The 243,793-nt window shown below is 46.0% G+C and overlaps 2 protein-coding genes, 1 long non-coding RNA gene and 1 pseudogene across 11 annotated transcripts; 2 read left to right on the forward strand and 2 right to left on the reverse strand.

Moving 5' to 3' along the window:
• Window positions 1-47,894: 47,894 nt before the first annotated feature.
• LOC118923394 (60S ribosomal protein L36a-like) lies at window positions 47,895-48,229 on the reverse strand (annotated as a pseudogene).
• Window positions 48,230-62,263: 14,034 nt separating this feature from the next.
• On the forward strand, window positions 62,264-68,326 carry LOC130681328 (uncharacterized). Its single transcript, XR_008994395.1, has 3 exons — window positions 62,264-62,399; window positions 64,582-64,781; window positions 68,066-68,326. It is a non-coding gene; the product is annotated as an uncharacterized LOC130681328 (long non-coding RNA).
• A 387-nt stretch (window positions 68,327-68,713) lies between these two features.
• Window positions 68,714-126,870, forward strand: MOCS1 (molybdenum cofactor synthesis 1). 9 transcript variants are annotated; one of them, XM_036907163.2, is made up of 13 exons: window positions 68,768-68,907; window positions 69,260-69,355; window positions 69,960-70,040; window positions 75,750-75,879; window positions 77,300-77,467; window positions 117,473-117,712; window positions 119,247-119,308; window positions 119,664-119,775; window positions 120,173-120,285; window positions 120,770-120,880; window positions 123,042-123,162; window positions 123,682-123,729; window positions 125,342-126,870. In XM_036907163.2, exons 4-13 carry the CDS (start codon window positions 75,849-75,851, stop codon window positions 126,100-126,102), a joined length of 1,767 nt encoding a protein of 588 aa, XP_036763058.1. In that variant the 5' UTR covers window positions 68,768-68,907; window positions 69,260-69,355; window positions 69,960-70,040; window positions 75,750-75,848; the 3' UTR covers window positions 126,103-126,870. The 9 variants fall into 9 exon arrangements, with proteins under 9 accessions (XP_036763060.2, XP_036763059.2, XP_036763052.2 ...); XM_036907161.2 differs by lacking the exon at window positions 69,260-69,355 and having other exon boundaries at window positions 68,769-68,907; XM_036907165.2 differs by lacking the exons at window positions 69,260-69,355; window positions 69,960-70,040; window positions 125,342-126,870 and adding an exon at window positions 124,638-124,743 and having other exon boundaries at window positions 68,714-68,907; window positions 123,682-123,744.
• Window positions 126,871-127,535: 665 nt separating this feature from the next.
• Window positions 127,536-233,838, reverse strand: DAAM2 (dishevelled associated activator of morphogenesis 2). The gene is made up of 25 exons (XM_036907156.2): window positions 233,679-233,838; window positions 172,163-172,388; window positions 166,824-166,913; window positions 163,802-163,876; window positions 163,299-163,393; window positions 160,425-160,758; window positions 159,498-159,608; window positions 158,189-158,292; window positions 157,033-157,099; window positions 155,892-156,009; window positions 153,578-153,716; window positions 150,877-150,935; window positions 150,551-150,735; window positions 149,665-149,964; window positions 145,244-145,351; window positions 141,811-141,917; window positions 140,600-140,684; window positions 138,878-138,984; window positions 138,671-138,759; window positions 134,517-134,685; window positions 134,256-134,363; window positions 133,250-133,310; window positions 132,062-132,193; window positions 130,751-130,921; window positions 127,536-130,472 (listed from the first exon to the last, which is right to left on the reverse strand). The coding sequence occupies exons 2-25, from the start codon at window positions 172,328-172,330 to the stop codon at window positions 130,251-130,253; spliced, it is 3,204 nt and encodes a 1,067-aa protein (XP_036763051.2). The 5' UTR covers window positions 172,331-172,388; window positions 233,679-233,838; the 3' UTR covers window positions 127,536-130,250.
• Window positions 233,839-243,793: the final 9,955 nt, after the last annotated feature.

Genomic DNA, 243,793 nt, shown 5'->3' on the forward strand with positions numbered 1-243,793 from the left:
TTCCCAAGGCTGCCTCACATACCCCCAGGTGTGGTGAGGAACAACTCCTGGTTTGCCCAGGACTGTTTATATATTGTCTGTGGCTGCTGTGACATTCCTCAATGGAAGACTGAAATAGCTCAGAGGCCAGAGACAGGGCCCTCAAATCCTAAAACATTTATGATTTGGTGCTTTACAGAAAAGTTTGCCGACCCATGACATAGGCCCCTCGTGAAAATCAACTCCAGAGGGGACATGAAGCCTTTCCATCTCCATGCTGGCAGCCAACAGTGTGCCTGGGTGACTCGATGCCCCCCAATACCCCTCAGGACTAAGCTAAGCCCATTCCCAAAGGCACTGGGCCCAGAATCTGAGTCTCAGGATTTCACCTTGCTAGGGAGCCCTAGGCTCTGCAGCTTGGATAGTGCACTTGACGTAGGCATCACCAAGCTCGACATGATATGTGAAAAACCTGTGTAAGTCAGACCATGTTGGTGGCCTGCTCACAGACCCTGGCTCTCACCACTTAAGCATACTCAAGCTTGACTTCCAACCGTACCTATGATCTTTACTTGAGAGCTTTCTCTGGCTGGCTGAGGTCTGCCACCAGTGGGATTAATTCCCTGACACTTTGAGAGTGCCATGTGCCAGACTGCAACAGTGACTAGCAGGAGTTGATGTGTGAACACGCCAGTTCCCTGAGGTGCATTGCTACACTGGTTCTCGGAATTGCCCAGCGAGGCTGTGCTCCAGGCCCCCGCAGTGGTAATGAGGTTGGTAACATACCATTCATTGAGGGCCTTCCCTTCTTTGTCTTACTTCTCCCTTATAGGCATTTCCTGGGCTTGCCTCCCAAATAAACAACTTGTGCTCCAGTCTTTGGTTGCTTCTGACTGAAGGAGCTCCAAGACAGAAGCACTGGGCACTTCAAATTGAGGTGGCCTGAAAAAGTCTTAGACTTGGCCCAGACAGCTGAGTGCACTGGCTGATTTTGCCACTCAGTTGCTGTATCTTTGGTTTGAAACAGAATGACTTTATCTAGTTTTCATCCATAAAATGGCAATGCCATGTCCGGGAAATCCCGACTGAATGACTAATCAGACCAGTCTGGAAACCCTAAGAGCTGTTCTAACATGAGTCCCTTGAATGTGGACCCCTAGGTGGAGTGCTCCACGTTTGCCCCTGACTTGGGTGTAATAGCCAACACCTCTTGCCGTCTGCTATCAGCGCTAGAATGCTGCCCTGCAGGTGATTAAGTAGATCAAACAAGAGAGAACAATGTTGAGAAAACAGCCTTTGAGAGTTTCCTCCACCCCGAGGAGAAGCCTGGTCCCTGGGGCGAGTAGCTGGAACCCACAGTGTATGTGCTGCTCCTCTTGGATTCAGGATACAAATGGGCACGAGTGAGGTTCGTGGGGTGTGCAAACTTGGGGGCAATTCCATCTGCTAAGTCTATCAATTTTCCATGTACAGTGATGCCAACTATAGGTGGCACTCTCTTAGTAAGGAGGGAGAACGGGAGGGGTGTTCCAGGGAATTTTAGAACACAATACAGACAAAGCTATAAGCCAGTGGCACAGGAAATATCTGGTATGTCTGGAATACAACGTACCTTGGCTGAATATTGAATTAATTTCACTCTATCAACCAATCCATAATACATTTTAATTTTATTCTGACAGGAGCTGATCTAACATTGCTCTGACTTGGAGTCTAATGGATAGAACCACATGATATCTTCTTGGCACTGAGAGTAACATCCCATGGTAGGGCAGGGTAAGCACTGTAGGGAGATGGGGGCAGGGGATAATAGTCTCACCTCATGGGAAATGTCAGAGCAAACTGGGGAGTCAGGAGAGTACCACTGAGAACTCTAGTTAAGATATAGTCCAAGAAAGATTTCTAGAGGTGAGGGATATTGAGCAAGGCTGCAAGATAGAGTGGGGGTACTCAGGAAGAAAGGTAATTGGCAGAAATAGTATGGCTTTCTGGGCTTATGAAGAAGAGTTTAAGAACCTCTGGAAGACTTTGAAGGAAAAGATTAGATGGTCACATAAGGCATGTGGCTTTCAAATAAGTCTTGGGTTTGAATTTGGCCCAACCATTTACAAGCTAAGAGGGCCTGGGCAATTTTCATGACTTCTACTCTAATCATAAGTTATTAAAACATAAATTGGGAATTCATAACTACCTCCCAGGGGTGTTGAGTACTATAGCAGCCAACATGGGTAGACTGTCCAGCATGGTGTCTGGCACACAGCAAATGGTCAACAAATGTTGGTCATGGCCATTATCATTCCATGTTTGAAGGTTGGCCTGTGAAAGACCAGTGACAGTGGTTCTGTATGGCCCTGACAATAGAAGTTATAGGGAAACAGACTTGTTTAGTTTTATAAGGAATTCCTGGCTCTTAGAGCTGTGTGAATATGAGTGGGTCCTCTGGGGGTCAGGGACCCCACCTGACCACCTCCACATGCACACATACACACCCCTCTGTTACAAGTACTTGATCAACAGCTGCTGCAGGCTCACTGCATGGCTGGGCTGCCGTAAAAGGGTTTGAGAGTCCGATGGGTGGTCAAATGAGGAGACTGAGGTCATTTCATACTCTGTGAATGATGTGCACTAATCTTGTGTTTTGGATTTGCTAGATTTTGAGGGAACCCTGTTCTGACCAAAAGCTCCGAAAACAATTTTATTTCTCTCCTGTTTAAACCTTGTTGCACCTCATTGCCTGATCGGAGATTTTCATTAGAAGAACTAAGGTAGATTAATAGGTATGAAAAATGTTTTGACCTCCTTCAAATGTAAAAAAAAAATGAAATTACATTCCAGCAAATTTATTACAAATTGAGATTCTGTGCATAGTCATGCCCACCCTAGACATATTCTTGATCCTGTGCAAATTAAATCATTTTAAATGTGCCAGGAGAGAGCTTTGTTATTTAACTCACACAGGAGGATGATTCTCATGGAAAAAGTTTCATAATAAGGTGGCTAGACTTGTATGTATTAGATTTACAGTGACTAGTGAGAACCATTGTCCTATTACTTCTTATTATCAAATGAGAGTTGTGGTCCTACAGGGGTATTTCTAGGATTGTTGGCTGAGAGTGGAGAGGGAGTAGGTCCTGGTTTTGCCATAGGTCTGGCCCATATGCCCTCGTTATGCCCCTGGGTGTCGTCTGGTTATATATACCTGACTTGTTACCACCTGAGGTACAGCCCATTTCCCCTGGACCTTTAGAATACCAAGGCTGACTTCCAATGTCCAGTATCACATCTCTGTGCCTGGCAGCTTTTTCTGAATCTGTAATTGACAGCAGACCCAAAGCCCTAAGCAATTAACATTCCCTAAAACCTGCCCTCCACCAGAGACTGAGAGGAGTATAAATACCCCACCTCACATGCACAAACCTGGATGGATAATTCTGAGGAATTTGTTTTGCACCATTATCCAGGGTCTCCAAGTGGGATTAAGTTCCGGTTGCCCTCTGTGGAGCAGTCCCTACCAGTTCCTCTGAGCCTCTCAAATAAACTGAATCCTTGTCTTGACCTGTTTCCAGGGGAATATAAACTAAGACATGAGCTTTGTGAATTCATTAGCACCCATAGATTGGATTACTGAATATCAGGCCTCTGTGTGTACATGCACGTAACACATGTACACATTTCCTGTCTCCAAAGTTCATGAGGAGGAGCCGAATGGTAGAGCCACTCCCACACCCCAGCCCTCAAACTGCACGTGGTGGGGTCGTGAGGGTTCCATCAGGCCAGAGGGCCCAGGGAGGGGCGCTCAGGAAGCAGTCAGGGCTCTGTTGTGCTATTTGTTGAAGGTTTACCTCTCAAAACCAGGACAGAGGACTTAATTGCAGGGGACAAGGTGTTCATTCTTTCTCACCCTACCCTGAAAAATACCTAGGAAAAAAGAAAGACCAAAAACATACGATTATTCTAGGCTTTTAAGGTGAGTCATTGGCATCTGTGTCCTTGTACAGCCCATTTGAGGCAGCGGGTTCTTGTACAGGTAGGTGTCTGCCACTATGTCCTTCAGGAGAATTTTCTTCTGTTTCCAGACCTGCCCCTCCCTATCATCACAGAAGTGACGGGAGGAGACTTCTTGTTGACTGGAAGATTGGCAAAATTATGTCCAGCTTCAAATGCGTGGTTTCTCCCAAGGGAGATCACAGGCTATTGGGAAAAGGTGCAGGAAAATGATGCAGCTGTATCTTTTCATGAAGTTCTTATCAAAATACCTTATTTCTACTGATCTTTTCATATATAAGATGCCTATTTCTTGAGCCTACTTCCTACCATTTTTAGTAACGATTCTGTTGGATGTTGTCATCACTGTAGACAAGCTGAGTAATGAGGACCCTTGCTTCAGACCCAGAAGGCACACTGCCACTCACTGACTTACTTCTGTTCCAATGCGAGCAGACAGTCAGTTCCTTCTGGGTAGGGGTGAGGCTGAAGTTCAGGTAGAGAAGCCTGGGATGCCTCACCAAGCTCAGGCTGAGACCTGGGCCTGGAACTGGCTGCTGTTTCATATAGTGTTGATGGATTCTGTCTACTTCCCTGGGCCTCACATCCCCACCTATGGATATGCTGCAAATCGCCTGGGAGATTTAGAATTTTATTGTTTTGAGAAGGGGAAAGCGGTGGTCTCCTTTGTAAATTTAGTATAATGGGCCTGTTTTGCAGGCTCCTTCTCCCCCTGTGTGTAACTACGAGTGTAGGGCTCATGGTGGTTTAGAGATACTGAGCTGGTGAGAGGAGCAGAGAAGAATCAAGTGATTTTCACAAGGGAAACTGAATTGTACATTTGAAAATGGTGTCCAGTCCTTTAAAAGTAAATATCAAGTTGTGTTAATGGCACCATATACACCAGTCCGTTCCCACTGGCTTTCTGTTTCTTGCTTTCACTGGGACTGGGAAGTGCCCTTCCACCTCCCTTGCTTGGCATCTAAGGGGCTTCTAATAGGGGGGCACTTCAGATGGCTTTGTGGGGGGACACGAGGGCAAAATGGAGATATATGGCATAGAGAGGATGCTGAAAATGTAGCAGGGTTCCATAAGCCCAGAGACCTGAGTTTAATTCCTCCAATTTCCCCACCTGGATAACCAGGTTCCTGTGACTTTTTTGTTTTAATTCCTCCCTAAGCAAAAAGAAAACAACACTTCAGAACAAGAGTTTGTCATGGGAGGGAAGATGGGAAAGGATCAACTTTGCTGAAGGCAAACCTCTCAGGACCTGTAAGTAAACTGCGCAGGGTAACAAGGAGTGTACCATTTGTCCCCAGAAAGATAGACGTGACCAGGTATATGAGACCAGGGTCACAAGGTAGATCTTTGGCATCCATGCCCTTATATGGTTCATTTGAGGGAGGCTGTGGTGAAGCTCTGTGGAACTTAGCCAAGACAACCAAATGGCCAATCAGTTCTTGGAAGCTGAGCCAAAGTTGCACACTTCAGTGTAAGACTATAAGCTGCCTCAAGCAATGCAGGACTGTCTTCTCCATATTTATTCCTGATAACAAGCAAGATATTTTGATTGATGTGATACATGTTTGTGCTCAGAAAGTGCGTGTTTGAACGAGTAAAGGAGCTCCTGGGGGCTGTCTGGGCTGTTGGAGGCGAGCTCAGAGCTGGGCTCCATAAATGTCAGGGTCCTTGGAGGGGAGAAGTAATTACAGTCCTGACATTTGGAACATTAGGCAGAGCTCATGAAAGTGCCTGGCTCAGTGAACTATTTTGGAAGCGATGAGCTCAGCAGGCGGCCAAGCTTCCTGGGGAGGGGGAGGGGTCTCTTTCCTCTTCCTGTTTGTGTCCTCCCTCCCAGCCTTCCCACCCACAGGTGTCCACACTCTTGGTTTTCATTAGTCTAGACCTGCCTCATTTGTGAAAGGAGCTTTCAGCTCAGAATACCTTTGGGATCCTCAGGGTGCCCTAATTAGATAATCCAATTACTGGCCCATCCCTGACTAGGGCTCAATTCCAAGTCAGTACTTTCCATCCTTTTTCACATCAAAGCACACATAGAAAATGATCCTTGTACTCAAGCCACTGAAGGCCACTGGCCTGGGGGCTCTGGCTGCTCAGACCCCGCCCAACTGTCCCCAGGGCTGAGGGGATGTCTCTTGTTTTCTGTAACTCTTTCCAGGCCTCCACTGAAAAGCTCCCCTCTGAGTAGCCTTCATCTCCAGTGGTTCTCATAACATTCCATTTCCATGGGAAAAAAATAGAAGAAAGGCAACTGCTTTCCCATGCCAGACTTTGATGAGAGAATTTCAAAGCTCATCCATTCAACAAATGTGTTGGGCACCTTTTAATGAGGAGGTCACTGTGAAGGGACTGGAGATGAAGCAATGAAGCACATGGAACACTCCTGGCCCTCACAAGAAGCAGACAGTCACAATATAATGGGAAAGACAGTGAATAAGGAGATAGCAGGAGGGCTGCACAGGGCTGGGATGGGGCTTTAGAGAGCTTCAAGAGAGTCACGTACATACCCCTCCCTTGAGTTGTTCTAAACCAGAAGTCAACAAATTTTTTCTTAAAGCACCAGACAATTGGTCTTTGTCACAAATATTCACCCTCACCGTTATAGCTCAAATGCAGCCATAGATAATACATAATACATAACTAATATGTAGCTGTGACCATGTTCTAATAATATTTCACAGTCACTACCACTGCCTGTTTTTTATTTAGACGGAGGGCCATAGTTTGTTAACTCCTGCTCTAAATAAAAGAAGAATAAATGCTCTAGCAAATCCCCTTTGATTCAGAAACGACCGGAGAGGGAACTCCACTGGGAAATGTTACCTAATTCAAGTTTGGGAAAATGAATTTTAAAGCTTCTGTGGGTCATTAGTTAAGAGTGAAGACTGTGGCCAGAGCATCAGTATGTGTCGTCTTTGGGAAGGCAAATATGCACCCAAAGGATAGTATGAGGTGAAGGATGAGCATCCATTGACCTTCACCTTCAAGGGGAAGAAATGAGGCGACTCGCAGTGTTAGGGTCCAGGACTCCGGGGTTTCCCCAGAGAGCAAACCACATGGACACGGAGATGTAAATCCAAGCAAAGTCTTTATTCGGCCAGCTAGCTGCGGCCGACAGCACCTCCCCTGACACGCAGGCCGAGTCCGAGCTGCCGACCCCTAGGCAACTTTAGGTATGGATTATATAGGGTTTTCACAGCCGTTGCACCGAAGCTCGCGCATTTCTACAACCAATAATTTCAAAACGCATTCTATATATTCTATATTTTAACCAATGGAGTTGAAACGAGAATGCCCCTTACCTAGCCGCTCCCCGTAATCTCTAGCTCACACAACCGTGTCTTCGTGACTTATCCCGGGTTATGTCCCAAGGCTACTGCCCACCTCTGGTTATCTAACTTAGGGCAGGTGTGTTAGCTTTGGGCAGTTTCTACGAAAACTGGGCGGCTCTTGCTCTAGAGTTTAGCTAGGTTCTATTAGTTCTTTTTCCTGACTTTTGCTGCTCTTTGCACTTCTTTACAGCAGGAGGTGGTGACAGCAGCAGGGTTTCCAGGGTATGATGTCCAGTGAAGAAGCCCCTGGCGTGGGGCTAGCAGAGGGTTTCAAGAAGGATCTAACATTCATTTTGTTTCCAGCTCTGCTGGGCTCTAATCTGCTTTTCAGCAGAAGATGGATAATAGGTGAGTCAAGGGCAGATGGTTTCCATCAACTACTCCATGTGCTCCCAACACAGCCAGCCTCCCTTGCAATTAGGTTGGGACAATTTCTAGCCAATGGAAAAATGAGTGGACATAGTGTTTAACTTCTGGGGTGGAGTGGGTCAGATATATTTTTCCTCCATCATTCTCTTCTCCTGCCATGGTAATCTTGAAGGACAAGCATTTCCGATACTCTAGCTGCAAGGTTTAGAGAGGTGACCCAATCTACATTGCACTTTATATAGACTGTATATACAGACTGCAATGTGGGCAACAGTTAAACTTTTAATGTATTAAGTGATGAAGATTTCAGGGTTTATCTAATGTGACTAATACAATAGGGTTGGTGGTAGAATTTTAGGAAATTAACGAACATGCCTAGACAATTGACAGAAGAGACAATGGCAGCCACAGGAAGTAAGACATTGAATTATTGATACCTAATTAGAATATTTGGGATAGAAAACCATGTATCAGACAGGATATGCCAGATTATGCTGTAGCAACAAATATTTCCAAAATCTCAGGGCTTGAAACAAGTTTTTTTCACTCCTAAAACCCACTTAAGGGCTCAGTGGCCCTCTGAAGTGTCTCTTCCTTGTGACATTATACCTCCATAGCAACATTTCCTTCCACTCTTCTGAGGAACAAGGAAATACAGGTGAGGAGTCAGTCATGAGAACTTCAATGCTTCTACCCAGAATTTATACACATCACCCTTCATTAGCCAAATCATGTCACATGGTCACACTTAGCTTCAAGGGGATGGGGAAGTACAAGTACCCTTAAGGATATCCGTAAATAGTGGTGTAAGTCCAGGGAGAGGAAATCTTGGGGCAAAATACCTCTAAAAACCGAAATCAGTCAAAGGGAGAAATATACTTTAAAACCCATTTATTGCTCACAAACTGCAGTCCAGGGCCCTCTCTCTCCTCTGCTCCTGAAGAAGCAAGCCAGCCAGCCAGCCCCTCCCTTTAAACACTCAGGTTCAGACACGCCCTCAGTTGCCCAGGTAATTAATTACCCACTGACATGGAGATGAACTTCTCTCCACCCCTGAGGATATGCAAATGCACTAAAGCCAGGCCAGATATTCTGGAAATGTTACAATTTTACCCACAAGTGGTAATATCTATTACACATTCCTTGCTACAGAAGCTTCCAGAATTTTGGAAAGTATTAGACTTCCCAGAAGTCTGATGGACTTAAGTAAGACCGAAGAATGAGTATCAGTTGGCCAAGGAAAGAAAGATGGAAGGAAGAAAGAATATTCTTTGTAAACAAGGAAACATATAAAGGTCTGCATGAATTCAGGGAATAAGACATTCAGTGAGGGTGGGGAAAGCAGTCTAAAATTGAGTAGGAATATTTGGCATACATTTGATCAACTGTGCAAGACAATTTAAGGCAGAACTCTCTTCTTTTGGAGCTTATACCCAAGGTGAGGATTTGGGAATAAAAGGTACTTACAGTCAACTGTCCCATACTTTCTTTTTTTTCGTCCAACTTGTTGTGTGTGTCCATATTGGCACCTGCTATAGCAAAGAGTCCAGGGCACTCAAACTCTTCAATTTTTCTGTTGGCAAGTGTGAGGTCAGAGCAGTGAGGGCGAAGGGCAGCAGAAAGGTCAGTTAGGAAGAGCACTGGCAGTGAGCTTATTTGGTTTTTGTCCAACTCTGATTCCTTGTTATTTGCTCGGACCATGAATAGTTCTGCTGTATGATTTCATTCAATCATTTCAGTTCTTATGTGCCAGGCACTGGGCATAGAAAGCTAAATATGACTGTTCCAACATAACAGGAGCTAGGAGTCCACAGGGACAAGATCTCCAGTGCCTTCCTGCCCCCACATACCCACATTCATGCCCCAGATCATGCCCCATTTCCTGACTTCATAGTTGTTCCTATCAACTAAAGTTTTATATCTAGGTTCTGGTTAATAAGGTAGAACATCCTAGATATAAAACCAGTATTTTCCTCCAAGATCTTTTTAGATAATTCACTAGATTCCTGAGCTAACCAGACCCCTTTATGGATTTATTGAAAACCCCAACCCATCCGATGAGGGACAGCCAGATAGAGGTCTTCTCCATGATCTTGTATGAGGTGATAAGGTAGGTAGGTAGGTAGTGCCCATGACCGGCCTGAACCAGTTTTACAATAACAAGGAGTGGGCTGTAGTTGTAATAGGAGGAAACGTAATACTACTTTAGATGCTAGGTCTCTAATTTGGACTTTGAAAAATAACAGCCAAGGTTAAAATGACTTAAGTCTGACAACTAGAATTCCATCTCTCCCAATCTTACTATCAATCCAGTTTCCTAATGTCTGATTGCACTTAGAGGGGCCCTAAAATAATCTGTGGGCAGGGCTGCATATGAAATTAAGGCAATAGAATAATCTAGATTTTAAAAGACCATCCTCTAGACTAAAGAGACTGCACAGGACCAGCAGGGCAGGTACACCATAAATACTTGTTCAAATTCCATTTAGAAATCGTAAGACAAGAAAACAGTGAACCCTTAAGATTTGTCCACTACAGCACTTTCATCAAAATATATTTGGGTTTATGGGAGAGCGAGAGTCAAATCATACTAATTAGAGTATCACCAAGCCATGTCTCAAAAATGCCACATAACTCCCAACATATTATTTTGGCTTTGTCTCCATTTTTCCTGTGTCTCCACCATGCCAGCCTTCCCAGTTTAGAGATCATAATTTAAGCTGTCTCTCCAGGGAACAGTTCTGCCTTATTAACCAGAACATCCTAGATATAAAACTTTAGTTGATAGGAACAACTATAAAGTCAGGAAATGGGGCATGATCTGGGGCATGAACGTGGGTATGTGGGGGCAGGAAGGCACTGGAGATCTTGTCCCTGTGGACTCCTAGCTCCTGTTATGTTGGAACAGTCATATTTAGCTTTCTATGCCCAGTGCCTGGCACATAAGAACTGAAATGATTGAATGAAATCATACAGCAGAACTATTCATGGTCTGAGCAAATAACAAGGAATCAGAGTTGAACAAAGAATAAATAAGCTCACTGCCAGTGCTCTTCCTAACTGACCTTTCTGCTGCCCTTCGCCCTCACTGCTCTGACCCACCTTGGCCAATGGCCCAAATCTGCCCAGTCTAGTCTTGCTGGCCTCACTGCGGTGGAGGAGAGGAATTACAGCTGGGACTAAATCTGCCAAAATACCTCAGTCCATTAAAAGCATTAGTTCATCATAGTCCATGATGTTAATTTGCCAGCAAAATCCCACTGGATTCAACTTTTAATTGGTATGAAATGCAGCCCAGAATATGGGGGTCTTGGGGAAATTTCATCCTGAGGTCTGGCAGTATAATTAACCAACCTCCTCCGGAGTTACTGCCCTCTGGAGTATTGGTGTTGTTAAATTACCAGGCATGGGGGAAATTCTATTACCCAGAAGCCCAACCCTCACGTATTCCCAGTTTTCTCTTCCCTCTGAGAAAGACAGGGAGGGAGTGAAGTTGGAAATGAATGATTTCTGACCCAAAGCTTCCAAAGACTCTCAGAGACCTGACAGAACTGTGTGGTCACAGGGAAGGTGCCATCCCCTTGGATGTTAGAACGTCTCCAACTTGTTCTCAGGGACAAAGATGTGGGAATCCGTTAGACCCTGACATTCCAGGACATGAACATTTTCTTGTGCCCTCTCTAAGTCAAGATTGTGGGGCAGAGGTACAAATTGTGGTATTCATACAGTATAATAAAAGTAATATAAAAATCAGAAACTGTATGATTGCATATTATGAAGTTCAAAGACAGGCAAAATTAATCTATGGCAAAAGAAATAACAGGGTTTGCCTGTGAAGGGTTGGGATAGGGATTGACTACTAAAAGGGGGCATGGGAGAACATTCTAGGGTGATGGAAATGGTTTATATTTTGAGTGGATAGTAGCTGAACAGGTGTGTACCTTTGTCAAAATTCATTGAGTTGTACACTTGACATCTTTATGTAAAAGGAATTCATCCTAATAAAAGAAAACGAGGCATGAAGGGAAAAAAATACACACATCCCCTTTAACTTGGCAAATTCCACTCTAAGAATTTCTTATGTCATTAGGCAAGTATAAAAAGCCATCACTGCAGTGCTTGTAATAGAAAAAGAAATTAAATGCTAGGCAATGTGATTAAATTATGGTACCTCTATACAATAGACTGTGCTCATAATGCTATGAGAAATTAATGTTGAAATGTACTTTGACATACGAAAATACAAAATGTGATGAATTAAAAACATTATAGAGTGCAATCTCATTTTTGCAAACATTAAATATAACACTGGCTTTTTTGGTTGGCTTTATTACAGGCAACATTTATGCTTTTCTGAGTTCTGCAGAGCATATACCAGAATGTGCATATACCAGAATGTATCTATAATCAGTGTCTATTACCTTAAAAATAACTAGTTGTTTTTGTTATGCATTTTTAATTAGATTTGGGATGGCACCCACCAGAATGCCTAGTTTCTAGACTGCCAATGCTCATGGTCTGTTCTACCCGGGCTCTCAATCTTATACTCTTCCTTTCTTCCTGAATCAAACCAGGAGCCTTGTATTCCTACCTCATCAATATGCTGCCACCATTCTGTCCAGAAGAAGATGCCTCTATACTTTCTTTGGGGCTTGAACTTTGAACCTCTTACCAGTCCTGGTCTGCCCACCCATAGCTGTCCAGCCCACACGCCCAGGCCTGTGCATTCCATCTTCCATGAAGATGCAAAGTGACCTGGAGGAGATCTATTTATCCTTAAAACCTGTTTTAAGGGCCAGCTCATTGGGGCCTTGCTTACATTTGCAGGACCTGGCCTCAGGTTCCATGTGAGTGCCCACCTACTGGTCACTGGCCTCTTTCCCATCTGATTTTGACCTCACACACTGCACCACCTAGCTCTTCCTCCAGGACCTACTCTTCACCTGTCTGCTATTCTCAATTTTCAGATCCTGAGATCCTCAGCTCAAGGTGACTGTATATCTCCATATTTTATACAATGGTGTTGTGTAGAAGAAGGTGTTTTGGCCTCCAAAAAAAATATGTCAAAGTCCCAGCCCAGAACCTGTGTATGTGACCTTATCTGAAAATAGTCTTTGCAGGTGTCATTAAGTGAAAGACCTTTAGATACGATTATCCCAGAGTTAGGGCAGGCTCAAAATCCAATGACCAGTGTTCTTATAAGAGAATCGAGAGGGAAACATGCTACAAGGGAAACATGCATGTGAGGATAGGCAGAGACTGGAATGATGCTGCCAGAAGCTGAGGAGCACCTGCAGCCCCCAGCAGCGGGAAGGGGCCAGGAAGGATTCTCCCCTAGAGGCTTTGGAGGGAGTGTGGCCCTGCTGACACCCTGATTTCAGACTTTAGGCCTCCAGAACTGTGAGAACAAACTTGTTGTTTTTAGACCACCAAGTTTGTGGTAATTGGTTATAACAGCCTGTAAGTCCAGGGAAAGAAAATCCTGGGGCAAAATACCTCTAAAAACCGAAATCAGAGAAAAGGAGAAATAAAATTTAAAAACCATTCATTGCTTACAAATTGCAGTCCAGGGCCGGCTCCCTCCTCTGCTCCTGAAGAAGCAAGCAAGCAAGCCAGCCCCTCCCTTTAAACTCTCAGGTTCAGACACGCCCTTAGTTGCCCAGGTAATTACCTATTGACATGGAGATGAACTTCTCTCCACCCCTGAGGATATGCAAATGCACTAAAGCCATACTTCTCTCCACCCTTGAGCATCTTTTGATATGCAGATGTATTAAACACAGGGGAGATATTCTGGAAATATTACAATTTTACCCAAACAGCCCCGGAAACAAATGCCAGTAGCAGTTAGCAAGCGATGTGTATCAGCCCTTTCCCCAGCCCACCACCTGCTGGTGGAGGAAGGGATCATGATGGTCTTGGCTTGAAAGACACACATGAAAGCCGAAAGCAAAGGCTTGTGTGTAGGCAATACAGTGTGAGAGTGAGCCTAAGAAATTGAGGAAAAGGTGAAATGAAACAAAACAGGAAGGGATCCCAAAATAAACATGTGTCATCTATCAAGCTGGCCACTGCTGTGTGCAAAGGAGGTGTGTTTTCACTGGGACTGAAGGACTATAGCAGGTCCCCCCCCCGAGAACTGTCCATCCAAGGGATAAAATAGGGGAGCATTTATCTCCTGGCACCTTCTTCCGTTGGTCAACAGTTGTCCCTTTGAACATTAACTGCTCAATGTCCATGCTCCCAGATATGCATGCAGGGGTCAGGAGTGAGAGGACCCTCTGGGCAGAACATGGCAGCAGTGTCTAGAGTAAGAGATGGATGGGCTGAGAGGTTATGAGGCAAAGGGTCCCCTATCAGGGCATAGAAGTGTCATGAGACCTGGACTGGAGTACCAGCTCCAAGACTTCGGGGACGTTTTCTCAAAACTCTAGGCTCATTTGATTTACAGCTGATAACCTGAACTCACAGGTCTGTTGAGGATTCAGTAAGAATGAATGTGAAATTGCTTGGCAAACAGTAAAACACTAATAGAATCAGCTAACATATCCCCAGTTGTGTATACCGCCAGTCCAAACCCAAGAGCCGATTCTTGCACATCTCAGCCTCTATCCTCCACCTGTAACACCCTTTCTCTGTTCCTTTCATCTCTAGTGCACGACCTCCCCCACTTCCCAAGCTGCTTTCCCACCCCATCGGGCTCAGGGCATTTCCTCCAGCCAGTCCCTCCCGCTAAGCTCGCTGTAGGCGCAGCCTGAGGGGGAATCAGGCTGTACTATGGAAGGGAGAAGATGGTGTCTCTAGATACAGAAAGAACTAGCTCTCCTCAGAGCAGCTTTTTCTGTAAAATCTAATTGCGTCCTCCCTGCTGCTCAGGCAAAGGAAGTTTAAATATTTTAACAAGGATGTCAGCACAGTGAGGGTGGCCGCAGGGCCCCCACACCTCAGAGGGAAGAACCTGCCCGGGGCCCGCATGGTTCATGACTTAGCAAGCTGGCTCCTCCCACTCTGTGCTCCAGGTGACCCGGAACTTGGAACTTATGGCCGGGGCTGGGGCTGCCCCTCAGCAATCTTGCCACACAGAGCCTGTGTGGGGCTACCTGCCATCAGCTGGCCAGGCATTGGGCCAGATCCCAACAGGTGCCCAGCTGGTCTGTACTTAGGTCTGGGGCAGGAAGCTAACTGCTGCTCATTACCTGAGAAACGGGGCTGCTTGTCCCCTGAGGTGGGAGTCAGTGCCCCCCATAAGGCAAACAGCTTTTCATCTTCTGTCTCTCTACTCTCTCCCATATGCCATGATTGATTACAGGTCCCCTACTATGTTATTTTTCAGAAGAAATATTTTATAAACTTAGCAATGAAATATTAAACTATGTAAGATATTAAAAGTGTATTTATAACTATAAATATATATAAGAAGTATATTTATAATGACATATAAACTATATAAATATAGTTTATAAAGCTATAAATATCAGTCAAGGCTCTCACTGAGACAGATGGCTCGCTCATATTAGGAGATTGGAGGCAGGTCTATGGGTATGGGGGGGACTCTTTACAAAGTGATGGTGAGCTGTAAGGGACTCACGAAGGACAGTATGCTGAGCTATGTAGAAACAGTGGAGCTATTACCACCCCAGGCCTGAAGGAATGATGTAAAGCAACCTGAAAAAGACACGTCTTACCAGCTGCTTGGAGAAATGTTGTATGAACAAACTGATAGAATGCTGCCGTGCTAGGCACTGGGCACAGAGATGAAGGGATTCCTTGCTTTTAAGGAACTCTGCTTAGACAGGGAGGCAATTACCAAAGGAATATGTTATGATAGGCACTCTGTCTTATACTTGGTACATGTCTCTAGTAAATACAGTGAGGGCAGTCAAATCTCACTCTTGGGAAATGGGGTCAGAATGAAGGAGGCATTACTGGCAACCTCCCGGATGACAGCTGAACTGAACTGCAGAGGAGAAAGGTGCCCCCTAGAGCCAGTGGGGAAGGGAACCAGGTAGAGGGAGCAGTGTCTGTGTCTACCCAGTTGGTGTCTGGCTACCTGGCATATTTTGGGAATGGCTGGCATTTGGTCATCACTACAAGGGCTTTAGGAAAACAGAGTTGATGCCCCATTCAGTGCCACATGTCCAAAACTGATCTTCTCCTCTCCCAAACCATTTCAATGAGAAATGGACACTTGGTGAGGAGAGTCACTGGTAAAGCCATTGTGTGGTTGCAAACCCATGCAGCTGATGGCAAGTCCAAAAAGTTCAGTGCACCACCCTAGGCTGCAGCTTAGATCTCACCAGCACCCCTCCTACATCCCTTCCAGGGTCTCTCAAGCCACAAGTATAGTCAGATAGGAAAAGAGTAAGATGAAAGTGAACAGCCTCAGGGGTGTAGGTACACGAGACCACATCCTTCCTGTAGGTCCTGCCTGTGCTCAGACTCATGAGTGGCCATCCAAAGTCCCTGAAGGTGGGCTAACGGCCCCATGTGCCCTTCCTGCTGACCCCAGTTCCTCAGCAATCTCTCCCTAGGATCAATCCTAGGCCAGAACCAAAACTGCCAAATTCCTAAAGCATTACTCCTCGGAGCTATCCACTTACCAATCTACCTCTATTCTCACCATTTTTTTTTTTTTTTGGAATTATGAGCATCTTTTAAGAAGGTGATAAAATACCTATTTTAAAGGAAAAAGTCATTAACCTACCACGTGGGTTACGGTGTGCTCCATGTTTGCTTGGGAAATTTAATTAAAACTGTAAGAAGAAGCATGACCTTGACAGCCATGGGTGGAGCATGGAGGGAGCTGACAGGGATATAGTTCCCTGCCAAGCCATGTGTTTCTTCACCTTAGGGTGGGAAAGTAGAGGGGAGGTGCTCAGACCTTTCCAGGTGGAAAGTCAGAGGTGACCGGGCCAGCCCTCACATGGCATGATTTGAGTGTGGAGGTCACTGTGGCCTCTGGCCTGGTCACTGAATGCTGTCAGCTTTAACTTCCCCATGTGAAGTGGGGTGAGGGGTGTCTGACCCCCTCACACAGGTTCATCAGGTCAGGAGAGCCTCTGCAGCTGTTCTGAGCAATAAGGAGTCTCCACAGCCTGCCAAGGTGCTGAGCTAGGCAGTGCTCATTGCTTCCTCCAAGATGAATCCTGGAGAAATTATAGCAGGGAACACCAACAAAGGAGGAAAGCAAGAGAAAACCCTGTGGGGTGGAAGGTAGATACTTTGCACATTTACACATGTTATGGGGGAAGTATGAGAGCACAAATAAAGGAAAAACAGTTAAAAATCTTGCTCTTGCATTTTCTTGCCATTGCCCTGGAACAAAGAATATGTTGTCCTATGTCAGATGTGTAATGTCCTCATGACTCAAACCAGGATGATGCAGAAGCCCTGTGCTTGTGAGAAGCTGCAAAAAAAAAAAGTGGAAATCAGCTGAAGAAGTTGCTTCTGGCAGACTTTACTGTCCTAACTGCCAGGGCTGGGGAATTATAATTTAAAGAGTACCTCCTCATTCTGCTTTTTTTTTTTTAAGAAGCAATGGGCAAAGGTTGATAGGGGTTTTTCTGGTGCCTGGAGCATCCCACATGAGAGGGATTCCCTCCACAACCCTCGAGCTCTTTGGCACTGACCTGGACTGGCATTTGGCCTTTCCCATAAACATTGACTGACATAAGGATTGAAAACCACAGGGGAAAATAAGCTTATAGGCGAAAATAAGTTTGGGAGATAACTATGAACATACACACTTGCACATGATTACAAATTCTATCCAAAGCAAAAATATCAGGCTAATTTTATATTCCTGGTCTATCCTTTCTACTAAACATACTAAAAAAGACATTTTACAATTTGAAATAATACCAAAAGAACAAACAGTACTGTTAGTTATGAAAAATATAATAACTGAGATAATAAACACATTATATAAGTGAAATAAAGAGCATTATAGCTACAGTTAAGAATCATTTAGTAAATGGAAAGATCACATCAAGGAAATGCAAGAAGGAAGAAATAGAAGAAAAAAAATCTTATAATATATGAAGGATAGAAAACCACATTCCAGCATTCCAGAAAGAGAGCTCAGTGAGGACAGGAAAACACTTGAAGAAATAGTAGAGACAAATTTCTCAAAATGTAATAAATTGAGACACCTCAGATTGAAAGGACCTATAAAATGCTACCAAGGAAAAGATAAGGAAAAACTCATACCCAGACACATGATAATGAAATATATGATTTTAAAAGACAATAGAAAATTCTAAAGGTTATACAGAGAGAGACTCATTGTCTTCTTGCATTCAGTGTTTCTGTTGAAAAATTTGACATCCAAGTATTCAAGGAAAATAAGTTGTATATTCTAGAAATGTGTATCCAGTCAAACTAACATGATTCAAATATTCTCAGGCAATCAAAGTCTTAGAAGCTTACTATAAAAAAACCCATATTGAAAATATATTGAAAGCTCCAGAAAAGAGATGAATCTAGGAGATGTTGCAGGAAAGAAATGAGATTAAAATAACCAATGCCTTTGCTTAGCGATAGTCAGCATCTATAAAACTATGGCAGGCTAACTTACCAGCTTGCAAGGAGAGTAAAATCTAAGGCTCTTGACAGTTCTTGAAAATTATCTCAAAAAGTCAATGATAAAGCATGTGATAATATTCATTAACCATTTATGATAGAAATTCTTGAATAGGGAAACATTAAAAGCTTTCATTTTAAAATCAGAAGGTGAAACGATTTTCACTGTAAATTATTTAACATTGTGTTAAAGGTCCTAGCCAGTACAATAAGACAAAAATACAGACATAAGAATCAGGTTTGTGGAAGACAAAGAATCTACAGACAAATCATTAGAAATAATGTGTATTAAGATGTCTAGGTACTGGAATAGTATATACAAATTTGGTTGTATTTCCACATACCAACAGCAAACAACTAGAAAATGTCATTGAAGAGAAAACACCACTTACAACACTATAGAGAATCTCAAGGATTTAAGAATAAATCCAACAAAAAATACGTAAGACCTCTCTAAGGGAAATAAACCTTTAAAACATATAAAGATTTAAACAAATGGAGATTATACAGCATGCTTATTGATTGAAAGCTTGACGAGGTACTTATAAAACTCAGTAAGATGATTACAAATTTTACATGAAATAGTAAATGCCAAGAATATTCTCCAAAAAGAAGAGGAGGGAAGGAAGATTTCTGTATTAGATATAATTACTAAATATGAGATGCTGTTTTAACTTCCACTGGGTGGTTTAAGTTATTGACAGAATAGGCAAGTTGACAAATGGAATAGAATAAAGAGCCCCAGAAATAGACCATGACAGTAGGATGTGATGGGGGTGGGAAGGATCTTTCAACAAATATAGCTGGAAAATGTTAACCATATGAACCAATTTACCAAAATATGAACCAAAATAATGAGTTTTACATATGAAGTAAAATAAAATTTGGCCCTACCTCACAACCCCCCCCCACACACACACATACAAACACACCCAATCATTTCACATGAATTCAAGAATTCACATTTTCTCCTGGGAGTTCTAAAGCTTTAGTTTTTGAACCATGGAATTGGGAACACTTTCTTAAGACATAGAAAGCATTAACCGTGAAAGAAAATTGATAAACTTGACTATGTTAAAATTAAGAACTTCTGTTTATCCACAAAAATAGTGAAAAGACAAGTTACAAACTGATAAGATTTCTGCAGTACATACTAATTGTAAAAGATCAGAATACAGAAACAAGTCCTACAAGTAAATAAAATAAGCCACAAATGTACAAAAGACAAATGGGCATTTCATTGAGGCTGAAACATATAACCAATAAAATGTGAAGAGCTGTTCATCATTAGTAATCATAAAATGCAAATCAAGATCACAATGCGATACCATTTTATATCCATTCCATTGGCAAACATTTTAAGTCTGAGAGTACCAAGAGTTGGAGAACCTGTGTATCCACAAGATTTCTCTTATCTTGTAGGTGGAAATGTAAACTGATGCAATCACCTCGGAAAATAACATTAACACCATAATGTGCAAAATTCTTTGCATGTATACACAGCAAAATTGCTGGGTTATGGAGTATCTGGCATTCTCTCTTAAAAGTGAATATTCAAACTCTCTTCCAAATGTATCTGGTCTTCCTCTATTCTGTGGAAGTGTACATCCCGACTGACCTTTGTGGCTGAGTGGGATCAGAGGTCTAGTTTGGGTCAAAGAGTTTTGAGTAGAGGTGATGTCAGTCCCTTGCCAAAGTGCTCCAACGCTAATATCCTTCAGGGCTCTTTCCTCCATCTGGCACAGCTGCTTTCACACTTGAGATGGTGACTTTTTTTGTTAGCTAGGTCTTTGAGTGGCTATAATAAGTAAGGCCTTCCCTGTTGACTGCAGAGGACATATAACGCAAGTGAGAAATAAACCGTTATCATTTTAAGGTGCTGAACTTGTGAGGGTTGTTACTGCATCATATTATAGCCTACTAGCCTACTCTGACCAAAACATACACAACAGGAGACAAGTGAAGAACGTTCATAGCGCCACATTCACAGTGACCTTGGAAGCAGCCCAAATACCTGTCCCCTGAAGGAGAATAAATAAATTGTGATACAGTTACTAAGTGGGAGGTTATTCGGCAGCAAAAATAAAACAACCACAGTGACATATGACAACACATATGAGCTTTAGCAATGTAAATAAAGTAAAAAACTAAATCCAAAATATATGCTATATAACTATATATAAACATCAAGATGCCTTTTATAAAATTAAAAGCACTAAAATGCAAACACTCCTTAAGAATACCTATTGTAAAATCATCTAAAAGGGTAAGCAAAAACATGACAAAACCAGGATTCGGGATGGTGTTTATCTAAGGCAGGAAAAGTAGGGGCATGTCAGGGGTAGAACTGCATTGTTAAATACAGATTATTGTCGGGGCTGAGTTGACAAGATGGCAGCGTGAGAAGTGAGACAGAGACCTCCTCCCGAAACCACATATAATGCGAAAATATAGTTAATACAACTAATCCTGAAAAAGCAACAGGAAAGAAGGCTGCACCAGACTGCATACACCTGGAGAACAGAGCAGACCTCACGAAACAGAGTGCATATCAATGATACCTTAATTTAAAAAAAAGTTCTGTAAATACTAAGAATAAAGGAAAAAGATATTTTTAAGGCATTTACAATAAAAGAAAAGAAAAGTAAAAAAATATATAAATATCATCAAGATCTTAATTTGGGGGTGGGGGAGGAATAGAGTATAAATATTACAATTAAGAATAGCTAAATAAATGCCTTGATGAATGTACTGACAAATGCTTTATAAGCCAAGAATATTACTAATCCATAATCCAATTCTGTGCATTTTAGGTTTTTAAAAACCATGATGACGGAACAACTGGTTCGACTGTCATCTTTGTGAGAACAGGACTATCTGTGTAGGGATTCTGTCATCCAAGGGTTGAGTTAAAATATGGATGTGCACCATCCACGAGCATTAAGCCCTGAAAATAAGGTGACCTTGTTTTCTTTTTGATAGGATCTGAATCAACCTGAGAGTTTGTGAATCATATTCCTCTTCCTATGTGGTTCTTAGTTATATACTACAGTTAGAGACCGAGCAGGCATACTTTCTGCAGGAAGGAACAGTGAACAGATATAATGGTTACTGATCTGTTGATCATCCTACTCCTCTGTTCCCATTCCTTGGCCAGGCGTGGTCCCTGGGACTGAGGACGGATGGTGCACAAGAGCTCTGGAAGGCAGGAAATCAGCTTCCTGAGACATGCAGGCAAACAGATGGGTGCTATGAAGGCTGAAGTCCTGATGAGACTGTTGGTGGGAGAAGGGCCGACATCAAGCTAAGACCTAAAGTACAAGTAGGACCCACCCAGATAAACGGTTGGGATCATAGGGATCTGGGTGGAAGATGAAGGAGGAAGAGGGTGTGTTTCAGACGGAGAGCAGTGCGGGCAAACATTCAAGTGAAGGAGGTTTTGAGCAACGATCAAGTTCAGTGCAGCTGGACTGAAAAGAGCCGAGGGGACAATGACAAGGGGAAATGTGAGAAGAAACAGATCGTGCAGGGCCTTGTAGGGATTTGGACTCTAGCCAGAGGACAGCTAGTCACACTGGAGTGTGTTAACCAGGGGAGTGAGAGCAGACTGGCCTTTCAGAAAGGTGGCTCTGCTGCAGGATGATCGTGGGAACATAGTGCAGGGAGGTCATTTAGAGGTTGGTTGAGGGTTCCTACTGGAAAAACATGGCAGCTTCTCGAGGCTTTACTGAGGAAAGCTTAATGGAAAACCATTTGTGGAGTGTGGGCAGATTAAGGCAACCCAGAAGGGCCAGTGGGGCACTCCGACCAGCAATGTGAGAGCCTTTACCACCCCAATCCTACAGGGTAACGGGGAGGGAGTGGGAGCCATGGGAGAGGAGCCACCTAACAGGAGCTGTGACTAGAGCCCCCCAGCAGGTGGGGAGACCAGGGAAGACCCCAACCCCTGTGACCTCAGCCTGGGCTTCCTGTTAGCCTCACCAAACCACAGTACAGAGGCGTCGGGAACCTGGGTGACAGTCTGTGGAGGTCAGCCTCCTGGGGCACAGAGAAGGCTGTGGAGGGACAAAGGAAGAAAAGCTTGTACATGTGGCTCTAGTGACCCCACATTAGAGATGAAGAGAAATGAGAAGTCTTAAAAGAGATTTAGCAATCAGTAGATGAATGGATAAAGAAGATGTGGTACATATACACAATGGAATATTACTCAGCCATAAGAAAACAAATCCTACCATTTGCAACAACATGGATGGAGCTGAAGGACATTATGCTCAGTGAAATAAGCCAGGTGGAGAAAGACAAGTGCCAAATGATTTCCCTCATTTGTGGAGTATAACAATGAAGCAAAACTGAAGGAACAAAATAGCAGCAGACTCACAGACTCCAAGAATGAACTAGTGGTCACCAAAGGGGAGGGGTGTGGGAGGGCCGGTGGGGAGGGAGGGAGAAGGGGACTGAGAGGTATTATGTTTATTACACATGGTGTGGGGGGTCACAGGGAAAACAGTGTAGCACAGAGAAGGCAAATAGTGAATCTGTGGCATCTTACTACACTGAAGGACAGTGACTGCATTGGGGTATGGGTGGGGACTTGATTATATGGGTAAATGTAGTAACCACATTGTTTTTTCATGTGAAACCTTCATAAGAGTGTATATCAATAATACCTTAATTTAAAAAAAAGGATTTAGCAAGTGCATCCAACTAGTAAACTTGTGAGCAATGGAGGAATGGGGACAGGAGCAATGCAGACAAGGGCCATAAACTAGGGACTTCCTTTCTTCCTCCACGTGTGAGCAAGAGGACACAGGAATGTCTACCCCCCTTTAGGACCACCTGACTCCTCCCTAGAAGAGGAATGTCTAAAGCAATAGGTCAGAATCTGACACAGAGCCACGCTTCTGCAGTGGGTGGGGTCACTGCGTCAGTGCTCTTACATGGTATGATTTTCCCTCAGTCTTACATCCTTTGTCTCCTAAGACAGGCTGGCCAGTCTTCTTCAGGGGTGGAGTTGGTCAGTTGAGCCAGAGCCCCGCCTAAGACCAGGTCACATATCCCACCCTAAATCTGGGCATGTGTATATGTGCTCCAGGCCCAATCTCTCTAGGGGTGTAAAGTCCAGACTTTCAGGGATGGAGGAGGAGGAATTGTAGGAAATATGATTGGGGTTCAGATCAAAGCTTTATCCTCTAATCCACCACTACCAGCAATAAAGCTTATAGCTCGGTCTCTACCGGGCTGTCCCTGGTGCTTGCCTCCCAGTTGGTTCTGAGAACCCAGAAAATGAGTAACCCCCGAAGCCCATAGCATCTGCTGTGTATTGTCCACATGTGGTGTGGTGACACCAGTCATGGGGCCTCTGCCTGAACTTGTCTGAAGTTTGCCATTCAAGCAGCTAATGTCCACAAGTGTCCTGCACAGCAGGAAAGACATACAGGTAATAGGAAGTTGTCTTTTTGCACAAAAAGGAGAGCTACTTTACACCACCGTCGCTGGTGGTTGTCACTCATTTCACAAAGTATATTAAAGGGAAATGTGTGTTCCAAATCAAAGGGGTTTGTGGTAGCAAATTATACTAGAATTATGAAAACACCTGATGAAAGCTCTGAGCAGTTACATATTATATGTGTGGGTGGGTGTGTGAATAATAATTTGTGTGTGCAAAGTTCACCTTGTGCCTGGCTTCTGTACTATAGCAGAAGATCTAACATAGACCTGTATGGGGTATGGAACAGCATGGGCCCAGAAATGGATCATCAAATAGTGCAGGATGGGAAAGAGGAAGACCCCACGGGACTGATCAATTTCTTAGTACAAAGAATCAGCAATACTAAGTTTCTGCCACACATCTGTAGCTTGAAATAATGTTTGTAAACTAAGCTTAATATAATAGACTACCAGCCACTTTAAATTTATTCATGCCCACTTGTCCCAAAAATGATTGCAAATATCTTATGATATGCATAGTCACTCAATTTGTAGAACTATTCTCTTGTCTTTATACAAAGTCTAAAGTTCAAGAACCCCTTTGAGTATTATAGACAATTAAAGGTGTTTAGTTCAGACATCTAAGCACCAAAACCTCCACTGTAACAGGAGGTAATGCTTACTTCTGTCCAAGAGCATCATATTTAAATATGCAGAAGCTGAGCTATACACATGGGATTAGTTACAAGTGTCTTCATCTCAGCATCTGTTTGTGGAGGAACCCAAGTGAAGATTCAAGGGCAAGCAGCCTGTTTTCAATGTGATCCCAGGAAACACTGGCTGGGGAGTGGGGACTGAGACAAGGAAGGGAAGCAGCCAACAAAGGGTGGGTTACTTCCATGTGGGCTCCGCAGCCTAACCCCACTGAGGGATTCTGGGGCCCACTGTAGGAAACACGCCTCAGTTATCCACCTGCAAGGCAAGAGAGTAACACTAACGCCCATCATTCATTAGTTGAGGGGTGCATATATGTATTATGGTGTTTGAGGATAGAACGAGAGGCATTCATGAGGCAGAGAAGCGGGTGCTGGGAGATGGGAGTTGGGCCAGCACGCACTGAAATGGAAGGGGCCAGAAGGGTCTGTGCAGGGCACCAACAGCGTCAGCTACACTCAGCCAGACACCGTTGTTGGTCCACGCTTCCATAACTAGAAGGCCTGGGTAGAATGAGTGTCCTGGATGCCAGAGGAAGGGCATCGGGGATTATAAAGGACCAGATGAGCGGGAGGTACAGCCTGCTGAGTATCCTGGCGTGGTGAGTCCACCCAAGGATGGTCACATTGGGCCATAGTTTACCACAGGATGTCACTAAGCACTTTATGTCCAAAATTACGAGAAACCAGAATTCGGTGACTCTTTTTTAATGAAGAAGAAACAGGTGGCTTGAGCCCCCAGATACACTGGCCTATGGGATGGTCTTCTGTGGCCATGTCTAAACAGTTCAGATCCAGGTTCTGTTTTCACAGTGGATTTCATGTGGTTGGACAGATTTTCCCACTCTCAGCCTGTTGACTGAACAGCATCCCTAATGTTCCTCAAGAAAATCTCAATCTATAATAATTGCAAAGAATGACCTCTTGCCCCAGTATTCTCACCCTCTCCCAATATCCCAAAGCCAATTAGAGGCTTGTCTAAGCGATAAGTGAGCACCTAAGAATTATCATCTAAAGCAGTGTTTCTTGAAGTGTGGCTCTGAGAATCCCTGCACCAAGTGCTAGAGTTGCTTATTTAAAAGGTAGCTTTCTGGGCTCTGTCCTTTACCCACTGAACCTGCATCTCTGAGCCTGAGGATATTTGCAGGATAACTGCACCTTTAAGAAGCAACCCAGGTGATCATGATACATGATCTAGACCTGTGATTCTCCAATTTGGTGACACACTAGAATCTCTTGGGGAGCATCTACTGCCACCCTGTACTCCCAGTACTCAGGTCACTCCTAAGATCAATTAAATCAGAATCCAGGGGTGAGATCTGGGTATCAAGATGACTTAAAACTCTCCAGGTGATTCCAGTGTGCAGCTGAGTTTGAGAACCATGATCTGACCTCGAGCTAACAGAGATGCAGCTGCTGAACCATCGCCTAAGAAGCTGGAGGCTCTGATCTTTAAAATGTTTCCTTAAAAAAACAGGCCCTCCAGGCCTTAGAAGCTTTATCTAAGATTCTCAATTTACAGATGAGAAACTGAGCCCTAAATGGTAAAAATTTAGTGGTCAGACAGTTGATTGAATTTACATTTTTCTCTTCAATCAATACAATAAACATTCTTGAATATTCAGTGCCAGGATTCAGGCAGCATTTACTGAGTTGTCATCTGACCAGGAATCAGATGTGTGGGACCCAAATGCACCAGGCTTCCCTGTTGCGGACTTTGAGTTTTATATGATCTTACTCTGTACTTCTCTTTAATTTCTAAAAATATTTCAATATGCCAACGTTCTGACCAGTCTCCTTATAAACAATAAAGGCAAGAATTGAGGAGCAAAAATGTAAATATACAAATTTCCCCCACAAAAGAATTAAGAATTCCTCCAAACCATATATTAAAAACTGCAGGCTTTCGATGAGTTAGAGTCACATATAAAACTTTGCATATACACAAATAGGACAAAGTTGTAAGTACTTCTGGCTTTCATCTCAACATTAGCAAACATATGAAAACATTTACCAACTGCAATACACACATTTTGGGACTTGAGTGTATATATTACCATAGCTTTGTAAATTTTCCCCCATACAGAAATAAAAAATAACACCAGTTTATTGATTCATTTTAATTTTTGAGAAGCTCGTGTGCAGCAGAAACACCACAGGGCACGTCTCAGGAATGGTTGTTTACTTCCAGGATGTTTTGCTTTGTAGAAAATTGCTAAAGTAAGTGAAATAATTTCAGTTATTTTCCTTCACATCAGTGCACCCCACCTTCAAATAAAGACCCACTCCCAGGGAGGGATGAAACCAACTCCTCCCTACAACCAGCACAAACTTGGTTCTCTAGATGTGCATATGGCCACATGAGAAACCCAACAAAATCCTTTTCATCCAATCAAATGTCCCGAGGAGCTGTATATGTGTTTTGGTATTGGTAACAGAGCTTTCAACTTAAGATTTTTAAAAATTAAGAAGGGGTAAAAAATCACCTTTTACAAAGAAAATTACAGGTTTCCCATAAGGGTGTTTGCTTGATTTATAAAGGTAATTGAATTGCACTGAAGTTAAGGTGTGCTCAGTTTGATTTTTTCCTGGAGCCAAAAGTCATTTGCTTCATGTGTTACACATTCTCATTTTTTCTTTATGCTCCAAAGCTCCCAGCAAAAAAAAAAAAAAAAAACACTCAAGGTAACAGAGTTTGCGCTCCTTCCATACCTTAGGTTTGGCCTAGCGTAAAGGAAACTGTCAGCTGGGACATCGCTTGAAATAATCCCTTAAGAGACAGTGCACAGCATTTTTGAAAGTGTTCAGTTATGGCTGAAGTGACTCCTTTCTAAAAATACTTCTAGCTTCTGGCTTCCTCACACTTCCATGCTACATGAACCCATCTGTGGACATGTAAAATACAGCAGCCCATTTTGGAGACTTTAGGGCACTGGGCAGGAGTCTATAACCTATTTGTAATGCTGTGAGATGCAAAATTTTCTCAAACTCTTTGGCACTTTATTCTAGAGTCTCACGTTGCGGCATATTTAAAAACATGTAATCTTCATCCCAGGTTTCTGACTCAGAACTCCTACAATCCTTGGAATTTACTATCTTTCACATGCTAAGATGATTCATGGGTTGGGGGAGAGTCACTAGATAGCTTCAGGATGGGACTAGTCACAAAAACCAATTACATGATTAGAAGGTTAAACATTTAAATCCCACCCCTCCACCTCCAGGGAGGGGAGAAGGGTTAGAGATTGATCTCAGTCACCAATGGTCAGCAATCTCATCAGCCATGCCTGTGTAATGAAACCTCCTTAAGCACCCCTAAATGATGAGGTTCAAAGAGTTCAAAGGCTGGCAAACACATTGAGGTGCTGGGAAATGGCACACCTGGGGAAGGATGGAGGCTCTGGGATGCCCTCACCCCTAAGCCTGCCCTGTGCATCTCTTCCATTTGGCTGTTAGTGTCAGAATAAGCTGAATTGTTGGGCACCCAGTGAGTGCCAGAACTGTTGTGAAAATGAACCACCCAGGCATAGTCTGTCCTTCATCTTCTTCCTCTTCTGGTTTCCTAGGGGATGGGACCTGTGTTTAAAAAGGTCCAGTTAGGAAAACAGAAACCATTCCAGGTACATCAAAAGGGGGGATTTAACTCAAGGTTAGTCTCAGCTGCACTGCTTCCAGTGATTTAACCCAGCCTGATCCCGCCTGTCTATGAGGAGTGGGGGCACACCACCTCCTGGGGTCTGCACATGGGGCATGCAGCTGGGGTTTTCCATCCTGAAGATACTTGAGTTCCTGGGTCACAGCAGGTAGAGGAAAGAAAGCTTCCTCCCCGACTCCAGTGATTTCCTGTGGGCCCAGAGCTGCCTCTGAGTATTAGTCTCTCTGAAGAGCAGGTCAAAGCCTCTTTTACTCTTGGGGCTGGGCTCAGACCTCTGACTACCTTTGTTCACACTTGCTTCCCAGACTTCCCTCTCCAACCAAAACTGCTCCCCCAAGTTCCAAAGCAAAACCTTTCATCCTGTATCTACACACAGAGTCAGGTAGAAAGCAAGCGGAGGCACTACCTATACAATGAGCAAGGCCCAGCTCAACCAACAACAAAAAGTTATACACATAATTAAGCATTTGTTTAAAATGTATAAAAGTGACAATCTCAAACCCCCTTTCTTCATCAGAGAGCTGTCTGTATACTCATTCCCTTTCTATTCCCTTGCCCCACTTTGCCCCCAGAAGAATAAAGAGTTGGTAGGTGGGCTCTGTTTACTAGTACCCAAGGCCATGGCCCTCAACCCCAGAACACACAAAGAGGCTGAATGCTGCTTCATCTTGGGAAGTCCCATGATTCAGCCGGCCATTGGCCTTTTATTAGTTATCTATTGATATGCAACAAAGTACTCCAAAATTTAGCACATTCAAAGAACAAACATTATTTCAGATAGTTGTAAGGGTCAGGAGTTCAGGAGAGGCCTGGTTTGGTGGTTCTGGCTCAAGAGGTTACCGCCAATCAGTTGACCCAGGCGCCAGGCATCTGGGGCTGGGGCGTCTGCTCCCAGGTTCGCTCACATGGATGTTGGCAGGACTCGGTTCTTCCCAGGATGTTGGAAGAAGGGCCTCGATGGACTCTGCACAGGGCTACCTGAGTGTTCAAAACACAAGGACCCTGCTTCCTCCAGGGCCAAATGGGAGATCAAGTGATCCAAGGAGGAGAGAAAACATGGAAGGGAAGCTGCAGCGTCTTTTGTAATCTAACTTTAGAAGCGGCAGCCTTCACTTCCACTGCCTGCTCTTGGTCACACAGAAAAGTCCTGATACAAAATCCACATGAGTGTGGATACCACTGCCTTTGGGTGATCATCTAGGATCACTGTGGGCCTTACTGGAAGCCGGCTACCACTTAGACCTCTTAGACCTCCTGCCTAGCTTTTTCAAACAATAAGTATCAGAAGGAGCAGGCCCTTGTCCAGCTAAACAAGCAGGAATTGCTTTTCAGTTCAGCTTGCGGTCCTCTAAGGAACATTGTGAGCTAGAGGGATGACTAACATTCTGGAGTCCCGTGGAAATATCATCTAATGTTATTAAACCCCTCCTTCTCTTGTAACACTTGGGTAATCATGGTAGATCAAGTGAGTGCGTTCACACAACTGGGGAGCCAAGCACCATAAATACTCTAGTATATAGCTGGCTCGAGATCTTAAAATGAATGACTTTGGATCTTTTCTTGGCCTGCATTAGACATGTCCTTCCTAGGGTCAGGGGACACTCACTCTGGGACATTAGACTGTGGAAGTCGCTGCACGTATAGTGAGTCTCTGCTGGCTAACCTCACTCCAGATGGAGAGGGCAGGGCTCTTACCTGGAATGGATCAAATGCAATTCAGAACAAGCTCTTTAATCTTTGGGTAGAATAGCTTTTGCTATTACAGCTCCTCCTCCCTCATCTCAAAAAACTCATTCTCAAATGCTGCTCAGGAAGTTTTTTGCTTCTCCAGGGTAACTGCTGCTGCAGGAAAATGAGCAGAGGAAAGGGTTTTGGGTGTAGCCTGTGGGTTATAAATTAGCCAAGCGCTGGGGGGTCCAAAGGCTAAAGGAAGACAAGATTTTAGAGAATCGGGGGCAGAGGTCCTAACAAATTTTACTGGATTTTTGAAGCATAGGCCAGGGACAGGTTCTGTAGCTGTTCAAGTTGGGCTTCTGGAAGGCTTAGGAAAGAAACAAGTGGTAAAGGTCATTGAGTTCATTGGGCTTCTATGTTAAGTGTTTTATATCTGTCAAGATAAGCTAAATTGTACTGAGGTAGCAGCTCCAAATTTTGGTGGCTCAAAGATTTTTCTCTCCTTCCTCATATTCATAATGGATTAACTTAGGTGTTCTGCTCATCATGTAAAGAAGTGCAAAGAGCAGCAAAAGTCAGGAAAAAGAACTAATAAAACCTAGCTAAACCCTAGAGCAAGAGCCACCCAGTTTTCGTAGAAACTGCCCGAAGCTAACACGCCTGCCCTAAGTTAGATAACCTGAGGTGGGCAGTGGCCTCGGGACATAACCCGGGATAAGTCACGAAGACACGCTTGTGTGAGCTAGAGATTACGGGGAGCGGCTAGGTAAGGGGCGTTCTCGTTTCAACTCCATTGGTTAAAATATAGAATATATAGAATGTGTTTTAAAATTATTGGTTGTAGAAATGCGCGGGCTTCGGTGCAACGGCTGTGAAAACCCTATATAATCCATACCTAAAGTTGCCTAGGGGTCGACAGCTCCGACTCGACCTGTATGTCAGGGGAGGTGCTGTCGGCCCCAGCTGGCTGGCTGAATAAAGACTTTGCTTGGATTTACATCTCCGTGCCTGTGTGGTTTGTTCTCTGGAGAAGCCCCGGAGTCCTGGACCCTAACAATCATTGTCACTCAGAAACTCAGGCTGATGAAGCATCCACCATTTTTAACTTGGCAAGTCATGATGCCAAAAGGAAAGAGAGCTCTGGTGAGTCTTGCATCAAACATTAAATGCTCGGCCACAAACAAACACACATTTCCAATAATTTCTACATGTGATTCACTGGCCAAATTAGTCTTAATTTGGCAACAACAAGGGCCCAGGAAATATCATCCTTTCCTATGCCTGGAGTGGGGAAAATGGGTGAGTATTTGGTGAACAGGATTATTGGTGACCGCAGCTGGCATTGCAGGGAAGCTGGAACCCAGACTTTCTCTTCTCTTTTGCTTTCTTGTCTACCTTACTTCCCCCAGACAGCCCTTCATCTGTGTTAGTGTCGACAGCTGGCAGCGCAATGTGGGTCTGCAGACTGTAATAAGCCTGTGTTCTGGAAGCAGCACTCTTGTTTAGGAAGTGCTATTGTAACTAAATGGTATGCGTCTGAGATTGGTGCTGTGATATCCGTATGTGCTCTTAACCTTTGGAACGTTGGAAAAGTGGAACAGGTGAGACTTGAAATTGAAATTATTTCAACAATCCAGGTGGTAAAATGATTCCATCCATCCTAGTGGAAGATATTCTGGAATGCAGCTATTGGAGAAGGGCCCATTCTACCCAGGCTGCCTGGAGCCAGGAATTTAAGGTCCTAGCAGGAAATGGCATGCAATTCTAATGATTCAAAGGAAGAAGCCTTAATTAAAGGACTGTCAGCGGTGTGGGCAGAACAAAGGGAATCAACAGGGTTGTTGAGGTACCCAAGGCTGGCAACAGCAGGCACCTAGTAATACCTTTATATAATAAGGGAGGGAAAATTGAGCCTGGAGAGAGCTAGAACTGGGGAGAAGGGGCTCCTTGGAGAGAATCTGTAGCTGTTCAAGCATAAAGCAACTGCCAGAAATGTGTCCCAAAGCAGGGAGGAAGCAAGACGAAATATTTCAACCTCTCTTCCCATCTGCCAACTTCCCATCAATGGCTTTCATTGGCTGAACCTGATGAGAAGCCACCTATCAAGAGAGCTCTAATGGTACAGTTTCCGAGGGCCAGTCTTCCAGGGCAGAGAACAGGGTATGAAAGGATCTGAGAAGCCAAGGGGTGGGAGGACGGGCCTTGCAGGGGAATAAACAGTCGATGCACTGAGGGTGTCTCTAACTGGAATTGGGCAAAGTGAGAGAATTACAATGAGAATTCTGGCCTCTAATTTCTCTGGTACTCTACCAAGGAAAGAAAGAGTTTATTTCCTCCATGGCAACAAAGGGGAAGTTTGTTACTAAAACTTAAATATTTCTGAGGGAATTTAACAAAGGGAAGGAATTCAGATGGTTTCAATTTGGGGCATTTTTTTTTTTTTTACATCATGGACATTGTATGGGTACCAGTCAGGTGCTTAGTACTCTAGGGAACCAGATTTTTCTAAAGGCCAGGAATGATTTGGACTGAGAAATAAGATCGGTCAGTGTTTGATTAGCCTATGACCTTGGGCTAAATTTTGTGTTCTACTCATTTCAGAAGTTTCGAGAGTCCACAGAACTGCAGTTTATCTGGTTCTAAGAATTTATAAAAAATTAGTGGTAAATGTTAGGGGGCAGCATCAGGGGGTTCCCCCGATCACTGCTGGTCTCCCCACCAGAAGGGGTTGTCTCATTCCTAGAGGACCATAAGCTCACTGGGTGAACAGAACACGAAGTAGAGAAAGGTAAAGAAAGAAATACTTCCACCATTTTCACCAATCAACCCACCCCTTTCAAACTCCTACTCAGAAAGGACCTGTTATCTAGCTAGATTGCTGAGATGTTGATTGGATAGCATTTACTAGTTGGGACAGAGGTATGCCCCCTAGAAGGTTTATGATTCTGTCAGTCAAAAATAAAAGCAGTCCAGGAAGCTTCATGGTCTGTGTTGTGCGGATGACTTCACCAAGTTCCTTCCTCCTGCTGTTGGAAGTTCTGCTCTGTTTTTCTAAGCATGTCGGTTACTGATCTATGACTTCTGAGCTTAAGGGATAGGTAGTAAGCCCTGCTTAAGCCTCAAACTCAAGCCCTATGCAAAGTTCAGAGCTCTGTGTTGAGGGCTACGTGTCATTGACCTAGCTAGTAACAGGCACTTTGAGTTTAATTCTTCAATTTTTTTTGTAAATGTGCCCTTTGTATACCTGGGGAGCTGGGGGGTAGACATCCACTGTTGCTTATCTGGCACCCTTTCCCCTTCCAACTATCATTTTCCTTTGGTAAGAGTGCTTCTCTTTTGAAAAATTCTCCTCCCATATACTCCAAACATGCAATTGAGAGGGAGACTGTCAATCATAGGCTAACCAGTGGGCACATGACCCAAGATAGACCAATCAGGGGCCTGATCCCCTGACAACAGTAAAGGTTGGCCTTGCTTTTATCACATGCCCATCTTTTGCAAGTGTCATTCCTTGTTGTTTAACTGAATCTTGGTTGATAAGAGCTTTTTAGTCTCTGATAGTGAAGAATGGCAAGAGATGAGCATAAAACAGTGAGCAGCCACGTCCTCCACCAGCAGGAGAAAGTCAGTTTTCCTTAGGAGAGAATGAATTTGACAAAGCAACAGAGAAAAGCAGCAAGAATGTTCCAGAGAGATCATGTAATCCCTGCTGCCAACCTCCCCCAGCTGTACCCCACCTTCCCTGAAGTCAATAACATTTCCTTCTTGTCCAGGGCAGACCTGACTGGATTTCTGTCACAAGCAAAAGAGTCCTGACTGATCTAGTAGGGGATCGTTAAGGGAGGATGTGTGGGCATTTCTGGGTCCCTGGCTATTACACCACCTCCAACCGATGAGCTTAATTTAACAGCATAGATTAGGCAAAGTAATGGCACAAAGTGAACAGTGATCAAATCTCCTCAGTGGTTTGGGGGATGCTTCCCAAAGAAGCAGTTCTAGGGGTGTTAAAGGCATGGGTTTCAAAACACAAAATTCACCATGCAGAGTTGAAGAAGCTTTGAGTAACAGGGACCATAATAAAAGTTAGGAGATTCTACAGCATGGGGAACATGTTACAAGCCAGGCTATGTAGCATCTGAGTTTTATCTCATAGGCCATGGGGAGCCACAGGGCAGCTGCCACCCAAGAGCCCGACCTCTCTATTCAAATCAAAGCAACTGATCCGCCTCAGGTTAGCACTTCTTGTTTTAGGTGGTAAATAAAAAGGGGAGGTTAGATGTGCAGAAATAATTTCAAGGGTTCTGGAAGCAAAACCTGAGATCATCCCATTGTCCCTAGAAGACTGAGGTAAGGAGAATGGGGCAATGCTAGTCACTGGTGATTTGGCCCAAGTTGCTCTGCCTCCCTGATGCACACCATCTTCTCATCTGTGAAAGGACATCTTTCATCCAGCCCAGGCTAGGGGCTGAGAAACCTTTGTAGACTTATGTGCTGACTGACACTGCCATCTAGTGGGAACTTTTGGAAATCACCTTGCAGGATCAACCCTGGCTGCTTCTGTACCTTATCAACCGAGGAGGTAGGGACATCCCATCCTCTCTGCTTGGTCCTTCAGTGATTGTCTCTCTTAAATTCAGCCTCTTTGCCCCTAGTCTTCCCACTGCCATGCACATGAACACAATTCCCTACATGGGAATAGGGCTCTGTAATCTGCAAGCTATGTTCACTTACCAGCCTTCGTCAACAACAGTACCCAGAAACACAGGATGGCCATACTGCAGGACGTGGCATTCCTCTGTATCCTCACTGTCTATTTTGAGTGACCTCCAGCCCCTTATGTTACTCCTCAGTGATTTTTTAAAAACCCCTCTATTTTAGCTCACTGGGCTGATGAATTCTTGTGTAGTTAATTTGTGACTATCACACATCCATACTTGCTAAGCTACCAAAGCCCAGGTGAGATACTGAGGGTACCAGTGTCTATGCTGGAAGAGCTGCTATGACCAGACGTCCTCTAATGTCTGAGCTACTGGTGCTACTGTCAACAATGTTGGCTATGACCAGGGCAACACGCCCTCCCTCGTCTCCTCACCACCGCAGTTGTCATCAATAGCACTCTACACACCCCGCGTCCTATCACAAGAAAACATCACAAGACAAGGTTCCTGCTTTACAGTCCAAATTCTGGTAAAATATTCCTAATGGAGGAAGTTACCCTTACTTCCAATTCCACTTGTTTGTATCTAGACCCCAACTTCTACTCGCTTCTCTTTTCATCCCTGGAGCCAGAATAGCAATGCCTCTGTCAGCAACGCCTGGGTGCAGTTCCACCAAAGCAAGTTGTGATTCTTCCACCCCCAAAACTTAAATCTGAAGCCAGGCCAGGTCTAAGCCGAGGCAGAAGAACAAGTAGAGAGCCATGCCTTCGTGGTCTGTTCCTCACTTATCCGGATTCCTGGCGCTTTTCTTGACGGGTTTCTAGAGCCAGGAAATTCTTTGAACATCATCCACTTTAGAATGGGCTCCTACTGAAGAAGTCGGGGAGAGGAGTTGGCAGAAGGAAGGAAGAAATAAGGATAAAGATGATATCCAAATTCCATGAAAAGTAGAATCTATGTTTTCGCGTTATTTGGTCTCGACATGATTTCCTGCCTTCTTTCATGCAATGTAGAGTTGAAATCATTGAAGTTGGCTGACTTGGTCTCTGTCCCATTCTAACAGTGAAACAGAGGGTAGTTGTGTTTTTTTTTTGTATCTATTTTTGGTTATGCCTTTTGTAAAGTTGCTGTTGTCAGCGTATATCCCAAGGATTATGTTTATTCTCGCCTATCAGCACAAGGCTCCACCCTGCTTCTCTTAGAGTCTAGGCCTGTCTTCTCCACCCATCACTTAGGAAAGAATGTGAAGAGAAGGGAGAGTTAAAAGGCTGTCCAGAGATGAAAACTGAACTGTCCTGAGAGGAGGCAAATGGCCCACCTGCACAGAGCAGAAGGCCTGGCTTTACGCTCTTCTCTTGCATCACCATCCCTGTGTTGAACACTCTTCAGTTCCATTCGGTGAACTTTCATAGCATGCCTGCTGTGGGCTAGGGCCTGTGTTGGGTACAAGAAATCCACAATGTACCAAAGAGCATCCTGGTTATAGGGAAAGACCTGGAAGACTAATTTGGATGCAATATGCAAGATGGTAGGAGCAATGAAGGAGGAAACTAGTAGCTGAGGGGAGAAGTGGACCGGAACAGCAGAAACTGAAAAGGACAATTTCAAAAAGAGGAAGTCCTGCAGATGTATTTGAGACTAGTGTTAGTCAGAAATTGAGAATTTGGGGAACATCTCGTAGAACCTATTCCTTGTGCCAATGAGGGGGCTGAGTCTTAATTATATCACCAGTTTCTGCACAACATCAGACAAGTTTTTCTGCCTCCAAATCAGGTGGCCTGATTTACATTGCCCCAAGGTCTTGTAAGAAAGCAGGAGCCCATGTGGCAATGAATGAAGGAATCATTGATTGTGAGACACAAACCCAGCATAACAATATATCCTCATTTTGCATTCAGAAAACACGAGGGGTCAGACTAAAAGTATGTACCTGGGGAGGCTGGAAATCATGTCTCCTCACTCACCAGTAAACTGAGTAGACACTGATGTGTGTTCAGCTCTATACTGAGCCCAGGAGATAAAAACACATAGCTTCTGTTCTGAGAGAATTCATAATTACTCAGTATATCCATGCTTCCTTTTCTCCAGAATAATCAACTCCAGCATTCCTTTTCTTATTAGAGCTCCTTCGTCCACTCTTCTCGCTGCACCTACCACTGTTTCCCTCCCTGTGTCGCCACACATCTCCCTGTTTCCCCAGCCTCCTGACCTCTCTCACCTCCCTGTCTGCCTGGGACTCCATTCGCAGCAGCCCCCTCCAATCTCCAATGCCCTTGACCTTTGGTCTCTCCACCCCGCCAGTTTCTAATTTGGGTTCCAGCTCATGCTTCCTTCCATTCTTTGAATAAACTCATTCAGTACCTACCATGGGTCAGACACTTTCCCAGATGCTGAGAGTACATTAGTGAGGAACAAAATTCTTTCTGGGGCTTAGATCTAGTGGCGGTAGACAATTTTCCCACAAAGAATAAATACATTGTTAAAAGTGAAAGTATATTACAATGTCATAGAGGGATGGGGCTACAAAAAGTAACACAGGGTAATAACAGTGGTCAGGGAAAGACTATTGACCTGAATGAAATAAATGAATGACCTAGGAGAATTTTTGATGTAACAAAATTCCAGGAAAAGGCCCTGCTTGGTGCAGTTGGGCAAGCTGACTGAGTAGAAGAAGGGTAGGAAATGGAAGCCAGGAGCCAGCTCAGATAGGCCGCAGGGCCATGGGGGTTTCTGTCCTAAACGTGGCGGAAGCCATTGGAGAGGAATAGTGAGTAGGAGAGTGACATGATCACTGGAGAAGAGCAGCCAGCCAGCCAGGTACTGACACAGGAACCCTGACGATAAGCACTGGTGGCTTGTACCAGGATGGGGACAGTCATTGGAAGAGATCATCGCTAAGGTGCAGGACATAGATTCATAGGTAGTAGAACCGGCAGGGTTTGCTGATGGGTTGGATATGACTCATAAGTAATGATGACAAGACAAGACAGGCTAAGGAATGACGCTGAGGCAAAGAGTTGTCACTTTTTGAGATGGGGAATCATGGGGGAAGGAGGAGGTTGGCAGAGGGTGAAGAGGGAATCAAAGGTTGTTCCTTTTACATGTTTGAAATCTCCGTTAGTCATCCAAGTTATTAGGTAGGCAGTTTGATAGACAATATAAATATGAAGTTATCAGATTACCAGTGAGGTTTAAAGCCAAGATCCTGGGTGAAATCCTCTAAGGAATGGGTGTAAATAGAGAAACGAGGCCCAAGGACTGAGCCTCAGAGATTTCTTGGCATTTAGAGGGCTAGAGGGGTGGAACAGCCAACTGAGGAGCCTGGGACAAGGTAGTGAGGGGGGCAGAAGGCAGAGAGATGAGCATGCCGTCCTGGAGGCAAAGGAGAAGCGGGTCAGGGAGGAGGCCTTTGACTTTCCCCACACCCGCTGGCAGCCTCTAAGATGGTGTGCCCACCCCAGGGAGCTCACCCATCCCACACATTCTTGTTTTCCTGCCCCATGGGCCATCAGGCCTGGGGGTCTCTGCTCACCTCCCTGGGCAGTGTTCTTGACGAGACCCCACAGCACCTCTCCCACTCTCCCCATCCCCCACCCCTTCACATCCCACAGACAGCTGCTTCCTTCACCAGAGAAAAGAATGATACCCCACTCTCCTTCACCTCTCTCTCTTTTTCTGTCAGCAGAGCAGGGCAGCCCTCCCCTGGTCCCCTTCTCTCGGCCTTCCCACATGCACCACCTTGATTCTCAGTATCGCCATCTCCCTGAGAATATTCTTGTCACTCTTCACTCTGGTCACCCTGCCTTCAGCCAGCTTCCCAGTCCCAGCTGGGTGAACAGCTGGGAAACAAGTACTGGTTTACCCCTGTTGGAGACAGTCTCCTATCTCCCTCCCTCTTAATTTAGCAGCATCCTTACAAAACTCAGATCCGCGGTACAGTGTTCCTCTGTTCAAAAACCTTCAGAGGCTGCCTCAGAAGAAAGTCCACAATTTCACACAAGGCATTCAAGTAAGACCCGGCTGCCATCTGTCTCCCCAGTCTTCCCTCCCATCCTCATCTCCTGCTGTCCCTAGATGCCCCGTTACATAAGAGCGCCATAACCCTCCCAAGAGTACATGTACTTTCTTGACCCCAGGCCAAGTTTACCCCCGTGTCTGAATTTCACCATGAAGTCTACAAGATGCCAGCTCAGTCATCATCGCCGGTGATGTTTTCCAAATCGCCTCCTCCTAGAAGCTCAGGCCCACTGGGTCCTGAAAAGGAGTGGACATGGTGGCTTTCAAACACAGTGGATTTTCTCCTTTATGTAATTACATATTCTCATCTCCGTAAATTCAGAAAATCTATTTGTACTGAAACTAGCCATAACCACAAAGGGCTTTGCCCTGGGTTTAAGCTCACAGCCTTGTCTGGGGAGAACCCAAAGCCACACACTAAGCAGATACCTTGTCTGGTATCTGCCTTCTTAAGGTTTCCTCGGTGCTTCTCCCCCAGGCCAGTCCCACTCTGGTTCTGCAACCTGCCCTGGGCTTCTCATATTCCTTCAACCACCTACCACAAACAAACAAACAAACAAACACAATCCAGCTCTTTGTTTCAAACACATAGTTCTCAAAAATGTAAAACTGAGGTAGGAGTTTTAAAAGAACTCTCAGAAGAACAGAATGGAAAAACTGGAACAAGAGGGAAGAAAATAATTAAGAAAATCTCTAAGAATATATCTTTAAATTGAAAGAGCCTATTAAATATTAAGCAGAAAAAAAATTCTAAAAATATACTCACCTTGTGGCCAAGTGGTTAAGGCGATGGACTAAAAATATACTCACCTAGATATGTACTAGTGACATTTTTGTACAAAGAATGAAGAGAATTTCAAAAGCTTTCAGGGATGAAAATCTAATATATAAAAATATATTGATATATAATGTCAATATATTTATATATATATACACCTATGTAAGTACCTATATATGTATGTGTGTGTATATATATATATATATATATATTTTATAAAGGAACAAGAATAAAAAGGACATACAGCCTCATTAGCAATTCTGGATGCTGAAGGACAGTGGAGCAAAAAATGACCTTAAATACCAGACAGAACATGGCTAGATGCAGAATCCTAGGTGCAAAATACTAAATCAGATGTGAGGAAAAATAAAGAGTGCAAGTCTAGGTCCTATGAGGAATATTACAAGATGATTATGTATATGCGGGATGTATTAGGGCAAATAAAACAAGAGGAGCCTGAAAGGGCAGGTGAGCTGTCAGACCACGATGCTAATCTAACTCCACATAAAGGAGAAGGAAGAATAGGCAGTTGGGAGTGTCTTAGACTGCAGTGCAATTTTAGAAGAGTTCATAAAGGCTTTGAGGAAGTCCTCAAACCCAACTGGAGATCTGGGTTCCCTGCTCATCATTGGCTGGAGGCAGCCTATACAAAGCTCAGCATGAATGCGTTGATGGACCTCAGGGGCAGCAGCAGGGGCTGTGGGCTAAGTACACTCTTTGCAGAGACCCAGGGGTGCGTGATCATGGCAGCCACAGATGTTTTCTGATATCCAAGGATTCAGAAAGTTTGCCACCCACTAACCCTGTGTGTTCAAAATGAAGGATTTACTTTATAAAAAGGAATCTAAAAAAGAAGATGGAGTAAAATGTGAGAAGTAGTAGGAGCTGAGTACATCTCAGAGCCAGCAAAGGAAGCTGAATAATTATGATAAGAAAGCCCATGTCATCTTTGCGCCTGGCGCAGCCCCATGTGGCACAGATGACCAAGCATCGCACTTCCTTCCCCCGAGGCCTCAGTGATAGCACCTGGGACTCTACCACAATAAAAGCAAAATAATCACGATCTTATAAATAAATTGATGGGGTTTGTTTTCAGAGTCAGTCAGTAGAACACAGAAGAAGTGATTTTAAAGGATAGAACAAAAATGTTGTAAACCTTGATAAAGTGAAAAGGATAATATGTGAAGTCAGAAGGGGGAAAGGCAGAAGAGAAGTAGAAAGAAGCATGACTCCCTCACTTCTCACCTTTCATAGCATAGGTATGTCTAAAGCAAGCAGTCAAGGCTATTGGATTACTTATAATGATATACTGATTACTACCAGAAGTAAAGTCAGAAATTTGTTCTTTTTGAGAAAAGTTGTTCTTTTTGAGAAAGAAGACTGGGAAGGTGGGTAAAGGAGGGTGGGGGATATTTTAATTTGTTTTGTACTATTTTTTACATTGCTTGGGTTATGTACATGGATTAATTTTTTTTATCATTTTAAGATTTAAGTACTTAAAAGGTCCTCTAGAAATTAAGAACTTAAAGGCCCTCTATTTTATTTTAGAAAATGTATAAGAATAGAACCTTTGGTTACTCAAGCATGAAACAACCCATCTATCATTCTTAGAAAAAAAAATTGAACTCACTCGCCACTTGAGTGCAGACATTTTAGACCAAGTCAGAGATGGTTAGTGGTCTGTTTAGTGTTGCTGGTTGGGTTCGATTTTAAATACATTCTTAGTGCAATTTAAATAGGTGTTTATGAATAAGATTTTCTGCCTCTGAATTGTTTGCTTTTGAAGTTTGTTTTGATTTCCTACAGGTAATTCCTGGAATCTGCACACAGAAAATAGCATAAAGGATCAGAAGGCATGTCCTTATTTCCTGCAGGTAGCAAATCCTAAAAATAATCATAAATGAAAGCCAGGGCTTGTCTGCAGACTGAGTCTCCAAGTCCATTATTATTCCAGAAAAAAAGAAAATGTTAAAGGCGGAAGTTTCCAATATTTGAATATGTGGCATAGGGGCATGATTGTATATTTCCATCAGTTATCTAAGGGCATAAAGATGGAGAGAAATAGAGGAAAGGCCCTCTTTCTGTTTTCTGTTGACATCTTTACTTCCAATCCATGAACACAGTATATCGCTCCATTTATTTAGATCATCTTTGATTTTTTTATCAGTGGTTTATAGTTTTCAGCATAGAAGTCCTTCACATAGCTATTTCAATTGTAAGTGATATTTTTAATTCTTGTGCTCACATGTTCATTGCTATTTATTGAAATGTAATTGAATTGTGTATATCTTATATGACATTACTAAACTCATTATTTTAGGAGTTTTTGTTTTAGGTTTCTTGGTATTTTCTATATAGACTATCTTGACATCTGCAAATAGGGACAATTTTGTTCCTTTTTTATCTATATGCATTCTATTTCCTCTTCTTGCTTTGTTAAACTGTTTAGAATTTCCAGCCCTACATTAAAAAGGAGAGGTGAGAGATCTTCTTGCTTTGGTTTTGGTCTTATGGGGAGAGTACTCAATCTTTTACCACTAAATATAATCTTAGATATAGGTTTTTTTCATAGATGTTCTTTGTCATGTTGAGTAAGTTCCTTTCAATTGTTATTTTCCTGAGTTTTTATCATGAAATATAAAAACTTAGCACCCTTTATATCCCTTCACCTTCCCCATTTATAATAAATTGTCTTAAATACTTCTACATACATTTAGAACCCCACTTAATAACATAAATTTTACTTCAACTAATTTAGAAAACTTGAAGGAAAATATATTATGTTTACCAGTATTTTAACTCTTTGCATTGTTTTTTCCTTCCTGGTGTTCTAAGATTCCACCTTTTATTATTTCCATTCTCTTTAGGTAACTTCCTTTGGGGGTAGATCTGTTGACAAATTCTTAGTTTTCTTTCACCTAATAATGTCTTGATTTCTCCTATGTTCCTAAGGAATAATCTTTGCTAGATACAAAACTCTTAGTTGACAGTTTGCTTTTATATTTGAAAATACCTGCCACTTCCTGCTGGCGTCCATTGTCTCTGATGAGAAATCACTGTAATTCAAATTCTAAGGGCATCGAATTCTAATATTCTTCCCTTATAGGTAAAATATCACTTCTCTCTCTGCCTCCAAGGTTTTTTCCTTTGTTTTTACTCTTCAGAAGTTTGATTGACTATACTTGTCTTGGTGTGAATTTCCTTGGATTTGTTTATTTGGAGTTTACTCAGCTTCCTGTATCTTTCATTTGATGTCTTCTGCCAAATTTGGGGGTTTTTTTACCTATGTATTCAGCCTCACCCTCTTTCTCCTCTTCTTTTGAGACACCAATAATATAGGTGTTAGATCTTTTTTCACAGTCCCACAAGTCCCTGAGACACTTTCATTAATTTCAGTCTATTTCTGTCTGTTGTTTGGATTCCATAATCTCTAATATTCTACCTTAAAGTTCACTGTTTTTCCCTCTGTCCTTTCCATTTTTGCCACTGAGTACATTCTTTGAGTTTTGTATTTGACTTATTTTTTGGTTCTAAAATTTCCATTTTATTCTCCTTTGCAACTTCTATTTTTTGTTGACTATATTTTCATTTGTTTCAGACAAATTCACAATTATAATTGCTCATCAGTTCTTTATTTTTTGGCTTTTTCCAGTCTTTTATTGTAAAATACATAGAACATAAAATATACCATCTTAAACACTTTTAAGTGTACAGTCTAGTCATATTAAATACATTCATATTGTTATGCAAGCATAACTACCATTCATTTCCAGAACCCTTTTCATTTTGCAAAGCTGAGACCCTATACTCATTAAATAACTCTGTAGCCTTTAGAAACCACCATTCTACTTTCTGTCTCTACACGTTTTGACTAGTCTAGGTACCTCATATAAGCAGACTCATACAGTATTTGTTTTGCTTTATGTGACTGACTTATTTCACATACTCTAATGTCCTCAAGGTTCATCCATGTTTTATTATGTGTCAGAATTTCCTTCCTTTTTAGGGCTGAATGATATCTATTGTGTTTATATACCACATTTTGCTTATCCATTCATCTGTCAATGGACACTTAGGTCGCTTCCACCTCTTACTTGTTGTGAATAATGCTGCTATGAACACAGGTACACAAATATCTCTTTGAGACCCTGCTTTCAATTCTTTGGGGGTATATACTCAGAAGTGGTATTTCTAGATCATATTCCAGCAATTCCAGCATATTCAAGCTGTAATTTTTTGAAACACCACCATAACGTTTTCCACAGCAGCCATACCATTTTATTTTCCCACCAACAGTGCATGAGGGTTCTAATTTTTCCACATCCTCACCAACTCTTGTTATTTTCCTTTTTTTTTTTTTTGATAGTAACCATCTTCATGTGTATGAAGTAGTGTTTCACTATGGTTTTGACTTATATTTCCCTAAGGGTTGAGTGATGTTGAGTCATTAGTGATAAGCCTGTGCTTATTGGCCATCCATATATCTTCTTTGGAGAAATGTCTATTCAAGTCCTTTCCCATTTTTGAATTGGGTTGTTTGTTTTTTTGATTCACTTTTATGATGGCTATTTTAAAATCTTTGTTAGATCATTCTAATATCTCTGTCACATTGGTATTACATCTATTGTCTTTTTTAATTCAGTTTGAAATTTTCTTGGTTCTTGGTATGGGAAGTGATTTTTTTTTATTTAAACTTGGACATTTGGGTACTATGTCTTTAGAGTCTGAATCTTATTTAAACACCTGTTCTAGCTGGCTTCCTCTGAAACTGCCACCTTGTTACTGCCAGACGTGGGTAGAAGTCCAGGTTTTCTATCTGGCCTCCATTACTACGTGAGAGGGAGGACTCCTTGTTACTGCTGAACAGGAGTAGGAATTCTGCCCCCACCCCAGGTCTCCCTGGTTGGGCAGGGCACAGTGCCTCATGAGTGCTCTCTAAATGTTTCCACTGACACCACGGGGGTGGACAGTGACCTCATTACCACGGGACAGTGGTGAAAGCCCAGACTCTCCAGTAGGCTTCCCCTGACACCAGCATGGGGGGCGGGGGGCATGGTTATGCTTCTTCCTTACAGCTTGGCAAGGCTCCCACTCCGGCTTTGCTGGCATGGATGGGGTGGGGCCACATTTTTTTTCTGCGGTGTTTGGCTAGAGTAGAGCTGTTATTGTTTAAAAATTTTCCTTCTTACTAGGCTGCCCCTTTCTTGGTCCTGGGGCTGAAGAAGGCATGGTATTGTTGGGACTTGTTTGGTCTGCACCCATTGGCTTTTGGCTTCTGAGATCTTTAGCTCTAAATCTGAAGGATATGAAGCAAAATGAAAACTCAGGAAACTCACTACCCTGTTGTTCTTCGGGTCCTGTGTACCCAGCTGATCTGCCTTCTCTCTACTTTTCAGTCTCCTTATGTTTGTCTTACATTTAATGTTCAGGGTTTTTTGAACATTTGTACTTTGAATAAGGAATAGAGAAAATTCTGTTTACTCCATCACCTCCATCTTTTCTATCAGAAGTCTAAATTACTGATTCATTAAAAAAGGTAGTTACAAACCTATTCAGATTTTCTATTTTTTCTTTCAGTTGATTTCCATAAATTGTGTTTTTCTAGGATATTGTCCACTTTGTGTTCAAATGCATTAGTATGAAATTGTTCATGTCATTCTTTTACTTTGAAGTTCTCTGATACACCTGTAGTTATGTTTCCTTTTCTATTCACCATTTTGGTCATTTGTTCCCCTCCCTCCTTCTACCCTCCAACCCTCCATTATGCTTGGCAAAGGTTTGTGATAGTCTTCTTCTCAAGAGATCAGATTTTAGGTTTGGTGATGTACTATATTTTTTCTTTGTCATGAATTAGCTATTGCTACAATAATACTGCTCAACAAACTAAAACTCGGCATTTAAGCAACAAGCATTTATTTCTTACTAAAGGATGTGTGAATTGGCTGCACTCAGCTGAGCTAGGCTGAAATCCAGATGACAGATTCCGAGTTGCGGGTTGTGTTCCTGTCTTAATCTTAGAGTAGCAGCTGCTGAGCCATGTTCTTCTCATGGCAGACGGCAGGCATGCAAGAAACCAAACTAAATTGTATCAGCAAATTAAGTCCCCTGTTCCTATCAAGTTTATTAACATACTATTGGCTAAAGAAAGTTGATGGCAAAGACCATTCTCAATGTGACAAGGAAGTATATTTTGCCGATAACTCTGCAATATCTTCCCATAATAGGCAAAGGGTATGGATGTACAATTCTATTCCAGGAAAGTGAAGAACTGAGACCAAAAATCCAATCTACCACAATTAATTGCTAATCTTATCTTTATTGTCCTCTATTTAGTTACTCTGGACCCTGTTCTCTAACTTTTTAAGTTGAGTGATTAACTCATAAATTTTCAGAAATGTTTAAGCATTGAGGCTGTAAATTTCTCTAAAGGTACTGCTTTAGCTGAACACCTTGAGTTTTAATATGTAGCTTTTCATTATTGTTCAGTTGAAATATTTCCTAATGTCCCTTACAATATTGTCTTTGATCCCCAAACTATCTAATAGTGTGGTTTTTATATTTCTGAGTATATTTTTATTTTTGTTATTGCTTTCTAACTTAATTGTACTGTAGTCAGACAATATAACCTGTATGGCATTTGTGGATATTTGTTTTGAGGACTAATATGTGGCTAATTTTATTAAATGTTCCATTTGTGTTTGAATAAATTTGTATTTCTTAATTTGGAGTATAGGGTTCAATATACACATTGTATCACAATTGTTATGTTAGTAACATCTTCTAAACATGTGTTAACTTTTCAGCTCTTGATCTGTCAAAACTAAGAAATGTGAAAAAAAAATCCTTTTCTGTTGTAGACTTGACATTTTTCCTTGTAGTTCTGTTTTATGCATTGTATATTTCAAGGCGATATTTTGGGAGTATAATATTTAGAAACATCATATCTTCCTTATGAATTGAAATTTTATCACTACAGAGTGACTCTCCTTAAAGCAAAAAGCATTTCTAGAGAGTAAGTCTTTGTCTCATTCTGAGATAGCTGTAACAGCTTTGTTTTGGTTAGTATTTGCCTGGTATGATCTTTTGTTTTCTTACATGTGACCTTTCTATTCTTTATGTTTGAAATATGAACAGTCTGCAGCTAATTTTTTAACAATCTAATTAGACAATCTGACTTTTCAAATGATTTAGCCCCTTCATATGATTATCAAATATTTATATTTATTTCTAAAGTCTTATTTTGCAATACTAAATTTCATCAATTATAAGATACACATTTCTCCCATATTTTGACATCTTTAAAATTAGACCACTTCCAACTGACACTGTAATTAACAGCTTTGTTCTTCCCTAGTAGGAAGTAAAATTCAGTTGTATTTTACAAGTGATATCATCTCAAATTCTATGACATATATTACTTTTTTTCTGCTTATCTCTGCCCATCTTTCTTATCTTTATTGACTTAAGGTTTTTTTAAATTTCATTTTGTTTACCTATATTTTTTTGCAAAGTACACATTCTATCTGTATCATTTTAGAAATTACTCTTGATAGTGTAACTAGTGTACATGAATTAAATTCCAAACTAATCAGGGTCTTAGGTTGGATTCTCCCAAAAGCTGCCTAGACATTTGGGAAGTAATATCAGGAAGCACAAACAAGGGAAAGGGAAAGAAAGACAGGAAGAGAAAAACCACTATGGGGGAATACTCATGATCATGTTACTCTTGTGGGTGACATAGACTCAGACCCTTTGGACAACCAAATAGAATTTGCCTCAGAATTGTCCTGCCAGGAGATCAGGAAGGTAGAGCATTTATCTACAGACTTCCCCATTGGTTAAAAGTTATCCCTGCACTTCCAGATTATACTGCTTAAATCGGAGAAAGTTCTCTGGTGTAGAAGAAAGATACCAGGCATGGAAGAGAGACATATGTACTTGAGCAGCAGCTGGAAGCCTGCTGAAAACTGTCTACCACAGCTGTGAGTGAACTTGGGTGGGAAGAAAGGATATGGGTGGGATATCAGCAGTGTCTACTACAATTAGATTCCTAAGTTCCTCCTGCTCTTTGCCAAAACCTTGAACTTTTCATTCCTATCACCTATCCTACTTTACATGTTAATCAGTATATGTTTTATTTACAGCTTTTTTTGCATACCTCCAAAAATAGTGATTTTTTTATTTTAAACAATCAATGATCACTTAGATCTACCCATAGGTTAATCAGTTTTCTTGCTCCTCATTCCTTCTTGATCCTCACTTCTTTCTCTCTTTCTTCCTTTAGTATATTTTCTTTACCATCTGAATTTTTTTTGGGGGGGTTCCTAGGTTTGGGTGATGAGTTTGGATATTGAGATTGAAGGTATACCAAGCTATCCAAATTTATTTATTGAGTTTCAGATAGCAAATAGCAAGAGTTTTCATCAGAGAGAAGGATTTGTGCAGTTTCTCCAGGTTTTTTGTCCCAGGTTTTTGTCTGTTAGAGAATTTAGTCTTACTCTTCCTGAAAATGGCTTTTGTTTCCCCATTTCTGACAATAGCTTGACTGGGTATAATATAAAATTATAGGCTCATTATTTCTCTCAGTACTTCAAAGATATTATTTAAGTGTCGAGGAGGAGACTGCTGTCTCTCATTATTAATATGCTGTTTTTCTAACATAACCTCAAGATTTTAATATAGTCATAATAAAACAAAAGATGAAGCTTAGAACTGAACCCCTTGGCCCTTTCTCTTCTTAAATTCTCCTGGTTCAAAATATTTGTATCTATTGATAACCAGAATTCTCTTAGATCTCCAGCTGGGCTCAATGCATTCACAGAATTTTCAATTCAATTCAACAGAATTTTCTTTGTAATTTTAGCCTTTTCCTGGAAAAACAGATTAGTCTGCCCACTGTAGTGACTCTGCATCCTGTCATAATGTCACTTACCCTGGGCATACAGAGAAACCTTGCCCTTCTTGTACTGTATCATTTGTGGAGTTGGTACTTGCCATTATTTCTTACAGTAAATCTGGTGAGGTTTAGGGCTATTCACCATGTTTGGGGAAGTGCTGTTGGCACAGAAAGCTCTGGTTGTTCTAAGATGTTCTCTTTGTCTTTGTTCTTCTACACTTTAGTGTATCTAAATGTGTATCTATTTCTTATGTATGCCATTCAAGATTGTTGTGATTATAGAGACTGTCAAAGAAAATAGATAAGCAGAATCTGCGTTTATTCTGCCAAAAATCTTGTGGCCTATAGACATAGGGGGAAAAAATAAAAAACACAGAGTTTAGTCAGGCACTATTGAGATTAATGAGCTAAATCAGCTACAATCTGGTTGCAGGTTGTAGAATTCAGATGATCAAATCAGGTAATCAAAACTGTAAGAGGTTACAAACAATGTTATGTTATTGTGTAATTTAAACAGAAGGTATTAACCCCATTTGAAAGTGTATAGACTTGGGGTCTCCTATAATTTCTAGATTACTAAAACGGGACTTGATAAGGAAAAATTTACAAGGACAGCAATCTAGTCCAGATGGCTCACTTCGGTTTTTCTAGTTAACAAAGACAGCAGAAATTCCTGTTTTCCCCTTCCCCTTCACATCCCCCTCTGCCAGGCACTCACTCCCTAAACTTACTCCCCTTCGCTTGCTTGCTTGCTGTGCATGTAGGAATGTTGCAGATAACAGAAGCAGAAAGATATATATTGCTCCCCTTGCCTGTATATGGGGCTCAGACCTTCGGAGATTACTCCCCTCTGAGCCCGCCGGTGTAAAAATAAAACCTCAACACTCCAAGACCTCCGAGTGCCGCTTGGTTCTTCCGTCAGTGATCCAGTCCAGGTTTTTCAGGTTTTTTTCCATAACAGACTCAGTATGTCAATCTGTAAAGCAGGAAGAATCATATTAAACATAGGCAGCCCTAGGTCTGGCTTCCCTGTACCAAATGTGTCTGTCCAATAAGCAAACCCAACTTGCCTCAGGTAACAATCATACTGTCATCATATTGGCTTAGTAATCTAAAGTCACAGTAAAGCTCAGTGGGTTGTGTCTCTTAACCCCAGAAATATAGAAATCATGAACTATATCAAACTCATGTCATTAATCATTTTGTATTGCATTCAAGATAATTTCTGTATGTTTGGTATTTTAAATACTTGTAAATATAATCGAATTTGGCATAGTAAAGTATATGACAAATTGGCCTGTGATTCCAAATTAAATGCTTAATTTGAAGTTAAATGGTGTTAAGAGGAAGTGACTGAGTTTATAGACAGTGTTACAGTGGTTATGAGAACTTGTATTAAAGAGTTGCTTAGTACTATGGGAAGGATCAGCTTATTGGGTCATAAGTCTGTTGAATTTAGATATTCTAAGTTCTTAAAGAAAATTCAGTATATTAAATTTATACATATTTAATGTATTTAAAGGTTATTAGACAGTTCAACTTAAGTTTATTAAACGTTAATCAAAACCAAATTCCCTTAAGTAATCAGTCCAATTTATATTAAAGTTTCCCTGAAAAAAAATCTATATAAAATATACTGGATTTAAAGCAGTGTAATAAAATTTGTAAAATGAATTTAGGGGTTTAAGACAAACTAGGCTTTTAAATTTATAATTTCAATAAATATTTAAAAATTCACATCCAAATAAATGAATTTAGCCTCTGTGCACAAAAACTGCTGTAGGAATACCAAAAATGTCCCATGGAAACTGAAACTGAATCTAAGAATTCATGTCTTTTATCAAGGCAATTGCTTGCCAATTCTCTCTAATCTCCCCTTCTAAAATTTCTAAAGGATGTAAATTGGGCCTTTTCACTCTTTCATGCCTCTTTTATTCCTGTTTCTTTATTCAGAATATAACACAGAGGTATAACTTTTTCAGTTATCTCTTCCAATCCACAATTTTGTCTTCATCTGGATCTAAAATGCTGTTTAATCTATCCACTGGGAAGTTTTTAATTTCAATGACTGACTTGCATTTCACATCAGACAAAAACCTTGTTCACCTCTTCAGAGTCAAACTACCTCCCTTGTTCTCAGAATTCTTCCAGTTCTCCATAGCTCACTGGAGTACATAGGCACTCCACTGTTATCACTGAGCTCCCCAGTCTAGCTGGAGGCCTGGACTGGCATTGTTTCATATCCCACGTGCCAGGGCTGTCTACACCAAGATGCTCCTCTACTTCTAGACAGATTTGTTTTCCTGAGTGGTATCAAAGTATGAATAAAGCAACATGTATGGGTTAGCTCTCCACAGAGAAGAATTTGAGCAATGGGAAATGGGAAACAGGATGGAGCAGGGAAGATAAATTCTCCTTCCTTTCTCCCTTCCAAACAGGAAGGGTGGTGGTTTTTTGAGAACTTTCCAGGAAATTTTTGTGCCCTAAGCAAAATGTCTTTTAAGTGAACAGCTGTCTCTCCGTGGCTTCTAAAGAAACCATGGCAAACACTGTAATGTATGCTGCCACATTGTTTCACATCATTCTTTGCTCCACATACTTCCCCTTTTCTTCCTTGCTTTCATCTCAATGGGCTTCATCTCCTGAATGAAGGATCTGCACCCCAATCCTTGCCTCAGGTTCTGCATTCTAGAGAACTTCACCTAAAAGAGTCTTGTTTCTTTTGAGAATCTCAATCTTTCTTCATGTTTTAAAAAATTCTGTGATGTTAATATTATCTGTCCACCAGATATATAAAATGTTTAAAATAACTATCCTAAATTGTTGGGAATCTAGTCCTGTTCTTCATATTGCTAATTGTCACTTATGGTGCATAATTTCCTTGTTCTGAGATTTTGGGATTGTAAGTTTATCTTCAGGGCTATGTTGAAGGGAATTCTGAGAATCCTTAGTTGAGAGTTTGTCCTTCCAGAGAGGACTTGTATTTACTTTGTCACAGATATTATCAGCTTGGGAGTTCTCAGCCACAAGAGTGGTATAAGTGCTGAATTCTGCCTTCAGAGAGGGCAGGGGTCTTGGGATATTTTTTCCTTTTACCCAGATACAAGTGAAGATAGACAAGCTTCCTTGACATCCCTCTTTGCTGATGGCTTGACTTTGTTTTTAGTTCCCACCTTTTTTCTGAAGGCATAGTAACTCTTTGACAGTTCTCAACTTTATATGCAAAGGCTTCATTAATCTGGGGACAGATACAGTGTGAACTCAACACCACTGCTCTGGTTTTTAGGTCTCTCACCATTTTTGTCTCTGGTTTACATTATTTTTCTTATAAGCTCAGCTGGGCATTTAGAAAACTATTTTCTATATTTCATCATGCTTTGGTATTTTATAATGCAAGTGGTAAAGGCTGTGAGAATCATTAGACCATATCTCAAGTCTAACCCTGAGTGAAGAAAAGGAGGGAAAGTTGGTAGAAATGGCTTTGACTCTGGAGCAGACTTAGTAAATTTCAACAAAGGTGTCAGGAGTCCTTGAGCCAAAGTTGGCTAAGGAGACCAGTGTCTCCCGGAAATAGATCTTTCCTATTATCACTGCCATATTCAGACATTTGTGGGGAGAAGCCCATGAGAGAGGTGGCCCTGTCACAAAAGCCATGGATTCCAAAGTGCAGCAGCTGGGGCCTTCAGCCAATTCTGTTCCCTGGTATAGAAGCTCTGCCAGATGTATTCTCAGGTTACCACACCCACTTCATGGATAAGGAATAGAGACAAGCCAACTTGGTCAAGGACATGCAACTGGTACGTACTGAAACCAGAATTCAAACTTAAGTAGTTCAACTCCAGGACACAACTTCTTAACAACTCAATTCTGCATTTTTTTTAAAAAATAAGATTTTATTGCATTGGGTATTTGCTATAAAAAGAATATTAAGTTAAACAACTGTGCATATAATTTATGTGTCTTTTTTCAGAGTGGAAATTCTATTTTTAATCAGATTCTACAAATTATAAGAGAAGGGAAAACCCACATTTAAGACCTTCAAAGGTTGGGACCTTCAAGGGCAAGGGCCTATGAATTTAACAGTGGCCTTTAAAATATGACTGTGTTACTAGAAATTCAATGATTATTGATGCATCATCCCTCTCTCCTCAGTCTGGTTAATTATAAATTAATATTGTTTCCTACAGGATATCTTGATTTTTCCCACTATTCTGTCCTATGATGATGGACATCTAAGCTGTCTATTCAGTATCCAATCTTACTCCATTATTAATTACCAGTCTCCCCCTCAAAAACAAACAATAAGCTACCTGTATATCCCTACCTCCCTTAGAATGGCCATCTGACTAACATCTAAGTAAAAAATTTCTGGGTGGAAGGAAGTCTTAGAAAGGACTGACTCTGTTTGCCTGTGCTTGTATCATTGAGGGTTCTATCAAGCAAACAGATGGCACACTGAAATTAGGATAACTTGGGGAAGGTTGATATATAATTGGACTATTGATAAAGGTGTGGGAAGAATTGTGGAAATCATGAACAGCATAGGAGTACAAGATGAGAATCAACTCAGCTGTTACCTCTGTATCTGAATTGATAAGGAGAGAGTCAGGTAGAACAGACTGCCTTGAGAACAGTGAGTGACCTTCAGGTACAGAGATGCAGCCAACCAGATGTGGCTTTATAGGAAGGACATCAGAGGAAAAAGCATCATGAGCTCATTCTCTTCTCACATTATAATCTCCCATTATGGATTCCTATTGGCTGAATCTATCAGACAAGGGCAAGAGGGCTCCTGATGTGGCCACACCCACCAGCCTGCTGAAACAGGAGAAGAGCGGAAAGTTGATATGAACCAGGATGTATGGGAGACAGCAAGCACATGCCCTTATCTCCTTTTTCCTACTCTTTTGGTATATGGATGTGATGGCTGGAGCAGCACTGGCCATTTTGGAATCTTAAGGCAACCTTAAAGATGGAAGAAACCTTCTAAGGATGGTAGAAATATAGAAGAGGCCTTAATGAAGCAATTATATCAGCCCTAAACTGCCCACCCCAGATTTCTTCTATGTGAGAAAACAGCAAACCTTTGTCTTAAGTCACCATTTTTTAGATTGCTTATACTTGTAGCTAAGTACACAATTCTTAATGATATACATTTCCACTATCCAAATTTATTTCTTCATTGCTCCCCTCCCCTGGACTATTGTCATGTCTTCTTAGTTGACAAATGGCCTTTTGTTCCTCCCACATCTTCAGTCTCTGCTTGTTGCCAAAGTGACCTTTCTCAAACAGTTCTGATATAAGGGGCCCCCAACAGTAGTTCTCTTTCAAGGGGAAACTTGATGTCTGAGGGTCACGACTTGGAGGGAAACTTACTTTTCATTGTATTCTGTTTTACATTTTGGATTTTACACCATGTATGCATATTGCCTAAAATTGAAAATGTATTTGTTCTCAGAAAAAAGTATTAACTTAAAATATTCCATCATGTCACTGTTCTCCACAGGATTTCCAGAAGGGCATTTGGAGTCCAACTTCATGTAGCCTTCTCCCACTGATATTATATCTTATCAGTCTGAAGAGGAGCATCCTTTGTTGGCCAACTCATTCATAGGGCCATGCTTAACTACAGAGAAGGTTGGTAAATATAGTCAAACTTTGGGTCTAGACAAAAAATAAACAGGTTTGAGCATATTGGAAGACCAACAGCTGGAGACAAACTAAGTGACGAACATTAGTCTCTGCTCAGAATTACTTTTCCCAGTTGACCATGGAGACTGTTACTGTTGGGATGCAATTCTTTATTGGTCTCATCTTCTGAGCAGAGGCATTGACAACACTCTGTGCGCTCTTTTCATGGATGTCCCACAAATATCTGGGAAGATGGAAATGGTGTCTCCCTCCATAACAGAGGTTACTTTTGCTTTGATATTGACTGTAATAAAGATATATAATGTCTTTCTCTGGAGCAAAGGTTAGATGTATTTGCTTGCAGCTCCTTTGAAGATAGAAGTTTCCTAGGTTTGGGGTTTCTCAAGTATGACACACAACTTTTATGCACTCAGCATCTCCATGGCCCAGCCCTGTATTGCCCGGTGGCATTTGGTGGGCAGGGAGAACCAACACAAGCATGAAGGTCATGCTTCCTGCTCTGCTATGTCAACAAAAGATTTGCTGACAACCACCATGACTCATATTTCTGGCGGTGTATTACACAACTGCAACTCCTCTCCATTTCAGTCAATAAATGATTTAAAGACAAGCTAAGATCGAAGTTGGTGCATCAGCATACAACGACTACTGCACCATAGTTACCCTTCAGATAACAAGTGTAAGAATTTGTCAACTAAAAAGTGTTAAAATGTGAAAAATGGAGCCACACTCATTCAGTAACATTGCCCATGGCTGCTTTCCTGCCAGAGCAGCAGAGTTAGTCACGGCATTAGGGACCATCTGACTCAGCAAGCCTCAAGTATTCACTCTCTCACCCTTTACAGGAAAAGTTTGCTGCTCCATGATGTAAAGCCATCATTAAACTCATTCCATATATGCAGAAACTGAGGGCCTGTGTATTTAAACAACTGGATTTCATTCACAGAGCCCATCAGTGACCCAGCAAGTCACTTGACTAGGACCTTAATGCCATCTAAGTCTCCTTTTGCCCATATATTGCATAGAAATTCTATTGTGCATACCTTCTTAACCCAGGGCATTTGATTTTTCAAGAAGTTAGACATACAGTGTGTGCTATCCCTAGAATCCTCCCTTTCTGTTCTTTTCTGTCCCAAGAACCAGATGGCCTGACCCATCCTTAAAACAAGGAGACAAAATAACAGCAACAACCCTTTTTCAGAGCCTCTGGCTGAAGGAAAACCATGGAGTGGTCTCAGAGTTATACGGATTCCATTTTGAAGGCAAAGGGATGGCCACCAACTTCCAATGGCCCTTCTGCTCAAAGAGCCCAACTGGACTGACATTTGGGGGAGACGACACCAGGCAGATGAAACCCTGGGGGCATGTCTCAGATCTGAAGCTGGTATGGGCTTGTAGATGTTTATGACGGTGCCATCGAGCCCACTGTAACAAGACACATGTGTTGTGATGTCTTCATTTAGAAAACAGAACCCAGGAAACCCCATAGAATTTTAAGTGCCAGCATCTTACCCTCATCCTTTCTCATCAGCTCTCTCCCTCTAGCTCAGTATATCTTGTCGGCTGTCCCCTGCGTGTGTGCTCACATTCTCCCACTCCCCAACCCACCCAAACTTCTGAGTTCATCTGAACATTCAGTCCCTGAACTACTCCATTTTATCCTAATCTATCAGCTCCCTTCCAGATTCCCTTCTTTCCCCATCCATCACTTCAAGCACTCTATTAACCTCAACTTGAATCTTGCCCAGTTTTCCTTACACTTACCTGGCAAGCCCCCAACTTTGAATCGATCCCACTGTCCACTTTCTCCCCTCCTGCCCCCAGCCTCCTTTGGCTGCTGCAGCCTACCATAAAACCATGAGGTATGAAGCCCCTACAAATTTCTCTGCTCTGTACTCATCAGATCCCCACTTCAGCACAAGCATATCTTTCCAAAGCTTTCGACAGTTGCACCTCACATTTTCCTCAGAAATGAACCATGGTGGACATTTGCTGGTTGACTTTCCAGCATCTGTTCCCCCTCCTTTACCCAAAAGCACCAGATTTTCCTTTGAGGAAGTGCCCCTCCTGCATTCTCAATGATGCTGTCTGGGTAGTTTAACCTCATTCCTGTTTCCAGGGGTGGGCCCTGATAGGCTTAAGCTAACAGCTCTCCTGTTTCTCTGGCCACAGTGTTGGGCTCATTATGAATGGGCAGACCATCCAGTTTGGGCCAATGAGATGTCGGGAGACAATTTTAGGGGCTGCTGGGAAATAAGCTTCTGCTCTCTTCTGCAGGAGCCCCAGAGGAGACCTTCTCTCTCTAAGCATTGCAGTGTGGATATGGTGCTCTAACCGCCAAAACACAAGAGGAGGGGTGGACAAGAGAATCCTAGGAGCCAGATGGAATCCTGAGCCACAGAGCCAAATCATGCTCACATCCAGGTCTGCCTTTAGACTGTCAAGTTACATCAGTGAAATCTCCTTGCTGAATTTTTTTAAGGCCAGTTTGTGTTGAGCTTCCCATTGTTGCATCATAACTCATGTTGCATTCCAAAATTTTACCTCTCCCCTCAGATTCTTCATTTCACTCTATCCCCAGCAAATGATCTTGCCTCCTGGTTCAAGGTGGAAACAGGACAACTAGCAGGCATGCCATGAACTTACTTCCCTGTCATCTGCAAGCATATCTGAATCTGAACCTATCATTCTCATTCTTTCTAGTCTTTCCCTTCCACCTACTCAGAAACTCAGCTTCTCCTGTATCTTTGATTTCTCTCCCTCCCTAGTTTTTTCCATTCACCTTTCACTCCAGTTAGAGTGCTGGCCAATGTAAAAATAGTCATAACTTTTCTCAGCCCCACCTCCTCATGTTCCTTCCTCTCTCCTCTCCATCTGCCAAATTTCTTACCAGGGGAAATGTACTACCACAAAGACTTCGGATGGGGGCATGCTTAAATGAGGATCTGTGGACACTCAAGAGTTTCCAGCCATAGGCAGGTTTGCATAGGAGAAGGAGGGGGGCTCAACACAGAGGCCTGGGTGGGAGAGGGAATTGGGGATATCGCTGGCACTTGCTATTATGGATGCCACTGAAGTTGGAGGGCCCTCCCAGCAAGAGTGAGGAGGGAAAATAGAAAAGAACTAAGGTGGGGCTTTAGAAACATGGACGCTCAAGGGAGAAGTAGGGGAAAAGGCATTCTTGAGTGAGACCATGAGAGAAAGCTCAGTGGCAATAGGAAAATAGGAGAGAGGGCTGCCTTGGAAGCCGAGAGAGCTGCTTGGTCCAGGGAGGAAGGGGCTGGACAACTGGTCAAGTATGATAGGAGAGAGTCACTAGAATAGGGAGTACCTTGAGTTTCAAAGTGGTGGGGACAGAAGCCAGCTTTCAGTGGGTCAGAGAGTGACTGAGAGGCAAGAGAAGGAGAGAGCAACTAATGATAACTTTTTCCCTTCCCACCTTAGTTTCAATCTCTCCAAAAACAGGCCCTGGGTGAGTACGTGGGCACAAGTTGTCTACTGGAAGGCAAACCCTGGAAGCACAAGTGAAGCAGAGTAAGGGAGATGGGGAAAGGAGAGCAGGCAGTAAAGGTGGCACTGCTGGGCAAGACTGCCATGCACAGTGCAGGCACAGTCCTCCTGGGGCCCCACCGAGGAGTGGTGTGACCAGCCTCACCATGGCCCCTGGGCATGTACTGGCTGACCCTCCCGCCCTGTTGGTTGAGGCTTGCCTCTGGAGGCATCCTCCCCACCAATGCTCACCCCTTTGCATTCGCCAGGCAAGCCCCTCTGGTATCTGAGAGAGCACTCAGCCTCCACGTGGGAAGGATCCACAGTGCTGGAGCTGGAAACCACAGCGGCAGGGAACGCCGGAGGGTCGGGGAGCGAGGGGCGAGACATTAGACGGAGGTCCGCCACACCAGCCCCACCCGTGACCTGTTCACCCCTTCACCAAGTCACTAAACCATTCACCAATGACTAAGGTAATAGAAGGGGGCCTTTTGAAATGTAACTCAAGGCAAGCATGAGATAGAGGACTTCTAGAATAACAGAGTGGGTGAGAGATACAGCGTGCCAACGGACTAGACCCCTGCCAAGCTGGGGGTCTAACTGAGCTGTAGATAAAATATTTTCTCAGGCTCACGTTCTGTTCTTAAAATGGGGCCAGAATTAGGGACAGGTGTAGGAAGAGGCGCAGATATTATCACAATGTCCCCCCCTTTGACCCTTGGCTGCAGAAGTGTAGAGAGGACAGGTCGGTCCTTTAAGTCATCTACATCCTTCCTCTCCATGACTACATTCTCCCATCTCTATATTAAAATAGAGAACCCAGCAACTTGACCTTTCTTACTTTTGCATGTTCCTACCATCATTGTTCCTCAGCCTTTACCGATCATGCACACATGCTAGTAGCTGGGGGGAAAGATTATGCTAAAGGTGAGCAATGAATCTGAGACCCAGCCAGTAAATGACTGGCTGCAAGACTGTGAAATCACAGTCTTGAAGCAAGCGTTGAAGAAAGATGAACCAGCAGGTAACAACTACTTCTCTGTCCCTCTCCTCTCTCATCCCCTTCCCCAAAGGCCAAGGGGGGAAGAAAAACAAGGTGTGGTTGGGGAAAGAATAAAATAGAGGGCTGGAAGAGGCTAGCAGTGTGTAAAGCTGACCTGAAGCTTGGTAGAGTTGAGTCCTGGTAGCAATCTCCAGTTGCACACTTGGGGTCACCCTTCTATTGTAGGAGGCAGAATTGTGCGGACACATCATGCCTTCTGAATACACACTCTGGGGGAGAGAGAAGCATCCAAAGAATGAAGAGCCGGGTCACCTAGGAGTCAACTCTTAGGAAGGGTGATCCCAGCGGTGGCCAGAGAAAGTGACTGAACAATCGGATGCCTGCAATCTTGGGTCTGCTCCAGAGGACCTCTCCTTTATCTTTGCCTGATCACCAGCCCCCTCACACATTTCTGGGGGCCTTCTTGTGTCTGAAAAAGCTGCATGGATAACACATGGGGAAGAAGCATGCATATTCATGAACTTTCAAATGCTGGGAAACGGGAAAGGGTCCAGCATTTAGGAGGAGTTGGCTTTGGACTTGTTTCAGAAGTGGAGTGGGACACTATGCCAGGCCTAAGGATTGTGGTTAGAGTTGGAGAAAACACACATTTTTCTTATTGTCAGACTCTCATACCCATGACTAGGATGGTACTGCTTGCTGCTCTAGGGCACACTCCTCTCACTGCTTAGCCTTCAAGCAGAAGCCCCCTTCCTGGTCACCTTTCTCTCTCCGAGGAGTAACCAGGCCATTTACTCAGGTGTGGCCTCTGCAGCTTCTCCTAGCCTCCGTCTAGCCTTACGGTGTCTGCCACTTCTAGCTTTCCAAGCTCTTTACCTGCCTTCATGAAGAAACTCAAACCACGAGCCTCTGAGATTTTCATTGACTAGCTAGCAACATGAGACAGGAATGTGGAAAGTGTGTGTTGGAGAAAGAGCAAATTCATTGTCACTTCTTCCCACTCATTGACTCCTCAGAATTGGAGAAAAGATTTTACCTTCCCTGTGAGTTCAGTTGAGGTCTCCATTATTTTTTATTTTCTCTGGTTTGTGCATCCCTCATGGGAAATGCCTGTTTTTATAACTACCAGGGTGAAACACCAGAGTTCTTCCCCTAGAAGGTGACTAGCTCTGGCCAGGTGCTGGCCGTGTGTTGTATGGATGTCATGAAGGGTCTGATGGTATCTGACAGGTATGTGATGAATAGGAAAAAGCAGAGAGCAGATAGACAGATGGAAGCCAGGTAGGCTGGAGTGGCTGAAAGGCCATACCAGACGCACTGCCTTAGAGAATATAGAAACCAGGATATACTCGGAGAGGTCTGCAACCAACTTGAATATAATCCTGAATGCCAGGCATGGCTCAAATCCCACAGCCTCTGCACTGAGTCTTCTGCTCTTCACCCACTCCAGGGAGGTCTATACTGTTGTCTCTTTTAATTTCTAAAAGAAATGGAGGCATAGAGAGGCTACTGACTTGCTCAAAGTTACACAGCTAGTAAATCGTAGAAACAGGGTCTGACCCCAGACATCCCAGCTCTAGAGTCCATACTCATAACCACTGTATATACTGACTTTCCACTTTAGAAGGATTCAAGCTCCCCGACCTACAAGCTTTGCCAGGAATAAGGGGTTTCTCAGCTCTTCTGGAAGAATAAATTGTTCCCTTCCCAGGCTGAGGATAGCCCTTATACACATGGAATCTGCACACATACTGGAGACCTCCTCCTTTGGGCCAAATGGGCTTTATCCTTCCTGCAGTGATGAAGTGGGCAATGTTGTATTAGGGATGCTGCGCAGATGGGGCACCATCCTCAGGGTCCGTGGGGTAGGACAGGCTGGTCCAAGTACCACCTCCCTGCACTCAGGACTGTTGAAGCAGGACAAGGGGCACTTTCTCAGATGTCCCCTGGAGCCATGCCAACAAGTCCTTAGACCAGTACAGGGCTCATTGTGTACCACACTTGTATCCTCCCTTGTTCCAGAAAGGATTTAAAATAGGCCATACATTGAGTCAGTCTATTCTCACTGAGAAAGGTTAGTTTACATTGAGTTTTCTATGTAATTATTATTCTTTCAAAAGTAAATGGTTTTTAAAATAATACTGGTTCCTTATTAACTGTCTATTAAATTATCACTTACAAGCGATATCTAAAAAACTTAATTCTTAGGCTCAGATTGGTTCATTTGTTACCATTTTTTCATTGATCTTGGGTTTCGTACCAGTTAATGTCTTGTCAGGGCCCAGAGGGTACACTTGCATTGGGATAGTTTAATGAAGTGATATTTATAAAAATGTGGGCTGAGTATAGGGAAAGCCTGAGGGAAAATGCAATATCTTGGATCTAGTAACTGGGCCTGTGGTGCAGAGTGGGTGATAACCACTCCTAGGCCTGCAGGAACAAAGAGAGGGGAACAGATAGCAGACCCAGGAAGGAGGGAGAGCCTCCCTGTGTGGCTTCCCAGAGGCTGTGACTGCAATGGAAGGATAGGGCCATCCTGGGGCAGCTGCTCAGGGAAGGGGCTGAGGGACTAGCATGCAGACACTAGCTCTTCTCCATACTCCTGCCAGGACTCCTCCCTGTCTGAAGCCAGAGTATGAATATCACCCCTCTAGGTCAGCCTCTGAGTCCCAGAGTCAGGTGGAGAAGATGGAGAAGGGGTCAAGAGGTGCACACAGAAGAAATCCCCACCCCAAAGAGCAAAACTCTGATTTCTTTCTTAGGGTCAGTGTTTCACAGCATATGGAATGCCCTCATCTACCAAACCTCCAGGGAAAAATATTAGTCTCTTTGATTTTGACCTGGGGAGGAAACAGAACTTAGAACTCCATCTTTTTCCCTGAGAAGGTACCTAGAACTAGAAGGGGAAGTGTGTGTTCTTTTCTCTGACGCAAGTTTATTAAGTGTGTCTTTATTAGCCTTGGCCCAATTCTGTATTATCTCATGTCCACAATCCTTTATCTGTAATTCCCAAATCCAAACTGCCACTGAAAACTGCAAGTTTCTCCATACTTCATTTGTCAACAAAACATGACCCTACTGACATGAACTATTTATAATCACTATCTATCTCAGTCTGAATGTCTGTTTTCTTGCCAAAAAAAAAAATGTTTGATTACTGAGGTTTCCCTAGACTTTGTGTTATATAATATATGCATATACTTTAACATACACATATGGTATATATAATGGACAGTATATGACTTTTCAAAACTCGAACATTTCTAAATTCCAAAATCTATATGGCCCCTGGGCCTTCAGATAAAAGATTTGGGACTTGTGTTCTCGCTCACTTGAGCTCCATAATATTCTTTAGAAGAAAGGGAATGTTATGTTTTTCACTTATAATTAATGGACTTTCTTTACCTAGCATATGACTTTGATATAAAATATAAAGTTCTTTAAACTCAAAGTCAGTTTAAGTATCTCCCTCATCTTTTTGAATATTATATAATATTGTGAAAGACAATTGTCTATAGGACAGAATTACAGCAGGAATGAGATGAGAGGTCTAAAGAGATACTCAGAGAGAATTTACTGAAGGGATGATTTGAGGGGCGTGGTCAGGGGCAGGGGCACCAACAGATATAGTGTTTAAGAGCATGGATTCTAGAGCCAGATTTTCTGTACTCAAATTCTAGGTTCGCCAGTTACGAGCTTTGTGTTCTCAGGCTAGTTACTTAATCTCATCTTTTATTTTATTAATACAGCAAAATCCTGTTTCACTGATTTCACACCCACCATCTGTGAAGTAGATAAGACAGGCAAATTTCCCTTTGATATATGAGGAAACCAGAGAAGTCACTTGCCCAAGGCTAGGCAATGATCTTATGGCAAGTGAGGACTAATCAGGTCTGCCCGCTGCCAAGCCAGGGCTCTGATTCACCACCTGCCCTGTTCACAGAGACTTACCCCTCCCTGACTGCTCCAGAAGGGGAACATGTCATATAGTATTCTCAGCCAGCCAGTTCTCAAACAAGTAAGAAGAGTTTTGGAGGTATTTCCAGAAATGTCAGCCTTTGATATTCCTTGTTTCATATCTCCACCCTGAAAATTACTCCAGCTCAAGTTAATCATATCTAACCCAGATGGTCAATCAAACTTGATTTTGCTTGCAGAGGAACCAGGCTGAGTAAGTAGATTTGATTGTCTTACGGGAATTAGAGGCTATTTTCTAGTTCACCCAGAGTGAGTTGCTTTTTTTCTAAATGCAGGGCACTTAACACAGTAAACTCCAACTCTGCAGGTATGACTTAAATAAAATTAAGTCACGTATGATATCTCTTGCCTCCCTAGGCCTGGTGGGAAGGAAAGCACAGTCAGAGGGTTAGCTACCCAGACCTTTTCTCACCTTGCCCTCTGCTTCCCTACCAGTGCTTTCCATGGATGGAAACTAACCAGAAACCTGGGGGCAAGGGAATCCATAGAATCTTAGAGCACAGAGCAGGGCAAAGGGGTGGAAAAGATCCCAGATAAGAGTGAGGCAAATGAAAAACAAACAACCCATAATTCCATCAATACAGATATCAAAGGGCATCCCTTTCCTGTGATGCAGACAGGCAATATCTTTAAAGAAACAGTAACCCTCAATAGGAATTCACATACTGCATTAACTGTCCACTGCTGTGTAACAAGTTACCCTGGAGGTGGTGGCTTCATACAACAAATGCTCATTATCTCACATAGTTTCTGAGGGTCAGGAATCTGGCAGTGGCCAGCTGGGCAGTTCTGGGGCTTGGGTAGCCCAGGAGATTGCAGTCAAGATATCTGCAGGGGCTGCAATCATTTGAAGCTTGAGTGGGTATAATAGTGAGTGGGGGAGATTGAGAAGGCCCAGGCAGTGCCCAGAGTGGTGGGCCCCAGCAGGGCCCCAGCCACCAGGGAGTCCTGAGAACCTTGGTGCTTGGGAAAACAGGAGGGCATGGGAGGACATTGAGAACCTCCTGAGATAGTCCCAGGTCTTTTTCAGACTGGCCCTGCATCCCTATTATGAGCCATCCTGAACTATTTATCCTCCTAATCACCTTTTGAGTGTCTGGTGGTTTTAAATAAGCCCATAAATTTTCAAATACTCCTCACTTCACAATGTGGAGCCTAGCTCCCCTCCTCTTAAATGTGGACTGAATTTAGGAAGTCCGAACAAATGGAATTTGGCAAAAGCAATGGTTAGGCTTCTGAAGGTATTAAGACAATGTGGCTTCATCCTTACTTGCTCTCTGGAATCACTGTGGGAGAAGCCAGTTGCCATGTTGTAAGCAGCTTTTTGGAGAGGCCTGCATGACCAGAACTGAAATCTCCTGCTGACAGCCAGTGAGAAACCGACGCCTCTTGCCAACATCATGTGAGTGAGCTGTCCTGGAGGCAGGCACCATGTGTTAACACAGCAATTCTCAAACTTTTTGTGAGGAATGCTTTATACTCTTAAAGTATCAAGACTCCAAAGAACTTTTGCTTATGTGTGTTGTATCTATTTAGTATCTCTTTAGTATATCAATTTATTGAATTTATATTTACCATATTAGAAATTAAAACAGAGAAAACTTTAAAATATTTAACTCATTTAATAACAGCTAAGTCAAAATACCTACACGTTAACACTTCTATTAAATCTGTATTTCAAAAAATAGAAAAGTGTCATCGTGTCACATTGCTGCAAATCTCTTTAATGTCAGGCTTAGTAGAGGCTGGTGGATTCTCACATATACTTTTGTATTCAATCCATTGTGAAACCATTGTCAGCTAGTCTGTGAACAGTTGCTCTGGACAGCCACAGAAGCAGGAGAGTGGAAAAGGCAGATAACACCTGAGTAGTAGTATTTAAATACTTTATCTCAGAAACCAACACTTTGACAACTGGTGAATTAAAGAGGCATTACAAACTCTCTTCATTACAAACCCTCTTCCTCTTAATTTTGCTTATGGCAAACTCTAAAGAAGGGAGTGCTGGAGTCAGCATTTCCGGCTCTGGAACTGTGACTGACACGTGCAGACACTAACCAGACACATGGCTGGTTTCAGAACGCAGTGAAAGGGCCAGGGATGAATAAAGGCAAAGCTGTCCAGGGGAATGAAAAATCCTGCATTAGCACAAGGGGCATTTTCTTCCTGTGATGATATTTTTACTGTTCACCAATATCTGCTTCCACTTTCTGCAGGAGGACTAAGCTTCTCTTCCCTTTGAAATTAGATGTGACCTCATGACTTGTTTGGAGTAGAGCAGTGTGTGGCATTTTCAGGAAGAAGCTCTAAGTCGGTTGTCTCTTTGCTATACTCTTTCCCTCTTGGTAATCACAAATATTCTATGTGAATATTAGCTTCCAGGTTGGTCTGGGATCCAGGATGAGAAGAATGTCAATGGGCAACAATCTCCAGTGGACCCTTGCTGGACGTGTAGCACAATGAGAAACAAACATTTACAATTTTCAGCCATTGAGATGTTGGGGTTGTTTTTTATAACAGCACACTCTGGCCCATTCTGAATGATACAGCTATGTCACTGGAGAAGCAATCAAAGGTATGGAATGTACCATTTAATGTATATCGATTGGGAGTTTACTAAGCATTAAACACCAGGGTAAATTAGGTGGTATAATTACAGATCATTTAGGTTTGTCACCAGTCCCCAAAGGGCTAACAGTGCAGAAGGCATATAAGTAAATGGACTATGTCACTCTGCTGTAATTGCCACTATTAACAAGGGTGTTTGGGTATTATGGAAGAGAGACATTCTCAAATCCTTTGTCAGTCATGGAACCAGCAAGAAACAGATGGCATGCTTAGCTGGGATTTGTGAAGGGATATTTTACTGAAGGGACCATTTTTGAGGTGTGGACAGGGTTAAAGTGGCCAACAGGGAGGTTGAGGCATCTTGACCATCAACAGAGGAAAGCCAGCCCCACCCCACCTGAAGAGACACACACTGGACATGGTGTTCCCAGACCTGGTGGGAGTCAAACTCATGGCAGAGCGGCCATATGACACCAGCTCTAATTAAAGAAGAGCACAGTCATTGCCAGAGCACAGCAAAACAGGCAAGGAGCAGGGGAATAACACTCTGACCTTCTTCTCCTTCTGCTCCCTGACCTCCTGCCTATGCTTCTGCTGGCCAGATCCTGAGACAAGGGTGCCTGGGTGATGCCATCAAAGCAGTTGGTAGAGGTCAGCCCCCTAGTCCTCAGTGGGAGGCAAGGGTCAGAGAGCAGGTCTGCAGAGGCAAATGGAGAATATCCTAAACAAGGTCCAAAAAAGGAGAAATTGTAGGAAGTGTTGAACATGTTATGTTCTAAAGCATCATATTTCATTGCTTAATTAAAATACCTAAATTTGCAGAGTCCACAGCTTCTGATGGAAAAGAGGAGGGATTTGAAAGAGTGTAGAGAGCTGGATACTTGAGGCCCCTACATGTTAAGAAACTGAGAGGCAGGCAGGCAGAGACAGAGAGACAGAGACAGACAATGGGCATATAGCCAGAAATCTCTTCTTGGATTTTTTTTTAATACTTAATTTTTTTTAGAAAATTTTATGTGAACCTAAAACTGAAAAGTATATTCTTCCCATATACTTCCTGCCCCACATGTGCATAGCCACCTCCATTATCAGCATCCCCCACCAGAATGACACATTTGTTACAAATAATGAACTTACAGGGACACATCGCCATGGCCCAGAGTCCACAGTTTACACTAGGGTGCACTCTTGGTGTTGTCCATTCTATGGGTGTGGACAAATGTGTGATGACAAGTATCTACCACTGTAACACCATGCAGAGCAGTTTCACTGCCCTAAAAATCCTCTGTGCTCCATCTATTTAACCCTCCCCAATAAGCCCTGGCAACCGCTGGTCTTTTTACTGTCTCCACACTTTTGCCTTCTCCAGAATGTCATGTCGCTGGAATCATTTAGTATGTAGCTTTTTCAGATTGGCTTCTCTCACTTAGTAATATGCATATAAGTTTCTTCAATGTCCTTTCATATGGCTCCATACCTCATTTTTTTAGTGCTAAAATAATATTGCATCGCCTAGATGTAGAACAGTTTTATCATCTATTCACATCCTGAAGGATATCTTGGTTACTTCCAAGTGTTGTCCTGGATATCTTCTGGGAGTTGGTGGAGGGAAGACAGGTGGAGAGAGGATGAATTGGGGGATAAAGAAAGAAATATCTTTGAGCCAGCCAGAAATCAGATCACTAGAAATAAATTATGAAGTGAAAACTGTCATATTTTTCAAACCTAGCCTCAGAAGTCATGCAGCATCACTTCTGCCATATTCTATTGGTTAAAAACAATTACAAATCTGCCCAAATGCAAGCAGAGGAGACTTAATTCTATCTCCTGATGGGGAAAGTAAGGTTCTAGAACACTGAGTAATATAGTAGCCATTAGCCACACATGGCTGTTGCACTTAAATTAATTAAAATTTAATAAAATAAAAAATTCAGTTCCTCAGTCATTCTAGCCACATTTCAAGTGCTCAATAGCCACATGAGGCTTAGAATATTTCCATCATTGCTGAAGGTTCTTTTGGGCAGCACTGCTTAAAAGAACACGTGAGACAGGAGACATTGTTGCAGCCATCTTTCAAAAATACAATCTGCCACTGGGACTTAAACCAAGTTATATTTGGGAAGATGAACTAGAATGGTGCAGCAACTCACATGATGTTATATACAAGGGTTGGCAATAATGGCTGCTGCTTACCTTGAAGAGGGGAGAACTTATGTTAAGACTCTCAAATGAAAGAGAGGGGAGAATGCATAGCCCCAGTGGCTTAAAATAGGGCCAGCAGGAAAGTATCATAAAAGGGTGATTTCTAGACCACTTTTATTTTTCTTGTGTCATGGGCTTCTTTAAGCAAGTGATGAAAGCCATCTCAATCTCTGCTTCCTCCAAATTCTAAGGACTCTCTACTGGATCAGGTACATTATGTCACATAGTTTCTTCCCTAGGATGAGTCCTCTCCTGGGAGCTCTTAAGGTCTCACACCTGCACAAAAAAAATGGACTTGTCATGGGAACTGGGCATGGGGATGAGAAGGGCACCAGACATCAAACTTAGCAGTGGACAGAGATTGAACAACCCTCAGTAGGTCCTCAGGCCCTCTGCAAATAGACTTCTGTTAGTCCTGTCCCACCATTTCAAAGATACCTAGACAAGGCTTTTTACCCTCTGCAGTGTAGTGTCTGAACTTTGAATAGCAACATAAGAAACTCATCTTGAGTGTAAGGCAAAGATTATTTCAGCTTTTCTGAGTCTCACTGCATTTGTATGAATCACTTATAGTCATTATCCTTGCCTACAAGTCTGTCAGCTCTTCAAGACCAGGAACTGTGTCTCAATTTCCTAATACATGCTCAGCAGCTGGTATGTTCCAGTCAATGCTTGATTCTTGCAATCCCATGACAATAGAGTTTTGCATACAAAGATAGACTGGTTCGAGTATAATGATTCTTAGTACATAGGTTCATTATTGAGTGTGCACTACCATCCGAAATCTTAGAGAACTATAGCTTTTTGTTTTTGAGAGAAAGAGACCCCTTCCCCCATTCCTGATACATACTGAATCTCGACTTTAGGAATCAAATTGTCATGAGTTTAAACCACAGTTTTGCCACCTATCAACTATGGCTTTGGGAAAATTACCTAACCTCTCTAAGCCTCATTTTCCTCAGTTGCAAAATGGACATTCTATTAATTGCAGGATTATCACTGAGTATTAAATAATGCCTAGCATGGTGTTTGGTGTCTACAAAGCATTCATTCTATGACCTCTTTCCATATACTCCTTTTTTGAAACAGAGGCCAAATTGTTAATGTCCTTTTGGGCACAGCTGGAGAAATGTATCTTGAAAGAGGGAGCTGTTTATTCTACAACCAAGACCTACAGTACCTTCAAAGGAATGGAATGAATCATAAACGTCCAGGGTTGGATCTTTTTTATATATAAAATGTGGATATTCTGTTCATCATGGATTTTTTTCTTGTACTGATTCTGACATTCACTGGTGTAGTTGATATATAATATTATATTGGTTTCAGGTATACTGCATAGTGATTTGACAGTTTATCTACATTAGTAAATGCTCACCCCAACTAGTGTAATTACTGTCAACACAGATGTTACAGGACCATTGCCTAAAATCATTTTGGTATAATATTTTAGAGAATAATCTTGACAACCTACTTTTTGGCACCCAAGACAGTGTTTCACTCACCTGGCCCTAGTCCTGCCCCGTCCACATCACTTTGTGCCGGTCACATCACGACCTAAGTCTGGGACCAGAGAAGCCAGAGGAGCGTGTAGGGAAAGACCTGGACAGTTTGAACTTGCGCTTTCCAGGGACTAGAACTGTAACCCACTGGAAAGCTTCAGAGGGCGCAACTACAACTCCCAGAAGGCTGCGCGGCGCCCTCCCCGATTGGCCGCTCGGGCCCTGCCCCTGCCCCGCCCCTGCCGCGGCGACCTGGGAGGCGAGTTCCGGGCCTGTGTGCTCCCGAAGCCGGCTACCCCGTGTCATCTCCGCCGGCCGACACGCTTCATGGCGGCTCGGCCGGTGTCCCGTATGCTGCGGCGGGCCCTGAGGCCCAGCGTCCGGAGCTGCAGCTCGGGGGCTCCGGTGGCGCAGCACCGCCCGGGGGAGGTGAGCCTGCACCTGGGGACGGGGAGATTGGCGAGCTGCCCCAGACCCCGGGAAGCCCCCGGCCTGGCTGCGGCGCCTCTGGGAGGGTCCCCAGGCTCTCAGCTGGGGACGGGGAGCGGAGTGGAACGATGCGCTCTAGACTGCCCAGTCTCACCCGGCACCCCAGCGCGGGGGGGGGAGGCTCCTTGCGGTTTTGCTTGAACACCTCCCAGCCCAGGCAGCCAAGCAACCCCTTCCAGGCCCAAGTGACGACCACCGGCGGGCGAGCAGGCGGCCTCTGGGTCCAATGAGATGTCACCCGTGTGCCTCGCAGCCTGCCTCTAACCTAAACACTTTCCTCCTTATCCCCCAGGGGACGCTTTCTGTGTGTGACCAGGTGTTCTTGTGACACCCTGCTTCACAGCGTGACACGGACTAAAAATGCCACCTTGGTGCCACCAATAGTCAGGTGTCCCTTCTGCAGTCACAGGGTTTTTCACCAGAATGACCTGCCTGTCACTGTTCGATGTTCTCTCCATTCCCCTAAGGAGAGGTCAGCCTCATTCTAGAGCAGAAGGATCAGGACCCGGGCTCTTCTGGTTAGGAATCCCTTATCTGTGGCACGAGGCTTGGGATATGCCACCTCAGGCCTTGAGAGCACCCCTCAGAGTGACTCATGTCTATGTGAAGTTTGTTGTTCTTTTGACCATGTGGCCAGGGAATCATTTGGGAAGAAGTATTTCTATTTGGTGAACCCTCTTTTCTAGACTGATCTGGTCATTCTTTTCCCGTTTCTGAGCACAACACATCATCTCCTGTAATTCATCAGATCATGTGCCCTCCCCCCACCTACCTCCCCTATTGCTCAATGAGGGGGAGGGCCTTGGCCTATGATTTCCCCAAATCTGATCCCCTCAGATCCACAGGCACTATTGCTGCCAAGTGGGGAAGTTTTTCAGTACCCTCGAACTCTGAACTTCATTTGAGGAGAAAATAGGAAAGCAAAGATCCGCCAAAGAGATCTTTTAAAGAACCCAGGAAACAAGGAAGTTTCTTTTCCTTCCTGCCCCTAGTTTATTCCTGGCCTTTCAAGAGAGAACCGTGCTAAGTGACGTCTACGTGGTCTCTCTAGTCCCTACAGCAAACCGAATGTGGTTAAGTGGAGTTGGTATTTTCAGGCGAGGGTCTCATCAATGTTCACTTCCCTGGAGTCACAGAGCTGTAAAGTAAGGCAGCAGGACTCAAACTCCAGTGCTCCTGCATCTTCTCTAGGGGGAGTAGGAGAACAGCTCCTACCCTTTCCTTGACACCCTGAGGGGAGTGTGATTAGCAAGAAAGAACAGAGATTCTGAAGCAAAAATGCCTGGATTTGAATCCCAGCCCTACCATCTACTGGATGTGTGGACATCAGCAAGTCCCTTTGCCTCTTGGTGCCTCAGTCTTCTCATCTGTAAAATGGGAGTGATAGCATCTACTTTATAGGGTGGTTATTGGGATTGAAAGAGTTGAGATATGTGCTTAGAACAAAGCCTGGCACACATAAGTGCTGTGTCATGTATATGTTTTGATTATCCATGCCAGCACTGGCACATGCTGTGTCCCATTAGTCCCCTCCCACAGGACACACAGTAGAGTCATTCTGTCTACTCTTTGATCACAGACTTCCTAGTCTGGGCATTCCCTATGAGGGCTATCCTCAGCAGACAGGTGGTTCTTTGAGTGCTGGGCACTCCCCCACCTTCCTAGGTTATTTCCCTGCAGTGCCTAAGATGGCGCGCTGCTGGCAGTGACATCAGCAGATATTTTTGGCTGTTTGAAACCCAACTAGTGGGGAGGCTCATGGAATAGTAGACAGCACTGGACAGGGAGCCCCAAGTTTCACCTGACTCCTGGGGCTGTCACTTCTCCTCTCTTCATGCCTTTAAAACCAGATGGTTGGACCAGCCCATCTTTCTGCAGTGGGGGAGGGCACATAGTGTCCCTAAGAGACTCTTAGAGATAAGACAAGTCAGGAGAGAGGGTGTGCAGCATATCCACAGAGCTTGCTAGTTGGCAGGAGAAGGGGTGGGGGTATCTGAAACCCCATCCTCCCTTCCCTTCCTGCAGGGTACCTTTCCATACACTCACCACAGAGCCCTGGCCTTCTAGTTTGGGGTGGGAGGTGCTTGGAGAGACAGGGAAAAGCCACTGGGTGCTACATTTGTGTGTCAGGATGTGGGTGTGAGAGAGATGTAAGGTGTGGAATGGGATGTGTCTGTGAGGACAGTGGGAAAAGGGCCTTGGCCTCAGCCCACAGATGGGCAGCTTCTTCAGGAGGTAAGGGGAGATGGTGGCATGTGGGTGACTGGGGAGGTGTGTAGGGGACACACAGCTAACTGCAGTTCTGGTTGGGGTGGCCCAGACAGTCCACTCCACAGGGCTTACCCCAGTCCAGAAGCACTACATCCTTCCCTCCCCCCTCAGGTTCCATTCAGGCTTTGCTGGAGGCAACAGGGGACTGGCCTACTGCCTTGGGACAGGGACAGGGACAAGGGTGACTCCAGCTGTTCAGGGGGACAGAAAGAAGAAATGTTAGAGAAGGGGTTATGCAGGAAGGAACTGGGTGGGGACAGTAGGAGGGAACAGCAGGGCCTGGCCACTCCCAGGGAAAAAGACTTTTCAGGGTTATCTTGACTTCCAACCTGCCCAGCTCCTCAAAACCTTTGCTTCAGTGAAGTGTGACTGTCTGTGCCAGGAGCCATAGGTGTAAAGACCTCACTCTTGGTGGGGAGGGGAGATCTAGGCTTGGGACTGGGCACTTTGCCAGGTCCCCTCATTTAAGAGAGATTAATTTGGCACCCCTGGTGTACAGCATCCCAAAGAGCAGGTAAGTTGGGGCCACTGATACTCAAATTTGGAGTGTGCTCTTTTTCTCCTGAGTAACTAACTCTGCTACTCTGTCTGCACTAGAACTGTTTGGAGCTGGCCTTTATCATTCAAATCAAGCACCCAGGGTTAGGGACTGACTACTGGAGAAGGTACTTTGAAGACAGTATCCCTCCTTAAATGAACTCCTTTGTATTGCTCGCTCTTCACCACCCCACTCCACCCCAATCTGCACTGGGTGGGTGAACAAGATATAATCAGTGGCATGTGGTGGTAATCTGCCTAGTGCCTGCTTGCTAGCCCTAGTATCCGTGGTCCTGAGGGAGCTCAGATGCCACTTGCCCTGCTTTGGGTAGTATGTAACAGAAGGTCTGAAACCCCAGCCTTGGCCTCTGTCTCTGTCGTAAAGTAGGGTTGGAAGGTCAGAGCCTTGCAGGCCGTGGGAAGCTAACAAGAGTGGGAAAACTAGTTGCAGTACATACAACGAGTGCTCCCCCAAGAATATTAAATGAACCAGTGCCTGTAAGTAGGAATTTTAAGAAAGTAACAGTGATCATATTGAATACCAACCATGTGCCAGCAACTCCTCCAGTTGAGTTAGGTAGAATTACTAATTTTTGTATGAGGAAACTAAGGCTTAAAGAATTAGGTGACTTGTTCTATGGCTAGTAATTACTGAGGCCGTGCTTGCCACTCAGGTTTACCTACGCCCAAAGCCTGTGCCAAGAGCTATAGTAACTGCCCCTAGGTGAAAAGAGCTCCTGACTTGGTGTCCCTGGGCCAGGATCCCAGCCCAGGCTGCAGCGTAAAAAGCTGAGACACTTGGGAAGACAGAAGAGAAAGCCAAGGCCCCAACCCAGAGCAACTGAGTCAGAATCTTTGGAGCGGGCCTTAGGCATCAGTGTGTCATAGAAGCTCTTCGGGTGATTTTGATGAACAAGCAGTGTGGAGAACCACTGTATTAAGTGTAGCCATTTGGACAGAGACCAGCCCAGAAATGAATGATAACCCCAATGTAACTGGGTTTTGAACACATGGCCTTTCTTTTTGGATTAGGGACTAGCCTGTTTGTTCACGGACACAGTGACTTGACTCATGCTACTGCATACTACGTAGACATCAGGATACCGAGTCAGGCCAGGGGGAGACAGTCCTGTCCAGGCTGGGGTCCCGGGAATGGGAGCAGCTCAGGGTGGTCTGCTATTCCTGACAGATCCCAGTCCTTCGCTGTCTACCCTGCCTGGTAGTTCCCTCTGTGCCCTGGGCTCCTTTGACTGGGCTGATATTTTTTCCTCCAGGGAGTTTAAGGAAAAGGGGAAAAAACTGGAAGACTGAAAGTAGGACATACAATGTTGGAGGAGAGAAGAGGCTGGGATAAGGCTTACTAATATCCAAGAGACGAGTTTGCAAGCCTGAGAGTGTGTGTTGGGGGCGGGTGTGTGGCCATGCCAGATACTGGCAGTACAGAGTCTGAATGAATCTCGATAAGGTCACTCCAGGTCTCAAAAGTGAAATCTGGCCTGGCCCTCCCAGGGCCAGAACAGCGTGCCTAATTGCATTCCCTTTGCGCCATCGCCCTGTTTGCTCTCCTGTTTCTGCTGAGTCATACTCCATGGTCCACTCACTGCTCCTGGACTTACCCCTGGATTTATTTTGGCTCTTCCCTTCCCCAGCCACTCCCGCCCCCAGTATGTGTCAGGCGGGGAACGGGGTGGGGAGGGGGCAGGGTGCGTCTGGGCAAGTGAGAATTGGGGTTTAGGGTGACCAACAAATTACTGAATTGCAAACAGCTGTTGATGGGGAAGAAGGCGCAACTCTGCCGTAAATCTGGATTCTCAGTTATCTGATATACCGGCCTCTGGTGGCCAGTGAGACTCTTGACTTTGTAATGTCCCCTGCCCCACCGGCAAGGCTAAGTGGTGGAAAGGCAGTGGAGTGAGTAGGGAGGGAGGTATTGCTTTGCATTTCAGAAAAGTGACTGCTGCTTACTTGTCTTGTGACTGTGAGCAGAGCTCAGAGGACATGGGAAGCTGGTCTTGGAGTGTGCAGAGTGAGGTCAGTTTTATGGACCCAGGAAAATCACAGAAGCTCCCCCACACACTCCCCCTCACATCCCTCCTACCTCCCGAGTCAGTCAATGGCCCTTGACCTGGGCTGCGCATTAGAGGCACCTGGAGAGATTAAAAACGCAAGCATTCAGAGATTCAAATTCCATTGCTCTCCAGTGGAATTTTTTTCTACATTCCCCAGAGGGGTCTAACATGCAGCTTCAAGACGTCACTGAAGCAAATGTTTCTTCTGCCTGGATGCAGATGGACAGTTACCCTGGAGGGCCTGAGGCCTTCTACTGTCTTAGGTAACAAGATCATGATAATCTTAGGCCTTTACCTACCAGCCTCTTGACTCCCTCCTCTTCTCTTACCTTGGCTCATAATTGTGTTCTTTACAATGAAGAAAACTGGCCCCGCAGAGTTAGGAACTTCCCCAGTATGTCAGGTCACACCAGACCCAAGAGCTTCCTGTCCCAGCCCAGAGCCCTGTCCATAGACCACATGAATAACTGCCAGGGTCATGATTTCTTCATTCTAAAGATTCTAAACAGATGACTTCTCCCTGCCCTGGGTACCATCCCGTGTACCTTCTTGGACTCGCTTTGTCCAATTGGAATAATTTAGAATTTGGAATCAGAAGACCTGGATTTGGGTCCTAGTTTTGCCAAGGGTCCTCTTGGACCCCATCTGAGCCTTAGTTATAATAATCCTTTACAGTGTAGGTGTGGGAACTGAGCAGAGGACATTCTTTGGGAGCTTTAAGATGCTTTGTAAATGTTCCTTCCATGGAGCAATTATCTCATTAGCATGTGTCAAGACTCCAGGTTGTGCTCTCAATTCAGGGGATCAGAGAGATCAGACTTGGGAAAGGGCGGAACTGCCTGCTCCTTCCTCTCCCAGGTGAGCTGGGGCCTTGTAGGGAGCCTCAAGAAATCTCCTCCCCTTCAGTGCCGACAATGGGTGCCTAATCCTTCCTTCTGGCAGTGGGTGGGGGTGAGGGCTAAAGACTGGAGCTGTCTCTGCTCGGGGCTAGTGCAGTGGTCATCCAGCCCCTCCACCTGCCCGCCCTGGGAGCTGGTGGCCTCATCCCTTCTGCAGGTCTCCCTGGCTGTGCTGTCCTTGTGCCAAAGGCCTTCTGCATAAGGGGAGCCCTCCCCCGTGGGTGTACGTTCCCTAGCCAGGTGTAACAGTCAGCTGCTCCTGCTAGCCTGGCTGGTTGGCTCCTGCTGGGCAATGGGGAGGCCCCAGGGAGCCCAGCCAGCAGGGTGCTAGTTATGGGGCAGGCCACCTGAGTGATACTCGGCCCCCACAGTTAGGGACTTTGCTTTGAGCTCCCTCTGTCTCCCATTGTAAGGTCAGGAATGGGAAGCCTGGGCTGGAGAAGTGGCTCACCAAGTCCGAGGCAGTGCAGTAGCTGTGGCCCAGGCCACCATCCCTCTGTACCAGCCCCCTCCTCCCTCCTGAATATGCTCGCCAGTTGGCATGGCTGCCAGGTGCCGAGTGGCACATTCTCTCCCAGTGTACCTGTCCATGAGGTTGGAGTTGTTTGGTCCTGAACAGGCTTCCCTTGAGGGAGAGAGTAGGCAGCAGGATCGTGACAGTGGGAGAAGTGGGGGACATGGTTGGGAGTAATGCCCTTCCCTGTGTCTTGCTGCCAAACCGGCAGGCAGCTGTATCCCTACAGAGATCTGTGCCCCAGGACCCAGTGTTGGGTCCTTCGGGGCAGGTCCTTCCCTTCAGGCTGTTGCTTAATCTGTGAGTGAGAAGGAGAATTCCAGGTCACCCCAGACCATAGAGCTCACATGGGCCGGAAGGTCAGAAGTGCTGTACAGATGTCGGAGATGAGGGAGGGCGGTTGAGGGGAGGGGCATGTGTCCCCAGGTGGGCTCCCCGCGCCTCATCCTTCAGCCTGCGCACAGAGGCCCACGTGTCCCACTGTCGTTGCAGGAGCTGTCCCAGGGCCGGAGGCAGTTCCTGAGGGAGCATGCAGCCCCCTTCTCTGCCTTCCTCACCGACAGCTTCGGCAGGCAACACAGCTACCTGCGCATGTCCCTCACCGAGAGGTGCAACCTCAGATGTAAGTCGCCTTCCGGGGCCCTCTCTGGGCTCCTGTCCCTCTGCTGAAACAGCTTCCGAAATCTTACCACATTCAGGAGTCCTTCTCAATCCTCCCAGTTCCCCTTTCTAACTTCACCCACTCTTCCTTGCTTGCCAGGTGGGGCTAAGCGCAGTATAGGGGTCAAGGTTGAGTTTTATGATCCTGGCAGCTGCTTTCTACCTAGGATGAGGTTTGAGAACAGTTTGCTGTTGGGTTTAGGATTAAGATTGGACCTGGATCTCATTCTCCAGGGCTCTGCCTTCCTCCGGTTCCCTGCAGTTCCCAAAGTTCAGGAGATGGCCAGCGGTGGGCATGGGGGTGCTGGACTGTAAACATGTGAGATGCACAGCCGCACCCCCGGCCAACACTGCCAGCTGTAGAGACACCCCAGTCTCAAGGCAGAGGGATAGGGCCAGGCTGATACACAGAGTACTCACTCCATAACCCCCTAGGAGCCCTCTAGGGCCATATCCACTGCTGGAGGCGCTCCCTTCCCTCCCTCTACCCCTCCCTCCCTCCTGCCTTCCACCGTAGCTCACAATAAGAAATGTGTTTACTTCATGGCCTAATAAATACATGTGTTATAGTAAATGCTTTACCAAACACTACTCACTACATGTAGGACTGATGTTCTGATATTCTTCAGTCTAACATTTTATCTTAAAAGATCAAGTCAAGACCCTTCCTAATTTGGCTAAGTGATCCTTTAACAGATCTTGACCCAGTCCTTGATAAACCTGTACCACAGGGACTGATGTGGGGGCAGCTCGCCCCCACCAGGCCCACCTCATTTACCCCATTCTGCCTCCTCACCCTGAACAAGTAGCACCTCAGTTTTCCAACCTGTAAATGGGGACTGGTGATAACCTGGGTATAAAAACACTTGTAGCTGCCCAGGAGAGCAGTTTGTGCCAGGCCCAAGAGGGCTTTCAGCCTCTCGCTTCATGACACACACACAGAGTGGTGACTGTTTGCCAAACAGACGAAATGAAAGAGGGTGAACAATGCCAGAAGGAATGGGCCCAGGGCCCTGGCCTTCCAGGCAACCTGTGCCCAGCTGCCCATCATGCCGAGGGAATCAGCATGTTGGCATCCCCCTACCTCAAGCTAGGCTTGCTCTCAGCCTGGTGCGTCACCTTTACCCCGTGCCCGTGGCCTCCCCACTTAGGGACAGCAAGGCACATGGGGCAGGAGGTGTTAACTTTTTATGGATAAGAAAGGTGAGGCCCAGGAGAACCTGGCCTAGGGTTTGTTCCATCTCAAGTTCTGTGAGGTCTCCCCTCACCGGCCGGATTGGGGCCAGGACAAATGTCGGGCCATTGGGGGAGTTGGGGACCCGAGACTCAGGCCTGACAGCTGTAGTCATTTCCTCCCCCCACGGTCCCTCCCTTCCCCTCAGGTCAATACTGCATGCCCGAAGAGGGGGTCCCCCTGACTCCCAAGGCTGACCTGCTGACCACAGAGGAGATCCTGACCCTTGCACGGCTCTTTGTGAAAGAAGGTATAGACAAGATCCGGCTTACAGGTGGAGAGCCCCTCATCCGGCCAGATGTGGTAGACATCGTGGGTGAGTCAGACAGAACTGTCACTACTTTTCCTGGCTCCTGCCCCAGTAGCTGGACTTCAGTATTAATATTAATATTAATAGAGCATGGTGCTCACTTAGTCCTGCCACCCTCTGAGATGGCTACCATTATTATTCCCATTTTGTTAAGAAATGAGACACAGAGAAGTTCATTCACTTACCCAAGGTCATAAAGCTAGTAAGTGGCAGAGCCCAGTGGCTTGCCCTCACATTTGACTGGAGTCCTCACCGGGTTTGTGGTCCCATGTGCCCTGGCTCCTGCGGACCTAGACCTCTTTCTGCCCCTCTGTTTCCCTCCCTCTCTCCATTCACACTGCCAGGCCTTTGCACTTGCACTTCCATTTTTTGGGGGGTGGGAGAGAAGCACAGGGTCACTGCTTGCCTCCTGCTTGACTCTGCGCAAAGTCCTTTCCTTGGGGAGGCGTCCTTCACCACTCTGGCTAAAGTATATCCTCACATAGACACCGCAGCCACTTTCTGCTCTAGGAGTTGGCAAGCTGTAGCTCACTTCACATTGCCTAATCTGGGCCACCACCTGTTTCCATATGGCCTACAAGCTAAGAATGGTTTATTATACTTCTCAATGGTTAGGAAAAAATCGAAACAATAATAATTTGTGACACGTGACAATGACAATGAAATCCTAAATTCACTGTCCATTAATAAAGTTTTATTGGAGCATAGCCATGTCCACTCATTTACATGTTTGCCATGGCTGCTTCTGCAGAGTTGAATAGTTGCAACAAAGCCCATATTGGGCAGCAAAGCCAAACACATTTTCCATTTGGCCTTTTGCAGAGAACGTGTGCTAACTCCTACCTATCCCCTTATGCTGCTTTATTTTTCATAGAATTTGTCTCATCTAGACAGTATGTTATATGATTGTATGTTTATATTTTTCTTTGTTATTGTCTGTCTCATCCATTAACTAGCATGAAAGCTCTCAGGGAGTTGTGGCAGGTTTTGTTCACAGCCATGCTCCCAGCACCTAGAACTCATGTGACACATAGTCGGTGCTCACTGATATTTGTTAGATGAAGAGGGTCCACACTGCCATCTCTGAAGCACTGCATACCTGTATGTGAATCTCAGCTGCATCTCTTACTAGCAGTGAACCTTTTGGCAACTTTTAAAGTCCATTCTAAGCCTCTGGGCAGAGATAGTACCTACCTTATAGGGTCAATCTGAGAGGAAATGAGAAGGAAATGCATGCCCAGCACATGGCCAGTACTCTGTAAGGGGTGCCCTTTAGGGCCCCCTGCCATGCACTGCTTCTAAATCCCCAGATCAGGCAGAGAGAGAGAGAGACCTTTGCTCATTTAATTGTAGATGATGAAATCAGAGGAAAATAAGGTTCCATGTTCTTGATTGCTGGATCAATACCCACACCCCTCACGCCAGCTGCTCTGGGTGGAATCTCCCAACCCTCGGTCCTCTGTCTCATTCACTGGCCCAGTGAATGTGCCCTGGAGTGCCTCGTTGTGTGCCTGGGAGCACAGCGGTGAATGAGCCACAGGCTCCACTGAGGACCCACAGCCCACTGGCACAGTGGCGCCAGCCCAGCCATCTGACAAGGACTGAGCAAGGCGAGCGGGTCAGGCACTGTGGGAGCCCCAGGAAACAGCCCAGAGACCCCCGTGCCCTTTCCTCCCTCTTTCCCTGTGGCCTGCTCCCTCCAGTGCCCACTGGTCACTTGACCTGGGATCCTGCCATCGTCCCTGTGCTGGGCCCATGGCCCTAGGGGAGCTGCCCCACTGTTCCCAGGGGCTCCTCAGAGCTAAAAGGCAGGCAGGGTTCCAGGAAAGGGCTGAGCCTGCTGAATTGGGCTGGCTGCCCAGCCCAGCCCCTTGTTCAGGTTACTCCATCTGCCCTCTGGCACGGGCTCCACACTCCATCCCTGTGCTTTGCACTAGGGCTGGTGGGAGAGTGGGGGCGTGGGGATCACTGCTGGTCAGAGGGATGACTGAGCAAGGTGGGAGGGCACAGAGCTCTCCTCAGAAGCACCCAGTAGGGCATAGTGGGAAGAATGAGACCAAGTCAGCAGCCCTGTTCCCACATGGCCGCTGCTCTGGCCACGAACTTGGGCAGCTTTCTTCCTCAGTGCCTTTACCGCTGTGATGGTGCACGATCATTGGTCCTGGCTGTTAGTGTGGGGTTGCCAGCATTGATCAATGCACAGGTACTAGTTAGGACAAGGCCTGGCTGCAGTGACCTGTTTCAGAGGCTGTTCTGCTCCCTGGGAATGGGTGTTGATGGGGGAAAAACCAACCCCTCCCCTCCCCACCACAACCGAGCTCCCGAACGGTTGGCAGCTGCAGAGCCTTGAATTTCTCTGTGTTGTGCTTGCTGACACTGTTACATCTCTCAGTGTAGCTCCTTTGATCTTCCCTGAGGTACTACTTCAGAGTAAAGCTGCCCTGAAGGTCAGGGCAGGTGGTGCTAGTGGGGAAGGAGGCAAGGGTGAGGGGAGGGAACAGCAGGTAGAGCTGGGGTGCCACCATCACCGGTCCCCACCCTCCTGGAGGAAAGCTTTGAGGCATCCCACCCAGGGGGCGGAGTGGGAGGGTTCTTGTTTCTCTGAGCCCTGCTGTCCTGATCACTTTTGGTCCCTGGCAGAAGCACTGTCAGCCTGGGGCCTGGGGCCACAGAACTCCCCACCGGTAGATGGCTCAGCCCTCTGTAATCTTTGTGATTCCCCTGTCCCAGGCCCTAGAGTTTCAGGCAGGTCCCCAACCCAGCTGGTGTGTAAACAAGTTCCTCCACCCCTTCTTTTCAGCTGAGCTGAGTTTAAAGCAGCCCTGCCCAACAGAACCTTCCAAGATGACAGAATGGAACCCGTCTGTATCTATGTTGTCTGATACAGTAGCCAATAGCCACATGTAGCCTTGAGCATTGATATGTGACTGCTGTGAGGAGGAGTTGAATTTGTAGCTATTTAAATAGCCACAGGGCCAGTGGCTGCTATGGCAGATAGTAAAAGTTTGAGATTTTCCAAAAGAAATTAGAAAATAGGGAATTAAATATACTATACTATGATAGCTGTGGAGGAGTTGGATCCTAACTTAACTTGAAGAATGACTTGTCCCTGTCAGATGAGCCATGATTTGCTTAAGAATCCCTCAGTCCCGAGGCCTTTTTATATTGTTTTTCCCTCCCCTTGTCTCCCTCTCCCTTCCACTGTTTTGAAGAAACAGGGAGCATCCAGATCTCACAGCTTAAAGCCCAACAGAGAGCCACTGAGGGTTTTTAAAAAGATGTGAAGTTTTCTGTTTTATTTTTTATAGTTACTGGTTGCATAGAAATCAATTAAATCATTTTCCTTGGTTCATGAGAGAGTCTCATCATTGGTCCATGCATGGCCTATTTTACTTTATTCATACTAATTTATTTACATGTTTTAATAATGTTATGAATGCCTAAGGAAACCCACCACCCCACCAGGTTCTGGGCAAGAATCAGAACACTGGCGATAAATTTCAACCATCTATATGGACTTTGCACCCTTGTACCTCCACACCCAGAAGGAAACCCTGCTTTTTAAAAATGAAATGTTGTGTTTGAACTCTGTAAGCATCATGCCGAGTGTGGTCTTTCAGGGCTTACTTTTTTGACACAACTGAAATTCATACATGTCATCTTAAGTTGCAGTTCCTTTTCTCTGTGACCTATTCCATTGGGTGAATGTACCACACTTTATCCTGTTATGTGCATCCAGGCTGCTTCCAGTTTTTTGATATTATAAACAGTGCTGCTTTACACATCTTTGTTCTCACTCAAGTGTTCTCGTATACAGTTTCCTGGGAAGTGGAGTTGCTGCATTATAGAATACGTGAATGTTTAACTACAGAAAGCAATTTGGCATTATCTTTAAAGTGGTTGTACCAGTTTACACTCTCACCAGCAGAACATGAGATCCTTCTGAACAACATCCCCCCAACACTCAGTATTATTCTGGATTATTGGTAAACAGGTACAAATTAAGACCAAATAAAATACTGTTTTATACTTCCCTGTTTAAGAATGAGGTCAGGCATCTCTTCACATGCTCATTAGCCATATACATTTCTTTTTTGAATGTGATACCACATCAAGTCTTTCGCCCATTTTTCTATTTGGTTGTCCTTTCATAAAAGCTCTTTATATGTGTTGCAAATGTTTTCTCCCAGTTTGAAAAAATTAGCCACATTTTTTGTAACAATTCTTTTGATCGATAGCAGGTCTTAAATTTGTCAGTTTTGTCTTTTACAGGTAGTGTTTTTTCTGTTTTGTTAACGAAACACCTCACACAAGGTAAACAACTATCTATGTTCCCACTAAAACATTTAAAGTTTTGCTTTTTGTGTTCAAGTCCTTAGTTCATCTGTAGATGAATTTGAGAAATCCAATTTCATATTTTCCCAAATGATAGCCATTTTCTCGAATTCCTTTTTCTTGAATAGTCTCCACTTCCTCTATAATCTACCAAGTGTACACCGATCTGTTTGGGGCTCTATTCTGTTGTTTTGCCTAGTTTGTTCACCTGTATGCCAATATCATACAGTCTTAATTACGGTAGCCTCATACTAAGTCCCTTATCTGGTAGGGTAAGTCCTTCTTAGTCTTCTTCAACAGTGCTTTAGCTATACTAAGCTTTGTCCATTAAAGTTTAGAATCAAGTTACCAAATTCCGTGGAAAATTCTGTTGGGATTTTTAAAAATTGTTTTAAAATACACATAGTATCAAATTTACCATCTTAACCATTTTTAATGTTGTGCAGCCATTACCACCATCCACCTCCATAACATGTTTCATCTTGTAAATTCGAAAGCCTATACCTACTAACCAATAACTCCCCATTTTCCCCTATCCTCCAACCCCTGAGCCACCATTATGCTTTCTGCCTTTTGATTTTGGCTACTTGAAGAACCTCATATAAGGGGAATCATACAGTATTTGTCTTTGTGACTGGCTTATTTCATTTAGCAAAGTGTCCTCCAAGTTCATCCATGTTACAGCATACTGCAGAATTTCCTTTCTTTTTAAAGGCTGAGTGATACTCCACCATGAGAGACTATACCACATTTTGGTAATCCATGCATCAGTCAACTTGGGTTGATTCTATGTTTTAGCTTTTGTGAATAATGCTGCTATAAACATGGGTGTAGAAATATCTCTTTGAGATACGGATTTGAAAGATATAGTAGATGTATATTTGCTGAGTCATATGGTAGTTCTGTTCTTAATTTTTTTAAGGAAAATTCATACGGTCTTCCATAGCAACTGTACCATTTTACATTCCCACCAACAGTGCACAAGGGTTCCAATTTCTCCATATCCTTGTTAATACTTTCTTTTTTTGTTTTTTTGTTTTTTAGTTTCTGGGGTTTTGGGGGAGTTTTATTGATAGTAGCCATCCTAAAGGGTATGAAGTGATCTTGCTAGAGCTGTGATTTGCATTTCCTTAATGATTTTATGATGTTCAGCATCTTTTCATGTGCACCTTCTTTGGAGAATTATCTGTTCAAGTCCTTTGTCCATTTTGGGATGTTTTTGTTGTTGTTGAGTTTTAGGAATTCTCCATGATTCTGGATAATAATCCCTTATTAGATACATGATTTGCAGATATTTTCTACCTTTCTGTGGGTTGCCTTTTTACTCTGTGGATAGTATCTTTTAATGTAAAAACTTTAATTTTCATGCATGAAGTCCAGTTTTTCTTTTTGTTGCCTGTGGTGTCATATCCAAGAAATCATTCTCAAATCCAATGTTGTGAAGCTTTTGTCCTATAATTTCTTTCAAGAGTTCTACTGCTTTAGGTCTTACATTAGAGTCCTTCATCCATTTAAGTTAATTTTTGTATATGGTGTTAGGTAAGGGGCCAACTTCACTCCTTTGTGTGTAGATGTCCACTTTTCCCAGCACCAGTTGTTGGAAGGACTGCCCTTCCCCACTGAATGGTTTTGTACCCTTTTTAAAAATTATTTGACCATATATACAAGAGTTCATTTCTGGGTTCTCTATTCCATTGGTCTGTATGTCTGTGTCTGGGCCAATACCACAAGGTTTTGATTACTGTAGCTTTGTAATAGATTTTGAAATGCAGAAATGTGAGTCCTCCAGTTTTGTTCTTCTTATTCAAGATTGTTTTGGCTATTTGGGGTCCCCTGAGATTCCATATGAATTTTAGGGTGGGTTTTTCTATTTCTACAAAAAAAAAAAAGTCATTGGAATTTAGATAGGGATTGCATTGAATTTGTAGATTGCTTTGGGTAATATTGACATTTCAACAATATTGAGCCTTCCAATCCATGAACATGGGATGTTTCCATTTATTTATATTTTTTATTTCTTTCAGCAGTATTTTACAGTTTTCATTATACAAATCTTTCACCTCATTGGTTAAGTTTAAGTTTAATTCCTAAGTATTTTATTCTTTCTGACACTATTGTAAATAGAATTGTTTTTGTAATTCCCTTTTTGGATTGTTCACTGGTTGGGTATCTGTTGAGATTTTAATTGCATTAAATCTATATATCAAACTAGGGAGAATTGACATGTATTTTTGTTAACATCCCCACCTTTCCATGGCCATCTTCCTCCTTTGCCCTGTTCTTTGCTCTAGGTGGCTAACCCTTGGGTGTACATCACCCAGGATCTCTTCCCATTAGACCAATAAATTAGGTTATTTTTTACTACTCCCTGATCTATTTTTACACTGGATTTTTGAAAGCTAAATTCCCTTGAGGACTAAAACTCCCACAAGGCAGCTACTCATCCATGGTGATTTAATTGGACTCCTAACTTAATTTCATCCCCATGCCTCTTTGGCCCTAGGCATCATAATGGATCCCCAGTGTTTAGTTGAATGCTGTACTATTCTTTATTTGGGACACTTAATTCTGCCCATAATTTTGTAAGTAGTTCTTTCATTAAAGTTTCTTTATTTTAACCATCTGGGATGAATTCTAATGTATGCTGGGATCCTGACAAAGACAGTATTGATTTTTAAATTATTTTCTAATTTTGTTCTTGCTGATAACATTTTCCTTACTCTCCTATCAATGCTATAATTTGTCTGTTTAGATCTTTGGAGATTTCTATGCTAGTAACCACATCATCTGCAACTAAGGACATTTTTTTTTCTTTCTTATCTATATACCTTTAATTTTCTTTTCTTGTCCTATTGCAACATCTAGAATCTCAAGCACAATCTTGAATAGTAGTGGTAAAAGGAGAATATTTCCTGATTTATAATGATGTTTCTTGTAAGTTTTTTTCTATAAACAATTTTTACCAGGTGATGAATTTCCCTTCCTAGATTACTAAGGATTTTTTAAACTATTACATGCATTTTTATTTATGTTAGGATGATCTATAATTTTTTTCTTTACTATATTACTCTGAAGGACATTTATAGCTTTCCTGATAGTAAACTTGGAATATACCCAACTTAGTCATGGTATACTGTTTTTATCTGCTGTGAGGTTCAATTTGTTAATATTTTGCTTAAGTTTTGCATTTATATCCATGAATGAAATGGGCATGTAATATTCCTTTCTCATGCCAGCCTTAAGTGAATTTAGATATTAAATTTCAAAGAATGAGTTTGTTAATATATTAGTCCATTCAGGCTGCTATAACAAAATGCCACAGATTGGGTAGTTTATAAACAACAAGCATTTCTCACATTTTTGGAGGCTGGGAAGTCCATCAGGGTGCCAGCATGATCAAGTGAGGGCTCTCTTCTGATCAAACACTTCTCATTGTATCCTCACACAGCTGAAGAAACTAGGGGAGCCATATGGGATATCTTTTATAAGAGCACTAATCCCTCCACCCTTAACTAGATCATCTCCCAAAGGCCCCACATTCTAACACCATCACATTGGGTATTAGTATTTACATGCAGGGGAGGTGGGGCATGAATATGCAGACCATAGCAGGTAGTAGTCCCTCTTATTCTTTACCTGCAAGAATTTGCATTAATCTGTGGTAATCAGTTCTTTGAAAGTTAATAGATCTTCCCTGTAAAATTGTGCCTGGTATGTTCTTTGCAGGTAGATTTTTAACTGCTGTTTGAATTGTCTTTAATAGTTTTTTCACTATTCAAATTCTCTACTTTTGGGGTCAGTTTGGTATTTTATTTTATTTTTTTGGAAATTTGTCATTTTTTATTTCAAATTTATTGGTATGAAATTGTTGGTAATATTTTCTTTTTTTTTTGTGGATAATTATTTTTTATTGAAGGGTAGTTGACACATAGTATTACATTACATTAGTTTCAGGTGTACAACACAGTGATTCAACATTTATATACATGATAATTCTAGGTACCAGCTATCACCATACCAAGTTGTTACAATATTTTGACTATATTCCTTATGCTATACATTACATCCCGGTTACTTATTTATTTTACAATTGGAAGTGTGTACTTTTTTTTTTTTTTTTTTTTTTTTTTGTGAGGGCATCTCTCATATTTATTGATCAAATGGTTGTTAACAACAATAAAATTCTGTATAGGGGAGTCAATGCTCAATGCACAATCATTAATCCACCCCAAGCCTAATTTTCGTCAGTCTCCAATCTTCTGAGGCATAACAAACAAGTTCTTACATGGAGAACAAATTCTTACATAGTGAATAAGTTCTTACATGGTGAACAGTACAAGGGCAGCCATCACAGAAACCTTCGGTTTTGCTCATGCATTATGAACTATAAACAGTCAGTTCAAATATGAATACTCATTTGATTTTTATACTTGATTTATATGTGGATACCACATTTCTCTCTTTATTATTATTATTTTTAATAAAATGCTGAAGTGGTAGGTAGATACAAGATAAAGGTAGAAAACAGTTTAGTGTTGTAAGAGAGCAAATGTAGATGATCAGGTGTGTGCCTGTAGACTATGTGTTAATCCAAGCTAGACCAGGGCAATAAAACATCCACGTATGCAGAAGATTTCTCTCAGAACAGGGGGGGTGAGGTTCTAAGCCTCACCTCTGTTGATCCCCAATTTCTCAACTGATGGCCCCCCTGCGACTGTGCCGGTCTTAGGTTGTTCCTCCCTTGAGGAATCTTACCCATCTCTGGCTAACCAGTCATCTTCCGGGGCCATACAGGGAAATGTAAAGTTGGTAAGTGAGAGAGAAGCCTTATCGTTTGAAAAGGTTAGCTTTTTACTTCTTTGCATATTTATGCCCTGTGACTTCTATGCCCAGCATTTGTCTTGCGGTATCTTTACCACTTGGAAGAATTATGATACTCGGTAAATTTGATATGAGGCACGAATTCTATTTAAGGGTTGTAATTAGGAAGGAAGAAGAAAAGCTATAGAAGTAGCAGGCAGAAGAAAACATGGGAAGATTGATTATTTCTTTGACATATCTTCTTGTAGAGTAACTTCAGCATGTATAGGTTTTAAACTACTAATTAAATTACGCACACACATTAACATAATAGGGGTATAGTTACATAACCAAAGGATACCTGTAATTACCAGCCATCTCCAGTGAAACCAAGAAAACCAGTTAGGCACCTTAGGCATTTGTGAAAACTTATCTATGGTATGGTGGATATTGTCCAACTGAACTTGAACAGTCTGAGAGAAATCAGACAAATTAAAACCAATTCCTGGGGACTGTTCACATCCCATATGTTCTTTTAACAGTAAATAGTCTGTAGTTGTAAGATTTTGGAACGCTACAATTTGCACTTCTCCTGATTCTTGGTTGAGTTCCAGCAGTATAGATCCAGTCAAATTTGTTGTTTTACTGTATGCACAGGCCAGCTTAGATATCTCCTTCTTCATTACCATGGCAAGTCCCGGAACTGGTGGGATGAGTGCATCTGCAGCTGTAGCAGTGTGTGGATCTTTGTTGGGGTTTTTTGATGATCATCTTCTGGCATGAGTCTTCCTGAGAGTGCTGATGTTGGAACTTCTTTTTCATATCGTATCTTAGTTCATTTTCGGGGTAGCCCAATTAGGCTTTGATCCTCTGTATAAACACAAACAGACCCTTTGCCTACACTTTTATATGCCCTTTATACCCTTGTGTAGAACTCATTGGAGGTCTCCACACAGGAACTGCCTTTTTTTTTTTTGGTGTCATTAATCTACACTTACATGATGAATATTATGTTTACTAGGCTCTCCCCTATACCAGGTCCCCCTGATAAACCCCTTTACAGTCACTGTCCATCAGCATAGCAAATGTTGTAGAATCACTACTTGTCTTCTCTGTGTTGTACAGCCCTCCCCTTTCTCCCACCCCCCCATGCATGCTAATCATAATACCCCCCTTCTTCTCCCCCCCCTTATCCCTCCCTACCCACCCATCCTCCCCAGTCCCTTTCCCTTTGGTACCTGTTAGTCCATTCTTGAGTTCTGTGATTCTGCTGCTGTTTTGTTCCTTCAGTTTTTCCTTTGTTCTTATACTCCACAGATGAGTGAAATCATTTGGTATTTCTCTTTCTCCGCTTGGCTTGTTTCACTGAGCATAATACCCTCCAGCTCCATCCATGTTGCTGCAAATGGTAGGATTTGCCCTTTTCTTATGGCTGAGTAGTATTCCATTGTGTATATGTACCACATCTTCTTTATCCATTCATCTATCAATGGACATTTAGGTTGCTTCCAATTCTTGGCTATTGTAAATAGTGCTGCGATAAACATAGGGGTGCATTGGTCTTTCTCAAACTTGATTGCTGCATTCTTAGGGTAAATTCCTAGGAGTGCAATTCCTGGGTCAAATGGTAAGTCTGTTTTGAGCATTTTGATGTACCTTCATACTGTTTTCCACAATGGTTGAACTAACTTACATTCCCACCAGCAGTGTAGGAGGGTTCCCCTTTCTCCACAGCCTTGCCAACATTTGTTGTTGTTTGTCTTTTGGATGGCAGCCATCCTTACTGGTATGAGGTGATACCTCATGGTAGTTTTAATTTGCATTTCTCTGATAATTAGCGATGTGGAGCATCTTTTCATGTGTCTGTTGGCCATCTGTATTTCTTTTTTGGAGAACTGTCTGTTCAGTTCCTCTGCCCATTTTTTAACTTGGTTATTTGTTTTTTGTTTGTTGAGGCACGTGAGCTCTTTATGTATTCTGGACGTCAAGCCTTTATCGGATGTGTCATTTTCAAATATATTCTCCCATACTGTAGGGTTCCTTTTTGTTCTATTGATGGTGTCTTTTGCTGTGCAGAAGCTTTTCAGCTTAATATAGTCCCACTTGTTCATTTTTGCTGTTGTTTTCCATGCCCGGGGAGATATGTTCAAGAAGAGGTCACTCATGTTTATGTCTAAGAGGTTTTTGCCTATGTTTTCTTCCAAGGGTTTAATGGTTTCATGACTTACATTCAGGTCTTTGATCCATTTTGAGTTTACTTTGTATATGGGGTTAGACAATGGTCCAGTTTCATTCTCCTACATGTAGCTGTCCAGTTTTGCCAGCACCATCTGCTGAAGAGACTGTCATTTCGCCATTTTATGTCCATGGCTCCTTTATCAAATATTAATTGACCATATATGTCTGGGTTAATGTCTGGATTCTCTAGTCTGTTCCATTGATCTGTGGCTCTGTTCTTGTGCCAGTACCAAATTGTCTTGATTACTATGGCTTTATAGTAGAGCTTGAAGTTGGGGAGTGAGATCCCCCCTACTTTATTCTTCTTTCTCAGGATTGCTTTGGCTATTCGGGGTTTTTGGTGTTTCCATATGAATTTTTGAATTATTTGTTCCAGTTCATTGAAGAATGTTGCTGGTAGTTTCATAGGGATTGCATCAAATCTGTATATCGCTTTGGGCAGGATGGCCATTTTGACGATATTAATTCTTCCTAGCCATGAGCATGGGATGAGTTTCCATCTGTTAGTGTTCCCTTTAATTTCTGTTAAGAGTGACTTGTAGTTTTCAGAGTATAAGTCTTTCACTTCTTTGGTTAGGTTTATTCCTAGGTATTTTATTTTTTTTGATGCAATTGTGAATGGAATTGTTTTCCTGATTTCTCTTTCTGTTGTTTCATTGTTAGTGTATAGGAAAGCCACAGATTTCTGTGTGTTGATTTTGTATCCTGCAACTTTGCTGTATTCCAATATCAGTTCTAGTAGTTTTGGGGTGGAGTCTTTAGGGTTTTTTATGTACAGTATCATGTCATCTGCAAATAGTGACAGTTTAACTTCTTCTTTACCAATCTGGATTCCTTGTATTTTTTTGTTTTGTCTGATTGCCGTGGCTAGGACCTCCAGTACTATGTTACATAACAGTGGGGAGAGTGGGCATCCCTGTCTAGTTCCCGATCTCAGAGGAAATGCTTTCAGCTTCTCGCTGTTCAATATAATGTTGGCTGTGGGTTTATCATAGATGGCCTTTATTATGTTGAGGTACTTACCCTCTATTCCTATTTTGCTGAGAATTTTTATCATGAATGGATGTTGAACTTTGTCAAATGCTTTTTCAGCATCTATGGAGATAATCATGTGGTTTTTGTCTTTCTTTTTGTTGATGTGGTGGATGATGTTTATGGACTTTCAAATGTTGTACCATCCTTGCATCCCTGGGATGAATCCCACTTGGTCATGGTGTATGATCCTTTTGATGTATTTTTGAATTCGGTTTGCTAATATTTTGTTGAGTATTTTTGCATCTACATTCATCAGGGATATTGGTCTGTAGTTTTCTTTTTTGGTGGGGTCTTTGCCTGGTTTTGGTATTAGGGTGATGTTAGCTTCATAGAATGAGTTTGGGAGTATCCCCTCCTCCTCTATTTTTTGGAAAACTTTAAGGAGAATGGATATTATGTCTTCCCTGTATGTCTGATAAAATTCCGAGGTAAATCCCTCTGGCCCAGGGGTTTTTTTCTTGGGTAGTTTTTTTTTTTTTTTTTTTTTTTTTTTTTTTTTTTTTAATAATTATTTTTTATTGAAGGGTAGTTGACACACAGTATTACATTACATGAGTTTCAAGTGTACAACACAGTGGTAGAACATTTATATACATAATTCTAGGTTCCAGCTATCACCCTACCAGGCTGTTACAATATCTTGACTATATTCCTTATGCTATACATTACATCCCGGTTACTAATTTATTTTACCATTGGAAGTCTGTCCTTTTTTTTTTTTTTTTTTTTTTGTGAGGGCATCTCTCATATTTATTGATCAAATGGTTGTTCACGACAATAAAATTCTGTATAGGGGAGTCAATGCTCAATGCACAATCATTATTCCACCCCAAGCCTAATTTTTGTCAGTCTCCAATCTTCTGAGGCATAACAAACAAGTTTTTACATGTAGAACAAATTCTTACATAATGAATAAGTTACATAGTGAACAGTACAAGGGCAGTCATCACAGAAACTTTCGGTTTTGCTCATGCATTATTATGAACTATAAATAGTCAGTTCAAATATGAATACTGATTTGGTTTTTATACTTGATTTATATGTGGATACCACATTTCTCTCTTTATTATTATTATTTTTAATAAAATGCTGAAGTGGTAGGTAGATACAAGATAAAGGTAGAAAACATAGTTTAGTGTTGTAAGAGAGCACATGTAGATGATCAGGTGTGTGCCTGTAGACTATGTGTTAATCCAAGCTAGACAAGGGCAACAAAACATCCACGGATGCAGAAGATTTCTCTCAGAACGGGGGGGTGAGGTTCTAAGCCTCACCTCTGTTGATCCCCAATTTCTCACCTGATGGCCCCCCTGCGACTGTGCCTGTCTTAGGTTGTTCCTCCCTTGAGGAATCTTACCCGTCTCTGGCTAACCAGTCATCTTCCGGGGCCATACAGGGAAATGTGAAGTTGGTAAGTGAGAGAGAAGCCTTATTGTTTGAAAAAGTTAGCTTTTTACTTCTTTGCATATTTATGCCCTGTGGCTTCTATGCCCAGCATTTGTCTTGAGGTATCTTTACCACTTGGAAGAATTATGATACTCGGTAAATTTGATATGAGGCACGAATTCTATTTAAGGGTTGTAATTAGGAAGGAAGAAGAAAAGCTATAGAAGTAGCAGGCGGAAGAAAACATGGGAAGATTGATTATTTCTTTGATATATCTTCTTGTAGAGTAACTTCAGCATGTATAGGTTTTAAGCTACTACTTAAATTGCACACACACATTAACATAATAGGAGTATAGTTACATAACCAAAGCATATCTGTAATTACCAGCCATCTGCAGTGAAACCAAGAAAACCAGTTAGGCACCTTAGGCATTTGTGAAAACTTATCTATGATATGGTGGATATTGTCCAAATGAACTTGAACAGTCTGAGAGAAATCAGACAAATTAAAACAACCCATTCCTGGGGACTGTTCACATGCCATATGTTCTTTTAACAATAAATAGTTTGTAGTTGTAAGACTTTGGAGCGCTACAATTTGCACTTCTCCAAATTCTTGGTTGAGTTCCAACAGTATAGATCCAGTCCAATTTTGTTGTTTTACTGTATGCACAGGTCAGCTTAGATATCTCCTTCCTCATTCCCATGGCAGGTCCAGGAACTGGTGGGATGAGTGCATCTACAGCTGTAGCAGTGCGTGGATCTTTGTTGGGGTTTTTTGATGATCATCTTCTGGCATGAGTCTTCCAGAGAGTGCTGCTGTTGGAAGTTCTCTTTCATATCGTATCTTAGTTCATTTTCGGGGTAGCCAATTAGGCTTTGATCCTCTGTATAAACACAAACAGACCCTTTGCCTACACTTTTATATGCCCTTTATACCCTTGTGTAGAACTCGTTGGAGGTTACCACACAGGAACTGCCCTTTTTTTTTTTTTTTTTTTTTTTTTGCTATCACTAATCTACACTTACATGACGAATATTATGTTTACTAGGCTCTCCCCTATACCCGGTCTCCCCTATAAACCCCTTTACAGTCACTGTCCATCAGCATAGCAAAATGTTATAGAATCACTACTTGCCTTCTCTGTGTTGTACAGCCCTCCCTTTTCTCCTACCCCCCCGTGCATGTTAATCTTAATACCCCCCTACTTCTCCCCCCCTTATCCCTCCCTACCCACCCATCCTCCCCAGTCCCTTTCCCTTTGGTACCTGTTAGTCCATTCTTGAGTTCTGTGATTCTGCTGCTGTTTTGTTCCTTCAGTTTTTCCTTTGTTCTTATATTCCACAGATAAGTGAAATCATTTGGTATTTCTCTTTCTCCGCTTGGCTTGTTTCACTGAGCATAATACCCTCCAGCTCCATCCATGTTGCTGCAAATGATTGGATTTGCCCTTTTCTTATAGCTGAGTAGTATTCCATTGTGTATATGTACCACATCTTCTTTATCCATTCATCTATTGATGGACATTTAGGTTGCTTCCAATTCTTGGCTATTGTAAATAGTGCTGCGATAAACATAGGGGTGCATCTGTCTTTCTCAAACTTGATTGCTGCATTCTTAGGGTAAATTCCTAGGAGTGGAATTCCTGGGTCAAATGGTAAGTCTGTTTTGAGCATTTTGATGTACCTCCATACTGCTTTCCACAATGGTTGAACTAACTTACATTCCCACCAGCAGTGTAGGAGGGTTCCCCTTTCTCCACAGCCTCGCCAACATTTGTTGTTGTTTGTCTTTTGGATGGCAGCCATCCTTACTGGTGTGAGGTGATACCTCATTGTAGTTTTAATTTGCATTTCTCTGATAATTAGCGATGTGGAGCATCTTTTCATGTGTCTGTTGGCCATCTGTATTTCTTTTTTGGAGAACTGTCTGTTCAGTTCCTCTGCCCATTTTTTAATTGGGTTATTTGTTTTTTGTTTGTTGAGGCGTGAGAGCTCCTTATATATTCTGGACGTCAAGCCTTTATCGGATGTGTCATTTTCAAATATATTCTCCCATACTGTAGGGATCCTTTTTGTTCTATTGATGGTGTCTTTTGCTGTACAGAAGCTTTTCAGCTTAATATAGTCCCACTTACTCATTTTTGCTGTTGTTTTCCTTGCCCGGGGAGATATGTTCAAGAAGAGGTCACTCATGTTTATGTCTAAGAGGTTTTCGCCTATGTTTTCTTCCAGGAGTTTAATGGTTTCATGGCTTACATTCAGGTCTTTGATCCATTTTGAGTTTACTTTTGTATATGGGGTTAGACGGTGGTCCAGTTTCATTCTCCTACATGTAGCTGTCCAGTTTTGCCAGCACCACCTGTTGAAGAGACTGTCATTTCGCCATTGTATGTCCATGGCTCCTTTATCAAATATTAATTGACCATATATGTCTGGGTTAATGTCTGGATTCTCTAGTCTGTTCCATTGGTCTGTGGCTCTGCTCTTGTGCCAGTACCAAATTGTCTTGATTACTATGGCTTTATAGTAGAGCTTGAAGTTGGGGAGTGAGATCCCCCCTACTTTATTCTTCTTTCTCAGGATTGCTTTGGCTATTCGGGGTCTTTGGTGTTTCCATATGAATTTTTGAATTATTTGTTCCAGTTCATTGAAGAATGTTGCTGGTAGTTTCATAGGGATTGCATCAAATCTGTATATTGCTTTGGGCAGGATGGCCATTTTAACGATATTAATTCTTCCTAGCCACGAGCATGGGATGAGTTTCCATCTGTTAGTGTCCCCTTTAATTTCTCTTAAGAGTGACTTGTAGTTTTCAGAGTATAAGTCTTTCACTTCTTTGGTTAGGTTTATTCCTAGGTATTTTATTTTTTTTGATGCAATTGTGAATGGAGTTGTTTTCCTGATTTCTCTCTCTGTTGGTTCATTGTTAGTATATAGGAAAGCCACAGATTTCTGTGTGTTGATTTTGTATCCTGCAACTTTGCTGTATTCCGATATCAGTTCTAGTAGTTTTGGGGTGGAGTCTTTAGGGTTTTTTATGTACAGTATCATGTCATCTGCAAATAGTGACAGTTTAACTTCTTCTTTACCAATCTGGATTCCTTGTATTTCTTTATTTTGTCTGATTGCCGTGGCTAGGACCTCCAGTACTATGTTAAATAACAGTGGAGAGAGTGGGCATCCCTGTCTAGTTCCCGATCTCAGAGGAAATGCTTTCAGCTTCTCGCTGTTCAATATAATGTTGGCTGTGGGTTTATCATAGATGGCCTTTATTATGTTGAGGTACTTGCCCTCTATTCCCATTTTGCTGAGAGTTTTTAACATGAATGGATGTTGAACTTTGTCAAATGCTTTTTCAGCATCTATGGAGATGATCATGTGGTTTTTGTCTTTCTTTTTGTTGATGTGGTGGATGATGTTGATGGACTTTCGAATGTTGTACCATCCTTGCATCCCTGGAATGAATCCCACTTGGTCATGGTGTATGATCCTTTTGATGTATTTTTGAATTCGGTTTGCTAATATTTTGTTGAGTATTTTTGCATCTACGTTCATCAGGGATATTGGTCTGTAGTTTTCTTTTTTGGTGGGGTCTTTGCCTGGTTTTGGTATTAGGGTGATGTTAGCTTCATAGAATGAGTTTGGGAGTATCCCCTCCTCCTCTATTTTTTGGAAAACTTTAAGGAGAATGGGTATTATGTCTTCCCTGTATGTCTGATAAAATTCCGAGGTAAATCCATCTGGCCCGGGGGTTTTGTTCTTTGGTAGTTTTTTGATTACCTCTTCAATTTCGTTGCTGGTAATTGGTCTGTTTAGATTTTCTGTTTCTTCCTGGGTCAATCTTGGAAGGTTATATTTTTCTAGGAAGTTGTCCATTTCTCCTAGGTTTCCCAGCTTGTTAGCATATAGGTTTTCATAGTATTCTCCAATAATTCTTTGCATTTCCGTGGGGTCCGTCGTGATTTTTCCTTTCTCGTTTCTGATACTGTTGATTTGTGTTGACTCTCTTTTCTTCTTAATAAGTCTGGCTAGAGGCTTATCTATTTTGTTTATTTTCTCGAAGAACCAGCTCTTGGTTTCATTGATTTTTGCTATTGTTTTATTCTTCTCAATTTTATTTATTTCTTCTCTGATCTTTATTATGTCCCTCCTTCTGCTGACCTTAGGCCTCATCTGTTCTTCTTTTTCCAATTTCGATAATTGTGACATTAGACCATTCATTTGGGATTGCTCTTCCTTTTTTAAATATGCTTGGATTGCTATATACTTTCCTCTTAAGACTGCTTTTGCTGTGTCCCACAGAAGTTGGGGCTTAGTGTTGTTGTTGTCATTTGTTTCCATATATTGCTGGATCTCCATTTTGATTTGGTCATTGATCCATTGATTATTTAGGAGCGTGTTGTTAAGCCTCCATGTGTTCGTGAGCCTCTTTGCTTTCTTTGTACAGTTTATTTCTAGTTTTATGCCTTTGTGGTCTGAAAAGTTGGTTGGTAGGATTTCAATCTTTTGGAATTTTCTGAGGCTCTTTTTGTGGCCTAGTATGTGGTCTATTCTGGAGAATGTTCCATGTGCACTTGAGAAGAATGTATATCCCGCTGCTTTTGGATGTAGAGTTCTATAGATGTCTATTAGGTCCATCTGCTCTACTGTGTTGTTCAGTGCTTCCGTGTCCTTACTTATTTTCTGCCCAGTGGATCTATCCTTTGGGGTGAGTGGTGTGTTGAAGTCTCCTAGAATGAATGCATTGCAGTCTATATCCCCCTTTAGTTCTGTTAGTATTTGTTTCACATATGCTGGTGCTCCTGTGTTGGGTGCATATATATTTAGAATGGTTATATCCTCTTGTTTGACTGAGCCCTTTATCATTATGTAGTGTCCTTCTTTATCTCTTGTTACTTTCTTTGTTTTGAAGTCTATTTTGTCTGATATTAGTACTGCAACCCCTGCTTTCTTCTCACTGTTGTTTGCTTGAAATATGTTTTTCCATCCCTTGACTTTTAGTCTGTACATGTCTTTGGGTTTGAGGTGAGTTTCTTGTAAGCAGCATATAGATGGGTCTTGCTTTTTTATCCATTCTGTTACTCTGTGTCTTTTGATTGGTGCATTCAACCCATTAACATTTAGGGTGACTATTGAAAGATATGTACTTATTGCCATTGCAGGCTTTAAATTCGTGGTTACCAAAGGTTCAAGGTTAGCCTCTTTAGTATCTTACTGCCTAACTTAGCTCGCTTATTGAGCTGTTATATACACTGTCTGGAGATTCTTTTCTTCTCTCCCTTCTTGTTCCTCCTCCTCGATTCTTCATATGTTGGGTGTTTTGTGCTGTGCTCTTTCTAGGAGTGCTCCCATCTAGAGCAGTCCCTGTAAGATGTTCTGTAGAGGTGGTTTGTGGAAAGCAAATTCCCTCAGCTTTTGTTTGTCTGGGAATTGTTTAATCCCACCATCATATTTGAATGATAGTCGTGCTGGATACAGTATCCTTGGTTCAAGGCCCTTCTGTTTCATTGTATTAAATATATCATGCCATTCTCTTCTGGCCTGTAGGGTTTTTGTTGAGAAATCTGACGTTAGCCTGATGGGTTTCCCTTTATAGGTGACCTTTTTCTCTCTAGCTGCCTTTAACACTCTTTCCTTGTCCTTGATCTTTGCCATTTTAATTATTATGTGTCTTGGTGTTGCCCTTCTTGGATCCTTTCTGTTGGGGGTTCTGTGTATTTCCGTGGTCTGTTTGATTACTTCCTCCCCCAGTGTGGGGAAGTTTTCAGCAATTATTTCTTCTAAGATACTTTCCATCTCTTTGCCTCTCTCTTCTTCTTCTGGGACCCCTATAATACGGATATTGCTCCTTTTAGATTGGTCACACAGTTCTCTTAATATTGTTTCATTCCTGGAGATCCTTTTGTCTCTCTCTATGTCAGCTTCCATGCGTTCCTGTTCTCTGATTTCAATTCCATCAATGGCCTCTTGCATTCTATCCATTCTGCTTATAAACCCTTCCAGAGTTTGTTTCATTTCTGCGATCTCCTTTCTGGCATCTGTGATCTCCTTCCGGACTTCATCCCATTTCTCTTGCGTATTTCTCTGCATCTCTGTCAGCATGTTTATGATTCTTATTTTGAATTCTTTTTCAGGGAGACTGGTTAGGTCTGTCTCCTTCTCTGGTGTTGTCTCTGTGATCTTTGTCTGCCTGTAGCTTTGCCTTTTCATGGTGATAGGAATAGTCTGCAGAACTGGGACGAGTGACGGCTGGAAGGACTTCCTTTCTTGTTGGTTTGTGGCCCTCCTCTCCTGGGAGAACAGCGGCCTCTAGTGGCTTGTGCTGCGCAGCTGCGCGCAGACAGGGTTTCTGCTTCCTGCCCGGCTGCTATGGAGTTAATCTCCGCTGTTGCTGTGGGCGTGGCCTGGCTCGGGCAGCTACTCCAAAATGGTGGAGTCGCGTTGGAGCAGGAGCTGCTGGGAGGCTATTTATCTCCGTAAGGGGCCTCCCTGCTCCCTGCAGCCCAGGGGTTAGGGTGCCCAGAGATCCCGGATTCCCTACCTCTGGATTAAGTGGCCCGCCCTGCCCCTTTAAGACTTCCAAAAAGCACCCGCCAAAACAAAACAACGACCACAAAAAAAAACAAGAAAAAAAATTTTTTTAATTAAAAAAAAAAAAATTTTTAATTAAAAAAAAAAAGGTGGTCGTTCGTTTTTCTTTATTCTCCGGTGCCAGCCTCAGGCCTCTGCTCACCGGTCTTTCTGCCCTGTTTCCCTAATATTGGGGTCCCTGTCCCTTTAAGACTTCCAAAAAAGCGCTCGCCAAAACAAAGCAGCAAAAAAGCAAAAAAAAAATGGTCGCGCGCTTTTCTTATGTCCTCTGTCGCCCAGCCTCCAGTGCCTGCTCACTGTTCTTGCTGCCCTGTTTTCCCAGTATCGAGGGCCCTGCACTCTGGCCCGGATGGCTGGGGCTGGGTGTTCGGCAGCCCTGGGCTCAGTCTCCCTCCCGCTCTGCCTGCTCTTCTCCCGCCGGGAGCTGGGGGGAGGGGCGCTCGGCTCCCGCGGGGCCGGGGCTTGTATCTTACCCCCTTCGCGAGGCGCTGGGTTCTCTCAGGTGTGGATGTGGTCTGGATATTGTCCTGTGTCCTCTGGTCTTTATTCTAGGAAGGGTTGTCTTTGTTATATTTTCATAGATATATGTTGTTTTGGGAGGAGATTTCCGCTGCTCTACTCACGCCGCCATCTTCCGCCCCACCTGGGTAGTTTTTTTATTACTGCTTCAATTTTGTTGCTGGTAATTGGTCTGTTTAGATTTTTCTGTTTCTTTCTGGGTCAGTCTTGGAAGGTTGTATTATTCTAGGAAGTTGTCCGTTTCTCCTAGGTTTCCCAGCTTGTTAGCATATAGGTTTTCATAGTATTCTCTAATAATTCTTTGTATTTCTGTGGGGTCCGTCATGATTTTTCCTTTCTCATTTCTGATACTGTTGATTTGTGTTGACTCTCTTTTCCTCTTAATAAGTCTGGCTAGAGGCTTATCTATTTTGTTTATTTTCTCGAAGAACCAGCTCTTGGTTTCATTGATTTTTGCTACTGTTTTATTCTTCTCAATTTTATTTATTTCTTCTCTGATCTTTATTATGTCCCTCCGTCTGCTGACCTTAGGCCTCATTTGTTCTTCTTTTTCCAATTTTGATAGTTGTGACATTAGACCATTCATTTGGGATTGCTCTTCCTTTTTTAAATATGCTTGGATTGCTATATACTTTCCTCTTAAGACTGCTTTTGCTGTGTCCCACAGAAGTTGGGGCTTAGTGTTGTTGTTGTCATTTGTTTCCATATATTGCTGCATCTCCATTTTGATTTGGTCATTGATCCATTGATTTTTTAGGAGCATGTTGTTAAGCCTCCATGTGTTTGTGAGCATTTTTGCTTTCTTTGTATAGTTTATTTCTAGTTTTATGCCTTTGTGGTCTGAAAAGTTGGTTGGTAGCATTTCAATCTTTTGGAATTTACTGAGGCTCTTTTTGTGGCCTAGTATGTGGTCTATTCTGGAGAATGTTCCATGTGCACTTGAGAAGAATGTATATTCTGTTGCTTTTGGATGTAGAGTTCTGTAGATGTCTGTTAGGTCCATCTGCTCTACTGTGTTGTTCAGTGCTTCCGTGTCCTTACTTATTTTCTGCCGGTGGATCTATCCTTTGGGCTGAGTGGTGTGTTGAAGTCTCCTAGAATGAATGCTTTGCAGTCTATTTCCCCCTTTAGTTCTGTTAGTATTTGTTTCACATATGCTGGGGCTCCTGTTTTGGGTGCATATATATTTAGAATGGTTACATCCTCTTGTTGGACTGAGCCCTTTATCATTATGTAGTGTCCTTCTTTATCTCTTGTTACTTTCTTTGTTTTGAAGTCTATTTTGTCTGATATTAGTACTGCAACCCCTGCTTTCTTCTCGCTGTTGTTTGCCTGAAATATGTTTTTCCATCCCTTGACTTTTAGTCTGTACATGTCTTTGGGTTTGAGGTGAGTTTCTTGTAAGCAGCATATAGATGGGTCTTGCTTTTTTATCCATTCTATTACTCTGTGTCTTTTGATTGGTGCATTCAGTCCTTAACATTTAGGGTGACTATTGAAAGATATGTACTTATTGCCATTGCAGGCTTAAATTCGTGGTTACCAAAGGTTCAAGGTTAGCCTCTTTAGTATCTTACTGCCTAACTTAGCTCGCTTATTGAGCTGTTATATACACTGTCTGGAGATTCTTTTCTTCTCTCCCTTCTTATTCCTCCTCCTTGATTCTTCATATGTTGGGTGTTTTGTGCTGTGCTCTTTCTAGGAGTGCTCCCATCTAGAGCAGTCCCTGTAAGAAGTCCTGTAGAGGTGGTTTGTGGGAAGCAAATTCCCTCAGCTTTTGTTTGTCTGGGAATTGTTTAATCCCACCATCATATTTGAATGATAGTCGTGCTGGATACAGTATCCTTGGTTCAAGGCCCTTCTGTTTCATTGCATTTAATATATCATGCCATTCTCTTCTGGCCTGTAAGGTTTCTGTCGAGAAGTCTGATGTTAGCCTGATGGGTTTTCCTTTATAGGTGACCTTTTTCTCTCTAGCTGCCTTTAATACTCTTTTTTTTTTTTTTTTTTTTAGATAATTATTTTTTATTGAAGGGTAGTTGACACACAGTATTACATTACATTAGTTTCAGGTGTACAACACAGTGATTCAACATTTATATACATGATAATTCTAAGTACCATCTATCACCATACCAAGTTGTTACAATATTTTGACTATATTCCTTATGCTATACATTACATCCCGGTTGCTTATTTATTTTACAATTGGAAGTGTGTACTTTTTCTTGGTTGTTGTTGTTAGGGCAGCTCTCATATTTATTGATCAAATGGTTGTTAACAACAATAAAATTCTGTATAGGGGAGTCAATGCTCAATGCACAATCATTAATCCACCCCAAGCCTAATTTTCGTCAGTCTCCAATCTTCTGAAGCATAACGAACAAGTTCTTACATGGAGAACAAATTCTTACATAGTGAATAAGTTACATGGTGAACAGTACAAGGGCAGTCATCACAGAAACTTTTGGTTTTGCTCATGCATTATGAACTATAAACAGTCAGTTCAAATATGAATACACATTTGATTTTTATACTTGATTTATATGTGGATACCACATTTCTCTCTTTATTATTTTTAATAAGATGCTGAAGTGGTAGGTAGATACAAGATAAAGGTAGAAAACATAGTTTAGTGTTGTAAGAGAGCAAATGTAGATGATCAGGTGTGTGCCTGTAGACTATGTGTTAATCCAAGCTAGACAAGGGCAATAAAACATCCACATATGCAGAAGATTTCTCTCAGAACAGGGGGGGTGAGGTTCTAAGCCTCACCTCTGTTGATCCCCAATTTCTCACCTGATGACCCCCCTGCGACTGTGCCTGTCTTAGGTTGTTCCTCCCTTGAGGAATCTTACCCGTCTCTGGCTAACCAGTCATCTTCCGGGGCCATACAGGGAAATGTTAAGTTGGTAAGTGAGAGAGAAGCTTTATTGTTTGAAATGGTTAGCTTTTTATTTCTTTGCATATTTATGCCCTGTGGCTTCTATGCCCAGCATTTGTCTTGAGGTATCTTTACCACTTGGAGGAGTTATGATACTCGGTAAATTTGATATGAGGCACGAATTCTATTTAAGAATTCGTTGTAATTAGGAAGAAAGAAGAAAAGCTATAGAAGTAGCAAGTGGGAGAAAACATGGGAAGATTGATTATTTCTTTGACATATCGTCTTGTAGAGTAACTTCAGCATGTATAGATTTTAAGCTACTACTTAAATTGCGCACACACATTAACATAATAGGAGTATAGTTACATAACCAAAGCATACCTGTAATTACCAGCCATCTCCAGTGAAACCAAGAAAACCAGTTAGGCACCCTAGGCATTTGTGAAAACTTATCAATGATATGATGGTTATTATCTAACTGAATTTGAGTAGTTTGAGAAAAGTCAGACAAATTAAAACAACCCATTCCTGGGGACTGTTCACATCCCATATGTTCTTTTAACAGTAAATAGTCTGTAGTTGTAAGATTTTGGAGCGCTACAATTTGCACTTCTCCTAATTCTTGGTTGAGTTCCAACAGTATAGATCCAGTCAAATTTGTTGTTTTACTGTATGCACAGGCCAGCTTAGATATCTCCTTCATTCCCATGGCAAGTCCAGGAGCTGGTGGGATGAGTGCATCTACAGCTGTAGCAGTGCGTGGATCTTTGTTGGGGTTTTTTGATGATCATCTTCTGGCATAAGTCTTCCCGAGAGTGCTGATGTTGGAAGTTCTCTTTCATATCGTTTCTTAGTTCATTTTCGGGGTAGCCAAATTAGGCTTTGATCCTCTGTATAAACACAAACAGACCCTTTGCCTATACTTTTATATGTCCTTTATATCATTGTGTAGAACTCATTAGAGGTCACCACATAGGAACTGCATTTTTTTTTTTTAATCATTAATCTACACTTACATGACGAATACTTTGTTTACTAGGCTCTCCCCTATACCAGGTCCCCCCTATATACTCCTTTACAGTCACTGTCCATCAGCGTAGCAACCTGTTGTAGAATCACTACTTGTCTTCTCTGTGTTGTACAGCCCTCCCCTTTCTCCCACCCCGCTATGGATGCTAATCTTAATACCCCCCTACTTCTCCCCCCCTTATCCCTCCCTACCCACCCATCCTCCCCAGTCCCTTTCCCTTTGGTACCTGTTAGTCCATTCTTGAGTTCTGTGATTCTGCTGCTGTTTTGTTCCTTCAGTTTTTCCTTTGTTCTTATATTCCACAGATGAGTGAAATCATTTGGTATTTCTCTTTCTCTGCTTGGCTTGTTTCACTGAGCAAAATACCCTCCAGCTCCATCCATGTTGCTGCAAATGGTAGGATTTGCCCTTTTCTTATGGCTGAGTAGTATTCCATTGTGTATATGTACCACATCTTCTTTATCCATTCATCTATCGATGGACATTTAGGTTGCTTCCAATTCTTGGCTATTGTAAATAGTGCTGCGATAAACATAGGGGTGCATTGGTCTTTCTCATACTTGATTGCTGCATTCTTAGGGTAAATTCCTAGGAGTGCAATTCCTGGGTCAAATGGTAAGTCTGTTTTGAGCATTTTGATGTACCTCCATACTGCTTTCCACAATGGTTGAACAAGTTTACATTCCCACCAGCAGTGTAGGAGGGTTCCCCTTTCTCCACAGCCTCGCCAACATTTGTTGTTGTTTGTCTTTTGGATGGCAGCCATCCTTACTGGTGTGAGGTGATACCTCATTGTAGTTTTAATTTGCATTTCTCTGATAATTAGCGATGTGGAGCATCTTTTCATGTGTCTGTTGGCCATCTGTATTTCTTTTTTGGAGAACCGTCTGTTCAGTTCCTTTGCCCATTTTTTAATTGGGTTATTTGTTTTTTGTTTGTTGAGGCGTGTGAGCTCTTTATATATTCTGGATGTCAAGCCTTTATCGGATGTGTCATTTTCAAAGATATTCTCCCATACTGTAGGGTTTCTTTTTGTTCTATTGATGGTGTCTTTTGCTGTACAGAAGCTTTTCAGCTTAATATAGTCCCACTTGTTCATTTTTGCTGTTGTTTTCCTTGCCCGGGGAGATATGTTCAAAAAGAGGTCACTCATGTTTATGTCTAAGAGGTTTGTGCCTATGTTTTCTTCCAAGAGTTTAATGGTTTCATGACTTACATTCAGGTCTTTGATCCATTTTGAGTTTACTTTTGTATATGGGGTTAGACGATGGTCCAGTTTCATTCTCCTACATGTAGCTGTCCAGTTTTGCCAGCACCATCTGTTGAAGAGACTGTCATTTCGCCATTGTATGTCCATGGCTCCTTTATCAAATATTAATTGACCATATATGTCTGAGTTAATGTCTGGATTCTCTAGTCTGTTCCATTGGTCTGTGGCTCTGTTCTTGTGCCAGTACCAAATTGTCTTGATTACTATGGCTTTATAATAGAGCTTGAAGTTGGGGAGTGAGATCCCCCCTACTTTATTCTTCTTTCTCAGGATTGCTTTGGCTATTCGGGGTCTTTGGTGGTTCCATATGAATTTTTGAATTATTTGTTCCAGTTCATTGAAGAATGTTGCTGGTAGTTTCATAGGGATTGCATCAAATCTGTATATTGCTTTGGGCAGGATGGCCATTTTGACGATATTAATTCTTCCTAGCCATGAGCATGGGATGCGTTTCCATCTGTTAGTGTCCCCTTTAATTTCTTTTAAGAGTGACTTGTAGTTTTCAGAATATAAGTCTTTCACTTCTTTGGTTAGGTTTATTCCTAGGTATTTTATTTTTTTTGATGCAATTGTGAATGGAGTTGTTTTCCTGATTTCTCTTTCTGTTGGTTCATTGTTGGTATATAGGAAAGCCACAGATTTCTGTGTGTTGATTTTGTATCCTGCAACTTTGCTGTATTCCGATATCAGTTCTAGTAGTTCTGGGGTGGAGTCTTTAGGGTTTTTTATGTACAGTATCATGTCATCTGCAAATAGTGACAGTTTGACTTCTTCTTTGCCAATCTGGATTCCTTGTATTTTTTTGTTTTGTCTGATTGCCGTGGCTAGGACCTCTAGTACAATGTTAAATAACAGTGGGGAGAGTGGGCATCCCTGTCTAGTTCCCAATCTCAGCGGAAATGCTTTCAGCTTCTCGCTATTCAATATAATGTTGGCTGTGGGTTTTTCATAGATGGCCTTTATTATGTTGAGGTACTTGCCCTCTATTCCCATTTTACTGAGAGTTTTTATCATGAATGGATGTTGAACTTTGTCAAATGCTTTTTCAGCATCTATGGAGATGATCATGTGGTTTTTGTCTTTCTTTTTGTTGATGTGGTGGATGATATTGATGGACTTTCGAATGTTGTGCCATCCTTGCATCCCTGGGATGAATCCCACTTGGTCATGGTGTACGATGGTTTTGATGTATTTTTGAATTCGGTTTGCTAAAATTTTGTTGAGTATTTTTGCGTCTACGTTCATCAGGGATATTGGTCTATAGTTTTCTTTTTTGGTGGTGTCTTTGCCTGGTTTTGGTATTAGGGTGATGTTAGCTTCATAGAATGAGTTTGGGAGTATCCCCTCCTCTTCTATTTCTTGGATAACTTTAAGGAGAATGGGTATTATGTCTTCCCTGTATGTCTGATAAAATTCCGAGGTAAATCCATCTGGCCCGGGGGTTTTGTTCTTTGGTAGTTTTTTGATTACCGCTTCAATTTCGTTGCTGGTAATTGGTCTGTTTAGATTTTCTGTTTCTTTTTGGGTCAGTCTTGGAAGGTTGTATTTTTCTAGGAAGGTGTCCATTTCTCCTAGGTTTCCCAGCTTGTTAGCATATAGGTTTTCATAGTAGTCTCTAATAATTCTTTGTATTTCTGCGGGATCTGTTGTGATTTTTCCTTTCTCATTTCTGATACTGTTGATTTGTGTTGACTCTCTTTTCCTCTTAATAAGTCTAGCTAGAGGCTTATCTATTTTGTTTATTTTCTCGAAGAACCAGCTCTTGGTTTCATTGATTTTTGCTATTGTTTTATTCTTCTCAATTTTATTTATTTCTTCTCTGATCTTTATTATGTCCCTCCTTCTGCTGACCTTAGGCCTCATTTGTTCTTCTTTTTCCAATTTTGATAGTTGTGACATTAGACCGTTCATTTGGGATTGCTCTTCCTTTTTTATATATGCTTGGATTGCTATATACTTTCCTCTTAAGACTGCTTTTGCTGCGTCCCACAGAAGTTGGGGCTTAGTGTTGTTGTTGTCATTTGTTTCCATATATTGCTGGATCTCCATTTTGATTTGGTCATTGATCCATTGATTATTTAGGAGCGTGTTGTTTAGCCTCCATGTGTTTGTGAGCCTTTTTGCTTTCTTTGAACAGTTTATTTCTAGTTTAATGCCTTTGTGGTCTGAAAAGTTGGTTGGTAGGATTTCAATCTTTTGGAATTTACTGAGGCTCTTTTTGTGTCCTAGTATGTGGTCTATTCTGGAGAATGTTCCATGTGCACTTGAGAAGAACGTGTATCCTGTTGCTTTTGGATGTAGAGTTCTGTAGATGTCTATTAGGTCCATCTGTTCTAGTGTGTTGTTCAGTGCCTCTGTGTCCTTACTTATTTTCTGTCTGGTGGATCTGTCCTTTGGAGTGAGTGGTGTGTTGAAGTGTCCTAGAATGAATGCATTGCATTCTATTTCCTCCTTTAGTTCTGTTAATATTTGTTTCAGGTATGTTGGTGCTCCTGTATTGGGTGCATATATATTTATAATGGTTATATCCTCTTGATGGACTGAGCCCTTTATCATTATGTAATGTCCTTCTTTGTCTTTTGTTACTTTCTTTATTTTGAAGTCTGTTTTGTCTGATACCAGAATTGCAACACCTGCTTTCTTCTCTCTGTTGTTTGCTTGAAATATCTTTTTCCATCCCTTGACTTTAAGTCTGTGCGCGTCTTTGGGTTTGAGGTGAGTCTCTTGTAAGCAGCATATGGATGGATCTTGCTTTTTTATCCATTCTATTACTCTGTGTCTTTTGATTGGTGCATTCAGTCCATTTACATTTAGGGTGATTATTGAAAGGTATGAATTTATTGCCATTGCAGGCTTTAAGTTTGTGGTTACCAAAGGTTTAGGGTTAGCTTCTTTACTGTCTTACTGTCTAACTTAACTCGCTTGTTGAGCTATTATAAACACAATCTGATGATTCTTTATTTCTCTCCCTTCTTATTCCTCCTCCTCCCTTCTTCATATGTTGGGTGTTTTGTTGTGTGCTCTTTTTAGGAGTGCTCCCATCTAGAGCAGTCCCTGTAGGATGCCCTGTAGAGGTGGTTTGTGGGAGGCAAATTCCCTCAACTTTTGCTTGTCTGGGAATTGTTTAATCCCTCCTTCATATTTAAATGATATTCGTGCTGGATACAGTAGTCTTGGTTCGAGGCCCTTCTGTTTCATTGCATTAAGTATATCATGCCATTCTCTTCTGGCCTGTAGGGTTTCTGTTGAGAAGTCTGATGATAGCCTGATGGGTTTTCCTTTGTAGGTAACCTTTTTTTTCTCTCTGGCTGCTTGTAATACTTTGTCCTCTTTGATCTTTGCCATTTTAATTATTATGTGTCTTGGTGTTGCCCTCCTTGGATCCCTTGTCATGGGAGTTCTGTGTACCTCTGTGGTCTGAGAGGCCATTTCTTCCCCTAGTTTGGGGAAATTTTCAGCAATTATTTCTTCAAAGACATTTTCTATCCCCTTTTCTCTCTCTACTTCTTCTGGAATGCCTATGATTCTTATATTATTTCTTTTATATTGATCACTCAGCTCTCTTAAAATTCTTTCATTCCTGGAGATCCTTTTATCTCTCTCTGCATCAGCTTCTCTGCGTTCCTGTTCTCTGTTTTCTAGTCCATTAATGGTCTCTTACATCTCGTCCATTCTGTTTTGAAGTCCTTCCAGAGCTTGTTTTATTTCTGAATTCTCCTTCCTTAGTTCTTGCATATTTCTCTGCAAGTCCATCAGCATGGTTATGACTTTTGTTTTGAATTCTTTTTCAGGTAGACTGGCTAAATCTATCTCCCCAGATTCCTTCTCAGGGGAAGATGTAGCAGATGCCGAAGCTGTCTGTGTTAGTCTTGTCTGGATCATATTTTTTTGCCTTTTCATGTTGACAGGTGCTATTGACTGTCAGCTGGGAGGGCCAAAATTTTCACTTACTACTGGCCTTTCTTTACTGGGGCAACTGCGACCCCTAGTGGCTTGTGTTGGGTAATTGCGTGTAGAGTGGGTCTTTGTGTCTTGCCTGGCCGGGAGGGAGAAATTTCCCTTTCTGTGGGCGGAATTTGTCTCAGGCTGCTTCTCTGCTTTCGCAGCGCCCGGTGGGGTGATGGATGGGGGGGCTGCTTGACTGTTTGCCTCTGTGAGGGGTCTCAGAGCTGTTGCCCAGGGGGTTAGTGCACCCGGTTTTCCCTGTAATTTCCAGCTGCTGTACTGTGACCTGGGTTGTTTCCGTCAAGCTGTTAAGTCCCTGTCCCTTTAAGACTTTCAAAAAGCCCCCGCTTTTCTTTGTCACAGGGGCATCAGCTTCAGCACCCGCTCAGAGGTCTTACTCCCTGTTCTCCCAGTATCCAGGGCCCCCTGGGCATATACTGTGTCTGCGCTCTGGCCCGGATGGCTGGGGCTGGGTGTTCGGCAGTCCTGGGCTCCGTCTCCCTCCCGCTCTGCCTATTGTTCTCCCGCCGGGAGCTGGGGGGAGGGGCGCTCGGGTCCCGCAGGGCCGGGGCTTGTATCTTACCCCTTTCACCAGTCGCTGGGTTCTCGCTGGTGTAGCTGCAGTCTGGCCACTGTCCTGCGTCTTCTGGTCTCTCTTTTAGGGCTAGTTGTGTTTGTTGTATTTTCAAAAGTATATATGTTTTTGGGAGGAGATTCCCACTGTCCTACTCACGCCGCCATGTTGGCTCCGCCTCTTTAATACTCTTTCCTTGTCCTTGATCTTTGCCATTTTAATTATTATGTGTCTTGGTGTTGTCCTCCTTGGATCCTTTCTGTTGGGGGTTCTGTGTATTTCCGTGGTCTGTTTGATTATTTCCTCCCCCAGTTTGGGGAAGTTTTCAGCAATTATTTCTTCCAAGATACTTTCCATCCCTTTTCCTCTCTCTTCTTCTTCTGGTACCCCTATAATATGGATATTGTTCCTTTTGGATTGGTCACAGTGTTCTCTTAACATTGTTTCATTCCTGTAGATCCTTTTATCTCTCTCTATGTCAGCTTCTATGCGTTCCTGTTCTCTGGTTTCAATTCCATCAATGGCCTCTTGCATCCTATCCATTCTGCTTATAATCCCTTCCAGAGTTTGTTTCATTTCTGTAATCTCCTTTCTGGCATCTGTGATCTCCCTCCGGACTTCATCCCATATCTCTTGCATATTTCTCTGCATCTCTGTCAGCATGTTTATGATTCTTATTTTGAATTCTTTTTCAGGAAGACTGGTTAGGTCTGTCTCCTTCTCTGGTGTTGTCTCTGTGATCTTTGTCTGCCTGTGCTTTGCCTTTTCATGGTGATAGGAATAGTTTGCAGAGCTGGGACGAGTGACGGCTGGAAGAACTTCTCTTCTTGTTGGTTTGTGGCCTTCCTCTCCCAGGAGAACAGCGACCTCTAGTGGCTTGTGCTGGGTAGCTGCGCGCAGACAGGGCTTCTGCTTCCTGCCTGGCTGCTATGGAGTTTATCTCCGCTGTTGCTGTGGGCGTTGCCTGGCTCAGGCTGCTGCTCCAAAATGGTGGATTCCCGTTGGAGGGGGAGCAGCCTGGAGGCTATTTATCTCCGTAAGGGGCCTCCGAGCTCCCTGCAGCCCAGGGGATTAGGGTGCCCAGAGATCCCCGGATTCTCTACCTCTGGATTAAGTGTCCTGCCCTGCCCCTTTAAGACTTCCAAAAAGCACCCGCCAAAACAAAACAACGACCACAAAAAAAGAAAACAATAAAAAAAAAAATTGTAAAATTAAGAAAATAAGAAATAGCCACTCGTTTTTCTTTATTCTCCGGCGCCAGCCTCAGGCCTCTGCTCACCGGTCTTGCTGCCCTGTTTCCCTAGTATTGGGGTCCCTATCCCTTTAAGACTTCCAAAAAGCGCTCACCAAAACAAAACAGCAAAAAAAAAAAAATGGCCACCCGCTTTTCTTATGTCCTCCAGCGCCAGGCCTCCGGTGCCCGCTCACTGTTCTTGCTGCCCTGTTTCCCTAGTATCCAGGGCCCCACGCATGCACTGTGTCTGTGCTCTGGTCTGGATGGCGGGGGCTGGGTGTTCAGCATTCCTGGGCAACGTCTCCCTCCCGCCCTGCCTACTCTTCTCCCACCGGGAGCTGGGGGGAGGGGCTTGTATCTTACCCCCTTTACGAGGCACTGGGTTCTCGCAGGTGTGGATGTGGTCTGGATGGTGTCCTGTGTCTTCTGGTCTTTATTCTAGGAAGAGTTGTCTTTGTTATATTTTCATAGATATATTTGGTTTGGGGAGGAGATTTCCGCTGCTCTACTCACGCTGCCATCTTGGCTCCAATCAATATTTTCTTTTTAATCTCAGTTTTAGTTGATAAATTTTCTATTTGTATTCTTAATGTGTTTTATTTGTGCCTTATCTCTTTATTCCTTGTTAAGTCTTGCCAGAGGTTTGTCTATTGTGCTTGTCTTCAACAAACCAACTTTTGTATTTGTTGAATTTCTTATTGCATATTTGTTCTCTACTTCTATTTCTGCTTCTATTCTGACACAGCCTTTAAAACATCTAGTTCTAAGTATTTATTAATTTTTATTCTGATCTGTTCTTCAATCCATGAGATATTTAGATGTTGTGTTTTTAATTTCCAAATATATGAGAACTTTTAACATATTTTTATTACTGTAACTTAATTATGGTGGTCAGAGAATCATATATTTATGACAGTTCTTTAAAATCTATTGAGGCCTGCTTTGTGACCTAGTATATTGGCAGTTTTTATACATGTTCTAAATGTACTTGTGAATGGTTATTCTTTAATTATTGGATAGAGACATTTATATTTTTTTATTGAATCCAGCAGGTTAATTTTATAGTTCAAACCTTGGTCATCTCTAACTTTGCTGGCTTTCTATCTGCTTTACCTGCCAATAATAAATAAGTGTGTGGATTTGTTAATTTCTCCCAGAGGTCCTATGGCTTTTATTTTATACATAGTTGAGTTGATTTTATTACATTCATATGTGATTAGAATTGTTATGTCTTTTTCATAAACTGGAACTTTTATCACCACATAGTGGGTCTCTCTAATGATACTTTGGGTCTTAAGGGCTATGTATTTTATTTTACCAGAGCAGGATTGGCTTGCTTTTAGCTTTAAGACTGTTGTGTTTGTTTTCACCTTTTTACTTTAAGCCTTATCGCATTCTTCTACTTTTGATATGTCTTTTATAACAGCATATAACTGTTACTTTTGTTTCTTTTATCAAATTTGACAGTCTCTGATTTTGAACCAGCAAGTTTATTCTTGGTTACCTTTACTGTAACTATTGGAAATATTTGGACTCATTTCTACCATCTTTTATCTGTCATACTTTTTTGGTGTTTTTTTTTTTTCCCCCTTCTTTTTGGCTTTTAAATAAATGATCCCTCCTCCTCCTTAACAAGACAAGAACTGTAGAACACTCTTAGGTCTTTGATTTTGCCAACCTTCCCCCACCCTTTGTTGTTCATATTTTCTACAATTTTACTTCTGGATTATTATGAATAGTCTGCCCCTATTATAAACACACACACATTGTCCTATAACAAACTTTATCAAGGTATTTTGATCACTTGAGCTCCCATATTTCTTGCAGCATCTCCTGAATTTGTTTCTCATGTTGAGTGTCTCCTTTAGCAGTTTTTCAACGTAGGTCTAATAGTGAATCTAATTTTGATGGTGAATCTAATTAAATCTGGCATGCCATATACTTTTTATACTGTTTATGAAAGTAGTAGAGTAGTAGTTTTATAATGTTATTTGAACGCATATAAAATTTCAGGTTCAAGGTTCATTCTTTTGTTATATTAATGTCACTGCATTGTCTCCTTACAGCCAGTGATGCTGTTGGGAAAAGTCTGATGTCAGTCTGGTTCTTGCTCTTGGTAGGTGATACTTTTTCTCTAAAGGTATTAAAGTGTTTTCTTTGTATCTGGTTTAAAATTTTTCTTTGTATCTGGTTTTAAATATATCTAGAATAGGCTTTTCCTTATGTGTCCTGTTGACATTCAGTGAAGTTGCCCTTTCAATGCTAAGCCATTGGTTTTACATTTGGGAAAGTCTTTTTTCCATTATTCTTCAGGTATTTCCTTCACTGTCAATTAATTTTTTTCCTGGGACCTCTGTTATCTAGATGTTTACCCCTCTGTTTACAGCCTCCACAGGCCTTAAATTATATTTTGATTTCTTATTGTCTTCCTCTTTTTCCTGGGAGAATCCTTTAATCTTATCCCCTAACACCAATTTCTCCTTCTGTGCCCATCTTCCTATATTATCTTCTTGGGTTTAATTTTATAATTATGCTTTTCTTATTATTTCCTCTTGTTTTTTTTTACAGTGAAAAATTTTGTTTCATAGTGTTAATATCCTCCATTATTTCTTTTACTATATTTATTATTGTTTATCTTACAATCTTGTCTGTTTTAATCATTATTCTTCCATTGGTACATATTTTACAAGGTTGTGGGTTTTTTTGGTTTTGGTTTTGTTTTTCGGTGGGTGTAGTACTAGAATATATTTCTTAAGGTTCTCTTTAGTTTAGCACATAAATTTGTTCCCGGGAGGATATTAGCTATTCTGTATGGCACAACTTAATGGAAAAGGTTTAAGGCCAGATTTTAGTCTTTGATAGGCCCAGGAAATTCTAGATCCCAGAATATCACAATGATTCACTCATGTTTGTAATCTCCCCACCAAATGCCCAGACTTGCTGTGTAAGACTGTACAGGTTGTATACTGCACAACTCCAGGAGGTGCTATTCATTTAGATTATGATGAGAATGGTACCACCTGGAGTTATATCATATGGCAACCCTGCAGGTCCTCGCCTTCAAACCCTCAGAGAGAAGCAGATTTGGAAAGAAGCAGGTACCCTTGGTTTTAGGCCCCAAGTCCTTGGGTTTTGGAGGGAGAAGGGGGAGGAATGAATGCCTGAGGCTGTTGCCTGTAGCTCTTCCAGCAGGACTTTGACAGATTCCTTGAGTGTCCCTCCAGTGGATTCCTGAGCTAAGTTCCCTGGGGCTGCTGCCACCAATGTCTTGAGTAGGGGAAAAGCAGTGACTGGAGCCATCAGTGGGTGAGGCGAGAGCAGGACTTGAACTGCCAGCGCCTTCCCCACACTGCTCGCATTCTCTGCCAGGGGCCCTTCACCCCCAGGCTACAAACCCCCTCCCTGGTGCTAGTTCTAAAGAACACTCCTTCCTACGAGTTTCTCAAGACTTTTTTCTTTTTTAAGTTCCTGAATTCTGCGTTTCTTCAGGGTTGATTTGGTAGAAGGAGCCAACAACTACTGCTAATTTTCCATATTGGCAGGGCCTCAGAGTAAAGCCCTCTTTTCTTCTTAAAACAGCTTTTATTTTTAAAGTTTTGTTTTCTTAGAACAAGAGTAATATATTTATTTCAGATAATCAAAGAGTATATCATTGCTGCCCAGTTGTAACCACCATTAACATTCTGGGTGGGTAAACTTTTTTTTTTCTTTGCATCTAGTATTTAACTACTGTTTTCAATCTGCCCTCTTAGTATAGCATATCTGTCTCCTGACATCAGAACATATTTTTTTACAGGGCCTTTTTTGGTTGCATAATATTTCATCATCTGGGGAAAGCATAATTTAGCCAGTTTTCTGTTGTTGGCTATCTGGATGATTTTCCACTTCCCTTTATTATGTTTGCTCACTAATAAATATCCTTATAGACAAATTTGCTCATGTCCATAATTATTTCCTTTGGTAAATTCTTAGAAGTGAAATTTGAGGCCAAAAGCTTTATAAAAGTTCCATAGACTGCTTCTCTCCAGAAAGGTTATGTAATTTCAGTCATATGCCATATGTGCATTTCTGCACACCTCTACCCAAATTAGGTTTTAATTATGTGATCTGCTACTGCCTTTTTCTCAATCTGGCTTCACTTGGGCTCTTTACTCCTGGTTTCTGCTCTCATGCAGAGCTGGGCTGATTCTTCACCAAGATTTATGCATTCAAGTAGTTTGAGATAAAATATATCTCTAGATAAGTAAGTAGAAAAATCATTTGTAATCCTACTGATCAAAAATAACCACTGTGGACATTTTGGCATTCTTGTCTTTTCTCTAAATTTTATTGGATTTCAATATGAGAGGGGTTTTTTTTTTTTCCTCTGGCTGATTCCTTCACTGTTTTTCATATAGTTCTAGGAGAATGCCTTTGCTCAATCTGCCCCATTTCAGCTTGCTCATTTCCTCTGTATATGTGTCTATTCTACTCTTCCATTGAGTTTTTTTCTTTCTATAACTATATTTTTTTCAAGAATTCTAATTAGCTCTTTTTCCTATTTTGAGAATGTAGTACTTATCCTTCTAAGGATATTAACTCTGATTTTCTTTTATCAAGGTATGGTTGACATAACATTATACTAGTGTAAATGTGCAACATAATGATTAGTTATTTGTATACATTGTGAAACGTTCACCACAGTAAGTCTGGTTAACATCTGTCACAACTTCCTTCCTTGTGATAAGGACTTTTAAGATCTACTTTCTTAGCAGCTTTCAAGTATACAATACAGTATCATGAACTATAGTCACCATGCTATACATTTCATTCCTAGGACTTATTTATCTTATAACTGGAAATTTGTACCTTTTGACCACCTTCATCCATTTTGCCCACCCCCTACTCTGACCTCTAGCAACCACAAGTCTGTTCTCTGTGTCTGTGAATTTGGTTTGGTTTTGCCTTGTTATTGTTTTGTTTTTAGATTCCACATATAAATGGGATCATATAGTATTTATCTTTGTCTGACTTATTTCACTTAGGTTAAAGTCCGTCTATATTGTCACAAGTGGCAAGATTCCCTTCTTTTTCTAGCTGAATAATACTCCAGTGTGTATATACACCACATTTTTTTTTACCAATTTATCCATAGATGGACATTTAGATTGTTTTCATGTCTTGCCTATTGTAAATAGTGCTACAGTGAACATGGGGGTGCATATAATTTTTCAAGTTAGCGTTTTCACTTTCTTTGGATAAATACCCAGAAGTGGAATAACTGGATCATATGGTAGTTCTGTTTTTAATTTTTTGAAGACCCTCTATACTGTTTTCCATAGTGGCTGCCCCAGTTAACATTCCCACCAACAGTCCACAGAGGTTTCCTTTTCTCTTCACCCTTGCCAGCACTTGTTATTTCTTGTCTTTTTGAGCATAGCCATTCCAGCAGGTATGAAGTGTTATCCCACTGTGATTTTCATTTGCATTTCCCTTATGATTAGTGATGCTAAGCACCTTTTGATCATGTTAGTCATCTGTATGTCTTCTTTGGAAAAATGCCTGTCAGATCCTCTGTCCATTTTTTAATCAGATTGTTTTTCTTGCTATTGAGTTGTATGAGTTCTGTATATATTTTGGATATAACCCCTTATCAGGTATATAATTTGCAAATATTTTCTCCCATTTAGTAGGTTGCCTTTTCTATGCAGAAGCTTTTCAGTTTGTTGTAGTCACACTTGTTTGTTTTGCTTTTGTTGCCTTTGTTATTAGTGTCAAATACAAAAACTCATCACTAAGATTGATGTCAAGATGCTTGCTGCCATGTTTTCTTCTGGGAGTTTTATGGTTTCAGATCAAGTCTTTAGTCCATTCTAGGTTAGTTTTTGTGTATGCTATAATACAGTGGTCCAGTTTCAATCTTTTGCATGTAGCTGTTCAGTGTCCCCGACACTTTTTATTGAAGAGACTATCCTTTCCACATTGTATATTCTTGGCTCCTTTGTCATAAATTGACTATATAGACATGGATTTATTTATGGGCTCTCTGTTCTGTTCCATTGATCTGTGTGTCTTTTTAATGCCAACACCACACTGTTTTGTTTACTATAGCTTTGTAATAGTTTGAAATCAGGGTGCATGATGCCTCCAGCTTTGTTATTCTTTCTCTAGGTTGCTTTGGCTTCAGGGTCTTTTGTATTTCCATACAAATTTTAGGATTATTATATTTCTGTGAAAAATGCCACTAGAATTTTGATAAGGATTGCATCGAATCTTTAGATTGCTTTGGACAATGTGGACATTTCAACAGTATTAATATTTTCCAAACTATGAATACAGAATATCTTTCCATTTATTTGTGTCTTCTTCACTTTCTTTTATCAATCTCTTATAGACTTCAATGTATGTTCTTTCCCTTTTTGGCTAAATTGATTCTTAAGTATTTTATTCTTTCTGATACAGTTGTAAATGGGATTGGTTTTTTAGTTTTCTGATAATTCCTTATTAGCATATAGAGATGCCAGAGTTTGGTATATTGATTTTGTATCCTGCAACTATACTAAATTCATTTGTTAGTTCTAACTAACAATTTTATTGGTGGAGTCTTTAGGGTTTTCTGTATATATCATGTCACCTGCAAATAGTAACCATTTTACTTCTTCCTTTCTGATTTGGATATTTCTTATTTATTTTTCTTTCCTAATTGATTTGGCTAGGGTCTCCATTACTATATTGAACAAAATACTCTGTCAAGAGCCAAGCATCCTTGTCTTGTTTCTGAACTTAGAGGAAAAATTTTCAAGCTTCTGATTATTGAGTAACATGGTAGCTGTAGGCTACTCATATATGGCCTTTATTATGTTGAGGAATGTTCCTTCTATACCCACTTTGTTTAGTTTTTATCATGAATTGAATGTTGAATTTTGTCAAGTACTATTTCTGCATCTATTGAGATTATCATATGATTTTTATCCTTCCTTTTGCTAATGTGGTATATCACATTGATTGGGGGATATCGAATCATCCTTGCATCCCTGAAATAAGTCCCACTTGATGATGTTGTAGGATCATTTTAATGTGTTGTTGAATATGATTTGCTAATGTTTTGAGGAATTTTACATCTGTGTTTCTGAATTTGATTTTTAAAAGAACCATCTTCTGTTGTTTCTCCTTCCTCTTTCATTCTTCTATTTGTGAAATTTGTCTTTCTTAGCATTCTCCTTAAATGTTTGCTGATTCTTGGCTGTGTACTCATCTCAGTGCCCAAGGTTTCTGTTGGCCCGGCTGTCAGTGCTGTTTCTGTTTATGCTGGTTGCCCCAAGGTTGTGGAGATAGGGGTATGGAGTCCTTCTGGGATCCAGGGCTCCTAGGTCAGCAGCTCTTCAGGGCTTCCCTCACCCATTTTAGCTAGCTTAGGTACTCTAGACTTTGGGTAAAATCTCTGCCTGCCCCCTGCTCACAGGGATGGATGGGAGACCACTTACTCAGCTCATTCAAATATAATTTCTCAGACAGTCAACCTCCTTGACATGCCCAAGGACCCCCTGCTCCTTGTCTAGGTGCATGCTAGTCATCCTTCCACGTTGTACAGAGTCTTATCATGTGTGTGCTCTGGGCTGTGGTCTCCTCAATCCATCTGACCCCATCTGTTTTATCTTCTTTCAATCATTCAGTATTTCTCCAGCTTTCTAGGCCATTGAAGGTATTCTTTCTTGCCTTCCAGTGCTATTATGGACTCCTTATTAATCCTTCTGTGATTTCTAGGGATTTTTGGTGAAATGGAGAAGTCAGTTTAGCATATAATCCAAATACATTTTTGTTGCTGCTGTACAGAGTATCAGGACCTGTAAGTTGGTTATTAAGAGTATAGTCCTAGAGTCAAGTACAGGTGGATTTGAATCTCAGCTGTTACTCTTGCTAGCTGTGTGACTTACTGTGTGACTTTGAGCGATTTTCTTAATCTCTCTGAGCCTTTCTTTCCTTATCTATTAAATAGAGCTAATCATTGTTCTGAGGCTTCCGTGAGCTAACACATGCAAAGCCCTCACAGAGCCTCTAGCAGAGTGAGCACTCCGTGTGTAATCTTTTGGTTATTTTTATTGTTTTTAATCTTATGTAAGTCTGGTTAATAGAGGTCCGCAAAGAGGCAAATAGGCTGACACTCCTTCCTGTTCTTTCTACAGCCCGGCTCCACCAGCTAGAAGGTTTGAGGACCATCGGCATCACCACCAACGGGATCAACCTAGCCCGGCTGTTGCCTCAGCTTCAGAAAGGTGGTCTCAGTGCCATCAACATCAGCCTGGACACACTGGTGCCAGCCAAGTTTGAATTCATTGCCCGCAGGAAAGGTGATCAGATGCAGCACAGAGCAGGAGACATCCCTACCAGGGCCTATGCCGCTGGGGAGCTGTGGCTGGTGCTAGGCAAGGGACCTGCTCTGTCCTTGGTGTTGAGCTATAGATAAGTATAGGCATTTATTCTCACCTCTCACCCTCACCAAATGTCCTGCATCTCTGTAGCTACACCCTTGCATATGTTTTGGGATCAGATGCTAAGAGCTATGGTGACCAGCCTCCCTCCACCCTGCCCCCCGTTTGCCTAGGACTTAAAGGGTTTCCAGAACACCGGACTTCAGTTGTAAAACCAAGACATTCCCAGGCAAGCTGGGATAAGCTGGCTGTCCTTTCATGAGCTCTGAGAAAGTGTGTGGCAGCTCAGGGTGGAAGCAGCTGTCCCGGTCAGGGCCAGCACTGCCAGCTGGGGGCCCCCACTCGTGCTTCCCATGCCCATCCTGGACATAAGCTTCTTGCTTCACCCCCTCCAGGAAGCACAACCCTGGCCATCTCCTCCCAGCTTCATGAGAGAAGGCGGGGATCGGGGGTAGTGCAGCTGGAATGGGGATTGAAGACCGTCTCTCCTAACATCAGACCTGCCTTCCTGTTCATGCTCCTGTGTCTACTGCCTCCTTTTGGAGGTGGACTGCTTTACAGAGGAGAAAACTTCTAGATTATTCTCACAGCATTTTGTGTAATAGCTGCACTTTCCTCCCTTTGCCCTCCCTCACTGAGCCACCCCCAGAAATGCTTGGGATCCATCACTGGGCCACCATCCCTCAACAGTCCAGCTGTGAATCAGACATGATCACCAGGCCATGCAGGCTGGGGGCCAGGGAGGGGCCATGGGGACAGCAGTGGGGATGGGCAGGGCACTGGGACAGTGAGGTGTACACAGTAGGTGCTCAAATGTTTGGACGCACAAGTGAAGTGAGCTGGGGGAGTAAGAAGCCAGCCTGGGATCACATTTACTGTGGGTTAACCACAGAGGTGGTGAGAACCACATGCATAATAATCGCTCACCAGCCCTGGCACAGCACCTGCATTAGTAGGTGCTCAGGGAGAATATGTAGAGGGAGGAGAAAGCACTGAGAGGGAAGTGGGAAACCTGCCTTCTCTCTCCAGCAGGGCACGGCCCTTCTCTGAGCCTCGGTATCTTCATCTAGACTGGGAGTGCCCACCTAGATCAGGGTAGGCACACTATGGCCCACTGGCCAAATCCTGCCTGTTTTTGTTTTTAACAGCCTGTGAGCCAAGAATGGGTGTTACAGATAACAAATGCAATCAGTTAATGAGAGGGAATGTTAACTATAAATCGCAATCAAGCAAAATACTATTTCTGCAAAAAGAATTCCATTCTTCCATTCTGTTTGTAGACCTAGATTACAAGAAATTGTCCTCAATTATCATATTCTGCATTTAGCCAGTACAATCTTTATGATACGTACCTACATGCTATCCTCAATTTTGTCTCTTGGCCTGCAAAGCCTAAAATATTCACTGTCTGGCCCCTGGACTTGGTGGTCTCCGAGGCTCCTTATCCCTCTGTTGCTTCCCTGTGGATGTGAAGGGGCAGGGGAGAGGGAGAAAGTGCCTGGACCATTATTTCTTTCCCTCCCCGCAGGCTTCCACAAGGTCATGGAGGGCATCCACAGAGCCATTGAGCTTGGCTACCGCCCTGTGAAGGTGAGGATGTGCTGCTGCTGACTCCTGACTTCCTGGCCCTCCACCCTGGCTTGGCCTTCACTGCCAGCTCCCGGCCCCATGAGGGCCCCTGGCTCCGGCCAGTGTGGCTGCACTGTACCCCCACCACTTCCCTGTCCGCTGCACACAGCCCTGTCTCCCCCCCTCTGCAGGGAGGGCAGAGAAATAGTGACGGCCTTAGAATCCCCCAGTGTAAGGAGAAGTGAGAGCAAGGCAGGGAGTGCAAGCCCCCCCCCAGTGGAGAGCCTAGGCAGATACCAGGCCCCCAAGGTCATCCCAACCCCCTGCCAAAGCGGGCAGAGGGAACAGCCCGTGGGGTCCTGTTGTCCCCGGCCAGGTGAACTGTGTGGTGATGCGAGGCCTGAACGACGACGAGCTCTTGGACTTTGTGGCCCTGACCAAAGGACTGCCCCTGGACGTGCGCTTCATAGAGTATATGCCCTTTGATGGTCAGTGACTGGGCAGGGTGGCAGCGGGGTGAGAAAGCTGGGCCTGTGGGCAGAGCCTGATGAGGCTGAGAGCACGGCGGGGTGCTGCTGAGGACCCTGGGAAGGGTTGAGTGGGGTGGGTAAGATCTGGCTGACCCCGTGTGTGCTGCTGACCCCACCCCTTGCTGTGTGTAGGAATTTCTGCAGGGATGGTGGGGAGGGCCCTGGGCAGGTGCCAGGGCTAGAGCCACAGCAGGGCATCGGGGCTTCTCAGAGTTCAGCCTAGGCGTGATTTCATCTTCCTGCTGCAGGCACGGCCTCTTGACCTCTGATTTGAGACCGGGGCTCTGTGGGCAGATGGGCTTGAAGAGCCTGGCCCTGCAGCCGTGGAACTCAGTAGCTCCCAACCCCAATACAGGCAACAAGTGGAACTTCAAGAAGATGGTCAGCTACAAGGAGATGCTGGACACCCTCCAGCAGCAGTGGCCAGAGCTGGAAAAGCTGCCTGGGGAGGAATCCAGCACAGCCAAGGTTGGGGGGCAGGAGGGTACGGCTGGGCAGGGAGGTAGGAGCGCTGGCAGGGTTGACACCGAGGTCAGAGTGCAGTGATGTAAAATGATCCTGTTTGAGAAGGAAACCTTTGCTGCCATCACCAGCTCCCTTTTATGGAAGCAGCAGCAGGCTGGGTGTCAGCTAGGGACAGGCATCTCAGTAGAGGGGGTGCTCATCCTGCTGTGCCAGGTGGCCTGCTCTGGCCTTGCTGCCCACGGGCCCCATGTCCCTAGCAAGTTTGTTCCCCGGCAGGCTGGGTGGAGGCAGAGAGCCCATGGGCTGTCCCTCATGCCAGAGCCTCGGCCAGGTGTGAGCCTCATACCATCCCAGGGCCCTGTCTGAGGGCCTTGGGTGCTCCCTTCTGCAGGGCTCCTGGGGAGAGTCTCTGATGTTGGGAGTGAGAGCCAGTGCCCAGGAGCCCATCCTCTTACCCCCACTGCCCTTCTTTCCCTCCTCACCCCAGACCTTTAGAGTCCCTGGCTTCCAAGGCCAGGTCAGCTTTATCACGTCCATGTCTGACCATTTCTGTGGAACCTGTAACCGGCTGCGAATCACAGCTGATGGGAACCTCAAGGTGAGTGTCCCCCTCCCCAGGAGACTCTTTGCCACCTCTGCATTCTGAGTATCTCTTCCCACCTGTGCTCTGTGATTGGAGGGGAGGCCGTCAGGGCACACGGGGTGGTTGGTGAAGTGGTGTCACATTTGGGGGGATCCTGGGAGCAGCAAGTAAAGGTGGACTCCTGGCCCCATGGAACTGTCACCCTGATCCTTTCCTTCCTTGGGACCCTGAAGTAGCTTCCAGCTGACTGGGGGGCCATGTTCCAGGACTTAGCAGAGTGGGGTGGGGGGGGTGGAGAATCCCTGTGCCCTTTGCCTCTCTCCCCACCCTGTTTGGCTTCTTCCACCAGGCCAAGGGCTCAGCTCTGAAACCAGCATCTGTTACTCATATCTAATCAGCTCGTTCTGTGTGTTCAGCCCTGTGGGGGATGAAGGGGTGGCATAGACATGCCCATTCCCTTTAGGGGTGCAAAGGCTCATTGGTAAGAGCTGATGTGTGGAGCACATGATTCCTTGTCAAATGGGGGGCCAGAGTAAAGTCAGAGACGGGGGTTGGCATCGAGGTGGGCTACAACATGCAGAGTGGGTACTGTTGACAGTAGGGCGCTGTGCAGAGCTTCTGAACAAGGGAGATGTGATTGCCACCCATGCTTTAGGAAGAATAACCCACAGGTTAAATTTGGAAATAAGAGGACCAGATAGATGGCCTTTTAGTGATGTTCCAAATATGTATGTAGGAGAGTAAGATGAGGATGGGAAGGAGGAATGATGGACTTGGTAATGCTCATGAAGAGAGTAGAGAGAGGCGTCCCGGCCGCTGGTTGGCCTTGGGACCTATTCAGGATTGGGGAGAAGAGGGTTAGGGGGTTGGGTTTAGATGCATCGAGTTTGACATGCCAAAGGGACCATGCAGCAGCTGTTACAAGGCTTAGGGAACTTTTCTGGGCTGGGATGTAGAATTGAGCTGGCCTATGAGGGGTACCTCTATCAGCCAGGGCCCCCAAAGGAGTGGAAGGTGGGATTCTGAAGAGAGGGTGTAATGAGGAGGCCATTCATAGTGCAGGGCTAAGGGGCCTTTAAGGGGTGTTGAGGCACTCATGGAGCAGCAGCAAACAGCTGTTCCCACCTGGGGAGTGGGTGGGGTGGCATCACTGGGGCCCAGCGAGAGCGGGTTCTGGAGGGAGCAGCCGCTGCCCCGGACATCAGAACAGAGAGGAAGCAGGGAAGAAATGCCCGAATTTTCTTTCCTCACCCTCGGGTCTCCCATCAGCCAAACCTAGGTGGAAGCCAGCTGGAGGGGGTCATGGAAGGCAGAGTCCCCAGGGAGGCCTCCTGGTTGCGGAAAGAGGGCAGGGAGTGCAACCTGGGCCCAGATGGGGAGCGTGGAAGGGGAATTAACCAGCGTGGTAAAGGCGTACACTTTGCATAAATTTCCCTAGTATTCTATTCTGTAAAATATTCTGCCCTCAGGGGCTTCTCAAACATTTTTTTGTCCCTGTGTCCACAGTGCCTTATACAGAGCTAGTGCATAGTAAGTGTCTTATAGGACTTTGCAGTAGGAGGGTAGAGATCTCATTTTCTGCAACTGCCTCCTCCATCCCCAAGCCCCCCAGAGCACCGGTGTCTCAAAAGCTGAGGAGCAGGGAGTCAACTTTGGATGACCTCAGGATGCCATCTCCAGCCAGGGGTCACAAAGGGAGCAGGTGCAGGGGCAAGAGGGCAATGTCCACAAGTGAGGGGACTGAGGTGAAATGGATGTGCATGCCACATCTGGAGGGGACTGCCAGGATTGAACTCCAGTTGATGAGGGGCCATTCTCAAGTCAGTAAAGAGGCCATTGCATGGAATATCTCAGGAGAAGGTACAGATCTGGGTTTATGTGCTGTCCCTCTTGACAACTATTTAATTCTTTTAGAGCGCACTGTAAGCTAAAGGCGACATGGACAGGACTGTAAGTCAGATAGAGGCCTTGGGCTGTCTGATTTCTTTCCCTGCTCTTCCAGGCTGACTCCTCATCCACCTTCTGTCCCCCATAGCAGGAAGTCCTGTTCTGAGTGACCCCACCATGGCAGGCCTGGGCACTGGTGCTGAGCCTGTGGGGGACTCCATGATGGGGGCTGTTGGCCAAAGCCGAGGGACACAGAGGCATGTCCTCACCCCCATGGTGACCCCAACAGGTCTGCCTCTTCGGGAGCTCAGAGGTATCCCTACGGAACCATCTGCGGGCTGGGGCCTCGGAGGAGGAGCTGCTGAGGATCATCGGGGCTGCTGTGGGCAGGAAGAAGCGGCAGCATGCGGGTACGGGGTCGGGGTGGGGATGGCCGGGCTGGGTGGCAAGCAGGCCACTGTCAGCAGGAGGGAGGTCCATAGTTTGGGGGAGAGGACAAAGGAAAGCCTGGGAGGGAGCCAGTGAGACCTGATGCCGTCTTTGTTCTTAATCACTCCTGCCGCCTCTAGACGGGGGCGTGGTGATGGTTCTCCTTTCTAGTCTCCTTTCAGAGACTGCACAGGAGAGGGGCCCCCTAATTCTCCTGGGCTGTTTTATTGGGCAGAAAGAAGAGGGGTGTCATTACCTCTCTCATCCCACACATTGCCTCTGTCGGGGCAGGGTCCTGGCGTCCAGACGCTGTTCTGGGCTCCATCCTGGTGACCTTGCTGTGTACAGTGGGGGCTTTTTGTCAGGGTTCCCATAGGTAAGTGCATGTCCCACGTTGTCACACCACTGAGTCCTCCGTTTCAGTGAACTCTCCTTTCCCCGCCCTCCTCCCCTCCCCCTTCCCCACTGTCCTCTCCCTCCCCGTCTCTCCCTCACCCCAGGCATGTTCAGTATTTCCCAGATGAAGAACCGGCCCATGATCCTCATCGGTGGGTGACCCATCAGTACGTAACCACTCACCCTTGTCAGTGGGGGATCCCGTGGGATGGGGCCCCTTCCGTAAGGCACCCGCAGATCCTGCATCTCATCCTGATGTTTTCATTCTTGTTTTTCTTGTATTCCTCTTTCATCTTTTCTTACCCCTTCAAGATGTACTGCTGCTTCTCTTCCCTGTCTCACCAGAACTCAGGGCAGGGGCTCCTCCAGATTCAAGATCACTAAGTTAGTTGTTGCCCCAAAGTGGAGCTTCTGGTTAAGACAGAGACCTTATCCTCAGGTCTAGACGCCCAGACTGGGCAGTTACAGAAGTCCTTCCCTTCTGTGGCTTGGGCCAGTCCGCGCTTGTGTCCGGGCCATCGGCACCCACTGGTAGGTGTATTGTTACACTTCTGTGCCGGGCAGAGCCTGAGGCAGTAAGCTAAGAACATTACTCATCTTTTCAGGAAGGAGGCAGTCAGGATCTCCACTGCCTAATTCCTTAACTCCTGGGAGCTTACATGCCCAGGACATCTCTCATGCACAGGGTGCTTCAAACAAAAACCACCCTTTTTATAAAGTCACATGTGGCCCCTGACCCTGGGGAACTGGCCAATCCATGAGGAGCTTCAGGGGTGCTGTTACCCCTCAGGCACAATGCTCAGGCTAGAGCAGGCAAGGCCACGGCCCCTGGGCCACAGCCAGATCTGCACCCCTGAATTACACCACTAGACAAGAGAAAGCAGTGAGGAAAAATGACGGGGAAGGGATTATTTTCTCTAAAGCTGAGGGAACCCAGTGGCTCAGAGACAGCCCAGAGACCACCTTTGCACATCAGCCAACCAGAGAAGGAAAGGCAGCTGGCTCACCAAAGTGCCCCCCTGGGAAGAGCACTGTCATCTCTGTCCTCCCCTCCCTCCAGCATCGCAGCTCTCTTGCTGGACCTTGGCCCATGCTGACACCTCCTGATGACAAGGACTGGAGGATGCCTTGATGGCCCCCCTAGAAGGGAGGGAGTACCACTGACATTGACAGGGTAGGGGGTCCAGAGCATCCTGGAAAGCTGGAATTTGCAAGACCTGTTTGCTTCATAAGGTACATTGCTAGTCTCAAGGATATAGAGTAACTAAGCTGGTATGGTTTCTAAGCAGCAGTTACTGCTGGCTCTTCACAGAGAAGGTGAAGATGCGAGTCACTGTAATTGGTAGTGCAGGCTGAGATCTCATTACAAGTCTAAGAAAATGAGGGGGCGTGGAGAGATCAACAGATCTGGGCTTCAGTCTCCAGACTGTAGGTGATGTTTAAGAGAACTTTAGCAACAAGAAAGTTTCTGTGAGGCGGGAGCCAGGAGCAGCCCCACACCACCACTGCTGGGCAGCCGGAAGCCGGTGGGGCCACTGCCCCGTGCAACACTTGGTGGAAGGGCTACACACTTGTATTCTGAGCCCTGTATCTGTTTAATTCTATTCTATTTAATCTCCTCACTATGTTTTTTGTTCTTCATTCTCTTTCCCCAGTGTGAAAGGTAGGAACTTGAGGTGGGGTAGGGAAGGGTTGGGAGAAGAGGTGGGAAAAAGACTTGGCTCTTGGACTTAGTCGTTCTTCTTGTTCCTTCTTGCCTTCCAGAGTTATATCTGATGCTCCAAGATTCCCCACCAGCCGTTCCGAGCATTTCCTCCTGGGGTCCCCTCCATGTTCAAGGTCTGAGACACAGAGTGAGTTTCTCCAACCAGATGGCAACTTTATGGAAAGGATGCGGGGTCCCCCAGGCCCTCCCCCTTGCCCAGCAGCGGCTGGGGTCTGGCTTCTCTCAGAGACACTACTGTTCCCACTCAGACTCAGACACCAACCCAAAGTGCCTTAGCCCAGTGTCTGGGACTTCTGCCACCCCCTCAGGACCCCTGCCAACGTCGGACCAACTAACCCATGTGGACATGGAAGGACGGGCAGCTATGGTGGATGTGGGGGGGAAGCCAGACACAGAGCGGGTGGCCGTGGCCTTGGCCATGGTCTTCCTGGGGCCCGTGGCCTTCCAGCTTATCCAGGAGAACCAGCTAAAGAAGGGAGATGCCCTGGTGGTGGCCCAGCTGGCTGGCGTGCAGGCAGCCAAGCTGACCAGCCAGCTGATTCCCCTGTGCCACCACGTGGCCCTGAGCCATGTCCAGGTGCAGCTGGAGCTGGACCGCACGCACCATGCTGTGGTGATCCGGGCGTCGTGCCGGGCTCGGGGCCCCACTGGGGTGGAGATGGAGGCCCTGACCTCAGCTGCTGTGTCTGCCCTCACCCTGTACGACATGTGCAAAGCTGTCAGCAGAGACATTGTATTGGGGGAGATCAAACTCGTTAGTAAGACTGGGGGCCAGCGGGGCGACTTCCATCGGACTTAGAGTGTCTGCCCCACCCACCCATGGCCCAGCCAGGTCAAGAGCTGGGATGCAGTTTGGGCTGAGGGACAGATGTCAAGTTCCTTTCAGCCCATCAACTGTTTACCTTCTCCAGTAGGAAGCCAAGGTCAGCCCACACCTGGACTGCTAAGTGATGTATGACCTGCAAGTCCCTTTATTCAGAGAGGAAACCAGCAGGCCTTTCATTCTTCTTGGACACTAAAGTCACGGGCGGGGGTCACAAAGAGAAACGCTAGAAAACCGGAACATCACATTGTCTGAAATGCCCACAAATACAACCAGTTTCAGACAGTCCAGGCCATAACTTCTACTTCCCATTTCGGGTTTTCTCCTCTCTTACTTCCTGAGGAGAGAATAAGGGCTCGGTAAGCAGAGGAACCCGCTTTGAGGAGGGAAGAGGCCAGCTCTGCCTGCCCCAGTTTGGGGAGCCACAGCACCCCTCCCCTGCCTCTCCACCTTCTCTCCTTCGAGGGAGCCTGTTCTGCCCTCCTTTTGCCTGAGTCTGTGTCCCACCAACTTGCACTGCGCTGCCAGCTCCCTTTCCTCGCCCCCATCCTCTTAAGCAGGAAACACACACGGGCCACGGCTATGAGGACTCCTGCCAGCCACACATCCCACACCTGGCCCTGAGCGCTGCGGTTCTACCCACTCCCCGCACTCCTTTATTCTGGAACATATCAGGGAAAGAAGAGAGTTGAAGACTGCCTTCACCCTCAGCGCACAAAATAAAGCCGGGATGCCAGCTTTGGAGATGTAAGACTCAGGACTGTATCTGTGCAGAGGGCCCCACGCTGCCATAATTTCATGCCCACCCCTCAACTTCATAACAAAGCCATTCCTCTTTGGGGAAAGAGGAGGAGGAGAAATGCTGGAAAGGCTGAAGGGGCATATTCCCTATATATTCCCCTCTTCCCTGGGGGAGAAGGTAGGAATGTAACAGGAGTCAGAAAATGCACCATCCACAGTAAAAGTGTCGGCTGGGCATGTCCAAAGCTCATGGTGCCGGCATCGCTGATTGTTAGAGGCTCTCGGTGCACACATCCCCAGGCCCCGGGCTCTCTAGTGTGGGTCGGCTTCTTTGGGTCTGTCCTCAGTTGCACCCCTGCCCCTGCCCCACAGCCAGGTGTGCTAGCATATGTTTAATAACCAGCTCTTGGGAAAAGAAAAAGCCAAATTCTGTGTCCAATTTCAAGCTACCACATGACATGGACTGGCTTACAACATTCCTGAAAATGTAACAATTGGCACACTCAGAGCTAGTACAGGCTGGCTCCAACACGCAGTCCCCAGAACACCAAATCCCCTCGGGAGGAAGCACAAGGTTCAAGGCAGGCTGGGGATGATACGGGTTTAATATTTTTTAGTATTACAATATATTCTTATAAAAAAGGTGCAGGTAAAAAGGATGCTGTAGATTTTGTACATGAGCCTCATTTGTTGTCTGAGACAGCTGATGAGAGCAGCCTTGGCGTGAAGGTGCCCCCGCTAGAGGTGGGGGAGATGGTCACGGTGCCCCAGTTCATGGAAATGGGGTGGGGGTGAGGAAAGCCTGGGCCAGACTCTTCGCCATCCACCCGGAGAATCCTCTCGTCCCACTGCCCTAAACACCCCTGACTTCCAGCCCAGGAAGAGGAATGGGTGCTGCTGCTGAGACGGCGCCAGGTTGCAGCAGGTAACTGAATTTTATGTTGGACACAAAATTAGCTGAAATCTACCCAAAGGTGGCAGGAGGGGTGGGCAGGGCACTGGGGAAAGACCGAGGAGCAAATATAATAGGCGTAAACATTTAGCATCAAAGACCAACTCAGCCATCTCCCTGGGGGCACCAGCCCCGGCATGCTGAGTCAGCCGTGACGGTCCATGATCCAAGGCACTGTTACAGATCTGGCGACAGTGGCATCTGGTACCAAAGCCACTGGCCAGAGCTAGAAAATAATAAATAGAGAAGGAAAAATCTTCTGGGGTGAGATGCCTGAGCCCGGGAACATTGTATGTGCCCTCTGTAAACAGTTAGCCAGACTGCTTTTCTGCAGAGCCAAAGTGCCTTGAACAGCTTCCGTGTTTCTTGTCTTCCCTGGTGGGTGGGAATGCCCGGGTTTGGACATACTTGCTGGACAGAAGTGGACCCTCCCCTGTTCCCTGGCCCTGCGGGTTATTTTGGCCTCGTCCTGGCAGCTTGGGGAGGGCCTTCGGAGATGCCATCCACAACCCTCCTGTCCTTCCCAGCACCAGCTTCTCAGTGCAGGGGCTCTTGGGTATAGGAAAGCTCTCTGCACCTGCCCTTCCTGGAAGCCTTCGTCTTGCCCTCGCCTGGACTCCAGGACGGCCTCTTCACACCCATCCTGGCCAGACTTGCCTTTGCTCAAATCCCTCCCCACAAACCAACACACATGCTGGGCTCACCAACCCTGGGTTCCTTCCCCTGCAGCGGCTATGGCCCCATCCCCAGGAGTCTGATGTAGGGAAAAGATAGACGGGCAGCTGAAGGGTGGGCCCAGCCCACCAGTCTGTCCGCTGGCAACAGCCCTGAGCCGGAGGAGCAGGTTGGAAGGCGAGACACAAAGCAAAGGTCATGGAGCCGACTGATGAAGGGTTTGTAGGATGGGCTCAGGCACAGGAAGAAAGGTCAACTCCAGGGGGAGGGAATGTAGTAAAAATAAGATCCTCGAGGGAGTTGACCTCACCTTCCTTCTTGTAGAAGAGATAAAATTTTGTTTAGACACAACCATCATTCCAACCCTGAAGGACAGCTCACGATGGGCCGGATAGAAGGTGAGAGGAGGTGGGAGGGGGGGACGGGCCCCTTGGAAGTCAGGCCGGAGAACCAACCTGGGGACCGGAGATGGGGTAGGAAGCCCCTGTCTCCCACCCCTTGGCTCCTTCAGGCAGTGCACTCCCCGGAAGCTGGCCTTCCTCCTCTGTCCGCCATCTCCCCAGCTCGCCTGCCTGCTCTGGCCCCAGGTCTGAAAACCTCAGGAGGAGGTGCCCTGAGGGAAGGTGTGAAGATGCCGAGGGCAGCTCTGGCCCTCCGGAGCCTCTCAGGAACTAACACCGCAGGGCCAGCCTCAGCCACACACACGTGGCATGGCAAGGTGGTCGCCTGCAGGCTGGATGGAGCGGGAGGTCACTGCGGCTTGTGCCCTGAGGCAGATGTTAGAGAAAGTTTGGGGTCTGAGAAGCACTGAATGATAGGTGAGGGAGCGCTAGGGTGTCGCTAGACGTTCAAGTGCTGCCCTCTGGTGATGGGCCATCAGGAACTCCTAATCGACATGTGAGGTCACCTTCTCACTTCAAGGCACAGATCCAGCTGTACAAGGGAGGTGGGGGGCAGGCGGGGAAGTTCCAGGGTCCCTACAGCCAAGGCACAAGGTGTCATGAGTGGGATCTTTGTCGAACCCTTTCTCTTACTGGATTCATCAAATACCTGATAGTTAGCCATAGTCGTGGGAACCCAAAGGTAAGTTTTTCTGGGATTCTGGGTTAGTAAACAGGATGGAGGTGGCAGAAGGAAGGAAAGGGGGAAGATTTAATGCAAGAGAGGGGACAAAGGACTTGTGATGTAAGGACCAGACACTGTTGCCTGTCTGATGACTCTGTCCCTGCATTATCCTCCCAGCATTTTTTTTTTCTGGAACGTACTTAGCTAGAATATATAATACCTCTTCCTTTTCCATCCAAGAGGAGAGTCTGCCCCCAGATCAATGTTCGGTTAAGCCAGCTCTTGAGAGTTTGGAGCCTGGATTCTTACCCTGGCCCTCGGGGGCCACCTGCTGGTCCTCCCCTCTGCACACGCAGTCTGACGGGTCTGTGTGCCTGTCCAGTCTACATGTGGAACAGTTCTGTGCCCACGTGGAGGTGCCTGTGCTGGGGGTGGGAAACCTGCTAGGGACGTCCAGCCTTAGAGAGTGACCCCGGTGGGGGCAGGGTGCAGAAAGAATCATGGAAGAGGAGGAGAGGAGCCTCTTCAGGTCAAGTGTGGGGAGACCCCTGGTCCTGCCATGCACAGCCCTGGCCCAGGACCCTCCCAGGGATCTAAACGAGCCCCAGATGGTTTCAGGATCACATGCCTCCACTCAGCCCCTCTTGCTCCATCCCTGTCCCCCAGCCTCCTGCTGTGGCCAGTCCCCAGGTCAATAATTTAGCCTGCTTATTGCCCGCTCCCGGGTGGCTTCCAGGGCCTGGCTCCCTGACCGCTTGCGGCTGCGCCTGAGTTTGCACAAGTCCTTGTCAAAGACTTCCCCGGAGCGCAGGGCCGACACCAGGTCATCAAACTCGCCTCCTTCCTCCAGCGTGCTGCCCGCGGGGACCTGCCGCTGTCGCTGCCACCGCTCCCGCTCTCGCTGCTCCTTCAGCTGCAGGGCGAGGAGGGAGTGAGGCTGGCGCCCCCGCTGCAGTTCACGAGGGATGCCTCCCGACCAGGGGCTAATCCTCGCTGCAGCCTTGATGCTTGTGCTCCCAGGGTCCTACTTCTCTCCTTCCCAGGATGCCCCATGCCTCCCACCTCCCACTGCTGTCTCCCATGGGGCTGGTAGGGGCGCCTACAGTGTTTCTCAGTCCCTGACCTCTTCTCCCTGGAAGCACCGCACCGAGACCAGCCTCTGTCCCCTCGGGCCCAGCGCAGCCCTCTCACCATGGCTTCCATGCGCGCCCGCCGCTCCTCCTCCTCCTTCCTCCTCCTCATGGCCTCCAGGTCCTGCCTGGCCTCCGAAAAGGCCTGCAGGAAGGTGTCAAAGATGCCAAAGAATTCATCTGGCTGCATCTTGCTGTCATGCTCCCCAAAGTGCATGAGGGCCTTGGAGAACTGTTGTGGGGAGAAGGATTGGCGGAGACTCACCCCTGCTGAGCACGGTTATTATGCTCCAGCCAGAGCAGGGCCAGTCCAAGGCTGGGGCCTTTGGCATGGGGAGCAGGCCTGGAGGGGGTGACCCCCATTATCACTGGGGTAGGGACAAGGCTGAAGGAAAGGTTTGAGGCTAGCACCCTGGAGAGGTGGGGGACCTAAGCGGGCTGACAGGCTGCCCAGAGAACCTCTGGGTGTGTTACGGTGTATGTACGGGATCAGGAGCTATAGACCTTGAGAAGCCCTTCCTAAGGTCAGGAACTGCCTGGTCAGAACTCAAAAGAAACTCAGAGATCCTTTTGTTATTGGACTAGTTACTTAACCCTTTGGTGCCTTAGTTTCTTCATCTCTAAAGCAGGGATAATAATAGAACCTACTTCATAGGGAAGTTGCCGGGATTAAGTTACAGATACAAAGTGATAGCTGTATTTATGAGAGTCAGGCACTGTTCTGGCTTTTACTGAGAGCTGCCATCTCTAATTGAACCCACTCAAAATCCCCCAAGAAAGGCCTCACCACTCAGTATGCTCTATTACCAGCAGCGCAGGTATCTCCTGGGAGCTTGTTAGAAATTCTGAGTCTCAAGCCCCACCCCAAACCTCTTGAAAAAGGACCCACATTTTAAGAAGCCCCCTACAGATGGGGTCCACATGCATGTGTGAGAAGCAGGAAGCAGCAGAGCAACTCAGACCAAAGTTGAGCTCTGGAATGAGGATTCTAACCCAGTTCTGTCTATCCCACCTGGGCTACCTTGAACAAGTTACTTAACCTCTCTGGATCTCAGTGCATATATCTGTCAGATGGTCTAATAACTTTTCAGCAAACCCGTAAGGTAGACAATGAGACAATCGTTGTGAAACGCTTAACAGTGGTGCCTGACACCTGATGACACCCGACCATGATCTTTGCGTCAGAGTTGCTATTTTTTCCTAGGAGTGAGGAGGTGGTTTTTTCCCCAAAGCTCTATGACTCTGGGTTTGTCCCTTCTGGGCTACCTGTGACAGGAATGGGTGAAGGGGCTGTGTCTAGGTAAGGCTGAGCTGGAGGGGAGTGGGGGCAGGGTTAGGCCAGGGGTCAAACTGGGGGCTGGGGTGCCCTCACCTTGTCTTTGGCTTCACTGAGCTGGTCCTCCAGCTCCGAGAAGCTAAAGCTGGAGACTGTGATGAAATCGCTCATGACGGGGACAAACTTGTCATTCGGCTCCCGCACCTGGCGCCTCTGGTATTCCAGCTCCTGAGGAAGGAGAGTGAGGTGCTGGTTAGAAGGCTGCTGGGATAAAAGCCAGGAATCCTGGGGAGTTCCCACATGTACCCTCCTGGCCAGTCACGGATACCGAGCCTGCCTTTGGAAGGGAGAACCCCTGGAGTCTCGCAACTCTGAGGGTGGTAAAGATGGTGAGAGCTGTCAACCAGGGCACCCTGCCTCTATGCCTTCCTGGCCCCGACCACCGTCTGTCTTCCTCTGGAGCCTTATGACCCAAAGTGTGCTCTAGCACCAGAAGTATCATCATCTGGGAAATCTGAAGAAACACAGACTCTCAGGCACCACCCCAGACCAACAGAACTGCATTTTAACAGGACCCTCAGGTGACTCGTGTGCAGATTCCAGCATGAGATGCATTCTAAATCTCCAGGCTGTGTGCATGTTGCTGGGCAACAGCCATGCTTTGGGTACTTCTTTAAAGCGCTATAAGTTGGCAGTCAGCCCTCATTCCCCCATCATAGTGGCAATGAGAGGTTCCCCATAGTGAGCCAGCCCAGCCTAGGGCCGGAAGTAGTGTTGTCTGGGAAGCCATCAGAGCAGAGATGGTGGCGTCTCCAGCAAAGTGTGCAGCCCCTCAGTCCTCCACTGGCCCAGGGAGAAGGTGAAGAGACATAAGACAGGATCTTCTGGGGACAGCAGTCCCCAGTGACACATAATGTGTTACCTGCCCAGACCTGCTTCCAAGGGATGTGGATCCTCTCCCATGCACTTGAATTAAACTTAACCATGTGGGCAATTTATGTTCATTCCACTCCATGGCCCGGTGGACATGTTAGTGACCTGGCTAGTTGAGAGTCTAAATTGAATCCCCAGAAAACCCAGTCATCCTTTCCTGAGGGCTGACTCTGCTAGAGGCTGTACCCTCTGTGCCAGTTCTACCATCCCAGCCAGGTCCTCTGGGCCTCAGAAATGCATCAGACAGCGCCTGGGGACCCACCGTCTGCCCCAGTGATGGGCAGCAGTGTGGACAGCTTTGCCTCTGGCAGCATCCCCTCCAACCTAGGCAGGCACAGATGATGTACTCACCACCTCGACTGCTCTGAGGCCCCTCCTGAGGTTGCCCACCTCTTTCTCCAGCTCTGCCAGGCTGTGGGGGGACACAGAGGGAAGGAGAGGAGCTGAGGGTAGTTTGGGGAGAGGGCAGTGCAAAGCATGATGGCCTGGGAGTCAGTGGCCAGAGCAGGGCTGGAGCACACATCCATGAACCTGCGGCAGCCACCTCCTCCATGCTCTGGGCTTCTATAAGCTAATGGGTGAAATTTTTGTTCTGTAGATCCTTCTAGATCAGAAATGTCATGCTGCATATTCGAGGGTTCCAACATATGGCCCCTCGCTTAGACTGATTTATGTTTACTTCTGGGTATACTTACAAGCTCTGAACATGATATCTTGCATGCAGTAAGCATTTGATGCATATTAGCCATGTACCAGGGCATATCTGCTTCTACTGGAGATGCTCCCGTCAGCATATGTTTAGGTCTGACTTCCTGCCTACAGCAGTTGCTGTCAGAGCCCTACCCATACTTCCTTGGGTCATCCACTGGAGTTCATAGTCCTAACATCCAATTGTGTGAGCAACTTTTTCTGGGGGCAAGATCCCCCCACACAATTGTACCCATGGCCAGAGAGTTATGCCTCCACCAGAATCCCTCAGCCAGTGACTGACAGGAAATGGTGTACAAGGTCCCAGCTCCCTTGCCCTTTGGGGGCTTCAGTGGAGTGGGTGGCCTACACTGTGTCCCAGACTTCGCTGGAGGGATTAAGCTCCAGTTGCCTCCAGTGGTAATGGGTTTAGTAACCCTCGCATCATTGGCATTCTTCCCATCCCTGGCTCACTTCCCCTCTCCCGACTGTGTTTCCTGGGAGCTTCTCTGGGACAAGGCTTTGAGAGCAAATAGTCTTGTCTTCATTTGGTTCTCTTAGAGGCAGACCCAGAGACGCTGCTCATTCCTAGTCAGCCCAGAGCAACCCCAAGGGAAGAAAGTTAGGTAGGAGTGTGTGTGATCACAGGGAGAAGGAAGCGACCCCTCACTTGACTTTGGCGGCTTCCGGGAGATGCTGCAGCTCTGAGGGCATATTCAGGAGGTCAGGGAAATGCTTCTCCAGGATCATGATAAGGTAATGGAGCAGGGAGATGTTTCTGTGGATGAAAGTCGGGCGTGGGGGAATGAGGATCAGGAGGAAACCAGGGAGAGGTGTGAGGGGAAAGACGCAGTGGCGGAGGGGTGAGGCGGAGGAGGGAAGAGGCCAGGGTGGGGTGACGTGGGGGCTAAGCAAGCAGGCGGGGCCCCACCTGTCAATGCTGGACTTGGTGTCAGCAATCTTGTTGAGACTGGCCACCCGGAACCCATAGGCGCCCCCACGCTGCCCTTTGTTCATGAAGTTGCCGATGGCCAGGACGACCTCTAGCATCTGCATTAGTCGCTTGCTGCGGATCAGCTCCCGGGAGGCCAGCAGGATGGCTGGGAGAGGAGGGAAGGATCAGAGCCCTGCGTAGACTGGGCCGGGGCTGCTGGGCCCCTTGTGTTCCAGGACAATGCCACCACAAAATCCAGAAAAGGGACTGCAAGTATCTTCAGCTCTCCACGGGGCAGAGCCTGCCGGTGACTCCGCAGCACGCCACCTCCAGCGGAAGCAAATTTGCCACAAGCTAGTTTGCCAAATAACCCCATTCTCAGAACATACCAACTCTTCCTAAGAATAAAACTGAGAATATCTTTTCTTGCATATATTTAAAGATTATTAATATATTCTTTCTATGGAGTTCCACAAGAACATATTTTTTACTTTTCTAAATTTAGTGATTAGAAATTGAAATTTCAGCATTTTACGTATTGTGGAATTGTTTCTGCCTCTTTCGAAATGCTGAATTTTATTGATTTTTTTGGAGACAAAAAAATCCATGTCAATCAGATTATAAGGTATCAGAAATTGTAACATTCCCATATTTTTGTTGTATGAGAGAATGGCGTGTTTTATAGATGATGGTACCTGATTTAATAGGTTACCTGACATCCTGTTGAATATCATTAAAATTGTTGCCAACCTTTAGGCATTTTAACCATTTCCCCCCCCCCCAATGCCTTAAATGATACGTTTGCTAGAAATACAGACTAAGGCTAACTGCAACCGAACCTTCAGCATTTTGGTCCATTGTGGATGGTCCGGCTCTTCCTCAGCTGCAGTGTATATGGCAGACGTGCAGAGTGGGGCTACAGATCCTACTCTGCAATTTTGGCTACTAGGTATGGAATACACTTTATGATCATTAAATGTGTTGATAAGAACAGCAAAGCATCCTATGATCTTTTGCTTATGCCAAAGTGAACATTCCTGAAGATGCTGCAGTGAAGATAAAATGAGAATCATCTGACTGAAAGCTTGCAGAAATTTTCAAAAACAGTTAAAAATAAGTATTCGTACAAAAGAAAACTATGAAAGTCAGTAATAAGGTTTGTCAGTAGCTTTTAAAATTGAATGTGAAGAATCATTAGACTGTGTTTATAATAGCTCAGTAAGTGAGTTAAGTTAGACGGTTTATGATTTTCACAACAAAAAGTTGATAAACAACCAAAGCACGATGTGAAAGAGTATGTAGGGGTGAACTGTATGGTATGTGACTATATCTCAATAACACTGTTAGGAAAAAGAATGTTATATAGAGTTTGCTGCCTTTGGAAGGATATGTGAATCCTATACGGCATTCAATATAGAATAAAAAACTGATGGATATTTGAGTGGTTTCTAGTTGTTTTTTCTTAAATTGCAAATGGATTGGATAAATAAATTAGGGTATATTCATAGAGTGGAATAAAATGCAGTACTGAAAATGAATCACACACTGCAACATGTAATAGTAGGGATAACTTACAATCATAATGTTGAGCAGAAGAAACCAGCATAAAATTATTCATACTATGTTATTCCATTGACATAAAGTTCTAGATAGACAAAGGGGAAAGTAATGGTTGGAGGGGGTAATGTTTGAGAAGGGGACATGAAGGGGCTCTGAGAGACTGGAAATTTTCCATTTCTTAACCTGGGTGTTGATTACACAAGTGGGTTCACCTTAGGATGGTTCATCAAGTAGGATTCCTGTGATCTGTGTACTTCTTCTACATGCATATTTCAATTAAAAAGTTTTAAAGAAGCTACTTATAAAGGCTTCTGGCATTTACATTGGTCTGGATGGTTTTTCTAAAGTTGGTATGCTATTTGAAAAATTTGCAAAGGAATCCTCCAAAAAATGCTAAAATGTTGGCAAAACAGAAAATGACAAGAGTTCAAAGGAAATTGGGGTAAATGGGAAAACTTCCATACGCAATGAAGACATTTTCGGTATAGTCATAAGAATACTATATTCATGAATATATTCATAAGAATATGTTTACATTTGAAACCATATTCACAGTGACTGTATTCAGTGAATGTATTCATAATGAGAATTGTTAAGCTTGGTATATTCAGGAATGAACATACTCATCAGTTTATATTCAAGAATATATTTAAGAAGAATATGTTCATGAATGTATTCATAGAAGAATTGGTAAATCTGTCAAATTTGGTGAAATGGCTTTTAGCCATTTGACACAGAGGCCCTGATGGGGAAGAGGGCATGGGGGGTGGGCCGCCGGCTCATCAGTCAGCTGGGACAGGCCGGGTCTTAGCTCTTCCAGGACTACTTCCTAGGAGAACTGGAAGGAACAGGAGCCCCAGCTCCCCTGCGATCCTCTTGTTTCCACCCTGAGTCAAGCCCGCTGACATGGTTCTGTAAGATACAACTTCAACCACCTCGTCCCAACTCTTGGGAAGCTGAGTATGTTCATTGCTGAATATACCAAATTTAACAACTCTCATTATGCATACATTCACTGAATATAGTCACCATGAAATGGTTTCAAACATAAACATTCTTATGAATATATTATTTGCATTCTAGAACAGCAGCCATTGCGACAGCAGAGCGATCACCTTCCCCAGCAGGTTTTGCCATCCAAAACATTTGCTCTGCTTAGCTTGACATTAAAGGGAGAATTTCCTGAGCATCTAGTGACTAATTCATAGGGAGAGCTTGGGAAGGGAGCTCCTAGGAGCGGGAAACCATCTGAGGTTAAACTTAGCTGGTGGCTAAGCTACTCTGGTACCAAAGCAAAAAATGGCAATTGCTCACATTTGGTCACTGACCCAGGACACACAGTTGAGCGCATATGTCTTGGGCTAAACCCCTTATCTGGGTCCCATGCCCCAAAGGCAGACTGCTACAGGATAAAGAATGTTACGTGAAGGTGAGAATTCGCCCATCACCAGGCAGGTGGTACCACCAGATCCAAGACCTGGACAGTCACCTTTCCCCTTCAGACTGGTCACCTGAGATCACAGCCAGCTTGCAGGACACGTGTGTGTGTGTGTGTGTGTGTGTGTGTGTGTATGTGCACACATGTGCATCAGGATTCAGATCACAGAATACACCTGTCTCCAGCTCTGTCATGCCCCACTTACTCCCAGAAGCCACCTGAAGTAGCTCATTGAGCACCAGAAAAGGCCATATCCTGGACTGGCCATCCCAGCAAGTGTGGGCCAGCCCTGATGTCAGCAGAGGGGCCCATGCTCTGCCCTGCCCACAGCCAGTGCCCCTCAGCCTCTGGGCTCCCTTTCCCACTCTACCGACCCTGTGCTCACCACAAATGAGCTTCACCATCTCTCCTGCTTTTCCCTCCAGAGTCCATATGGCTGCCCGCTATCCTGACCACCTGCCTTTTCCCCCAACTCCCCACCCCTCCTTCCTCTGCCATCCTCTGGGGAGCACTACAGGACATGAGTGAAGGGATGGAATTTGAAGGACATCTGCCTCTCAATCTGGGCTCTATGCTCACCAGCAACGCCGTCTCAGACAACGTATCCCCATTCATTGTTTGAGAGAATGGATGAACCCAGAGGGCCGCTGTGAGGGCCAAAGGAGAGGTCCATGGCTCTTGTTTAATTACAAATTGCTCATGGAAAAGGAGGAGGGGTTCCCCAATCCAGAAAATCAGATGCCTCCCAGGATCACCTTGCCAATTTCCTTTTCTGAATAGTTAACTTCAAATAATGTGCTTGGAGGTTGTCCACGAACTTGGTGCCTCTAGAGCACAGTGAAGATTGATGAGCTCCACACAAGCCAGGCACTGTGTTAGGTGCTTGCTAGCACCATCACCTGGGCCTCATTTCTGTCCCATGCTGGGGCAGATGTCACCAGCTCCCCCACCTTAGAGAGTCTGCATAGGGCACGTATCATGAGTTTGGCATGTGTCTAATATAAACAAGTTCATCTATGTACTATAATCATAGTTTCAAATTTTCCCCTTGACTTTGGTTTTTTTGCGGCGAGATCAAGAATAAGGAAGGAGTTTTCTTCTGCCCTGTTCAGTGACTCCCACCCCGAGGGCCCCTCCACACCCTCAGCCATACCTTCCACTTTGGGCTTGGCCTCAGTCAGCCGCTCCTGGAACTTCTTCTTGAAGAACAGGGCCTGCAGCCGCTGCTGGTAGTGGTCGATCCTGCAGACAGGGTGCAGTACCTCACGAGGAGCACCCCCTGCCAGACCCGGGAGCCGGCTCCAGCCTCCCCCTTAGCCCGCCTGCACCCAGCCCCTCCTGCCACGCTCCCTGCCCAGACCTGCTCATTTCGTAGAGGAAGCGGTCAGCGCGGGCCATCCGCTCAATCTCATGCTTGTGCTCCTCCAGGAGGTCAACGTCGCTCTTCTCTGGGATGAACTTGAGGAGCTGCAAAGAGCAGGTGACACTCAGACCAGAAACTGGTGAAAAGCTGATATGGGGGTACAGTGCAAGGAAGTCCATACACCGACCAGGCCCAAGATAGGGAGGGGCACCTTCATGTGGCTGGTTTACATTTCATCTGCCTCAAGGGGCCCAAAGCACCCAGCTCTAGACTTCTTCTCTTTCTTTTTTTACTTCCTAAAATTGAGATATAACTTATATGTAGTAAAGTGTACTATTCTTAGGTGCACAGCTCAGTGATTTCCCTTTTTAAACCAACTTTTTTGAGGTATCATTTACATAAAATAAAATGCACCATTTTATATGTAATGAGTTTTGATGAAACTATCCACACACTGAACCACCATATCCAGATTAAGATACACAAGATTTCTATGCCTCCGGAAAGTTCCTTTGTGCCACTTCAATAAGCCAACCACCCCCACCAACCCACAATTCAGCCTCTCAACTGAATTCTATCACTTTAGATGAGATTTTCCTATTCTTCAACCTCACATCCATGGACTTATGCTGTGCATTCTCTTGGTATCTGGCTTCTTTGCTCAACATAATGTCTGAGACTCACCCTTGCTGTAAGTATTTGTAATTTGCTTTTTCTAATTCTTTGCTGAGTGGCATTCTATTGCAGAAATATACCACAGTCTATTCATTCACTCTCTTACTGATGAACAGTTGGGTTGTTCACAGATTGGGGGTTTTATAAATAAAACTGTGATAAATATTCTTATGGATTTCTTTCAGTCAGTATTTGTACTCATTTCTCTGTATCTCAGAGTGGTATTGTTGGGTAATAAGGTGAGTGCATCCCCAGCCTTGGTGTGTACTGCCAAATTGTTTTCCAAAATGATTGTATCCAATGAGAATTCCAGTTGCTTTACATCCTTGCCAATGTTTGGCGTGGTCCATCCTCTCAATTTTAGTGGTTCTGGTGGGTGTGTGGCGCTATCTCATTGTGATTTACTGTATTTCTCTGTTGACTAATAGCATGAAGCATCATTTTCCATATTTCTCTGATGACTGATAGTATGGAACCCTTGGAAATTCACTTTCAGAATGTGCCTATTCAAATCTTGTGCTCATTTTTGAGTGGAGTTTGTCATTTTCTGATTTGTAGAGGTCTTTATTCTGAATATGAGATCTCTGCTACATATACACAGGGGCAAACATCTGGGGCTTGTCTTGTCTTTTCACCCTTGTAATAGTGCCTTTTGATGAACAGGAGTGTTAATTTTAGTGAAGTCCAACTGACGGGTTTGTTTGGTGTTTTCGAGGTTTCCCTTGCAGGACTGAGCAAATTGAGGTGAAAGGGATTCAGGGCAGATATGAGCCTGGGTCCCTCCGAGCCTGCGTTGAGGCCCGTGGGGGTGCATGCCTCCCATCTCCTTTCAGGGTCTCCGTCCCCTGGATGAGATGCAGCCTGGCTGGCCTCCCCTCAGGAAGGCCAGCAAGGGAAGTGTCTCCAAGCCTCTCCCTGACACCCCCAGCCTCCAGCCTGATTTCCCCTTGACCTAAGAGTCTCGTCCCACCTGGGAGCTGCCAGGAAGGTGTATGGCTGGCCCCCTGGTTTCAGCTCCCCTCCTCTCCCTACTAGGGCCCTTACCTGCTCCAGCATGTCCTTAGCAAGGTCCTCCTGCTCATCCATCTTCAAGATGGCCTGCCGGATCTCCTCGTTAGAAAGCTTCAACCTAAGGTAAAATCCCGCCACCCCTTGAGCAGCCTGGTCCGGCCCAGTGCACAGGACAAACCCCAGGCCACCTCCTCCAGAAGACAGAACCCCAGGCTTCCCTCTCCCCTTAAGTGAGCATGGGAGCCCATTCCATAGTACTCCCTCCTCACCTCCTCTGCAAAACCTGCTCTGACTAGGCCGACAGAGGTCACTCTGCAAGCCCAGTGGTGAGGTATTTCAGTCTGTAAGCACACTTGAGGCTTGGGTCTCAGGTCTCTCGCTTGAGTCTCCGTCGTAACGGATGGGACATAGGAGCAAAGGGCTATCTTCAGTGTAGACTGAGAGGCAGGACAAAGGGTTTCTGACCCTTCTCCTCATGCCTAAAATATCTACAGTCTCTCCATGGGAGGATGAGTTTCCTGCTCCCTTCTTGTCAGAAGACAGAGCAGCTCTCAGTCTGCAATTAGTGCCTCGGCCCCCACACAGCTGTTCAATGCATTTCGCTGTCTCGGGGAGGGAGAAGCTACCCCCATCGCACAGCCCTGGGGATCCCATCCCATCACACCCATTGGGAGTTCTGGGGATGCAGAACCCTCCCCTACCATCAGGGGGGCGAAACTGAGGCCTGAGGCCTTGTGCAAGGGGGGGGTGGGTAGAGCAGCACTAAGAATAGTATGGGAGGCAGTGCCCTCTGACCCTGGCTCAGGCGGGAGGCCCTGCACAGAAGCTATGCTGTTAGCACAGATAGTGCCTGTTTGTTCTACGGCCCAGGGAAATGCTTGGGGGCTGAGATCATGCTGCTCTGTGGCCCAAGCTGAGTGGGGCCCTCCATGGGCTTAGAGCAACTCTGCTGCCAGATGCTAACCAGGCTGGCAGGGGCCTTGTGATAGAAGGGGGGCATTTCCTGTTTGCAGAGCCCCACACTGCTGCTCAACATGGGCTCCCCAGAGAAGGTTCTAGACAAGTGGCCCCTCCCTTTCCCAGGAGATATCAGAGATAGCGGAAGACCAGGGACTGCCATCACCCCTCTCCTCTGCCCACTCTCCCCATCTGCCACATCATCTTTTGCTCTCCTGGAGGGCCCACTCCCTCCTACCAGGAACCTATTATGTGGCAGGGGCTGAAGAGACAGCAGGGGCACATACTTGGAGAGAAGGATGATGCAGTTCTGTGCCCTCCGGCCATCAATGACGGACAGCTCTTTGACCTTGCGGGAGGCCAGGTAGATGTCCTCGGTGGAGCCCAACTCTTTCTGCAACCAACAAGCCAAGTGGAGAGGTTGAGGTGTGTGCTTTCCCCAGTCCTCTTCTTGCCCACCCCCTCAGGAGCCACCCCATGCCAGCCAGGGGATGCTCTGTACAAGAGGAAGAAAGAAAGTGAAAGAGAAGGACAGGAGACAGAGGAGACTGATTAATAACTGACTCAACTAGGAGGCATCCAGGACTTTACCAAGGGCTAGAATGGGCTGGAGGCACCAAGAAGCCCCCTTTCTCAGAGACTCCCCTCTCTAGAACAGAAGGAACTGGAGGGGAAGTGACTCATCCCTCTGGCACCCGATGCCAACATGATATCATCTACCACATCTCAGAGCCTCAACCCCCAACTTTCACCACCCCATCCAGAAACCTCCCCAGCTTAAGATGAGAGACTGGTTCCACATCCCCATAAGTCCACAAGACCACAGTTCCTGGACTCCTCGGGACTTCAGGCAGAGCCCAATGTGCCCAGGGTAGAAGGCATCCACAAGTTCAGAGGTGGGGAAACTAAGGCAGACTTCCATACATTCTCTCTTCTGGGGTTCCAGCAGGTCAATTCCCAAGAAATCAAGGATTCCCCCACCTCCCCTGGGGCCCCTGGAGAGGCAGACAGGAAGCCAGTTCTTGCTCCAGGAGATCCCCTTAAGCATAGGCTCCATTTGCACAACCCCAGGGGCTGCCACTCACATCAGCATCTTTGTGAATTGTGCCCTGGGGTTGTGCAGTGCCCAGCCTGTGCAGTCTTACAGGGCAGCCTTGCCTTGGGCCTGGTGGGTATGACAACAGACCTAGAAGCTCTTTCCTTCCTCTAGTAGACATTCAACTCCATTGCTGATAGGGTACTCTACATTTCTGCTTTCTTTTTGGGGACCCAGCCCCATGCCATCCAGTATAGATGGGTAATAAGGTAGAAGGCAGAATGGACAAGCCCTCTCTTTTGGCCCCAGCCCACAACAGTAGCCCGGGACAATGGTTAAAAGTTGGAGTGTCCTGAGCCCCAGGAGTGACTCACCTGCAGAGAAGGATTAGTTACCAGCTCCTAGGCAGGTAGCAGCCACAGCCAACAGAGAATTAAACATGCACAATGTTAGCCAAGAGGTTCTGGGACCCAGGAACAGTAGGAGAGGAGGGGCCCACCAACATCTACTCTGTCCACCCGATGCCATTGAGGTTCCTGTGGCTGCAGAGGAGCACCTGCTCACAGCCCTGAACAAAAGCCACTTCTGGCGGACATACGCTCACGGAGAAGCCACACACAGCAGAGCACAGGCAGCCTCCCCCACCAACTCTGGGCCCAGGGGAACCACCACCCCTCAGTCAGGGCAGACCAGGCCCCCAAGCTCCCTACCCCAGCCCTGGTGGTGTTCTTCCTGCTCCCCTCGGCTAGGAATCTGCCCCGAGGGCAGACAGCATCATTCCCCCACCCCTGGATGACTTCATCTTTCTAAGGGGCAGAAACACAATCAAACTGGAGCTGTTAACTGCATTCACTGAGGCAGAAGAAAGCAGGTGTCCTTGAATTTTGCCCCTTGACCCTTGTCTGTCTTTTGCTTCCTAAGGTCGCTGAGGGGGCAGAGCCCACACCTGGTTCTCCCTGCCTGATCCTGATAGAGTTGAAGTCACTAACTCAGTACCTGCTAGGGCTCAGAGGGAAGGACTCAGCTCACAGATGGGAGGGCCCCAAGATGGGAGGAGGCGGCCAGGGCAACACAACCTCCTGGGTGTCGGCAGCTCTGCTGCTGTGAATTTGGCCCTAGCATGCAGACAACCCACTGAGTGACAGGAGTCTGGGTGAGCCCAGCTCGCAAACAGCAGGCTGGACTGAGTGGGTTCAGAGAGGCGAGCGGGGACAGAACAAGGGGCTTTTCATCTGAACTTGTCTCCACTCTCCAAGCAGGGAGGCCCAGACCCATCTGCCCTCAACCCCATAGCCCCACTTTCCCCACTGGCCCCCACGCTGGCCCCGCCCATGGGCCCAGAGCACTGGCCTGGAGGAAGACTCTCAAACTAGAGGAGGAATGTGATCAGCCATGCCCGGTACACCCCATGTGCGCGTTCCCCCCACCCCACTCCGAGCACCGGTTCACAGGAGCTCCAAGTGCTCAGAAGACCTTCCAGTTCCAGCCAAGCCACATCCTGTGGCCATGCCAGCCTGATATGGGCAGGGGCCAGAAACGCTGGCTGGAATGAGGGGTAGAGAATCTGATGCCTTAAGCACCTACATTTATGTAACAACCACCTGGTTTTTCTCAGACCTCTAGTCAGGGCCAGAGCCCTGCTCGCACCCCATCCCTTCGGCTATTTCCCTGGGAGCAGTCACAGGTGCCCTTGGTCCTGTCTGCCCTCAGAAAGGGGCATCGGCGGGTCTCAATTTGGCAAAAAGCAGTGGGGAGCCAGGCTACAACATGCAGCCTCTGTCCAGGGCCCAGGAAGGAACAGACCCCACCCCCTAGCATCTGGGAAAGTCATCAGGGCTCAGCAGAGAAAACATGGAAGCAAACAGCACAGCCTGGAGAGGAAACAGCCCCCAGTTGGCAGACCAGGAGGCAAATGCTCTAAGGCCTCTCGGCTGGTGATGTCCAAACTGGACTTGGTGGGAAGGCCCCCAGATAGTGCTTGGCTGCAGTGCAGATTCCTGGGTCCCAACTCATCTCCCGGCACACATACTCACGTAGGGATGAGGTCTGAGAACCAGAATTCTTGACAGTCCCCACAGGTACTGCCCGGCGTTCTGCCCCCACCCCCACGCCCCCTGCTCCTGCTGCTGTAGGAAGAGTGGGCTATGGCCATCTGTGCACAGTGGCCGCAGAACAAAGCCCAGGGCCTCGCTCGGCCTGCCCAGAACCAGCCCCAGCTTTCACCCCCTAATGTGGCCTGCAGCAGCCCCATCTTCCTGGAAACATCAGCACCCTCTGTGAACTGCTCGTGAGGGTGTTGGGCAATGAGAGTGTGGTTGAGAAAGTGGTGTGAAAAGTTACAATGCCTGATAGACATAGACCCTGGATCCTGGGGCCAGAGAAAGGACAGGGGTCGCAGGGGCCAGGTCCTCTCCAGGGCTCCAGGATGAGAGGAAGGAATATAAAAAATACTGTTTCATCACTTGACATGTAAATACAAACTGTAATACAAAGGGATGTTTCTCCCTACTGCTCTGCACACCTCTAATTCATACCTACATTCTCAGCAAGAACAGAGTGCCTGATGAAGAATAAAATCAGTATATAAGAAATGAAGGGAGAAAGGGAGGGAGGGAGAGGCTGAGGTTTGGGTTCAAAGGGTCTAGGTAATCACAGCCCAAGAGGCCAGGAGGGCAGGGTCTTACCTGGTGCCTCTGATAAGCTGAAAACATTTTTTCAAAGTCCTCTAGGTCCAGAATCCGAAATACCTGCATGTCATCAATCTCATTCCATACAGTGCCAGGGACACGTTCCTAAGAGTGAGGCAGGGAGAAGACCCCACGGTTGACTCAACTCCTTCATCATGGGGACGTCCAGTGTCCCCCGAGCCCCGCCTGTCCCCCAGCAGCACATGCAACAACAGCCCGGCTTTCAGGCCTTCAGAAGGGGGTCGATTGCTCCCCCTTGAACCTCCACCCAAGGTCAATTCTCTGCCCCAAGGGAGAGGCCAGAGACAAGCTCCTCTTCCTCCCTTTCTCATGGGGTCACATGTGAGCATGTTCCAGAAATCAGTGGGAGTGCAGGAGTGATAGGTGGGCAAGTAATGAGAGGGGGGCAAACAACTCCTTCCAGAACAACAAAACCAAGCCAGCGTTGTCAGGGTGCTCGCCCTGAAGGTCAGGGTAGGCTGGAATCACTGCTGGGAACTGTGCCCACACATATTTGGGATCCTCGAAGCCTCAGTGCAGGCTGCACTTCCAGTCTGAGATGGTCATTTTCTCTCCCAGGAGTCTTCCTCCCACTTTCCCAGATTCCCAGAAAGTGGACAAATGCCAAAGGCTGGGACATCCTGGCCGCCAAAGTGACTGCTCAGGCCAGCAAGACTCCACCACAGTTTCCTGTTGGTCAGACCCAGGAAGGGGTCCCATCCCTTATGACTAGGATGGGCCCAGGGGTTCATACTCCAAGGGCTCTCAGCTTAGGCACTGCCCCACCTCTGTGTAGGACTCTAGACTGAACCCGCACCCCAGAGGGGACGGTCTGGTATTCTCTGAGGAGGAGTTGTTAGCCAAACCAAGAAGCCCAGGGGCCTTGTAAACACCCTGATAATGGCAGAGAGCACAGCCCCTCTCACGGTGCTCCACTCTCTCCCCCCCAGAACCCTCACCTAATCAGAGCTTTGCTCTCCTTTCGAACAGAATCTCTCCACCTCCCCTGGCCCAAAGGGCAGCCAGGAAGCCTTCCTAATGCCCCACCTCCGCCTCCCTCCATCTCCCCCACAGCAAGGCTTGGAGAGAGAAACATACCTTTCCCTCAGTTTTATTTTCTTAAACTCTGGAAAGGGGAGGCTAGGCCAGAGCAGGGGGGTGGGGACATTCCTGTGGCCTTCCTAAGGCCAGGGACCCTCTTGTGGAATGCCGGGCTAGGAAGCTTGGAGCAGCAAGGGATACAGGCAACTGGCCAAACCCAATACAGACGCATTCTTTTCATGGCAGAAAGAACTACTTTGTGTGTGTGTGTGTGTGTGTGTGTGTGTGTGTGTGTGTGTGTGTGTGTGTGTGTGTGTGTGTGTGTGTGTGTGTGTGCGCGTGTGTGTACACAGGAGCAGGCGTGGGGTAGGAGAACGGCCCTGGGGCAAAGGAGCAAGGCTCCTGGAATGGAGTACACAGGAGGCAGAAACAGGACAGGAAGGGAAATGAAATCTGGGACGGCAGGGAGGGGAAACTTCTAACCGGCGCCCCATCTTCATCCAGGCCACGAGTAGGGGCGGACACGGTGGGAAGGCCCCTAGGGGTAAGGCTTCGCACTGCTTATATTCCTAGCGAGGCCAGGATGAGCAGAGAAGGTTTGCAGTAGGAGGGCTGGATGCTCAACGCGGGGCCGAGGCTCCCATGGGACAACAGGCTGAGAATCTGGGCCCTCGTTTCCCCCTCCCTCCCCTTCCCCCTCCCTCCCTCCCTCTCCCTCTCCCATATTTTCCAGTCTTTGTGGAGTGTGGCTGGGGTCTAGAGCCAGAGAGAGGTACATTTATTCCTGGTATTCTCCACATCCTCAATTTCTCCAAGTTGCCTTGAGGTGCCTCCCGTGCACAGTAATTTCTGAATATAATTTTTATACTATTCTGGCCAAGAGCTCACCACCACCAGTCTAGATTCCTGGGGCTTTGGCCCCTCTAGAGAGAGACAATGTTTACAGGCCAGGGAACTCTTACCCCAAAACACATTTCACTAGCTTTCTCCCCTAGAACACTTGGGGTCAGAACGACCCCATCAGCCTGTACCCCCAGCCCATCATCATGTGGGGCTGTTGGCTACCCATCCTCTTGTCATGTCACCCAAAGGGAATCCGGGTTTCACTGAGGCTTACTTGCTGGGTTGGAGTGAGGATAACATACTTAAAGCATGCACGGTGCCACTAATAATAACTAATCTAATATTATTATTATTATTATGACTTTCTATGTGTCAGTCACTGTTCCAATTACTTCCTGTGAATTGTCAGCTAATCCTCACCACCATCCTTTGAAGTGTGTGTCAAAATTACCCTCCTTTTACAGATCAGGAACCTGAAGCCCAAATGATGAACTCAGCCCTAGTCATACAATTAAAAGTTGGGGCCTGGAATAACAGATTCGTAAGTATTACTGGATGGCCCTCTGCACCCCACCCCTGCTGAGAAACATCTACGCCTCCTGTAAGTGCTCTCCATCGCCTCATCCATCAACCTTGTACTTTCCAGTCTAGGAATGAAACTCTGGCCTGCTCTGGGTCCCTGAGGAATTTATATAAACTTTATTATTATTGGACCCCCAGAGAAAATCCTCAGCACAATGCTCTGGGTGATGGAAATGTGGCAAAAATAATTGCTCTGTTTTCCTTAATTGTTGGGGTGCCTAATCAACTTTCCATTACCTTTTTAAAACCTTAAGTTATAAGCACGAGACAAAAAATGTTTCTTATTTGACCCCCCTAAAATATATGATTCCCGATCGTGAACAATGAGCGCTCCCACGCGGCCTGTGCTTCTGCAGAACTGCTTGTCGGCTCACGGGCAGGTGGCCTCTCTGGCCTGCCTCCTGTCCGTGCAGAAGCATCTGCACGGCACAACTGTGCGATGCAGTTGGTACAGACTCAACAGTGTTGATTCGGAATGCTGCTAACGAGTGGTTCTAACATGTTCATGACTCAGATGGGAGATGTTATCAGAGGCCCAGGAGAGCATGAGGGGGCTGGGTTCATGCTTTGTCTTTCCACCTAGACTCTAAGACCAGAGATGGAAGGGATCTGAGGGGTCATCTCATAGACAAGCGAACTGAGGTACAGATATAATGAGTGATTGCTGCAGGTCACACAGTTAGTTAGAGCCAAGTCTACTTTGTTTAGAGGTTAAACCTCCCCTTCATTTCATCCCCAGGATCTCTAGGCTTTTCCTTGAACACACTTCCTAATTTGCCAGATGCAAAGCTCTTAGAAGGCAAGGTTATGCCTCACCTTTTGTTATTATTGGTCACATTCCCCAGAAAGAAGCTTTATACAAAGCAGACCTCAGACCAACTGGCTGGCTGGTCTACCATTAGGAGAAGGCATCGAACAAATAGCTGACCACCTACTAGTAATCCCACCTCTCTTCCCACTTGAGTCTCCATCTGGGCTCATTTAAGCTCATGTAGAATGGTACGGTTATGAATTCCCTAAGAGTCAATTCCACAGGCCCATACAACATGGGCAGAGGGTATCTCGTAGTCCCAGATCTAAACTGATGTCTGCATGGCTGTTGTCTTCATGGTGTGAGTGTGGGTCAGGCTAATTGACCTAGTTACCTTGTATGTGTTTACCTCAGAGACGAAGCCACTGGTCCTCTTATGGGACATAGTATAGAACCAGAGACAAGGCCTGCCCCAGGCTGGAACTGGCCTTCAATTATGAGCAGTCTAATGTGACCCAAGGCATCTCTACTCGATGCTTATGAGAATCCAACAAAGGAATCAACTCCCACCTGTGGACCTGGGATTGGTGATTCTTAGTGGGCAATACTCATGAGGGCCTCTCACTGCTGAGCAGTGTAGCAAAGTAGCCAGCATGCACAATTACCCAGGAAGACATCAAAACGGCTGCAGCTTGACATCAAACTCTTCATTGCATGGGTGCTTCATGCCCCCTCTGTCATGGCCTCATCATTTCAATCCTTTGAACAATTGCCTTCATCTTTACCATCTATAGACCTTGGCCCAACATCTTTGCCTATATCTTCTACCCTTTTCCTCAACCTGACCCTATCCTTGAAATTCTAGCCCAGCCCTTGTCTTGTCTAGAATGCACCGCTGCTTGGCCCCTGCTCTGGTATCTGTATCACTCCATTAGCACTCAGCGTACATACATTCCACCTGCAGGTGGCTTTGCCAGTGTGAGCATCATCACGTGCCAGGCTGTCTCCTCCCAGGTAGGTACCCTTCCCAGTGGATGGTGGGCTGTCTGGCATCAGCAGACCCCATCTTCTGCATCCACTATGCCCAGCCTTACCTGCCAAAGAACGAACCCAGGGAGGAGATCTACAAACAGTGGGTAGCCAGTCCATGGGCCGGCGGCCTCCTTAGGAGGATAGACCTACTGATCTCCTTGTTACTCACCTCATTCAGCTTGACCCAGTTGAAGGACTTCAGCGGATGGGAAGGCTGGGGAACACACTTCTTCCTGAGTGGGGTATCACTGCTGGGGAAGGGGTCCGGAGGGAGGGGCAGGCCCATGCCAAAGCAAGGTGGGGCACCGGGAGGAGTTGGAGGCCCACCGGGTGGAAGGGGTGGTGGTGGCGGTGGGGGGCAGCAAGCAAACGGCAGAGGGGGTGGGGGTGGAGGCAGGACACTGGTTGTCATAGAGGAAGACAAGGTAAGGGGGGCCCCAGGGGGAAGTGGGGAAGATACAGGTCCTGTCTGTGGGGAGAAAGAAAAGCAGAAGAGACAGAGCTGTCAGCAGGAATGCCCCAGGTCCCCACCACGACTCCTCTCCTTACTCCCATCTCCACCTCTCCGAGACCCACGTCCTGCTCTCACCTCCTGCATACATTTGGCCCCCATTTTCTCTCTCTGAATCCAAAATATGCAACACACACAAATACGACCACAAACACACACACATAAGTCAAACACACACCCACGCAGACACTGGAGAAGGCCACACATCACAACGCAAGAGCAGGACTGATGCCTACAGCTGTGTAGGCTACTGCCCGCCCAGGGCGTCCAGCTGAGGGGTGGGGCAGCCACACCCCAGCCTGCTCTCTGCTCTCCAAGGTGTGCTTTCTGGGACAGTGGCACCCCAAGGAAAGAGCACTGTTTTTTCTAATTAACACAAAGGTGCCACCCGACAGCCTCAGGTGCCCCCTCCATCCGAGGCTGAGACCTCCGACCCTCCTCTCCCTGATCCTGGGCTCTGCAGCCCCTCCCCACACCTGCTCTCGTCACCCTACCTTGAAGTTCTTGGCTTAACTGTTAAAAGGAGAGGAGGGTCCCCACGCACCGAGATCTCGCTGAGTTGGGCTACCAGCTCCGCCACTTGTCCCCGAGCGTGGCGCAGCTCCTGGGACTCCCGGGCCAGCTTGTCCTTCATCTTGTTCAGTGTGCGCATCATCTCTTCCTTCTCCAGCGTCTTCGTCTCACATTCCCGCTCCTTCCTCTCCAGCCTGCTCACCAGCTCTGTGTGTTCTGGGGTGGGAGGGAGTCAGGAAAAGAAGTGGGGAGAGAGAATGTGCCTACATGTGTCCCTGCGATAGGAGAGGTGGGTCCTGAGCTGGGCGGGGCGGGGGATACGCGGAGGCGGCAGCAGGTCCAGACGGAGCCCCTCACCTTTCCGGAACTTCTCGGCTTGGTCTCGCCACTGCTTCACTTCATTCTCATTGATGAGCCTGGTGGGTTGTGGAGAGAAGGGTCTGCTCACCACTGGCTCACAGATTCCCAGAAGGCATGTCATCTCCGACTCCCCATTTTGGTACCGTGATTTCTAATCTGTCTACCCACATCATGGAGGCTAGGATTTTTACTCTCCGATGTCTCTCCGAGTCCCCATCCTCCCCATCCCTGCCCAGGCTCATCATGCATCTCTCCGAGGGCCGTGAAAGCTGAAAGGCCTCTCATACACCTTATGATCCAACCCCTTTGTGATGTATGGAGGCTGCTGAGGCCAGAGATGGAGATAACAGCGAACTAAGTCTCAGGCTTCCCTTCACACATAATGACTACACCCCTTTGCAAAAACAGGTTTTGCATTAACAGAGATTAAAATATTGGCCCTACCGTGGTCCAGGCTCCCACTGTGAAAGAGCCTTGCCCAGGCCACCAGCACAGAATGAGTATGTTGAGCGAGAAGAGGGGTGAGCCTGCACCTTAGGAAATCCTCATTCATGTCATTGGCAGTTAAAACTGAACTTTCGCCTAGACACCAAGGTACGGGAGGGGGGATATCCCAAGGCGAGATCCCAATAATCATTCTTTTGTAAATCTGAAATGTGGATCCATGACTCTCGGCCTTGTCAACAGATTAAGGATGAAAAGAAGAACCAGAGTTTGGACGGGAAATAGTTTCTGAAGAGATTTCTTTGGAGAGAGCCACTGCTGTCCTTCGCTGGGGAGCCACCTCCCTCACCACCCTCCGGGGAAGTGGCTTCTTTGCGCCCCCTCAGAGACGGCTGCCCCATGTTCCCTGATGTTGGGAAGGGGCCGTAATGGACTGGGACCTGCTCTGGGGCCCGGCAGGTCCAGAGGAGGAACAATACCGGAGACCAGCGTTGTGCTGGGACTGGCTGGCACTCCTGGGGTTTGTTGGTACAGAGACTGCATGAGGGCTGCTATGGGCCAGATGTCAGCATCGTGGAAGAACTGGGCTGGAGCCATTTAAGCACTGCCCAAGAAGCTCTGCTGGCAGAAAACCAGGGACTTGTGTAGCGTAAGTCTGTGGGCCCTGGGTTGCCAGTGCAGAAGCTGATGGAAGAGGAGATGGTACCAGCCCCAGGAAAAAAACGACAAGCTTGCATGGGCATTTACCAGGGTTTTACTGAGAGGCACCCAGCAACTTTTGAAGATTCGAGGAATGCATTTCATGTTTTATCCATGCGCCAAGCCCAGAGAACAGGAAACCTGTTTACTAAGTTACCTGATCAAGCAAGACCTTTTCTCCTTCCTGCCCTATGCTGCCTCTGGTGGGAGTCAGAAATGGTTTGGTAGTAGAAAAGGGTGACAGAAGGGGTTAGAAGAGCATTAGAACAGAGAAAAGAAGCCAACACACCCACACATGCGCGCACGTGTGCACACTCACTCACACACACACCCTTCCCACTGTAGCTTTCGGCCTCAACCCAGGAAGGAGAGAGATCTAAAGCTAAATCAAATCTAGAATGTTGACCACATCTGAGACTAGTCCTTCCAGTTACAGATTCGGGACTAGGTTGGCAGCTTAAAATGATCTTAGGACTTCCACTGCCCAATAAGAAGCAAGACATTCATTGGACCTGAGGCTTTTTCATTGTTTGGCAGAGGAGAAACTTTCCCACTAAATAGCATAAAGAGTTAGTAGAAAATAAAAATAAAAACAAAGCTGCAATTATAGTTGCAATTGGCCAACACACCAGTTAGGATTTTAACTGTATTGACATCCAAATATTTGTGCCAATGAAAACAGTAGCATGAAGGGTTCACAAATTATTTTCTCCCTGCCTTTGGAATACAATACAATGAATCACTGAGAGCCAGTTTATCTCTCTAAGGGCAACTGGCTCAGACTCATAGTGAAAGTTAAGTAAAAGTTTAACATTAAAAGTCAGCATGTTAACATAAGGCCTGAATATTAATTGACATGACTTTCAACTTGATTTTCTGCATTTCCCTATACCCAGAGTCAGTCTAAGATGACAGACCAGAAGACCTTAGACTCCGACCTTCTTGGGAAAGAGCCTCATGGTTAAATCACCTGCTCCACAGTAATGGTCACCAACTTTCTCTAAAGGGGCAGAGTAAATATTTTAGGTTTTATATCCCCTGTAGAGTCTTGTGTTTGTTTGTTGTTAACAACTCTTTTAAAATGTAAAAGCCATTCCTAGCTTTGGGTCCTACAAAAAAAGCTGGAAGATTGGAGTTAGCCCGCAGGCCATAGTTTGCAGAAGGCTCCTCTGGTTACTGTGTTCCAGTCCCCCTCCATCCGCTCCATGCAGTAGACCATTGAGAGTTGTGTACATCCTCCATAAACCTGCGCTGTCCAACAAGGGAGTCACTAGCCATATGTCACGTGGCCATTTGAATTTAATTAACATGAAATAAACTTCAAATTCATTTCTTCAGTCACACTAACCACCTGTCAAGCACTTAGCAGCCACATTTGGACAGGGCGGATATGGAACATTTCATTATCTCAGAGAGCAATAATGGACGACATGACTCAAGTTCTGCTTGAAGGCAGCTGGTTTGAGAGCAGAAGTGAGGTTTCACTAGTGAGACCCCCAGTAGGAGAGAGATAAGGAAGGAGGAGGAAGACAGGTGAGGGCTGGCCACTGCTTACATGTTGACGATGTTCTTCACGTTGAAGTTCTCCAAGGGAGCTAGGTCAGGATCCACACCCCTTTCGTCCTGGAGGACAATCTGCTGAAGGATGCGGTCTAGGAGCTGCCACTGCTGGAAGTAGCCACCATTCCGCTTGTCTGAGAAACGACAGACATCGTTATGTTTCCTGAACCCTGGAGCACCCTGGGGCCCTGCCCGGGAGTCAGCACCTGGGCTCAGGCTGGTGAGGCAGGCCCTTCTCCTTTGGCAATCTCCCAACCTGACAGAGGAGGCAATGCAGTTTTTGATGATGGAGACTCACACATCCAGTCATTTCCTGATGATCTGCAACTGACCTTCAAGAACGTGTCAGCCCTCTAGATATATTTCTCTACTCCCTAAGTGCTTTCTGGCAGGCTTTCTTCCCTGTTGCTACCCTGAGCATCCTATGCCTTGGGAATGCAAATTGCTTTTTACGTTATCCAAAGAAAAAGACCTTTAAGAAAGTAAATCTGCTCCCAAATATTATATGCTAAATAATTACGTCTCCAGGGAAATGTTTTAAAAAGAAAAGGTTTTAAGATTATCCATGCTATTGCCCTACAGAGAAAAATGAATGGAGAGAAAAACTAACTACAGAGATGCACTGAGAGGAAGTCCAGTGGGTTGGAGAAGAGGGAAGTCGAGGCAGATTTCTTGGTGAGGGTGATCCTGAACTCTGCAGGCAAAGGCATGGGGTGTCGTGCGTGATGTCCCAGGGCCCCAGTCTCATCCTCTGCTCAGGATCTGCCTGCACACAGCCGTCGTTTTCATGTGTAGCCATAAGCTCCTCTTCCTTGGTCTTTTATTTTGACTTTTATTGTTTTATTGGAATATAGATGATCTACAATATTATATTGGTTACAGATGTACAACACAGTGACTCAATAATTATATACATTACTAAATGCTCACTGTGGTAGGTGTAGCAACCCCCTGTTTCCATACTAAGATATTACAGTATTACTGGTTACATTCCATTCCTATGACTAATTTATTTTACAATTTGAAGTTCATATCTTGGTTCTTGATATCAAGTACGTTGTCTTGACTGACCTCCAAGGCAGTCAAACAGCACATTCTTGACCTCAAAGGCAAACCATAAATGCCTACAAGGTAGAAGGTCATGTCTGCAAAGCCCCCTTTTGAGGCAGAAGAGAGGGACCTGTTCACATTGTCCATGGAACACCAAACACAGGAACTTGTGGGAGCAGAAGTCAGGTTTCCCAGGAACTTCCCACATCGTCCATGAAGACCTTCAGGACTGAGTCTTGGAGAAGCATTGGTCACTTCCCAGTCCAGGTCACTGTCTCCTTTCCTTTCTGTCACTCCCCTGACACATGCATTGCAAAGTGGCCTAGTTTTCTATTTGCCTTTCACCCAGGAAAACAGGGTAAGGCCAGTCACTGGCTCACAGTGCACACAGTCCCTATGTAGAGACTCCCACAGCCTCCAGTTCATTCATGTAAACCAGAGATGATAATGCACATTCCTTGAGCTCCTCTGCAGTTCCGAGACACTGTGCTAGAGGCCCCACATCACGCCCGGCCCAGAGTTGGCATAGAAAGTAGTAGCTGTTGACACCTTCACCACAATTACCAATACCACCATCACCACCACTAAAGAGCCTGTCTAGGCTGACCACACTGGTGGGCCACACGAATTTTCCAAATATTCTATTTTGTGAAGAGCTTAAATACCACGTGGTACAGTGAAAGCTCATTTCAAATTGCATGCTGGGGTGGCTATTAGTAATTATGCATAATTTATTCAGTTACTATGCACACCTGGATCTTAAGAGCTTAGCATCTGCTTCTGTACGTGCTGACAGTTTGGTATTTGTAAAGAGAGGCAGGGCCAAAGGTGTTAGGGTGGGAGCCAGCAAGGCCTAGATGGAGGTGCTGATGAAACCTTTTAAAAAAAGGCATGCAACCTCCACATCTGTGCTACTCCCCAGCACTTCTTTCCAGAAGTCCCCAACAGGACTACCACTCCCCTATAATGAGCAACAGCCAGAGCTTGGTGATTTGGCAATGATCAGACTATTGCTTAGACTAGGACACTGGCGCTGCCCAGGACGGAGTTCCCAGCACCACTCCTGGGTGACGGGAAGTCCTGACCCCACAGAGGGAGGCAAGAGGAGGGGTCCAGGTCCTGTGGCCTCTCCTCCTGGGGGTTGTGCCAAGGGAGACATGGTCAGACTCACCAACCCAGGGAGATCTTGATACTTTCTCTCAACCTGTCCCAGGCCAGGCTCAGGCTGGCTGAGGGAACTGGCAGTGCAGGCTACTCACAGGGCATCTGCAGGCAGTGGTGCAACACAGACAGCAGGCATGGGTAGGCCTCGGTGTGCTTCAGCTTCTTGTGGATCAGCTCAAACATCTGGGAAGCACTTTTGGTGTCAATGTGGACCTGGGGGAGTGGAGGGCACAATGTAAGAGGTGGAGAAGGCAGCAGAGGAAAAGATAGGGGAGAAAAGACCCTGCCTTCATCCACTGGGCCCCATGCCCCAGGGCAGAGCAGAGGAGGAGGGAGCCGTGCTCATGAGAGAAAGCAGGGCTTCTCAGCCTCAGCACTACCAGCATCTTGGACCAGACAATTCTGTTATGGCGGCTGTCCTGTTCATTGCAGGTAGTCAGCAGCATCCTTGGCCTCCATCTATCAGATGCCAGTGGCATCCTTCTCACACCATCTAGCACAACTAAAAATGTCTCCAAACAATGCAAATGTCCCCAGAGGCAGGGGCAGTAAAACCATTCCAGGTTGAGCACTACTGGTTCAAAGTAAGGGAAGGGAGCAGGCGCACAGGTGAGTCAAGGAGCACGTAGCATAGCTCCACCCATCTGGGTTCAAATACGGGACCTACTGTGACAACAGGCGAGCTGCTTATCCTTTCTAAGCTCACTTTCCTTATCAGTACATCCAGGGCTTTTGTGACAATGTAATGGGATCGTGCTTGGTGGCTGAAGCACCACACCAAAAGGAGGTTTCCATTCAGATAGGGGTTTTATTATACAATATTTAAGCAACAGAGATGTGTATTTTCAGGATTACTACAACTAAAATGAAAATACAATTTGGTTTGTTGAACATGATCTTGTTAGTGGTCATGGCAGGGGTGACTCAGAAAACCACTGGAAGGCAGGGGGAATGTCAGCAGGGGGAAAAGGCATTTGTGACTAATCCTGTGTAAGAGCTGGTTCCCTTTCCTTTGGGGGTCATGGTCCCCCAGGATGTAGGTGCCCTGCCAGGTAAGGCCAGCCAGGTGAGACCCAACAGAGCCAACATACAGCCAGGCTCCAGAAGCAGGGCCTGGTGATGGGGCGCCCACAGGGGACCCCGCCACACTGGGCCTACCACAGCACAGGGTCTGGAGGAGTGGCCGTGTGGCCACTTGGGAGCCCCCACGGTCACCCACCCTTGCAGGCTCCTCACCATGTCAAACCTTCTGGCTAGCTCCAGGTCGTCCTCATTCCGGACCATCTCGAAGAAGTCTAGATGTCTGGAAGAATGTGGGGGTAGACAGGACAGACATCACCACCAGGACATCCCTGCTTGGGGGCTATAGCCCCTTGGAGCCCCGCACCAGCTAAATCTAAATGCTTCATTCAGCTGAGGCAACAGGGAAACAGCAGAAAGCAGCCGCCTGTCTGTAGGTGAATGGGCCCGCCCAGGTCCATCCTGTCACCATCCATTGGGCTTTCTCACCTTTGGCACTAGCGGCACTGGGGCAGGATTATCTTTGGTTGTGGGAGGCTGGCCTGCGGATTGTAGGAGGCTCAGCAGGGTTTCTGACCTCTAACCAACAGATGCCAACAGCAGCCCCCCACCCCACCCCTACTTTCAAGTTTGGCAACAAAAATGTCTCCAGGCATTGCCAGATGGGGGGTAAGATCACCCCCAGTCAAGAACCACTGCTGGACATCTACCCTCCCCCATGTTCTCATACTGTTCCCATGTCAGCCTCAAAGCCAATCTCCCTCATTTGCTACCTCACCCACTCCCCAACTCCACCTCAAAAGGATACATGCTCTCTCCCTAAAGACCCAGTGTAATGCAACAGTCTGTACCCATGGGACAGACCAGAGGGGCTCCCTGGTGACCCGTGGGCATTTAATTATGCCCTTTGATCAAGGGTCTTTGTGGACTGCATTTGGAGTAGGGCTTGTCTTTGTTGAGCAGGGCTGCACTGCAGGGCCCACAGCACTCCTGGCCTCCAACAGCCAGCACCAGCAGGGCCCCAGCCAGCCATCTGAAATCCAAAGAGCACCCTGCATGTTCCCAAATGCCCCCCAGAGGCCAGTACTGCCCTAGCTGAGGACTACAGCTCAGCCTGTCTAAAACATCAGAGATGAGACTGCAGGCGAGCAAAGAGTGCAGGCAGAGGCCTAGGTAAGATGTGGGTCAAGGGGGTGGTGGGACAAGGGGGTGGGAAAGCTGTCCCCTCCGCCCACAGAGCTGATTCTGAATCCATGCTGGGCATGGCAGGTGGTGTCCAGTGGGAAGGACAGCCGCCACCAAAGTCCTGACCAACCCCCACAGAGGCCCTGTCCCCAGAGGTGGCAGTGGGGACAGGCGGCTCGGGCCTTACTTGTCTAGAATGGCGTTCTCATGCTGCCGGAGCTTGTCAATCACAGGCTGGATCCCCAACATTAGGAACTCATACCGTAGATGTAGGCGGAACTCCAGATTATCCTGGGGTCAACGAGAGAGGACCAGACTCATCGGCTGGTCTCCTGTTCCACAGGATCCCCCAGTGGACCCCTCCTCACTACTCTAGTCATTGTCCCACCACATCTCCTGTAGCAAACTCATCCAGAACAGCTTCAGGTCCCAGAGTTCCAAGAAAGGGTAGAAGGAGACATCTTTTGACCTTGTTATTTATTTCTTTTAGGTCTCCTGCCTCACTTCCTTTAAATACGAGTTTTTTCTTCTAGCTTTTTTCATCAAAGAACAGTATTGTAGAATGATAAGCATAACCTTTGGAATCAGACAGATCTTAGTTAAAATCCCTGCTCTGCCATTTACTAGCTTTGTAATTTGGGGAAAGCCTTAGCTTTTTCATCTATAAAGTGGGTACAATATTACTCTTACCTACAGGAGTGATATTCATATTCATTACCTGATGAGGTATGGTTTATGGTTACCAACTAATCAGAACAGATGTCTGTCATAAATAGCTAGGACTGACAAAGGTGATGTCAGCATTTTAGAGACAGCTTATTTCCTCAATCCACCTCACCTAACTCAGGTCATCAGGACTGGATGCAAAAGAAAAAGTATGCTGTCAGAAAAGAGGGGAAAGCAGAGATCATTAAATTTCCCTTTTGTCCCTTGGCAGGCTGACATTGGCATAGAATTTGAAGAGTCACCTACTCTTCAAGTTCTTCTTCAATTGTTGCTATTTTTTTTATGGTCTGAGAACCCCATTCTGACCCCAAAGGAAGGAAAACATGAAGTCACACCTAGGAGAAAGTGCTAGAAGAGCATGAACAGCCAACCCAAAGACCAGTCCAGAATCAGGTCTTTAGAAACCTCTAGAAAGAAGATCCAACACTTGCCCTCCTCCCATAGATGATCCCCCACCACCCTAAGCCATCATCGGCCAGCCAAGCTCAGGGTTTGTCTATGACACATTCAAAACATAGTGCTACCCATGCAGGAAACTCCCCAAGAAGCCCTCATGACAGCAGGATACATGACAAGCTATTCTTTCTGGGCCCCAAACCAAAGAGGCAAGAGGTGATGAAGATAATCTGAAGATGATGATGGTAGTGACAGCCACCCCAGCCAGGTGCCTTGGGCCCTTCCTTCTCCCACTTCCCCCAGGAAGGACTCACACGCTCTACCCCAGGTCCAGAAAGTCAGGAAACAGTAAGGGCAAGGAGAAGATGGCTCACCTCTCCAGCTCCAGCATTGAGGACAGCATTGATAAAAGACATGATGGCTGTTTTCAGATTCACTTCATCCCGGTAGCGGCCCAGACTTCGGTCTAGCTCATTCAGCAGTGTCTGGATGGAAAGGCAGGAAAGAAGAGGAGAGGAGGGCTCAGGCTGCTCTAAGTCCAACATCCGTGCCTTTTCCCCAGGTTGCAGCTACCCAGCATGCCCCACCCGTTCTCACTACCCAATCTATCCAAGTTACCCTGGCCCTTCCCCCAGCTAGCCTTCCCCACACACACACTTCAATCTCAGCACCGCCCTGCTTCCTTCAGGGCTTGGTCTACACTGTTGGGCAGCTCTGAAATGCTGCTTCAGCCCTTTACAGCTCCTGAGCAATCCCGGCCCAGCTCCTTGACAGCATGGGTCTGGCTTGTATCTCTTTTGCATCTTCTGCAAAGGGTCAGGGGCCACTTTCTGCACAGTGTAGAGCTTCAAAATGTTTGATGACAGAATAAACAATAGCCTATACTGATGAATAACCCATAGGGTTTGCAAAGACAGTGCACATCTATTGAGTCTTACTCCAAAACACTTTCTATGTGTCGTCTACCTCATTGCTTTTCTGGGGCAGGTCAGGGAGAAGAAAAGAGAATGGCATGATCTTGAGCTCCCAGAACTGGTCCCAGCGTCCCCACCGCAGGCACTGGCCCAGGTATAGGGCCTGAAATCTTGACCCCAGCAATTGCTTTCAATTCAATAATTCTTGACTGAGCCCCTGTGAGCTAGGTGTTGGGCTCAGAGATGCAGAACCACAAAAAATGAAGCAGATAAATATTCCAGCTTCAAGAAACCCATGATCTAGTAAGGAGTCCATTTTCCTAGTCAAAGTCCTATTGCTTAAGGTCCTCCTGACTTTTTATATAAGCCCTCTGCCAGGCACCTCACCTGGAAGCGCGTGCGCTCTGCCGCATACACCTGGTAGTGGAGCATGGCCTGAAGCACTTTCTTGTGGCCACCAGGTACGAGGCACACAGCGCCCAGGATCTCCAGCACAGCCACTTTGGTCTTGCTGTTTTCTGTGCGCAGGCTCTGTGCAATGGTGCTGATAGCCTCCGGCTGGGCCAGCACGTGCGCCCGCCCCTGGGAGTTGTTCATCAGAGCCTTGATGCAGCCAATCAGCGAGGTGTGAATGCGGCTTTCACAGGTGGCGTGGTCCATGCTCCGGAGGAAATTCAGCAGACAGGTCAAGCCCTCCAGCTCAATGAAGCGGGTCACAAACCTGCCCAGGCAAGAACCATTGGCAAAACAGCTATCCTATTTGCATAGCATTCTGTTTACATTCTGCAAATAGCTACCCCATTCCCTGTGTACAACTGTGTCTCGCCTGCAGTAGCCACTTGGCTCCTTTATAAAGTTTATCTAAAGCACTGAAATCCTATCACCCTCACAGGAGACTTGCATCTTATTTGCCTTTAAACACTGTGCATCTGCAAGCCACGACTGTGAGCTGCACAGCTATGATGTTCTGAAGGTGAAGGGGATGATACAAATTCTCCAAAATTATTACGATAGTTATCATGACTATTAAACCTGGAGACTCATCTCAGCAAGGATGGGAGCTGAGAGAATTACAGTCAGATGACAAGGACTTCCAGACAAGGGGCCCATCAGAGTCACTGAGACAAGGGTCCATGGCCAGGGAAAGTACTCTTCAAGGGATCCTTCAGAAAACAGATGAGTTCTCCTGAATATTAGCAGAAAACATTAAAAACCATATAGCTCAGGGATTCTTCACCTGGAGTCTGTGTTCCCCTAAAGAGTCAATGGCTAACATTCAGGAGTCCATGAACTTGAATGGTAAAAGAAAATTATGCCTTTCTTTTTGGTAACCTCTGACTGAAAGTTAGCAGTTCCTTCAATGACAAATATAAGCAATAAACTACATTACATTAGTATTAGCAGAATCTGTGACTTGGTCACCCAAAGAAACTACAGTTATTTTCAGACAAATTATAGCTGTTGCAGGAATCTCAAAGTATCATTTCTACTCATTATCCCTTCAAAATTATGGTGCTTGCTAGTTCATGGCTATTTGAGGTACAAAGAAGCACATTTACTACTACTACACAAATTTTTAATGTTTGGTAACTATATTTCAGTTTAACTGGTTTATTTTTTATCTTACACTGTTTTTACTTATTTTATTAAGTTACTTAAAAGCACCATTCTGATAAGTAGTCAATAGGTTTCACCCGGGTACTATAATCATTTGTGGCATAACACACACAACGCACATGCACACACACACTAAAAGACTTTGAACACTTGACTTAGTAGAACAATAATTAGTGATCTGAGGAAATGTGATAAATGGAGCTGAGGGAAGCACTACATGGAATTAATACATTTGATAATAATGGTGTATTTGTGTGTATTTCTGTATTATACAATATGCCTAGAAAAATAGAATACTCTCTTGAATTAAGTTGTTAAAAATAGGTATTATTTACCTTTTCTATTATATGCTTTCTGTATTCTACAAAATTTCCACCATGACTGTGTGTAACTTTGTAATTAGAATTTTAAGGGAAAGAGAAATTAATTAAAGTGGGAGATGAACCTGGCAACCTCCCCTCAACCCCTCTACTTCCTGACTTCCTCACCTTCCTGCATCCCCTTCCCACACCAGACCCCCCACCAACCGGAGCGGTGATGGGGATTAGGATGTTCCCATCTTCCTTGAGGATCTGTTTTGGGTCCAGGGGCAGAGAGCTCAGCCCACACACACACGCATACACACACGCACATGCACACAGACAGACCAGTGTGCTGCTAAACATTTGACAACTAGCTCTCTGGAGAAAGAAAGGAGAAAGCCCTGATTGTGGTGTTTGCCAATTTCTGCCAGCATAGCCATTTTCAGGCTATCAATGTGATGTCACTGAATATGGACCTGGGACTTGTTTATGGTATTTCCACCATGCATATACAATGGGCATAAGCTCAAGAGAGTACATAACAATAAAAAATATACATAACAGTAAAATCATTAGGTAATTAGGGAGTAATGTTTCAAGTATTTATTACTTTTGGTTTTATTTATTACCTTTATTTTTGATATAATTTATTTAACGTAATTTCATATAATTTACATTTTAATTACAGCTATGTTCAACAACCAACTTGCAAAACTGCTGCAAATTTAACAGCTGGCTCCTGCAAGCTGGTCGGAGCCAGAACGCAGATGCAAGAAGTTCCTGTGGCTCTTGGCCGTCCTTGGACCCTGGCGCAGTGGGCCTGGGCTCGGGGAGGGGGTTTCCTCTGCCTTTGAGACGTCATTCCCTTTTCCTTGCCTGACTGTTCCTACTCTACCAGGCGAAATCTCATCCAGAGACAGCACGTCTCCCCCTGGTGGTTGGAGCGTTTCTCACCCACACCCGTCTCCCTGGGTGACTCATTCTCAGAACTCTTTCTTATGCACGGTGTCCCTTCTCCGTATGGCCACCTTCCCGCCTGTTCTATTCTCCCCAGAGGACAAGTACCAGCCCTCGGCTTCCCTTCAGATAGCTCTTAGGACCTGAGGTTTATTCTCCTGTGGTCACCTTCCCCCCTCCCCACCTTGCCCACCTTCCGGCAGCCTCAGAGAGGGAGCAATGGGAGCTGGACTAGGGAATGCTGGGAACTGGAGCTGGCCAAGGGGCCGAGGATGGGTGAGCCTGCGCGAGGCTTCAGGAAGTAGGCGGGAACCCCACGCCCACCCCCCACCCCCCAGTGAGGGGTGGGGGAAGGGCGTGAGGGGCGGGGAGCAGGCTGGGTCACCTCATGGGCTGTGTCCGCAGGGCCGTCTTCAGGTCTTCCACCACTTGGTTCCTTATCTCTGTCTCCTCCTCATCAAAGGCGTACAGACTGTGCATCTGTGGCAGGGAGTGGGGTGACGCCGGACTGCCTGTCTCCCGGCTCCCTACTCCCCCCGCCCAGGTGTGACCAGGGAGGGCCACGCTCGCCTCAGCAAGGACGAGGCCTCAGGAATGTTCTATGAGACAGAGTGTCAGACTGAGAAGACCTGGACTTCACTTTCCTCCCCTGTAAAGTGGGGAGAATTACTGGCCCAGCCTATTTCCCAAGCCTGTGTGACACACAAATGGTTACCAAATGTTTAAATGGTTGGGGGAGGGAGGGAGTCTGTTGAAATCTCGGGCAACCCTGGGAAACTGCTGATCCCCAGTGAGTGGGGTGTGAGGTGAGGTGCAGGGACAGACAAGGGAAGCCCCATCTCCCGCATAGCCCTTCCCTGTGGAGCCAGGAGAGGGGCAACCACTCACCGCAGCCATGGAGTTGATGCGGTCGATGTAGTAGTCAGGCCAGCTGGTGGCCAGCTTGTTGGGGTCCTCCTGCTCCTGGAATAGGAAGAAGGAACTGTATGAACCAACCGGCAAGACAAAGCCCATGGCCTGAGATCCTCAGCTTCATTCTGTGTCAGCAGATTCATTTTCCAGTCCACCTACGCAAGGTGACTTTAAGGAAGTTACAAAATCTCCCCAGGCTTCCATTCCTTCCTCTGTAAAATGCAGATCATGAACATTGATCTCATGACCAGCCAACCATTGTGCAGCCATATACACTTTCAATGGACAATTTATACAATTGAAAGTAAATTCTTTTTTCCTGTTACATTTGTTCTGACTCTAATAAAATATAATTTTATTTCTGTTGTATCTAATAAAAATGTGTACTTCTATCTTATACATCTATTTCTCCAAATTTTACTTTTCTGATAATATCGTTCTCATTGTATTGTACAAAAGTATTGTCTGTGACAGTTTAGAAAATTAAAAACTTGGTCTTTCAGATAGTTTGAGGAACACTGACATAAATTATTTGGTGCAGTACCTGACATACAGTGCTCAGTAAATAATAACTTTACAAAGAGAGGGAAAGAGAAATTCCCAAGACCCTGGGTTTTAGAAAAACTCAGGAGGGGGCTGTGCAGCTTGGAGGCAGAGCCCAGATCAGAGGACTGTGGCCCAGCCGTCAGGTCCCGAGAGCTGACTCCTCCATAAGGGTGAGCGAGAAAGATGGGAGTTATTGATCATTGAAAATCCAGCCCTCTCCTCCAGCCAAAGGATCTGTTTCTGGGAATTCCACACCCAGTGCTCCTTCCTGTCCCTGTCCCATTTGGACATTTCCCCTCCTTTGCTTTCTGCCAATCTCCTGCTTTCAAATCAGCATGAAAACTGACCCCCTCTAGCATCTTCCTGACCAACCACCTGTCTGCCAGCTGGCCTGGACTTTGCCCTACATCCCTCAACTCCATCTACTTGGGCTCCATGGTTTTGTTTTATAAAACCCAAATTTTAGACCAGCAGGAAAGGTGCCTTGATTCAGTCTTTGTGATTCCACCTGGCCCTCTGGGTTAAGTCTCCATGGCTGAAACCCCCAAATGCTAACTTCTAACAGAGCCAAAAACAAAGGCATCATCAAACACACACTTTCCTGCCTTCCCCGGTTCATCATTTACCCATTCCACGTGCACTTAACGAGCACCTGCTCATGCCAATCAGTACACTGAAAGCGTTGAGCCAGTCATAGTGTCTGCCTTCCAGACAATAGTCTAGTGCTAGAGGCAGGGTGATAAATGCTCTAGGGTGGAATTATCCATAGTGGGCCATGGAAACCCGGGAGGGATTGGGATTCACTGAACACAGAAAACTCTAGAGGGAAGTCGGGTTGGGGGCTTGTGAGAGGACTGGGCTGAGTTACTGAGGATTACTGAAGCTAAGATAGGTGGGGACAGTGTTGCAGACAGAGGTGTGAATGTGTAGGGAAATTATGCATAATTTGGCTTGGAAGGCAGAGAGAGATGTACTATGTTTTAATACTCTTATTCTAGCTGTATTAAGAGATCAGCTTAAGGGAGCTCCACAGTAAATAGATGGAAAATGGAGATGCATGAGACAGATTAATTACTCCTGGAATTAATTTTCTCCTCCCTCCCTCCCTTCCTTCTATGACTTGAGCTTTTTTAAGACTTGCTTTTCTCACAGTGAAATTCCTAGACAAAGAGCATAGTATGCTGCAGGGGCTTAATAAATGTGCATAAGTATAGTAGACCATGGCTGGTAGTATGTGCAACACAAGCGTCTCATCACAGGTCCCAGACTCCAGCAGACCTGGGTTCTAGCAACGGGACAGCCACTTGTCATCACTGGCTGCTGACTTTGGAGGAGCCATTGCCTCCCTAGGCTGTCCTTGCCTCAAAAGTAGAAAGAAGGACTATATTGGATTGTTTCTCAGTTCCTTCCAACTCTAGAATGGTGCATGACTGTGATTCTAGTTCTCTTACGTTGTATGGTCAGTCTGGCTCAGTATGGAGCCCTGGATGAGACAAATACCCTGAGTGAGAAGAGCAAGAAAAAAGGCCTAGAACAGACTCAGGGATGACAAAGTAGCAACAGTTCAGACCTGCCTGTCTCGTCCCACAAGGGAGTAGGTCTGAGCCTTGGGTGCAGGAATAACCAAGCCCTAACCTCTAAACCCCTGGACTCAGAGCTCAGAGGAATAAGCCTCAAGTCTGAAAATGGGAGAGTGGAGGGCAGAGGAGGAAGATGAGACAAGGAAAGGACAACAGTGAAAGAAACAGAACAGCTGACATGGAAGAGGACAAGAGAGACCCAGAAAGAAAGAGATGATCAAGAGAGACACGGAGCTGGAGGCAGAAAAGAGCAGAGCAGCTGGGAAAGCAGCAGGGAGGGGGTAAAGCCCAATCAAGCCCGGAGGGGAGCCTGCACGCCCCTCTGCAGGGAGCACTGTGGTCAGGAGACCAATGGCCTTCTAATGTATGAGAGGACAGGGCAGAAAGTGTGGGGAAGACAGGCACCGAGGTGTGACCCTAATGTACATGCTGCCCTGCGAGGCCGGGCCTGGGACAGGGCAGGGGCTAAAGATCCAGAGGTGGCCCCCACCCCCACCCCCACCCCCAAAACTGAGTCCTTACAACAGAGATGTCCCAGCTCCGTCCCAGGAGAACGTGCCTTCCAAACATGGGTACAAGCACAAGAAGGGAGTCTAGACCTGGCATCTTGGTACCTCCCTGACCAGGCACCACTCCTGGAATCCATCAGGTGCTGGTCTAAAAGGTTTTTGAAAAACTGACTCCTATTTCCCTGAGTGCAAGCTCCAAGAGCAGTGATTTTTTTGTCCTGACTGATTCACTGTCCTTTCTCCGACGCTAGAACAGCGCTGGTGTAGAATGAATATCTGTTGAGTGAATGAGTGAGCATGGAGGCCAGAGCTGCCCCATGCCGAGGACCCTGAGGTGGCAGCAGAAGGGGTCAGAGATGGCACCTTCTTCTTGCTGCAGTAGATCTGCCATTTCTTCTCAGGGGGCAGCGCAAACACAGCCTCCCGGTTTTTGTCAGTGAGATCCAATTCATCCTGTGAAGACAACCAAAAATAGGTCAGGAACCCAGAGATGGTTGACATTAGCGCTACAGGAAGTTACAGTTCCCCCAAGCCTATCCCTCAGGCTACTTCTCTTTCCTTTTTGGCTAGAAAAGCAGCCCCAGCCCTCCCCCAACCCGTTGTTTCAACCCAAGCCTGAGCTGTGTCTATCCACGCTTCCCTCACTTCTTGTCCACCCCGACCTCCTCTAGACAAATCCAACCTCCTCCTGCCGGCCCCCTGCTCCCTGACCATCTCCTTCATTGCTTAGCTAGCTCCTAATCCTCTTCCCCAGCGTTTCTTGTCTTCCTTCCTTTGACTTTCTTAAGCTTGGAAACACCCTCAGCCGAGGGCTGACAAAGAAAGGAGTCAATCTACACATGCAATCTGTCCTTACCCCCATCTCCCTGCCCTTCGAGTCTCTCCCCCAGAAATTCTCTGGCTCCCCACCAACCTCAGCCTGGGTCCCAGCACAGGCTGGTGAGGATGAGGAACTGGGCAGCTCTCCTGGCAAGAAAGACATGCCATGCCAAGGGAGGCACTGATCTGCTTCCTGTGGAGATGTGCCTACCAGAGGCAGCCCCTGAACCCAACCACCAGCAAGGCTGTCCCTACACAGTGTGGGGGCTCCACCAGGCTGGCTCACACCTCTGGAGGAGGACAACTGGGAAGGTTCTGATGTCATCAAATTTAGGGTAACTCTCTAGATAGTCTGGGGTGACTTACAGGCTTGGCTGTGTTGGATGGCCCCTACGAACTGTCTTATTGAGGATTCTTCAGTGACTCATGAGCTATGCCAGGAGCCATTAAAGAAATAATTGATGGACCATGGGGAACATAGTATGCTTTTCAACTCAATTATTGTAAGGGTGGTTTTTTTTTAAATCAAAAGCAAAACTCACATTAAGGCAATAAAGCATAATATTACTAATTTTATATTTTCAAAAATGACAAACACTGAAAATGACATCTAAGTAAGTATAAGGGTCTTAAATATCAGCCTCTACCATCTTTTCCCTGAAGTAGAAAAGTATATTTTTATTCAAGGGTGAACATTTAAGACTTTCCTTCACATAGACCAGAACTGTTCAATAGAAATAATAATGTGAGCAACATGTGTTTCAAAACTTTTTCATTCACATTAAAAAATTAAGAAGAAATAGGTGACATCAATTTTAATGATACATTTCATTTAACCCAAAATAGCTAAAATATGATTAGTTCGACATGTATCAAAGTATTTTACCTTCTTTCTCTCAGACTAAGTCATCAAAACCTGGTGTATGTTTTATCCTTACAGCTCATCTCAGTTCAGACCAGCCCCATTCCACGTGTTCAGCAGCCCCACGTGGCCCATGGCGGCCCTCCGGGCAGCACACCCAAGGCGATTTGAAACAATGCCCATCAATTCACCTGCCTTTGGAACTGAAGACTCCTGCAGGTCTAATGCTAAACAAAGGTTCTTCCCTAGACCCACTCTCTACCTGTGTTAGGAGTGTCATTAGTCAAGATTCTCAGAGGCCTGCTTGAGGTTTCTGAACCATTTCCTTTCCATGGTCAGAATCAGAAGTAAAAGAAAAAGTAGAGTTACCTTGCACCTTACCCTTTCCAGCACAGACTGCATCTCTTCTGCTTTACTTATACAATTAGTTCCATCTGGAATGCCCTCCCTACATGAGGACTCTGGTCTAATTCCCAAGCTCAAAGTCCTCCAGCAAGCCTTCATAGCTCTTCCCAGGGAAGAACTCCTCTCTCTTCCTGAACTCCAGAGCAGTTATGTTCATCACTGTATTCTGGTCATTTACCCACTGTCTTCCATTGCCACTGGTCTCTGTTACTAAATCAACGGACATTCCTTGGCTATTCGGCTCATCCCAGGAAGCCTATGACTGCAGGCCAATTACTTTTTACTGAGTCTCTCTCTCCTGATTTCTTTGACAAGCACATTCTCAAGCAGTCAGTCCTTCCTGCTTCACTCTATGTTCCTCTTGGGCTCCCTTGATGACTTCTCTTCTCTCCTACCATCAAGTGTGCAGGGCAATGTCCTGGCTCCTTGGCTCGCCTCCCTCTATGCTGCCCCAGGTGAAGCCTTTCTGGCCATTCCCAAGGACTCAATTATAATCCCAAACTCTTTCAAACCTGTACCTCCAATCCCCCAGTTTCCTGAGTCCCAAGCCCTGGGACCCAAATACCTCCTGTACCTATCTACCTTGATAGGAACCTCACACACATACAGTGTCACTATGCCCCAGACCCTGTTCTAAGTATTTAAATTTACTCATTAAGCTTGCAACAACCCATTTAACAGATGAGGAAACTGATGCACAGAGAATATGCGAACATGTTCATCATCCCAGTCCCCTAAACCTGAGTCCACTCTGGCATATCCTGTCCTGTACAGGGCCCCAACATCCACCCAGTTCCTCATGTCAGAAACCTGGGTGTTCCTTGATCCCTATTCACACACCAATCCCAACAAGTCCTATTATATTTTCTTCTAAATACTCTTCAGTCCGTCCACTTCTTTCCATTCTCACTGCTAACACTTTAGTCCAAGCCACCGTTCTCCCTAACTTGCATTGTGCCAAGAGTCTCTTAATGGTCTACCCAGAACCGTTCTTCAATACAGCGCCCTGAATGGTCTTGTAGGAAAGCAGATCACATCACTTCAAATCCCTGCTGAAAGCCTCCAGTAGCTTTCTATTGCCCTTAGGATTGAATCCAAACTCCTCAGTTATTCTCATCTTCATGGGGTCCCCCAAAGGGACCCAGCTCTTTTCTAACTTGAGACTCCCATATATGCTGCTGCTTCTGTGCAGGACCGTCTGTCATTGTTCTGCACCCCCATTCACTTACCTAATCATTATTCTGCTTGCAGGTATCAGCGGAAATCCCACAGCTTCTGGGGGGGCCACTGTGACTCCCAGTCCAGAGCAAAGCTCCCCACAAGACACTCCCACAAGCCCCCTGAACTTCACCTTTCCAAACACTCGCCACATTTGTCATGACTGCTCAGAATCAGACTTCCCTAAGAGGTTTCATGTTCTTAGAGGCAGATTGTGTCTATTGGTCCATCACTAATCCTTGGGACCCTCCTAGGGCCCAGCACACAGTAGTCTCTCCAGAAATAATTGTCATTTGTCTGCTCAATAGCTGACGCTGTCTTGCAGACAAGATTGTCTGACTCATTCTTGCTTTTGCCAAAGCACCTTGTAAGGAGCCTGCTGGCTACAGGTGTTTGGTTAGTACTTGTTGAATACAAAGGTCAAAGAAAGGAACACCTCTCATCATGTCCTTCTTTCAAAACTCATGCACTCTGTTCAGGAAAACATCTGTGCCTGTGACAACATAAGAAATATATTTTTGATCTTCATCCCCAGTTCCTAGAATAGAGCTCCTAAATCCCTTGGAATTTCCTGGGTGACAAGAGTCTTTTCTTCTAGTGAAGTGACTTGTTGGGACCCTAGAGAGCTGTGAGATGGGGGCTGCTTGCCAGAAAGATCAAGCCTTGATTAGAAACATGGAATTTTCAGCCCCACTTCCCAAACTCTGGGAAAAGAAGAGAGGCTGAAGAGTTGAGTTAAAAATCTATCATGCCTCCATGATGAAATCTCCGTAAAAGCCCCTAAATGACAAGGCTCAGAGAGCTTCTGGGTTGGGGAATACATTTCAGCCCAGGAGGGTGGTGCACCCCAAACTCCACAGGGACAGAGGCTCTTGGGCTCGAGACTCGAGCCTTGCCCAATGTACCTCTTTAGCTAACTGTTCATTTGTATTATTTATCATAATAAACTAGTAACAGTAAATAAAGTTCTGTGAGCTTTTCTAGAAAATTATTGAAACTGAGGAGGTCATGAGAACCCCTGATTTGTAGCCAAGTCAGACCTAAGTGTGGGTAACCTGAGGACCTAGTTCTTATGATTGCTGCTTGATTGGAGGGTGGGGGCAGGCTTGTGGTTCTGAGCCCTTAATCTGCAGGGTCTGTACTAACTCTGGGTAGTTAGTGTCAGATAGCTAGCTGATATCTGCAAAGAACTGGAGAACTGCTTGGTATGGACAACCCATACATTTGGTGTCAGCAGTATTCAAATAAAAAACAGATCTTAGTAGTACTGACTGACACCAGTCAGGTTCCAAATGCTGTTTTATCCTAGTAAATACTTTGTTCTCTCTTACCCTGTGCACCATTCCAAGGGCAGGTATAAATTGAGGCAACAGTGAGTTTTCCCAAATCTGATGTGATAAGGAAGATGGATAACTTTTTCATATCACCTGCATGGTCTCATCTTACAGTGGTACTGCTTTTTGAAGGGTTAGATTGCGTTAACCAGATACACTCATTATAAAATTCAAGTCTGAAGCCCCATTTGAAATCACACAGCATTGCCTCTCTACTGACTTGACTAATGGTCAACCATGAGAATGAGGGACCAAGAGCTAATGGTAGATGAACTTGTGTTCATTGCTGTGCCAGGTTCAGGCCTGAGTCCTGGGCCACAGGTCCCGCATCTCTGATCTGGCACTTCTCTTGGTTTTGTCTCACCATCAGATCTCCAAGGAGAGGAATCATGCTTCTTTCCTTTTCTGTCTCTCTGTGGTCAGAGTATGAAGTTTCACATACGGGGATTCTCACAAAGGCAGCGTGACAGTCTGCTCCAGCTGGGCATCATGAACAGTCAGGAAGAGCTGCTTCCAGTGGGAAACAGAGCTTCCACCTGCCATGGGCTCGGCACGGGATGTAACTGACATCTCGGACTTAATCCAGGCTCCAGGTATAACACAGCATCTCTACCTCCATATCTCTAACCTATCATCCCCTGCTCTGAGGACTAGGTATCTGCCTACAGAATCCCACTCTGTCCCTTGTTCTTGTATCTGAGATAAAAGGATCCCAGGGAAGTTCCGGAAAACAGAAGAGAGACAGGTGGCAAGTATTCTGATGTCTGCAAGCCTCCTCACTGCCTCATTTCACAAAAGCCTGGACCTGCTCCTTCCATAACGGCCTAAGTGCTGCTCCATGAAGTCTAGAAGCCCAGGCAGATGTGAGGTAGGTCCATTCTTCTGGGGACACATTTCGTGGTGCATGCAAGTGAGTGGCTTGTTCTCCCTGGGGGCCCACCTCAGCCCCAAGCTGAGTTTCAGTGAGTAGAGATCTCAGCCCATGGGCCCTGCCTCTGCCCTGCTCTGTCTGCTCCAGCCACCCCCGTCCCACTGTCAACACCCTGCCCCACACACACACTGACCACCAGCTCTGCGAAGCGGACGTTAAGCTCTTCTGGGTTTGGGATAGGACTGGAGAACTCCATGTACTGCAAGGGGTGGTTGTCCCGGAGGTTGATCTCGGGGAGGTCGCTGCCCCCGAAGCAGCACAGGAAGCCCAGGCCATGGCGGCTCCTCTTGCGGGGGGCCATGGTCACAACAGGCCCAGGGAACAGTCGGCAGGCAGACGGCCTAGGTCCTCATCGTGCTCTGGGCAGAAGAACAGAGAGCACAGAGTGGTCAGGCATGGCGGCCAGGTGGGCAGATGCAGTGGTCTCTCTGCCACCACAACATCATCTCCCAACTGTGAGGAGCCCTCAACCCAACAGCCACGGCCCCTCCCTTCCCTCACAGCTTGCCTCTGGTGCTCCAGCTCCTTCCTCCCAGAGGCATTTGCTCCCCATCATGCCCTGCTCTCCAGTGTTCCCTGCCACAAACACTTCCACATCCTCCCTCTGTGCCCCCAGAGAAGGGAGGCTGTACTTACTGACTGTGACCTCCAGGAGGTCAGACCTGGCACCCTCTCACCCTGTCCATGACTGGACAGACAGGAATCCTACTCCCTGTCCTCTGGCACAGCTGTTTCTGGCAGGACTACCTCCCTCACTCAATTCAGGGTATACAGATGCCTGGTAAAAAGGTTTCATCCAATGCAGAAGAGAGGGTGACGTAGGCTGGCAGGAGAGACACTGAGCTAATTGTATGGCACAGCTTCTAGGGCAGGGGCCTCCCAGGGAATAGAGGATGGAAGGCTTCAGACACTTGCACAGTTTTATACCCAGTCTGTTGTACCCAGGCATGTTTGGATGAATGTGAAATATCAACAGGTCATGGGTTCACCCATCCACCTAGAAGGAGGGATGACCTGGGGGAGTCATGAGAGTGAACCCTGGGTAAGGAAATGGAGCCGATCACTGGGATGTTGTTCAACCAAAACTGAAGGAAATCTGGAAAAATCTGCTTTCTGTACCAACCAAGAAGAGAGGACCCTACTCTGGACAGAGAACAGATCTGATAAACACCCAACGGTTGGGTGCTCATTAGAACAGAAAGGGTTAAGTCTTTGGCTTGCCACTGGGAAAGCATAGTTCAGTACTGCCCGCCTTGAGGAGAAATGCTGGTCTAGTCATGAAGCCACATATTTCTATATAGAATAAACAAGCCTATCTGCACATAGGCTTCTGGGAAGGGTAAAACCAGCCTTGGCCAGTGGTTCTTAAACATGTTTCCAGATAATCAGAGTACAGCAGAGACCATAGCTCATCCGCCCCATTGTTGCCCAGCCACATTCTCCTCATTCTGTATTTGTATATCTTAATTTTTGGACATAAACAGGATTCTGATTTTATCCCTATTAAATATCGTATCATAGGTTTAGGGTCAAGTTTTTAAAATTGTGGTTAAATATTCATGGTATAAATTTATCATTTTAACCATTTTTATATGTACAGTTCAGTGGCACTAAATATATTGACCTTGTTGTGCAACCATCCACCATCCAGAACATTTTTCATCTTGTAAATCAGAAACCCTGTATTGATTAAACAGTGACTTCCCATCTCCCTCTCCACCTAGCCCCTGGTGACCACCATTCTTTCTGTCTCTGTGAATTTGACTGCTCTAAGAAAAAATAGAATAATATGACTAGAATCATGTATTTGTCCTTTCATAACTGGCTTGTTTAACTTAGCATAATGTCTTCAAGGTTTGTATACATGCAGCTTGTCTCAGAATGTCCTTTGTTTTTAAGGCTGAATTATAGTCCTTTGTATATATATAGAACATTTCATTTATCCATTCATCTGTCAATGACACTTGGGTTGCTTCCTCCTTTTGGCTCTTAGGAATAATGCTACTATGACCATGGGTAGACACATATGTATGTCCCTGCTTTCAGTTCTTTTCAGTATATATCCAGAAGGGGTCAGGATATTTCTTAGTCTTCATTCTTAACTGTGTCTCTAGATTTGAGTCACTAACAGAATGATCAGAATGTCTCCATGGTCCTTCCCCATATCATTGCCAAAAATGTTGACCACAGCAAAGCTATAGACAGACCTGGCTGACATAGGTCCCTCATCCGGGGATGCCAAGGAGGTAGCCATCATCTGTGCAGGGACAGTCCTTCAAGCAGCTCTGAACCCATGAACCTATGCTCTTATTTAGCTCTCTTTTCTATAAAGACACCAATTAAGACCTTTCAGAAAACCTTGTGAATTCAAAATATGCCAAACCTAAGACGTTCCTTTGAACCAAGCTCTAGAAGCTTATCAGAAAATGATAAATATGTCATACCTTGTTCCTCATGAACCCACGGTATCTTCTGGAGAACACAGCTTTATTACTTAAACCCTAACAATATAGCTAATAATTCTAATCTGACCTGGTCTCTCATGCAAGTTGTGGTGCGTCTTGTCAATCTAGAGCTTTTTACTGGCTCCATTTTATCTTTCCTTATAAACTCTGTGACCTACTTTTTTAATAGACTCAGAAGAGCCTCAAAAAAACCTACTATCCAAGGTTACCTTTGCATTACTGGCTATCTTTTCTGTGTTACACACTGTGTCTCCATAGTATAGTGAAGGATCCTCAAGGACAGAGGCCATGCCTTCTGCTTCTTTGATAACTTCCCCCATTTCTATAGCTAATAAAATGCTTTGCACTAATAAGTGGAGGCTCAGTAAGTATTTCTTGGTCATTGGGAAATGACTTGTGCTCATGGTAGAGAAAGTGAGGTCTTTATTAATCAGTCAAGAAATAGTAACTGAAATATCAGACTCCTAGTGGTTGATGAGAAATCAGGAACTTTCATAGGGAACAACAAAGAGACAGTCCTGAGGCTGAGGGAAGCCAGGGGACTAATGCAGCAGTCCTGGGACACGGTGGCAAAGATTCATGAAAACAGGCTGGTGGCTGAAGAAAACAGGAGAGGAAAGGAAGGCTTTGGAGTTTTCCATGGGACTGGACAGCTGAGAGTGCTTGAGCCAAGAGCCCTGGTCTCTGGCTGTCAGACTTAGTAAAGCACCAATCCTGCTGGCAGATGGGAGTAGGCTATGCTGAGGGTGGGCCCCTGACCACTGTCAAATTTGGGATGATAATGCAGAATACAAACCCAGGTCTCTGTTATTTTGTCAGCCTCCACAATGCAGCTGCCACTGGTGGATAGCACTCCTCGCTGCAGGGCACAAAGCATGGGAAGGAAACTCTTAGAAGCCGTGGTGAGGCTGGATCGATGGCATGGTTGGGCTCAAGGGAGGGATGAGCTGACTGATGTCTGAGAGGACCTGGGAACTGTCTTCCTGCCTTCACCTCCTCAACTTTTTCTTGCTCCCCAGTCTCCTCCTTGTCTTTTTTTGCTCTTCAGCTGCTGAACCAGACTTTATCAGGGGGAATCATGGGTAGAGGCAGGGCTGGCATACAGTTGGCATACCCTGTTACAGTCTTACACCAGCCGCTTACAGCCATGACTGCTCTAGTTGGGTATCTTTAATGTCTCCCTGAATTTGGGGAGTGAGGTAGCATAGCCTCAGGAGGAGGGGAGAAATAGACAGAGACCCTCCAGATAGAAGGTGCTGTCCTCGTGAGAAGGGTCTGAGCCCTGGGCCAAGTTGCATTTAAGTTGCTCTTAAGGGGTGGCCTGATCGATGGCCCCCTAGTATGTTTATATTCCCGGGGATGCCCTCCTCCCAAACCCCTTAAGTTAAGACTTTACCCTCTTAAGTCTTTTAGGGCCCCATCTGAACCTCTAAGTCAAAAACCACATGCTCTCAGCCAGAAATTATATAGCTTCATAGCAGAGATCAGAAAATTGAGGTCAAAAGAGGAATTGTCTTATCTGAGGTCACACAGCTTGGGACAGTGCTGGGACTGAAATCTAGGACACCAGTGTTCAAACGTGGCTTGCATTTTATCTCCCCCATTAGAGGCCCTGTCGCCCTCTTCTCCAGCCAGCCTCTCATTATCCTCTTTCCACTGGAGTAGACCAATCTCAACAGCTTAGTCTAGAAAGAGCTCCAGTCTCAAAGGTCCCCTCTGGACTGGGAGAGGGCTGTGGTGATCCCAAACGCTGCCTGCTCCTTCTCCATCAGGAGGAACTGCTTCCATCATTCGCCACCCTGATTTCTCGCCCACCCCTGGCCCTCTGTGCCTCCGTCACTCCGGCAGAGACTTCCAAGTCAGGAGGACTGGGATTTGACTTCTAGCTTTTCCTTCCCAGCTGGGTGACCCTAAGCATGTTTGATGAGATCTTAACCTCTCTGAGCCTCAGGTTCCTGGTCTGTGACACCAAGATAATAATAGCATCTTCCTCTGTGGGTTTAGGTGAAGAGTCAATTAAGTAACATAAGAAAGATGGCTAGAGCACACAGGGCACTCACTAAGGGAGGCCGGGACTGTAGCCATGGCTTCCTTGTCACTGTCACCAGCAAGAGGAGACTTCCCTGCCCAGAGCCTGCAGCCAGGCAGAGATGGGGCCCTGGGGCCTGGCTCTGTAAGAACTGGTCCAGCCAGATTTAAGAAGCTGTCCAGCTTTGCCTTTGGGAACTGGGAGGTCTAGACCAGGGGAGCTGTGCTTTTTACCCATCTCGGAGCTACTTCTGGTTGGAAGGGTAAATGCTACTCACTGGCCTTGGGCAGTGGGTGGGAAAGGTGGAGAGGATAGTGTGATTCATTTCTGCAAAATCTTTTGGAAAGAGGAACACTGGAAATCCCTGCCTCAGAGAACTGAGAGGCAGTATGGACAAAGGGAAGCAACAATAGAACAAAACCCAGAGAACTTGAACTTTGGCCAGAGGGATTTAACCTGCCCACCGGCCTTCTCTCCATGACAGCGTTCCCAACACCAGCATCTCCATGCCCCCTACATCCTGTCTCCTTCCCCCTCCCCTTCTCCCCACAGGGACCGACTGACCTAAGACACCAAACCATCAGGTCGTGATGAATTAGTCTTCCCATGAGAGCTGTAAGGCCCCCTCGATGGGGCCTCCTCCAGTCCTCTGGCTCCTGCCAGACCTCACCTCTTATCGTCACATCTTTCCACATTGTGGGGAAAATGTATCTCCTTGACTCAGGAGACCAGGGCTAGTCCCAGCTCTGCCACTAGCTGGCTGGGGTCAGGGGCCCACAGTATTAGCCTCTCTGGGCCTGTTTCTTCTCTGTGCAATGGTGGGGCTCAACAAAAGACCTCCCGGGGCCCTGTGAGCCCTGACCATCCGTACTGTCTGGCTCAGTCCCATTCCTGAGATTTCCCCCCGGACTCTCCTCACACCAGACACTCCTCTCACGTTCCACCTCAAGGCAGGAAGCACCCCTATCGCTTGAGTTCAGTACTCCCATTTGGTCTGTAAAGATGAAATCCTAACCCTTACCCTCAAACCATGGGCCTGGTCCTTCTATACACCAGTTTTTGCATTATAGGACTTCAGAAGCCACATATCTTCAGTGCTTATTCCAAAGTCTTGAGTAAAAGCAGAACAATAGTAATACTTGAGACTTTGGTATGTACCAGACACTGCACTATATCAACACTTCAGACCCAGAACAACTCTCTGAGACAGGGAGCATCATTTTAAAGAAGTTATTTATGAAAAGCAAACAGTGGTTCAGAGAGGTTCAGTAACTTGCCTACAGATACCTAACTAGTTAGTGGCATAGCTAGGATTCATGACTATATGACTCTAAAGCTGTAAACCACTAAGCCATAGGGTACATACATGTGCAAGAAAGGCCTGCTCAGAGCTTTCTCAAGTGTGCTATAGATTCAGATGCAATAATTCATGAGCACTTCCTATGAGCTGGGCCAAGTGTTTTCACAGCTCTGCAATCTCATGTCAGCTTCACAATGACCTTGTGAGGTCTCACTATTAACTTGCCTTACCGATGGCGATATTGGGGCTTATAATGATATCAGCAACTGTTACACGGCTTGTTAATGACACCCAGCTGCTAAGAGACAGAGCTGGAACTCACAGCAAACTGTTCTGACTCCAAGTCCAGTGCTCTTATCACAGAACCAAAGCTGACTCATAAACCTTTCCTTTCACTTTTGGGGACAATGCTGTGGCTTTTGGGTGTTCAAATTGCCTCCTCCTATCCCCCTCCCCAGACCTATATGGGAGTAACAGGGCAAGGGTAGGCTATGTGCCTCCTAGGAGCCAGACACTGTGCTGGCAACTTTCTGCTTTATCTCATCTATTCCCCCAGCCCTCAAACAGCATCACTACATCCTCTTACTGGTGATGAAATTAAGATTCCAAAGGCCAGGCAACTTGCCTAAAGGCCATGCATTATAGGAAAAGAGGCTGGTTTTGAGGACAGTGGTGTTACACTCAAACACGTATGCTTTTAACCACCAAGACCTGGACACTGACTTGGGTGGTGAGGACACGAGAGCAAATGAGGCATGGTTCCTTTCCTCTAAGAAGTCCCCTTCTAGTGGAAAAGCCAGCAGGAGTCAAGGCACTGACAACATGGTTGGGTTAGAGAGACAAGTGCTTTAGCAGCCCTGAGAAGGGGGATCTGGTCCAACCTGAGGGGCAAAGAGGAAATCAGGGAAGGCTTCCAGGAAGAGGTGACTGAGCCCATCTTGAAAGAAATGAGAGAATTAACAAAGAGTGCAAGTGGTGGAGAAAGGCATTCCAGGCAAGGGGACAAGCATAAACAAAGGCACAGAGGGAAAAAGATCATGGCGTGCATGGGGCTAGAGCATGACTGGTGGCCTACCAATCTGTGGCTAAATTAATAGGCAAAGGGAATCAACAAAGTGCCTTGGTTTGATGGCAGAGCTCAGGCATCCTGGGGAGCCTGCTCCTTTGCCCCTTGCCCCACCAGGTCCCCTGGGGCACAGGTCTGGAATGTCAGAGCTTCCCAGAGCTGCTGCATGGAACATAAGGAATGTAAACAATTTCCTGCTTCAGAGCCAGAGAGTCCTCCCTGTATACTGACCATTCATGTGCCACAGGGGGCACCTAGGAAGTAGCCCGAGCCCCAGCTTCCCTAGGGCCTGGCTCCCCAAGGAAGAGTCTATGCTTTTCCATCCCAGGCTCTCTGCCCACCCATCTCCCCACTGCCTGCTCCCACTTGAGGCCTCTGAAAACCATCCCTTCATGCTCTGTGGGTGGCAAACAGTCTTGGGGTCCCTCACAACCCTTTCTCTACCCACTTCCATCCTCAAGCTGCCTGAATGACTGACACCCAAAACTATATATCCTATGAAACTATTCTGCAAACTCGGTTGGGCTCTGTTCAAATGCCACCACATCTTACGTGACTTCAGACAAGTTATTTAGCCTCTCTGAGCCTCAGTTTTCTCATCTGTAAAATGGAGAAATAATAATAGTACAAGCTTCATAGGGTTATCATGAGGATTAATGAAATTAGTATTTGTAAAGCACAGTGTAAAGAACAGTGCCAAGAAATAGCGAACACCATTACTAGCTATATAGATAACCTACTGTTATAATTATGAAGATATCTGAATGTTGACTGTATATATTACAGAAAGTTCACTCTATATAAGAATGAATCTGGCGTAATATTACAGGGGTCGGCAAATATTACAGGGGCCAAATCTAGCCCATTTTTGTAAATATAGTTTTACTGGAACACAGCCATGCTCATTCATGGCTGCTTTTATGCAACCAAGACCCTATGGCACACAAAGCCAAAAATCCTTATTATATGACCCTTTACAGAAAGTTTGCTGGTTGCTGTGTTATTAGGTTGAGTCAAACATAACTGACAGTATTCAATTGTGTTTAACCTATAAAATCATCAGTTTCCTGTGGTTGAACTTAGTATATCAGACTAGTTCATCTCATGCCCCATCTTACCCATTAGGACCGAGTGCTGTGCTCTAAAGCCAGTCATGCCAATGATCATAAAGTCCTGGTCATCCTCTCCTGAGCACCTATCGTGTTCAAGGTTTATCCAAGCTTTCACCACACCCCTGCAAGATAAATATGACCACTGCCCCACCTTCCACAGATGAGGAAATGTGAGGCTCGGGAAGATGTGATGGGTGGACTCAAAGCAGGTCTCCAGACCCCACATCTGAAGCTGCCCCAGCTCTCTAAGAGGTTGCTGGGGTGAGATTCGTCTGTGATTCAGATAGGAAATGTGGCACATGGCCACGTCCCGTCCCGTCTGTCCCCCTCTCTGAGGGGCCATCTCCCAGACAGCGCAGGCCAGGTGCTTGGGGCATCCAGTGCCGTCCCTGCCAACCTCAGGGTGGCACTCAGAACAGCCTGCCTTGCAGTGTGAGCCTCAGGCAGCTGCGGAGGGGGCAGGGAGCACTTTCAAAAATAAGCAAGCTCTCTTTCCAGGACTCTGAGAGCTATTTTTAGCAGCCGCCTAAATTATGGTTTCCCCTCTGCTCTGGGAAAGGCAAAGAAAGCAAAAGTAAACCCTCCTGGCCCGGAGCGTCCCTCCCGATGCAGGCGGCCAGGTTGGGCAATGCAGGGAGACGCCAGAAAAGCAGAGGAGAGAAAGGGGTGACTTGCTGGGAAAGTGGAACTGAAAGTTCCCCGAAGTGACACTTCTCTGACTTGGAGTGAGTGTGGAAATTGTAGATTTTCCAATTGTTTTCTCATTTTGAGAAATGATAAGAGAATATAGGTTTCTTTGTCTCACTAGGGTAGGAACCAAGCAGATAGTAACTCCAAAGTCAAGGTCAAGCATCCAACCATCCAACCATCCTGAGTGGCTGCCACGTACAAAACAATTTCCTGGGGGTTTCAGATGAACCAGACATCAAACCCCATCCTCACCAGGCCTGTAGTCTTGCTGGGGAAGCATGTGCATAAACAACCAGGAGGCCAGGAAGGGGGAGGAGGTACAGCTCCAGGCCTGGGACCCCAGGGAAGGAAGAGTGACTCGTGGCTGAGTGATCTGGCACATTCACCGGAGGAAGTTGGGTCTCGGAGTGGGGAAGGATGCTGGCACATCCCAGTGGGGGTCCAAGGGAGCATTCACAACAAAGGGGTCCACAGTGAGGACCTGGTGCCAAGGAAAGCCCCAAGGTGAGCAAGAGGTGAAGGGACGCAGCTTTGTCAGACTGGAATGCAGGCCTCAGCAGGGTGTAGTAGGAAACAAGACTGTGGCCAGAGAAAGGAAGACCTTGAATGGGAGGCTAAAGAGGAGGAAGCCACTGAAGGAGAGGCTGTTGGTTCCACTGGCTGATGGGCTGATTGGCTTATAGTAAGGAGAGAGTTTGCAAGGCCTGATCAGAGCTGGTCTTCGGTTGGCAATTCTGGTGGCACTGTACTGAGTGGGTTACAGGAGAGACTGGCAGAGGAGGAGAGCTGGGAGGCGGCTCTGTCTGAGTAAGAGTTAAGGAGGCCCTGAACCGCTGAGAATGGAGAGGAGGGGACGGATGCCAGAGATGTCACGGAGGGGTGTGCGCACCAGCACGTGTGTGAGCGGATGAGAGGGCTTTTGCAAGACACTTACTGGGCGCAGAAAACAAGGACTTGGGCTGAGATTGAGTGGGAGTGGTGGAGAGCTCTTTGGGCAACAGCTGTGAAGTAAAAGAGAAGGAATTTCAACACCCAAGTCTCTGCTACCCATTAGAGCCAGAGGTCTGGGGCTTCTGGCCAGAGGGAAACCACCCCACATGTGACACCCCCTGGCTTCACCCGCTTCTGCTTCTGGGAAGCCAAGCCCCTCCTCCAGCTCACACAGACAGCGCTGTCTTTATTGAAAGGGTGCAGGGAAACAGCCTGCAGCTTTATCCTGTGTTCGTGCCAGGCTACCACCTGAGCGCCCCAGCATGCTGAGCACACACACCATTCTAGGGAGCCTGGGGCTGGGAGATGATCCTACTGACCTCTTCCCAAGGTCCTTCTCTCCTGGGGTCCCAGGACAAAGGCATCTGTCACTCATGAGGTCAGGACCCAAGGTACTGTCATACTCTGGACCCTGGGCTGAGTCTTCCCCAGACATGGTGCCCTCTTATAGTCCCACTAGTCCGTCTCAGCGTTCTGCAGTCACAGGGCCCTGTGAGTGCCTCAGGGCCCAGCTGGACATAAATCCTGGACCACAGACACATTCCATCTCTCCAGGGTGGGCAGAGTGGGGAAGGGCAGGGCCTGGGGGTCAGGTAGCTGGAGCAGAGCTGCCTCCTGGAAGGGAAATGTGATTGCAAATGCAGACTTAGGGGATCCCTCACCCGCCCATCACTCTTGTTCATACCATTTCATTCATTCCTTCATCTATTCTAACAAATATTTGTTGCATACTTATGCACCATGCTAACAGCTAGAACAATATCATGGTAAACAAAGTTCAGTTTGGTAGGGAAGGTAGGTGACCAAGCAAAAAAACATAATGAAGCATGCACAGGGTCATGACAGGGGAAGGACAAATGTCTGAGTCTGAGCAATGTTTGCAGAGCACTGCCCTGGCCCTCTGCTCATACAGATGGTTTAGAGGGGCATCCTATAGTCCCATGAGCACTGGAATAATCAGAGATGCTGTCAAAGATTTGGGATCAGATGACCATCCCAGGGTTAATACTACTAAAAGGCTGAAAACACCCAAAATATTAAAACATAAGGATTGGTTAATAGGCATTAATTAGATGTATCTACACACCTGCGCACACACACAAACACACACACACACACACCCCAGCCTGAAGTAATTATTGAGTTGCTGGAATTCGGGGTTATTTTCTTATGCTTTTCTGGATTTCTCCAAATTTCCTCTTATGAGCATTTATTATTTTCATCAGAAAAGATAATGCTATTTTTAAAGGAAGAAGATAAACCTCAGACTGAAAATGAGGAGACTGAGTCCCAGCTCAACCACAGAAGGCTACCTGGATGAGAGAGGAATGACCTGGGATCAAAGAATACAATTTCCCTGAGTCTTGCCTGTAAATGAGCGGGTCAAACCACGCACTCTGTAGAGTTTCTTCGACCCCTGACCCTAGGCTCCGCGCCACAGAATACATGAGGTGCTAAACGATGCAGGTTGAATCGTACCATATCCCCTGAGCTCCCATTAGTTTCTCATTCACTCATTTATTTGTTCATTGCTTCACTCACACTGTTTTTAGCCCTCACTCTGTGCCTGGCACGGCTCTTGGTGCTGAGGATTTAAGCACAAAGTAAACAGACACAGCTGCTGCCTCACAGAACTATGGTCTCCCGAACTCAGAGTTACCAGCCACTGCTGTTTTTCTTCTACCTCTAATGCCCCATCCTGTTCATGATTCTTGCCACCTTTTTCCCAAAATTCCTCAAGTACGCCAGTTTCATTCCCAAACACCAAGCTCCAGACCTCATCCAGCCTCACACGTGCTCACGCTGGGCCCGGTGCCGACCTCTACGTCTCTCCCCTTTCCCAGCATCCTGCAAACTCTTTGAATAAGGGTTTGAGGAGGGCCCAATTCTGCATCCCTCAGAGTTCACAGTCCAAATCGCAAGCCATCTGCTTCGATTATTAGGTATGGCCATTTTGTGGGGTTCACAAATTCTATACCAATCAAGCTTTGAAATCAGGCCTCCATCATGTAGGATCCTATGTGCTGGTGAGGACACAGAAAAACTGGAACTTTCCCGCACTGTTGGGGATGTAAAAGGCACAGTCGTTATGGAAGGCAGTTTGTCTGTTTCTTAAGAAGTTAAACAGATACCTCTGTATGATCCAGTCATTCTACCCCAGCTGTTTCCCCAAGAGAAATGAAAGCATATGCCACACAGTGTCTCATTCAGGAATGGCCACAGAAGCTTTGCCTGGAATGGCTCCCAACTAGAAGCAACCCACATGCCCATCAGCAGGTGAAACAATAAACAAATGGCACAATGTGGCCATACAATAGAATACTATGCAGCAATAAAAAAGAATGAACTATTGATACATGCTAGAGGTGAATGGAGCTCAAAATAATTATGCAAACTAAAAAAAGCCAAAGGAAAAAAGGGCACACATTGTACAACTCCGTTGATTTAAAATTTGAGAAAATGTGAACAAATCTGTGTTGACTAAAATCAGGTGGGCAGTTGCCTACAGAAGAGGTGGAGGTGGGTGGGAGGTGGCAGATTAAAAAGGCACAGGGGAACATTTGGGGATGCTCATGATCTTCATTGTAAGGATGGATTCAGAGGTGTATACACAGGTTAAAACATATCAAATTATGTACTTGAATTATGTAAAGTTTATTGTACATCAATTATTTCTCAGTAAAATAGTTATAAACAAACAAAGCAGGTCTATTCATAGCCTCATAACATCAAACTCCCAAGGGCTCTGGCCACTTCTGGCTGCCCTCTAGAAGATGACTGATATTATAAGCTACTGCGGAGAATCTCAGGAATACCCCATAGTCCAGAGGTTGGGGTATGGGGAACAGGGAATCCCCTCCATCCCCACAAATCCAAGCCTCAGTGGGTCCAGTCTCATCTCCCAGGAGGTGGGGTGGTATCTCTGGAGAGTGTATGCTTTCATATTTAGCCCGTGGCTAAGTTCCTTAGTACCTGTGAGCCTCATTTCCCTCAAGGCCTCACAGATGACAAAGCCCACCTTCCAGGGCTATGAGACCACCAAACAAAGGTCATGCGTCAAGAGACCAGCACAGCAACAGGACATCACAGGCCCTCAGACTGAGTCTCCTTATACCTCCCAGCCCCAGACTCTTCACAGTGGTGGCTAAGGTTCAGGGCTCAGCCACAAAAGCAGAAGAGGAGCTGAGGGGCCCCCAGGAGTTGTTCAAGGAGGGAGTTAGAAGTCCAAGTGCAAACAGGCACGCACCAGGTTCCATTTGGATGTCTCTGGGGCAAAGACTGAGTTGACAGTCCCGTGGTAGGTAACAATAAGGGTGCTCGCAGCCTGGGGTACAGTCCTGGAATTCATTAGCTGCAGACAAGACAGCCAAGGGGATTGAGAGCTGTGGATGGAACATGGAGTTTTCAGGACAAGGTATAGGGAGGGCTGAGGATTGAGTCAGGTGGGGTCAGGGAAGTGCCTGACCCTTCTACACTGAACAAGCACATACAGGAGATGCTCCTAAATGACCAAAGAAGGAAGGAAGACAGGAGGGAAGGAATTAATGCATGTCGGCATGTGACTCTGGGGTGCGGGAGTGTGTGTGTGGGGTGGGAGATTTGTGTGGCATGTGTGTATGTGTTATGTGGTAAAGTATATGCATGTAGGTGTGGTGTATATGTACAATGTGTGTATGTGTGCTCATCTCCAGGAAACAAATATATAGGAGTCTTCAGCTTTCAAGTGTCAGCAGAAAGAGGGCCCAGCTAGCTCCCCAAAGTGTATAAGCAAAGGAAACAATGATATCATTGAAAATCAGTGCCCAAGCCAACTTCAGATCAGCCCACCCTTAGTTTATAAGGAGCTACTCAAGTACAGTATTTAGGAAATGTTACTGTAGAGAATGCAATATCTTATCTTCAATTTCCCATGAACCACACTGTGGCCTGGGAGCAGAGACCCATTCAAAAGATGCTTGCACCCGCCACAGACCAGAGACCAAGCATTCATACTCATCCGCTCATTTAATCTCAGGACAGCCCAGCAAGGTCAGGACTTCTGACTGATGACTACTTGGAGGATCCAGACCAGATGATACCCAGATGAAGGCTCTTCCTGTAACATCCCATCTCACTCCAACCCAGCCTTGATTCGGCCTCAGGGCATGTGTGTACAAGGGCACGTGTGCGAGTGCGTATGCCTCTGTGTGTATGTCTGTGTCCGGCAGGTGGGATTCCCTTGGGTGTGCATTATAATGGGGTGTGCACTTCCTCTGCCTTTGTTGTTCAAAACTGTAGTGTTGCATTTTTGCTACTTCCCCAACAAGTCTTAGGAGGAAAAAACAAATTTGCTGACAATCATGTGTCCCCAAGCTATTCCATGCTCCACCTTTACAAAACAGATGCTCAAAACACACCTAGGAAGAAGACTACTACCATTGACTAAGAGCTAAGCTGGGCTCAAACTCTCCCAGTTATTATTTCATTTAATTATCCCCAGGTCCTGTGAAGACACTGTTAGATCTGCCTTTTTTACATTCAGGGAAAATAAGGCTTTGAAGGTAAGCAATTTGCTCATGTGAGTTTGTGAAACCTCAGTCTGATTCCAAAATTCTGACAAGGCCTTCCCACTGTGCAGACATGGCAGCATGAGAATGGCAGCAGCGTGGTAAAGTTGCCGCCCCCACAGCCATGGCAGCCTCCATGGTGCCCTATCCTTTTCCATTACCCCATCCCAACTCTCAGGGAAGGACTCAGCACCAGTACAGACAGCAACCCAGCCCCGTCATCTTACCGCACACTAAGTCACAGAAAGGTCCAGGCTGTCCCATCTTCTGGGCCAGCCTCTTGGGTGTGTGAGCTGGGCACCCTCAGAAGGTCCCCCTGCTTGGTTTAAGGCTCTGTTGTCGCCGTCTTGAAACCCTAACTAGTTTTTGCACAAGGAGCCCTGCATTTCCATTTTGCACTGGGCCGAGCAAAGCATGCAGCTGGCCCTGCCCATCTTCTCCGGCAGCCAGCTCGGGCCGGCCTTCCCGGGAAGAGCTGCCCAGCCAGCCACTCCCTGTGTGTTTCCAAAAATGCTACCCACAGTCCCGGAATGGTCAAGACCGAACAGAGACAAGTCACTTTAATCTGGGATGGTTTCCTGCTCGAATGGCCTGGATGGGCAGCTCAGTAACTGTTGGGCTGCTCCCCGCCCAGATCTCTCCTCCTAATCCCACTTCACCCTCCACTCCACGCTCCCCGGTTTCCAACACTGTAGTCCTACTCACTTCTCCCTAAAGCCACCATTGCTTAAGGGATTGAAATTCCTAGAGGGCATGGACATTTCTGCTTTTATCTCTAACTCCCCCATGGGGCTCTTTCCACGCACACTAAGGGAATTTGATAAGACCGGATAGATTAAATAAATTGCAGTATTTCCTGAATTCTTGACCTTATCCGTTACAAGACATATCATCAGTGTGATATTACATTGCTCGTACACAAAGATTATATGTCCTGCAATTGGATAAACAGTAAAAGCAAGAGCACATACTAGATTCAACTACAGTAAATAAGGGCTTTTTGTGCTCTGCATTTGGATTTACAATATCATCCCCCACCCAGCCCCATCTCCATGCCCACCCGGGCTTCCTCCCTCTCTTCGCCATCCCAAAGCAGATCCTACCTTCTCTGAGCAGCCTTCCTGACCAGCCTAATCCACCTGAATTGTCCCAAATGAACCCAGAGCACTTTTTGTCACCGTTTGTAGGACAATTCATCACATACTACTTTGTGGTACTTCATGTTATGTGTTGTGTTAATTTATATTTTATATTCCAATGAACTTTTCCCACATGCAGACTCTGAGCCCCAGAGGAATAGTTCCTGGCACAGTATCACGCAAGCAGCAGGTCCTCTTCCTGATCAAAGGACGTGTAATGGCAGTAGGTGGGACTGAGGGTAGAAAGACGGGGGAAAGTTATTAACTCTCCAGAAATAAATCTTCATGGCAAACTGTAAACTCAGGCCCTTCAGCCTTCTCTCTCCTTCAGAGTCCATTGGAGGTCAAAGGCGTCCAGATCTTGGTCAGACACCTTCAAGAGATGTCTCAAGTGACACTCAGAAAGAGGCAAAGGCATGCTCCTTTATAAGCCTGCCTGGTTACAACAGTTTTCATTCCTGTTTGTTTCTACTTCCCCATTTCCTGCAAACAAAAGGCATCTTGCATCTAAAACACATGAGATATTTTTCCCCTCCGTGCTTCAAGGACTGGGATGTTTCCTCCAAGGAAAACAAGGCCCCGGCTCCAGGACTTCAGGCTACAGAGCTGGGATTTCCTCTCTGAACCCAGGCCATGCCTCCCAACAGTACCAGGCCCTGGGAGTGGTCTGCATGGACTCCCCCATTTCTGAGTCACCTGTCTTTGGCCCTGACTTCCCAGCAAGCTCTGCCCCCATCCTTTCCATGGAAGGGCTTTATGTGCCCAGCAGGGGACCCGTCTGCCTCCTCAGTGCCCAGTGCAGGAGGCCCAGGACCAGCTTGGAAGCTGTACTTGGAATCACCTCTTTCCATCCTTCCCGCCCTCCAGAGGAGAGGCCTGCTCTCAGGTCTCCCTCATCACATGGCCTCAGAACACAGTGAAACCCACTCATCTGTCCCAGCGCTCGCCTCTGATGTCAGCCAGCCGGTTCCCCAGCTGGGGCACCCACTCCCTGGCCCTCCCCAGTCTCCTGGCCACTCACCTGGCGAGCCACCCTCCCTTCCCCACAGGCGTGGGTTAGCACCCTTCCTAGGCACCCTGTTCTGCCATCCTCAAACATCAGACAGAGCTGTATTGCTTCCTGAACGACAGTCCCTCTCACTGGGCTGTGACCTTCATGAGGTTTGGGACAGTGTCAGAGTATAACAGGAACTCTGTGCCCACAGGCCTTGGCACAGAGCAGATATGCTGAAGCTTTGCCAAGGTTCACACCTCGGATCTCTGCCCTTCATCCTTATCCTTTCTCCCTCCAAGCAAATCTTTCCTCCCTTTATGTCAGACTAAGTCAGCAATGGTCACTCCAAAATCCTGCTCTCCCCAGTCTCCAGCTGCATATTTCTGAGCACACACATTTCTATTCAGATGTGCTGACCCACCTCCCACCAACTTCCTCTCGAACTGACTTTGTCTCCCTCCCACTTCAGACCACCTGGCTTTTTCTGTGAATGACACCACAGTCCTGAGGTTCAAAACCACAGTCATCACTACCTCTTCCTTTGTTTTGAAGGCTATATGCCAGGAATTTTGTGTGTGTTCATCTCATTTAATTCTCACAACAAACCCTTAGAAGTCGGTATTAGCATCCTGAGTTTACAGATGACAAAACTGAGGCTCAGAGAAGTGGCCTTCTCAAAGTCCCAAGCATGTAACTGACTGGGCAGGGTGTAGAGGCTGGTTTCGACAGCCTGTCTAAAGCTTCTCTCCTTGCCTCCAGCCACACATGCACACAACACTGTTCTCTCTTGTACTTTATAAGTGAGCCAGTAAGTTCCCATTCCCAGTCGATTTTACTTAGAAATGCTTCCTGTATGAGGATGCCCTTTGCTCTCCTGTGTGGATGCTGCAGCCCCATTCAGACACACAAAGCATGGCTGTGAGGTCACGGAATCAGGGGGCTGAGCACGCGAGTCCTGCATGCCTGGCTGGCAGTTGACCCTGGGTGCTTCACACTCACTCAGTGGGATGCTTACATGTTCTGAGCTTAGAATCGGTCCCCCAGGGCACCACCCTTCCTGACCAGTGTGGTTGACCTCTAGCCAGGCTGAGGCTGACCCCTTTCTTCCGGACTCCACCTGCACCCCTCTCACTCCACCTCTTGGCCTCAGGCTAAAACCTGTCAACAAGCTCCCTGCTCAGGACCCATCCTGGGTTCCAAGCTCTCTTCTCTCAATTTAGCTCTTACTTTTGCCTCTTTCAGCAGATCTCCAATGACAGTGCATCCTAAGGGGCTTATCAACGAAGTGATGCCAGGGCCCTGCTCTCAGAGTTTCTGGGTCACTGAGGACCCAGGAATGTGCATTTTAACAAGTTCCCCCAAGTGATTGGGACATAGGGAGTTTAATTTGCTCTTGGGTCTCTTCCCTTCTCTTATACCAGCATTTGTAAGAACGTTTTTCACAAGTCCCCACCTTTCCAGACCTGTGATCAAACCTTGTAGGTTCTTGTGCCTGGCTGGACAGTGGAATCATAGAGCACTTTGAAAAATACTGATGCCTGGATCCCAACCAGAACCAATGAAAACAGAACCTCTGGGTGGGAATGGAGGGCCAACAGGATGAGCAGTTTATCTGGTTTGCCCAGGATTTTAATACTGCAAGTTCCATATTCCAGGGAACCTCGCAGGCCCAGGAAAACCAGAACAGTTGTTCACTTATTGGGCTCTGGCATTTGTGAATCTCTCCAGGTGATTCTGACTTGCAGCCAAGCATACAAAACACAGATTACTTTCTGGTCAAGAGATGCCTTTCCCAATCAGCCAGCTCTCCCTGGCTTTACCTAAAGCCAGAGCTCATCTGCCATGTGTTTTCATTTTAGCTCAGGTGATCTCAAAATGTGTCCCTAGATCAACAGGTTCAGTTTTGAGCAAGTTTTTAACTTGTTAAAAAAAGAAAGATGGAGCCAATTCTAAATAATTTGCTTTTCTCTCAGCTGCAGATTGATCCTTTGTGAATCCCCAACAAGAGCCTTGAGTGAAGTGGGGAATAAGAATTAAATGTCAATCACAAGCTTGGTGGTAGAGGTGGTTTGAGGCTTTGAGGTCAGTCCCCAAGGAGGTGTAGTGGTGGCTGGAAGGGACTCGGTTTCTATTCAGAAGTAACAAATGTTTACTGACCACTAACGGACTAACTTGGTTATGCCGTCTCATTAAATTCAGCACTGACTCTGTCAAGCATATGGTGTGGGGGTTTTGCAGAGTCTATACAGCAAAATTTCCTCTTGCTTGAGTTTAGGAAGCATTGAGAAATATATACATGAAACAGACAAGTGAAGGTCACAATACCAACCATGTTCCTGATAAAGCTGTGGGAGAGGTTGGCCAAATGGACTTCCTAATATTCCACTCATGAGTGAGGCCAGCTCACTGTCCAGTGAATGGCATAGGAGGGTGACTGTGACCTCCCCATGGGAACACCACCCAGAACAGGCCAGATGCACCCACCCTGCAGGTGGCATATCCCAGACAGAGGACAGAGTGTTGGCAGGCCCAGTTCATAACTTCTCCCAGATTCACAGGTTAGAGACACCTCTTCCCTTGAGAAGCGACGGCCTGAGAGTGAGCAGCCAGGGTTCTCCACCCAATGTGCACTAGAGCCACCCACGTGCTGATCCCACCCAGAGATGCTGACCTGGTCCAGGGAGGGACCCGGGCCCGGATGTTTTGTAAAAGTTCCGCAGGTGACACAAAAGTGCTATTAGTACGAGCAACCGCTCTTGGGAGATCCTCTCGGAAACAAGAAGCCGGGATGTTCCTCTCCAAGAGCTGGGGGTGCTGCTATTTCACATCCAGGGAAATGAGTGCTCAGAACCTTGAGCATCTTGCCCACAGCTCACAGACAGAAGGCAAAGGATGAGTAATGGCAACGAATGGTCAGCATTCTCCAAACCTCGGGTGGACTTGGAGGTTTTCATCCAGATTGGAGCCAGATCAGTTAAACCAGTGGTTCTAAAATCTCCTGGAGAGCGTATTAAAATGCAGCTCACTGTGCCCCACCCCCAGATTCTGATTCAGACGGAGGGCTGTGTGGCTGTGAGGAAAGAAGCATTAGGCAGATCTGGGCTCTCTCCCAGGGCTTTGCCACCAACCAGCAGGATGAGCTTGGAGTTCACTCAACCTCTGAGGCTCAGTCTCCTCACTTGTCACGTAGAGATCAGAGGAAGGATGACCTCAGGTGCTTCCTGGGAGTTGAATGCAGATTCACGAGTCTTCTAGTGCAGTGTGTGGCACAGAGTGGGAATGGGGATACCTTGTAGACGTTGATTATTATTTGCAGAGTTAGGGATGACTTCTTTGAAAAGACTGGGGGTGGCGGTTGGATAGAGGCAAGAATACCAAGAAGCAGAGCCCCACAGAGAGAATACACCAAGTCTTAGAGGAGGAGGAGGCAGGGAAGGGAGCCAGACATGGAGCATAAGCAGGTACACGGAAGTGGCAGGGCGTGGGGGGCCCGCTGCGGATCTGGCTGGCAGAGGAGCTGCGATTCAAAGGCACACAAAATAGAACTTCCTTCTCTCCAAGCTGGCAGTTCACTCCCCCAGCCATCTCTCTGGGCCGCCCTCCACATGCCTCTGTCCAGACTCATTTGTTATAACTGCACCCCCCCCACTGCACCCCCCACCCCTGCCCTAGAGACTCAAGGAATCTTAGCAATGTGCCCAATTCTAAGTGCTGGAGGAAAAGAAGCAAAATAAAAGTGTGGGGGAAACCCTCTCCCTAGACCTGTGTCTCTGTACGGCTTCCCACAACCCCCCCAGTCTTCCTATCCCACAAGAGATGGCCCTCCTGAGTTGGCACCAGGTGTTATCCAAGCAAACAGGCACACCAACGGCCTGCCTCCCCCACCCAGCCACAAGGCTCTACCATCTCAGCCACCCATGCCCCCTCCCTCTGTCTTAACTAGACCCAATGCTTGTCTCCCTCAAGCCTTCGCTCAAGATGAACTTCACTTGATTGCAAGAGCTCCTCTTCCATGTGTGTGTTTGGCCAGCCAGCCAGCCATTCATTCCCCAAATGCCCATGGAACCTGTTCTGTGACCGGGCCCCATGCCAGGCAGCAGGGATTCCTGTATGAAAGAGGCACGGTCCCTGCCCTCCTGCAGGCTAAGGGAGGTACCGGGTTTGGAGCTCACACAGTCCTAAGGAGAAAATGAGGCTTCTGTCGTGCTCTCAAGTTCATGCTCATGCTCTTCAATCCTCTTCTCTAATGTGAGAAGAGACCTCCCAGCCACGTGAGGATGCCCCTAACCTTCCTCGTTCCTCTTTCCCTTGCACACATAAAACACTCCAAAGAAAACACACCCATATCAGACATGGGTAACCCACTTCATGGTTCTGTGTTGCTCTCCATCCTACAGATGTAAGAAATGTAAGCCTCAGTTGATATCATTTTTAGTAACTGCCTCAAAACTCCTATATCAGGCATCTTTACTTAATGACCATCTCAACAAACATTTTTTGACCCACGTGGATGTACCAGGCACTGGAGACATAGAGGTGAATAAGATACATCCCTGAGTGCTTAGACATCACAGTCTAGTGCAAAAGCCACGCCCACAAACAGACACACACAGGTAAGGCTGGGATGGGAGTAGAGAGAGGCATCTAATATAATCTGGTGGTTGACAAGGAGGACACCAGGGAAGGCAGTAAGTCTGAAATTGAGCCTGTGTGTTGTCTTGGCTCCTGCCAAGCTCACCTTAATCACCTCTCTCTGACTTACTCCCCCCTCTTCCTTGCCCCTCCATCTCAGAATGCCCAGGGCATTGGAGTTTGGGGGAAAATAAATGAATCCATGTATGTGTGTGTTGTGGGTGGATCTTTCCCCTCCTTTGACTTAATGTTATTAACACCAGTAACTGATTATAGAATAAAAGTTAAATATATAAAGCAAGAGGTTATTTGCCCTAGATATTTCTAGGGGGTGCTCACATACCTGCCCTGGCCTTTCAACTCCATTGCAACCAACCGCCAAAACTGAGTTTTCAAATGCTGCGCCACGGTCCTTAATAGCTGGAAAATAGTTGCTGGCAGACAGACAAGGGCAGCCTTCGGCCAACTTGAGGGCTCAGTCAGGGCTGTTCCAGGCTCTGCAAAAAGGAGCTATAGCCGTGAGTCACAGGCCTCTGCAGCTAGAGAAGCAGAGCAGGAGAAGATCGTCACGCCACACTTCTTGTCAAGCACAGCCATCCAAACAGGTGGTGCAAAGCAGTGTTCCTGTCAAGACTGAATGAGTGTAGAAAGATGGAAGTTTTCACGTACATACAAATGGGAGAAAATCTGAAGACCAATGCCCCTTGCTAACATGGAATGAGGTTTCCTATGACCTGTGGCGTATGCCCTGATATTTACCCCTGGTTGAGTGAACTGAAGCCAATCCCCCTTTCTCTGGAGATTTCACACATTATTCAATGGGCTGCATTTTATTTCACCGAGTGCTATTTAAATAACCTTGACCCCAAGACTTATTTCTGAAACACTGCAAAGGCCCCAGGAATAGAATGAGGTTGAGAATCTAAAATTTTAGCTTCTAAACTTGGCTCTGCCACTAACTGGCTATAAGACCTTGGGAAAGTTACATTTAAGCCTCACCTTCATGTAAAAAGAAAATATGACAGACCCCATAATGTAGTCATGAGGATTAACTGACAATTCAGGAATAATACTGCATGTCTGATACAGAGTATTTTACAAGGAAAATATTTAAAATATTTCCCAATACATTTTGCCTCTGGGAAATCCAGGTATTTGTTTTTCCTTTCCTTTCTCTTGTACCCTTCTAATATCCAAGCTAAGCAATGACCTTCCTTTCCCCCAGGCAAAGAAGACTTATAACCCCCAGAACCAAAAGGTCAATAGAGTGGGAATGGCTGCTAAGAGGTAATGTTGTTTTCTCCAGAAAGGAAGAGGGAATAGAAAACCTTTCTGGGACTAGGAAACCTTTCTGGGACTAGGAAAGAAAAGAAGTAAATGGCCGGGCCTTCACTCCCTTCCCCACCATGGTGCGGGCAGTGGGGAGGGATCCTTACACACAGTCCAATGCCTTGAGAATCCCAGAACAGGGGTGCATACCTGGGGAAATGTCCTGTCCCTTGGAGAAACAAACCCTGCCTTCCTCTGGGCTCAGAGAAACATGGTTCTTCCAGGGGCAGGTTAGCAAGGATCAGGCCCACCATCCAGGCAACAGCTGGACACTTGTGGGAAAGCCAGTGGCCAGAGGAATTCACAAGCTTCAGCAGCAGGTGCTGGGAACCCTTCAAAAGCCCTGGGGAAAGATCAGACCTGCCCCTTCACCAGCTTCAGCACAGGGGCCCAAGAAGCAGAGGAGTCACAGAACACGTTAGTGGCGATCAGCAGGGACCCCGTGGCCCCAGGGCCTTTCCCAGCAGCCTCAGGAACACCGGAGCTTTCCTGGCGACCAGAGCACAGGGCACAAGGGCCCCAGGGAGATGCCCCCACAGGGGGTCTGAGCTGCGGCTTCACTGCACCATGATCCCCTGTGAGCCACCGTTGCGTCAGAAGAGACTTAACCACATGTATTTACCAAGCTAAGATTTTCATTGCAAGTGATCGAATATAGGAAATAATTACTATTTCCTGCACATGTGAGTTGTACTATAAATATTTTCACCATGAATTTCACTAAGTCTTCAATAAATTTTCACTACTATCCTCATCGTAGCAGCGCTAAAGAGGTTATTCTCAGGCTGCCATGAAGGGAGGAAATGTGAGGATACGAGCAAGAAAGAGCCCCACTTGTTTCAGATCCGGGTCCCGGAAGGCTGAGGTAGGCTGACGGGGGCGGGCTTGGAGGGCCACGCGGCCCCCAGGACCACTCCTCGAACAAGCCCTTCTTGCTCTCCCAGAACTAGAAAAGGCTTCCCCTTCCACCAGCTTTAGCTCTACCCAACCCGTCCGTTCCTCTGCCCTTGTCTCACACAGGCTGCCGAGGAGGGCGCACCAGGGCTCTGCTCCCTGAGCACCTGCCTGCCCTGTTCAGGTAGGGCCTGCAGGGCTCCTCAGCGCCCCCCACCCCCATTTACCCCCTTATTGTCTCTGTGGTCTTAGCAGGACAGCACAGTGGGTAAGAGCCAGAACTCGGGAGCTGGGTCACCTGAGTGCAGATCCCAGCACCAACTCTCATCTTCTGGGCCATCCCTGGAAGGTTACTGTACTGCCCTGTGCCTCAGTTTCCCCATCTGAAAATGAGAATAACAGAAATCTGCCTCATGAGGTGATTTGGGGGGTTAAGTGAGTGGGCTCCTCTACAAAGATCAGGGTAGTGCCTGGCCCCTAGTGTGTGAGTGTGAACACTTGCACGCTTCTCAATGAGGTTTCTCACAGCTGTTTAAAATAACCCTCTCCCAGCCCTGTCCAACTCCCTTCTCCCTCCTCATTTCCACATAGACTTACTGCTACATGAAATGCTATATACATCACGTATTTATTATCTCTCTCTCCCTGGAACATTTCTGTCCACCATTCATTGCTATATCCACAGTGCCTAGAATTACTGCCTAGCACACAGTGGGCCCTTGTAATAAAGTATGAACATAGGGAATTTTCCTTACTAACTGAATAACCTTAGGCAGATTAATGTAACCCCACATGCCTCAGTTTACTCATCTGGAACATGGGGTCAGCGCCTGTATCCCCAAACTAATGTGAGGATTAAACGAGATAGCATTTGTGAGTATGCCCACTCCAGGCCTTGGTACTTGGTGGAAGGACGCTGGCTGGTCTGGGAGGACAAGTCTGGGCCCGACTCAGGCAGGGCCTGCAATGGCTAACCCCTGAACTCTTCCCTCATGCAAGGCAAGCTGGACTGCAGGGCCTCTGGCAGCTGTCCAGGTGGGGGACAGATGTCAGAGGTGGATGCCTGCGGAGCTGCCCTCGTCCTGATGCAGAGTCTTGACCACCAGTCTCTCCCCACCCCCTCCCGCTGAGAGACACTGCCTGGGCCTGAAGCATTCAGGGTGGGTGCAGGAGCTGAGCGGTGGGAACCTCTGTACGCCTGGGTCCCACGCCACGTCCTGGCCTTGGGGGAAGCGGGCCCAAAGCCTGGATTGGCTTCCCAGCCATTCCCAGGCGGCCTGCTCTCCTGCAGGCCCAGCTGTGCTGCCTGAACCAGAGGGCTATAGGGGCAGGTCTGTCCCTCAGCGTCGCCTTGTCCCCACTCACGAGGAGGAGGATACAGGCCTCGGCACAAGGAGGTCTGGAAGCAGAGCCCAGCTCTGTCAACCCTGAGGCCCCGACTTCCCAGCCTGGGGCAGGGAGTGTGTCCAAAGGCAAATGAGCTTCACATGACCAGCCCATAGGGGCACCCAGAGAAGAATTGACCCCAACCCAGCTCTTCTCCCATTTCTCCCACTTCTCCAGCTTTCCGCAACCTCCCCAAGAGTCCAGCCCTCTGTGCCACTGACCCAGATAGAGATGAAAACAGACACACAGCTTAGTGTGGATGAGGAAGATGAGTAAATGAGACCCAGCACATATCCCATGGGCTCATTCATTCTAGAATCATGTAGGGAAGCCCCGCTCTGTGCCAGGCCCTGCACACCATAGGGAGGTGGCAGTGAATAAGACGTAGGCCTGGTCATTAAAAATGCCGCCAAGGAAGGGGGTCCAGTTGGGGGCAGCAGTGCTGGGATGGAGCTGCCCAGAGCTTGGCAGGAGCATGGGGGAAGGAGGCAGAGCCAGGAACCGGGGAAGGGTGATACCAAGGTGCTTTTGGCAGGCAACATCTTGGGTGAGGAAACAGGAGCTAATGAATGGAGAGATAGGGATGGCACAGAATTGTTCCAGGGGACACTGGCCTCAGCTCCCATCCTCTCAGTTTCCAGGGACTTGAACTAGAAAGTAAGCCTTCTGAGGGCACAGACATGGTCAGTGTGCCTCAGAGCTCAGACAGTGACACATGTGGGAGACACTCAGCAAATGACCTGACTACTCTGGCAAGTAAATAAGTCCCTGTAGGTAAGCTCATTACAGCCCCCAAGGAACCCTTGGCCTCCTCTTAGCCTCTGGCATTTGTGAACTTTTCTGTTGCTCAGTTTCCTCTTAGTAGGCATAAAGAGCTTCATATGCTGTAACACCCTAAGTGGTACCAAACAAGGTATAGGCACAAACAGTGGGGTCTCATCATCTCCAAAGTGTCACCAGCTTCCCCTGATGGTCATATTCTCCCTAAGCCCTGGGCACGGCCATGAGAATCACATGCCACTGAGGACAAAGGCCAGCAGAGCAGGCAATTGGCACCAATGTCCACCTCTGGCACCTCTGTCTCTACAGAAAAGCAGCATGGAGCTGCTACCCACCACCAGTCCTGGGCACGCTGCAGGCCCATCACACCCCCACCGCAGCCCCACCGTGGAAGGTGTACAAGGAGGAGGCATGATTAGAGCATGCTGTTCCAGCACCGCCAGGAAGCTGGCCCCTGGGTAAATGATCCAAACACCAGCCAGTCCTCCTTCCTTCTCTGAAGAAAATTGCAAAGAGCACAGGTTCCCCTCACATTTCATCCAGCCAGTATTTAATTGTGACCTACTATGTGCTGGACTAGGAACGCACGAGTGAACCTGTCAGCATCCTTCTGTTCTGGAAGCTCAGCATGTAGCAGGAGCCGGGCAGGACAGCGCTTTTCACACACTGTGCTAAGGGCTACATCAGCGGTAGGTAGGCGGGGGGAGAGATGAGGAAGAACCAGGCTTCCCCAAAACTGGGGGGCAGGAGGATTGGAATAACTTTACAGAAGTGGCAGCATCTGAACTGAGTCTGGAGAGATGGCTAGGTTGTCACCGGGTTCCAACCTTCAGGCAGCAGGGAGGGCAGGAGAAGCAGATGGCGAGAGGTGGGCGCGCACAGCTGGGCTCGGCCAGCGCAGGACAGCCCCGAGGCGGGCTCCTGGCCTCTGTCATGACAGAGACTGCCCTCCTTGGATCCTGAAACTGGGTTTGGGATTTTCCAAATTCCTCTTTGGCCCATTAAGAGAATCCATTCTCAGACCAGTGAGGTCATGGGCAAGCACACTTCACACAGACACCGAGACCCTGACCAGCAGCCCAGGCCCGACCCCCACAGCCCACCAGGCACAGGGGTGCCTCCGTGGACCCCCACTCAGGGAGCCAAGCACAAAGGCCGCTGTTCTCTAGATGCAGAAGTCTGACTCTGGAAAAGACAACCCCCCTGTGCTCCTGGACGGCAAGACCTCCCCTCAGGGGATGTTACTCGCTGTGTCTTGTGTGAATGGATTCAACTCCTCCTCAGACCTGTGCTGCAGCTGGTCTCCCACACAGCTGTGGAGGGTACCGGATGTTGACAGTGGGAGTGGCTATCCTTAGCGAGACCATTTTCCAGGGGAAAACCTAAGGTCTGAAAAGCAAGGCCACCTGCCCCAGGACCCACAGCAGATTCTTAAGAGACCACATCCAGAACCCCATCCTCAAACTCCCAGCACAGGCCTCTTCTCTCCCACTAGAAAACAGTGGCAGACAAACCCTGGTTTGGTTCTTGGTTTTCCACTTAAATGGCTTCTATGAAGATAGTATGTATGGTAAAAACAACTACAAAGTGCAATACCAAAAAAAAAATTCCAAAATCTTAGCCAAGATTTATTAATGAATATTTCCCTAACATTGTAAGTCCTGTAAAGGTCCAAGCTATACTGCCCCTCTCTGTACATGATGTGCCCTAATATTCCAGAAACAGATTCACTTCTCCTGATCTTTACTCCCAAGTTGTTCTTCAAAGCCTAGAGAATACTTAGAAACCCTTTTTTAAAAAGAGAAGGTGCTCCTAACAGTCAGTCCAAAATGTTCTGATTTGCCAAGTCAAAATCATAGAAATTTGTGCCTGCCCATGCCTTCACCATTATTTGCCTGACATCGTATGCTTTTTCATATTCCACACCTGATTTTTATGTGCATTTGCCTGAATTTTTTTTTGGTATCATTAATTTGGAATTACATGAGCAACATTGTGGTTACTAGACTCCCCCCATCAAGTCCCCATCACATACCCCATTACAGTCACTGTCCATCTGCATAGTAAGATGCTACAGAATCGCTACTTGTCTTCTCTGTGTTGTACAGCCCTCCCTGTGCTGCCCCACTACATTATGTGTGCTGATTGTAATGCCCCGTTTTCCCCCTTGTCCTTCCCTTCCCACCCATCCTCCCCAGTCCCTTTCCCTTTGGTAACTGTTAGTCCATTCTTGAGTTCTGTGATTCTGCTGCTGTTTTGTTCCTTCAGTTTTTTCCTTTGTTCTTATACTCCACAGATGAGTGAAATCATTTGGTACTTGTCCTTCTCTGCCTGGCTTATTTCACTGAGCATAATACCCTCTAGCTCCATCCATGTTGTTGCAAATGGTAGGATTTGTTTTCTTCTTATGCATTTACCTGAATTTTTGTGTACAAATAAATGGTCCTAAGATAAAGTGAGAAAAATCAACAACAGGAGCAAAAAGCAAAGAAACCCTCCTGGTGTCCAGGGATTTGAGGATTTTAGGAGGATCAGGTGGCATTTGGGATATGTTTTCCAGGGGAAAAAAAGCTATTGGTCATACCAGCCACACAACTTGAGGATTCTGTTGGAAATGGAAAACAGAAACAAAAAGAGAGAGATTTGGGACTCCCCCGAAACCCCAAATGACTTCTCTCCCACTTTAGAGCAGCACTGCAGACAGGCTCACCTTTTGAAAGGTTTGCTTTCCCCAAATGGCCCCCACTGCTCGCAGGATGTGGCCCTGACCTGTGAGTGATGAGGCAATGACTTACAGAGACAGGGAGCCCTGAGATCCCCAGGGGGTAATGGGAAGGCTCTCAAAAGTCAAAAAAATCTGCCACCAGCTGTTAGCTAGACCAGATGCTGAAAGCTGCCTCTAGCACCACTCCCTCCCCAGACCTTTCCTTCCGCAGCTAATCATGTCTGATTATTTCTCCCCAGTAGCTTTTAAAGGATCCAGATACCTACCTACTAGCAGGCAGAAGCTAGAAAGAGAGGTGTCTGAGGGGAAAGGAAAAACCTTTGGAGCCACTGAGACAGGCCTTGTATATGTCATATGTACCAACGCACCTACACTTTCAGGACGCGTGAAAGGTGAGCCTCGTTCCCATGTCCCATTAGAAACTGGAGGTTCCCAAAGGCCAAATAATCTGCCCTGGACCATTTAGTAGTAGGATAGAAGGACTGGTTGTCTGTCCTACCACATTCTACCCAAGAGACGCCAGGACCACTGCCTGCAGTGTTCAGGCAAGACAATCCCATTTCCACAGGCAAGCAGGAACCCACTCCAGCTGCAGGGCACGCGCTCAGGGAAGACTCAGAACCGGCACCATGGATGCCTGAGCTTCTGCACTTCCCAGAGGCCCAATTCCAATTCACACTGGCTGAAGGACACCATGTCAGGGAATGGTGTTGGGGGAGGTCCGCCGTCTTTTCCAGGGCACCACAGACAACATGCAGGCAGGGGAGAGGGTGAGCTGGCCACTTCTACAACAAAATGTTTACGTTTCCCTTGGAGAGCAACGCCCTTTTTATATTCTCCCTGACCAGGGCAGCCTCTTGGCAGATCAGCTACCGAGCCCTACCCAAAGCCATCCCCAGGTCTCCTCTCGCGTCTGTCCTCCAGTAGCCAGGCAGTTGGGATAACTGGATTCTGGAGAAGAAGAGCAGATCCCCATCTCTTGTACCCTCCTCTCCTCTTCTCACCCTGAAGGCCTGGCTCCATTTTCACCGCTTCGGAAAATATCCTAAAGGGGAAGGAGGAGCAGAAATTCCCACTCTGAACCCTGCCTGGAGCTGGCTCCCCCAAATCCGAATTCAGTGCACCCTCTCTTGCAGAGAAGGCACTCTCCAGCTCACACACTGCCCTCTTTCAGCTCACCCTGCCTGCAGGAGCTGGAGGCCAGTCCTGCATGCCAACACCAGTCCACAAGTCCTGAATCTGCAGAACCCTCTCAGTCAGAGATGTGGGGCTTGTTTTCTTAATTAACTGAAAAGGCTAACATGGGAGCCCGGGAGCTGGCAGGAGCCTGGCCTTCAGCGGCTGCTAGAGAAAATTCTTACTTTGAAATCTGGATCCCTCATGTTCCCCTTCATGGCCCGCAGGGGATGTCAAAACAAACCTGGACACCCGATCAGGGGGCACAGGGAATGGCAGGCTCAGGTTACAGGGCCAGTGATGGATTTAGCTACAGGATGCTTTAATGACCAACACAAGAGGAGATCTTGATTTCCCAAAATGGCTCATCTAGACCCTAAAAAGTTACCTCCTGTGGCAAGGGCTCTAGGGGGACAAGGGAGAGGTCCCGGGTGTTTATGCCAACACTATCTCCCAAGTGCCTCCTGCCCGGCAGGGACAGAGCTGGGGATGGGGAGGTGGTGGAGAGTAAATCCTGCCAATTCCTTCCCTTGAGGACATAAGTTAGGAACAAATTACTAAAGTGTAGCATATGAAGGTACTCCTGGGAAAAGTTCAAAGTGACAGGGTCACAGAGGAGAGGAGGAACACACTATTTGGGGAGGGTTGAGGGGTGGAGGGTCAGGGCAGGTCACAAACCGGAAACATCTGACCTGAACAAGTTCGAAGTCTTGTGAGTAGACAGAATGCACGAAGGCATCCCAGGCAGAGGACATGGCACGCAAAGCCTAGGAGGCATGAAAGGGAAGGGTATGTTTAAGGAAGGGCCCATAGGGCCGCGTGGTTGGAGACCGGGGCTTCCAGGGGCCTGAGAAGGAGTTGGTGCAGAAGGTGCCCCTGGAGATTTGAAAGAGGGTGGGGCCCATCAAGGTAAGGAGTCAAGCAGGCCGTTGGGAACTAGCAAATGGTTTTCAGCAGAGGTGAACTTCTTCCAGGTCTGAGGCTGCCAGTCTGGGTCCGCTGCCAGTTTTGGTAAATACAGGGTCAATGGAGTACAGCCACACCCATTTGTTTACACATTGTCTAGGCCTCCTTTGGTGCTGGACTCAAGTGATGGCCACAGAGACCATGTGGCCCCCAAAGCCAAAATATTTATTCTCAGGACCTTCACAGAAAACATTTGCTAACTCCCAATGTAGAAGAGGGACAGGGGCAGAGAGGTCAGGAGGAAGACCAGGATAACACCCGGGCCAGTGAAGAACAATAAACAGAGAGAAGATACATGGAGCATTGTTCATATGACCACAGGTTACCTCATGGGAGTCCCGAACCTCAGCAGGAGGAGCAGGAAAAGGAGATAGAAAGGGAAGAGGGGGTCTAGGTCCTGAGTCTCTTATCTCCAGCTCTCTGCACCCTTGGGAGATCTGATCCACACAAGGGCTGGTTGGCCAGCCCCGTTCAAGGGCCAAGGCTTCAGGCCAGCATGATGTGCCCGCATGCCCTCAGGATGGCGAGGCCTGGGTCACATCCACAGTTCCTACGTCAGGGGCCCTGCTACGACCTTCTCACCTCACAGATGGACCCAGGAAAAATGTGTGGTTCTACAATGACTGGAGAAGACCCCTCCTTGAGAGGAAATCCCACAGTGCTCCCAGGAGGCCCTGAATTCCCCTTCCCAGCCTCAGCACAAGTTTTCCCATCTGCAAAGACTTAGAGAGAGGCAGCCATGTGCTGGAGGTCAGAGATGCTGCATCAGAAGTGGGGCTACACGTCCTATTTCGGGGCCTTTCCTCTTTCCTGACTTGCACGTTCCTCTCTGAGTCTTGGGGGTCCACCCCAATCCTGGAGACCAGGAGCTAGAAGATCAGAACCCCCATGCTGCTGTACCCCAGATGAGTCCAGTCCACTCCACCCAAGGACAGGAGCCTGGTGAACCATCTCCTCTTGGGACACGCTTACTGTGCCTCCTCCTTATTGCAATAGAATCAGTGTAGCCTTTCTTACTCTTTGGTACACTGGGCCTTCCAAGCATGCAACATAGAACCCAGCTTAAGAAACAAAGCATTAAAAGCTAAACACTACCATTTTTGGAAACCACTTGGTGCCTGCTTTCATAAAACATAAATTCAGGGACCAAAATCTCATGCCAGTAGTAGGTTATCTGATGGCCATTCAGATGATTCGGAAAGGATGCATTCACTTTTTAGATGGTTATTAAAATGAAAACAAAATGAAACATTCCTTAAGGAAAAGAACATTCTCAAGCAGAGTTCCCAACACACTCCCCCCTGGGGCTGCATGGGCAGCATGGGGTTTCAGAAGACCCAGGCTGTGGGGTGAGTTGGCCAGGACCTTCCCCCATACTGGGACCAACCACATCTGTGCAGAGTAGGCCATTAGCTTGACCTTGTCGAACAAATGCATGAGTGAATGAATGAATGAATGAATGAAGCAGTTCAACTCCTGGTTCCACAATTTACCAGCTCTGTGTCCTCAGGCAAAGTCCTTCACTGCTCCAAACCTCAGTTTCTTCATCCCTAAAAATCTCCAAAATGATTAATGACTCAAAGAATCCCTGTGAGAATTACTTGAGATGTACCCATAAAGTCCTTGGCACCATGATTGGCACATTCAAGGTACAGAAAATATGGTTACCTGTTAGGTTACTTTTCAAAGATGGCTTTAATTCCTATCCAAAACACCTTGTCTTCACACCCTCCCAAACCCATCATGGCATTTTTGTTTCAGTAAAACCCCAGTCAGGGCCTGGCATGAGTGGGAACACAGGAAAGAGCCATTGGAGCAGAATTTAGCCGACAGCTTCTCTGGTCTAGGGCATGGCCTCAGTAAGTGCAGGTGTTGAGGCTGTACTGTACATGTCTCCTCCTTGGGAGGCTACCCTCCTGCACAGATCCCCTCCCTCCAACTGCACCTGGGCATTCAAGGCTGGGGAGCTCACCTGTGCCTTTGCCTCAGGAAACCTGGCTGGGAACCATTTGCTCTGCTGAGAGTTGGGGTGCCGGCTGGCACAGCCCTCTCCCCCCCGCTCCCCCCACCCCCACCCCCACCCCCACCCCCGTTCCTTCTCGCACTGAGCTCCGGGCAGTGTGGGCCTCCCCCTAAAGCAGTGTTCCCAGGCTCTGGAACAACAGGCCTCCATTCTTCCCTGGCCGGGGCAGACCTGCCTCCTCCCACTGCTACACTGCCTGCTGCTGTGCACGGGCAGCTGCCCCAGTCCCAGGGGCCAACACAGGCCTCCCCGGGGCCTGGAGAACAAACCCAGGGTCTGGTCTGGCCCACAACTCCAGGAGGAAGAGGAATGGGCCTGGGTCCCCTGCTGAGGCAGAGTCACAGGGTCACGCACTTCACCCTCAGGCTGCAAATGTCATTTAGCCTCAGGCATCTTTGCAAACAGCCCTCACTGACCACACTTTGTTTTCCCACAATAGGAGAGAAGTCTAGCTGGCCTCCCTGATCATCATCCCTTAGGCCTGCTCCAGATATTTCCAGATGTCAACCCTCAGCTCCCAGCCCCCTGGTGATGATCACAACCACTGGAGCTATCCCCAGGTCCAAGGCACACTACCCGCTGGGAGTCCCAGCCGCACCTCCGTCTCCCGGTTCTCACATTTGCCCATCAGATTCCATCTGGCAAGAATCACCAGACTCAGACCCAAATCGGCAGTTTGTAGCAAGGAAGACGATGCAACGTGGGTTTCTCTCGTTTACCAAATTTATCCAGTTATTTTCCAACTTTCTTTTTAGGGATCCTGAGCTCAGTTCTTAAGAATGATCCTCATATGTCCCAGAGCCAGGGCCGGGGGGTGGGAGCCTGGGGCCACAGCTGGGGCTGCAGACAGGGAGTCCTTCCGTGGGCATTGGTTCCTGGGGGGTGTGCCCTTGATTCAAAGCAGCCCCCCTCCTGGGAGGGGCCAGCACTCACATCCAACCCAGGAGGGCCCCAGCTGCAGCCCAGGGGAGGCAGGGCGCTCTGTGGGGTAGCACAGTGTGTGGCTGCCTTTCTTAAAGGGACAGCCTGCCCAGAAAGACTATGTATGGAGAAGCTCAACAGGAAGGTGCTGGAGAGGACGATCCAGCCTAGCCCGGTGAAAAGCCATGAACAAGCCCCAGGGCCCTGGCTCAGTGCTTGCCTAATCCTGAGGACTTGACAGGCTTGCCCCCTCTCCTGATGTGTAAGGACACTGAGGCAGAAAGACCCTTCTCCAGGGGAAGGCTTTCCCCTTAGAGTGCCTTCCTTAGGGCTGCACTCACCCAGGTCTAGTAAGATAACTCATAACAACCCCTAATTACGCACTGTGCCCAAGGCATTTCCTTAAGTGCTTTGCAGGAAGGAACTTATTTGGTCCCCATACTTCAGGATGTGGGTACTATTGTTGCTGTCATTGTTCCCATTTCACAGATGAGGAAACTGAGGCCTAAAGAGAGTAAATTGCCAAGGACTCTCAGGTAATGAATGGACACATTAGGATTTGAACAGAAGTGGCTCTCCTGGAGCTCAACCCCTAAGCTTTCCCTAAAATTGTCTAGGGGAAACTCACCGTATCGATCACTGATTCCTGATGGAAGTCCCTAACAGGGTCAGCTTCAGGCCATGGAAGAGGCAACACCCAAGACAAGGTGTCTGCCCTCAGAATGCTCACAGGAAGCAATTACCTAACGGGGATACCAAGCCTGTTTGTAGGGTGGAACAGCTTCGGCTTTTTTTTTTCATCTCTAGTTTTCCTTATTTTCCACACTTTCCAAAATAAGTAGTTACTCCTTTTATAAAGAGAAAAAAAAAAGATTCTATCTCCTGTGTCCCACTCAAATATCTCAAATGCCCAAGACCAGAGCAGGAAGACAGATGTTTTCATGGTCTAAAGGAAAGAGCACAGCAAAGTTACAGGACAATGTGGCAAAGCTGTGGTTATATCGACCGGATTCAAGTTTTGCCCATTATTAATCTATAGGGGAGTTTTCAGTAAAATTAAAGCAATAGCTTTTTCTTTCAGTCAAAACTGAAACGAAAAGTTTTCTCAAACCTGGTAATTTAAAAAACTCAGTTAAGACCCAACCCCTCATATGTTATTCCAAACCCTTCATAATTTCATCACCAACCCTCTCTGCAATTTCCCCTCACCTTGTCCCGCCCACCCACCCAGCAGCCAGACTTCCAGAAGTTGCCCCAAGCCTCCAAAGCATTTGCTTATGCGGTGCCTTCTGCCTGAGATGCCCTTTTCTTCTTCCTATAAAGTTCTTGACATCCTTCAAGACCCAGCTTAACGGTCACGGCTCCTGCAGAGCCTTCTACCCCACAGGCAGAATTGATGGCTCCCTTCTCTGAGCTCCCACAGCCTGCCCACCCACAGCATGCTGTCAGAGCTGACATCACATGAAATTCTAATTAACTTAGTGTCAGTTCACTTTTCTGTCCCTAGCATCAAAATATCTGGAGAATAAGGCAGCACATGATGATAATCATTATTGTTTGAAGAGCATATATAGTTTTCCAGGTACTTCCTCCAACATTATGTCATCTGAGCTTCAAAACAGCTGGTTAGGATGGGTATTAGAAGTGTTGGATGTGAGTACTGGAGGAAGCAAGTAGAGCTTGAGGTCCTTGAACTCTGCCATTTGAAGATTAGGTTTGCCCAGATGGCCTTGAAGGGCTGGCCTGGCTCCCTGACCTCACTTTCAGCTGATGTGTCCATCTCTTGCCCCTGCCCCCTGCGTGCTTCCTAGAGCTCCATCCAATGTACCATTGCCCCACATTCCCTGACCAGGCAGAGGGACAACAGAGGGCCACTGGGCACAGAGATGACACTTCCAAACTGGCACACAGTGTGGATTCTCTGGGACAGTGAACCCCAGCAGGGCTAAGGCATTAATGAGGCTGCAGCTTCAAGTGAGAACCTAGAACGACCCTACCAGCTACATGGAGGAAAACTGTGCCCTGCAGCCCTGGCTGTACCCAACCAGGCAGCCAGTCCACAAACCCTGTCATTAGGGTCACTGCGAGAGGGTGTGAACAAAAGGTGCACAGAATGTTAAAGCCAGAGGGAAACTTATAGATCGCCTTGAACAACCCCGCTCAGCAGCCAGGAAAGTCAGGCCCAGACTGGGGAGGGACTTGTCAGAAACACAGTGAGATGGTTGCAAAGCGAGGGCTGACACCTGAGCCCTTTCTGATCTAAGCAAGAAAAACACAACTTGAAGGATTTGTACCAAAAATAAGTCACAAAGGCCAAACCGTTTTGCGGGGCATTCAAGTACACAACATACAAATGATTCTTGAATGCAACACCACACACAGAAAACACTTAAAAAAAAAAAAAAAAACAGAGGAAGTAGTTCAAGACCAGTCTTAAAATTTAGAACCCCTGGAGGCCAGGCCATGTCATAACTGACCCCCTCCATAACTTCCCCTATGGGCAAAGGGGGCATGTGGATCTTAGTGTAAAACTATGTTTGCACTGACTTAGCAGAATACTTGGGAATGGAATTCCACAGGTTGATATTTTCTTTCATCCTCAGGTAACATTATTTACAGTTGTGATAATTATTGGTGCTTAGTCGAATATCATTGTTCCCCACCCTTCATTCCAGGCACATAACAGATTATACCTCCTGACAACTTCTGTGTGTGAATGGGGCCATATGACTAAATCTGTCCCATGAGCTGATAGTAGAAGCTAAGTGTTGTGATAGTTAATACAATATGTCGATTTGGTTAGGCTATGGCACCAGACATTTGGTCAAACTAGATGTCCCTGTGAAGATATTTTTTAGATGAGATAAACATTTAAATCAGTGGACTTCATGTGAAGCACATTACCCTTCATAACATGGGTGGGCCTCACCTAATCATTTGAAGACCTTAAAGAAAAGATTGACATTCCCCTGGGAGAGGGAATTCTGCCTCCAGACTCTCTTCGGACTAGAGCTGCAACATTAGCTCTTCCCTGGGTCTCCAGCCTACAGGGCTGCCCTGCAGATTTTGGATTTGCTGAGTTCCACAATCAAGTAAACCAATTCCTTAAAATGAATCTAGAAAGATGGATAGATAGATACATACATACATACATATACATCCTATTGGTACTGTTTCTCTGGAGAACCCTAATTCAAGTGTGATTAGTGGCTTAGAGCATTTAACTGCCAGGGCCAGGCCCTCTTTCCCTTTGGCATGATAATTGTCAACATTTAAAGAGGTGCCTGTTCTGCCAGCCTGGGTTCCTGAGCAACTATAATGAACAGAGGTCCTGTGTTGAGCCACTACCAACAGGTGGCATGAGTAAAAAATAAAGCTCCTGTGGTTAAGTCACTGAAATTTGTAGATTGTGTAGCACTACAGCATCATCTAACTTACACTGATGACAGACAGCACTGGTTGTTCATCTTAGATTTGAGATGCTAGAGTCTGAGGAAAGAAATCCCAAAAGGTAATGGAACCATAAAATGATTTTGACCCTAGCTGGCCACTGAGCCCCAGACACACAGCTCCTCCCCGGCTACTCAGCTTCCCTCACAGTCTCTCTTGGGATCCTGGGACTTTGGATTCTGTCTTAAGCAGAAACCAAATGCAGTTGTGCAAAGGCATCAAAGGTACAATCTCACTGGTGAAAGAAACTTCCCTAGAAAATGTTCAGAGTTCTTGGGAGGAATCTGACCCCAAGCCTGGAATGGGAAACACTCCAAAGAATGAAAGTTTCCACTACAGCAACAAGAATGTTAAACATGATTTTTTAAAAAAAGCTTTTCTCAGTAAGAAAAATGAGACCATGGGTATTCATAAGCCAAAACCCAAAGGCCATTCCCTGGTTCCTGTGAGGCTTCCTGCTGCACGGGGAGAGTCAAGCAGATTAGAGAGGGTGCTGGAAAGGAGCAGGGTGTCCTTGGGTCAAATGGGTTTACGTGTAGAGCCTTGGCGGGAATGCAATCACAAAGTGTTGTGATTCTCCTTAGAAATCAAGGTGATCCAGAGGCTGCTGGGACTCTGCATCTTTCCTCTCAATGGACAAATCCAGTCTCCTGACCTTAAAACACAACAGAGATAAACTCTGAGACAGAATAAGATGTAATGGACTTAAACCATTATAGGAAGAATTTGGCTCAGACCAGTGGCTCTGAACCGGGGCGGATCACGGCAACATTTGGCAAGGTCTGGAGACATTTTTGGTTGTCATGACTAGGGAATGCTACTGGGATCTAGTGGATAGAGGCCAGGGATGCCACAAAACATCCCGTAATGCACAGGACGGCACCAGCCATCCAACAAAGAATTATTATAGGCTAGGATCAAGGTTGAGAAACCCTGGTTGAGATGAAATCCCTAGTTATGAGGGTGTGAAGGTTTAGAACAAAGAGCAGGAAGAACATTTATGGAGTAATAGGAAAAAAGATATAGATATGCATATCTGTGTAAATATTCGTATACATAGACAGATAAGCTAAAGCTGACTGCACCAGAAAAGCATTCTGGGGGTAGCATAGTTCACATCCTTAGGGAAAAATGTTTCATGACTACTCTCTCGAAGCCAGGTGAGAATCAGGGCAGGTTCATTATTTAGAAGTGTCCTTAGATTTGCAAAGTGAGGCCAGGAGCAAACCTTAGGGCTGGGGCTGGAGAATACAGACAGCTGGACTAGCAACGTAATAAAGAGAGGGAGTCATGTGTCTGAGCTGCTGGTGGGCACCAGGAAGGAAGAGGAAGGTCAAGACTTCTGGCCAAGTAATCAACCTCTTGTAGAAAAAGTTGCCCAATATTCAAGTTGCTTGCACTGCTGTGATGTAAACACCATGGGTCTCTTCAAACCTCTTTAAAGTTTACCATGTCACACAGCCCCTGTGTAAATACTCTGTGTGTGTGTGTGTATGCGAGTCAGGGTATGGGACTAAATTTCATATCTGGTCCACATAATCCAAAAGAGAGTCTGCTTGTATGGCACCAATCATAATAGTTAACATTTACTGCAGGCCTACTGTGTGCTGGGCACTGTTGAAGTATTTGACAGGCCATCTCCCTGGATGCTCACAGCGCCCTCTAGAGGATCCCATTGCTATCCCATATTAGGAATAAGAAGTCTGAGGCAGAGGGAATTTAAACCACTCACTCAGGGACACACAATGAGTGAGTGGTAGAGACAGAATTCAAATCCAAGTGGCCTAGCTCCAGCGTCCATATTCTTGACTTCTGGGCCACCCTTCTTGTGACCAGTGATAATTAATAATGCTAACTGGATGGCTATAGGAACTCAGAACTGGAGGTGACAGGAAAAACATAAGCCACTACTTTGTACTTTAGAATCTCTAGACAAGTGGTTCTCAAACTGTAATGTGCCCAGGAACCTGCCAGCCTTGGTAAAACACAAATGGGCTATACCACCCAGAGTTTGGTTCAGTGGGTCTGGGGCAGGGCCCTAGGATTTGCATTTCTAACAGAGTCCAGGGGATGATGATTTTGCTGGTCCAAGGACCGTTCCTGGAGAACCACTCCTCCTTGGGAGGGATGTGGGGCTTCCTCTGCAATCGGGGCTCGATTCAGCTCATTTACTCTGAATCTCAAAGACAGGGCTCCTTCGGTGACATCTCGCTCCTCCGCTGATACCAGCTGCTGAGTAGCCGTGACATGGAGAAGAGAGCTGAGAAGAAGCAGGACAAGCACCAAGTGGAATTCAACGGGGACGACTTCCTGGAGGAACAGCCCAGTGGAGAGAAGGAGTGGAACTGGGATTGCGGATTTAGACACACTCCAGAGAGCAGAGCTCAGACATCTGAGGTCCCTCTCTAGGGGAACATGATCAATGCAGATTACCTGTTGTAGAGAAAATGGAAGTTCCTGTGGCCAGGATTCTCAGCTGACCCTGGTCGGCTCGCTCACTACACACGTGTGGGCAATGCATTATTATTGACTCTATGTAAACAGTTCCACCCAGTGCTCTGGGCTGCATGGCTGCAGAAGAGCAGAGGCTGGGGCAGTGGGGTGCCAAGGACAGAGACTGAGACAGCTGCAGGGGCAGAGAGGTCCAGAGGCCAACTGGCTTGCTGCATGCAGGCTCGCTCTGAGATGGACGGGATTCTAGCACTTGACCTGCCACCGAAGGAATTAAATTGGGTATAAACCCTTTCACCCCAAGAACGTTCCATTGTCGTTTTTCAGTTTGCCAAATCAAGAGCGAACTTGCCTGGTGCTGAAACCCACAGGCAAGACACCTGTGCTCCCTGTAATGGCTGGGAGGGTGCCACCCTGTTCTCTAGTGAGTCCATCCAGAAAGTCTGAGCAGGAAGTGTGTAACCAGGAGACACCCTTTTTCATGGAATGGGAAGCTGGGCAGGACAGTAATTAGAAGGATGAACGAGTTCAAACTCCAACTCACTGCTGTGTGGTGTGGACTTTGCTTAAGACTCTTAACTGTGTTCCAAGCCTTCATTTCCAAATCTGTTAAGTGGGACAATTAAATTCTAAACCTCAGCCGTAAAAACCACTTGTATGTGATGTGCTCATTAGAGCGCCCACCCTTTACCAAGCCCCAGTAATGGCATTAACTCTATACCCATGTCCAGGGAACCCAAGCAATGGTCAGAGGTAGGCACTTGCTTTGCTGCTGCTCACAGCCCGTGTAGGAGTCAGGAGGTTGAACTTCAGATCCTCCTCACCCTTCATTGTTTAAAAGATCTTCCATCCCAAGGTCACCTCCATTGCTCTAGGTCCCTCCCCCAAGTTCTGAGCTTGATCTCCTCCAGACTATGCATAATGACCTCTTTCCACACCTAGCTCAAAACTTTGGCCATTTATAAAGTTGGTAACAGGAAGGGAAAGGGATGAAATCAAAATACAAAACTGTCTAACATCTGCACGTACAATACCTAATCGACCCTGGATTAAAGGTGTATGCAGAGAGGAAAAACTGGATTATGAGTTACCAAATGTTAATCAGGAGGCAGGTTCCCCAAGTGTAGCTTGTAGTCAGGTCAGAAGATAGGGGACAGGGGTAGAAGGTCAGAAAGATCCAAGCCCCTTTCAGTTCCCAGGGATGGACTTACAGGCTAATTTTATTTTTGTCTTTCTACTTCTTTGTACCTTCTACAATACATCTGCTCTTCTTTCATAATTAAGGGGGAAAGTTTTCTTTTTTAACCTTCATATCCTTCCCAAGCTTTTCTTGATTACAACCTACTTCATACCCACTCTGCCCATGTGCCGTGTCTCAGCTCTTGCCCTGTTTCCAGTCCATGAATTGGCACATGCAGTCATGAGAGGGCGCTTCCTCAATGCTCTTGAGTAGCCTGTGACATTGACCCGAGACCCACTGGTGGGTACAGCTGCCTCGAAGTGGAAAGAGATGTTTCCTCCCCAAGAACTGCAGAGTGACTAGTTGCCTGCCACCCCCTATCCTGGGACCAACTCCCACCCCCAAAAACTTCACCAGAAAGTTCTTCATCAAGTGAGTGGTTCATGCTAAGAGGAACTGCACAGAAAGAGACCTGTAGGTGAGGAGAACTGCGTACACACACACACACACACACACACACACACACACACACACACCACACACACACACACACACACACACACACACACACACACACCACACACACACACACACACACACACACACACACACACGCTAATGCACCCAATCTGCCTCTTCATTCCTTCTGTATCAGAGAAAAATGTCATCCGGTTAGTGCCCTTAGATGAACCATGAAGGCAAATTCCCCAGTTGCGGTTTGCGAGGGGCTGAGTAGCTGGGGAGATGGAGGACGGGGCGGAGGGCAGGGAGAGCCAGTCCACTCCCAACTGGCTCTGGAGTCCACACTTATTTTCCTGGACTGGACTAGGATCCTGTTTCCCAAAGTAAGGAATCTCACTCCCTCTTGGTGACACACACTTTCCCCAAGAATGCTTGAATTTTCAATGAGGAATTCTTGTGTATTTGGGATTCTTGGAAACAGGACAGAGCCTAATGAATTGCTGGCTCAACCCTGGCTTTGGAAACCCTCTAGAATGCAAAGGAGTGAGAGAAGGAGGGAGGCGGTGGGACAGGGTGTGGGTGTGTGCACAGCGGAGAGGAGGGCGCAGGACTGAGATGCAGGATCACAAGCTACACCCACCCAGAAGCTACCCACTGTCCACTCTGTGACTGGAAGGCTGACAGGCAGGGTGGAGGGGGTGGATACCACTGAATAATGATTGCTGAGGCTAGAGAGTTCTAACACAGTGAAGTCAGGTACATGCTCACTCCATTCATTGCAAACGGAGATGGTTGCAGTGTATCAGGGTGTGGTACAGAGAACAGGGGCCTTAGAGTCAGATGCACCTTATATGCCCTCTGTACCTCTAACTAGCTAGGTGACTTTAGGCAAGGTGCCTAAACTCTCAGAACCTCAGTTTTCTCTTCTGTAAAATAGGATAACACCCACTTTGCAGGTCTACTGCAAAAGTTGAGAATGAGATGTGTTAAGATGTGCAAGTGCTTAGCGCAGTGCCTGGCCCAGAGTAAACCTTCAGCAAATGGAGGTACTATTGGGCAAGTATGAAGGGCAGTTTATAAAGTGGGTAGTGGACCAGCTGCAGAAGGTCTCACAGCCCTGGGGGGTGGCCAGGCAGTGAGAGGACAGAGCTCCCTGGGATAATGGCAGCTAAGCATAAGCTCCCTCTTCATATGCTCTTCAGGGGCCTTCGTATGTTCTGGCAGGTTTGGGCCATGCCATCCTAGCCCAGCTGCAGATCGTCTGCAGCCTCAGTGGCTTAAATCCAAGGCATGAATGTGCGGGCTCCAGATCGCCAGAATGAAATGGTAAACATCCCTAGGGGTACTGGGTCCCTCAGTCTCTGCAGCCACACACTGGCCTCTTAGTAAAGATCAGGAAACCACCCCAGATGTGGTGCCTAGAGAACTCCATGCATTCCTAAGCCGTACTGGAGAAAGAAAGCAGGGGTCTGAGTTCCTGCTGCCCCCCACCTTCCCACACCCACCCTGCCAAGAGCTCTAGTAACCTGGGCAAACAGACCAGGCCCCCGGGGTGTTCTCAGTCTGCACAAGAAGGCAAAACACAGACATGAAAGACTTAAGAATACAGAGAAACAAGGGGGAAAGAAAACAGTTGTCTTTCAAAGGAGCTCATGTATGCAGAGGGATCATGAGGTGATCCTCATTCCACAGGGTTAATCCAGGGGAAACTTTCTAGAGGGTGATGGGTGGTCACCCTCAAGCACTCCCCAAAAGTGTCCCCTCAGGCCCTGTGGCCTGACTGAAGGAGAACAGCCACTTTTGCCTGAAATGGTAAATTTACATAACCTCGAAATCGTCGTGATGCTCAGCGCGGCTCTAGTTACAACAACAAGGGTTTAAGAACTGGAGAGGGTGCAATGGCAAAGGCAGAGGGGCAAACCAAATAAAATCCACATGAGGTTTTAATTTGCTTTAGCCACGTGAGAATGGCCCTGTAGACCCAGCTATGAATACCCAGCTGCCATTGCCACAGGATGGAAAATCACACACACACACACACACACACCCCACAAGTCCCTCCAAATGGTTCGTGGCCTTGAGAATGCAAACCAATGTTTCTAAGAACATCTGCCTTGAGAAGACACAGTGCTAGGCTCCCCTTGCTAAGTGTTTTGCCCGGAGGCCTCCTCACACAGTTTGACAGGACTTGGAGAGAAGCCACCTGATAGCCATCATCACCAAGGCAGAAGGCAGAGCCGTCCCCACAGCACCCAGGCCAAGTCAGAGCCCATGAGTGGCCATGAACAGGACTGAGGGGGAGGGTTTTAGACCAAATCCCTTAGAAGGAAGTAAAGAGTGCCCCACTTGACCCAGAGTGCATTAAACTGGGCTCCCGAGAAGCAGAGCCTGAGATGGAGATTTGTATATAGGTCATTTATTGAGGCTATGCTTTAAGGAGAAACCAGAAGGGGCATGAGGGAAAGAGGAGAGGGCAGGGCAAGGATCTGGCAAGCATGTGTTTTTAGGGCTGGTCTCAGTGCAGCCTGATCCATGGGAGTGGGGCTTTTTGTACCTCTTTCCCAGTGAATCACTGGACAAAGGATGCAGGGGAAGGGCAGGCATGCACCTCAGGGTAAGGGGATGTGTAACCCACATGGTTGCAAGTCATTAGGGGGAGCCCCAAAGAGCTGGAGACCTGGCAGGGCACCAACAGCATCTCCTATACAGGGTCCGTGAACCGAAGTGCCTCATGGCCTAGGACTTGTATTTTCTATTGATTACAAAGATCTGTTGTCTTATTTGCTTGGTTTTTATTTTCTTTTGCTTAGGATGCCTTTAGAATTGACTTGCCGAAGAGAGAAGCAAAGGTTTGATCAATGTGGCACACAATCTTAACTGCCCACCTAATAGCTCTTCCTTCTCTCTTTCTAATAGGTCCCTGATCTCTCTTAAGTCAATAACAAGCCTGATAAAAAAAAGTTCCCAGCTTCCCCCTAGACTCCATAGCAGTTTGAGTCTCCACTTAACATAGTTTTGGCTTTCTGCTTTCAGAAAAGCCTGTTAAGGAGAGCAGATTTAGTTGGTATACACTTTTAGTTCTTCCTGCCTGGAATGCAGATGTAAAGATAGAGGTGGTGCAGCCATTTTGTAACCATGAGGCAATGAACACAAAGACAAAAGTCTCATTATAAGTAAGGCTGAATTAAAGACATAGAGGGAGTCTGAGTCTCTAAGATCACTGTGGTGCCACTCTGCCAACCCTGGACTGCATCTGCTGGTCTTGGTGCTATATAAGAAACATAGAGAACTTAGTTGACAGAGCCATTCTAGTCAGGTTTCTGTACCATGCACCTGAACAAAAATTCTGATATGAGCCTCCAAACACTAGTTCTGTGGGTATCCCATGGAAAAAGTCCTTTTTGGATAAACAAATTGAGAGAACACTAGTTTAAAGCACGAAAAACAAGTTTTTACTGCAGTGCCTCTCTGAGCATTATGGGTCCTTGAGGAAAAGAGCAGGGGAGATGGAAGACTGTTGCTTCAATTTCTTTACAGAACTTTTTCCTAGGACCACTGTGAGAATCTGGTGTTTCATTAAATGCACTTTGGGAAATCCTATACTAGATGCCCTCTTTAGATATCTTTCTTCCTGAACATTTCATGATTCCTCACCTAGAAGGGACCAAGCAGATAGCCAAGCCCAGAGTACCCTTAGTATTCACCCTTCCTGGGATATGAGGATGAATCAAAGAACTGAAGTCTGTGAGGTTGGTTGGAAAAGGGCAGTGGACTAGATAAATTAAAAGACCTTCTTTTAATTCTGTGCTTTGGAAAGAAAGATGTTTTGAATGAGACTTGGGGATTGACTATTTCTCATGCTCTAAATACTTTTCAGTCCAGAGAATGGACGTGTCTACTTTAAAGTGATTGAGCTTGCTGGTCTCAGGTGGCAGGTTGAGGACTTGAGACCTGGTCTGAGCCCCGTCCAAGTGACATATACTATGTTGGTCTTGAGCATTCTGATGTATAAGCATGTGAAGCTGAGGATACACTTAGCTGGAGCTAATAATTCCAGAATTTTCCTCCTGAATAAATATAAGAGGTGCCAGATCTTCTGGAATTTTGGAGTATTCATTCCTCTTTTCAAGTAGTGATTAGCATTCACCTCTGACAATAATAAGGATGCTGATAATAACCAATATTTGTTGAGTTTTATTATGTGCTAGGCTCTGTGCTTCACATGCATGAACCTATGCAATCCTTGAAATTGTCTAGTGAGAAATATACATACCTTTATTTGCTCATTTTACAGATGAGAAACCTAAGGCCTATGAAGAGATGTCAAATGTTTATCCAGGGTCACTCAGCTCCTACATATGTAACAGGGACTGTCTACGCCCAAAAGCCCACCAACTTCAATGGCTCCATTCCTCCAGCCTCCTTTGCCAAGTATACATTCTATTTGTATATTGTAAACTTTCACTTGATATGTTGCTTTGCAGGTGTCCCTATGAATCGTGTGTGTATATCCCAACTCAGAGACTGGATTGGGAATTCTCAAGGGCAGGCCCTATATACCGATAAGTTCAGATATGTTATTTTCTCCTTTCTCTGCACCGTGCCACAGTGTTTAGAGACCATATCTCCACAGCACAGGGCCACTCAGTCAAGGCTGCCTCTCTGGCATTTATCACAGCCTCTCCAGGAGGTGAGATGTACTCCAGTGAGCCTTAGGGTGAGGGTAACGTGTGATGTGGATGAAGGTGGAGCCAGGAGGAAAAATCTGGAATTATTAGCTCCAGCTAAGTGTATCCTCAGCTTCACATGCTTATACATCAGAATGCTCAAGACCAACATAGTATATGTCACTTGGATGGGGCTCAGACCAGGTCTCAAGTCCTCAACCTGCCACCTGAGACCAGCAAGCTCAATCACTTTAAAGTAGACACGTCCATTCTCTGGACTGAAAAGTATTTAGAGCATGAGAAATAGCCAATCCCCAAGTCTCATTCAAAGCATCTTCCTTTCCAAAGCATAGAATAAAGTACCTGACCCAGCCTGCAAGCCTAAGTTCCTTTCCCTCCCAGACTCCTTTCCTGGCTTACCTGCCTAAGCCTCCTGGAGTCCACCAATCTAAAATCATAGCCCAAATTGTCTGCAAGTTATTAGATGTTGAATCAAAGGGACTCCTCTTTATACCTGGTCTCTCTAGTTATACAAGGAATGTATGTAGAAACATAAGGAGCTATTCTCTGCTTGTCCCTCTACCTCCACTCCCTGCCCACCTCTGCCATGCTCCTGCCCAGGGCACTGACCTCTCTGGAATGCATCACCCATATGCCTGAGCTTCTGGTGCCCAGTGGGTCCACCAGTGGAAAGCAACAGCAGGTGATTGGTGGGTAGAAGGAGAGAGAGCTCAGGGTACTTATTCCCCCATTCCATCTCTGCTAACCCAAGGTCTGGCAGGGTTTCTCTAGGCCCATAGCCCCTGCCAAGTACCTCTCCTCCTCAGCTCCAACTGCCACAGGGCTCTGAAAATACCATTCCCCCTCCTCAGCCTGTCAGGAGTAGGAATGTCAAAGGCTTCCTGCCCTTGCTGGCCCTGGGGTGTCTCACCATCTCCTTGAGCCTCTTGTCTCTCATTACTTTCTTACCAGTTCAGACCTTCTGGGAGGGCCAACTGTTTCCTGCCCAGATTCTGATTGATCTAGACCACAATGCACATTCTCAGAGCAACCATATACCCAGGGTTTGCTCTAAAAAGTCCCAATTTCCTATGATCGTCTTCCTTTTAATGAAGGTGAATTACACGATGTATCAATAAGCAGGCAGCAGAAAGTAAAGCCACCCCCAGCTGTAGTCCCCAGTGCGAGCACCACGCCAGCCACATAAGGGGTTCACTGCTGCAGAACGGAGCATCGAGGTTCATGGGCTGTGTCAAGGACAGAGGCTGCACAACAGAAGACAGGGCCCTCAAGGCCAGCCCTCTGTAGGTCTCTTGGATTGGACTGGGACCAGATTCCAAGGGAGAGGGGGCTGTAATAAGGAGTAAGGCATATAAAAGAGCTGAACTGACTGCATTTCAATAAGCACCCAGAGAAGAAGTCAGCATGGCTTCATTGTCAGGCAAAAGAAACTGAAGCAATTCCCAGTAGTGGGTACTTTCCCACTTCAGGACAGGATGTTTGTGAAAGGAACAGAGCAGTGGCTGTATTAACGAAAGTCAGAGGGGATGGAGAACTTCACTGAAACCAGGCATCATGGTGGGAGATTCTGAAAGAGAGATTCTTTCAGCCTGCAGCAGTGAGAAATACTTGAAACTGTTGGTCCCATGTGCTTATTAAAAGGATGTCAGAAGGATGGCTGTGGTCACTTGCCAGCACATGCAAGACTTCCCAGTAACTCCCAAGGAAGGGATGGGATGAGAGAAGGCTCTAGAAATTGGCTATATGGAAAATGAGCCAGAAAGTTGCTGTTTGGTTTCTATTACTATGAGCCTCTTTTGCATTTTTCCAATATATCGAAATATGAACCCCACAAATCCACAAATCAGAAAAAAATAGGTCAAGATTTTTAGTTCAGAAACAGTGACTACCATGAGCCTTTGGGGCCCAGTATAGATGTCTGGAGAACGGCCCCTCTGAAGAGAGTCACATCTATTTAAACTTTCCCAGATGGGCCTGGAGCCAAGTGGGCAGCAGCACTTGGCTCTCTTCAGCACGTCCATTGGCCAACGGACAGAGGAGATGGATTAGGAGTTTGTGCTCATTTTTTTTAATTAACTTTTTTTAAGCTAAAAAAATACTTTAGCTATCTAAAATACATAGATAATAATAAAATAAACATTTGGGTACCATCACGCAGTCTAAGAAATAAAATAGTACAGATTTTAATGGAGCCCCTGTATACCCGTCTCTGGTCTTCCTTCTCGCCTTCCCTAGAGGGAGCCACTTCTCTGAATGTAGTGGGTATCCCAAATATGGTTTTACAAATTCATTACACATGTAAGTATTTTTAAATGAAAGAGAGTATTATTTTTGCATGATTTTAAACTTAATAGCAACGGCATCCTTCCTCAACTTGCTTTTTCCACTTAACATTATTTCTGATGATACCTCATTAGTAGAGTCTATTCTTTTTTTTTTTTTCATTCTATTCCATAGTATTCCACTGTATGTACACATCAAATTATTTACCTAGTCATCTGGTCGAAACAGACATTTGGGTTGCATTCCAGCTCTGAGAAACCATGCTATAATGAGTATTCCTGAACATATCTCCTCTTCACATGTATTCGAGTTTCTCTAGACTTACCTAGCAGTGAAATCGCTGGGTCATAGGGTAGGTGCATCTTCAGTTTTACTAGGTAGTACCAAATTGCTCTCCAAAGTGTTCGTACCGATTTATTTCCCACCATTAGTAAATGGGAATTATCACTGGCTTACATCCAATATGATGCATATAATTTTCTTGGCCAATCTGATGAGTGTGAATGGTGTCTCCCTGTGATTTCAATTTATGGTAATTCCCTGATTCCAAGTGAGATTGAACATCTTTTCATATGTTTATTATTCTATAGCATCATTTTACTGTTAGAATTACATTTGCATGCTTTGAAAAAACAAAAGAATTTCAAGTTATAAAACTTTGAACAAGTTGGGTATTTCCTCCCTTCTTCATTGGAAAACTTGGAAAGGGAGGATGAACCGTGGCTGGAGGCAGAGGAAACACTTCCTTTTTGCATGCTGGCTTTGAGATATGGTTGTTTAAAATGAGTCATGACATCAGAAATGAAGTACATGAAGCAGAAATTCCAGCACTCCCAGGGCAATGTGGGGGTACATTTTTTTAGACCTTGTCAACATTGTCTAGGAAAAGTTCAGAATGTTTTCATTGTGCCCTTCGTTTGTAAGACACACAACTATGTGGGCATCTCAAATGGACTGCAGGAACCACCAGAACCATTTGTCCATCTGCTTGCAGCAGAAAACCTCACATTTCACCATCCCAAGAGATGAAATCGCTCCTCTAATAACAACAGAAACCTGGAAGGAGATTCCATAACTTCCTTACATTCCCAAACACTCTTGGATAGAATCTAAATTTCTCAACTTTGAGCATCTGCTTCTCATAGTCTCATTGATGCCATGGAATCGTATTCTTCACTGCTAGAGCCTTCCGCTACAAGGATTAGTACTTCCTCGACAGGGATTAGTACTCATCTTACTATCTGCTGTCCTTGGCACAAGGATGGATGAACTAGTTTGCAAACACATGAGGGCAGGGACCACATCTTATTCAACTTCAAAGTTCCAGGAGGCATTGATTTATGTTTCTTAAGAGAAGGGATTTCTTCCATACTAAATGTTTTTCAAGTTTTAAGAGCAGAGTAATCAGGGAAATAAACAAAATCTCATGCTCAGGACATACAGGAAGTCTAAAAAATACCTTGGGATGTTTCTTTCCCATGAATCCTTCCCTGAATTCTCCCATCTCAAAATTATCTTTCCTCCTTTAACTGGGTATTGTATCAGCACCTCAGAGAACCTGATATGCCAACGGAAGGCAAGTTATTTGGCAAATAATAATAATAATATTTACAAAGTACGTACTACATTCAAGGCACTGTTCTGAGAATTTTACAAGTATTAATTTCCTCCTTCTTTGCAGGTAGGTACTATTATTGTCACTGTTTTACAAATAGGGAAACTGAGTCTCAGTGAGGATACAATTCTAGTAAGTGGTGGGATTTCTATTTGATACCAGCAATTTTTATCTGGATAGCAGAATCTGCACTAGAAACCACTGTGCTGCACCAAAGCTACTGCTGGGCACACATAAGCTCTTAAATGCTTCTGGATGTTCTTCCAGTGAAAATGCAGCTGTGTGCTTCATGAGAAATTAATTATCCTTTGCAACCTTATCTTTGACACCCCAGTCAAATCCCTCAGGCCTTGAAGAATTTGCTGATTCCTTCCTTATTTATTAATAAAAGCTCCCAGTCACATGGGCTTGCCACATATGCACTGTATGCCTCCCTTTGAGAGACTGGAGGCCCTGGAGGCAGAACGAGTTTTGTTCACCAGTTCATTCCTCAGGACCCACCTCAGCACACAGTGCCTGACACAAGTGCTTCTTAAATAGTTGTTCAACCTCCACAACCACGTAACTGGGAGTCACACAGCACTTCACAGGGTAACGAGCATTTTGCATACACAGTACATCACAGACGCACTTGCCTCCTACACCACAGGTATTGCTGTCATTTCCGTTGTATATGTGATTAAAACCAAGGCTTGGAAATGCTAAATGGCTTATCTAAGGATGCTCAGCTGAACAGTGGATGCTGGACTTCAAAGCCAGATTCTGACACCAAATCCTACAATACAGCATCTTTCGCTCCTCACTATAAGTTAATCCTTTTTGTTCTTTGTCCTTTGGGTGTACACCCCCCACACATAAAACTGACTTCTCTTTCCAGACCAATGATTAAAAAAAGAGGAAAGAATCTAAATTCAACTCTTGTTCTATGAACTATGCATAAGCACATGGACAACTGATACACACAGTGAACAAGTCCGCTGAGTGCTAACTGTGCCTGTCACCTGGCTACAGTGCCACAGCGACTGAGGCACAGCCCTAGCATTCCAGGATCTTCTGGTCTGTTGGCACATGCATCTCAAGGGCAACTCGATCTGTCAGGAAAGCTCACCTTGTCAGAGCTCCATTTGAGCAGAGCGTGGGGTGGAGAAGAGAAGAAAGCCAGACCCTGTCTTAGCATAAACAGGAGACTGGAAGGACATCGCATCAGGGCAAACACCAGACAGACAGTGCTCCAAGAGCATGCAACAGACCTTGGCCAGCCCCACTAGCCAGGAGGGCAACGCCCACCCGGACTCCCACAGGGTGAGCTTTCCCCCCAGTTTACCCGGAACAGTGCCAGTTTATGCCCACTCTCCTGGCCCATCCAGTTAGTGCCCCATTCATTCTCAAAGGAGTCCTAGTTTAGACAGTAAATTACATGGTCGCCGTTGCCTTCCAGGAAATTTATGACTTTCTCCAACAGCCCCTGGGCAAGAAAACAGTTTGGCTTCTCAAGGTCATGAGCTGCCTTATTTCTGCTCCCTTTTAGAGAGCTTCTCCTCATAGCCGTCAACCTACAGCTGGAGCAGGTTCTAGGAGAACAGCCCCCACATCTGCGTCTGTGTTTCTACCCAGTGTTAGTACTGAAGTCAAAACTATTCCCCGTCAGATTCCAAAACGCACAAGCTTTAGATTCAAGCATATCTGTTTTACATCTTGACTATGGAGGTTTATTTCTGTATGATCTTTGGCAAGTCACTCAATCCCTTTGAGCCTCAGTTTCCTCATCTGTAAGAGAGGATGATAACACCCATCTCATCTCATGAGGCTGTCGTGAGGCTTTGGTGAGGTAGTGTAAGTGAGGTCACCTAGTGCAGCGCCTGGCACGCAGGACACTCCTACCCCCAGCAGGCTTTCTGGAACACACAGGCTCTCAGACAGAAAGGGCATGGAGGCTCTGAACTCCTGAGGAACCCCAGTATATTACTGGGCCCCAAGTCTCTGCACTACCAAGCTAGAAAGGCTTCTTCATCACTACAGAAAATGGAGACATGGGCCCACCACCTGCTAACCCTGCTGAGCAGTACCTCCCCAAGCCGCACACATGCTCCCTACGATCCAGCAGTTCCACGCTCAGGAACAACAGAAACGCCCTCACGTGTCCACCCAAGGACAAGGGCACAAATGCCCGAAACTAGGAAACCACCCAAAGGCCCATCAACAAAAGATGAGATGATTGAAGTGTGTTAGAGGCACACAGTGAACTACCACACAACAATGAGAACGCATTCATCTATGCAACAACCTTTAGCTGAGCAAAAGAAGCCAGACTCACGTGAGTACACACTGCGTGTACTCACATTTACGTGAATTCCATTTACTGCGTGAATTCCATTTACACGGAGTTCAAGACCAGGCAGCATGCATCTGTGGTGTTAGAAGTCAGGATTATCGAAAGGTCATAGTCAGAAGGGGGCATGAGGGGCTTCTCAGGGCAGGGGAGGCAGGGGCTTGGGAATGTTCTGTTTCTCAATCTGGTTATTGGTATGTCTGGTGTGTGAAAATCCACTGAGCCATATAATTATAAATGGTGTATCTTTCTGAATCATATTAAAGTCTAATAAAAACTTAAAATAAATTTTTTAAATGGACACAACAGTTTTTTTGGTAGAGAGTTGAACAGACTTGGTAGGCAGGAGACACTTAGCAAAAGGCAGTGAGATAATGTTTTTTAATAAACATCTGTGGCTCATCAGCTCTGTGCCAGGGACGGGGCAGGATGCTGAACAAACAGAGCTAATGAGACTTGGTCCCCGCCCTCCGTCATCATCTTCACTAACATTTCTCAGCACTTATTAAGTGCCAGTATGGCTCCAAGCATTTTTTTTCTCTCTACCAAATCTTTCATAAGGATCCATTTTATGGATGAGGAAACCGAGGCAGAGAGAAATGAAGTAACTCATGCAAGGCCACACAGATGGCAAGAAGTGGAGTCAGAGTCTGAACCAGAAGCTATGCTCTGTCCCACAGTCTTATACTCAGAACTCTGGTCTGTTTATCAGCTCTGTCAACCCAGCTTCCACTGACACAGCCACAGGTATCAACATTACCTCTGCTCAGGGCAGCAGTGAGGGTAAATTATCAACTGTGCAGCTCAGAAAGGCAGAGGCAGCTCCCAACTCTGTCTTTGGACAGCTGCCAGCCCAATGCCACATGATGGAGAACAGACTGATAAATATATTGATGGAAATTTTTAAATAAAAGAGAGTTAAAGTGGCCTGGCCCTTCTGCCCAAAGTCCACAGAAACTCTGAATTTGCTGCAAACTCAATTCAAAGCTCTCTCTGGCCCCATGGAAATACTAACAGACCTCCCCACTGACCTGGAATCACTCCCTCCTCTCACCACAGGGTCAGGGGACCTGGAGGCTGGAGGCCCGTGGTGTCTGGGAGGAAGAGGGAGGGAGTGTTGACACCAACCCCCAGGAATGTGGCTTGACATTGAGCTGTGAGCCTAGGTCCCCGGGTCTGGCATATCAAGCATCCATCATGCAGGCAAGCTTTGCTTTGGCACTCAGGCTATGTGTGTGTGTAACCCGGAAGATGGGGTGTTCACACACAACGGCAATGCCCCCCATGCTTAGGACAAAGCGGTAAGAAACACCCATGAGGATGAACCAGATCTGGCCAAGATTTATGCAAGTGTGATGGAAATACCTAACTGGGCAGGAAGGTGGCTAGCAGTGAGCCAGCAGGGTCCTCTGAGACCGTCCCCTTTATGTGGCAGCAGCACCAGTAAGATGGGGAAGAACTCCCAATGTCAGCTTGTCCAGCACCCTGTCCCTGCATGCCCCTCAGCCTAGCTCTGGGAGTGGGGGTGAGGGCACCAGCGACAAATGCAAATTTGGCAATGAAAGTCAAACATTTGCTCAGTCTGCCCAGTTATGACACAACCCTATTTGCAGAGAAATCATTTGGGTCTCACCTAGAAAACACACAAAATAGAGCTCAAGAAAAAAGTGCATTTTCATATTCTGACATAGCCACCAATGATTCCCTAGAAAATGATGACTCCTCCAAAACAATGTCATATAAAACAGTCAAAATTTCTGGAGCAGGCAGAAGTTATTAGGAAGGGCTTTTAGAATCAGCCACCATGGGATAGAGATGGGTGCGAGGCAGCACAGGTTGGAGGGCAAAGGGCACCTCCACATAGCCTCAGTGAAGGCCTCAGCCCAAGCCACAGGAAGCCCCAAGCCAGGATATCTTTTAGAATTTCCCCAGTTTGGTGCAGTCACCAGAACTTCATTGCTTCTACCAGTTGTTGGATGCAGGTGACCCAGGAGGGGAGTGTGGCAGGGGTGACCTCAGCTGAGGCATTCCAAAGAGGGCTGACCACTGCCAGCCCTGCCTAGCGCTGGGAGTGAGTCCTGAACAGGGTCTGGGTTGCACAGCCAGCATCCACCATGCAGGGGTTTGCAGCCAGCCAGGCACTCGGAGTGCAGAGTCCACACACCTAACCATTATACTCCACTGCCTGAGTGCCATCAGGACCGTCCTCCAACCTTCCATGTTTCCTGTTCATTCATTTCCTGTATATTCGGTGATTGAGGAGACAGGGGGAGAGAAGGCTAAATCTAATGAAAAGTGGGAGGGGGCGAACAGCCACAGGGCCTGACACTCTATGGCTTCCCCTAGAGGACAAATGAGGACCACACACAACATGTAGTCAGACCCCAGAATGATCAGCAGGTTAGGCCATCAATTATTCAGCCTGAGCGGCAAAGCGAAGCTTTGTGGGGTGATGGATGCTTGGTATATCAGACTCAGGGGCCCCAAACTGGTGATCTGCCAGGGTGAAACCATGTTTAACAACTGACTAATGGAAAAATAAATATCCCTATGAGAATGGCATGATCTTAAATATATAGCTGCGTATGTCTAGGCATAAAGATGTTGGTCCATTGTAGGGATGACCTTGATACGTGGTCGAGGGGAAGAAAAGTATGCTGCAGAGTAATGTGCACAGTTAGATTCAATTTCAGTGAGAAAAAAACACTCAAACAACAAGATCCTGCTATGCCTGTATACACATTTGTAGATACTTCCACGAACAAAGGAAAAAATAAGGAAGGATATAATTCTAGACTATTAACATTAATTACCAGGGTTTGAGAGAGCTAGAGATGTTATTCATTTTCCACTTGTCTTCTTGTATGTTCTTGTGATATTGATTCACTTGTTTAAGCAAGGAAGAGTGACTCCCATAATTTGGGAAAATCAAATAATATGTTTTTTTAAAGCATTAGCAGAGCTCCATGTGCATAGAGGGGACCCGTGTAAAAGTCCTATTTCATTCCCTCTCCTCCTCCCCTCTCAGGAGGCAGCTCCTGATTGTCTATTTAGAGTTGACCAAAAGGAATATTTAATTCAAAGCTGTGATTTTTCTGCGGCCTCCCCTTAATCATTAGAAGAAAACTTCATTTTAATCTTATTCCTTGCATAATATTTATCTGCCACTAAAATGTATAAAAATTATGCAACACATTCTGTAGTCAAATGGCAATGCTGTGAATTATTTGCTGTTTGCTATTATCTGTGACCATGCTAACGAAAGCTAACCATACCAAGCTAACTGCCAAAGTATCTTGGCACATATACATGAAAAACCCAGAGAAACCCAAACCTAACTTTTCACCACATCTGCTGAGAACTCAAAGAACTGGTTTTGTGTTTCTTCCATCGTTCCCTGTCCCTGGCTACCCCTTAGGAGAGGTGTTCCAGAGGGCAGGAGCCACCACAGAGTTGAGGGATGAGGACGCACAGAGTCCACATAGTCTATGACCTGGGGAGCTCCGCTCCATCTGCTTGGTTTTGGAGATTTGCGTTGCAGCCCCATCCGTCCCTGGGCAAGTCCTACTCATTCCTCAAGAGTTAGTGCAGATATCACTGAGTTGAATCAAGGTCTAACTGACACTGTTTGGCTACCATATGGATTATATGATGCAGTTTGATTTTTATGATTTTTATGAGCTCCTTCTATGTAGAAGACATGAAGGAGACTCAGTCCTTCCTTGACTGTAATGCAATGTGTTGGGACAGAGCTGTGCACCGAGTTCACGGGGTGTGAGGAGGAAGGAGTGATTGGCGGAGCCTTGTCAAATGAGTCTGAGAAAGAAGGGGACACCTGAGCAAACCTGGCAGGACAAGTGGACCAGACAGAGAAGGATAGGGAAGGGCCTTTCAGGTAGAAAGAACTTTGAACAAGAGTATAGAGGTGGCACCTGTTTGTGACTAGATTCCATGTGACTAAAACCTACGCCGCCCCCTGAGGAACGATGGGGCTTGCTAGTCCACACAGCAGTCCACCTTACGGAAGCACCTCACTCACACATCCAGGCGCCTCACCTCTGTTGTCTCACGATACCCTTTACCTCCTCATATCAGTTTTTTATTGTCACACCAGCTTACCGATGGGTTATTTTTTCCTACCACATCCCTTATTCTTTCTGTGATACCAGATTTTGATTTTGACTTTAATCTAGTTAGTTTTCCTTCTGTTTTGTTAATTGCCAGTAACTACAACACTGACCATCACAGCCACAGCTCATGTCTGTTGAGTGCTTTTGCTCTAAGCCAGGGGCTGTGAGGGAGGTATTTATTATCATCCCCATCTTTCAGATGAGAAAACTGAGACTCAGAGAGGTGAAATAATATGCATGGTCTTACAACAGGTAAGTGGTGGAGCCAGGATTCAAACACAGGTTTGCCCGATTCTAGAGCCCATATTCTTGACTGCCAGGCTGCAATGACCTTCATAAGCTGTTACTTGCTCTGCTCATGTCTGAGATCCCAGAACAGGAACCATCAAACTTTTTCAATTAAAGGGCCAGACAGTAAATATTTCTGACTCTGTGAGCCATACAGTCTCTATTACAACAGTCAATTCTGCCTCTGCGTAAAAGGAGCCATAGACAATATATAAACAAATGGGATGGTTGTGTTCCAATAAAACTTTACTTATAAAGCAAATTGACAGGCTGGATTGGCTGTTGAAATGGCTGGCTCCTCCTCTGTAGTCATTCATTCATTCATTCATTTAGCCAACAGTTGTTGAGTGTCTGCCTTGTGCCAGAAACTATTCTAGATTCTGACAGAATCATGCAAGTCCCCACCCTTCTGAAGCTCAAATCCCAGGAAAGTCTAGGCTGTTTGTTTTACCCATGCCTGACACCCTAAGTCCAAACCTTGGTGATCTTCACTCTTTCCCTAGACCCAGGGCTCTTAGCTTAGACTTCAGATCATTTGGGGAGCTTGTAGAACAACCAATGCCTGGGCCCCACTCCCCAGAGATTCTAATTTAATTGGTCTGGGGTGAGCCCAGGTATTTACAAGCTTCCAGGTGATCCTAATGCGCAGCAAGGGTTGTGACCCTTGGACAGCTGTTCACCTCCTGTTTCTTCCACTTACGTACTGTGTGAAACAGGGTCTTTTAAGTCCTCAGTTTGAGCTGTAAAAGGTGGTTAATATCAATCTCACAGGATTGTTATGAGAATGAAATGAAGCCACATGCTTTTCAAACTGTAGAATGTTATATGAATGTTAGGTACTATTCTCATTGTGCCATCATCAGTAGGTTTTAATGTTCAATGATTTCTCTATCCCCTTTTGACCTTGATTCTTGGAACCAAGAGAGTGTTTGCAATTTCTGATAACAAGCCCTATAGAGAGCTCACTGACAGCCCAGGTTCACGGGCGGTAGGCTGGTGGCCTTTCCTTTACTCCTACAGAGGCTCCCCAGCGGGCTGCCACCTGTTTGGCAGGGAGAACGCTGATCTGTGCCCCACTTCTGTATTAAAGGTCTCCATCTCCAGGCTGGGATAGCTGACCTTTGAGCACTGTTGTTAAGCCTTGAATAAGCAGCTTACTTACTTTGACTCATGGATAAATGTCCAAACCCATGTACTTTCATGAGTAGGGGGGGAAAGGCATTAACATTTTGCTGAGCACTGAGCAGTCTGTTAGGCCCTCTGCATTTCTCATTTCAATTTGTCTTCCGAACAACCCTGGGAAATGAAGATAGTTATGTTCTCATTTAACAGATGAAGAAGGATCAGAGAGGTTGAATAGCTTGCAATCTGGTGGTGTCAGAACTCAAACCCAGATCCGCTCACTCCTGAAGCTCTTTCCACAGAACCATGGGGCACCCTACAAATAATTCAGCTCTTCTTGGGCCAGGATTCAAAGAGATACAGAACTGCCTCAAGTTCGTGCTTCCCAGGTCTTTTCTTCTCTTTCTTTACCTTCATTTTTTTTTGTTTTGGCAGGGGAGACCAAGAACCCCACCATGCCGGCTAATGTCCATAGTCTGATAAGCCTTCGCAGCTCTAGCATAGTAAGACACAGGTCCAAAGAAAAGGCATTTCCTCCCCACACATCTTGCCGATGCAGTTTTATGACCTCATAATGAAACAAAAAAACAAACAAACCAAAAAATGTGAGGAGAGAGTTGGAGAAATAGATACTGCCAGGAGTGAGGAATTCACTGACCCCCCAATCTGAACCATCTCAAGTGAAGCTGGCCACTGACTGAGCCTCTTTAAAGGAGAAAAGTCATCCCAGGCCATGGTTAAAGAGAGAGCTTGAGCAAAACAGAAACAAATGTGATCTTCAAAGTCTTAAATGTCAACTTGAAGGATAACTTAGACGCTCCGAGTTGGGCCAAGAGAACCTGCAGCTGCTGTCTGCAGCATCAGATGCTCCCTCTGTCCTTCAGACAAGCCACTCCCCTAGACAGTGTGTCACTCAGGGGGCAGCCTCCACACCCCGGACCCACCAGAAACGGCAACAAATGGCAAACGCTTCTGTTCTCTACAGCCCATCAGAGTCTCCCCTTCCTCTGACCTGAGCCCCTTGGGGAGCCGTAGCCGCCTAACCCACCTCCCACCTCAGGCTTCTTCTTCAGGACTCATCTGGTCCTTGACTGCCTGGCCCACCCCCACCATACACATACAGCGTGCTCTGCTGCCCTTCTCTCCTGAGAGGCCGACATCCAGGGTGCCTGGTGCCTCCTCCCACTGCTCAGGAGAATGGACCAGGCATGCTCACCGGTAATCCCCACTGCCCACCTTTTCTAGAGGGAGGAAGTACCCTGAGCCTAGGAATTTTACCCATTGGCCTTCAATATGGAGAACATGTCGCCAGGTTTGGGCAAGGATCCTTTCCAACAACATGGACCCATGATGGCTAAAAAAGTGAAAAATTTAAATTATGATATTCCATTTATTAAGGATCTACAATATTACTAGCCCTGTTCTTAGTCCTTTTGCACAAATACCATTTTTGTAATAATGTTGTCAGGTAAATATTATCTCCATTTATAGATGAGGAAGCTGAAGCTTAGAAGGAATCGAGTCCTGTATCCCAGGTTACTAATTCTCTCCCAGGGCAGTCTGTTCTGAAGTCTGCACTCTTTCCATTGTGCAAGGCTGCATTTGAAGTCCAGAGCTGAAGGACACGGGATCCCCGAACACAGAGCCTCCGACTGGGGAGATCAGGAGGGTCCTCTGATATCAAAGCCAAGGACACCGTCCAGGTTGTTTTCTGCCAGGAATGTTCACCCTTTGGACTTTGGCAGAGCCTGGGAATGCATCCTCTCTAAGTGTTCTGATCTCAGAGATGACCAAAGAGCTGGCCAGAAGCTGGGGTGGATAGAAGGGGAATGAGAAGGCTTCACTATCATCCTAAGCATGAGGGGCCTAGGAATTCACTGATGTTGGTGACATGCCTCTCAGAGTAAACCCAGAAGGGTCAGGATTCCACTGACCCTCTGGAGAACTGGGCATGATGAAAGATCGAGAGCCCAGTTCTGGCCCTCAGCTCTCCCTGGGGAGTCCTGTGCTGGGACAAGTGTATTTCTGTGAGCCTACTTCAGTGGAGTCCCCTCTGCGCCTGGGTGTTCACCTTCTATTTGTAAATAGTGGCAATGAGCGGGAATCTTTAGAATGGTTACTTCCATTGGCTCCCCTGAAATCAAAGAAGCAAGCCTGAGCCTCACTGATTATCTCTGCAGCCTCCTGACCACCTGCACTTGGGCCTGCCCTCTCCTTTACCCCTGCACCCAGGCCCTTCAGCAAAGCGGAGACTTAAACCTGTTTTGTGTCAAAAGCTTTGGGGGCAGGGCTGGAGCAGGAAGACTGGGGAGAGAGCACGCTCCCATAGAAAGCAGTACTATTGCAGCCTCCCCCACACTCACCAAAGGAGTGATATTCACAGGCCTCCCAACTGGTCCTGCCCTCACTGCCTCCCCCTTCCTGAACTCCTGACTCGCTTCTAAATTCAAAAGCCCAGAAGTTTCTCTCCTCTTTTTGTCCTGATGGGGGCACGCGTATTCACTTAGCATCCCAGGATCTGCAGGGAAAGTTCTGAAACTCAGGAGCTGTGAGCAGAGCATACGACTACCAGACAGGTACGACTACCAGACAGCAAGACAATAATAGCACAGTTGTGTGTGTGTGTGTGTGTGTGTGTGTGTGTGTGTTTTTAAGGAAGAAATGGGGGTGGGATGCAGCTCCCAGTGCAGATGAGAAATGGGCTGTTTATGCTTCCATGCCTGAGGCTGTGACCATCACCGCAGTTCACAAATGCACAAACATGTGCCTGCACATGCACATCATCGGTACCTAGTTACCCCTGTTTACAAGCACTTTTGTTTACTCTGCCTTTAGGGTGATTTCCTTCTTCATAGTTACACGTAAGCTGAAAACATACTCCTGAAGTTAAAGGAGCCTATTTCTGACACTGCTGTCTGCTCAGTCTTTTAATAGCACTTCCCTAGGGGTCAATTTGTATAATTCCAAAAATCCTTCCCAAATCTCGAACTTCCTGTGGGTCAGTTTTTACATCCAGATTTCCTCCCTGTCCCTTCATTCTCTCATTTTTCTAGGACACAGGGAGAGTCCAGTAGTCTTTCTCCCACCCAAACATTGTAGTTTGGCTCCATTGCAAAATATAAGAGCAGAGAGACGCAGTTAAGGCAAAGCTGGAAGGGCTTTCTTTGTGGTCACTGCGTGGTTGAACCAGCTATTGACACGCAGCCCTGTGCATTGGGCAATCCAGGGCCGATGGGTCCATACAGCCCTGTACCCGCTTTCCCCCAGGCTCGGTAGAGCACAATTCCTCCTCTATGTCCCAGGGAAAGTCCATTCCCTTCATTAGCCAGCTTTTCAGGGAAATCCAAGAAACTGACACCAGACTCGGAAGGGAAGAACACAAAACTTTAAACTATTTAAAGATGGGAAGTTGCTTTCATTCCCATGTAGACTTCAAGGAAAACCTCCAGGGACTCTTTCCCCAGAGAGGTGTAATTTTCCTTCCCACCTTCCCCGGGAACTTTGCAAATCCACCACAGAACTGTGGAAAAGTGTCCAAGGCAGAGAGAGAAGAGTTAAATCAAGCCCAGACCTCAGCAATCTGTGTTCAATTTTGATAAAAATCTCTCTCCCTCTCCCCCGCCCCCACCTCTCACCCCCCTTCCTCCACCCCACAGCGCAGACACGTCTCTTTATGTTAGGAGTTTGGATCTTGTTTGGGGCACCATGGTGTTCCCAGAGAACCCCGCAAGTCCACCACTTGTAGGCACATGTGGCAGACACAGCCATCCCACTCCCAGGGCAGGGCCGGGTGCAGCGGCAGCATCCTGGCCGCCGCATCCTCCTCCTCTTCACCATTACCTGCCTCCAGACTAGGTGCTCCCTTCCTTGGTTAAGTCAAAGTCCCATGCCTGGCGATGTCAGGGCCACAGCTGCAGGTGCTGAGGTCCCCAGGGTCAGGACCCCGTTCCTGCGATGCTCCTTCCTTCACTCACCCAAGGTCCTCCTGCGGACCAGAGCAAGAACCTCCTGCTCCCCCTGCCCTGCCTGCTGGCCAGAGGCCAGGCTAGCAAGTGGGAACCGGGGGCTTGTGAAGGGCTAAATCCCCCCAAAGAAGGCACAAACTGAACCGGGAAAAGCCTCCACCACAAGGATGTCAGTTTGGGGGGTACCGGCTCTGGTTGTTCACTTGTGTCAACAGGGAATTAGATTTCAAAGCCCCAAAAAACACTTCGTGAAGTTTTTCAAAGACATTTCCTGTGTCCAGATGTGCCAGTGCAAACACACTCACACGCACGCACGCACGCAGGCCCGCGGAGCCCCGCTCAAGCATCGGTGGCTCCTGCAAACACTTAGGGGAAACAAAACAGCCGCCCGTCCAGCCGCTGCCTTGCCTGCGCCCTTGCAGAGAAAGCCGAGGGGAGAGAGGCGTGAAAGTGCCGGCAGAACGCGTCCGGCGGCCGCCCGGCCCGGCCGAGCGGAGAACACAGGCCGGCCGCCGCACTTACTGCGAGGGCCCCGCGCCGCGCCGCCGCTCCGCAGCCCGAGGCCGCCGCTCCCCGCGCCCCGAGCCCCGCGCCGCGCCGGCTCCACTGCGTCCGCGGAGCCACCGCCGCTTCCCTCCGGCCCGGCCCCGCGCCCGCCGCCCGCCCCGCTCTGACGTCAGGCGTCTTGGAGCGGGATATTTATGGCAAGGACACTCTGAATTTCCCCTAGGTAGGGTTCTGACTGCGGCGCCTTGGGGTGTGTAATTTTCACACTTGCAGGCGGAAAGGAGGGGAGGGAGGAAGGGAGAGCGCAGCCGGCAGGGCGACGCAGACAATGAGGGTGGCTGTTTGCAACTTTGGCAAGGAGCCTTCGCAGGGCTCCCTCTGTTTGGGAAACATGCACGGGTCAAGGAGCAGGAGTGGCGACCTGGGCTTTGGCTTTCTCCTGGCTCCTCCCCTGGGCCACAGGCAGAGAGACCTGGTCTGAGTGGGCCGGGGGCTCAGGTGCCGGGAGAGCCGGCGCCTTCCCCGCCACAGCGGCCTTTGAAGGGATGCCACTAAGTCCCAGGAAAGCGCTAAGGCAAAAAAGAAAATAAATCAGGCAGACCAGAACAGCTAATTAGAAGCCCTGGTCCACACCCTAACAACTTTTCCATTTCTTCTTTGGGAGTGTGTATGTTAAAAAAAAAAAGAGAGAGAGAGTGAAAAGAAAAAAAAAAGTTTATTTTTATTAAATTACGCTCCACACTCCCTGCCTCTGTAGAGCTTTTCCAACTCATGCCAGTCAATTCATCTTGCTTCCTTGCTTATATACAGAGTTTGGGCCGTTTACAATAGCTCTTATTCATACTTTTAAAAATTGCTTTAATTTTTTTTTCTTAAATGTGATTGTGAGGCATCTTCTTAGCTGGACTAGAAATTGCCTTAGTCAAGAATAACTCTCTCCTCCATAACGGGCACCATCCTCAGGGTGAGTATTTGATCTCTCTTTACCCCACAGTCCCAGGAGCATGCAAGCACATGGTGCCTGCATGGGGTGATGACCCTGTGGAGTGTTCTAGGTGTTCAGGTCTGGATTCCAGTGGTTGTCTGTTTCTCCGTCTAGCTGATGGGACTTAGGGAAATGGCATGATTTAGGAGCCATCCTTCCGGAGTAGAGAAATACATGTGCAATGCGTTATCCTTCAGGGTTCCCAGAGAGTGGAGAATGAACTTGAAAGTAATACACATGAGCCACAAATTGCTTGTACAGTAACATTAAGTGTGTAGGTATTCAACTTCCCATTAATGGGTAGGAGCACGGATAACTGAAAATCATCACTAAAACAATGCAACTCTGGTGAGCAGTCCGTTAGCCCAGACGAGGTAGAGGTGGGGGTGTGTGCCTTAAACACAGTTCCAGTGCAGCAAGTACTCAAGGACTTGGAATGTGTTTGCCCCCTTCGCTGCAGCTAGTTAGGGGCTGATTGCCAGAAGGAGCCAAGCCTTGGGGCTGGGCTTCTTGGTGGGGGATGGCCAAGATGTTTCGGTTCAAGCCACAGAAGTTCAGAGCCCTGCCGTTGGGTCACTCTCAGGTGATACTCCTGAGAACTGTATCTCATGGCCGCCTCCCTCCATCCCCTTCTTCACATCAAGACTTCATTGGCAAGTGAGCCCTGCTCTGTAGTAGTCATTGAAAACTGGCTTCCAAAAGCCATTGATAAACCCCTCCTCCCTTGCCTTCCTCAACTAAAGAAACTGGAAGTAGGTAGTATTTACCACCCCAGGCTTCCTGTGACTAAGGATAGCTATAAAACTGAGTTCTGGCCAGTGAAGTTGCCATATTGAAAGCAGGGGTTAGCTTTCATAAAAACTCTCTAAGGAAAGGTCATATTCAGATGGCATGCCCCTTCAATCCTTTGACATTCCATCTTCCCCCATGACTTCTTTATTGGAGCATTGATCTGATTCTTGGAGATACAGCTGCCGTCCTGTAACCTTGAGAACAACAGCTAGTCACTTGAGGATGGTGGAGCAAGAAGGTAGAAGTTGAGGCCCTAGATGGCTTCCATAACCAACTGCACCTCCCTCTGACTTCCTGCTACAGGAGAAAAATAAACTCCTATGTGTTTAAGTTATTATAGTTGAGTGTTCTGCTGTTTATGTCCAAATATAATCTTACCTCATGCACTCCCATCAATCCATCAAAATATAATATTGGGGTAATTCCTGAGCATTAGCTTACAGGGAGGACTTATTTTTAACCTGATACCTTACACGGGCATAGTTCTTTATAGCTTTCAAAGTCTATTCCTGTGTGTCTTCTCTGAACCTCATAATTTGGGAAGTATCGCTATAACCTCCACTTTTGTACACAGGCATACCTTGTTTTATTGCACTTCACTTTATTGTGCTTCACAGATATTTCTTTTTTTACAAATCAAAGGGTTGTGACAACCCTGCATTAAGCAAGTCTATCAGCACCATTTTTCCCATTGCATCTACTCACCTCAGGTTTCTTTGTCACATTTTAGTAATTCTCACACTATTTCAAACTTTTTTATTATCATTATATTTGTTATGGTGATCTGTTATCAGTGATCTTTGGTGTTACCATTGTAATTGTTTTGGGGTGGCATGAACCACACTCATAGAAGACAACAAATTTAATCATGAACATTGTGTGTTCTGACTCTTCCACTGACCGGCTGTCCACCATCTCTCTCTCTCTCACCTCTGGCCCCCCTGTTTCCTGAGATACAACAATTTTGAAGTTAGGCCAGTTAATAACCCTACAGTGGCCTCTAAGAGTTCAAGGAAAAGAAGAGTCATACATTCTCTCACTTTAAATCAAGAGCTACAAATGATTAAAAGTTAGTGAGGAAAGAATGTTGAAAGCTGATAAAGCTAGACCTCTTGCACCAGTTGGCTGAGTTGTGAATGCAAAGGAAAAGCTCTTGAAGGAAATTAAAAGTGCTCCTCCAGTGAACACACAAAATGCTAGGAAAGCAAAACAGCCTTATTGCTGATACAGAGACAGGTTCAGTGGTCTGGATGGAAGATCAAACCAGCCACAACATCATTCCATTAAGCCAAAGCCTAATGCAGTACAAGGTCCCAACTCTTGCCAATTCTATGAAGACGGAGAGGTAAGGAAGCTGCAGAAGAAAAGTTGGAAGCTAGCAGAGGTAGATTCATGAGGTTTAAGGACAGCAACCATCTCCATAACGTCCAAGTGCCAGGAGAAGCAGCAGGTGCTGATGGAGAAGCTGCACCAGGTTATGCAGAACATCTAGCTAAGGTCATTAATGAAGGTGGCTGCACTAAACAACAGATTTTCAGTGAAAGTGAAACAGCCTTCTATTATAAGAAGATGCCATCTAGGACTTTCATAGCTAGAGAGGAGAAGTCAATGCCTAGCTTTAAAGCTTCAAAGGACAGGCTAACTCTCTTATTAGAGGCTAATGCAACTGGTAACTCTAAGTTGAAGCCAGTGCTCATTTACCATTCTGAAAATCTAGGACCCTAAAGAGTTATCCTAAATCTATTCTACCTGTGCTCCATAGATGGAACAACAAAACCTGGATGACAACACTTCTGTTTGCAACATGGTTTACTGACTATCTTAAGCCCACTGTTGAGATCTGCTGCTCAGAAATAAGATTCCTTTCAAAATATTACTGCTGACTGACAATGCACCGGGTCACTCAAGAGCTCCAATGGAGGTGTATAGTGAGATTCCTGCCTGCTAACACAGCACACTACTGCAGCTCATAGACCAAGGAGTCATTTAGACTTTCTTGTCTTATTATTTAAGAAATACCTATCATAGATAGTGTGGTAAGGGTATAGCTACCATAGATAGTGGTTCCTCTGCTGGATCTGGGTAAAGTCAATTAAAAGCCTTGTGGAAAGGATTCACCATTCTAGATGCCATTTGTTACATCTGTTCATGAAAAGAGATCAAAATATCCCCATTAACCAAAGTTTGGGGGAAGTTTAGAACAATCCTCATGGATGACTTTGAGGGGTTCAAGACTTCAGTGGAGGAAGTCACTGCACATGTGGCGGAAATCGCAAGAGAAAAAGAAGTGGAGCTTGAAGATGTGATGAACTGCTGCATCTCATGAGCAAAGAAACTGGTTTCTCGAGATGGAATCTACTCCTGATGAAGATGCTGTGAAGGTTGTTGGAATGACCACAAAGGATTTAGGACGTTACATAAACTTTTTGAAAAAGCAGCTGCAGGGTTAGAGAGGATTGACTCCAATTTTGAAAGAAGTCCTACTGTGGTTGAGATGCTGTGAAATAGCATCACACGCTACAGAGAAATTTTTCATGAAAGAAAGAATGAATCAGTATGGCAAACTTCACTGTTCTCTTATTTTAAGAAATTGCCACAGCTGCCCCAGCCTTCCGTAAACACCACCCTGATCAGTCAGCAGCCATCAAAACCAAGGCAAGACCCTCCACCAGCAAAAAAGATTATGACTCACAGAAAGCTTAGGTGATAGTTAGCATTTTTCAGCAATAGGGTATTTGTTAATTAAGGTATGTATTTTTTTTAGACATAATGCTATTGCACACTTAATAGATTACTGTATAGTGTAAACATAATTTTTATATGCACTATACCAAAAACATCTGACTTGCTTGATTGTGATATTTGATTGATTGCAGTGGTCTGGAACTGAACCCTCAATATCTCTGAGGTGTGCCTGCATAACAAAAGAAGCCTGCTCTGGTAAATGTCTTGCCCAAGATCATACAGTCAGCAAATAAGGCACCTTGAACTGTAACCTAGTCCCTCTAACTCCAGTTCTGTGGACTTTCTGCACCATCTTTAATGACACAACCAAAAGCCCAAAGAATTCTTACTCCTACTGTCATTGTGAACTATTTAATTCAACCGAGATGAAGCAGTTTGCAAGTGAATTCTGGAAACTGGAAAGTGCCACAGGCCGCTGGGAAATTAAGTCCAGCACACTGTCTCCCCTAGTCCTGCTCACATTCCAGCTACCCTCTGACATCCTGCCCTGAATCCCTGCAGCGGATCTTTCTAAGGTCACATGACATTTATGATAAATCCAGTCGTGTCACGCTTCATTCTCATGTGATTTGAAATGAATCTCTTTCTTGAAGCACTCCTCTCTCAGGGACATCTTTGCCATCACTACGATTTCCTCTGGGCAGCTCCCCTTCCTTGTCCTTCTTCTCCTCCAGATGTTGATGCCCTCCAGGGATTTGTCAATGGCCATCTTTCTCCTGAGGGCCACAGACTCTCCTTTGTGATTTCATCTTTTCTGGTGAGTTCCACCGCAGTCAGTCCCTCTCTAGGAAAGTCAACCAGTGTCTCTATTCCCAAATCTATATCCCAACCATCGTTTCCTCACAACTTTAATCCCATTTTTTTCCAACTCTTTTTATTATCCAGTATATGGCAAGTATTAAATAAACGGAGTCTATTTTTAATTATTACTGTTTAAAAAAGATGCAGGAAAATTACTAAGGCATAAGGGAATTTTATGACTGATTCATTTCTAGTATCAGGAGGTCCAGAGCGACCACCCTCCCTTGGAAGTCACACCACAGGCTGATCTAATTGTCCACAACCATAAGGAAATGTGGTGAAATTAATAGAAATTTAGTAGCAGCAGACCAAATGAAACAAAGTGGCAGACCTAATGAAAAAAATAAGATTCTCACTGACTCCTTTTAGAGTTAACTCCTTTTACAATATCCTCATTAACTCATTCCAGCAAAGTGAGAGAAAAGAAGGAATTAAAGATGATATCAGACAGGGCCAGAGACTTCAAGGTGGTGGGTAGGGAGCACAAGGAAGACAGGAACAGGGGAGGTGAGCTGTGCAACAGAATATTCCAGATCTGGGAGAGGGGAGTCCAGCCCTACCTGGGAGAACTTGCTTAGATTCCGTTGGGAAGAGGAGCAGAAGCTGGTAAAATGTGTGGTTCTCAAGTGCTGAGGGGCTGTTTTTGAGGCTGGTGAGCACTGAAGTGTCCAAAAAGTGAGAAAGCCCTTTCCAAGGTCATTTGATTCACCCTGGACCCCCAATGCTATCATGAACACAGAACCCTAATATGAGGAAGGGGTGTCTCTTCCTCTCAAGAATGCCAGGGAGGGGGATCCATCTTTGTTCACCATCAGTCCCTGAGTACACGGTGAGACTCTAGGCAGCACACCGAACCCCTGCCTGTTCACTGAGGATGCGCCAATAGTTCACCAAGTTTGCCCTGGCTGCCAGAACCAGCCATGAACTTCCAGCACCCATCCTATTTATGGGGAGAAGTAGGCTTCATGAACGCCCCTCCCTGCTCCCTCCCCAGGCATATGGCTCCAGGTCTGTGCTGCATGGACCTCGGTAGCACTAAGTAACACCTTGTGGAGAATGAATGAGAATCCCAGGAATATGCCATCTAATCAATATGAGCCTCTGCATGAATAATATGCTCTTTTCCCTGATTTACTGACACAGGCTGTAGAAGACTGTGGCATGAACTCAAGTGTTGGAATTAGAGACCTTGGTTAAATCCCCAGCCTTGCCTCTCATAACTGTGTGATCTAAGCAGGGCAGGTAACTTTCTGAAGTCTAGTGTTTGTGGTGGTTAATTGTATGGGTCAATTTGGCTGAGCCACAGTCCAAGATATTTGGTCAAACATTATTGTTGGTGTTTTAGGGGGGGTGTTTTTTGCATGAGATTTCATTTCAATTGGGGAACCTTCATAATGTCGGTGGATCTCACCTGATTGGTGGAAGGCCTTAATAGAACAAAGACTGACCTCCAGGATTCTGCTAGCAGACGGTCTTCAGACTGGAAGTCCTGCCTGAGTCCCCAGCCTGCCAGCTACCCCATCAGATTTTGGACTCATCAAGCCTCACAATTGCATGAGCCATGTCTTTAAAATAAATCTGTTCATCTATCTGTACACACACACATCCCTTGTTGGTTCTGTTTCTCTGGAGAGCCCTAACTAACCCAGTGTGCCTCATTAATAACAAGGGGTGAAGATGATATTCTCATTCCAGCCCAAAGTATTGTTGAAAAGGTCAAATGAGGCAAAACAGATTGAAGGCCCCACCTCCATGAATTCTTCTGCTACTGGGGAGGCAGAGATACACTCAGAATTGTGAGGTCACTCCCATCTCACCACTTAAGCTGTCAGGATCATGCCATTGACCCCCTGGCTCTGCTTGGAAAGTGCCAACCTCTGTATAAATGGCACTGTTAATGCCTAGAAGGCAGAAGAAGCTTATTCTAAACTGGACCCAGGTGAGCACAGACATGTCACACATTAGGTGCTTTGATCCTGGGTCCAACCCTGCTTCTTTAAATTACAGTGAGGGATGTCATCTCCATTGTTTAAAACAGGCCTCCTGGACTTTTAGTATCAGACAGTAACATCTAAGGATACTACTTACAAGAGAAAAAGTCTAGAGCTACCACAATCCTTTCTGGAAAGGGCTTATCAATACGGCATAAACTGCTTGAAGATATTATAGGTCCTCATGGTGGCATGTTATAGTAGAAAAGCCTCAGCATTTGGCAGCAGCAAACATGGTTTCTAATCCCAACTCTGGCTCTTATAGCTGAGTAAGAACATTTAGCTGCTCTGAAAAATGCTGATTAATAGGAGTATCGACCCCATGGTGCTGGAGTGAGAATTAAATTACAGCATGTTTATACCTTACTGATGGCCATTATGCTTATATGCCTTCTCCTCTTTGCCCTTTCCCAACACCCCCACCCCTGCAGCAGACAGCTCCTCTCTTAGCCAATACTGGGAATGCACTTTACATTCATGTCCAATGCGCCAGGGTCCTGGCATCCAACTCCCTGCAAACATCTTTGCCTGGAGTTAAGAAACCTCCCTGCCTCTGACCTGACCACACCAAATAGGCAGCGACTGGAAAATTGCCCCCATAAAGGCCGTCTCCATCTGAGGCACAGGACTGCATTTTTGAGAAACCTCCTCAGGTTCTCTGCTCTTTGAGGGTCGGCTCTGCTGCCTTGCCTACGTCAAAACGCTAAGTGTTTAACCACAAGACACACAATCCTGGGACACTGTGGCGGCAGCCCTCCACCCCCACAGCAAGGCAGGCCACGCGTGTGTCTAATCTGGTATGTGGCCCCCTGGCAGAGGCCAGTAAGGCACCGCACCTGGCCAGCTGTGGGATGAAATAACACAGTGTGCAGAGTGCTTGAGTGGGAAGGGGGTGGAATTCCTTTCTGACCCCCTAGACCATGTGTGATCAGAGCCTAAGTTCCCCAGGCTGGGAAGGCTATGCCCGCTAACAGCCACAGCTGCTTATATTATTTCTGGAGGCAGAGGACATGCACAGTCACGACTGCATACAAACTCCTATTATAGTCCCATTTTCAGTAGCTCAAAACCCTTTGAAAAATAATGCTCAGGGCCACATGCTACAATCAGCTTCAGGGTAAAATTCTATTTTGAAATGGTTGAGAGAAAGAAAGCTTCCTAACTGATCTATATGAGGGTGAAGATGGATCAAAAACACACAAGCACACACGCACACATGCATGCATTTGTTCTCCACTGAAAAATAATCTGAGACTGTTTCCCATCTTCAGGTATCTGTGACCTTGGGCTGGCACATATGTGTGTGTGCAACTGAGCAGGGACTTGTATAAGACTTAAGGACTTCAGGATAAGCATGACGTGTTTCATCATTCAGTGGTTTTGTCTCTTAAAGGAAATCTCTTAAAAATGGTAAAGTGATGATGTTAGGAATCTGTTCTTAATAACCACTCAGTGGCTTGGCAATCTATTTTATCCCATTCATTTCTTTTGGGAAGTTCTCAGTAACTACCTCTTCAACTGTGTGTACACAACCATACACATAGCTATAAAGAAAGAGAATATCCATTCTGATTGTCCTTGGAAAGAGCAAAGGACATTAGCACCTTAATGAATCCCTCTGTAAATATTCCTAAACACAGATTTTCACACACTGGAAAGTTTCATAAACACCAAATAGGCTTGTTTGATTGCTGCATGTGTGTGATTTGGGACTTCAGTGTAGAGATTTTTTCTTACTTTCTTAGAAGGAGAAGGAGAAGTTGGAGAAAGAGGAGGAGAGGAACAAGTACAAGAGAAAAGAAATCCTTCCAACAGCGACTTATTCACCCATTCCTGCTAAGTGCCAGGCACTGTGGTAAGCCCTGAATGCAAAGATGAATAAGATGGCATTCCTATCAGTCAGGAAGCGGCTAGTCTAGTGAAGAGACCATGCAATCAAGTTCTACCACATTCAGGTTAAAGAAAAAGCAAGGCATATGGAACTTCCAGAATTGCTGTGGTTAGGAGGAGGTGAAAAGCAGTAACACATTGCCTGCCTCAGGGGACTTCTCTGGATGAGGAAGAAAATACGTTCCCTTTCTATCTCCCAAGCCAATATTTCCAAAATGGGTTCTACAGAATGCTAATCCATTTAAATGGCTTGCCAAAAAGGTAGAGGGAGGGCTCCTCATAGTCAAATCAGTTTGAGAAAAACAATATATTCTACAACTCCCCTAGACTCTTTGCAGCTTCACAGTGCATATAAGCATATTGAAGATGCTGAAAAGGCCCGCAACAAAGGAAATCTGCTTATCTTTGCATAGCACAGTATTCCCCAAATCTATTTCCTCAAAGAACCCATTTTTCACATCTACAAACATCCCAAAACTTTAAAAAAACAAACATTGCTTAGTCTGAAGGGGACCGAAAGAAATCTCTAAAGCTAAACACAACTGTAATGGGACACTGAATCAAAAGTTTTAATCAGGCAGCAAGGTATAATAAATAAGAAATTCTAAAATTGTGTTTTATAGCAGCAGCATATTATAAAAAAAGATCTGGAAACTTGTTTTATGCCCCCTAAAACACCTTCCTGTAAAAAGAATTGGGTGTGTGGAAGTTGAGAAAGAATGTTATGAGGAAGATTTCTTTGAGGGACCTACACCAGAATTCCTTCTCTTCACCCCATAATGAGAACAGCTTAATGGTGATAAGCCAAGGATCTCACTAAGTGCTTCCTAAATTTGGGACTTATGGACAGTGTTGGACTCCAGCCTGGAAATCTAGAGGGTACCAGACAGATGATGAATTGATTTGGTGGTGGATCAAAGGAGAGT

Source organism: Manis pentadactyla, chromosome 16, assembly GCF_030020395.1.
Source record: "Manis pentadactyla isolate mManPen7 chromosome 16, mManPen7.hap1, whole genome shotgun sequence".
Taxonomy (NCBI): domain Eukaryota; kingdom Metazoa; phylum Chordata; class Mammalia; order Pholidota; family Manidae; genus Manis; species Manis pentadactyla.

Coding starts and splice junctions, on each gene's coding strand:
- DAAM2 (XM_036907156.2), bottom strand. CDS start 172,330: ATGGCCCCCCGCAAGAGGAGCCGCCATGGCCTGGGCTTCCTGTGCTGC. Junction 150,936..153,577: donor GTGAAGAACATCGTCAACAT/GTAAGCAGTGGC, acceptor ACAACCCACCAG/GCTCATCAATGAGAATGAAG. Junction 132,194..133,249: donor GCCTCAGAGCAGTCGAGGTG/GTGAGTACATCA, acceptor CTCCTTCCTCAG/GAGCTGGAATACCAGAGGCG.
- MOCS1 (XM_036907157.2), top strand. CDS start 68,806: ATGGCGGCTCGGCCGGTGTCCCGTATGCTGCGGCGGGCCCTGAGGCCC. Junction 119,776..120,172: donor AGAGTATATGCCCTTTGATG/GTCAGTGACTGG, acceptor ACCCCAATACAG/GCAACAAGTGGAACTTCAAG. Junction 120,286..120,769: donor AGGAATCCAGCACAGCCAAG/GTTGGGGGGCAG, acceptor TCCTCACCCCAG/ACCTTTAGAGTCCCTGGCTT.